This window comes from Lates calcarifer, linkage group LG13 (genome assembly GCF_001640805.2).
Source record: "Lates calcarifer isolate ASB-BC8 linkage group LG13, TLL_Latcal_v3, whole genome shotgun sequence".
NCBI classification, from domain to species: domain Eukaryota; kingdom Metazoa; phylum Chordata; class Actinopteri; family Centropomidae; genus Lates; species Lates calcarifer.
Genome location: NC_066845.1, coordinates 26,162,397 through 26,394,474, shown reverse-complemented (window position 1 = coordinate 26,394,474; position 232,078 = coordinate 26,162,397). Strand labels below are relative to the sequence as shown.

General features: G+C 41.2%; 15 protein-coding genes and 5 long non-coding RNA genes across 34 annotated transcripts; 9 read left to right on the top strand and 11 right to left on the bottom strand.

Moving 5' to 3' along the window:
* Positions 1-5,094: 5,094 nt before the first annotated feature.
* LOC108881667 (centrosomal protein of 120 kDa) lies at positions 5,095-34,417 on the bottom strand. 3 transcript variants are annotated; one of them, XR_007814386.1, is made up of 21 exons: positions 34,191-34,417; positions 33,114-33,270; positions 32,683-32,797; positions 32,432-32,576; positions 31,058-31,206; positions 30,426-30,623; positions 30,106-30,330; positions 29,689-29,923; positions 29,405-29,594; positions 29,079-29,228; positions 28,172-28,354; positions 27,998-28,094; positions 27,737-27,907; positions 27,530-27,619; positions 27,350-27,442; positions 26,500-26,661; positions 26,280-26,402; positions 26,054-26,152; positions 16,071-16,216; positions 6,738-7,004; positions 5,095-5,325 (listed from the first exon to the last, which is right to left on the bottom strand). XR_007814386.1 is itself a non-coding variant. In XM_051074867.1 (20 exons), the coding sequence occupies exons 1-20, from the start codon at positions 34,237-34,239 to the stop codon at positions 6,788-6,790; spliced, it is 2,994 nt and encodes a 997-aa protein (XP_050930824.1). In that variant the 5' UTR covers positions 34,240-34,417; the 3' UTR covers positions 5,095-6,787. The 3 variants fall into 3 exon arrangements, 1 of the variants encoding a protein (XP_050930824.1); XR_007814387.1 differs by having other exon boundaries at positions 5,095-5,322; XM_051074867.1 differs by having other exon boundaries at positions 5,095-7,004.
* LOC127143160 (uncharacterized) lies at positions 10,901-14,384 on the bottom strand. Of its 2 annotated transcripts, XR_007814390.1 has the most exons (4): positions 14,241-14,384; positions 13,484-14,202; positions 12,688-13,445; positions 10,901-11,551 (listed from the first exon to the last, which is right to left on the bottom strand). It is a non-coding gene; the product is annotated as an uncharacterized LOC127143160 (long non-coding RNA). The 2 variants fall into 2 exon arrangements; XR_007814389.1 differs by lacking the exon at positions 10,901-11,551 and having other exon boundaries at positions 12,274-13,445.
* A 227-nt stretch (positions 34,418-34,644) lies between the features above and the next one.
* Positions 34,645-86,954, bottom strand: znf608 (zinc finger protein 608). Its single transcript, XM_018673743.2, has 9 exons — positions 85,117-86,954; positions 63,911-64,181; positions 53,625-53,712; positions 48,034-50,506; positions 46,501-46,984; positions 44,553-44,722; positions 43,211-43,358; positions 42,103-42,159; positions 34,645-39,289 (listed from the first exon to the last, which is right to left on the bottom strand). Exons 1-9 carry the CDS (start codon positions 86,098-86,100, stop codon positions 39,270-39,272), a joined length of 4,695 nt encoding a protein of 1,564 aa, XP_018529259.1. The 5' UTR covers positions 86,101-86,954; the 3' UTR covers positions 34,645-39,269.
* Positions 86,955-91,136: 4,182 nt separating this feature from the next.
* On the top strand, positions 91,137-103,179 carry gramd2b (GRAM domain containing 2B). 3 transcript variants are annotated; one of them, XM_051074878.1, is made up of 15 exons: positions 91,137-91,362; positions 95,513-95,635; positions 96,432-96,519; positions 97,565-97,634; positions 97,971-98,074; positions 98,382-98,477; positions 98,761-98,832; positions 99,122-99,211; positions 99,337-99,448; positions 99,826-99,969; positions 100,096-100,171; positions 100,328-100,429; positions 101,189-101,273; positions 101,674-101,735; positions 102,850-103,179. In XM_051074878.1, the coding sequence occupies exons 1-14, from the start codon at positions 91,265-91,267 to the stop codon at positions 101,713-101,715; spliced, it is 1,302 nt and encodes a 433-aa protein (XP_050930835.1). In that variant the 5' UTR covers positions 91,137-91,264; the 3' UTR covers positions 101,716-101,735; positions 102,850-103,179. The 3 variants fall into 3 exon arrangements, with proteins under 3 accessions (XP_050930835.1, XP_018529257.1, XP_018529258.1); XM_018673741.2 differs by having other exon boundaries at positions 91,138-91,362; positions 101,674-103,179; XM_018673742.2 differs by lacking the exon at positions 91,137-91,362 and adding an exon at positions 93,392-94,885 and having other exon boundaries at positions 101,674-103,179.
* Positions 100,359-120,957, bottom strand: LOC127143161 (uncharacterized). Its single transcript, XR_007814393.1, has 3 exons — positions 120,651-120,957; positions 107,768-108,095; positions 100,359-100,474 (listed from the first exon to the last, which is right to left on the bottom strand). It is a non-coding gene; the product is annotated as an uncharacterized LOC127143161 (long non-coding RNA).
* On the top strand, positions 103,765-107,273 carry LOC127143157 (trichohyalin-like). The gene is made up of 2 exons (XM_051074877.1): positions 103,765-105,978; positions 106,061-107,273. Exons 1-2 carry the CDS (start codon positions 104,778-104,780, stop codon positions 106,198-106,200), a joined length of 1,341 nt encoding a protein of 446 aa, XP_050930834.1. The 5' UTR covers positions 103,765-104,777; the 3' UTR covers positions 106,201-107,273.
* On the top strand, positions 108,896-118,703 carry LOC108881595 (protein lava lamp). Its single transcript, XM_018673648.2, has 6 exons — positions 108,896-109,069; positions 110,295-110,344; positions 111,953-112,006; positions 112,467-113,111; positions 114,381-115,592; positions 115,992-118,703. The coding sequence occupies exons 2-6, from the start codon at positions 110,326-110,328 to the stop codon at positions 117,890-117,892; spliced, it is 3,831 nt and encodes a 1,276-aa protein (XP_018529164.2). The 5' UTR covers positions 108,896-109,069; positions 110,295-110,325; the 3' UTR covers positions 117,893-118,703.
* Positions 120,958-121,636: 679 nt separating the features above from the next.
* On the top strand, positions 121,637-124,290 carry LOC108881665 (uncharacterized). Its single transcript, XR_001960659.2, has 6 exons — positions 121,637-121,738; positions 122,156-122,220; positions 122,906-122,965; positions 123,254-123,307; positions 123,544-123,591; positions 123,938-124,290. It is a non-coding gene; the product is annotated as an uncharacterized LOC108881665 (long non-coding RNA).
* Positions 124,291-125,492: 1,202 nt separating this feature from the next.
* Positions 125,493-148,714, top strand: LOC108881594 (uncharacterized). Its single transcript, XM_018673647.2, has 14 exons — positions 125,493-125,686; positions 126,025-126,185; positions 127,166-127,225; positions 127,662-127,718; positions 127,893-128,534; positions 128,636-128,680; positions 129,168-130,334; positions 130,495-132,589; positions 140,396-140,445; positions 141,374-141,421; positions 141,697-141,756; positions 142,129-142,758; positions 143,504-144,709; positions 144,845-148,714. Exons 2-14 carry the CDS (start codon positions 126,146-126,148, stop codon positions 146,890-146,892), a joined length of 8,148 nt encoding a protein of 2,715 aa, XP_018529163.1. The 5' UTR covers positions 125,493-125,686; positions 126,025-126,145; the 3' UTR covers positions 146,893-148,714.
* A 3,067-nt stretch (positions 148,715-151,781) lies between these two features.
* LOC108881659 (uncharacterized) lies at positions 151,782-163,289 on the bottom strand. Of its 2 annotated transcripts, XM_018673735.2 has the most exons (9): positions 163,197-163,289; positions 161,864-161,971; positions 160,688-160,829; positions 158,877-158,930; positions 158,069-158,710; positions 157,942-157,974; positions 157,825-157,857; positions 155,331-156,545; positions 151,782-155,170 (listed from the first exon to the last, which is right to left on the bottom strand). In XM_018673735.2, the coding sequence occupies exons 4-9, from the start codon at positions 158,923-158,925 to the stop codon at positions 153,528-153,530; spliced, it is 3,615 nt and encodes a 1,204-aa protein (XP_018529251.1). In that variant the 5' UTR covers positions 158,926-158,930; positions 160,688-160,829; positions 161,864-161,971; positions 163,197-163,289; the 3' UTR covers positions 151,782-153,527. The 2 variants fall into 2 exon arrangements, with proteins under 2 accessions (XP_018529251.1, XP_018529250.1); XM_018673734.2 differs by lacking the exons at positions 161,864-161,971; positions 163,197-163,289 and having other exon boundaries at positions 160,688-161,792.
* On the top strand, positions 161,979-165,329 carry LOC108881661 (testis-expressed protein 43). Its single transcript, XM_018673740.2, has 4 exons — positions 161,979-162,651; positions 163,224-163,332; positions 163,680-163,879; positions 163,973-165,329. Exons 1-4 carry the CDS (start codon positions 162,617-162,619, stop codon positions 164,016-164,018), a joined length of 390 nt encoding a protein of 129 aa, XP_018529256.1. The 5' UTR covers positions 161,979-162,616; the 3' UTR covers positions 164,019-165,329.
* A 199-nt stretch (positions 165,330-165,528) lies between these two features.
* Positions 165,529-176,468, top strand: LOC108881660 (solute carrier family 12 member 2). Of its 2 annotated transcripts, XM_018673739.2 has the most exons (26): positions 165,531-166,302; positions 167,247-167,369; positions 167,553-167,628; positions 168,324-168,419; positions 168,539-168,678; positions 168,775-168,885; positions 169,230-169,338; positions 169,453-169,580; positions 169,728-169,812; positions 170,181-170,329; positions 171,960-172,067; positions 172,173-172,296; positions 172,410-172,511; positions 172,726-172,881; positions 173,036-173,135; positions 173,366-173,477; positions 173,592-173,732; positions 173,862-173,968; positions 174,477-174,556; positions 174,638-174,778; positions 174,860-174,973; positions 175,064-175,175; positions 175,333-175,419; positions 175,507-175,642; positions 175,742-175,809; positions 175,973-176,468. In XM_018673739.2, the coding sequence occupies exons 1-26, from the start codon at positions 165,874-165,876 to the stop codon at positions 176,106-176,108; spliced, it is 3,270 nt and encodes a 1,089-aa protein (XP_018529255.1). In that variant the 5' UTR covers positions 165,531-165,873; the 3' UTR covers positions 176,109-176,468. The 2 variants fall into 2 exon arrangements, with proteins under 2 accessions (XP_018529254.1, XP_018529255.1); XM_018673738.2 differs by having other exon boundaries at positions 165,529-166,302; positions 174,638-174,973.
* Positions 170,160-173,690, bottom strand: LOC108881662 (uncharacterized). The gene is made up of 3 exons (XR_001960658.2): positions 173,557-173,690; positions 171,702-171,778; positions 170,160-170,283 (listed from the first exon to the last, which is right to left on the bottom strand). It is a non-coding gene; the product is annotated as an uncharacterized LOC108881662 (long non-coding RNA).
* LOC127143162 (uncharacterized) lies at positions 173,981-175,204 on the bottom strand. The gene is made up of 3 exons (XR_007814394.1): positions 175,087-175,204; positions 174,835-174,996; positions 173,981-174,321 (listed from the first exon to the last, which is right to left on the bottom strand). It is a non-coding gene; the product is annotated as an uncharacterized LOC127143162 (long non-coding RNA).
* A 129-nt stretch (positions 176,469-176,597) lies between the features above and the next one.
* On the top strand, positions 176,598-181,423 carry nudt12 (nudix (nucleoside diphosphate linked moiety X)-type motif 12). Of its 2 annotated transcripts, XM_018673733.2 has the most exons (9): positions 176,598-177,349; positions 177,838-177,917; positions 178,266-178,475; positions 178,559-178,862; positions 178,941-179,214; positions 179,291-179,458; positions 179,614-179,727; positions 179,823-180,022; positions 180,506-181,423. In XM_018673733.2, the coding sequence occupies exons 3-9, from the start codon at positions 178,270-178,272 to the stop codon at positions 180,614-180,616; spliced, it is 1,377 nt and encodes a 458-aa protein (XP_018529249.1). In that variant the 5' UTR covers positions 176,598-177,349; positions 177,838-177,917; positions 178,266-178,269; the 3' UTR covers positions 180,617-181,423. The 2 variants fall into 2 exon arrangements, with proteins under 2 accessions (XP_018529249.1, XP_018529248.1); XM_018673732.2 differs by lacking the exon at positions 177,838-177,917.
* LOC108881656 (interleukin-6 receptor subunit beta) lies at positions 180,965-190,472 on the bottom strand. 6 transcript variants are annotated; one of them, XM_018673731.2, is made up of 16 exons: positions 189,818-190,472; positions 188,992-189,096; positions 188,808-188,874; positions 188,495-188,603; positions 188,278-188,411; positions 188,072-188,202; positions 187,829-187,985; positions 187,622-187,695; positions 186,612-186,834; positions 185,368-185,568; positions 184,599-184,697; positions 183,965-184,105; positions 183,669-183,815; positions 183,201-183,285; positions 182,998-183,079; positions 180,965-182,486 (listed from the first exon to the last, which is right to left on the bottom strand). In XM_018673731.2, exons 2-16 carry the CDS (start codon positions 189,052-189,054, stop codon positions 181,839-181,841), a joined length of 2,361 nt encoding a protein of 786 aa, XP_018529247.2. In that variant the 5' UTR covers positions 189,055-189,096; positions 189,818-190,472; the 3' UTR covers positions 180,965-181,838. The 6 variants fall into 6 exon arrangements, with proteins under 6 accessions (XP_018529247.2, XP_018529244.1, XP_050930826.1 ...); XM_018673728.2 differs by lacking the exon at positions 188,808-188,874 and having other exon boundaries at positions 189,818-190,222; positions 190,336-190,472; XM_051074869.1 differs by lacking the exon at positions 188,808-188,874 and having other exon boundaries at positions 189,818-190,222; positions 190,353-190,450.
* A 528-nt stretch (positions 190,473-191,000) lies between these two features.
* Positions 191,001-206,060, bottom strand: LOC108881655 (protein HIRA). Its single transcript, XM_018673726.2, has 25 exons — positions 205,786-206,060; positions 203,310-203,372; positions 202,891-203,001; positions 201,337-201,427; positions 201,020-201,114; positions 200,754-200,849; positions 200,452-200,612; positions 200,059-200,226; positions 199,852-199,965; positions 199,348-199,418; positions 198,789-198,894; positions 198,001-198,222; positions 197,459-197,544; positions 197,156-197,350; positions 196,724-196,867; positions 196,388-196,604; positions 196,076-196,183; positions 195,745-195,893; positions 195,414-195,575; positions 195,185-195,243; positions 194,615-194,720; positions 194,250-194,372; positions 193,954-194,117; positions 193,755-193,843; positions 191,001-193,363 (listed from the first exon to the last, which is right to left on the bottom strand). The coding sequence occupies exons 1-25, from the start codon at positions 205,820-205,822 to the stop codon at positions 193,247-193,249; spliced, it is 3,054 nt and encodes a 1,017-aa protein (XP_018529242.1). The 5' UTR covers positions 205,823-206,060; the 3' UTR covers positions 191,001-193,246.
* A 612-nt stretch (positions 206,061-206,672) lies between these two features.
* Positions 206,673-214,853, bottom strand: slc2a8 (solute carrier family 2 member 8). The gene is made up of 10 exons (XM_051075172.1): positions 214,466-214,853; positions 213,447-213,609; positions 213,063-213,269; positions 212,672-212,771; positions 210,519-210,730; positions 210,007-210,156; positions 209,591-209,699; positions 209,232-209,408; positions 208,818-208,963; positions 206,673-208,734 (listed from the first exon to the last, which is right to left on the bottom strand). Exons 1-10 carry the CDS (start codon positions 214,558-214,560, stop codon positions 208,588-208,590), a joined length of 1,506 nt encoding a protein of 501 aa, XP_050931129.1. The 5' UTR covers positions 214,561-214,853; the 3' UTR covers positions 206,673-208,587.
* Positions 214,854-215,201: 348 nt separating this feature from the next.
* LOC108881652 (tetratricopeptide repeat protein 16) lies at positions 215,202-219,881 on the top strand. Of its 2 annotated transcripts, none has more exons than XM_018673722.2 (13): positions 215,202-215,360; positions 215,643-215,815; positions 215,971-216,061; positions 216,147-216,284; positions 216,426-216,526; positions 216,628-216,757; positions 216,853-217,067; positions 217,167-217,468; positions 217,973-218,117; positions 218,229-218,394; positions 218,545-218,678; positions 218,863-219,004; positions 219,247-219,881. In XM_018673722.2, the coding sequence occupies exons 1-13, from the start codon at positions 215,328-215,330 to the stop codon at positions 219,265-219,267; spliced, it is 1,791 nt and encodes a 596-aa protein (XP_018529238.1). In that variant the 5' UTR covers positions 215,202-215,327; the 3' UTR covers positions 219,268-219,881. The 2 variants fall into 2 exon arrangements, with proteins under 2 accessions (XP_018529238.1, XP_018529237.1); XM_018673721.2 differs by having other exon boundaries at positions 215,640-215,815.
* Positions 219,882-221,685: 1,804 nt separating this feature from the next.
* mymk (myomaker, myoblast fusion factor) lies at positions 221,686-225,580 on the bottom strand. The gene is made up of 6 exons (XM_018673725.2): positions 225,204-225,580; positions 224,705-224,819; positions 223,940-224,088; positions 223,574-223,690; positions 223,162-223,302; positions 221,686-222,945 (listed from the first exon to the last, which is right to left on the bottom strand). The coding sequence occupies exons 1-6, from the start codon at positions 225,336-225,338 to the stop codon at positions 222,745-222,747; spliced, it is 858 nt and encodes a 285-aa protein (XP_018529241.1). The 5' UTR covers positions 225,339-225,580; the 3' UTR covers positions 221,686-222,744.
* Positions 225,581-232,078: the final 6,498 nt, after the last annotated feature.

Here is a 232,078-nt window from a genome sequence, read left to right as displayed (position 1 = left end):
TCTTAAAAAGATCTTAAAAGGTATTTAAAAAGTTATGAATTGAATTTACAGAAGACCTAAATGTTCTCCTTTGCCTGTTATTTGCAGTGATAACATGTTTTATGTGATTGCAGTTGTCAGGAGACGTCTTCCAGGCTGGACTGCTGCTACAGAGGATAGATCATCAACAACAGGCAAGTTATACTTTTAGCAAAAACCTAATTAATCATTGTAATTGCCGTTTTTACTGGGTCTAGATCACATTAATTGAATTAATTATGTAATTAGAAGTTATTATAAGCTGCTGGAAGCTACAATATGATGATAGATAATTATAGTCATAACGTCTCCACTGGTTTTCCATCATTCTTTCATACTTTGGCTTGTATGGTTGTGACCCAGGTATAAAACTGTTAAAAAGGACTAAAAAAAGTAACTTGGTGAACTTGTAGAAACCTTGAATTAGTCTAGTACATGAGCCCCTGTAAAGTATCAACTAGTTTTTTACATTTCAGTCTTTGAACATATTTACCAAACAGGAGTCAGTGTGTAAATCTCTGAGCAGCTTTAGCTGTTTATTATCTTTAAAGGTGCTATATGTAAGTTTTTGCTATCGCTACGTAACCAACGTTAGCATTTAAAGCTATTTACTCACCAGTTGCAAGTTCAGCATCAAACTTAATTCCTTTCCTCGCCAAGAGCTAACTCCAGCAACACCGATGTTAACTTTTGTTTTTTTTCTTCTACTACAGCTAGCATGCTAACCAGCTAGCCTCAGCCCATCCCATCTCATAATACCACTTTGTGATCACGAGTTACTGTAGCATCCAGTCTGCTCTCTGTCTTGTAAACACGATGGCTGAAGCTCTTGGTAACTAAACAGCTGTTAATGCTAACGTTGGCTATGTAGTGATGGCAAAAACTTACATATAGCACCTTTAAGGTTGCTTATCAGTGTTTCAGGTCGTAAACACACCGGGGAAGTTGTCAGAGGTTGTCACAGTTGCAGCCCAACTGTGATTGGACTCTTTAAGAAAAAGATTAGCATCAGTTCTTTGGGGGTTGGGGGGTCCACAGTGTCCTGCCTGACACTGTTCTCATCACTGAAATGTGTTTTCAGTTTGACCAGTAATTTCTGACCAAAGCTTTTTATAAACTGTCACACAAGAGATTTAGTGACCGATCAACAGCTGCCTCTACTTACTGCTAATAATTTGTAACACACACACACACACAGAGCCCCACACTGACCTCAGCTCTGTCAGTCTGCAAACACAAACTGGACTTTCCACTTTCCAGTCTGATTTCAGAGATTATTCCTGCGAGGATTCGACAAATTCACCAAAACAAACACAGTCCGAGCTTTCAGACATCAATCACTGCTGTTTTTTCATCGTGGGAACCGGATCCAAACCCCGAGGCCAAACAAATGATCACACAACCAAGAAGTTTCATGTCTTTTTCTTTTTTTCTTTACTTTTTTTTCTACACATGAATGAGCCTGGATTAGATTACATGTAATGAGATTATGGAAGTGGTAGTTTTAATTAAGAGCAGTTAGCGTGAAAGTAGAAAAACAAACAGAGAAACTGCTGAGGAGGAAAAAATGGTTTTTAACTGAGTTTTATTTATTTGAACAAGTTCAAATTTAAAAAAAACAGAGAGAGTAATGTGCAGGGAGAGGGAAACCCCCAAAGAATGACTGATTCATAACCTAAATAATGTAAAACATATTCACAATGTGAAAGCTTGAAGGAGAAAAACAACAAAAAGCAGATGCATTAGTAATAAGTCATTACATGACTATAATAATTGAAGTGGAAAGAAAAATTAAACAACTGTTGATAACAGCTGTGGAGAATCATCATCATCATCATCATCATCACAGGGATGTTGAATGTCATCTGATTATAATAAATGGAAGTTTGAACATTTGAACAGTTTTAAAGTACATGTTTAAAGTACAGATACACAGTGAAAATACTCTTTTAAGGAGATTAAAGCAACAGGATGTGACAATTTAATCAGGAAATATCTGGAGAAGAAACAGAGTTTGGTGTTTGTTACAGCGACAGCACTTCCTGCTCCAGAAGCCAGGGATCATGGGTAATATATGCATTGGACTCAGAGCCCAACAGAATGAATTATCACTCCTGGCTGCAGAGGGCGCTGCTGCTCAGCAAAGTTACATTATGTTGCTTTAAATTCCCAACTTCCTAAAATGATGTCATTCTTTTAAAGATTTTGAGAATTATCTCATCTTCAGTCTAAAGAATAACATCTTCGTCCGTCTCATGAAATGCAAAAAGTTCTTTCTGAAACAAAGTAGAGGAGGAAAAGTAGAGATTGAAAGAACTGAAATACTAAAGTAAAGAAGAAAAACATGACTCAGTCGTGCTCCACCCTGCTGGGAGTTCTCTGGGTTCTCTCCAAGAGAAGAAGAAGGTAATATAGAAAATAAGACATCAGTGATTAGAACTATCAGTGAAATCCTTGAGTTTAAGTGTGTTTATTGGGTGTGATGGTTTGCTTTTGGTGGAATTTCCTCTTGGGGTGGGGTGGGGGGGTTGAAGTGTGGGTGGGGGGTGTATGAAGCAGACGAGAGGTCGCACTTTCAAAACCAATTAGACATGAAGCTGCTGAGGTTTTTTTTTTTTTTCTTTAATTTTAATTGGAAACATGTTGAAGGAGAAAAGTGGGAAAGTTTCACTGTGAGAAAATCTGACTGTTGTTAACCTGACCTGGGGTTAAAACGTGTGTGTGTGAGTGTGTGTGTGTGTGTGAGTGAGTACTGTGTACTGTGAGTGTTGAATGTGATGTCTTATGTGTGTGTTGTGTAGATGTTGGTGTGAAACTCATCGTCTCTCAGCCTGATGAGCAGAGGAACAGAGGAACTGTTGTCGGCGACGTGACAGTTTCACGTGTTTACTGTATGAGCAGTGAGAAAACGCAGCCCAGATTTGAACTGAACTTTATTTAACCTGCAGCAAACTGTTAACGCTAAAGCTACGGCGGCACTAAGAGCGCAATGATTCTCTGAGCTGTGGCACTGTGGCCGGAGTGTAAAGGCCTCTTTACACATTAGCTCAAATCCCAGCACCGACTTCACTTCAAGTCACCATGGCAACAACAAGCCACGTTCACACAATATTTTGTGAAGTGAGAGGATCATGTTACTCCGTTTTTATTTCAGTCACTAACGACTCCTGCTACAGAAACCATTCAAAATGTTTTAAGGACATTTCAGTTTACAGCTTCCAATTTTTGCTTTTACATTTTTTTGTTGCTTTTCAGCATCCACGTTTTTCTTCTACATTTTTGCTATTTTCAGCAATCATTAGCCTTCAGCTTCCAGTCTTTGTTTGCTTTTAAGTTTTGGCAGTTTTTTCATTTATTTTTTTCGGCCATTTTCAGCATTGCTTCAGCAATTCCCTCTCTCAGCATTTACGTTGTGTTTTCTTCAGGAAATGCCATTTGTAGTGTTTTTTTAATGTCTTGAGGATTAAGGAGATACCTTTGGTCAGTGGCTCAATAGATTTGTTTAATGTTAATTATTGCGTTTGTTACTTGTTTTTGTTGTGCTTTTTCCTCATGTTGTTTTATAGGTGACCTCGCCAGTTTGAACACCAGCGTGAACCACAGCCCTCAGATCAGTCAGAGGTAAAAACTAAAAGATGTTCATCATGAGCCACCTGTGGCTGTTTATCTGTGAATACATGAATGATAGCCTTGTTGTTTTCACTTCCCTCTCTTTGAAACCCAGTTTCCACCGAGTCGAGCTGATATGGAGAAGTGCACATAGAGAAAATAGGAGTGAGGAAGATCATGTGATATGATCAAAATCTCCAGAACTAGAAGTGACATTGTTCTGCCGATTCACTTTGATTCAGTTAAACCTTTTTCAGAAACCTTGACCTGATGGATCCTCACAGTCCTGTCCTCCCATGTGAGTATAAAAGTTATCACATGGGACAGCTATCAGTTATCAGTCAAAACAAGTTTTACAACCTGGAATTTCAGATAAAAACACAGTTGTCAAGAGATTCAAGGAGTCATCACTTTTTCTTTTCTCTCTTTTGTGTTGCCACTCCTCTTGTTATCTTCCTCTCTTCTTCCTCCTCCTCTCAGTAGATGGATGAGTTGGGAACATCTGCTCACCATCAGTACTGAGCACCCAGATGTCAACACACACGCACGGATGCAGCTGTGTGTGTGTGTGTGTTAACATGTTGTTGTACATGTGATAACACGTGTCGTTTGTCTGGTCTCTCCTCGCCGTGCTCGACCTCCAGCTGCTTCTTCTCTCACTTCACATTTTCAGCTTGAAACACTTTATTTCTTTTTGTATATTCCATCTTCTATTTATTGAACTTTTGTTTTTTTTAATTCGTTTTAATTTAATTGCCTTCTTACTTTCTGAATGTTGAAAATTTTGCTACAAAACTTTTATATATTTTTTCTTTTTAATTTACAGATCTGGACATCAACCCAAGTGCTTCTCTGAAGTTTGATTTTAAGGTACTTGTACTTTCTTTCTTTCTACTTCTATCTTATGTTACTTAAAAAAAAACAACATAAAAAAAATACTGTTTAATACTAATGATCATGTTATAATTTAATATACAATAATGTAACTGCATAATGAGTACTCTTAGATTTAAGTACGAAGTGCTGGTGATACTTCTGATAATAACAATACTTCTGACAATAATTCTTGATTTATATATTTAGAGACATGAACAAAAAAGTGGTTACTCCACCACAGAACGACGTCAGTGCTTTAAAAAGAATGAGACCATGAGGTGTTTCATACGTTAGAATCTTCAGTGTTTAATTAATTTTAAAAACAGCCATCAGAGGAGACGATGGGAACTAAATTCATTAAAAAAAATCAACAAACAACCGACAATGTTCATGTTTTGTGCTTATTTAAATTTAAATACTTCAAATGAGAAAAACAAGAATAATGGATCAAAATAAAGGTGTTAAATCAATATTTTACTTTGATATTTAGACACCTTATAATCAATAATCAAGTACAATAAATTAAAATATATCAATATTTACAAAATGTGTGAATCAAAGAAAAACAACAAAGGACTAGAAAAACTGAAATGATATTGTAATAATAACTTTAATGAAGAAAAATATTAAAATTTCATCAGAAAATACAAAAACAAGTCACATTATTCACAAACAGAGTTTATCCCAAAATAATTTATTCCAGACAAACACAGAGCTCAGAGTCGTCTCCACTCTGATGATAAAAATAATAAATAAAAGTCTCACAGTGTCTGCAGGTTGGACGAGTGTATGGAGGCTTTTCTGAGGCTGCAGCGCCACCTGCTGTCAGATAAAAACCTCTCATCAGTGTCACCAACCAGCAGCTCAGGACAAACAGCATCATTACTCCACAGATGTAACAAGATCCTCTAATAACTTCACAACACATTTATTTCCTGTTCTGTCACTTCAAATTAAATAACACTCTGCTGCTCAGTCAAATTAAAGGACCAGGCCGTAAATCTTCCAGGTTTTAGTCTATTCACTACTAATTGTTAAAATTTTACATCATTAACCAAATAACCAGTTTTTCATTGACTTCTGTTCTTCCAGACATCTCAGTTTGTTTCTGTGAAAATGAACATGCACAGATTTGAAACCATTGTTCTTATTTGATTGATTGTTTCAGTTTTAATAAACTCATTGATGAACAGAGTATTAATCAGTAACTATTCTAATCATTGAATTCTTATTTAATTCACAGGTTTCAGCTGCTGCTCAAATGTGAGTATTTACTTTTTCTTAATCCTCTATTATACTACAGATTGTTCTTCAGACTAGAGTTACAACAATTACTCAATTAATCAGAAACTATTTTGATCATTTGTTAAGCGCAAAAAAAAAAAAGGGGGGGGGGGGGGGGGATTAGCTGCTTTTCTTGGTTTTTCATTGTAGGAAAATGAATATTTCGTGTCTTTTTGATGTTTTATAGATTAAACAAGTAATGGATTAATCAAGAAAATAATCATTAAAAGAGATTAATTGGAAATTAAAATATTTTTTTGTTTAAGCCATCATTAAGACAGAATTAGATTATTGAAGACTCACCTTGGATTTATGATTGTGGCATTTTATAGATAGAATGATTAATCAGGGAAATACTTGGCAGATTAATTGGTAATGAAAGTTTATTTTAGTTGCAGCCCCAGTTAAGATAAAACAAAACACTGACAAAAACAAGCAAAGATTCCAATAAATTTTGTCCCTATCAATCATTTACACCCAAAAACACTGGAAAATAAGGCCCAGACTCAAGTTTTCCTTAAACACAAAGACAAAGAGATTTACATCAATCTGAACATCTCTATTCCTGAGGTTGTAAATAAATTAAAACCTTTCCTCTGCTGAATTATCTTGTGAAACAAAACGTCTCTACAGAAGCACACTGCATTTACCTAAAAAATAATTTATTTTTCTTGTGATTTCAGAATAATCTGTGAAGAGTTATGAAATGTGGATCTCACAGAAAAACATCCCAAAATTACAAGATCCTACTGGAATAATCACAACAATTTAGGCTGAGGAAGGAGCCTGAAAACCAAACCATAATCTGGTGAACCCAGTGTGCTTCTGTATGTTTGTATCATGGTAAGAGTTCTATCATTTTTTTACGTTCTTAATTTCTACCATGAACATCAGACAAAAAAGACTGAGAAACAGCCTCAGAGCTTTGCTGATCCTAACAGCTGGTTTACCTGCCGTTTCAGGTGCGAGTCCATCTCTGATTGGACGGCTCCGGCAGCTGTCAGAGGTTCCCCCGGTCCCTCATGGCGTCCTGTATCTGTCTGTTGAGCTCAGCGATGATCCGGTCTTCATGGGTGTAAACTCCGGTCCTCAGCAGGGTGTCTCTCTCCTCCAACAGTCGGCTCAGGTGTTCATCTGCACTCTCATTAAGACTTGGGCCGGGGGCGGGGCCGGACATGGAGGAGGCGGGGCCTAGTCTGTCCTCTTGCTGCTTTAATCTGGGAAATAAAATATTATATCTTCAGTCACATTCATCAGTTTTCCTCTGAGAGGAAAAGGACACATTTAAGCAAAGAGAATCTGAAGGCAAGATTATCGACAGCAACTGCTCTCTTGCTAAAACTAATTAGCCAGAGAACATTCAAAGACAAATTTGGAGCTCTAACTAAAACTGGCCTCTGACTAAACACCCAAAACTCTAACCCTGTCTTAACCTGTCTTAATCCACCTCCAAATGGCCTGAAACATGCTCTAAACAACTTCTACAGCAACAAATTTGGACCTGATTTTTCACCCAAAACACTAACCTAAAAAAATGTCATAGTATAGTATGGCATCAAAAAGTGTCAAAAAATGTCATATTATAGTAAGGTGTCAAAAAGTGTCAAAAAATGTCATATTATAGTAAGGTGTCAAAATCAGTCAAAAAATATCACAGTATATTAAGGTGTCAAAAAGTGTCAAAAAATGTCATAGAATAGTAAGGTGTCAAAAAGTGTCAAAAAATGTCATAGTATAGTAAGGTGTCAAAATCAGTCAAAAAATGTCATAGTATAGTAAGGTGTCAAAATCAGTCATAAAATGTCATAGTATAGTAAGGTGTCAAAAAGTGTCAAAAAATGTCAAAAAATGTCAAAAAAATTCATAGTATAGTAAGGTGTCAAAATCAGTCAAAAAATGTCATAGTATGTTAAGGTGTCAAAAAGTGTCAAAAAATGTCATAGTATAGTAAGGTGTCAAAAAGTGTCAAAAAATGTCATAGTATCGTATGGCATCAAAAAGTGTCAAAAAATGTCATAGTATAGTAAGGTGTCAAAATCAGTCAAAAAATGTCATAGTATAGTATGGCATCAAAATCAGTCAAAAAATGTCATAGTATAGTATGGCATCAAAAAGTGTCATAGTAAAAGGTGTCAATCAGTCAAAAATGTCATAGTATAGTAAGGTGCATCAAAATCAGTGTCAAAAAATGTCATAGTATATAGGTTATAGTTGTAGTTCAAAATCAGTCAAAAAATGTCATAGTTATAGTATTATGGCATCAAAAAAGTGTCAAAAAATGTCATAGTATAGTAAGGTGTCAAAATCAGTCAAAAAATGTCATAGTAATATGATCAAAAAAGTAAAAAAGTCATAGTATAGTAAGGTCGTCAAAATCAGTCAAAAAATGTCATAGTATAGTATGGCATCAAAAAGTGTCAAAAAATGTTCATAGTATAGTAAGGTGTCAAAATCAGTCAAAAAATGTCATAGTATAGTATGGCATCAAAAAAGTGTCAAAAAATGTCATAGTATAGTAAGGTGTCAAAAAGTGTCAAAAAATGTCATAGTATAGTAAGGTGTCAAAAAGTGTCAAAAAATGTCATAGTATAGTAAGGTGTCAAAAAGTGTTCAAAAAATGTCATAGTATAGTATGGCATCAAAAAGTGTCAAAAAATGTCATAGTATAGTAAGGCGTCAAAATCAGTCAAAAAATGTCATAGTATAGTAAGGTGTCAAAATCAGTCAAAAAATGTCATAGAATAGTAAGGTGTCAAAAAGTGTCAAAAAATGTCATAGTATAGTAAGGTGTCAAAATCAGTCAAAAAATGTCATAGTATATAGTAAGGTGTCAAAAAGTGTCAAAAAATGTCAGTGTATATTGGGTGGTCAATGTCAGAAAATATCATACTGTCATACTAATGTAAGAGATCATTTGTATTATAAAGCAACAAGATTTGGAAAAGCTGTATGTAGTAATAGAAGCATTTGATGGATAATTAAATTGTCTTTTTCTTCCTTAATTATATGTGTAAGTTTCAGGACTTGAGGCTTTGGACAGTTTCTGTCAGAAACATGTTCTATCTCTGCAGGAGGGAGGAGGAAAAGACACTTGAAGAGAACAACAAAAGTAGTTAAATGTTCTTCAAGATGTAAAGACATGTACAAGACTTTAATAAGCATATCCTCATATGTGCTCATTATTTCATTAAATGTAGGGGGGGGGAAATAAAAAAATAAAACTAAAAATAAAATTGTCTCCAAGTGGTCAAACATCTGTCATTTGTGGTTTGTTAAATGTTGTTGTAGAACGGAATTAATAAAGTTTTGTACCTTAACTTTTGAGTTGAGTTCCTCTACTTTTAACCCTAACCCTAAGTGGCTAAAAGATGTAACCCTAACCCTAACCCTAGCTCTGGCTAAAAGCGGTAACCCTAACCCTAACCCTAACCCTAGCTTTGACTAAAAGATCTAACCCTAACCCTAGTCTGGCTAAAAGCTGTAACCCTAACCCTAGCTCTGACTAAAAGCTGTAACCCTAACCCTAACCCTAACCCTAGCTTTGGCTAAAAGATGTAACCCTAACCCTAGCTTTGGCTAAAAGATGTAACCCTAACCCTAACCCTAGTCTGGCTAAAAGCTGTAACCCTAACCCTAGTCTGGTTAAAAGCTGTAACCCTAACCCTAGCTTTGGCTAAAAGATGTAACCCTAACCCTAACCCTAGTCTGGCTAAAAGCTGTAACCCTAATCCTAGCTCTGACTAAAAGCTGTAACCCTAACCCTAACCCTAGCTTTGGCTAAAAGATGTAACCCTAACCCTAGCTTTGGCTAAAAGCTGTAACCCTAACCCTAACCCTAACCCTAGCTTTGGCTAAAAGATGTAACCCTAACCCTAGCTTTGGCTAAAAGATGTAACCCTAACCCTAACCCTAGTCTGGCTAAAAGCTGTAACCCTAACCCTAGTCTGGCTAAAAGCTGTAACCCTAACCCTAGTCTGGCTAAAAGCTGTAACCCTAACCCTAACCCTAGTCTGGCTAAAAGCTGTAACCCTAATCCTAGCTCTGACTAAAAGCTGTAACCCTAACCCTAACCCTAGCTTTGGCTAAAAGATGTAACCCTAACCCTAGCTTTGGCTAAAAGATGTAACCCTAACCCTAACCCTAGTCTGGCTAAAAGCTGTAACTCTAGCTTTGACTAAATGCCGTAACCCTAACCCTAGTCTGGCTAAAAGCTGTAACCCTAACCCTAGCTCTGACTAAAAGCCGTAACCCTAACCCTAACCCTAACCCAAGCTTTGGCTAAAAGATGTAACCCTAACCCTAGCTTTGGCTAAAAGATGTAACCCTAACCCTAACCCTAGTCTGGCTAAAAGCTGTAACTCTAGCTTTGACTAAATGCTGTAACCCTAACCCTAACCCTAAGCTCCTGCTAAAAGCTGTAACCCTAACCCTAGCTTTGACTGAAAGCCGTAACCCTAACCCTAACCCTAGCTTTGACTAAAAGCCGTAACCCTAACCCTAACCCTAGCTTTGACTAAAAGCCGTAACCCTAACCCTAACCCTAGTCTGGCTAAAAGCTGTAACCCTAACCCTAGCTGTAATGTAACCCTAACCCTAACCCTAGCTCTGGCTAAAAGCTGTAACCCTAACCCTAACCCTAAGCTCCTGCTAAAAGCTGTAACCCTAACCCTAGCTTTGGCTAAAAGCTGTAACCCTAACCCTAGCTTTGGCTAAAAGCTGTAACCCTAACCCTAGCTTTGACTGAAAGCCGTAACCCTAACCCTAACCCTAGCTTTGGCTAAAAGCTGTAACCCTAACCCTAGCTTTGACTGAAAGCCGTAACCCTAACCCTAGCTTTGGCTAAAAGCTGTAACCCTAACCCTAACCCTAGCTCTGGCTAAAAGCTGTAACCCTAGCTTTGACTAAATGCCGTAACCCTAACCCTAACCCTAAGCTCCTGCTAAAAGCTGTAACCCTAACCCTAGCTTTGACTAAATGCCGTAACCCTAACCGTAACCCTTTTGCTGATTCACTGAGTCAGTCTCAAAGTTTTGGAACCTTGGTTAATAATTTAATACAACCATAATTACCCTATCAATACTTAGTTGAAGGATTTGGAGTTCTATAGCAGAGAAATTGGCAATAATAATTTTCATAAAATATTAAACAGACCAGCAAAACATTCAGTGTTCAGAAGTATTTATTTGAACAAATACCAAAATGAAATAACAAGCACAAAATCTAACCTAACCTACAACACTGTGTAGAGGTGTGTGCAAGTATGTGCGTCTGTGAAAAACAAAGGTAAGATGGTTGCTTTAAGCCACATGGATTACAACAAAGGATTTATAACCAAGATGGCTGAGTCAGAAAATGGCCTCTAGGACTGACTTCCTGGCATGTGGGGGAGGTTAACAAAGGAGAGTTCATTTAAGGTCAAAGTCAGAACCAGTCGGTCAAAGGTGGAGTGTGAACATGCTAAGATAAGTCAGTAACCTGACTGTAAACAAACTCAACAACACATCTTAAGAAAGTTGCACCCTACACTGAGACAAGTTGTGATATACAAGGTAAGGTAAACAAAGTCCAGTTATGTTAGTAAGTCCATGGGAAAAAGAAAATGCCCTCTGGTGCATTAATTTGTCCTGTTGTTGCTGTCCTGGTCCACTAAACTGTAGTTGGTCCGGCTGTGTGGCTCCAGCGTTGTTGAGGAGATGCTACTCTTGGTGTAACATGAGAGGTAGGTTTTTTTGACTTTTTGACATTTTTAGACTGATTTAGACACCTTACTATTCTATGACATTTTTTGACACTTTCTGACACCTTACTATACTATGACATTTTTTTTGACACTTTTTGATGCCTTACTATACTATGACATTTTTTTTGACACTTTTTGATGCCATACTATACTATGACATTTTTTGATGGTTTTTGACGCCTTACTATACTACATTTTTTGAGCCTTTTTGACACCTTAACATACTATGACATTTTTTGACACTTTTTGACACCTTAACATACTATGACATTTTTTGACACTTTTTGACACCTTACTATACTATGACATTTTTTGACACTTTTTGACGCCTTACTATACTATGACATTTTTTGACACTTTTTGACGCCTTACTATACTATGACATTTTTTGACACTTTTTGATGCCTTACTATACTATGACATTTTTTTTGACACTTTTTGATGCCATACTATACTATGACATTTTTTGACACTTTTTGATGCCTTACTATACTATGACATTTTTTGAGCCTTTTTGACACCTTACTATACTATGACATTTTTTGACACTTTTTGACGCCTTACTATACTATTAATTTTTTTGACACTTTTTGATGCCATACTATGACATTTTTTGACACTTTTTGACACCTTACTATACTATGACATTTTTTGACACTTTTTGATGCCATACTATACTACATTTTTTGAGCCTTTTTGACACCTTAACATACTATGACATTTTTTGACACTTTTTGACACCTTAACATACTATGACATTTTTTGACACTTTTTGACGCCTTACTATACTATGACATTTTTTGACACTTTTTGATGCCATACTATACTATGACATTTTTTGACACTTTTTGATGCCATACTATACTAATGACATTTTTTGACACTTTTTGACGCTTTACTATACTATGAATTTTTTTGACACTTTTTGACACCTTACTATACTATGACATTTTTTGACACTTTTTGACACCTTACTATACTATGACATTTTTTGAGCTTTTTTGACACCTTAACATACTATGACATTTTTTGTCACTTTTTGACACCTTAACATACTATGACATTTTTTGACACTTTTTGACGCCTTACTATACTATGAATTTTTTTGACACTTTTTGACACCTTACTATACTATGACATTTTTTGACTGATTTTGACACCTTACTATACTATGACATTTTTTGACACTTTTTGACGCCTTACTATACTATGACATTTTTTGACACTTTTGGACGCCTTACTATACTATGAATTTTTTTGACACTTTTTGACACCTTACTATTCTATGACATTTTTTGACTGATTTTGACACCTTACTATACTATGACATTTTTTGACACTTTTTGATGCCATACTATACTATGACATTTTTTGACTGATTTTGACGCCTTACTATACTATGACATTTTTTGACACTTTTTGACACCTTACTATACTATGACATTTTTTGACACTTTTTGACACCTTACTATACTACATTTTTTGAGCCTTTTTGACACCTTAACATACTATGACATTTTTTGACACTTTTTGATGCCTTACTATACTATGACATTTTTTGACACTTTTTGACGCCTTACTATACTATGACATTTTTTGACACTTTTTGATGCCATACTATACTATGACATTTTTTGACACTTTTTGACGCTTTACTATACTATGACATTTTTTGACACTTTTTGACACCTTACTATACTATGAATTTTTTTGACACTTTTTGACACCTTACTATTCTATGACATTTTTTGACACTTTTTGATGCCATACTATACTAATGACATTTTTTGACACTTTTTGACGCTTTACTATACTATGAATTTTTTTGACACTTTTTGACACCTTACTATACTATGACATTTTTTGACACTTTTTGACACCTTACTATACTATGACATTTTTTGAGCCTTTTTGACACCTTAACATACTATGACATTTTTTGTCACTTTTTGACACCTTAACATACTATGACATTTTTTGACACTTTTTGACGCCTTACTATACTATGAATTTTTTTGACACTTTTTGACACCTTACTATACTATGACATTTTTTGACTGATTTTGACACCTTACTATACTATGACATTTTTTGACACTTTTTGACGCCTTACTATACTATGACATTTTTTGACACTTTTGGACGCCTTACTATACTATGACATTTTTTGACACTTTTTGACACCTTACTATACTACATTTTTTGAGCCTTTTTGACACCTTAACATACTATGACATTTTTTGACACTTTTTGACACCTTAACATACTATGACATTTTTTGACACTTTTTGACACCTTACTATACTATGACATTTTTTGACACTTTTTGATGCCATACTATACTATGACATTTTTTGACACTTTTTGACACCTTACTATACTACAACATTTTTTGAGCCTTTTTGACACCTTAACATACTATGACATTTTTTGACACTTTTTGATGCCATACTATACTATGACATTTTTTGACACTTTTTGACACCTTAACATACTATGACATTTTTTGACACTTTTTGATGCCATACTATACTATGACATTTTTTGACACTTTTTGACGCTTTACTATACTATGAATTTTTTTGACACTTTTTGACACCTTACTATACTATGACATTTTTTGACACTTTTTGACACCTTACTATACTATGACATTTTTTGAGCCTTTTTGACACCTTAACATACTATGACATTTTTTGTCACTTTTTGACACCTTAACATACTATGACATTTTTTGACACTTTTTGACGCCTTACTATACTATGAATTTTTTTGACACTTTTTGACACCTTACTATACTATGACATTTTTTGACTGATTTTGACACCTTACTATACTATGACATTTTTTGACACTTTTTGACGCCTTACTATACTATGACATTTTTTGACACTTTTGGACGCCTTACTATACTATGAATTTTTTTTGACACTTTTTGACACCTTACTATTCTATGACATTTTTTGACTGATTTTGACACCTTACTATACTATGACATTTTTTGACACTTTTTGATGCCATACTATACTATGACATTTTTTGACTGATTTTGACGCCTTACTATACTATGACATTTTTTGACACTTTTTGACACCTTACTATACTATGACATTTTTTGACACTTTTTGACACCTTACTATACTACATTTTTTGAGCCTTTTTGACACCTTACTATACTATGACATTTTTTGAGCCTTTTTGACACCTTAACATACTATGACATTTTTTGAGCCTTTTTGACACCTTAACATACTATGACATTTTTTGACACTTTTTGACACCTTACTATACTATGACATTTTTTGACACTTTTTGATGCCATACTATACTATGACATTTTTTGAGACTTTTTGACACCTTACTATACTATGACATTTTTTGACACTTTTTGACACCTTAACATACTATGACATTTTTTGACACTTTTTGATGCCATACTATACTATGACATTTTTTGACACTTTTTGACACCTTAACATACTATGACATTTTTTGACACTTTTTGATGCCATACTATACTATGACATTTTTTGACACTTTTTGACGCCTTACTATACTATGACATTTTTTGACACTTTTTGATGCCATACTATACTATGACATTTTTTGACTGATTTTGACACCTTACTATACTATGACATTTTTTGACTGATTTTGACACCTTACTATTCTATGACATTTTTTGACTGATTTTGACACCTTACTATTTATGACATTTTTTGACTGATTTTGACACCTTACTATTCTATGACATTTTTTGACTGATTTTGACACCTTACTATACTATGACATTTTTTGACTGATTTTGACACCTTATTATACTGACATTTTTTGACACTTTTTGACGCCTTACTATACTATTAATTTTTTTGACACTTTTTGACACCTTACTATACTATGAATTTTTTGACACTTTTTGACACCTTACTATACTATGAATTTTTTTGACACTTTTTGACACCTTAACATACTATGACATTTTTTGACTGATTTTGACACCTTACTATACTATGACATTTTTTGACACTTTTTGACACCTTACTATACTATGACATTTTTTGACACTTTTTGACGCCTTACTATACTATGACATTTTTTGACACTTTTTGACACCTTACTATGCTATGACATTTTTTAAAATGTTTTTAAGGCCTTACTATGACTAAGCAGACACCAAACATAGGTCAACTTCTCCATAATCCTTAGTACAAACCTGTCTCAAATCACTCCAAATGGCTCAAACATGCTCCAAAACAACTTCTACAGAGACAAATTTGGACCTGATTTTTTTTTGCACCACAAGTATAAATATCTGCATTGGCCAGACCAGAACTGAAAGATATTAAGTTTACGATCAAATCCTCACAAGTGAGAAGATGAAGCCACAGAATATTGGCAGTTTTTTTAAAAAAATGATGGTAAATTAAATGGTAAATTGTTATTTTAAATATTCTTCTTATGGGACACTAATTCATTAACTAACAAATCGATGACAACATGCTGAAGCTGAAAGTTCAGTAAACTTCTGTTTGTAAACCCTCACCTGTTGAGTTCGTTCCTGATGTCGTCCAGCTCCTGTCTGTCTTGTCGGACTGCCTCCTTCTCTTCTGTTGCTAGGTAACGCAGTCTCATGGCCTCTAGCTCCGCCTGCTGCTTCTTCAGACGCGTCATGGCGTTCTCCTGCTCACGCTGCACAAACACAAAATATGACTGAATATATTTGATGATGATCATTACTGTGGCTACATCTAACAATTCTATTCATTTTTAGTTGATCTGCGGCTTATTAAAAAAAATAAATATTTAGTGCGTTGTTTGGTCAAAATCATTGAACTAAACTTTTGTTAAAAAATGAACTCCAGTGATTTACTGATTATCAACGGATTATTTCAGCTCTAACCACAATGGATTTTCTTATTGTGTGAGAGCGTTCACAACATAAATCTTTTGCCTCAATCGTTTCAAAACCATCACAACAATTTCAAACATGTTTGACTTGAATCCAGCTCTTGTCATTTTCTGCACTGACCGCTGTTCACCCAATCACATCTGAGAGCAGATATTTGAAAACAAACCTCTGACCCCGTTGCTGAAATGTGTGCATTCAGATGCCAAGAACCTGTTTTGTTTTCTAATTACAGAGTTTGATGATAAATTTGTCTGGTTTCAAATTTTCATAAAACCTCCCTGAGAAAAATGCAGCAGCACCATCAGAGAATTCACACGGAGACCAACAGCAATGCCATGAGAACAGCAAGGAAAACTTCATAAAAATGTCTGAAAGTCATATTTCTCAGCTGCTCCGGCACACCAGCCAGACTTCCCAAAGTTACCCATCATACCAATCTGGGCTCAGTCGACCGTTAATAAATCAAGGAAACAGTCTGAGCAGGGAGAACAAAAACACTAATGTGGTGTCAGAGCTTCTCGCTGCCTCCCTCAGAACTTTGATTATAAATCAAAACAGTTATAATTTAAAAGTTGCAGGTTAAAATCCAAGAACCTGCTGGAAAATCTGATAAAGTGGAAAAATAAATGTACAACAACTTAATGTTTCCTGCCTCAACACAGCCACTGACTAACAAAAGAAGCCTGGAGAATGGGGGGGGAATATTAATAAACCGTGAATAAATACTCAATCATCTGCTGTTGTAAATGTTAATAATCAGTTTATAAGTTTGGTTTTAGAGACAACTGACAGAGACGTCATCGTAGTCACCTTATTTAAACATTCTTCAGTCACAGAACTCAAGGTTGTTCATTCTGGCCCCACAGTTGTGGAGAAAAAAAACATCCTAGGGCTTACAAGGGGTTAAAAAATGACTTAGACAGTTACCTGATTAATCTATTAATTTTCTGTCAATCGACTAACTGTAGCTCTGTCCTGGGAAGTGTTGCGAAGTGATCTCATGGTGGCGTTGCACAAAAGGTCAGGAGTTCATCCTCCAAAGTCCACAAATATCTGAAACAGATTTTAATTTAATCTAAAAAGCACTTGTTAAAATATCTTAAATGGATCGACACGTGTTGGACGAAACAGAGCGGCCGACGTCACCGTCCCTCAGCTGCTCCGCTAACAGGGCAAAAAGCTGGAAAACACGCCAACGAGCAGGAGGCTGGAGGCAGTGGGAAGGTGATTTGAGAAGCTGGAATCTGTCTGTGTGTTCTGGTGATACAGAGCAGAACGACCGGCCGGCTGATTCTGGATGGGAAAACTAACATTTTCACATTACTGCCCAACCGCTCGCTCACACACACACACACAGACAGAAAGCTTCCATTTTCACACGCCTGATCTCCCTCACCTCCTAACAGAAAAAACACACACACAATCTCTCATGAACACATCATTCACTCACACACACACACACACACACACACACAGACAGTGTGTTGACACAGGCTCAGCTCTCTGTGGACCATTAGCAGTCTGTATTACAGGCCGTTTTAAGGCTAATTACTAGAAAAACAAACAGGCTAAACATTTTCTCTAGTGCCCACTGCCAAGGACAATCTGAGGCTGAGTCCTGAAACAATTAGAGGACAAGGTGATACTGGGGCCTCGGTGGGGGGGTGGGGGGTGGTAAAAGAGAAAAGCTACTAAAACTCTGTGCCCTGAAGCAGATATTTTACAGTCATGAATCTCCCAGCAGCCTCAGCTGACGGCGTCACGGCCAGGCTCTGGCTCTGTACAGGTACTGTTGAAAACACAACAAGGGTTTTACAGATCCAACGTTTCTGACCTGATCTGACACAGACCTTAAAGAGAAGGGGACCCGATCCAAACAGGATCTAGGTACAAGATGCCTGAGATGCTGACCTTTCTCAAACTACATCCACGCTAATATGTTTTAGTTGCTATGGTTACGCCTGGTGTCCACGCGACTCAACTGAGACTTTAGGAAACTCTGCTGGACCCATTTCAGTTTGAAAACTTCGGGGTTGTGTTTTAGTCTTGAGGGACAGAAACAGAGGAGGACTGGGTGTTGGCCAGATATAACTGATCTACATTAGAATTAAAGCTATGTTCACACTAATACGTTTTCATTTTAAGACGATAATGAACTCCGTCCAGAGGAGAGCTTAACCTCCATATAAACACACCTGAAACACTGCTGAACACAGGAAGTCTCACAGATCGCTCTAATAACAGCATAAAGCTACTGCTGATACTCAGTCATCACTGCCAGTCTCACAATAGACGTGACAGCAGAGGAAAACAGAAGTGTTTCATGGTTACTCAACAATACTAAAATTTAACATGGCATATTTCTTGCACATTTAGTGCACATCTATTGCGGACACAATAGATCAAAACAATAGATTTTTACAAGTTAAAAAGCTCAATAAAGGAGAACAAGACAAATTAACAACAAACTCTGAGGAACTGTTTCTGAGGTCGGTTTCAGTTCATGAGGAAAAAGAAAAATCTGGTTTAAAAAAGAGAGCAATGGGTTAGACGGGTTTCCGAGCAACGTCATCAGTGACACAGGCGGAAAATGACTTAAAATTAGATCAACATGAAAAGTTGTTTTTGTGCCTAAAACTACACAAATCACACAATTACTAAGTGGAAAAAAAGACTGGTGATGTAACTCAGCGATGCTGTTAACAACAAACATGGAGGATCAGCTTAGACTTTCCAAAGTCAACAAAAACAGCTGCACAACGTTCCCTCACTAAATCTTCGTCCTTATCCAGCATCAACTCATCTAAAACAGCAACCTTTTACAGCACATCACTGTATGAATCCAGCTCCCAAAGACAGACGGAAATAATCTAGATAAACTGCATTTCATTTGGCCACAGGTTTGTGTCCAGTAAACACCTGGTGAAAGCAGAAAGTTTTGGTCCAGTTTTATTTATATTTTGCCTCTAGGAGGTGAAAACAGTTTGTTTAATGTCGAAGTACAATAAAATATTTTGTCCCTAAAATCAATGAATAACTGTAATCTCAATATTGATCAAAGTAATTGCGATTAGCTTTTTGGCCATAATCGTGCAGCCCATGCCAAGACAAATCAGATCAGTTTTGAATCTAGAAAAGCAACTGGCTGCTAACATGTTGAAAGTCAGGGCCTCCATCAGATTTGGCTGCCAGACAATGTTATGTCATCTGTAGGTCATAGGACTGTTAGTGGATCTTCACATGATAAGAGAGTCTGTACGTTCACATAAACCTGGGTCAGCCGGCAGATCAACGACTGGGATCACGTTCAAACAAACTGATCATTATTTAGTTAACATGCCGTTGCCACGAGCGTCCAGAGGGGCTGCAGAAAGTCCTGCGCTTGTTTAAATATTTTTCAAACGGTAAAAAAATAAATGACAATGTTCTTTTTAACAGATCACAGCAGAAACATATCTGTTTCATGCAGCTCCAGGCAGAGACACCAGAAGATGACGTCCACCCCTCATCAGCCCTCCCGAACTCCAACTCAAACAGGCCAAATGATGGTAAACTGCAGACAAGCTGTGAGCTGCAGAGCGAGCCCTGAGAGGAAGTCCAGGCGGGAAGGATGGAGGTCCGAGGCAGTCGGGGGGCTGATTTCTGGGACGATGACCAGAGAATGACTTCTCCTCCCCCAGGTTCCCCTCCGTCTTCCCTCCATTACTCGCCTCTACTTTCAGAGGTCAACAGTCCCGAGCAGCTGTGGGAGGACGTCTCGCACAAACACTTTTGTACCATCGCTCACATGTGGATGCACTTTTCTCAGCTCAGATGTAGTTTTCTGAGCAGCTTGCCACCTGTGGGAGTTCAGGGGGAGTTTTCCTACAGTCGCCGTATGAGGTTTTTTGGGGATGTGATGGATAAAACACAAAGGGAAATGAGCACGACTGGGACAAGTGTCTCTCTATAACAACTGAAATCACAGAGAAATATGAAAATATTCTTAAAACTTCTGCTTTCTGTACAGGGCTGACAGACTGAAGGTGAAGTAGCTGAGGGTTTTCAAGAGAAGTTTTTCTGCTCTGATGGGTAAAACAGTGAATTATTATAATGACCTACATCTGAAAAGTCAGTGAAAGCTGCAGGTACAGCAGGACAGAGGAAATAACAACTGAAATCTTTTAAAGGCTGGTGGAGTGAATGTCATGTGCATGTTCCAACGAACATACACCTTTCAACCTTCTGACGTAAAAAAAAAAAAAAAAACAACGGTACAGTGAATAAGTTATGAAAGTTAGGACGGTTAATCTAAGTTATGTGGAACAGTGAGCTGTTTGTATAAAAATCAGACAAGATTTCACTAAAGGAACAGATAAGAGATGAAATTATTAGTTGAATAATCGGTTATTAAACTAAAAATGAGAACTACAGCGACCATCGTCCCACGCCTGCCCATCATCCTTTGCAATCCGCTCTCTCCCTCTTCAAATCTGTGGATCTAGTACAGCGAAAATTGCAGACATCTGTGTTTAAAATATCTGAATTTGATATGGTTACATCCCTACTCACTAACCCTCATCCAAAACCTTCACCCTGACAGTATTAGAGCTTTGTCAGTGCTGAGGAGATCAGATCTGCACCACCAGGGTTAAATAACCCCACAGCACCGTTATATCTGCATGAATGCAGTGTTTGAATCAGGCTGCTGTGTTGGGGTTTCAGACTGATAAGCAGGAGATAAGAGATACAGGAGCAGGGTCTAAGAATGTGGTCTGTGTGTCTGCGATAGAGGCCGCTGGTCTGGTCGAAACAACGCTTAATGTGAAGACTAAAAACCACAGATCACACTGTTGTATTCGTTTAATATTCTCTGACAAGAACCGGAGACTGGGAATGCAATATTCAATACAAAGCCAAGAGTTTCTGAGGAATATAAACATGCTTTTCTACAGAAACCCTTTCACAAAAGAAGCCAGAGTAATAAAATGTTTACAGCAGTCTTTACACAAGCAGCCAAACAAGAAATAAAACAGCTTAGAAATTTGGAAATATCTGTATTAAATTTTTTGGTCCATTTTCTTCTCAATTTATTAATTAATTAGTTTGGTCTACGCAATGGATATATAACAGAAAATGCCAATTACAATTCCCAAAAGCCAAAGTGAATGCTTAGTATTCCACATTTAAAAACGTCTCTGCATTCAGTCGATTGTCTGAGTAGAGGACGATTATTTGTCCCTCCACTGACTGTTTCAGCTCTGTTTAAGTTTGGTACTTGGACTCTAACGTAAGTTTAAATCTTGAGTCTTCCAGTAATCTCTGGTCTGAAGAGGTTAACAGTCTAGCTTCCTCTCCAACTGGGATGAAAGTCATCCAATGTCAGATTGAAATTCGTTCAGTCTGAAGTTTGTGTTGGAAGCAGGTTCCCACTGGGGCCCGGAGGAAAACTTGTTTGACTTTTCATATTAAACTTTTGAGTGTTTCTCTGAACCTACAACTGTTCGTCTTTCCTGGTTTGTTGATGTTGCTTTTCAGCCTAGTTTCCACTCAAGTTGGACTAACAATTGTCCCTCACTTGTCCCAGAAAATGCATCAAACTCTCTGACCCACCCTGTCTGGAACACACCCCTCGTATTGGACCTCGGTAATATTCCAGGAATGAGCAGTGGGAACTATCAGCGAGTCTCCACTGAGACCAGTAAAACTGAAATTCCCTCAGACGACATGTTACATCTGTTGTTTGACAGACAGTTTTATACAAACAGCATCATGAGAGAGGGCAGTTTTAGTCTGGATCGACCCATGGAGAACTGACCTCCAAACTTGGGTAGAAACAGGATCACGTGATTGAGACCAAGACATGATGAAGGTGAATTGGTCCAAACACAGCAACTGATCACTCCGAGCGGGTATCAAACCTCAAAACTGGCTTTGAATGTTCAGATTCTTATCTTCTTCTTAAGATCAGATATTTCCTGAATTTTATCAATATTTTAGACACAAATGCATCGATCCTACATTTTCTTTCCCAATAGCAATACTTTAAATCAGTATAATGCTACTAGGGTTATGGATCCACCGAAATCCAGATACAGGAGCAAAAAAAATTGTCTTTGAGAATATGCCATGTCAATTTTTGTTTTCTAAGTCGTCCTCCCCTTTCGAGATTATTATTACCAATTATTTTGAAGCCACTTCCAAACAAAAAGTGCAGGAAAAAATCTATATTTGCTTTTAGAAAAGTTACACAGAGTTAGTTTTTTGCAGCCACACTTTCTATTTATTTATTTAGTTTGTTTGATAAGTGGCTCAATAATTTTTTTTAAGTAAAAATAAAGTAAAAAAAAGTAAAAACTTGTTCAACAAGCTATTTAAAGACATCGCCATGGACTTTGGAAAATTGTGATCAGCATTTTTGTACATACTGACTTATTGAAAACAACAGCAGGTTTCCTGACAAATTAAAGTAACGGATGAAGTGGAGGAGTCGAACACCACAATGCACACATAAGTAGTATTCCCTCCACCAAGTGCGTTATTCCCTTCATCAGAGAACTGATTTGCTGCCCTTCAGGAAGCTACAAACTCCAGCTCATTTCCATGAGACATGACTGCAGACATTCAGACAGTATAAGACACCTGTGAGGCAGACTGGTGCGTCAGCTGGAAAAGTTTCTGGTTTGGCAAATTAGGCAGGTTTATATTGGTGGCCCATGTTTATGTTGGATTTGCAGATATAAATATATCATTAATTATTTGCTTCTTTCTTTATGGTCTATAAAAATGACCAAGTTTAGTTCTCTTCTCCCACTACAACCAGCTTTTAGTTGCCTGACCTTCTGCGTGGGCTTTAAAAATACCAAATTTAGCTCCCAGGCTCTGTACTTTAATCTCTTTGTCCCAATATTTTTGCTTTGAAAAGACCAACTTAAGCTCCTTGTCCCAATATTTTGAATTTAAAAAGACTGTGGCTGACTCTCTGATCTAATACCTCACTGCTGTCTGGATATTAATTCTCACTCTGCCTCTCCGGCCGCCCGCACCTCCTGGGTTGAAAAGCACATTATTCCTCGGACAAGAATTTTTATGATCCGACTTGAGCTAAACAGCACGCCATGCGAAGCGCTGAGAGGAGAGAATAAATAGGCGAGGAGAGGCCGAGAAAAACCAAACAAGCCTCAGCTTTAAAAACCGCAGCGCGCCAAGACAGATGGTCGTGTAAACACTGGCCTGATATTTTATAAAAAGCGAGAGTGTGACATCTGAATAGTTAGCGGCTGGCTAGCTTATTGCTCAACGCAATCCCAGGGATGATTAATAGGCGAGGGGTGACACTCAGCGCCGAACCCCCTTAGAGCTGCATAAATCACACTGTGTTTTCTTTACAATGATGTGGCACTTAGAGAGGAGAGGAAGGGGAGACTGAGTGAGAGAGAGAGGAAAAATAAAAGATAGAAAAAGAAAAAAAAGACAGATTGGAGGGAGGATGAAAAGGAGGAAGGGAAAGAGGACTTATGAATAAAAGCAAATTAAGTGTGAGGTGGAAAAAGAAACAAAAAAAGAATAGAGAGAGAAAGAAAGGCAGAAATAGGTTTATAAAAAGAGAGAAATATTAGAAAGAAAAGACGGAGAGAAAGTGAACAAAAAGGGAAGACTAGTAACTAGCAATGGAAAAGAATAAAACAAACAAGAGGAGAGAAAAAGTAAACAGGGAGATAGGAGAAGTGAGTTGAGGGAGAGATGGGGAGAAAACAGAAAGAGTGGAGAGACTGATGAAAAAAAGAAAAGAGAGGGAGAGAAAGAGAGAGAGAGAGAGAGAGGGATGGAGGAAAAATGTCCGTCCAGTTTTCCAGCTGGTTAATGTCAGTAACAGTTATTAGTTTGTCAGATAAGGTCTGTGTGTGTGTTTACATTAGTCTTAGGCTGACTAAAGCCCCACTTAGTGCTGTGTGTGTGTGTGTGTGTGTGTGTGTGCTGTTAAGAACTGATGGCTCTCACACATTTCATTGTCTACTTCACCTCAGCTAAATATTTGGCTCTGGTGTAAAAACACACCTCTCTTTCTTTCTCCCTCACTCTTTCCTTCTCTTCCTCCTTCACACACACACACACACACACACACACACACACACACACACACAAACTGAAGCTGAATTTATGGTTATGCCGTAGCTGATGTGCACGTCTTTAACAGTCTGCAGCCAAGCTGGCAGCTCTGAGGCTCCGAGCAGCAGCATGTTGATATTCAGCAGATCTAATATTCACCACGTTCACTACTTTATTTTAGCGTGTTAGCATGCTAACAGTCGCTAATAAGCACTTAGCACAAAGTCCAGCTGAGGCTGATGAAGGCGCTAGATGAAAAGCTAGCGATCCAGTTTTATTGTAATCTACTCAATAGTTTGGTCACTTTACTCAGAACCTGATTTGGGTCTACTTCTGGTTTTGCAGCACAGCAGCGTAAACCGGTTTGGTTTTATACAAACCAGCTGAACCAACACTGTATTATACAACATGTATAATCCAACTTGTATTGCATTAGTAATAAGTGAAATGACAATGTGATTAACATAGCATGATGTGAAATAATAAATGGGCTAACAGAGCTGAGGTCAGCAGAGACACGTTGTGTTTGTTTACTGAAAAGTTCATGTGTTTTCTGTGGTGATGACGAGAGGAGTCACAGCACACTGAGGCTCAAAGAAAAATAAAACTATATCAATATGATAACATCTCAAATTTAAAGCCGAAGCATAGACGAGGCAACGTGTAAACTGCAGGAAAACAGTCACAGCAAAATGTGGTAAAACATCTAATTTACATGCACACCTGCAAAAATAAGAAAGATGGGCCCCATTAGAAGAGGAGACTTTGCTGCTGAGATTATTGTACAGAAGAAAGATTTGAAACGTACTTTTACGTGTAATAACTATTCCTACATGTGGTACTGATGCTTTTTCTAAGGGCAGAGGAACTTAAACTTGAGCCAAAGTCTACACAGCCTCTTGTCTTTACGCACATCGATCATACAGAACATGTTGTACTTGTGTACCCGTACGTCTGCAGACGCTCCCACAGTCACGGTGTGATAATCAGCTGACGGATGGCGGCGGGGCTGAGCTCAGTTTCCTCCGCTCGCTCCGTCTCTTTAAACAGAGCTGTTAAATGTCTTAACACTGTCAGCTCGTCTCCAGCAGCAGATTAAAAACCTGCAGCGTCCGACTCCACCAGACGCCCCAACGCAGAAAAACTACTATTATCTGTGGTGAAATATGGCCGCTGTCAGGGCAGAGCGGCCTTCCACCGCTTCTTTATTCTGATGGTAAACTTTCAGTAAAGTTATCATGATTACAAAGATTAGATTTTTTAGAGCAAATTTCTATCATCCATAAAGTCACTGGTTTCAGCTCATCAACATGAACATTTAGTTTTACTGTGGTGCATTCAAGGAGCATCAGACATCTGACTGATAAACGTCGACTGATGGAAAATTTATCTGCTCCTATTTTGATAATTCATTAATTGTTTCAAAGAAAAAAATCACTGATTCCAACTTGTCACATTTGTTTTGTGAGTATCTGGGTTTTGGACCACAGGTCTGAGAAAACACCCCTCCCTCTGAACCAGCACAGTACCTGTTTGAACCGGGCCAGTTCTTTTAGGGCTCGTCCCCACTGCTGCTTGTAGTGAAGCTTTGACTTGGTGGTGGACTCCAGCTTCCTCTCCAGCTCCACCTTAATAATCACAGAACAAAGTCAGTCACACATCTGAAAAAGTCTGAGTTATTATTCACTGATTTCTCTAAGTTATTATGGTTAGAATTAGAATCACAGTAACTACACTGAAGATGAAGTTTGTTACCTTCTCCAGAGTCAGCAGGTTGATCTCTGACTGCAGTCTGAACTCAGGTCTGATGTTCTGTTGTTCTCTGTACAGCTGAAACTCTTTCTCCAGCTGTTTGTACCGAGACTCGCCGTCTGTGATCTGCAGAACAGAATCAGAAAGAGTGAAAGAACTTATTATTTTTAGGTTGACGTGAACATTTAGAATCACAGACAGAGTTCTGTATCTCTGTGTCTACCTGCTGCAGCAGCCGGGATCTCTCCTCCTCCATCAGTCGGACTTTGTCTTTCTCCAGCGCCACCCGGTGGTCGCACTCCTGCTGCAGCCTCCTGCTGCTCTCCTGCAGCTCCCTCTGGGTCAGATCGTGGTCGGCTCGCAGCTCCCTCTGCAGCCTCTGAGTCTGAAGACGCAGAAACACACACTCACTGTAAAAACTGCTGACCACCATGAGAGAGGGGATTTCACAGAGGAAGAATCTGAAATCAACTCTTTAAAAAGATCATGAAGGTGTGTTTCTCCTCCTCCTTTCCACCAAAGTAAGCAGCTTGATTATAGACATTAAAGTGTTTGTTTTATTTTACACAGGAGTTTCTGGTCAGGTGCTGCCTCCATCTGTTAGTTAGTGTTACTGTGTGACTTTCAGTGGTGGAGGAAACTGTTTTTGTCAGTGGAGTCTGGTAGTGCTATATAATAATGTTTCAGGTTAAACAAATCGGTCGGTAAATACTGGACTCAACTGGACACACTTGACTTGTAAAGCTATGTTCACATCTTCACCTTCAATACACCTGTATGTACCTTTGTTTCTGCTTCAGAATTGATACAGTACAGATTTATTCTGTCATGAATCCTCCACCACAGTAGATGTTGCTGCTGTGATCCTTTCACTGTGGCTTTTAGTTTGTAAGTACGGAGGCCCAGTGTGAGCAAAATACTTCCATTTGTGTTTTTAAAAAGTGTGCAATTAACAAACAGAAGTGAGAGTCTCAACTTAGAGAAACTGAGGCGGCTACAAGTTCTAATTTCTCCCACACTCCATCTAAATAATGCTGTGTATAGTGCAGTGTAAAGCATCAGGAGGATCAGACCTCCAGCTCGGCCTCCGCCAGCTGTTTCTCTCTTCTCTCCAGATCAGACAGAGTCTTCTGAAGCTGCTCCTCCAACAGATTATACTCCACCTCCTACAGACAGAGGAGACCTTGGTTAGTCATCACACTCGGTCCAGTCTGATGCATGTGTGTGTGTGCAGGTAGGTGTTAACTCTCCACCTTCTTCTTGACCAGAGCTTCTCTCTCCCGGTCCCTCCTCCTCCACTCCTCTGCCAACGCCTGCATGTGGCTCAGCTCCTTCTTCCTCAACTAATAACACACACATTATATAAGATTTTTATTAAAAACACATGGTTACTGTGATCAACCGCCCCTCATTCACCGTTTTCAAAAAGCTGATATTAATAATATCAGTCCTGTTTTCACCTGATCATCGAACAGATCCTCCTGCTCCTCCTTCCACAGCTCCAGCTCCAGGGCCTTGCGGTACTCCAGGGTGTCTCTGGGGGCTGTGGGGGCTGTGGGGCCCAGTGGGGCGCTGGGCAGGCTGGGAGCAGCAGGGTGGGAGGACGGCTGTGTGGGGGCTACAGGTTCAGTCTGAGAGAACAGAACAAATCTTCTAATGGTGACCAGAGACAAGAGAAAACCAACAACAAGTACACGTTTACTCACACACTGTTAACTCACCTGTGAGGAATCAGACACGATGACCTCTCTGGCTTTGACCAATCCCAGGTCCTCCAGCGTCGCCACATAGCTCAACTCTGCGACCTTCTCAGAGGGACTGAAGGAAGGAAACACGGTGGTTACACAGAGGTCATGATATCGATGACACCATGGTCAGTCAGTGTTGTTTCGTACCGGTGTGTTTTGACCACAGGGATCCGGTCCTGGTGAGTCTGTCTCCAGCTCTGCTCTCCTGTCGATGCCAGGAACCTGCTCCTCTCCGAGCTCAGCAGGTGAGACAGCTGGATGGAGGCTCGTCCAATCAGCTGGTCTCTGCTGGTGGAGTCTCTGTGCCAGACCTCCACCACCAGGGGAACTCTATGAAACACACAGATACACACAACACACTGTATCACACTGGAGAAGCTTCCTGTAGCCACCAAAACCTGAAGAGAAACACACCTCATCCTGTCACAAACCAGTCCTATTGCACCACCTGCTGGTCCCAAAGTGACCTTACAGACAATCAGGTTATAATAGTGGGACTAACACAATATCTGAGCAGCTTTGTTAGAACAAAATAAAACATATATTTATTGTCCACCAAGGTAGAATACGTCCCACTTAAAGGATAACTCCAGTATTTTGGAGCCTGGGCCCAAAGATCTACCCAAAAATAAAATAAATAAGACTGAGGTTAAAAATACTTTGTCTTTGCATCTTCTAAGATGCATTGAAACTATATTATAAAGAAGACTCTGCTCTGCTCTGCAAGCAAATTAAATTCTGATTAACTGAATCCCAGTGCAGGTAAATATATTTAGGTGGTGTGTTAATGTTAGCTCACACTGAACAGTGTATCATCTTTACAGTTTGTCTGACACTAAAATTCAATCTGATGGCAAAAGTGTCTCATTTAGTAATAAACAGAGTTAGAGAACATTCAGCTCAGTCACATAAAACATCAGTCACTGATAAAACAATAAACAAAGGTAATATATATAATACATCTAATTATTTCTACTTCCATCATCCCTGACTGACAAACATCGCCTCCTCCCTCCACCAACACATCAGCACTGTGTGTAGCTGTGTTTACTACCTGAGGAAGGTGTCCTGTAGCTGCTGTGGTAAGGCGGCGAAGTCGAAGGCGCAGTAAGACTGAGGCAGAGACACGTCCATGTTCCTCTGCAGCTCCACAGGAGGGTTGGTCATGATGGGCGCTGCGCTGCCGAAGAACTGATACGAATACCTGAAATACAACAAGCATTTATTACAACTGTGACACTGTGTCTTCACAGTGAAGCTTGTGAGTAAAATGATGCTGGAAAACAGCTTCTGGGGAAAGGTGAGAGATGCACAAACTAATGCAGGTAAACTTCACGTGGAGTAAACAGAACTTTTAGTTCTGACAGGTCAGTGTTTCACCTGAGCGTAGCAGCGATGGGGTGTGTCAGGCTGAGGTTTCCCAGGCTTCTGAGGTCCAGTGAGAAGCAGTAATGATGGGCGGAGGAGGGGATGGACACTTTGGGAGCGGACACACTGACAGATGACGCTCCACCTTCTGCTGGAGCTTCAGGTCGACTCTTCAGCTGCACAGGAGCCTCCAGATCTGCAGCTGGACACATGAACAAACATTCAACAACCTGCTCATTCAAGGTTTGACGTGTCTGACTTCTTGTATAAACATGATGTGGCATTTTGAGCTTCACCTGCCAGTCCTGCCTGTTTACCACGCTGAAGCTCCTCCAGCAGACTCTCAGCTTCACTCTCTGTGTGAGAGGAAGGAGGAGGAAGAGGAGGACCTGGAGGCGGAGAGTCACGACGTTTTCGGACCGGAGAGGAGCTTCGAGGTCTCTGTCCATTAGGAGGAACTGAGGGAGGGGCAGACGGAGGCGGGACAGGTGGAGGGTGTGTCTGAGCTCCGCCTCCTTTATTCCCTAAAGACTGGAGAAAACACAGACGACAGGGTGGCTGTTATTTGGTTTTTCTCCCAGACTCTCACAACTTACTTTGTTGTTTTGGTTACATGCAACAAGTACAAGGATGTTTTATGAGGTTTTTATAAAGTAATTAGTTGGAAAACATCAGGTTTTAGCTTTACCAGAGGTAGATAATGCTGTGTGTACCTGTGGTGCGACCTCCTCTCTCCTCAGAGTAACAGCCACTCCTACAGTCGGCTGCAGGTCAGCAGGCAGAGCTGGCAGCGTCTGTTTGACGCGTTTTGGAGGTTGCAGTATGAATGCTCCCTCCACCGTCGCTGCCTTGTTCTCCAGATCCACAGAAACTGCAGACAGAGCTGAGAGAGACACGTCAGTGCTGCCCAGAGAGTGATTCCCACAGCACAGGTGGATCTGAGGAGGACGGACACAGACAGGGACTGATGGTGACACATGGCCGGTAACATGTAGTGATGAGTTTATCAGTCAGACACTTGTCAGACTCTCACCTGTAAACTGGGCTGCTGAGACAGGAAGGCCTGGAGGATCTGTTTGCTGCTGCGGATGCGCACAGAGGCGCGCTCCGGCTCAAAGTCAGGACTCAGCAGGTTGTGGAAAGGCTCGCTGGTGATGTCGTTGCCCAATAAAGAGTAGTAGAAGAAGAACTCTGAGCCCTCTGCTGACAGTTTCATAGTGCTGGGGATCAACTGTGGAGAACAACACAGAATTCATATTCAACACTAAATATTAATGTTCTGCTTTACTTTACCATTTTACATTTATTTTAACATTCAGCGTCATGAAAGTTTAATATTGGAAAATTTGAAAAATAAGTCAGAAAAATCCAAATTATTCATTTAACAATGACAAGACAAAACTGATTAACTTTCTATCACTAAACTAATAACTGGTAAAATCGACCCCCCCCAGTTTTCAAGGCCTGGGCATGTTGAAGTCAGCTGGGATTGTTACATGTGAACAAGTGGAAAAAGCAACACTCACAATGACAGTGGGAACAAAGAGTGAAATATTCCAGCCAAGAGAAAGTGTGTGTGACATCATGTCGGCTACTTTATCTAGAGAAATAACACACCTGCAACTTATCAGTCAGAAGCCAGAGATAGCAGAGTACTGTGCTCACCTGTTCTAGTTTAGTAGCGAAGGCCACAGTGATGGACAGGACAAACATGTCTGTGCAGTGATCTGCAGGTCCGACCTGATGGTAACCCTGGTCTGGGTTCAGTACGGCCTCCAGCTTGTCTGGGAGCAGCTCGGTTAGTGCTGGAGAACCTGCAGCACAGGAGCAGAGGAGGTGTGAAAACCAGCACACACACAGGAAACAAGACAGAACATTAAATAAAACATAAAAAAATCTGAATTAAACAGTCCAATCTGGCAGAGAAACTGAGACCAGAGAGTTTGTTCTTTGCAGTAACACTCACATTTTACCCATGTTTCACTGATTTACTGTGAACTTCTTCTGACTATTTAAAACTTCAACCCTCAGATGAGTCCTCTCTACTGTCTTTGGCTTTAGCAGAGTCATGCTTTAATAACAACTGGAGCTGAAACTGAAGTGAATCTGCCTCTGTGCACAACCACAGACAACACAGACAGAGCACAGTTCAGTTTAAACAGGACAGATACATGAAGGGGTTTTAACAGGTTAGCAGGATTCACTGCACACACACAAAGTACAGGGTGGGGTGTTAACACACACACATAAGATAATAAATATCTGTCACCTCACTGTGGAAGCAGCATCATTTGGAGATTATATGTCTTTCAAAGACCTCCTCAAACAGAACTAGTTCATCAGAGCAATATTAGAAATGATCTAACAGTCTGTTCCTGATGAGCTGAGTGGTGCCAGGCTCACAGTGAAGTAAAAGCCAACTTCCAGTCAGTCGTCTTCTTTCCTTCAGTCATCACTATGTTCTTCACACACTTCAGGTTTAAGAGTGTCTGAGCCTAGACACCATTAAAGCGCCGGCTGCCAGTGATTCTCGTAACATTTAGTATTTAAAAATACTATAAAAAGTGCTGTTCACAGTAACAAATCACTGTCTGGAACAAGAGAATAAAATGTGCTGTAAAGGCATCAACACTCAGGAGGCTGCTGCTGGACGTTTTACACTCTGCAGACAACACAGATTCACAGCAACACCTACACAGGTCAGCAGACGTGTGATGAGTCCAGTGTGAGGAGGGCTTCAAAATCACGTTTAGTTTGTACACAGGGTTAAGTGTTGAGTGAATTTTAAATAGCAACACTGAGTGTGTTGTGAGTCAGTGTGAGTATAATACAGCACTGACAGCTTACCAGAGAGACAGAGTGGACAGACTGCCAAAGAAAATTAGTCACCAAAGTGTTAGTTTAAGTCTGATCCCTGGACTCAAACAGCTGAATGTGTCAGTTAGCTTGACATTTAATTTAATCAACTAAGAATTTTACACAAGTGACTAATGTGAGAACAGCACAAATAAAGCAAACTGTATTGATAAAGCAGCTGACCTTGTCGGGGCGGGGCCTTCCTGGCTTTGAACCTATCAGGAGAGGGTTCAGAGGGCTTGGTGTCGTTCTCCAGCACCACGCTGAGGAGGAGCGCTGGTCTCTGTTTGGTGTATTTACTGCTCAGCAGAGGATACCAGCGAGGCTCCTGAGAGATACACACAGAAACAAACTCATCTCTACGTCCTTCAAAACAGACTTTTATTTTTACTGGTCTCATCCGACCACCCAGACCCAGACAGGGAGACATTCACCTGTTTGACCTCCTGTACTGATCGGAGGTCGAGGACGATGTAGCCGACGCTCTCTTTCTTCTTGCTGACAGAGTCGACAGCAAAACACTGAAGCTTGATGGGAGTTCTCTGCAGTCTGGGAGGACAGAGTCGTCACGGTGCATCAGTGTAACACAACTTAGAAATATCTGTACAAAAATTCTTTGATACTTTTTTGAAAACTGAATGTCTTTGGATCTTCATCTGCTGACTGGTCAAAACAACACATTTGATGATGTTGCCTCAGTAATGGGCATTTTACACTGTTGTCCATTGTCCATCCCTACATTCAGTAATTCAAGCTTTTCAAACCGCTGTGAAACCAATTCTTCATGTTTGTGACTCTCAGTTAAATATCATCTTATCTTCCTCTCAGCTCAATGAATCCTGGCACTTTGTGACAACATGCAGACCTGTGTTGGTGCAGCGTCCTGCGGTCCAGCTCCCAGGCCAGCTCGGTGCTGAACTGTGGCTGGTCTCGGTGCTCTACCGGGTCTGTAGCGAGCTGCTCTCCGTCAAAGCTCGCCTGAACCACCAGACTGAGGCGAGGACTCTTTGGGAAGTGCCGACCTGAGGAAAGAGAGACAGCCTTACTCTCTAAAACATGTCCCACACACACCGGTTACAATGACTTTTCACCAAAGTCAAAGCCTGAGAATGGCTTTAATTTCAACGTGGGTTTAGAAGGAAAAAAACAAAATGCTGCACTTGCTGTAACAACAGCAAATAACCTGATGTCATGTAGACTCCTATTTCTCTTATGTGATCATTTCTCTCTGCGTCTTTGGAAGCAGTTTGCATCACTGTATTTGACATAGGTGGAGAGGAAGCATCTAGAAGTTTCTCAGCATCCTCCTGGATTATACTCCTCATACAGGTTTACAGTCTATCTATAATACTGTCGTCAGTATTGTCTATTCTGTAGATAGATCAACATAGTAAGAGCAATAAAACCTCTAAGGCAGCATCTCTCCATAGATTTATATCAAATTTGTTAGAGTTGTATTTCTGTTTTTTAAATCAAATGGCTTCATTCTTCTTGGTCTCTGACTAAACAGAAATAGAACTGTATTATATGGACAGACTTTGTATGTAATTAATATTTTATTAGCCCAGGGAGGCCATCAGTTTTGTTGTTAACTGTAATCTGTACAGACTAAGTTAAATGTAATTATATTATAGCACCTGTCCAAAGTCCTGTCTGTGTTAAATGTGCCTTTCAAACCTGTGTTTAGTGACAGGAACGATAGATGCTCCGGCTCCTTACTGATCGGTTCAGGGTGGATTTAACTGACACAGCGAACATCACCAACAGCAACAGGCTGCTCCACCCAGCTGCTTAATCAGTGTCTTAGGACAGTAATAAACCCGCTGTTTACTGATAATAAACGCGTCAAAAGCATCTCATATCGGCTAACGCTGTCAAAATAAGATGTGTAGTTTATTTCAGAGGAGAACTCTCAGCTGTTTATCAGGTTTACCCTGCTTACCTTCGAGGATGGACACAACGATAAGAAGTTGGTCTGTCTTCGAAGCCATGTTGACATTTGTACACACGGAAGAGAAACTTTCCGAGTGTTTATTCAAACTGTCAAAGTCCGATTTAAACCTCTATTTAAATATGAATTTACTTGAGGACATAAAACTCAAACAGCTGAGGTTTTGACCGTTGTACGTCGCAAACAGCCGCTTTGTTGTCAAGCTTTGGCGCCACCCATTTTGTTTTCAAAAGCGGAAGTGATGATGGTGACGGTTAATTGTTCTGCGCCTCCTGCTGGTGGGAGGTGGAACTGCACGTACAAGCACAATTCTATTATTACTACCACTACCACTACTACTACTACTAATAATAATAATAATCGTATCTGTTATTATCTTGTGGCCTTCTGATCTGCAGAAACGGTGTCACTTCAGAGGAAAAAAAAAACTCAGGAGACAAGAGAATATATATAAACATCCTTTAATCATGATTGCCAAACATATGAATTAAGGCATATACAGTATAAAAAAGCAACAGCAGGTTTCATGTTTATACGATTTCAGTGTGTTATTAAATGGATACACCGGGTGGATGAACTGAACATACCAAGCAGCCTTTATAAGACAACACTGTGTCTCCCAAAAGTTGACATTTTGTAAACAGAGTTCATAGCACTATATTCAAGTAATAGAATGATCACTGATACTATGCAGGTAAGGTGTTGTGTAAGTGAGGCAGAGCTGCTGATAGACAAAGTTGGGCAACTGCAGTTTTATTGTCAGCCGTGTTGGCACCACAGTGACTGTAGAAAATGCTATAACGTTACGCTGCATTTACAAAATGTGGAAGTTAGTGTAAATACAGCTTGTACTTCCATTCCACATGATGTGAATGCAGCATCATGGCTTACAGTTGATGAAACATCTGATGGCCATACTGGATTGTGTTGTGCATTCAGTATCTAGCAGACCAGCTAACCAAACTGTCTTGTTGTTGACACATCTAATTAGCACACTAGCTAATGTTGCTAGCAGGAGCTGATGTGAGCATGTTAACAAGGTCTTTCCTAAATTAAACTGCTAACAAGCTAGCTATCAGTTGTTTTCATAAAAATACTGCAAACAGCTCTGTTGATGTAAATTAGCTGCTCAATTAGACTGGCTGTATATGAATTTGGCATGTTTGCATCAGAAAAACAATGTCACCGCCGAACAGTTGACCTTCAGGGTTGCAGTGGCTAAAGTGGATGAAATCAAAAAGAAATAACTTCTATAATTGTAATAGTTCGGCTTAACACTGGCTTAAATTTTGCACACTTGGTTGCCAGGCTTATAAGTAACAGTAAAGAATCAGCCCATGTATGCTGGTCTGATTCCAGTTTCTGACACTGATCTGAGAGGTGCTACCTACAGCTGATTTCTGTCCACATCAAACAGACAGAAGTAGTTGTTTAACCCTATGGGCCACAGCAAGGCCATATCTTATATCTGACTTAACAGACTGCAGAGGATTGGTCTATCAAGATATGATGATTTGGACGTTTTAGAAGTTTGGCAAGATATGGCATTCCGTTTTGGTCTTGAATATGTAATTCTATCTGTGCAAACACTGCCAAATTCATTTTCTGACTATTTCTGTTCTTATTAACAACCAAAAATCATTTTCTAACATATATAGCAGCATCAGACTTCACAGCCATATATCCAGCTTGACTCTACCAGTAGTTTTACAGAGAGTTTCAGACATTCTGGTCCAGGTTGGATGATAAAATTGATGATTAAGACAGACACTGGCAGACGCAATCTTGTGAGCCCAGTTTTCACGACAAGATTTGCAGTCTGGAAAACCAGGATCAGCCAGTGTTCTGTGGCAAGTGGTTCAGATGTTAAAGACAACTAGCAGCACCAGATTTTGGAGACGAGGATGTGGTTTGTGGCTCAGATTGGTAAAAGGCTGATGTGGATGATGCCCAAGCAAATGCCTTGCTCTGAGATGTGGCAGTGGGATGGCACCAAGGGTAAAACCTGACCGTTCTGTCTATCAGAGGCTCTGCAGTGAGCTAGTTAGCTTGTAGAAGGCATGGGAGCAGAGGCAGAGCAAAGGATTGTGGGATTCCAGATAAGGATGAATCCCCACTGGGAGCACTGATGGTAGAAATGTGGACATTTACCTTGAGGACAATTCCAATGTGATCAGTTTCTACTAAATTCCAGCATCACCGTATTGTTTTTTATCACTATACTCCAGCTGGTTTATCATGTTAAATGATATTTTCTTTTTGTCCTTTCCTTTTTTTTTTTAACTTATCCCTCAAAATAAATATTATGAGAATGCTGTGAATTATGACTTGATCCCAGTAAAGAAGAGTTATACTTTAAACTAAACTGAATTTAGCATGTTCTCAATCTGCTGTTGAATATGGCACTGCAAACAAATGTTTTTATACACAATTTCTCAGTTCCTAAAAACAAGACAAATGGTGACCTTTATGAATTAAACTAAATCCTATAGTCAGTGTGAAAATTTGGTTGAAAAGTTCAACTGACAAATGATAAAGCTTCTTTTTGGTAATAAAGTCACTATTGTACCTGAGCAAACACACCAAATTCCATTTAGTTTGGAGTATAATGCTGGCTGTAGAGGTAATGTAAATGTAATGTTGAAGAAAATGAGGAAAAACTCAGTTAACATTGGAATTGTCCTTCAGAAGTGTAGTGACTAAAAGTACAACTGGCATATCTACCTCTCATATTCAAACAGAATCACTCACAAGCATTGATTATTAGCATTCATCCACTCTGCCCCAGTTTGTACCTCTGGTTTTATTTGACTTAGAGGTCCAAAGTTTGTTCTTGGCCTTGGAAAGAGCAGTTGACAAAATCTCACTGGAGCTTTCAATCATGTAGCATGAGCTTCCTCAGCAGATTGAGTTTGTAGATTTTTTTTCTGAGAACTATATGGAGTCATTGTTCATTTCCATGACATCTCTAGACTTTATTGGTAATTTGGAATGATCAAAAGCTACAGAGCTGCTACTAAATGGACCTTGAGGAGAGATTTTTTTGTCAGCTACAATATCTAAGATGTTTCCTGATGACTGATGATCACAATCAAGTAGCAGACGTAGACCAGTCTCAGTCCAAATCTTATAGGTGGTTCTACTCTTACCAAGAGACAAGACCTTAATCATCACAGATTCTTTTTCTTATGCTAAATTTGACCCAGGATTCGTCACCATTCTTCAAACAAAGATAGAAGCTGAAAATGAGAATGGCTTCTTGGCTCAGTGTGCATTGTTGTTGGGTTACAGACTGGGGAAACATTGGGAGGAACAGGTCAAAATTCCAATTACTGTACACTAGAGTTTCCATAAACTTTGGTTCATATCTGATGGTAGAATATAATCACCGGTAAAAAAAAAAGACTCAGGACCAAATTTTCTGCCACTGGAGATGAAATGTCAGGGGGATCACCAAAGTCATTAGCATCCACCACCTAATGGCTATGAATGTCTTTACCAAATTTCAGAGTGATCCATCTGATATTTGTCAAAATACTTCAGCCTGGACCAAACTGGTGGACTGACCAACCAACAATGCCGTCCCTAGAGCTTCATGTGGCTAGAAAGTCTCCACTGATTAATTAAAGGTATAATATGTAACCTTCGCACATTAAATTAACTAAAAAGAGTTGTGTTCTTACATAATCCCAAATGTTTCTAGCAATTTCAAACCTAAAGAAATTCATCATTTTAATCGAGGTACCGGCCCGTTTCTTATGGTCCTCTGTCAATGGTGTCTTATCCCCTTGGATACACTTGGATCACAAGTTATCAGAGAAACAAGCCAAATAAATGTTAGCAGCAGCTTGGCTTACAGCCCCTCCAGGATTATTTTTAAGATGAAACTCCTTTTTTCAGTGTTTTTACTGGTTTTAATTGCCTGGTCCGTTTGTTTTGGAGAGGGGGAGACCTCTACAGATTATAAATTCTGGACGGACACTGAAGGAATTCCAATCAGGAGAAGCTAACTGCAATGATGACCATAGTGGTGAAGGCAACTCCCATGATTCCACACTACTTCATCATTATACTATGTCTTCTGTTATTGTTTTGATTGAGAGACCCCTAGTGGCAGAAAATTACACTGTGTGTTTAAGAGGCACAAACTGGGGCTTAAATTTACCAAATAACTCACTGACTTTTTGCTCTCACCAAATGGAATATGTCATAAATTCAACATCAGTGGCAAACTACTGCAGATGAAGTGAATTTAGCTAGTAAAGACCTTGAGGATCTGCTGGTTTCCCCTGCTCTGCCTGCTGCTCCCCTGCATGGCTGATGGAGATCAACATAGAGTACGATAAAGCATGTTAGTGCTCTGCCATGAATCTGTACAGAATATATACACCACTGGGTTCCTACATGGCACTGGGCAGGTTGATGTGAAGGTTTACTCTCACATAAAGACAATACAATCAACATGGTTACGCTCAAGTACAGGTTAGTAATACAAATGTAGCGTCAGCACTATGGAGGGAGGAGGACCACTTCAATAATCATAATGAGAATAATAAGGATAATAATAGACTTTTTAGCTTCCTAATGCTGTTTCCCAATAGAAGTTTAAAAAAACGATCAACACTATTGGGATAAAGTAAGTCATCATCAGTACATTCAATCATATCATCATCATAATACACTACGATAAATGTGCATTTTATAAAGTTGAACACCACAGCCTCAGTCGGGCTGAGTGCACAGCAGGATGTTTTGTTTTATACGCACCGCCTGCTTCCGTCAAAACTCTGCAAAACCGAAAGCTTCAAAAGTCTGTGATTGTGGATTTGTACAGGTAGTTCCTCCTTCAGAAAGGTCCCGATCCTGCCATCCGTTCATTTGTCTGTCCCTCTGTTGGCCCATCTGCTCCTGGGTGATGTGTTATAAAACAGGTGGTTGTCATTAGTAAGAAATGAAGAGGTTTTTTTGTTTTTTGTTCTCTGCCTCTCAGCGAGGCGAAGCTTATTCAACACCATGGAATTGATGTCTGATAAATCTGCCGTTCCTCATGTGAGACGTGGTCACATGGTCCTACTTCTTCCCTTCACTTTCTGTGGAGACAAGAGGATAAAAGTTCAGACTGAACACTTTCTGGAGAGTGGGTACTACACACAAAGTCAATCACAAAATGCAAGAGGAGCTAGAGTGAGTCCTAATCACAGGTTTAGTGTTTGATCTCCAGCGCCTCTGATCCACATGTCAAAGCGTCCTGGGCGAGACACTGAACCCCTAATTGCTGCTGATGGTCAGAGCGGCACTTTTCATGGGAACCCGCTGCCATCAGTGTGTGTGTGTGTGTGAATGGGTGAACAAGAGGCAAATTGTAAAGTGCTTTGAATAAAAGCACTAAATAAATACAGCCATTTCCCATTTACCAGCCATTTACCAAGTTGAAAGAACAAGTGCTTACAGCTCTAGACAACACAAATGGAAGCAAAGATGTCTGAGCGAGGAGAAAGTGTTTTAGGCAAAGTAAAGCTTTCAACTAACTCTGCATCTAACTGCAGTGAAATGGTACAATAAAATAACTTTCACAAGAAAGGGGGTGGTGGTGAAAATTGTTAATTGTAATGGAGTCTCTGAAAGTTAATTATCAGAACAATTTAAACAGACTATCTAATCTAATCTAATCGCTTTCTGGGAGACAGATAATTGATCAAAAACTAGACATGGTCAGGAAAATAGTCGACTGTCCTGCACAAAACAAGCCCATAGGTCATCTGTCCATGCAGGTTATTACAACCCATAGTTACAGTTACGTTTTATTGTGAGGTCACCTCTACCAGCCATATTAATTACAATGGGAGGAAGTAATGATGGATGAGATGCGTCCACAAAACACAGAGCTTTCACACACGTGCACACACCACTGTTTGTTTCCCACGTGAAACCGTTTCTTTGATCTGTGACCGTCCGACAGCCTAAAGCCTGCGTTTATCCTGGATACCATGATGACGTATGGCTCAAGGTACATTCACATGGTCACTTCAGTTTCAGGGTTTGTTGGAAAATGGTCAAAACTGATGTAAAATATATGAGCTTTGCAGTTAAAGCAATGAAGATCACATTCAACCATAACAAACTTTTAGCACTGGAGAAGTGACAGCTTTACAGAAGCTTTAAAAACACATTTCACCTTCAAAAGCTGATTGAGACGATCAGCAGATTTCTAATTCTCTTGGATGGAACTTGAATGAGCTGCCAGGACTTAAATATAGAAGAAAAACAATGTAGGGAAACACAGAGCTACTTGTTTGAGCAGCAGTGCAGTTGCAAAATGAGACAATAAAAGACAAGAGAGCAGCAAATGCAGCTATGGTTGTTGTGCTGTAGAGTTCACATGTTAATTATCTTGTCATGTTAAGATATCAAACGCTCATCTTCAACTTTTACATCCATTTTCACAACATAATGATTTCACTATAACATTAACAAGACACCAATCATTGTTTTCTGGTGACTGAAATATCTCATTATCCCAATCACTGCTGTCAAGAGAGAACACCTGGACAAAAGTTCTATTTTCATTTTAACCATCATTTCAAGATAATTAATGTTGTAATGCAAACAAACAGTTTGATGGCTGAAGATAAGCAGATAATTAATTAGTGATCTTCAGATATGAGGATTGAAATGTTAGCAGCCATCACTGCTTTGTCTTTCTTACAGAACTCCTGGTGTTCTTCTTCGTTTCTCTGCTGTTTTGTGCTTCAACTCTCAGCGTCACTCCTGTTAATCTCCTCTATTTCACAGCAATTACCATTTATAGACGACTGCAGTCTTTGCACCAGTAAGGTAATCATCACATTATGCTGTTTAACTGCCTGGCAGCAGCACCCTCTGCATTATTTCACTCTTTCAAACAAAGGCAGTGATATATAGCCTATGAAAAATATATGGAAAACACTGCAGAGTGGGTAATGATCTACTGGAGGATAATTTAAGCAACAAGGCGGCAGCGTCACAGAGCCGAATAAGAAGCGTGCTGTCATTCCCAGGAGAGGAGGTTTAGATATTAGATTTATTGACCCAGCAGACGGTGTGAAGATGAGAGAATTCTCCAGCTCGTTTTGCTCTCAGTTTGCATTTTATAAAAAGAAAATTTCAGCCAATTCATTTCATAAGATGCAAACTAAGTGAGTTAGGACCAGCACTGAGCTGAAGAAGATATTCAGCACACAAACCGAACAAATAATGATCATCGAAGCTGAAAAAGACACAACGAGGCTAAATTGGCCACTAAAGGTTGTGTGTTTGTGTCATGGTTTTAATAGAAGAAAACTCAGGCTAATTGTTCAGTGTTATGTATGTTAGCGTGCTGAATTTAATCTTAACTCGATTAAGCCGGCATTGTAGAAACTGACATATTTGAAGCTGCCTTCATTTAATGAGCATTCATGCTCAATTTAATCATTGACAGGAGCATAATTCTGAATTTAGCAAATTAGAAGCATGTGAGTAAGGGAATAAGGATTAAATGTTTCGAGCAGTTAATGGAAGGCAGAACAATAATTTACCACATTTAACTGGTAAATGAGAAATGGAACTTCACATTAAGTCTACTTTTTCAAAAACAAGTAAATTCTATCATGTCCTTTAACATTACTGCTAAATGAGTCTGGACCCAGTCTTGTTCCTCTATTCTAAAGAAACTGAGAGACTGTGTCCTCTGGCCCACAAGAAATAAAACTCCAAATAAAAAATAGAAAGCAAAAGCAAGAAACATAAAAATGGAAATCAAGTTGTTTTAATGAGTATGTATAAGGGGCATGTTTGGGCTCAAACCATCTGCTGTCTTCTTTATTTGACCACAGTCTGATGGTAACAGCACATACATGTAGCTTCACAGTTTCTTCAGACCCACCAGTAGAGGAGTGTCCTGACACCTGCTGACTGGAGACCAGCGACCTGGAGCTCAACCCTTCAACACACAGAGGAGGGAGAACACAGTGAGAAAATCTGACTGAGAGTAAAACAGGTTTTAACTTGATGCTCTGTTCATATTCTGAGATGTCAGCTGCCACAAGCCCAACTGTGCTGTGTGCTATTAGATAAACGGATCATTTGTTTGGGAATATGTACGACTACAGCACAATATGAACTCGATAAAGAGGGTCCTGCTTTATGACCAGATTTTGAGGTTGTTTTTCAAAGCGAGTCCCTGAGGTAAAATCTGCTTTGAAGACATTCATTAGTTCAGTGAAATGTTGCATAAGTAAAATTTAATCAAATTACCACACATCAGATCTGGAGCTAGGTAATGTTCCAGCAGAGAACAACTGCACATCCTGGATAAAGAGGGTTAGAGGCTTGTTTTTGCCCCACGTCCTTACGTCAAGATAAATGAATCTCTCCTCAACATTTTGACAATAATTACTTTGCTCGCAGTCAAAATTCAGGCAACAACAGTAAATCGCTGTGTCTGTTTAAACCTCTTAGGAGCAGAAAAAGTCCGAACAAACAATGTTGGTGGAAAAAATGGTGGCTAAGGGTCAAGATGTACTCTGCTAATAACAGCCCATTTGTTCCATGCTAGCAAAGCATTTTGCTGGGATGGATGGTGTCGGTAAAAACCACTCAGTTCTGAATGTTGAATTTATTTCAGGACATTTAACCTTTTAAAATACACCGTCCCACCCGCGGGACTCTTTGGTCTCTGTACTACTTTAGGTGTGTTTTGGGCTGTACTGCACTAAATCCTCCCACAACCATGACAAATTCTACTTTGTTTGAAAGCTCCAAGTCTCCTGGTTCTGTCTGTGGAAAGCATTTCAGGATCCTCATATCACTGCAGCAGCTGCTGACACAGGCTCTCGTGGCTCAGGATCTACTACAGGCCTTCTGTTTTTTTATTTTTATTTTTTGATGTGACAGCTCTACCACGTTTTTATTTTGGTTCTATTATTTTCAGGCCTGTTAATGGGCGTGTCTGTCAGTCAGTGTGACAGATGTTTGGGACCTCTGTGTCGTACCTTGGTAGATGTCGTACTGTCCTGACATCAGGTTGTAGCTCATACCCAGGTGTGTGTGATGGTGCGTGTGGAGGTGTCGGGCGAACGACACGTGGTTCCTCTCTCTCTCCGTCTCTCTCTCCCCCTCAGGGGAGCCCTTCTCACCAGGCTGTAGAAACACAAACACACACAGACACACACAGAAACACACCTGGATTTACACTGTGTCTTTTCTTTACAGCCACATTAGGAGGATATTAACATCGTGGGCTGATGACGCTGAATTTCTCTGTGTGTTTTGTTGAGTTTATTTTGATATCACCAGAATTCAACCTGGTGATATCGTTTAACTGCACCACGCAGATGTGGTGCAGTTAAACGCCACAGCAGTTATACAATGTTAGTCAAGGCCTGTCCAGGATTATCCCTGCCTCTCACCCAGTGGCAGCAGGGATTGGCTCCGGCCCCCCATGACCCTCAAAGGATGAGCGGTACAGCTAATGGATGGATCATCAGGGCCTTTTATCATCATTAACTGGTTAGAGATAAGTCACTTGAAAAGTACTTGAACAGAATAATCTACTGTTTCCAGGGTCAAGAATGAATTTTAAAGCTAAACTCTAAAGGATCAGAAAACTGCATCTCTAAGTTCTTGTTGACAATTCTCCAAAGTCAGCTGTAGTATTTCCCTCCAGGCAGCTGCTGGTTTTCATCTGTGTCACCACACTATGAAAAGCAAACACGTAGTTGAAAGGGCACTCAGTTTTAATCAGAGCTTCTGGTATTTGCACTAACAACAGCGCTGGATGGATAACATAACTCTGAGAGGAAAAAAGCAGGTGGTGATGATCACTGATTATTTATCTCAAGCAAGTTGAATTTAATATTGTTGTTAATTAAATGGGAAACAGCAGCTGCCTGGAAAGCACAAAACTGACATTATTTCTTGTCGAACACTAAATACTTTGATTGACAAATGATATAACCTCCCTCTGGGCAACATTCATTCTCTTCCTGCATTCTTAAATGTGTCTGTTGTTTACATCTGTTTGTATATTTACTGATATGTTATACGTTTTGTGTCGATGTGGTGTAGCCTGTGTCAGCCTGGTGTAATATGAAGAAACATTACATCAGTAATGTAACTATAATATAAATGTAACTGTCCAGAGTGGAGCTGCAGCATCGTCACTTTTTACAAGCAGAGATTTTCACTCTGACTCCTGTTGTGTTTAACCTTCATTACTGGAATACATCCCTGCAGCATTTGGTTTGTCTGTCGTGTGAAGGGAAACAAACATTTAGAGGTGTGATGCTGTGAGCTGCAGTGTGGATGTGACAGTAAAAGTGAGCGGTGTCTCACAGCAGGTGATTTTCCGTGGTACTGATGGCTCTGCTGCTGCAGCAGCTCCATGGCCGAGGACGAAGACGAGTCGCCGCTCTGCTTGCTGCTCACTGCTCCTCCTCTGCCGGGTGGAGTCACCTCCGACTCCTCCCTGCCCGCTGTCTTACCGTACAGAGGATAGTGGAAACCTGGCGGACGCACACACAGATGCACACAGGCAAACAGTGACTTTCTATGGCCGTCTACAACAAAGAAGAGGGTGCATAAATGCATCTCCAATTATTTCTTGTTTTGTTTCCTCTTCCATACTTTAAAACGGTCTCTGTAATGCAGAGGGCGCTGCAAGCCAAGTATTTCTTCTTTGAGGTGAAAAAAATCATCCTGACCCGTGAATTTGTACTATAAAAGGTCCTTAATCTTTCAGTAATGGTGCAAATTCAGCAGCAGCTTAGATACTTAATAAGCTTTACTGGGTTCATCCCACATTTGATAAGTAATACAGAAATTCATGCAGAGTTTTAAGAGCGTTTGAGAATGAACTGAAGCAGTTAAAACCTTTAGATTAACAATTTGATGATGGCATTGATGCTATTTGGTAAATTTAAAGTGACCCTTTTAAAACCCTTAATATACATCACAAATAAATATTACCGAATACATTACAGGCTGTTCCCTCATTATTAATGGAAGTCAGCCAATCTTCACTTTGTTAACAAATCTGCTTTGAGTAATGATGAGTGTAGTAGCTATTAGCAAGCAGCTGCTAAATGAGGCTGTTGCTGTTCACCACAGCTTTTCTCTTTCTCTTTAGCGTCAGAGATTTAGACGTTAGTGAACCAGTTTTCCAGCAGCTCTCCATACCAGCACCAGCCATGATTGTTAGGTGATTTATCATGGAATTGCAAAGTCCCTGTGTTGTTTATCTTTGCTTCAGAATACTGAATATATATGTATGGCTTGTGTGTTCCGCTGAGACTGTGTCTGTGTGCAGTTGCATTATAAACCATCACACAACAATAAACAGCAGCACTTCTCTCTGTGCTGAAAATCACTGTATAAACAGAATGATCCCAAGGTGAGATTTCCTGCTCTAGATACTGATGTAACACCTGTTCTGACATAATGAATGCTGACAAAATGTAAAAGTCACTACACAGGAAAAACATCAAGTCTTGAATAAATATTAATATTTATGAAGATTGTTTGGAGTGTATTTAACAATACTGTTCAATATTCACTCTCCTTTTAGCTCTGGTTTGGTCTCCACCAACTCTACGTTTTGTTGCAATCCTAATTTCTCGTTTTTTGGAGTGGAGTGAAGCACTACATTCCCATCTGTGGTTTTGCCAACAAAAGCTTTGTTTCCTACAAAACATATTTGCTGCTGCAGTTTAGTTGTATAGACACAACATTTCTAGGAGGCAGAGTTGTTGTTAAATCCCTCACTCCACAGCTCGTGTCTAACTGTGTCTGTCTGCTGTTTGACACTGAGCAGGCAGCGTACAGTGGGTTTATCAGGGCTTGTCTGATGAAAATGAGGGCCACACAACCAAAATTAAAAGAGCTCCACAGCTGATGACAGTTCAGCTGCTTTTATCTCTTAGCTTTTTACTGCTTTCACAGCTTAAACATCAACTGACATTTCAATTGCTTTCATGGCTGATATATCGACTGGCATCTCAGCTGCTTTCATCTCTCTCTCCTCAGCTGTTTCCACGCTTAGATTCAAACTGATGATTCAACTGCCTACAGAGCTTAAAACTTTAAACTGACATTTCAAATGCTTTCACTGCTTCAACTTTAATTGACACTTCAATGCATTAAGGTTCTTCAACTTAAACTGTAGCACCAACACAATATTTCACATTCCAGTCGTAAGCTGTACCTTCTTATTTGCAATAGAATATTTCAAAAAAGGCCAAACTATTCCTTTACTGTAACCCCAACCCTTTACTCAGACTCTTACCTGGATAATTGTGGACCAGGGTTGGGGACACCCCTCTGTAGGAGCCCCCGCCACTCTCACACATTGCCAGGTATGGCGGGTAGGAGGAGTGCTGGTACTGGATGTAGGGCTGCTGGGGGGTCATGGGAGGAGACACTGCTGCCCGGGCGCTCTGGGACTCCTCAGACAGCCCTCCTATCGGCTCCTGGCCTTGATCGTCCAGCCCCTCCAGCCGATCTGAATCCTCTGCGTCGATGGCTGGTGTGAGATCGTGGGATCCGTGGACCCTGGCTTTTTTTGCATCTCCGCCCACACCCACTCCTCTCTCTCCTCCACCTCCTCCTCCTCCTCCTGCGGTCATCTTGGCCCCGGCAGGCTCCAGGGTAACTCCCCATTCTTTTCCCCTGTCTGCTTCACCCTCCTCGGCCTCCTCTCCATGTTGACTCTGTAGCTCTGAGTATTTGCTGTGAGCGAGGCGGTGAGCCCAGGCGGGGCCGTCTGAGGGCTAGATCGATGGGGACAAGTGTTGGTGCTAGTTGCAGTGTTTCCCCTATAATTCTTTGTTAACAGTGGTGGGTGGGAGTCATTTTGAGGTCAGTTCAACTTCGGTCCATGTCTCTGTCCCAGTTTTTGTTTATATGGCCAGTTGCAGAGCTAATACTAAATACCTTTTTCATAATGCGTCTAAATGTTAGCCCTTTAGCGTTTTGTCTCTTTTGAGTTTTTTGGAGGGAGAGCAAGGCTAATTTATGACTTTCATTCGTACATATTCTTTTTACCAGGGGTGGAGAATTTCTTGCTGCGGTGGCCCACCGCTGCTGAATGACTATAGAGGAAACACTGTGTACTTGAGTGAACAGAGCCATAGACAGACCATCTATCACTGGCTCTGGGTGTGATGTTGATGAAGGATGACGACGTTTCAACAGCAGGCGGCCATTCAGAGGTGGGATGTGAGGAGTGTGGCGTCCCTCTCAATGACACGAATCAAGACACGTCTCACACACGATCAACTGCAGAATTTAGGCCAAACTGAAGGAAAACACAACCTAGCCTCTCCCCAACACGGCTTTCATTCAATTCATACAACCTTTGTACATGACCCAGCATGGCTAGAGTTAGCTGTTAAATGCATTGTGGGATGACATGGTTAAAAATCTGTACAAGCTTTCAGCAAGAAACAGCGGCTCATATCAAAACCAACAGTTATGTATTAGAAAGGTTTTCTTTCTTGCTTTGTGTGTTTTTGTCTTACATTTACGGCTAAAGTCGGAATTACACATTTCCTCCATTAATTCTCACTCTAAACATTAAAAACATTTGCATTCATCAAATCAAACTACATGGTTTTGATTTCAACCAAAATGACTGAAGTAGTATGCCAAAGTAGAGCTACAGCACCACAGAAGCCACACGGTCTTTGTTGTTAGCACCAATTGGTTTAGCTGTACACAATGTGATTAATCTCTTTGTGACACTCAACAACAGTCATTAAAGCACACCAACAACACCATCAGCGGCGGCGGCAGGTTATAGACAGAGGGAGAAACTTACACTGGAAAAGGAAACATTTGAGTCCAGATCTGTCTGACTGTTTGGGTTGTGGAGTGATGAAGAAGAGGAAGAGGAGGGTGACTTGATGTCATCACAGTCTTTCATCGAGACCTGGTGCTGGTCCACCATGCCACCGTGCACAGCCTTTAAGCCCAGACTCTGTCCCCTTTCTCCTCTCTCACTCATCTCCACGTAAGATAGGACGGGTTTGGGACAGCAACCTTTAGCACCGTCTGGACCTTTACCTAGCATGGGTCCACTGGCTGAACCCCCGACCATATGTTTAACGTCCTCACTGTCTCTCACCCCCTGTCCCCTCTCACCCCTCTGCTTGGCACTGGGCGTCTGGTCACAGCATTTGGAGGCCAGTAACAGTTTCTGGTCCATGTAAAGTCCCCTGGAGTACTGGCCATAGTACAGAGACTGGGCCAAGGCGGTCTGGGTCTGACTCATGGCCAGCTGGAGCTGAGACTGAGGCGGCCCGTCGCCTTTCTTAGAGTCTGAGAACTCGTTGGAGGAGATTTTGTCATCCTCTTTCACTTCTTCCTTCCTGTCTTTCCCTTTGCCGTCATGGGCAGAGCTTTTGTGGAAAGCAACACTGCTGCTGTTCTGCCTGTCCGAGTGCATGTACCCCTGCAGGTAGTAGGGCTCGTAGCTGTGGTAGTACGGGGACTGGGGGTCTTTTGATGATGGGACACATGCTGTGGTTGGGGTTTTACCAGAGTTACCGTGGCTACTGTTCGAGCTCACCTCAGAAGAGGCGGAGGAGCTGGACTTGGATCTGAGCCCATCCGAACGACATTCGGAAGATCCCCCGTCGTCCCCGGCATCTGAGATGTCAGAATAGGCGGGGCTGTTGTTCTTGCTGCTGCTGTCTGCTGTTGCCAGGCAACTACCACTTGCATCGAGCCGTGATGAACTGCCGATGGAGGGACTGGGGGCGTTGTCGGTGAAGGTGTAGACCTTATCGGCCTCTGCACGGATACTGGCCATCCTGCTCTCCTGGCTCTCTGTGAGTCCGTTCATTACATCCTGTTTACTGAGGTGCTCCTTCAGAAGGCTTCCAGAAATTTCCTTAACACCCATTTTAGATCCACCGCCAACATCTTCCATTTTGATTCCACTGCTGTCTCCATTAGGCGTCCTGGTTGGCACATCTTTGTTATGTTTGTCCTTCAGCCTCCGTTTCTCTTTCTTCCTGGTCTCTTTGCTGCAGGTAACCAGGGTGGCTTTGACAAGGCTCGGCTCCACAACGATGCTCAGCTTTGGTTTGATGGGTTTCAGGGGAAGGTTTTTACTTGTGAGGCCTACAGCTGCCATGGGAGAGGGCTGTTGTGAGGTGGCAGTATCGGCTGTGCCAGTGGGATACGTTGCGTTGGGTATGGCGATCAGCTTGGGAGGAGCAGGGGCTGGAGCTATTGGCCGGTTGGCCCGCGACTTGGACAGTTTCTCTACCTTCCCGTTGGCCTTCTTGCCCTTATCACATGCACCTCCCTTCTTGTCAATCAAACCTTCGGCTTCCAGTTTGGGCATCTCCACCGTGGAGTTCCTGTCTGGAACCATGCAGTTCTCAAGAACCACAGTCATGTTGGAGATGATGGGCAGATTGCTGAGGTCATCGATCAGACCATCTTTTAGCAGTGAGGTTCTTCTGGTTTTGGAGTTGGCTGTGGGGCTGTGGTCAGTACTGAGGAGAAGCCGTCTGTTCTTAGGAGACCCTACCGTGGTCACCTTATATAGAGGAGCCGGTTTCTTGGAGGAACTGTTGGCATTAGTGTTGTTGTTTGTGTCTGAGAGGTCATATGTCATGTTGCTGATGGTGTCCTCACAGTCTGATAGTCGTTCCTCACTCTCCCCGTCCTTCATGGGCTCCAGCTCAGGCTTCCTCTGCTCTTCAACCTCCAGGTGCGCATGTGTCTGGTGGTAGCGCAGTCCATTGATGTGCTTGTAGCGTTTAGTGCAGTTGGGGTGGGGGCAGTCGATGAGAATGGGTGGGGGAGGTGGTGAGGAGGCACAACCTCCTCCTGGATCCATGAATGAAGGGTCAGATTTGCCCTGTGGCGTGGACGGGGCGCTGCGGGACTTAGCTCGAATCCTCTTCCCATTTCCGTTTTTAATGTCGTCAGAAGAGACCAGGCTGAGGTCCAGGTCAGCCGGCGGTTTGTTCTTTCGCTTCCCAGACGAGAGGGTGGAGGCGCTGTTGGAGGATTTCACCTCCTCCACAGTGAAGAAAGAAGGTGGAGTTCGGCAGTTGCTGTTGATGAGGTTCAGGCTGCCTCTCCGTCCCTTGCTGTGGATAGGTGCAGCGGTTCCAGCAACACCACCTCCACGGCTCCTGTGTTGTGACAGACCCCTGACTTTGGCAGCGGGCGCTGGCTCAATGCAGGGCCGCTCAGCCATGGCCATTCGCATCCGTTTCCCCCGGCCACGCCCACCTGGCAACTCAGGGTCACTGGAGGGAGACTCACAAAACCTGGACAGAGGAAGAGAAAAACTGTGGATTTATAGGAGAATTTCTCTTAAAATCACTTACAGACAGCCAGGAATGAAGATGAGCTAGATCAGATTTTGTGTCTTGCCTGGCTGTATCAATTATCAAATCACTTCACAGCGTATCACATTATATTGCTTCACATTGTACAGTATAAGACCACATTGAAACTTGTCTTATTGGAGTTGTATCAAATTAGCTCTGATCACGTCATCACACATCACATCAAAGTGGTGGAAAATTTCTGGAGATTTTCTGGAAACTCTCCATAGGAAGTTAAGCTGGGGAATTTTGGAAATATTCAATTAGAAATTTGGGGTAATTCATGCAAACTGTATGACAATCAAACATAAATATAAACATTTGTTTTGTTATGATCAAACCAATACAAATTTTAAAAATGAATGATTTATTGATCATTTTTGACTTGTGTTTAATTTGTGAGTAGAACTAGAATAAACATAGATGTGTTAGATTTACCGGCTAGCCAGCTACTGTTTAAAAAGTGGCGTGAGAGCGAGAAATGTCCTTGAAATGCCAAAGAAAATTCAGACATTTCAGTCATACAACTACCACATCGTGTTGTATAATATTGTGCTGTATCACATCACAGTGCATTGTTTCACTTATTGTTCCTTATTATAGTGTGTTGTATCCTGTCATGTTGTATCAAGTCCCTGAGAGCTTATTAAATCCTCTTGGATAAGGTGAAAAAGACATCAGGCCATGAAGCTGAAAATGAGGCTGTTTTTCTTGTTGAGGCTGTTGTTCTTGAAAGGTTTTAGCTGAGAACAACTTGTTCATATCATCACCCAAATTGAACCCTTGTACCATCAGACAAAAACCTTGGAAGATAGCAGATTATCATTCAAGGCTCATGTGGACCACTTTACCCAGATGTCAAGGATAAAAATTGATTTTTTTCTGTACAAAGCCAGCCTCTCTTTTGATAACATGAAAAAACCTGTACAATCCACAGTTATCTCTGTATTTGATATGAGGACATTCTGTATTCACATGCCGTCCCTTCTGCTTTGAAGTCTTTTGATGCTGTTTATCACAGTGCCTTGCATCTTAACACTGAGGATGCTTTTCCACACTCACACATTGTTATTTATATCAGAAACCTGTCTGCTGTGATGAGGAAAATGAACTGCTTTATATTTATCCACAGTGTAAAGCTGGACTCTGAACCTTGCATCTGTGCTGGCCTTTTAATGCATTAATTACGACACCACATCACAGGACTGGGTGGTGTTAAAGACTGAATGAATAAATTCTGACCTTGGAAAGAGTGTTTTGGGTATTAATCACCTTATTAATGGAACAGACTGCAGAACACGTTGAGACTAGACTTTCTTGTCCCCCCTCTGTGATTCTTAAAGCGATGATATCTCACATTTCCTATGATGTTTGTAATTGCTTTTTTACATCAGTGTGTCCCTGAATGTCACTGAAGCTGTGGGAACATGCGACTGAAATTTATGTATTTTCTTTGGCATTTCAAGGACATTTCTCGCTCTCATGCCACTATTTAAAAAGTAATCTTGATTGAGTGATGTGGCCCAGATGCTTTCTTATAGTTTGGCTTTTTGTTTTTAATAACCTCAAATGTGTTTTCCATGTGTGTCTCTTACATTTTGCGATCTTAATTTAATCATTACATCTTTTATCTTTCGGTTACAGACTGATAATGAGTCATCAAAGAGGAAGCGTTTTATTCCATTGAATTATATAATAAGACCGCATTCAGTCTCCACTGACAGACATCTGCAGTGACAAGAGTCCAAATGGAAAAAGCTATTTAGTCCCTGGTTTCTGAGATTAAGCTGTAATTGCCATGACAACAATCATTTACATACGGGAGCAATAATTGAGAGGTTTCAGCTCCATGAGGAGGGACTGTCACATTTTCCACTCAGCAATTACAAAAAAAACACTCTCCATTTGTAAAACAGTTGGGCTGGAGAGTGGAGAGCGTTTTTGTTAAAGCTCATCATGGAACAACAGCTGACAGCCCCGCAGCCAATTTAGCCTTTTTATCATTTTAGCAACATTAAAGCACTTTGAAAAAATAAGTGCTCCTTTCAGTTAATCAAAAAAATAATCGACAAATAAAAGCCAATAAGAATAACAATAAAACAGTTAAACATGATAGATCAAACAGGGAATAAACCGAGCAGAAGTACATCAGGATAATTACATGAGGCCTGTCCACAGTTGCTGCACATACAGACATTTTCAAATGCAAAGCATCAACTCATCATGCAGCTTCATTGTTTGTGGCCAAAAAATAGAACAGTGTCCTAATTTTTTACTTCTGCGTTACCCTGTGGCGGTGTGACAGGGAAGTCACAGTCCAACTTCAGTGAAGTGATGTGCTGTGTTTAAAACTGAAATTCAAGGTTAGAGTCAGTTGCAGCTGACCTGTACGTGGGAACAAACACATGAGCAAACCTAACAGTGAATGTAAAAAACACATTAGCAGGAACAGTGTTTTCTATATAGTTTTTTCTTTTTACTATGACCATGATCTTTACCGAACCTTAAAGAAATACTCAGTTAAACACTGAGGCTAGAAAATAGCTCTGAAACATGTGTTTGTTATGCACTGTACATTGAGATATAAACAGACAATGTGAGGAATCCAGGTTTACTGCTGCAAATCCAAGCTGGCTATGGCAGCCTTCAACTACAAAAGGTGAAAATGCTAACCTTTCAATATGAATATATATTTCCTTGTATTTCAGGGGTGCAAAGCAACGTCATCTATTTATCAAAGATTTCTTTCTTTTGGTCTAGAGAACAGGAGTGCTACATTTTCTGTAGAAAAATTAAAACAGCTACTACAAATAATATAATAAAGGCATTAGGAAAAAAGTAGATTTGATGTCAAGTTACTCATTAAAGGCATTACAGTGAGTTTTCTCTGCTGGAGAATGTGGTTTCATGTTGGAAGTGTGAGGAGGTCACTTGCCAAGAGCTTCAGCCGTCGTTGCCTTTACAATACAAGAGGTTAGAATACATTGTACTAAAGTTTTACTGTGTTTCTCTGCATGGCGGAAAAGAAAAGAAAAAGTAAAACAGAGTGTATTGTTACCTCGGAGGAGCCCAGTCATGTTTGGTGCAGTCCAACAGAGTTCCCACGTAGGTCCTCTTCCTCCACGTCACGTTCACCACCAACACACCTGTCAGTCACACAAGACAGAGACAGAAAGGAGCTTTTCACCTTGTATATATCAGCCTTTATAGCTCTGCGCAAAATTCTCATTTCTTTGTTCTCACTTGTATGTAATGAAGAAAGCAATGAAGCCCTGACAAAAGACAAAAGTGCAGGTAAAATAAGAAATAAAAGGAGCAAACTGCACTTTAGAAGAAAGAAAGATGAACCTGACGAGCAGACGTTTGAGAATAGCAGCTGTTAACAGACAGATGGAGGTCACAGTTTTAAGAGGCTCCAAATGTTTTCACAATGGTTCAAACTGTTTGTTACAGCCTGTGAAAAATTGCTCTAACTGATATTGGTCGGGAGCATCTGAGGAGGAAAATACAGTCCTCCATTCCTGTCAGGTTTTTGGTTGGAAGCAAAGTTTAGTCTTCAAGGTTTAAACTCTAATCTGGGGATTGAAGACCCTTCAGCCAACTGAAATAAATGTCTCTCTCTTCCTCTTTTTCTTTCACTCACTCTCCCTCACACACACTCAGACTGACATTTGAAAACCATTAACCTCCCGTTTTGCGGTGCACCGGCGGCAAAGCCAAGCAAATCAAATTTTGGACGCATTACGGCTTTAAAACAAGGTTTGACTGCAACACACGACTTCTTGCTCTTCAATTAAGCCTGATGCCCGCCACCTTCACAGAGCACTCTCAGACAAATGAGAGCTGGGAAACACGGCCAAGTGAGTCGCTCATTTTAACAAGATGGATGTGATCAGAGAGATTTTTGTTTTTTCATCATAAGGCCTTAAATTCTACAGTAAAAATCTACAGTTAATGAGCTTGATGGTTTTTACTAGTCAGCAATATTCTCTTTAATTACTCCCTTAAGTGGCTTTGAAGTTTGATAAAACATATTTTCCACATTCTCACACTTACATTCTGTATCACTTTATCTGCAAAAGCCACAATAAATGAAATATTTAAAACCCAAGATTATGTTTTTTACAGCATCACATCAAATGGGTTTATTCTACGTAAACTGTGCATCATTTCCTACACATTAACCCTGAATCCATCATGCAGTGTATCTTTGTTTGTATTCATGCACACAGTGAAACTATAACATTTTGAGCCTGATGCAGAGGTAACAAAGGCAAATGCTCTAACTCAAGCCAGTATACCAGTAAATCCTTGGTGAGTGCATTTATAAGACCATTGCTAACCCAGGTGTGATAAGGTGTGTTTCCATGTGTAAACATCATATCCTGGTTCCGGAAACCTGAATAACTATGGTTGTTGGACATCCAGCTCTGAAGAAACTGGAATATTGTGGCATGTAAACATCTTAACCAGGTTTCTGTCTAATGTCTGTCATCTAGTGGCACTAAAGTCAGCAAACTGCAGTGACTGAACTGAGAACAGAAGCTAGGGCTGATAAAACAGTATAGTAGGTTTCTTCATCTTTGACTCAGGAGCAAAAATGATTTGACATTTAACATATTGCTATCGGCTGATAGGAGTATTTTTATTGTGATAGCAATTTTACCCATGTTTCCCAGGCCTTGCAGGTTTCTCATGTGTAAATACACTCGGTGTGTTCTTCAGTAATTGGCCCACAGTGTTTCCTAACACTCTGCCAGTAGAACCAAACTAAAGTAACCAACTTTTGTAATTCAGCCCCATGTCTTCACAGTCTATTCAGGCTTGGACTGAGCTGTTGTTGGGTCTGGTTGGTTCCTATTAAGACAAATAAAGGTCCTTTATGGGCCAGACATAGTTTCTGGAACCCCCATAAAGCCCTGCAGTGCAGCTGTGGAGCAAATTATTCACTGAGCTGAGTACAAAGAGTGTGGTGAACAATCCTCAGGATGATTTTAACACTGACTTGAAAAGGATCTTGAGTTTGCCAAACAAACTGACCAACATCAGAGCAGTCAATACAGCAAGGGTTTGGTTTCCCCCTCCAAAGAAACAGATGTTGGACAGACGTTCTAAAATATATTGGCTTCCCTATCGTACACAGTATGTCTCCAGACTTTGGACAATATGGAGAGCTTAGTACACAGGAGAATGAATGTACGTTCCTTCACTGCTGAAATAAAGAAACAAACAGGTATAAAAGGCAAGAAGTGGTAGAAAAGACCGTTAAATAAAGCTAACTGATGGTAAACTACTGGTTCTGCTTATTAGATAAAGTGCAGTCTCACATATAAGAATAGAAGGTAAATAAAAGCAACAAATTCTGATAAATTTCAGTGACTGTGCTGTAACTATTATCCCAGAGCAGAATCAGCAGCAAACAGAGGAGGTTTTCCTCTTTACTCTCATGTCCCCTAAAGCCTCGTCGGGCCTGGAACGTGACAGTGTTTCTATTTTTAGTCGGCGTGGCTCTGTCTCTCCTCTTGGGAAGAAGCCAAAACACTCGATAACTCATCAGTTTTCGTCTCACTGTCAAGACTGTGGGTGTTGATGCCAACGTTATGTTCTTCAGAACTTGTTTGACATTCAAAATCCTTCAAAGTATGTTTTCTAAAGCTTCTGGAAATAAATGCCCTGACTGCATTTTGTGTGAATGCTGATTTCTGCTTCACTGAGGCTGTGCATAAACAACTTTTAAAAGAAAGGGAACAGTGATCAGAAAATCCTTGAACCAAATGTCCCAGAATCTGAGCATCTGTATCTCAGTGACTTTAGGGTTTGTTTATGACTCGGTAAAAAAAAGTTCTCGCTCTTCTTTCTTGCGTCATTTGTCTTGTTTGCCCTCTCTGCATCCTGAAAATTGAACTTTTCTTCAGAATTCACTTTCATTCCTACTTTTACCTTTTATTAGTGCCAAACAGTCTGTTGCTTTTGTGCTGATGTTTTGCTTGGTCGGTCTGAGTCCTGCTTTCCCTCTGCTCTGTGAATGTGGCCGATGTTTCTTTGCTCTGCAAATATTTCCACAATCACATTCTGTGCTGTTGCTCTTGTATTTGCTGGAGTCACCGACACTGTGGTGGAAGCTTTGGACAGATCTCCACAACCCTGTCTTCTTGAAATATGGTTCATATAATACCAGGATCTTTCCTGAACTTTAAATAAGAGCAGTGAGAATCTAAACAAAACCAGAAAACTGTTTAATAATGCTGGAGTCACTACAGGTGGATGTTGTGCTGGCAGAGAACAAACATGTTGTCTGTGAACATGTTACTGATTTGTTTGGTGTCAACATATTTGGGACACTCCAGCTGTATGTAAACAGGCCGGGGGAACCACACACCGATGTGTCAGTCATCCTGAAGGAACTGCAGCCATGTTTCAGTATTAAAGACAAATACCTGGGTCCACAGGAACTCCCTGCAGCCTCAGCTCTGAGCCAAAAAACAGCCCAACATCAAACCTCCTCTAAAACTCTGAACTCTCATTTCTACACTTTGGTTTTTAGCATGTTAATAAGTGAACTTTATACGTGGATTTTGCTGAATTTAGACAGAACCACACTAACAGTTCCTCCCCGTTTCCAGTCTTTGTGCTAAGCTAAGCTAACCAGCTCCTGGTTGTAGCCTCATATTTACTGTATAGGCATGAAACTGGTGTCAATCCTCTCGTCTAACTCTCTGAGAGCGAATGACAGACTGTTCCTTTACAGATGAATAACATAAATCAGCTACTTTACAGTGGTTATTACAGGTGACCATTTTACATATGTGTTCACAAGATGCAAATCTAACAGTAATTATTTACAGTTTTTATAATTAGCATAATCTCTGGCATCCAGTCAGACAGACAGACAGTCAGTCAGACAGTCAGGCCGTCTTGAAGTCAGACAGTCTGTGAAGCTCAGTTAAGAGTCGAGCCAATCACCGTCTGATTAGCGCTCATCAGACTATGGTCTCCTGCAGCGAGAGGAGGGGGATGAGAGGAAGAGAAGGAGGAGGAGGAGGAGGAGGGATAGGTGGGTGGGGGGGTCTGAAGCTGAAACGATGGTCTCATCCTCTTCTCCTTTCTGTTTCTCCAATTAGCATTCAGCTTAATTAACATGCAACCTGCATCTCCCCATCCAATCCCTCCGCAGCACCATGAGGAGGGGGCTCCAGTTATCAGTCGGCCTCCTGAGCGACAGTCCCCGAGCAGCAGGGCGGACCCCCTCAGGACGAAAACCACAAGAAAATACAACCCTCTCCTGTCTCGTTCTCTCTTTGTCTTTGTCATTCTCTCTCTCTTTGACTCTGACAGTGTCCGTCGCTCTCTGTCTGATGAAACGATCCTGTTCCATTCGGCCTCCATCTTTACATTCCTCTCCACCTCTTCACTCCTCTGGTGGTTTAAAAATATAGACAAAAACCTCAGTTGCCATTCTGTCCATCTCCCCACTCCTCTCTCCCTCCTCTCTCCATCTATCCGTCCATCCTGTCAGCCTGTTGGGACGCAGACTGGGCAATGAATACATTTTCTCGCCTCTTCCCTCCATATGATTCCCTCCTCTGTGCCTCAGTCTTCCTCCTTATTCTTCAGCCTCTTCCTAAAATACATACTGTGTGTTTGCATTTTAGTATTTGCTGGTATTTTACAGCGCTTCTCTCTCTATCTGCGTGAATATGTATAACTCCATCTCTTATCTATCATATTATTCATGTATCCTGTTACTCTGCTTCACTTGACTGATGCTGCAGCTCCAGTTTGTTTACTCACACAAACCTGGAGACACGATGCTTTGATGTGTTCTGTTTTCTGCATTTATTACCTCCACTGTGGGGGGTGGAGGATGTTTTCAGTCCTGTTTGTTTGTCTGTTAGAGGGATATCTAAAAAAAAATCTGCTCAGACATTTTAATGAAATTTGGTTTGGAGTTCAGCCACAGGCTGAGGAAGAAGTCAGGAGATTTTGGTTTGAATCCAGGAATTTTATTTTAACAATGTTAGACGGGGCATTATTGAACATTTTTACTATTTTTTCATGAACTTTACCACTTGTAAGTGAATTTAAAATTCTGGCACTTTCATGGTATTGGATTGAACTCAAATTGCAGTTTTTTTTTTTTTGTGGAGAAATTTAAATTATTCAAGAAATCTGAAACATTTCCTGTAACTGCTGCAAATCCTTTAAATATATTTTAGATTTTTTTAAATTATAAGAGTGGCAGAAAGCTGAATTTTCTTGATAACTGTATTATCAAAAAAATGATGAGCTACTCAACCAAATGTAGGATTTTGGTGTTCACCTACATGAGACCTGGCTGAAAATAAATTTAGCTTCAAACCAAAAAAGAAACTAATTAATTCATTTTTTTAAAAATCATTAAATCAGATTTTAAAAAATGTGCCACATGTATCCAAACATTTTCCATCTTTGTGTGTTGTACTTGTCTATACTTTTTCTTACTGCAGCAAACAGCAGAGCCTAATGAGACCAACAGTCAAAAACCCTAAAATATTCAGTTTACCATCATATAAAACAGCTGCAACAAGCCAATATTTAGCATTTTTCCTTGTTAATGACTTAAATAGCTAATCTGCTGTCAAAAATGTTGTGCAATTGTTCAACTAATTCCTCAACGCTAGTTTTTAAGACTAGAACTGTAGTTTTAAGTGTTTTGTTTGAATAATTTCAGGGTTTATCTTCTATATTTTGTTCCCTCTTGTCGTGTTTTTCCTTTTTACCCATGAAAGTCTGTTAAGGTCTGCGAGAAAGCATTTTAATTCAGTGTTTTCACTGGACTGACTCTGTGGCCTGTTTACTGGAGAAGTTTTATCTGGTTTTCTTTGACTCCATCTTTCTGGTTCCTGTTGTACAAACAGAATCTGAGGCAGGAGATGTATTATTCACTGTCTCTCCTTCCTCCCCTCATCTCTCTGGCCTGTTTAGAAGCACTCTTGGCCTGGGATAAAATTTCCCTGTGTTGTGTTTGTATTTTCTTCTCGGTTTTCATTTTTGTCCGGGCGGAGCGAAGAGCTCCAGTTAATTAATACTGGGCCGGGATACAAACGCCTCTCCACCAAACTCAACACTCTACTTTAGAGGCCCGGCGGCTGGCAGAGCGAGATGGGATTTATTCATTAGCAGCCTGCAGTAAGGTATTACACCTCCGCTGAGAGGCTGCAGAGCTGAGTGCTGTCCTCGTTAACAGCCTATCAAAGTGCGGTGGCATCGAAATCGGTGGGTGAATTATCGGGCCGTCTGATCCATAGCCCGGTACTCCCATGGTATCATTTTGTAGTGTTGGACCAGTTTCTGGTTCTACTTCTCTTTATGTTTTGGACTCCTGATTGTGTGTACTTCAACGCCAAAACTGCTCTTGAGAGGATATCCAGTCATGTTTAAATATAAACTAGATTTTTGGTAATATTTATTTGGAAAGAACAGCGTGTCTGAACAGTCTGGAAAGATAAAGAGAAGTATTGCTATCTATTTTTTCTTGCAGCATATGTTTTTCAAACCCACATTAGTTGTAACTGCGCCCAATTAAAAAAGGTGGTAAAAGTGAATTGAAATAGTTAAATCCACATTTTCTCAACAAAGACGTAATGTTGAAAGGTGAGGTTCTGGTTGTGGTGGCCTGTTTTTATGATCTGCCAGTGTCACAGAGCACTGTGTCAACTGAAACTCAAATTTCCCCATGGAGACAAAAAGACTGGACTTATCGTATCGTATCGTATCATGTCGTGTCGTATCGTGTTGTATCATACTGCATCGCATCGTATTGTGTCATGTTCTAGGTGAAGTATGGGGTTTAGTTGGTATCTAGCATTACATGGTATTTCTATAGTATTTCTTTATAGAAATACAATCAAATATACTGTGGAAACTTGCAGGCTTTACAGCGTCTAAACTAAAGCCTCAGAATTTTAAATGATCAACATCTAAAGCAAAATTAAAATTGTGCCTAACAACATCATCAAATCCAGAGTGACTGTAGCTACTGACACCTCGGTCATTACTACAGCAAACCATCCAGACAGACTGGTGATGTCTGGACACACAATCAGACAGTCTGTCCTAAAGATCGGATTTGAGAAACTAATCTGATTTGCCAACAGCCTGAACAAGGCCTTAACTCATCAAATGAAATTATTAAGAAACAGTGTTAGCTTATTTGCATATACTTCCCAGCATGCATTGCATTAAGGGTCAAATTCCCCAGAATCCTTCTTCCTTTAAAAAAGTTACATAATGTATGTTTTTATACGTGTCTCAGGAGTCTGATGGTCTTCTCTCTGATCGAAACTCAAAGTCTAAACTTCAAAACTTAAAATATAACTCAATATTTATTTAAGTTTATCTAAGTTTTCTCAACTTTTACTATTTTCTTATGATTAAAATGATAGAAGTCAGAAGGCAGCTACTTAACACATTACAGCTGACTCATCAGTTTACCAAGCAAACAGCTGACAAAAAGCACAACTCTCTCCATCAGTGTTAAATCCATCAATAATAAAACTTCCCACTAAAGTATTTTTCTACAGACTGACCATTCATTCACAGCTGTGACCTGGGGGTGTCCACACATCTGTCCTTTGTCTGAGTGGAGCAGTACTCCTGTATCTGTTTGGCTCATCAGCCACAGTACAGAAGCCAGGATGAGTAAATCTGAGCCGACATACGCCCACACTGGGAGAATGTTACTGGACTTACTGGACTGACCGTGAATGTTGCCCTCAGGTTTAGTGACACTGTAAGAAGGAAAAGCAAGTAAAACTTTGTTTATGAAGCACGAGTCTGAGTCTGAGTCTGAATACGGTAAAAACTGTAACCAACATATATCATGTTGGAACTTCCCCTGCTGATTACTGACATTAAGACAATTATTTTTGTATCACAAGTTTTCTCAAGTGTTATGTTTAAATATGCAAATGAGACATTTTCTAATTAAAAACATGCTAATTGGCATAAAGGTCCAGAACAGAAATCTGAACATGAACAAATTCTTGTTTCATGGTGTTGACATATTAGAGTCAAAGGTTATTTTTACAGAGGGAGTTTTGGATATCTCTTTGTATCGCTCTATAAATTAGATCAGAAATAATGTCAACAGCTGTAAAAAAAAATAAAATAATAATTTTACTTTGTTTTTAGGAATAAAATGTTGTATAAATCAGACTGTAAATAATATATGAGCAAACCTCTCTTTACAAATCTTCAGAATATACAGAGGAATAAAAGTGGAGAGTTTGGTTTATGTACGTGCAACTGAAGCAGAGATTTCCGGCTCAGAGTGTGAGAAGAAACTCATTTTCAGAAAACAGCCTTTGAAGATACTTGTCATGATTGAAATCTGCAGACATAAGTAGACAAAGTGCTGTGAAATAAACATCTAAATGTCTATGTTGGATGTCTATTTTCCACTCACCAGAAAGAAGACATACTATAGAAGCAGAATATTAAAAAAAAAAAGAAACTCTGAGCAAAGCACAACCAGAAGCTCTTGTTTTCCTGACCTAAGCGACCTAGTTTCACCTGTGAGGGAGCAGCAACTCTGGTGAAGCCAAACTGTGCAGTGCCTCAACAAACAACCAGTTCTGTCTCTGAACACCAGAACAAAACCAGCATCAACTGGGAAGAGAGTGGATGGAGAATCATCAAGGAAATCATCTCCACCTTTACACAACAACCTACTACCACATGAGCAAAAGGCCCTACTTAGGGACCTGAACCAACGGTGTCCACAGATTAAGATCTGAGATGTGGTTTAAAGCATTGAGTCAAAAACCAGTGCTGTTGTTTTTCTGGGGAGCTGAGCATCATTTTAAAAACACAAAACAGTCCAGTAGACCTGAGAAACCACTTTTCAGGAGGCAGAAATGTTTCCTCAGCTTTAAGTCCAGACAGACTCGCGCTCCCCAGGAGCTGTCAGGAAGTTGGAAACCGTCCGTCTGCAGCTTCTAAATGAAGAGTTTCCAATTACAGTCTCCCTCGTTGGATTTATCCTGCAAACAACACCGTCTTTAGTTTTAATGAGGAGGCCCAAAACAAACCATTTGCTGAAAACTAGCAAATGAGTTTTCACACATTTCCTCTTGGAGATTTTGGGGAAACAGCCAAAGTGCAGCTTTCAGTCAGCCTGCAGTAAAAATAGTTTCATCTGTGATTCTCAGTGCGTCGAGTCTTTTTAGAGTTAGAGATGAAACAGGCAGGACAGCCACTAATCATCACAAGAGAAAACAACGGAAATGAGAAAAAACTCTGTACCTGAGACTGCAGGGGAGGGTGAGTCTGGGCTTTTCCACACATCGAGGCGAGGAAATGTTTTGTCAAAGAAAAGTCGAGTCAAGCTCGGGGATCAGAAAAGCTGCTGATGTGTTTCAGTCTAGTCTCACTGAAGCATGAAAAACGTATTTTATTTACCATGTTTGACACGTAAGACTTTCCACACTCTCACCAACACTCTATGTTTTGCAAATAAAGCACTTCACATCAAAATAATGAATAATGAAACAGTGACACAAAGACATTTAGACTAAAAAGAAATTAAAATGACAAAACAATCTAATATGTAATATGGGAAATACTGGTTTAATCATGGCGATCCATCACAGCCACCTGCACCTGCTGTGACTAAAGGTTATTCTCATTATTTAATACTGATTACTTCCTTTACTATTCAACTAATCAGTTTATATAATAACATAATAGGCCAGAGCCTAAGGTAACTTCTTCAAATCACCTGCTTTATCTGACCAACAGACCATAAATATTCTGTTTACAGATGTAGATAACAAGGAAAATAATGAAATCCTCCTGTTCAGAAAGTCTAAAACATGTCGGCAGTGATCTGGTTCAAATGAGGCTGAACGATGGGGTGAGAATCAGGGATGTAGACTTGAATACGAGAATTAGTTTCTCTCAAACGCAGTCTGGTCAGCTTTGAGCAGTTCGTAAAATTCAAAAAACTAAAACAGTATTTTTCTAGTTTTTCCTTTTTGGAAAATTATCAGCAACAATGAAATGTATCCTTGAAAACATGTAAGAACACTTGTAATGTGTAATCCACGATAAGAGACAAATGGCTGATCATCACAGTCATTGTAGGAAATCAAGCTGTTGGTTTGTGAACGCAGCATCATTCTATGTTATTAGGGTAGACTGAGTATTAGCAGGATGTCATGATCTCTACGACTGACTTGTGGACGTCTTCAAGGTTGACCACAGTATAAAATCAGATTATAACGGAGTGTTGACTCATGAGTAATCACCATTTACATCCCAGAAGGAATCTCACATGTTGGACTTTTCAGAAACCCTCCTTACCTTCCTCCGTCTCGTGCCAAACGATGCCCTCCAGGTTGACGCTGGTCCCAGGCTGACAGGGTCCCAGACAGGCAGAGTCGCCCTCCAGCGCCCCCGAGACGCCTCCGTCCTGGGTGTTGGTGCCAATGGACCTCGTCCTCACCGCCATCTGCTTGGGGTTGGAGGTGGGCAGGGCCGGAGCGGAGAAGGAAGGAGCCGATGGCAGAGAGGAACCGGGGGCTCCGGGGTGGCCTGGAGCAGGGGGAGCTGGCACTGTGAACATGGGATCCACCTGGAGAGAGGAAGAGAGGACTCGTTAGAGATCAGGAAGAGGGAGCAGGCCGTGCATTAATATGTAATTTTACTTCACTTCAGTTTCATTACAGTTAATGAACTTTAGATCCGTGGCAGCACTGAACACTTCTGCAGAAGTGGAGGAGACTTCAGCAGAGAGATGCTCAAAAATACAAGTAAAAAAGATTATTAATGTCATTTTATATTCCTGACGTGAGTCCAACTGACATCTGATTATTTCAGTGTTGGATCCTGCTGTGTAATGGAGGCAAGAATCGGAAGGACATTTTAGAAGAGGAGACATTTTCTCCAAATGTCATACCATTCATTATTCTATCTGCAGTCTGCAGTTACCAACTTCCTAATATTGAGTGGCAGCTAATCATCTCTCGGCTATATCCAGACTTAAAGCGTCTTTTTTTCTCCCTCTCTCTATCATGGCTGGTTGAGTCCTTCAGAGGCAAAGACTTCACTCTTGTTCACTATGAGAAGTTGGGATGGATGTTTCCAGCCAACACATACATACACACACTGCAGATTATAATTAGCTGCCACTTTTGCACAGAGCGACTTGGCAAAAACCTGCAACAGAATAATAAGGCAACATTACTGGAGTTCATCCAGTGAGACTGTAACAACAAAAACTGTTTCTCTGTGGACACGAGAAAAGACATTTGTATGCTGTTAAAGTTGTCTGTCTGGATCAGCTTCTTCAAAATGGGGTTCAGCATTATGCAGATTATTTGTTGATTTTTGTGGTCTGAGGCGTGTTGAGGAGAGGGCGTGGCCTCCTCTGCTTCCCTAAAAAGTTGAATGTAACATAATCACCATTAAATGTAACAGACGGCAGCTACAAGAGTCTGTGATTTATATAGACGGCTGTTTTAGGTTATTTCTGCAATGATCGACGTTTTTCTGGCTGAAAACTCTACAGTAAGGAAACAAGGACTTTTATCGTCCTCTCACCAGTCACATGAAACTGTGTTTCTCGGGCTCTTTGGTGAGAGAGGTTGTGTGATTTTAAACTTTAGAGAAGCTTAAAAAAATGTTAAAACTTAAACATTTAACTAGTATAGACAAATGACAGCAATATTTATCAAGAAGAATAAAAATATCTATAGATTAGGGCTGAAATTAAGAGTTATTTTCATCAGTGATTAATGTCAATGCCAATGCCAATTATGTCCTTGATTAATCGATTACTTGTCTATATGATGTCAGAAAATGGAAAAATGGTCAGTTTGGTCAATGGTCAGTTTCTCAACATCCAGAGAGACGCCTTAAATATCTTCTCTTGTCTGGCCCACAGTCCAAAATCCAAAAACATTCAGTTTAATATGAAGAGAGAAAAGCAGGAAATCTTCATATCTGAGAGGCTGAAAACAGCTTTTCATGCCGTAATCACAGATTATTTTGGATTAGTTGAGTAATTGCTTGATTAATCTGTGAGAAAAATCAGGAACCACAAGGACAATGTGACACAGCAAAATACAGAAATCAAATATTCAGCCTGAACTCTGTTCACAGCATTTTGTGTTAAGTCTTAAACACTTTGTAGTCACATTCCTACTACATCCATCATAGCTAGGTTTTTATATCCTCACATTACAGCCAGTCAGGCACCTTCTCTTTCAGTGAAATGTTCAGTTATATCATATTTCTCCTCTGTTTCTCACAACGTTTCATAAAACCAAGGACACGTTTTTAAATTTTCAAAGCTTGTGCGTGATCTTAACCACCATCATCGCCATGGTTACATGTACTGAGACACTATGTCACTGGGTTCCACTCTTATCTCCACCACTTATTATGGTCCCAATTACAACAGCTCGGGGAAATAATTCTGCTGAGAGAGCAGCAGCAATCAGCAATGAAGGATTTTTCTGGACGCTACAACTCAATAAAGATTACGGGCTTGACAGATATCTCACGGCACGATATTCTTGAGTGATTTCCCGGCTCAAAAGAAACTCAGTCGCCATGCCAAGTCTGTAAATACTTGAGAAAACAGCAGCGCTTTGTCAAGTCGGAGCTCTTCTGTGGCGTTTGGTTTCCCAGATAAAGGAGTTGTGCTTCTGTTGTGTTATTATGAAGATCAATCCGTCCGCTCACACAGGTCGCTCTCAAAGAGAGAAAAACAAAAGACCCAAGGGTGCTCAGCGGTTTCCTTTACAATCCTTCTGCTATTTTTCTTCTACAGCAGCTTAAACTGCTGAGGTTACTGCCAAGGTTACGAGTGCAGCTCCAGCACAGTGGACTGGAAATCAGCAGACATTCAATAGAAAAGGACTTTGAACGAAACAACCTTGATGTCTGAATGAAATCTTCTCCTTTATTATGTTATTGATCCACAGTGCAGCTCTAAATCTTAAAGAATAAGAAAACATGTGAATCACAGAGTCTCATAGCTTCAAGCAGGGCCGTTTACACTCAGGGAACACAGGGTCAGTTGTTTTGGGCCCTGGGTCTAAACTTTGTGCAAACTTTATATTGTTTGTGAGAGTCACAGAAAAGCTTATTTTTATCTTCCTAATTGTCTCTGACATAGTGGTCGGAAGCAATTTTACGTTTCCTCTCTATGATGCAAAAAATGGTTTCGTCTGTTAAGCGCCGACGTGTCCATACATACATATTACTTTGGTGAGAACAGGAATATGTGCCAACCTGCGGCCGATGTGTCAATCACACTGCACCTGCAGTGGTGTACAGGAGAGATTTGCACTGATATTGTTTAGTTTGATGAGCTGATTATTGATTATTGGTGAGGGCTCCGCTGTAGAGAATCTAGAACCATTGGAGTTATTATACAGACCTGTTCGTGCGTTACTTACATATGAATCTGCAAAAACGTACTGCATCATGCATACTTTAATATTGTTGTCACTTTGAGCACACTAGTGTTACACTACACTACACTTTGTGCCTTATGTTGCCTATATGTCACATTGGCGTTTTGTGTTGTAGCTGATATGAGGGGCGGAGTCTCGCATAGCGCATGTTTGTTATAAAAATAACAAGTTCGTTATCTATTTTTCATGGACAACTTCGAGGCATTAAATTCAGGAATGATTGAGCAGAGTGTGGTTACAGATTTCTCTTTACTGCATGCTGAAAGATATGTTGCCTTATGGCCAATCAGCGACATGTGAGGGGGAAGGGCTGCATTCAAGGAGGATGAGACTGACGTGGACACCTGAGTTAATTTACAGGAACATATTTTATTTATATGTTTCCCTATAAAGTTACACTCCGGTTTGCAACTTGCAGAACAATTACTTTTCCCTGTGCTGGTCCCTGTGTGGCTCCATACAGTATGTAGAGGAATCTGAGCGATACTTCAGAGTGCAGGTTTTAGTTTCAGTCCCAGCCTCTGTACTCCAGGTATTATGAGCGGCTTTGTTTCAGCTGTGTACTGCACTGCATTTATGTTAAAAAACCCTGATAAACAATGCAGATTTATCATGCAAAATAGCAATAAAACAAAAGAGAGATGATCCTCTGCGATTCCTGAAACCGTCTGTTAACTCCCACGCAGCTGCTGACAAAGACCACCCAGGACTTCTGCTACCAAATCACAAAGCAAATTAACTATAAAAGAATAATCACGATCCCTGGTGATTTCTGTTCTGCCGTTAACGCCTTTTTCCTCCCTCAGACACCCAGAATAAAAACGCTCAATCGCAATTCACACAGCAGCTATAGTCAGCCAGGACGCAGAGTCACACAGCAAAATAACAATAAAAACACGAGCCTGCTCCCTCGTGTGCTAAATGCTTCAAACAAATCATCCTTTCTCACACAGTTTCTTAATTAAAAAAATCCTACAGTACACAGAAAGATCACAGCAGCACAGCAGAGGTGGAGGCAGCTGTAGTGTAAAATCTGACTGATTAGCATAAGTACAGTATAACCCAGTTTGACCTTGCCAGGCTGAATAGGACTGGGACAATATACTTGTCTCCTGATTCGATATTATCACGATATTTGGGTGCAGAGTCGATATGTATTGCAATTTTTAGGTATTGCTGTTTCCGAGTCAAAGTGTTTTTTGGGAATGAATGAAATGCCACATATGAACTACGCCAGAGTTGCAGAGATTTGATAGAGATGTGAGTCCCAAATGTATTTTGGTTAAGGTTAGGGATAGATGGTGGTTTTGGTGAAATGTAACTCGCATCAGATTGGATTTAGCTGTTCAACACAAAGATTTCATTCTTTTTTTTCATATAGACTATCTGCCAATCAGAAAATCCACTGACGTGAGTTTCATGTTTTCACTCAAACATCACATTTCCACGCAGTCAGAGCTGGTCATAGCTCGGTTATGAAATCCAACCACACTGTGCAGTGTCTCTCCTGCTGGGCTGCTGACAGCGCCATCAGTCAGACACCAGAGCTGAGAGAGTATAAGAGCAAAGAGACGCGAGTCACACCACAGAGTCTCACTCTGCCCTCTGTTTCAATCACACTTAGTGTTGTAGTTTGGTCATTTTAGGATCTAGGCATTTGAGGCAGCTAAAAACGAGTGCAATGACTAGACTGACATCTTGTAAAGGGATGCACTGACTCATTGACTTGCAGGGGGCAGCACAGGTTAAATGTAAATAAATTGGGTGTGTCTGAAGTCACTGACCTACGGAGGCCAGGAGGGGACATGGAGGAGAAAAAACTGAAGGTTGAAAAAAGAAAAAAAAAAAGTACTTTTCTCAGGATTTCTTGAACGTTTTTCAAGATCTTGCAAAACTTTCTCAAGATCCCGCAGAAGTTTCGCAAGATCTTGAGAAATTTTTGTGAAATCTCAAGAAAGTTTCTCAGGATCTCACAAAAGTACATCTTTTTTTTTCAACCTTCAGATTATTTTGTTCCTCCATGTCCCCTCCTGGGCTCTGTACTAACCTGACCACAGTCTTTCACTAACCTTAACCAAGTGCTGCGAATGCCTGAACCATAAAAAGGTTTAATGCTGACAATACCAACCTAACACCAACCTAAAGGAGACAGAGTTGTAGCAGAAGATGCTGTGTCAAATTAAATTAATCATGTGCTACTCTTATAGCACATGACGTATGGACAGAGGAGGTAGTCAGGGTACGGTAGCCAGGATGTGCCAATCTGAGATGTGATTAAATTGCTGCTCTTCTGGACAGTTGGGAGATTAATGCAGAGCTGGGAGCAGTGACGTGTCAGCCCATGATGATGCATGTCAAAGACAGTGCCAGCATGTGCTGCCCTTAAAACACTTTACGGGGCTGTAACATTGTCATGTTACAGTCGTTGCTCTCATGACTGCAAACGACTGCATTGAACAGTGCTGAAAGCAGTCTCGTTCTTTCGCCTAAAATAACTTCTGTTTTCGTTTTCCTGGCAAGCGACCTCTTCCACTGTGCAAATAATTACTGTTCTCACATAAAAGCAAAGGCAGGAGGAGGAGCGTGTCATTCTGCCTTAAAAGGAAAAAATTCACAGTGTGTGTTACTTCAAGATGGAAGACAATGATTCAAGCACCAAATTCTGCAACAACCACGTTTTTTAACCACAAAGACAATCTCTCCCTAACAAGAACTGAGTGGTTTCGGTTGCCAGATCTTAACCATAGATCAGAAATGTGAGTCATTTCAGACAACAATTTATGTGAACACTTCATCCACTTAATCCAGTGAGTTACTGGTCATGTTAACAGTATCAGTATCTTTCTTTTCTTGTTCAGACTCTTGCCCTCCTCCCAGGAACTCAAGCTGATTGAAACTCTGCATCACCACTCTCGCCTTGGGCGTCAGCGATCATTGATTTCAGTTGTTGTATTTTTTTTTCCTTCCCCCTGAGTCTCCAATATCTTGTTTTGTGAAGCCTTCAGTATCTTTGCCTGGGCAATAAAGACCAAAAATGTTAAGAGAATGAGAGAAAAACTCAAGTATTACTCCTTTAACTAAACCACACAGGAGAACGAAACACACAAAGACCCAAATAACAGTAAAATATGCATGGGTCCCGGGGCTGTGCACAAACACAGAATCTGTCTTCCTCACTTTCTTTCAGATAAAATCCACCCACGTTCCTTCTCACAGAATCAATTACAGCAGCAACAGACAGACTACAAAACCTCTGTATGATACCACTAAAAAGATGTTGTGGATTTCTTATTTTCAGTTCTCCTTGCAAGATGCAGAACGCTCCGTAACAGAATTAAAAACACTGCACCAATACTGAAGCTCACAGTAATCACAAGATGATGAGTTAACGACCTTCAGATTATCTCCGCTCTCCTATCGTGGGATAAGAAAGTCGTTGTGTTGTGATAATTGAATGAACATCTCAAGAAAACAAAAGGTTGTTTTCTTCTGTTAACGAGGTAAATATCTCATAAAAAATAAATTGTTATCCATTAACAAAACAAGATATTTATCCTGATATCTTCAGATCATCATCATTGATACATGCCATCAAAAAAAAACTTGCTGTTATCCCAAGATTGTGAAGTATCTGGGGATAGTGGGAAGCTGTTTATTAGGCGCAGACCTGGCTAAATAGCTGAACAGTTACTTAACGTCAGTGACAATTTGCCAAGAGTTAGCATATCATTAGCTACTGACAATATCTAATGGGGATCCTGAATCAAAGTTCAGCTGCTTACAGCTGTTGTTGCTAATGCTCACATGTAGCGCACATTTGAACCAAATTACCACAAAATCTGCTGACGAACATGAATTTTGTGCATCCACTTCTGATACGTGAATATGAGTTCACTGGTTGATGGAGTTTAACAGCTGGCAGAGCTAATTCTGCAGTCAGGCACCATTAAACCACTGCAGAGGAAGAGGAGATCAAGATGACGTAATTCAAGGAGTTTCAGTCAAAAGTGAGTTTTGTCATCGTCTTTCAGTCTCATCAGTGGAAGTTTAAGTCACATCTGTTTAAGAACATTTAGCTTTTATCAATACACCAACTCTTCTACCTCAACTCAGAGTTCTTTACTGATGATGCACATGAAAACAGATGAACGGATGCTGCAGCTACTGCTTCAACAAAAGTCACATTTAAGTGACACTGATATTGTCACTGTAAAAATGCATGTGCGCCGTGTTAGACAGGAAAGTTTGCAACAGTAACTGTTAAGGCTGAACACAGATATAAAAATCAAACTTAAAAATGTCAAATCTGTTTCCACAGAACTTGGAGATCTAGATAAAAGCCGTATGTTTAATCGATTTCACCACTTAAATCCACTCCAGTGGTAAAAGGCGGAGGATGCAGTGGAGTTCAAACTCAAGTACATTTGACTTTAATGTTTCCTTTGACACGCTGGAGCTTTGTGTCGAGGTTGAATCACAAACAGCCGTCCCAACTCGCACACAGAGCTGGATTTACCCAAATTAATCAGGAGAGGGAGGGTGGATGGTGGGCGTCAGGGGAGCCAGCTGAGCTTTCCATTAATTCTGCCTCTAAAATCTATAATTAAACAAAGAGTCATTTTTTTATCTTTGGTTTTTATGCTTATTTTTCTTCATCTTCAGTCACATTTTTCTGCGCCACAGACTACAGAGGAATGTTGTTGTACATGTTCAAAAATGCCAATAAGGAATTTTAATCAATCCAACGATCCAATTATCCAACTATCTTTTCATTTTTCCATCCATCCATCCATCCATCCATCCATCCATCCATCCGCCTCCTCATCCATCCCTGCTAATGGATGCAGGAGTGTTTATAGAAGCTGTAGAACTGAATTTTGTCGACGCTGCCTGTGCTGGATTTATCTCTTCTTCCTCTTTCTACTCATCCTCCTCTCATCCTCAGTTTTGTTCTTCCTTTTCTTTTCTGTCCTCTCTTCCTTCATTCCTTGCTTGTCTCTCCTCTCTCACTCCCTTCTTTTTTGCGTTTTTGTCCGACTCCCCTTTTTATTTCCACCTCCTCCCCTGTCTTCTTCTTCTCTCTTTACCATTTGGTGTTATTCTTTCTGCCTTTTTTTCATCTTCCTCTTTCATCCTCTTTTCTTCTTTCTCCCCTTTTCCTTTATTTTAGTCCTATCCTTATGCCCTCCTCCTTTCCCTCTCATCTCTGTGCCTCATTTTCTTTTCCTTCCTTCCTCATTTCTTCTTTCTCCTCTTTTGTTTCATCTCCTCTCACCCATTTGCTTTTCTTTCCTCTCATCTTTTTTCTCCTCCTTTCCTTGCCTCACATCCTCCTTTGCTTCTTATTCTTCTTTGCTCCTCCTGTTTTCCTTGTCCTCCTTTCTTCCTCCTCTTTTTCTTTCTTGATGCCTTCTCCTCATCTTTGTCTTTCCTGTGCCTCATCCTCCTTCCCTTGCCTTTCTCTTCTCCGTGTCCTCATGTCCTCCTCTGCTCTCTTCCCTCTCCTCTCCCTCCTCCCTCTTCTTTTCCTCCTGTCCTCTCTTCCCCCTCCTCTCCTCTCTCTCTCATCTTCCTCCTCCCCTCCTATTAAATCCCTCAGTGAGCAGCCACACTGACAGTGTTTTTTTTTTGTTCCCAGTCAGAAATCATCCCTGTCTTTATTGTCAGGCTGCTGAAAGAGGAGACATTGTGTGTGTGGTGGTGTGTGAATGTGCGGCAGACAATCTGCAGTTTGTGAGATGTGTGTTTGTGTGCGTGTCGCACGTGTGTGTGTGTGTGTGTGTGTGTGTGTTTGGCTTTTTTTTTTTTTTTTTTGCAAATGGTAGCCATCTTTTTTTCCCATTTTCTCTCTCCAGCTTCTCACGTCTGCTCTGTCTTTTTCACTCCCGACCATATCAACACACACACACACACACACACACACACACACACACACACACACACACACACACACACACACCACTTACCTTCCTACTGAATGACAGGCTCTAATGGCATTTAAACCAACCAAGTGAAAAACAATGGACATTACTCACCACTATAATAACTCCTGCTGCTGCTGCGAAATATCTAAAAACTAACAACCTCTTCTTCTTCTACTTCAACAGCACCACTGCTGCACAGTCAACCATTAACAATAATTATGTTAGCCCAATTCTGCATAAATTAATCTCCCAGAGTTGCAGTGTTTGCAAGCAGTGTTTTCATAATGATATAATTATAAAGCATCTGAACTGAGACAGACATCGCAGTCTGGCAGCTAATGTAACACCAGAGATGGTTTTAACGTGCAAGAGACTCACTCAGGTTACTACGGGGAAATCTGAAACCTGGCCAATGAAAACAATCAGACCACAGATGCTGCCTTCACGTCAAGCAGGAGTAACAGTAATTACCAGGTTCCAACTTAAATACCCTTTACATCACTGAAGTCATAATTACAACTGATTCTTCTGAAAGCTCTGATATATCTGACCTGGAGCTAAATAATAAGAAATTGTCTGAAAAACCAAACAAACATTGATTCCTTACATCATTATTTAATCTGATTAAAGCCATATTAAATGGATATAGTGTTAGATTGTCCATTAGTCCATTAATGAAACAGTGAATTAGAGTATTTTTACACCTCACACGACTGCATTGAGCTGTTCGATGATTCGAATCTTCACGTCATAAACATCTTGATTTCCTGAATCACTCTCTATTTGATGCACTAATATCTACACCCCACCACTTTATTTGAGTGAGTTCTCGCCATGAAACTAGCGCTCTATAAACAACAAATGTTCATGTTTGTCCATGACGGGTAAACATTCATCGTCACGGTTCAATCTATAGTCAGTCATGCTGCAAACTGATGATGATATTAAGCATCAGAAATCTAAATTTAGTGCTCACTATGGAGCAAATTATTTAGTGTTTATTATGTGGTGTTGAATGAACGACTAAACAAGACAGAACGTGCTCCAACAGAAAAGAGGTCTTCCTTTATTCCTAGTTGTGGAATAAAGACATGACACTGCACACAAAAACCTTCTCTACGCTGAGAATCGGACGTTAAGATTTGAAAGCTTTAAGGTTTTTTTTTTGTCTTTAACACTGGATGAGATGACAGCTCTATGCAGTTTGAAACCTTTTGTAGATAACAACCTTCAGTCTCAGGCAACAACGTGTGAAGCATATTTTATAAACAGGAACTCGTGCACAATAAGCTTGATATTCAAAGGGTTTAAAGCAACATTATGCAACTATTTTACTTTACACTGACTGATAACAGGTGAATGGAGCCTCTGTCCTTCCCACTCTGCTCCCTGAACACCTGTTCTTGCTTTATAACTTTTCTGAGTTCATCTCCGATATCCAGGGAAGCGACACCAATGTTTTGCTTCTAATTCTATCATTTAGCATGCTAACCGGCTAGGCCCAGGCCTGTCTCATGACTTTCCGATTTGTGTCCATGCTGCCGCAAGGAAGTAGATTGGAAGCTCTGAAGTTGTATTCTAACATCTTGTGATGTAAACACAATAATGGCTGAAGGTCTTGGCGGCAACCATCTGACAAGAGACCGCCTTCAGCTGCGAGAGAAACTTACATATGGCCCTTAATGACACTGAATAGAGCTTCAAAATAATTCAGGGTTGATAAGTGAATTTGATACTGGATTCAGACCAAGTAAAATCCTAATTGTACACTGCTTGCCCAAAACCAAACACCAGTGAGCTATAAAACCAGACCGGAGCACCTTTAACAGACATGAATTCATACATTATAATTACTAAAAATGACAAGGTCACTCCTTCTGGTCCTTCACAGAATCCTTGTAGAGAGGATTTGCCTCAAATTATTCTGCTCAGACCTTCCGTTTTACAAAGATGCTGGAATTGCTTTTACAAAACCTTTTTTATGCAGCAAAGAACACTTCAGTACCAGCTGATATGTTCTAAACCAACACTACGATGCTGAAACATCATTGACTCATTTCCCACCATACTGATGAATTCAGACAGAAGCAGCTTTAATCTGATTTGGATTTTAAGAGACGAGACACCGCTGAAGAATCCCTCTGTGAATAAAAAGGAACACAATGTTTTTCAGAGAGTTAAATAAAATATGAAAGGCAGACAAGGAGAAGAGGATCTGGGGTGATTCTTAGAAGGTTTTTCAGGTAATGACAGATGGTGGGTGGTGATATTATGATGCTTTTCTTTATTACAGCATTTCCTTGAGCAGTGGAGGCTGTGGTGAATGAATGCAGAGGAGAACCTGCCAGCCTGTAGAGCAGAGCATGTGGGCGTATAGCATCGTACCATGAAGCCTTTTCACACTGGCTGGCACTGATACTTTGATACCTAATGGACTCTCGGTCCAGCCTCCACATGAGCTGTCATACTGCTCTGAAAACACTCGAGCAGGGAACGATACCGTCACTGGCACCGTTTACTCATCGTGCTCGTCCACTTGTCCTCATTCTCTTATATTTGAGGTTCTGACTAATTATAAAGTCAAATGGAAAATCATTTCGCTACTTCTAGAATCAGGTCCATCAATCAAAATGTCAATATATTGAGCAAATATTGGCATTTTACTCTGGCTTTGATTGATCACATATTCATCATGAATTCTTTCTAATGACTGGGACGCCATTTTTGGAGAATCAATTTTCTTATTTGTGCATTTATTATAGCAACACCACTGTTTGTTTTATAGCATTAGCTCATTATTTTAAAGCTTTTCTGCATTAAAACATCTAAAAAACATTAAACTTATTTTACATATTTTGTTGGATGGTGTACTTCCATTATCCCAAATGTTTCCAGCAATTTCCAAAAGTAAGAAATTGGACAGAAGCGACAAAATTAGCGACGCTAACTGCAATGGCAGCGATGGTGGACAACAGCTCCCATGATACCTCACTACTACTACTTCATGTCATTGAACTATGTCTTCTGTTATTGTTTTGATTAGGAGACCATTAGCGGGACAAATGACATATACGTGACTATACGTCTAAGGAAAACAATCGCAGAATTTCAAAGATGCAAAAATTTAAGTGGAGAATGAGGGGGAATAAATAAAGGGGACACTATGATATCACTTGACTAATTCATGTCAAAAACTATTTCAAATCAAGGCAAAAATACCCGCTGTAACATCACTGATGGAGCTGCACCCGCGGGTGCAGCATGATTGACAGTTTTAGCTCACAGAAAACTGTGCACAGTTCTCTCTTCCTAAAAGCAAGTGTAGGACAAACAAACATGTTGAATCATTTTCTACATCTGCAAAAACCTTGTTGTGCTTGAATGTGACCAGAAAATGTCAAAGCAATTTGAATTTTGAGTTTCTGTCGTGATGGCGCTGCTAGAGAAACCAAAATTACTGGGGATCGTTCTCTGGAAACCATGAATATCAACCACAATTTTCTTAGAGAGCCTGTGGTTGTTGAGTTATATTATGTGTCAGCATATCAACAACTTGCCACACTGAGCTGTCCAAACAGAATCATAAACTAGATTCAGATGGTCAGGGCTGACAATCCAAAGCTTCTATGTTTGGTATTTTTATAGTTTATAGTTGACTGAAAGCTGCAAGCCTCGAGATTCACAGCATTAAACTGGTGACAGTAAATAACACCACAGCAGTAAGAGAATCTCCTCCTGTCTGCATCGGTCCACAACACTTCACTGGGTGAGCCGATCCTGGCATTCAGGTTTGAATAGTGAATTAGCACCTATGACAGACAACTGGCAGAGAAATCTCTGCCCCATAATCTGCAGAGACTCTGAAGAGGACGCACAGTCTGACAGTGTAAAGGTGTGTTCAGACAGAACGTGATGCGAATCTTAGAAGCAGCACGACTGCACACAAAGTCAATGAAAAGATCTGACTGGATGAGAAAAAAACTGCACTGATCCAAGAGATTCATGAATCTACTTCATAAACATACAGACAAGAGGAAACAGCTGAGAGACTGGAGGGAAATAACACGAACAAGTGGAGTTTCTGGTCAAACAAGACACTTTTCACCGACTCTGAGGGTCTTGTTTATTGAAATTCAAAGGATTAATATCACCTGCAGATCTCAATGACAAAGTTTTCCCCAGAATGGTGAAAGAATAAAAGAAGCACAGTGATGAAGTTTGGTCTTAAAGAATGAAAATGACTGTCAAGGTCACCTGCTCATTTTCAAAAACGTCTGAATCCTCGGATCTTTGTCAAATTCACCAGGGAGGCTACTTCTGTCTTCTGCCTCCTGCTGGTCTGATTTCTTTGTTTTCAGCCAATAACCTTCCGTCAATCACAGCTCAGAGGAGCCGACACACAAAACCAAAACAGAACTCCTCCACCAGCTCCAGTCTGCTCTATGAAACAGAGATTAATGCTGGATTTTACAATGAGCCTTAAAACCAAGCTTCAGAAAGAATCGAGCGACAAAATGAGGAAATATTTAAATATTTCACCACAATTTATTTGCTGGGATTGAGATCTGACGAAATTCTCATAATGAACTGTTAAAAAACAAGAATTTGCAAAGCCAGACAAAGTGCTGATTCTGGTTCTGAAATGAAAACAGGATTCTCCCATAAACCTTTGAGAAGCAACAAGACCCACCTCTCTGCCAAGAGCATTCAAATTCAATTACAGATTTTGGGTAAATTAGAAACTTAAGAGTCAAGATTTTAAATTTGTTCTTTAGCAGTGTCTCGATGGTGTCGACTGCACCATGATCTGAACTCTGTCAAAGCACAGCCTTAGTAAAGTACAAACCTTTTTAAATCAATGCTCAGTCCCTGTAAAGTTTCTGTGAATTTTAATTTAAGTCCCTGCTCGAGTGAGATCTGACATCTCAGCAGACGTGAGTCAGATTGAGAAATCCACATCAAGAGTTAGGAGTCGGACATTTTGTGCCTTTAGAAAATGTGTTCAGTGTTTTGCAGAGACGTCTGACTCGCAGGCTGTCAGATGAGTGTCTGACCGCACTGACTGCGGCTCGCTCCAGCCAATATTCTTTGAAAATGAAAGGATAAACAACATCAAAGTGCTGCTGATTATCAGCCTCAGGTGCAGACTGGACATGTGACGGTGCGAGTCTGAGTCCTGCTGAGGACCAGTCACTTCTGTCTGATGATAACATGTTAAATAAAAACCACAGTCCAACATAAACCCCCGTCACTGATCAGCGTCATGACATTTTCATGTTATTTAGATGAATTTAGAAATTAGAATACATTTAGAGAACAGAGGGTTTTCAGCCAAAAAAAGGCAGCAAACTGATTTTAATTCACAACATCTCTTTGTCACACTGAAGAACTCCATCTACAATTGAGAGGCATCATTAACACATTTTTTTCCTCATTTTTTAGCGTCATTAACACATTGTAAGTGTAATTTGCTGAATGTGAATGAGGTGCATTAAACCTGCACAGCTGCTCTTCAGCTTTATCATGTTCATGCTGATGGTTTGGGGCAAAATACTTTAAGGGACTAAATGAAAATCAGTGTTCAAAGTGTCAGATGAGAGGCTTCATCTGAGGGTCAAATCAACACATCTGTAAACCAATTTATTTAAATAAGAGGCATTAAAACACATTGTGCTTCAGAGCATTGTTCTTTCATCTCGATGTTTTCCCTAATATGAAGCTTAATAAATGTAAATAATTTAAGTTTTTTGTTCTCAGCAGTGAAACTGAGAGAAGCCTGCTTTTGTCTCGGCTCTAAATCCTCAAACTGTTTAAGAGAACAAAATGTTTTACATCGCCGCTCAGGAAGCTTCGCTGCAGGCTGTTGTTCACTGACATGGTGCAAACGCAAAAATACAATCATTTTAGTAACCTGATATGCACTGTCTATATATGATACAGAAAATGGTGAAGCTACAGTATGTGCATGTATATATATATATATATATGTCTGTAATTCCCAATAATTTCTTGATGTGAGCAACACCACAGTAAAGTCTTTGCTTATTGCTCCATATACAAACTATTTGAGAATCATAAAACAGATAAACAATTCCTCAAAAATTTTAAAGAAATGTGAAATTTATTACAGGCTCCAAAAGCCAGCCTAAAACTCAAATATTCAGCTGACCGCTTATTTCCTTCTTCTGGTGCTTCTAACTGAGAATATACAGACTGAGAATAAGCCTGAGAGCCGGATGAATCAGCCGAGATGGCGACGTCACTTTCACTGAAATCTTAACAAACAGAGGTGTTAGAATATGAACTGGTATTCTGTTTGGCCTCTTTCAGAACATTTGGGATGTTTTTTTTTTCAGGCTGAAAATTAGAAAATAAGACCAAAGTCAAGGAGTGGTGCATTCAGCCGGTCAGGTGTAGGAAGGGTTTATGTTGCTGTCTGAGTAAAGAACAATGCTGTCAGTCACATCTGTTTATTCTAGCTGCCAGTTAAAACATAAAAAACATGCATTGGTATTACACAGACAATAAGGCCCTGGGTCAAAAATACCGAAGTTATCCTTTAATAATGAGCTTCCTACAGAGATAGACCAGAGATAACCTTTGTTTAATGAAAAACACCTCTATATATCACTACCAGACTCCATTGACAAAAACAGGAATTTTACTGCACATGATTTGCTGCTGTTTGTGTTATTGTGTGACTTTCAGTGGTAAAATAAGTATTCAGATCCTTCACATAAGTAAAAGTACCACACAATGACACAAACAATGTTCCATGAGGTAAAATAACACTTTTCATCAATGGAGTGTGGTAACAATATCTAACAATGTTTCTGGTTAACCAAAAGGGAAAATTCCTCGTGTGATGTATTAGGAGACATTTATTCATCATATTCTTGTGAGATGAATCTCAGCTGCAACACCTCTGTAACACCTTTTAATTCACAAGCTTTTTCCCTTCAGTCTTTCGTGTTTCCCTACATGCACCTCTCCTGATCACTCTCCGTCCTGATGCTCCCTCGCTCAGGATCAGCTGTTTACATGCGACATCACACCCCGATCGCAACTCTCCACGAATAAACCAAACACTGTCAACGTTGCCATGGAAACCGAGCCTGTGCAAACCTGTTAAAACCCACCAGGTAAACGGGATGACTCAAAAGCTGCTGGCTGGCTTCACCGTGTCTCGGCCCAGCCATCAGTCGAGCTCGCCACAATTACAGTAAACAGGATGTGGTGTTTCCAAACAAAGGAAAAAAAAGACATAAGAAGAAGCGGATATTGAGGAGCATGTTAACACCCCTGTGAGATGATCTGAATTCAAGATAGACCAATAAAATCCAACAGGAGCAGAATGTTTTTGTTGTTTCATCTTCATTCAGCCTGCAGGGATCCACACTGACAGACAGAAAGTGATAACAGAGCAGCCGCTGTCATTCACAGACAAACTCAAGTGCATCTTATTGTCATGCAGATGACAGTCTGAGCCTCTGCAGCAGCAGAACTGCCTTTATTTCTGTCAACGAGGCTGGATCAGATTTTAAATGGTAGCTTGATCATTTCAGCTGTTATTAAAGATCTTTAAATTTGACCCTTTTGTCTGCGTATTTTAGCCAGGCTGGCAGCACGGCTCTAGGAACAACAATGCTGGGACTGTATGACTATACGAAGGACTGCTGTAAAATTTTGTACAAACATTCATGGTCCCCAGAGGACAATTTCATGGTGACTTTTTCATTATTAGAAGTCACTAGGATTCAAAGTCCTCACTTCTCATCTAATGCCACCTATTCTGTGAAATCTCTCACAAGCTACTTGACAGATTGGTATAAAGTCTAGCTGAGACATTCATGGTTCCCAGACAATAAACCCTGGAGATTTTGGTGATGGGAGAGAAGCCATCCAGGTTGGTGTGCCAGGTCTGTCGCCTGTTTTGGGAAATATTTTATTAATAGACATACAAACCACTATACATGCACTTGTGGCTCAGGTAGCATGCTAACAATGTTAGCTAAATATCCCCTCACAAAGTTAGCTAATTTGTTTTTTTGTTAACTTCCTGTGGTCTGTCGAAAATCCATTATTTTTAATTAGAGACAGAGGTTCCCATAGGAATGAATGGACTTCCTATTGACTTGCATTTGTATATAAAGCTGTAGGAAGCAAAGCATAAGTCTGACTGATTGATTGACTGTGTCCTACACCACATGGTTCCCAGACAGCAACAACAACCAAGATAAACACACTTGGAAAACCATATTTACTGATAAACAAATTCAAAAAGGGAACAGAAATATTCTATTATGAAGGACACGATGTATTATGTTTTGGCTGCGACATAGTTTTTATAAAAAACAGAATCTTCAGGTCACTCTGTAAAACATGTGGTAGATTCACCAATTCATGAATATTGAGGGAATTCTCCTGAAAATTCTATATTACACTCCATGTTAAAAGTAAGCAGTTACATAGAGTGTGGATTGCTTGATTTAGATCACTCACATATGAGAAGTGTTTGAAAATAATGGTAAAATGGCACAGAAAGTGACACAACCAATACGTTCCCCATGAGTTATACATTATTTTGTCTCTGTAATGTCTTTAAAACATTGTATTAGAATGCAATACTTGGTAAAAAGAAATAAAATAAAATAGTTGCCCTGACTCAAGACTAATGGCTGCTAATTGTTCAAGAAATCTTTGTAACAGAAAACTGATGCATCTTGAAATTACAAGAGGTACAACTGGAAAGAAAATGGGAAACACTGAAACAATGAAATCGAACAGGGTTACAAATTAATCCACTGCATGAATAATGGCAATAATGTGAATGTATTTGTCATTTCTGTTATTATTCTGTTGCAAATCTCTTGACAATAAAGAAATTCAGAGGCACCAGTTGGTCACAGATCACACACTCTGTAAATTATTTATCATTCGACTGTAATATCCAGGCTTTGTGTAATATCCAGGCTTTGTACAACTACATAACAATTAAATACACTCAGTGTTTCCACCACTTCTTCCTGTCAGCAGGGGCGTAATTATTTAATCCAATTTTGCTTCAACTTAAAACAAATGCATCATAAAATTTCCCAATGTGCTCGCTCAGCTCAGATTAATCTGATTAATTTCAGCGCTTCCAAAAACAGCTCTTTAAACTGTAAATTGTAAACTGCACTTAAACTGTTTGAATCGAGAACAACTGAACATACTACACTGCAAACCAAGATACAGGACGGAGAGCGGCATTTATATTGAAGGCTGAATTTCAACCTTCAACATCAAACGACAAGAGCTCAGTTAGTGGGACGTCACGGACAGAGATGAGTCAGAGCAGGTGGACAGAAATTTGATATTTCTAGAACAGCTGTCATGTTTTTTTCTGTTTGAAAATCAGATGCAAAGACCATGATGACAGTGTGGAAAGTGGTGCATTCATCCAATCAGGTGTTGGACGGGTTCATGGTGATGTCTTAGCGAAGGAGAGTACTGTCAATCATCTATCATACAGCCGTCTTAAAGAGACTCCTGTCCTTGGCAAACATCCTCAGCAGACTTTTTAAACACAGGTGGAACTAATGGTTGTTACACCTGATCTTCTCCTGCTATAACCAGTCTAAAAATCTGCTGTAAGAACAGGTTTCACAAGAAAACTCATAACTGGAGTCAGAGCTCTCCTTGACAGAAACATTAAAAGCCTTATGCAAATCAGTCTTTCATAAACACACAAGTTTTTCAGGAGGAAAATTTTCACATCTCAAATCCCTAAACATGTGGTTTGGTTATTTCTGTCCAAATCTGTCTCATAGAAAATGCAGCTATATTCAACATTAACAGATATGTCTTTGAAGAAACTTTGCTTTTCTTACAGTATCCACTCCTGGAAACTAAAGCCTCATTAACGATTTTAAGGATCTGTTCAGGCAACTCCAAGCCTTAGTTAAGGTTTGGTGAAGTTTGTGGTCTTGGTTGAAAATTGCTGAAAACATTGTTTAGATAACTGTTCATCATTCTCTCTGTACTGAAAAAATCCTAAATTCACTGGTTTCATGCTTTTCAAATGTCAATATTTCGTTTTCTTCTACGACAAACAGCTGTCTGACTTTAAAAGACAGTGGGAACTTTCATTCTGACATTTTACAGACCAACTTATTAAGTGATTAATCAAGAAAATAATTGGCAGATTTATCAGTAACGAAAACAGCTGTTAGCTGCAGCTGTATAGTAGCCTTAACCAAACATCAGCGTCCAATGCTTTGCCTCTGTGTTGTTGCTTGAACAGATTTTTTCCCTGGTTTAACCACCCATTGGCTGCACTGCTTATCCTTCAGATGAATAAATAATGTACAAGCTTGGCAGATATGGTGCTAGTACAACAGTATTCACTCAAACTCAAACATAATAAAATGGCGACACCCAAGAGTATTTGACCGTATCGCACACAGCAAGTCCCCTTCACTGAAGAGGGCTCGTAAGTTTAAAATATTTCATCACAGATAAATGTGTGTTCCCAAGGTCGAGAATGAATCTCCATGCTCATGAGATTCTACAGAAACCTTTTTTCAAATCAGCACGTCTCAACACAAACAAAAAGCCAAAGTGTAGTCAAACGCAGAAACAGGAAATATCTGATCAAAGAATCCGACGACGTTCCAAGTTTCTGACATTGTGCGACAGACGCAAATGATAAGACTCTCAGTACGAGGTTTTGTGAGACAAATAATCTGCAGGCAGCCACTGATTGTGCCAACAATTAGCAGGTTATCATTTTAATGTCAACAATGAACCCAGTTTTCAGTGTTTAAGGGAGTAAAACGCCTCTAAAACTCCTGAGTGGAGCCCTGGTTATTGTTGACAGGGACTGAATTACTGTCACCACAGAGCTTCGGGTGCCTGTGTGTGTGTGTGTGTGTGTGTGTGTGTGTGTGTGTTTCACTGCCGAATGGGAATCCTTCAGATCAACAAATAAACAAAGCAGCCGGGGCAGGCCAGCGTTCCTCCTGTCAGCAGCATCTGCCAGCAGCAGGGAGGACGCTTCGGTTTTCCCTGCCTCGTCTAATCCTGCATCCAGGAAAAAAAAGCAAACTCCTTCTGGACATCCTCCATCTGTTTCTTTTTCCCTGCATCTCTCAGACTCTTTCAGGCTGTGTCCTCTGCTGTCACGTCCAATTGCTCCCTCTCTATCAAACATCTCTTTCCCCACCTCACCTCACCTCTTCACTTCTCCACCCATCCCTCCATCTTCCTCCATCTTTGTCTGACTTCAACTCAAAAATGATTTCACAAGTGACAACATCCCTGTTACATTCCTGGACCTGAGGGCGGCTCGTTAAACCTCAGCAGTGCAACCTGTCAGCCTGCAGTGTTCATTTAAAGAGATTCTGAGCCGCGCTCTGAAACCTGATTCATTTTGACATCAAGTGAATTTCTGACATCAAATGAAATGAGCAAACAAAGCCTGTGCAGATGCAACAGAAAGGAGGATCAAACAGCTGAGGTTCGTTCTTACTCCTTCTTGCCTTCGCTGAGTTGCCACTGCACATGTAAATAGTTGCTTTCTCCCCTAATCTCCAGCAAAAACAAGGAGGACTGGATTAAATGGGGGGAGGAAGAGGAGCAGGAGGAGGTGGAGGAGGATGGAGATGGAGGACACACTGCTGCTGCTGCCTCCCCCTCCTCCTCCTCTTCCTCCTCCTCCTCCTCTTCCTCCTCCTCCTCCTCCTCCTCTTCATCCCTCCAAAAGAAGAAAGACAAAAACCATCTCCTCTCTGTACATCAGCATGGTAAATATGAGCAGACAGACAGTGAGACAGACAGACTGGGAACAATGACACCAGCTGGGGAACAACAATAGGAAATAAATATCATGTGGCAGGCAGGCGGTCATCCCTCCATCCATTCATCCATCCATCCATTTACACATCCCTGCTGTGTCTGCTGCTGTACAGGCGTCTTTGTGGCCTTCACACCTGCATCTGACCGCCTGTGTGCTCTGAATACCAAAAATATTTCATTTCTCTCTAGAATATTTCCCTCACCTTTAAATAAGTCATAGTGTCTGCAGATGAAGCGGCTGCTGTGAAGTGACAGCTGCTGTGTTGGTGGTTTTTTGTTGTTGTGTGTTATTATTGGCCTCCAGACAATAAAAGCTTCTTACCTTCTCGGCTCCTCTGTGTTTCTTGGCGGCCGGCGTGTCGTCATGCTGCCGTCTGACAACAATAGCGCCGCCGCCGCTCTTAACTCCACAATCCAGCGCGGATTTACTGGCAGCGCCGCCGCCGTTACTCCCGCTATTATTGTTATTGTTTACGTTGTTAGTGCTGCTATTATCTCCCATGATCCTGGAGTCCGGCGAGGCGCAGTGGCAGTGTCCGGGGCCGTCGCGGCACAGATGATGCTCGGGCAGGGCGGACGACGAGAGGAAGACGGAGGGAGGAGGAGACGAGCCATCACCGGGCTTCTCTTTCCTCGTCCGGACAGGAGCAGCAGGAGGAGCGGCAGGGGGAGCGGCGGCTTCCCTCTCCCTGTCCCTCTCCCTCTTCCAGCCGCGGATCATGTTTTTCCCCTTCCTCTCCTCCTTGCCTTTGGCGCATGTCGCAGGAGAGGCCGTGGTCACTTCGGAGACGCCGTTGTTGTTGTTGCCGCTCCCGCTGCCGCCGCCGCCGCCGTCCGCGTCTCTGCTGACCGCTGAAATCATCTCCAGTACTTCTCCACCGACGCTGCGTCCTTGAGCCTCCCGACGCTGCTGCTGCTGCTTCCCGACCCCGACGCGCACCTCTCCACCACCGCCGCCGCCGCCGTGCACCACGACGGCAGCCGCTGACTGATCCGCCGCTGCCGCCTCCGGTTCCTCTCGTCCCTCCCGGCCGGCTCGGCTGCGTTTAAGCGCGGATCTCCTCGGCTCCGACCCGCCGCTGCCGCCGCCGCCGGGTCCCCGGGTCTGGAGCGAGGGCAGGGCCGCGTGTCTGTCGGCTGAGCCAGCGGCGCTGGAGCAGCAGGAGGAGGAGGAGGAGGAGGTGATGGAGATGGAGGAGGCGGTGGAGGAGGAGGAAGAGGAGGAGGAGGCGGTGTGGTTGGGTGACAGCTCCCTGCAGTCGGTCAGCAGCCCTCCATTCTCCCCAGCTCTCAGGAAACGGTTCATCTCCTCCTTTCCTTGTCTCCTTTGTCGATCTCCACAATAATCAGCATTCAAGTCATTGTCAGACCGCCAGCCCACCGCAGTGAGGCAGAGAGCACCGAGCTATAGGTGGACACATGCAGGTCTGTTATAGGCTGCTTATCAGGCCTGGTCCTTCACAAACTACACGCTGAATGACAGCTGTGATCAGCTCGGTGGGTATTACATTATTTTGACTGCAGGTGCAATTCAGTAGCTAACTCCATATAATATTTAATCAAATAAAAATATTACGCGACAAATGAAGTTTTAAAAAAATCACATCACATCCACAAGAAGATTTAAAATCTACATTTCTGTGTAGAACATAAAATATAATAAGAATATATGTATTCTGGTGTATCTGTGATAATAATAATAATACTCTACGAGTGGTCACAGTGGTTAATATTCTGTCTCTCTCACCTTGAATGATAAATCTCAGACAAAAATTTAATTTGGGAAAGAAAAAACATGTCAGTGTCTGTCCACAGGGAGGCGCTACAGTGTTTGTTTTATTGTTTAAACATCAACTCAGGTGTAACTGATTGGATTGGACGAAATTTAATGGACTGATGCGGCTCAGTTTCCTTCTTTCTAAATTTTTAAAATGTGTTTAGTCACAGGGGGCGCTGTAACATCTGTCCACTTCATGGAGGAATAAAGACACATTTACTAATCCTCTACATATTCTTTATGGTGTTTTTGTCTTTAATGACAAAGGTATAATTTCTTTATAAGAGCATTAAAGTGGAACTGTGGTCAGATGATTTAACAGAGGCTTATTTTTGTCTTGTTGTATTTTCATATTCTCACATTTTACCACAGTTTTTATTAGAATTTAACAATAAATGTTCCATATACATAAAGTGGAATTAGAATAGATTTTAAAAAGTATTTTTACTTTGTTACTTGGTTAAAAAAAAAAAAAAAAAAAAACTTTCAACTTCATTGTCCATGAAGGAAAATTTGTCTCAGGGTCTCAGGTAAAACACACAACGCAGACTTGAACCTAAAACACACTGGAAACAAAACAAACATGCACAAAAAGAAAAAAAAAAAACCTAAACAAACTCATATAAAAATGTGGCCTATCAGTGAGAGGGAAACAGCCTCTCAGCAGCTTTAAGATGGTTTAACAACCTGAAAAATACAAAAGTGGAAATCTGTTTGTTTATGAGTTTAATACAAACCCCAAAGCTATAACCAAGATTATCTAAATTATAGGATACATCTGGTGCTTCTATACTTCCCATGTTTTTGTTCAATGCTGCTCTGGTCCCAAAGATTTTTGGACAGATGGAAAAATAAGAACCAGGTTAAAAAATACTGGAGTTATCCTTTAACAACTCGATTGAAATTATGAGTTCTGTTGGATTAGACTACATTAGTTTTAGCTCAAAGTACTTAATAAAGTGGTATCATACAATACAGAACAACAGAGGTGGACTGAGTGGATTAATTTCTACAGAAAACACAAACATCTGTCAGCTCCTCAGTGACCGTGATGGTGTTTCACCATGTGAACATTTTGTGAAGTGTAAGAGAAATATTTGAGGATCATGTGCGTTGTCTTCACAGAGTAGAAACCAAACAGCCTCCGACAGATGGATTAAAGAGGGAGAAAGCAGATCAGGAATAAACTGACATGAATGAAAAGTGTGTAAATCCCACAGATTATTGTCACTCAGGTGACTGCTGTCGGTGTGTGATGAAGAAATACTCAAAGACATCCCGCCTCTCTCTGTGGCTGAACGCTTGTCATGAAGAAATAGTGTTTTACAAACCTTAACAGTCAACACAGACAGGAATTCATTATCAGAGTCATTTAAAGGGATGAGTGGAGTAAATACAGATACATGACACTGTAGACTAACACAATAAATACAGCAGGAGCCCACACTCAGCACAAAGACAGAGTATTAACCATGAAACTTTAATCATCCTGGAGAACGTGGCTAAATTAGAAAAAGACAGTAGACTGCACAGTAATATTAATATTTAGTTGTCTGTGGCTCTGAGCAGTGTTATTGCAGCTGTCGAGGGAAGCAGAGTCAGTTCGCCCTCTTCATTGTGAAGAAATTTGTACTGAATGAATTAGATGCAGGAATTTATTGGAGGTTATTGGTTTTAGAGGAGCTCCTGACAGCTCATTTCTGGGATGGAAACTGTGTCCAATGTGTGGTTTATGAAGACAGAGACAAATATACCAGAGTGTTCAGTCTGAGAGCCAGTATTCTGGGCCAGTACTGAGAACTCTTTTAGCTTGGACTTAATTTACTCTATGAGCCAGAACACTGCTATCTGCCCCGTTAACATTTCCTCTTTGTTACGATCAAAGATCTGTTTTCTTACTGTCAACAAACCCACGAACCAACAATGAATGTGTGTGTATCTGAAGCCTGATATATCTTATTCCTCTGTGCCACAGAGATCCATTCTTCCATGAACACACACACACTGTACTTTAATTTGACTCAGTCAAACACACACCTCCTGCCCTAAATACTCACTGGAACACCAAATGTGGATCAATCCACCACTGAAAACGCACCACTCCCTCCTGTTTGTCTGATAAAAACTACAGTAAGCTGCTGTTTGAGGAAATCACTGAAAGTATATATTTCTGTGCTGATTTTAAAGATTAAAGGACAGAAGTCAAAAAGTGTTGAGATGTTAACACATTATTGGTTTTGGTCTTTCAGTGGTGGAGTGGTGGATACACAAATACTCTATTACAAGTAAGAGTCCTGCATGAAAAATCCTTCCAAAGTAAAAGTACATAAATATTAGCATCAAAATATATTCCGTGTATGACATCATTAGATGATTAATACAGGTGAAGTGGTTTTATAAACAGGGACAACAGGTAAACCTGAGGGGATGTTAGGTGATTAATGTGACAGGAAAGAGGAAAAAAGTGATCTGTTTTCAGTTTTTGAACCTTTTCTCTAATCTTTGATTTTTTTTACTGAAATAAAACCATGTAGAAAGTTTAGAGGGAAAATCACTATTTACTAGAGCTCAGAAACATGTGACCCCAGCTACACACTGATTACTGTAAGACGCCAGAGCCCAAAAAGGTTGGAAAACACAGGTTTCATCTTCACTAATGCGTTGTATTTCAAAAGCTTGTTATATCATTCACCTTGTTAAATCTGCATCTTAAAAGTAAGTAGTAACTTAACCACTGTCAAATGAATGTAGTGGAGTAGAAAGTAGAATATTCCTCTGAAAGGTAGAACAGTGGAAATATAAAGAAACATAAAATGGAAATTACTTTCTTTCCACTACAGATGACAGTAAGTCAGGAGAGACACACAATGTTTCAAGTTCAGACTGGTGACAAGTCCTTAAACCCTTCGTATCACATTCACACACAGTCGTACCTGCAGCAGACATCAGGTTCAGTATCTTGCCCAAGGACACTTCAGCACTTCAGCCAAGGATCGAACCACAGACCTTCTGGTTAATGGACGTCCTGTTCTACCTCCTGAGCCACAGCTGACCACTGAAAAACAAGAAGAAACCATCAGTGTCACGAACCAGCAAGAACACAATAAACTGTTTTTGCCATTCGTCTGCTCATTATGAGTCTGTCTGTGTGGTGTGATGTGAACACTGATATTTTAGATATTTTACCACATATATCTGAACAGCTGCTGAGCAGTAAGGAACAGACAAGTTTATCTGTGAGAGACGCCATCTTTATTCTGCCTTAACAAAACCACAGCCCGTTAATATTAATATCCATTCCAAGGATGTTCTTTGAGTTAATCATATTCTTCAGGACTGATCTCATCATCATCATCAACCAAAACACGTTTCTTTAGCTTCTATATCTTCAGTTACAATTATAACACAAGCACATGATGATAACAGGATCTTGATCAACAATACTTTTAACTGCAATGTAAATAATGACAGTAAACAATTAAATAACAATAAAACATTTTCCCTTTTACCTTAGAATTCCTTCCATTTGTTTCTTTTAGCTAACATCACCTGGAGGCCGCCATTACAGAAATTACCGCGCCACGCAACTTCCACAAGTTCACCGTAAATTCACATGTAACTCATGACTTAATGATTAAAGACCTTTCTCTGAGGTGACAATTCTCTCCTGAACCGTGTTATAAATCAAACAAACATTACTTTCAGACGCTCGCGGAGCTGCGCAGTGTAAACAAACAGGTGCTAGCTTGAAAAAATACACTCGACATAAAACTACGTCCAAACTTGGCCTCTGAGCTTTTATATTATTAATAAAACTGTCCGAATGCTTATTTAACATGTAGGTTGCAAGAAAATCCGACCTTAATCGTTTTACGGCGGGCTTTACATACCTGCAGAGAAATAAGGTTTATCCATGTTTGATCAACTCCAGCGCCATCTTTCTTCTTCTTCTCACGTGACCAACACCTGCGTTTCCTACTGAACCTGGTGTTACAGCGACACCTACTGTCACAAAAACATTTCAACATTAAATCCTGTTCTTTCTTTCTTTCTTTGTTTTTATTTTAAACGATATTTATCATGTTGCTTCTCCTGAGTAACCGATGGATAATTGTTCCCTTTGTTTAGAGCAAAAACATCCTTTCTTTAGATGCTGTATTTTGTTTTGGTAAGGAAACCTTATTGAATTGTAGCCTACATCATCAACCTATTTCACTTCTAATAGAGGCCATTTTTCACCTTCTACACAAACAAACATTTTTTTTCTTCTTGAATGTCCAGTAAAAGTGCAAAACACAGTCATGAGTTTGTCAATCACTGACCAGAGACTCTGATAAGAGATCTGGGGCAGCAGGAGGAGGAAGAAGAGGGGTCAGTGAAACATCTATATGACTGTTACACACTGTACTGTCATTAAACCAAACAAACACAGCCACTGTACAGACTGACAGACGGGAGATGTAATATTTTGTTGCAGAGGTTTTAGGAGGCGTGTCGACTGTGACCACACCATGTCCTGCAGTATATATTAGAGGAAAACAGTAGAAAACAGACGAACCACTCCACAACAACATAACATGGACTAGAGGAAGGTGGGTCCATTCAGTAGAGCTGTAAATTAACATCTAGTTTATTATGCAACAACAGTCAGGTCTGCCTGTGTGAAGCATCAGCCGGTGATTCTGTTGCTCTGATGGAGTACTACAACACAGACGACTTGTTTCATTTTAAAAGAAGAAACACGATGTCCAAACTCTCCTGTGCTCTGTCCAACTCAGCCGGACATCACCGGTAAGAAACGTTTACAGCAGTTTTTGTGACAATGGTAACTTGCAATGTCCCCACTGTCTAAAAAAAAATCTAAATATGAAGCAGAAGTCTCCAGATTTAATGTTCCGCAAAACATTTTACAGAAATCCTCTCTCAGGTCTCAGTTTCTGTAGGTGGCGCTGTTTTCACTGGTTTTCTACCTCCAGGCCAAACACCCAGTTCTTTTTCAGTCAGTCAGTCCTACACGCTGATGCAAAATTAGACAACTATTGGACTTTATACAGAGATTCATGGTCTCCAGAGGATGAATCGTACAGACTTAGATGATCCCTTGAATTCATCTTTAGCGCCACCAACAGGTTGGCTGTTGTGGTTCTGAGTTATTTATCTTGACAACTAATGGATCTGCATGAAAGTTGCTGCAGATATTTAAGGTCCAAAAAAGATAAATTTAAATTACATTAATGACCCTCTGTAGTGTCTAGACATTCATGGTTCCAAGAGGATAAATCCTCCCAACATGGGTGATCCCCTGACTTTTATTTTTTGAAGAACACCACTTTTGATTTTTATTGAAAAATCTCAACAATACGTTGATTTAGAACCAAATACCACACGTCAGTGTTTTCCTCAAATAGAGTTACAGTTATTCTCCCGCTCTCATCCACATAAACACACACACACACACACTTTGTTGTGACCTGAAAAGAATGAATTTATAATACAGTCTGAAATTCCAGGGGTTTACTTCAAGGATTTAATGTTGTGTTTCCATTTCCAAGACGTGTGACAGATAAAAACACCACAGTCTGAGATATCCTCATGTTTTCAGTGAGAAAGCCTGAGTTGCAGTTCATGCAGTTTATGTTTGTGTTTCAAAGGGCGTCTGGTCTCTGTTTACTCTCCACGACACGCAGCAGCCTCTGCAGACTTCAGTGATTATTGTCCAACTGAATGTCTCTACATCTTAATGAGAATCAATCCGAGCAGCTAAAGTAAATTACATTTCCTCATCTTTATTTCCAGAGCAGCTGGAATTAAATCGTCACTGGATGCTGTAGCATTTAATTTTAGCATTTATTGCACTGTTGTTTAAACAACAATAAAGCAATAATATTAAAAACAAAAATAAGAGACACACATGAGTGTGTAGCGATGTAATACTCATCTAATCATTAAAAACTATCAATTTAAAATAATGTAGGAAATGAACACTGAAAAAAGATGAATCTGCAAAGTTAAAAGTAGAACTACATGAAACCTGAAAAAGATTCAGTACTGTTTGTATTTCAAAGTGCAGCATTGTGTGTGTGTGTGTGTGTGTGTGTGACGACACAGCAAATATTAGAAACTCTGGCAGTCGATAACACTAACACACGCACACACACACACACACACACACACACACACACACACACACACTCATACACACCAATTTAAGAGGCTCTTTTGTTCGTCGGACTGTTTCAGGGCTCAGATTTGGTCTTAATGTCAAAGATAGAATCAGGTCTAATTTAAAGGAATAGTTCACAGTTTTAGTTCAAGCATGAATTTCCCCTTAAAACTAATTTATGTTTTTACATAAACTCATTAGATAAAATATTGAACTTTAGAGGTGTTGGTAGATTTATTTTTGGACTTTGGACAGAGACAGGCTAGCTGTTTCCCCCTGCTTCCAGTCTTTATGCTAAGCTAGGCTAACCATGTTCTGACTCCAGCTCCACGGTCAGTGTACAAACTTGACATTTCCAAAAGTGGACAAACCTGTTTTCCAAAATAACTACTGGGACATGTATTATGTCAATAAGAGCTCTCATAGATATACAAGAGCAACTGTGTATGTGTGTTTTAGCATGAGCACATACTGGGCTGTAGGGATGTGTGTATGTGTGTGCACATTAGTGTATTTTACCTGCTGTATTTTGAAAGTGTGTATTTGCATAACTTTGTGTGTGAAACATAAACAGAGTTAGAGAATGAACAGAGAGAGAGAGACTTCATAACATGTTTGTTGACTGTCACACACACACACACACACACACACACACACACACACACACACACACACACACACACACACAGGCAGGATCATATATCCTCCTTCAGGCTAAATTTACACAGGAACTAAACATTTGCATGTAGAACTCAAATAACGGCCTGGTGCTCGTATCAGTGCTGTGGTGACTCGTACTCAGATTAATTAACTGTAACGGGCCGTAGTTGTTGTGTTTGCTAAAATCCACCAGGAGGCATCTGGACGTCTGATCCAGTCACTGTAAGTACACAGGAACCGATCAGAAGAGCAGGTGACATGCTGGGATAAAATGATTCAACAAAGCCAGGAACAGCATGGAGAAATGTTTGCAGTAGAACGAGATGGGATGTGACCCAAGACTGGATTAAAAATAATTACCAACGTGCACCCGACAGGCCCAGAAACCTTCAGGGTCACTGCACATCTACTACATCTATTAAACTGCAAACACTTGAGAGAATCTGCCTGACTCCAGGACGAAGCCAACACTTACTGATCCCTGTCCTGTCTTATCTATCAGGGCACATTTTCCTCCATCACATTGTGTTTTTTGAGGAAACAAACTTGATTTTATATGAATGTACCAGAAGGTGGCAAACAATTAAAACCTGACTGTCAACAGTATTTCACAGAAGTAAAATCATTACTGTTACCAAGGTTGAATGAAATTGCCTGATTTTCCAGGGAGTCTGGTGGTTTTCTCCCTGTAACACAAACCTCAGACACATCACGTCCTCTCACAAGTTCTCATTAGTTTACTGGGCTGTTAATGAAGAAGACTGCAGTCAGTGTAAAGTGATACAACCGGTGTTTTCTCTACCTGACTCTCCTGCTCTGCATTAATCAACGCAGCAAAACTTCAATAAATGACAACATGAACAGCAGCAGAGGGAAGCTGAGCAGACCGCAGCCTGTTCAGCCATGACAGGGAAAAAAAAGAGAAGAAAGTTTTGTTCCTGTGTAAACTGAGCCAGAGAGAACCGCAAGGGAAATCACCGTGTTCCCACTGACATTGAATGTCTCAACATGTTGGGTCTGTTCAGGCGTCATGTGAACGAGACGGAGCAGAGAAAGAAAAGATTTTCAGGTGTACAGCAATGCAGAGGAGAGCAAGAATGAAACTTTACTCTTCAAACAAAGCAGGGTAAAATGTCACCGATCAAAGGTTTAAGTGAAATACACACACACACACACACACACACACACACACACACACCACCCTGTCCTGCCGTCTGATTGGCTGTGACATGTGAGCCCAGCAGACACTCCCACAGGCAGGTGAGGGAGCTGAGGATCAGGCTGCAGGGTCAGCTCACCTCTCACTTCTCACGGCAGCTTTCAGGACAGCAGGACGGGTCAGGGCTTGGCGTTTTCTTTTTTTTCTTTTTTTTTTGGTTGGTAAAAACCGTTGAGTGTGATGACTGAACAGTGTGTGAACCAGCAGACGTCTCAGGAAGACACCAGGAAGTGCAACAGAGGAGCTGCAAAGCATGAGGAGAGGGATTATCAGTGAGTGACCACAAACTGGGTCAAAGAGAACACCTGTAGATTTTATAGCAGTACAGATAATGGTGCTGAATGTACTGGTATCTGTAATAGTAGTGTTTGGATCAGTGGCAGTGTTGCAGCTGTTAGTTTAACATTAGTACAAGTAGCAGTAGTAACAGCACTACTAGTGTCTCTGTTAGTGCTGAGAATTTAACACTTTTGACTTTACTCATTTATTAAGCAAAAATTCAAAGTATTTTCTTGTTCCAGCTGAATGTGTGATTTTCTGTTCATACACTACACATTTCATATATCTGAAGTTTGGATTATTGGTCGGACAAAATAAACTGAGGACTTTCTTTCTATCGATCATGAAAATAATCCTGATTTGCAACTAGATCCTGATAAATGATCTTATCAAAGATAACATTAAGTCTTATCGGTGTAAACAGTTTGTTGACAGATAAGTAACAGAAACCAGCACAGTAATGTCAGAGATATGTGTGAGGTCATTTTAAAACTGTGTCTCCTTTACAGAGTTTGTCCACCAGAGAGCACTGAACTCTTTAAGAAACGAATCTAAGGGAAACTTAACAAAAACAACTGTTCATGTGAATAATGCTGACTGTTGTTTTCTTCTGTGTGTAGTTCAGATTTAGAGAACGTGGTGGAGGAGCGTCAGAGAAATGGGAGGATGATCAGTGAAGCTCTGCAGGCTGCTGATCAGGAGCAGAGGGAGTCTTCAGGCAGGAGGAAACCAGCGTTAGTCAGGTAAACAACAGGATGGAGGTTTTGTTGTTTGTTTTCTTTGAATTAAATTATTTGTTTTTTAATGTGTACAGTATGTGGAATGTAGTCTGGGTGCTATTAAGAGGTTTTTATTATTGGCTCTTGAGAAAACAGCTTCATTATCACATTTTAAAATAAAGATTATTTTGTGGTGTTCGTATCTATATTTAAGATTTTTACTCAAGACAATAAACCAGACACGATTGTGCCCCCAGAAGGTTTAGTGAGACATAATTCTTTAAGATATATTTGCTATAATGGTTAATCTTAATATAACATGTTTGAAGAGCAGGTTTAAAAATGGAGCTAGTATGAGCAAAAATCTTGACAGAGTGGTTCTTAAGAAAAGTTCCTGTGGTCAGAAAAGTTGAAAGTGGTCGTACTGGGAATCAGGAACGTAATCAGGACAACTGAGCTTCTCTGTGTTTTGTGTGTCAGTGGAAATTTTGACATGATGGTGGCGCTATAGGAAAGGTCAAAGGCCAGCAGAATCATTAGGAGCTTTCCTCTGAAGGTCAACATTTAACTGAAACTATGAAACCAGATGTTAGGATGTTTTTCCACTGGATAAATGGACCGTGCCATGGAGGCTGAATGATCTTTTCTTGATGACTATAATAAGTAGTCTTATATAAATCCAATTGAATTAGAGTTCAGAGGGTCACAGACAGACAGACATGAAGCGTGCGGTGAAGGAGTGATATAACACTTTATATAATGTGTATTAGTTGCACAGTAAGTTAATTCCTCTCTGTGTGTATTGATCTTGTTTCTGCAGGTCAAAGACCTTTGACCACTCTCTGCTGACTCAGGTCCAGACAGACTCAGAGGCCAAGATAGAGAGAAAGAAGTCTCACTACAGCCAGGTGAGCTTTCATTAACTAAACTCTGATACATATTTTATCACACCTATAAACGTTACAGCATGGCAGCCGCTCTCAGACACTGATATCAGATATCATTTCTGCTGACTGGCTTTTTCCCAACATCATTATCTCACTGTTGATCACTGACACTGTCACCGAGCATCTGGAGGTACAGACTGGGGCTCAGGCTGGTCTGGGTGGCAGACCTCCTTCTACACTACAGGACTTTATGTCTTAATGCTGGTTAAGTCTGTCAGCACCAGTTAAATCTCTGGATTTCACAGTAAACCACAGTTTTAAATCTGGTGTCTGTGGCGACATTCACATGCTGGAACACTGGTAGCAATGCATTTTACATCAACCAGCAACGACTGGTTTGCCAAAGCTGGAGAGGGGAGCAACCGTGACAGAGTACAGTAAAAAAAAAACCTGGGAAGTTTTCAGAAAGGTTTCTGATTCTCCAGATAAAAAAGAAACTGTTCAGAGGACGGATGACAGTCTGAAAGAAGAAGGTGACAGACAGTGAGGACAGATGTCAGGATGCATCAACAGTGTTTGTCTGATTACTGTTACTGCCAGAAAGGAGAGACAGGTTTAAGTGTTGTTCATACTTTCATATGATGCTTCTCAAAAGAGAGAACCTTGTGTTAAGGATCTCCTCAGTGTCCTTCCACACAGAAACACAACCTCCTGGATGATACAAACGTAACACCAGTTTATTTTCTACTCATTGTGAATTATTTCAGCTCTAAATACTACATTACCCATGAGCCTCAGCTGCTGCTGTGCTGGAGAAAAGTCAGTCAAAGCTGAAGTGAATTCAGAGTGTGTTGAATGTTCTGACACCTGATCCAGAATCAGCTCTGATTGTTTCTTACTGAAATGCACCCTGGTAGTTGTAGCTGACTTCTCTCCTTCAGTCTGTCTGTCCATTTACTTTTAGCTCTTTAAGTGTGAGCATCACTCAGCATTAATGTTACTGTATCCTAACTGTGTGTGTGTGTGTGTGTGTGTGTGTGTGTGTGTGTGTGTGTGTGTGTTTCAGCTCTCCAAGAGCAACTGCCAGTACCATAAAATATTCAAGGAGATCAGCAAAGAGGAACAGCTCCGACAGAGTGAGTCTTTAATGTTCACAACTATCCGCTCCACCTTAAATACTGAATGAGGGATTAGATAACAGGTGAACATTTGATACCTGTGAGCTGTTTGTTAAGCACCACATGATGATTTAATGCTTATGACAAAGTATGAGATCAATCTGAATCAACAATGACTCCATTCAATCCCAACCCACTGTGATGAAGTGGAAGTAAACAACTGGACTTCAGTTTTCCTGTAAATCTTATTCCACTGGTTTGATCCTGACAGTGTACTGTATCTCTTTTTTCCACTGAGCTAACACTTTGAAAATGACGTGTTCAGTAACCTGATGTCATTTACCTGCCTGTCAGGTTACACCTGTGCCCTGCAGAAAGACATCCTCTACCAGGGACGAATGTTTGTCTCCGACCACTGGATCTGCTTCCACTCCAAGGTGTTTGGCAAAGACACGAAGGTACTGTGAACTGGGACAGAGGTTTCTGTTGCTGCAGACAGCGTGGCAGGTGTTTTGTGAAGTGGTTGTTACAATAGAGCAGAGTCCTGGATCTATCCCTCTACTGCAGAGAAACAAAATGGTGTAGCAATAGTTAAGAGCTGACACTGCAGAGAGACAGCACTTTATATTCCTGAATGATTTTCTCTGATGAGGTTTGATGACAGTGTGACCACTGCTCCCCACAGGATGAGTGATACTGTACCAACAGAGAGTAGACTAGTCCCTGCAGGGCTCACCTGTTCATCCTGGTGTTTGTCCGTCCCAGATTGCCATCCCAGTGGTGTCCATCACCCACATCAAGAAGACCAAAACTGCCATCCTGGTGCCAAACGCTCTGGTCATCGCCACTGGAAACGACAGGGTGAGAGAGACTCATCAGTTCATCCTGACGAGATCTAAAGAGATAATATAAGAAAGTTCATCAGAAATTTGAGCTTTAAAATCTGAGCTGTGTAGTGAGATATAACTGTTGTTTTGTCTAATTCAACAACAGTGTTGTGAGGTTGGAAACTTTGATAGTTTGTGACCCGAAGCCACATCAGAGATCCAACAGCCGTCCAATCAACACTCAGCACCAAACATCTGTCGCTACAAAAACCTCTGGACTTCATTATAAACAGTCACTGTTGTGTTTGTTGTTGCAGTATGTGTTCGTGTCCCTCCTCTCCAGAGACAACACCTACAAGTTCCTGATGTCCGTCTGTCTTCATCTGGAGGTAGGACAGACTTCACACATGAGGCCATAAACTACAGTTCATACACCTGTTGTTAATCACAGCCAGGTAAAAACCCGGGAGACACAGCTAACGTCAAGACTCCTCCACAAGTTTTTAAACCCCTAAAATCTATATTTCGCCCTTTAACTTAAAACATGCATTCATTAGTTTAATCTCAGAGGGAGAAGCTCACTGTGTGAAACCTGACGCACCTGAAACTGTGCTTCTAAATCTTCTGATATCAGCCAGCTTCTGTGAAATGCTCATACAATATGTGACTGTTAAACAGGAGAAGAGTCCATGCAGCAGCCCCGTCCCCTCCTCAGCAGAGAACAGCTTCAGGGGTCAGAGGTCACCTCTGACACCTCGCTTTCCTCTGGTGAGTCAAACACATACACATCAAAACCACAAACACATCATCATCAACATGATACGTGGTCCAATCTCAAACGACTCCATGTTAACTCACCAACCAGTGAACATGCTGTGTGTGAATCTCTGCAGAGTTTCTCAGGTGACTTCAGTGACCTGGATGGAGCGGTGCGACAGAGGAGGCAGGAGATGGAGGAGAGCAGCAGCTCCGACTCCCAGACCCCCGACTACGACAAGATAGCAGGTATCACCACAGGATTCACGAGCATGACTCGTGGACTCAGGAGACTCGTTTCTAGCTGCTTTTACTGAATTAGTGAGCACACGACATGAAGTTTAAACAGGACTGTGGATCTCAGCAGCAGGAACAGAGCTGTGAACCTGCTGCTTTCATTTTCCCTCTGTATTCTTTATGTTATCTAATTGCATTTATTATTCAGTTCACTTCCTACTTGCACAGTATTTCCCTCACATCTCCCTCGGCTCTTCCTCCTCTGACTGTGTTCACATGACAAACATGACCCTGTAGTTCCCTGTGGGTTTTACAGGGCAAATCCAAACTGAGGATAACAGAGTACAGAGTTAAAGTCAGTGTCTTCTCTTCTCTATTCAACGCTGCAGAGTTCCCTGTTCCTCCGTTCCTGGATGTGTTGACGCACACGGACAGAGCGGCTCCTCCTGAGCATCCAGACCAGCACAAAGTGAAGAACCAGCATCAGAACCAGCAGAGTTCAGACCACAAGCAGCACGAGACACAGCACACAGGTGAGATGATTACCTGCACCATCAGGCAGTGTGAAGGTGGTGAACTATCCCTTTTTCCTGACCCCCCCACCTCCAGCTCTTCCTTAACAAATACTTTAATAAGTTGCATGTTTTCTCTGTGTCCAGGCTCAGAGGTGATGGTGGACAGCAGGACTCTGAAACCAGTTTCTCTCAACACTTTGCTGTTTGTCTACCTGTTCCTGTAAGTTCACTGCCATTCACTCATTCATTCATTCATCTCTTCAAAATGAAATATGAATCGTTCACTTCTGACATTAAGTTTTGAACTATCTTCACTTCTCTCACTGTAAAAGTTTTGGATCTGTCACCAATTGACCGTGTGTGTGTGTTTTCTCAGAGTGTGTGTCCTGGTCTTGTCGTCCTGTTACCTGGCCTTTAAGATCTTCTCGTTGGAGCAGATGCTGACGACGCTCGGCTCCGTTACAGAGTTCACACAGGAGTGAGTTCACGACCTCTCAGAGACACAGAGCTCGTCCACAAAGTCCTGGAAAACATGAAAAACTTAGAAATGATACAAACTGATGTGGAAGAGCGATGATCATTACTAACAGGTTTTCCTACTGTCAGCTGGAAGATTTTCAGATGTTAGCATCATAAAGAGAAGCTGCAAAATTCCCAAATATGCAAGTCTGGAACCAATTAGTCACTTTACAAAGATCCAGCAGCTATCAGACAGTGACACATTTCTGAATTTCATTTGTAAGTTAAACTACAAACTACAGTTAAATTACAGTTCCCAGCGTGGGGGCTTATGTTTTTTTTCACCAACTCTCCAGAGTAAATTTGTTTTTCAGTCCTGTTCATTAGACGCCACTGAAACAGTAGAAAACAGAAAAGAATGAATAAACAACAACATTAGATCATTAATAAAAAAATCAACAGCCTTATCTAGATTTATGAAGCTATGCCATACTGCTGAGGCTTCACACCATGGCTGTTCATAGTTATTTACAAGATAACAAATGTCAGCGGGGTTTTGACCTCAGCTCTCTGCTGACATCTAAAGTTTATAATATACAGTGTGAAAAAATAAAAGTTATTGAACATGAATGCATATAAACAGAGCAGATTCACATGTTTTCTGTTCTCAGGTACAGGGTCACAGGATTTTATTCATTCAGACTGTTTGTTGACACATCTGAACATTTTCTGATGATAGTTAAGAATTTCTGTCCAATACTGTGTGATTTTTTTCCAGAAACGACTTCCTGCGAGGGGGCGCTGACGTGAACACAGAGCTCTTCTCTGAACTTCTGACCATCAACCTGATGAAGCTGGAGAAGGTCAGTGAGTCTGTTGGTATCTAACAGGTTAGAAATGAAATGTAAATGTCCACATAATGTTCAGGATGTTTTTCCTTCATCAACACGTGAAACCTCACGACAGAAAAGTTTCCAGAGAGCAAAGTGAAACCAGACACTTGTTGCTGTTAATCAAACATTTATAGTCAGTGATCTGTTCACAGAGTGTGGACGTCATCTGTAAGAGGAGCTTGTTCCTCATCCATCACTCTGCACTCTGTGTCTGAACAACGTTAACGTTTCAGGACAACACTCGTCTCCAAACTAACTAACCTAGATCATTTCTCTGGACACATTTACTGTCATTAATCCCAGTGGAAACGCACAGTTTGTTTCAGTGGCTATAAGTTACACAAGTGTAACATGATGTCTGCTCCTGCAGGTGCAGAAGAATCTGCAGAGGCTGCTGGACGAAGCTGCCTGAACGCACTGGAAACCAGTGTAGTAAGACAACAGTGTTGTATACAGATCTGTAAATATGATGTAAATATATTATAGAAGATGTTACAAACTGACAATACTGAGATGTATTGGACTAACATACTGTGATGGGCTTGAATATAATGACATGCACAAACACTTTAAATAGGTTTAAAAAGTCATTAAACACCAGGCCTGTTCTGGTGGAAAGTTTCAGGTCCGTCTCACCTGTAAAAACACCTGACAGTGATGTCACCGTGCACTGACACACCTGGGAGTACCAACCAGCAGAGGGCAGCAAAACAAGTTTCTGCTAGAATCTTAAATACTATACTTGATGAACATGTAGTAGAGACAGTTGTATTTTAAAGGCCTTGACATTTCAAGATCAGATTTTTCTCTCACCACTGCAGCTGTATTTTCTCTTTCTGTAGTGAAACTGAGGCCTTCTGTTTACTGTGCATCTGAAGAGATCAAGGTTCTCAGTGCCGGATTTATCTCCTGTCTTTTGTCCAGTTTGACTGATCACATTGATTTTCATGGTCGTCTGAAACAGCAGACACATTTCTGTCTATATGACGATGTTTAGGATTGAAAACCAGCTGTGGACGTAGATGCTCCACAGCCACTGACAGGGTTTTTGTTATTTTTACCTCATGTTGCCTTACTGATGTAAAATATAATGCAGGGATAGTTAGCTGCTGCTGCCTGAATGAAGAGTCTAACAGGGACTCCTCCTCTTCAGGGACTGTTCGGTTGTTTTGTTTCCCTATTTGTGTAAGAGGTTGTGTGGTGGTCAACCTCTCCAGTCTACCTGGAACTCGCCTTTAGCTCGGTCAGCCCAAATTTAATTTCATGAACTGGTCTCCAAAGCAAACAGAGAGTAGTAAAAATGTATTTGTAAACTTGGAAAAGGACAACAGAATGATTAATTGTGAGGGGGTTCTTGAACGCATCAAGCTCTGAAAAAGAAAAACATGCATTATAAATGTAAATTGAATGAATTTACAACAGCATCAAGTTTATTGATTTGTGCTTCCACCATAGAGTGATCCTCATTTAAGATGGTAAATGTTTAGTTTATGTCTGATATAACATTTTTCAAATTATTCTGATGGCAAACGTTTTTCATTTCCAGAAAAATTAGAAAATGTCATTCTTGATGCAGCCACTAGATGGAGCCAAAGACTTTTCACATCTTCAACTGTGGTTTTACACATCCACATTGTTGTTGTTCACAGGAGGAACTTTTACACTGGTTAATTGTATTAATTGAAAACTTGATATGCAGCTGTAACCATGTGTGTAAACATCGTGAAGCTGATTCTAACAGACTGTTACAGAGACGAACATCACTGTGATTCTGTAAATATACAAATTATACAGAGATTTAATGATGTGATTTTATTTTCCTTTGTTGGGGAATGAAGTTATTTTCTTGTCAAATAAAGTTTTATTTTTGCTGTAATGTTCTTTTTCTCTTCTTTTACTCTGTGATTCCAACATTATCTGTTGAGCTGCTGTCACTGGTGCAGCTCGTCACGACAATAACTAAAACTGACCAGAATTAAAACCAGACTTTCACTCATGTTTTGAATGTCTGACAAAACAGGGATTTCATCTTATAAATGGAAACAAAAGCAAAACACAATCCCACAAATGAAACCTCTGCTATAAATATATAAAATGCAAACAATATTTAACCAAAATTACCGTCACACGACGTATCACACATTACCCAGACTAAACACAACTTAGCCTCTTTCCTAAAATACTAGACAAAATACAAAAACTTAAATCATGTTTTTATGGCACAAGAAATATTCAACAAACGCCTTCACACACCTTTAAAGCAAACTCAGATTTACTACTTAACTACAATAACTATGTCTGTCCACACACACTCATATACACAGCACATTCACTCAGGTGCACACAAAATACAAAACCATCATCATTAAATCTGAAAAATAAAGGGTTGCAGGTCTATAAGTGTGCAGTGCCGCTGACAGAATCCTTTACAAACGTGTAAAATTGCTTTTTATTTGGGCTCAGACTTTTTGTCATGCTGCAGAATGAATCTGGGATCAGATCAGATTATTAGCAGATTATACTGACAAATCAAAATGTGAAAAACTTAAGTGCCTGACACTTAAGTGCCCTTTTTTTTTTTGCACAGTACTGTAGATCACACAGGTTTTAAACAACTCCCGTTCTTGATATTTGGGAGTGAAAACAAAGGCAAAAATTTAAATGATTAACTGGCCATTAGAATTAATAAGGTCTTGACTTTACTCTGTAAAGTGATGAAGGCCCAGAGGTTGGTGATATATATATATATACATTTGTAGTTAAATCCCTGGGTTGGCAGGATAACATTGTGTACATGAGGTGAGTGTGTGTGTTCCTTAAGAACAGAGATGAAAGCTGGAACAGAACCTTAATGTTCTGTTGTCTGTGACGTCAGAACAGAACAGAACAGAGCGTTTGCTGATCTACAGGAGAAATTAATTCCAAACTCATTCCCAAATCAACGTTTGGAGAGGTAAGACCATCCTGCAGCTGGGACACAACTGCTTTTTACTCACTTTCTTCTGTTTACTAGAACTGTATTGTGTTGATGAAGCAGGGAATTTACTTTTCCTGCGTTTTCTTTTAAGTGAGTCACTTTTTTCATAAGTTACATTCCTGATAACATTTACATTAAGATGAACATCTTTTGTGTAACTAGGAGATGGAAATGAACTTTTTTTCTTGCACAAAACAATTTTAAGTTGTAAACTTTGCTTCACTTGTTGCCTAAATTTCACGTGTGCAAAACAGAATTAACTGTGTAGATTTTTGTTGCACTAGAAGAAATTCAACATTAGTTAGAAAAAATGAAAATGCTGTATTAGTGACCTGCAGTTTCTTTAACAGATAACATAATTAAAGATCATTTAAAGGGTCCACTCTGACTGTAGCACTTCTGTTCTAACTTTTCTGATAATCATCAGTGAAATAACTGCTGTGTGTGTTTGTGTCTGCAGTTCTACGTCGTCGGTATACGAACGCATCATTGAAAGTATGAATACATCCAGTTCTGGACCAAGTTCCTCTACAAGATCTCAGTCTCCAGGAGGTGCTGACCCTTCCATGATATGGAAGAAACCTGAACGAAGGGGTGAGAGCCCTTCACCCACTGGAGACATCAACCCTTCCACCATTTGGAAGAAGCACGGACGAAGGGGTGAGAGACCTTCGTCCTGTGAAGACAACTACCCTTCTACAACCATGAAGACACAGAGACAAAGGAGTGAGAGACCTTCGTCTTCTGAAGATGATGATGAACCTTACACCACCTGGAGGCAGTATAGACGAAGGGGAGAGAGCCCTTCGTCTTCAGAAGATGATGAACCTTTGACCACTCTGAAGAATCGCAGACAAAGGGGTGACAGCCCTTTGTCTTCTGACAGCAGTGAATCCTGTTGTTTCTGGAAAGATCCCACATACATCCGTTTGTGGGATGAAGAAGACAGCGTAAAGCGGAGGAAGATGCTCTGTGATTTTGTCTTTGAGTGGGGCAGAAAACAGGAGGAGAGGGAAAGAAAGAAACGTGGACAGAGAGCTTCTACCACCTGGAAGCAACACAGACGAAGGGGTGAGAGCCCCTTGACTTCTGTCGATGATGATGAACAGGAAGTGGAGCAGGAGAAACATGTCAGGTGGACGGAGAAACAAGAGTCAGCCGGGAGAAACGAGGAGAGAGAGAGACAGGAAAAGAAGGAAGAAAAGAGGGAGGAGAATGAAGACCAAGAGGAGCAAAAGGTGGAGAGAACAAGAGAGGTGTGGGGGTGGAAGGTGACAGAAAGAGGGAAGAAGCTGGAGAGAGCAAGACAGAAGAGACAGAAGAAAGAAATGGAGAGACAAGAGAAAGAGGAAAAGAGAAGAAGGAACTGGGAGAGGAAGGAGAGAGATAGACGAGAGTGGGAAGAGATAGAAAGAGAGAGGAGGGCGATGAAAGAGAGAGTAAGACGAGAGAAGGCCGAATGGAAAAGACAAAAAAGGAGGGAGAAAGAACTACAGAGGAGGGAGAAAAAGGATGGAGAAAGACAAAAGAAGGAAGAGGAGAGGAGAGAGAAAAGAGAGGGGGAGGCAGCGGAGGAGTGCAGGGAGAGAAGAAATCTGTTTTCAAGACTTTGCAGTTGGTGGACCAGAATCAGGGAGACCAGAGTGGAAATTATCTTCATCAGGACCAATGAGAAGCAGCAGCCCACTGAACTCGATGGTGAGAAAGTCAGATCATATTCTCTCACATAAAGTTTCACAGAAACATGCATCTCATTCCTTTCTTATAACGTTGGTTGCAGGGGGAGAAAAGATGCATTCACAACAGCAAGAGATGAAGTGTGACACAGAGGTAGGACCAAACCCAACCAGTCCCAGGAGATCTGAGTACAGCAGGCTGCAAAACATCTTGAAGTCACGCAACCGTGTAAGAATCCAGTGAATGAACAGAGAGCAGTTAGTGAAAGGGCATCTGAACAAATTCCTCCTCTCTTCAGAAAAACCTGCTCTTTTTAGCCTTTGACCACAACAACACTGTCCTCTGGTCTACATCAAGCAGACCAATCCTGAAATGATCACTGTTGTAGACATAACTCCAGCTCAGTAACATCCACAGCTGAGGTTCCTCTCCTCTACTGACATCTGATTGGACCAAATCCTTCCTCATCCTCCTCACTCTTTTATTAAATCCTCCAACACCACAGGTTTTGCTTCTGTAACTGTAGAAGCTGCAGTCCTTCTCTCTACCTGACAAACTGTCAGACCAAACCAGACCATGGCTTTCTGCACCTTAGAAATGACCAATTTAACCTCCTTTGAAAGGACTGAACTTCCCTGAGACGTTTTAACCATCAGCCTGTGTTTAACAGGTCAATCTATTTATGTATTGAACACAAACACCACCCTGAGTCATATGTTACCTTAAACCTACTCAGGGACCAAATGTTTAAGCTGCACAGTCTATAGAAACATTTGACTGAACTGATTTGACGAAACTAAACTAAATGAAACTTGTTTCTATTGTTGGAGACGACTTGCAAATGTTCTTTGTTTCTTCATGTGAGCTGACTTTGTCTGGAAAGTTTGGAAAAGTCTGTATTCCAGATCAGGTCTGCAGGTGACACCACGGTGATGGGATCAGATTAGCATCGAAAGACCTTTGACCTCCACCGGGGTCAAAAAGCCCCAACAACAGCTCTGTTTCCTGAGATCCACCTGCCCTCCAGAGGACCTGCAACTGATCCCTGTCTGCTTCATGTCAATGTTGATTAAAAAAGAAAACAAGATGATTGTTTCATTGAACTGATTCATATTTCTGAATGTAGACTGTGTTCATGTTTTATCATCACAGACAAATGAGAGGAAGAAGCTGAATAAACAGTGATGAATGAGTCTGATTCTGTGCAGGACACTGAGAACTGAAACATCTGAACAGTAACTACAGTAGATTCCAGGTTATTAAAAATGTTTCTGGGACTATTTCACTCTGAAATCTGGTTCTGTTGAAGAACAAAGAGACAAAAAAAGGAAAAACTGAAACTTAGAAACAGGATTTAAATCCAGATATTAAGAGTCCAACACTGATTATAAGGAAGAAGATGAGGATGAAGGAGATGAAGACGACTCCAACATCAGGTAAATGTTTCTCTTCAGGTGGAGTCCTGCCTCCAGAACCAGGTTCCTGACACCAGGCTCCTGTGAACCTGTCAGGTTCTTTCATTTTAAATCAGGCCTGAGACCGTCCTCAAATCCTTTCATCATGTCACTGACAATCAATATGTCTGATTGATTCACCATCAAGAACAATCAGACAGATGTTTGAAGACAACACAGACCTGTTCTCTACTCAACAAGACTGAAGTCTGAACTATGGAGCAAACACCAACAATCAAATATCTGTTTCCACTGTTCAGATTTCTCCTGAATGTGTTGGACTTGTTTGGAGGTTGTGATCAAAGACAGACTCATCATGTTAGACATGAGGAAGAAGGTGTGCATGAGGATTTTACCTGACATGTTGTTTTGCTCGAACCTCGGTTCAGCTTCTCTGTGTGGAGTCTGCATGTTCTCCCTGTGCCTGTGTGTGTTTCCTCCGGCTCCTCCGGCTTCCTCCCACAGTCCAAACACATGCAGCTTCACTGGACACTCTGAAGCCGTTTTCACACATCAACTGTCCAGAGGATCAGCTCCGGACTTTCTCCACTGTTTCCCCTTTCACACATGCAGCACACGGTCGGAGATTCGTCCTCACCTGGAAATGTTCCGTTTGCTTTAGGTGAGGGGTGGAGCCTGCAGGTAGAGCGTGCAGGTGACACACGTCATGGCCACGCCCACCTGCTGACCGGACACAGTACAAGTGTTTCTATTATTGTGTCCACCCTCTGAATAGTCCCAGTCAGCATGTTAGAGTGGATGGATGGTTAAAGTGAGGAGAGATCCACTAAGATCCACTGCTCCTCTGCTGTGTGTTTACACTGTTGTGTCCAGCAGGTGGAGCTCTAACATCAACTACTGAGGTGAAGTCTGTTCACAGCTTCTACTGCACATCTGTCTGGACTCTACTCGGTCATTTACTGTCTCTGTCTCCATCTTTAAGAATGTGTTAAGGACCAAGTTTTAAAAAAATGTTGAAGCTCCCTCTCTAATCATTAGGACTTCCATCTCTTATAACTGTGACTGTATCCTGAACAGCAGGTTGTGATAACAGCACTCACTCTGGACTGAGTCTGGGTTACTGGTTTTTATCATGATATTTAGCATGAAGGAAAAAGCTAAATATTTTCTTCCATGAATTTAAAACAGACTCTTAAAGACTCTGAAAAGCAAAACCATCAGAGAACCTGGAGGAGAACTGAGGACTGAGACAAAGAGCATTTACTCTGTCAGCCTCTGTAACTCTCTGAGAGCCTGATTTTAACTTTGTCTTCCACTCAGAAAGAAATTCAGATATTAAAGCAAATATTTAAATAAAAGATCTCATTAAACTGCACATCAGAGGAACTGAAATGTTCAAGAGTGATTTAAAGACTAGAAATCTAATATAAAGTTACTTATTAACGCCCTCCCACCCCCGTTTTTTATTTATTTATTTATTTATTTTATTTTTTTTTTTGAGAAACCTGTGTCTAACTTTCACTTTCAGTCTTGGACTGATGGCGCAGAAAGAAATCCAGCTGAACAGGAAACTTGAAACCTTCAGAACTAGAAAAGAGGGTTAAATACAGTCTGTATGCGGACTGATCTGGAGCAGCGATGATTTAAAAGCAGGGGAACATACACCGACATCGAAAATTAATTATTGATCCTCCGAGGTAAGTGTGCTTTCATGCCTGTGATCATGTTTGGTAACGTAACATTAACTGGTCTGGAAACAGCTTTCTACTCACAGACACTATAAAGTGACAGACTGAAACACTGTCAGTCTATAAACATGGAACTCTTTATAATATTCTATTAGTTTAATTTACTTGTGTTAATATCAGGCTGAACATGTTAGTTACTGAAGTTACTGTAAATGCGGAACATGTGGGGAAAATGGCGGCGGCTCTTTGTTCAGGTTAATTTACTGGAATCAGAAATTAAAGCACAGAGTCAGAGTTTAACCTGAGAAATCACAAAAGTGGTTTCTGTGAAAACGATTAAGATCTATTAGTTTTATTAAGATCTATTAGTTTTATTAAGATCAATTAGTTTTATTAAGATCTATGAGTTTTATTTCAGATGGAGAACATCAATGTCAGTGGTAACTCTGCCATTTCAGATTACAGTGGTTAAAACACAAGAGCACATCAGGGTGAGGAAGGATTTATCAGAGTTTATCAGAGTTGAATAGATTCTGCTGGTTATTACAAGCTAACATGGTTAACTAACACAGTTAACATCATTTTCCACAGTGGAAAGGCTGGTGACCTTAGCCAGCAGGTTGTCATTTTAAATCAACATGGCCACTGGCTACTTAGTTTATAACCTGTTACCGTCACTGACATTATGTGATGTGCAGTGTTTCTATTAGAGGAAAGGCAGGAAGTCATCTGAAAGATGCTTCAGGTGTGGACTGACAGCTCTGATAACTTACACTGTCAGCACACTGATCAGCTCAAACGAACAACAGGTCCAGAAGGTTTCTAAAATACCTTGACAAAAGACAGAATATCCCAAATGAAACAGGAGCCATGATATAAACACAGAAAACACAGAAAAGAGAAACATAAGACAACATGAAAGAAACTGAACAGATGAAGTGACAAAGAGCAAAGGAAATACAGAGACTTAAATACACTAGTGAGGGAAAGATAAGAGGACACAGGTGGAACTAATTAGAACAGAGCAAACAATCACATGGGCATGAAAAAAAAGACAGGAAGTAAAATAACCGACACACAAAGAAGGAAATAATATAACAACAGAGTCACTGAGAGGGACAGATCATGACAGAATGTTTTTATGAAGAGTTAAATATGTAATTATGACTGAGTGAGTGTGTGTGTAACAGAGTTTAGTACAAGAGAACCTAAATCCTGTCTCCTCCTCCTCCAGTTGGATCAGTCTGTTCTCAGCAGAGTTCACTATGGCGTCTGCAGCAGCAGGTGAGTCCAGTCAGACTTTATCAGTCTGGATAACACACTGTCTTTTCAATATCAGGGGCCATGTAAGCCATATTCTATTCTAGCCCTCTCACATACATTCATTATCACTCTCACATGCGTGTATTTTTTCCTTTTTTAATTTTTTTTGTAGCCATTACTTTCACTGACATAGGAAGTTCCTCCTTCAGCATGCTTTAACTAGTCGTAACACCGGTAGTTTCCGCTGTAAATGCGCGCGTTTCGTAATGGGCATGAAGCTCTCATTTAAGACGAAATTTGGTTGTAAAGTCTACAGTTTATCCTGCAGTGCTAATGTGCTAACAGGCTAATGATTGGTTTATGAACATTTTTTTTTAGTCTGACCGATGCATCAATAATTAAAAATAGGGGCAGTCCTCAAGGGCAAGGATGTGATGGTTTCTGGGGATAAAATGTTTCTTAGTATTCCAGTAGCTTGCTGTAATAATTTTGGCTCAGCTCTCCTCTCTATGCCGACCTGGACCTGAGCGTGACTCTGCACGAATTTCTCAGCCAATCAGAGCGCATTAAAATGACCTGCCTTCTATTACCACTATACTTTCTCTCACTCATGCACACATTCTTCTCTTAAATATTTTCCACAGACATACATTTTCTTCTTACATACATAAAATTTATAATATTAAATTATACATTGAATGCATGTGCAGAAGAGAACAAAAGGCATTAATATGAGGGTGAAAATGTATGAATGTGCCAATTAGAAATATATGAATATGACAATAAAGATACGTGGGTGTAAGAATAACAATAAATTGATGTGAAAGCGAACATATATATATATATATATATATATATATATATATATATATATATATGTGGAAGGAGAATAAATGTAAGTGAGAGGGCCAGAATGGAATATGGCTTACATGGCCCCTGATATCTCACACTGTCCATATGTTTTACACATAACTCTGAGGCCTGTACTACGAAGCAGGATTTGTTGTTAGTGAGGTAACTTCAGGTTTAACTCAGTCTTAGAATAGTGGTTCACTTCCTCAGTAAATCTCCATGGTAACTGAAGGGCTGAACGGCTAACCTGCTCTGGAGCAGCTGCTCTGGAGCCTCAGAGGATCAGATCGAAACTGTTAACAGCCCAACAACTGACCAATCAGATCACTGGAGGACTAGTGTCATCATTCCTACAGGATCCTGACAGGGACAAAAGAGTTCACAATATAGTACCAAATAACAAAGGTCAATAGATATTATAGACTCACACTCAGGGTGACTGTGAACCACATGGTTTTATCCTCATAAGATAAGTCTTGTTATATAATAGCCATACATTGTACATAATCTCCATCATGTAACTTTTTTCATATTAGAACAAGAGGAGTTTCTGGAGAAAAAAGAAAGAAATTTCATTTCATAATTAATTTGAAAAGAACTAAACTTAAAGCTGACCCAAGACTGAGGCTTTTCATCACATCACAGTCTGAACCTGGTTTTTAGTGCAGACCTGCAGGTTCAGGTTTAGACTTCAGCTGAAGACCTTCACTATTTCTGTCATGACTGTGTGTTTATATCTGTTTGATGTTTAATCTGTGTTTTTCTGTGTTTTTATAGATGATGATTTAAATTCCCTGAAATGCAGCAGCAATGACTACTTTCGTCCCGACTGTGAGTCGAACTGAAAAGGGAACCTTGAATAAATTTTTATAAATCATGTTTTACTTCTATCTTTTCAAAAGAGCTGAGTTCTACCCTGTAGTGATTTGGGAGTTCATTTAATGTCAGTACTTTTTAGTTGCCTTTTTTATTTAACAATATGACCTGGGTGAAAATATGCTAACAATAACTCGTAAAATCATACCTGTCAGCAGAGACACCAATAATCGCTGCACACTGACTGATGTTGTTTGTGTCCTAAACATGTGGAGGACAGCTGCAGAATGTATTTGTCTTTTTCTGTATCCTCACTGTTACAGATGATATGCAGTTTATCAGAATTTAACAGTTGGAGCTCACCATTATAAGATTTAGGAACCTAGAAAGACTAATTGAAATCAACATTAATATGCAGTATATTCAATTGTAATATTCTAGATTTAGCTAATCATTTGAATAATGTTCATTTCAGTGTCAGAGCTGAGGGTTGTTCTGCTGGGGAACAGCTGGTCTCAGAGGAGTTCAGTGGGGAACTTCATACTGGGAAAGAGTAAGTTCAACACAGAGGAAGAAGCAGACTGCTGTCTGAGAGTCAGAGGACAGGTGGAGGAGAAAGAAATAGTTCTCATCAACACCCCAGATCTGCTGCTTCCTGACATCTCTGAACACAAACTGACAAAACATGTGAAACACTGTGTGAGTCTCTGTGATCCTGGACCTCATGTGTTCCTGCTGGTTCTACAGCCTGAAGACTTCACTGAGGAACAGAAGGAGAGGCTCTGCAGAGTCCTTCAACTCTTCAGTAATCAATCATTTGATCGTTCACTGGTTCTGATATCAACACCCAGAGAGAAGAGGGCAGGCTTCATGGAAGAATATATGAACCATCCACCTTTAAAGGACATGATCAGAAAATGTAACTACAGGTCTTTGTGGCAGAAGAACCTTGAACTTAAAGAGCTCATAACGCGCTTCAGCCAAATTATGAAAGAGAACAATGGAGATCATGTGATCTGTGATGTGTTTGAGGACACAAAGTCTAATTTATCCAGTGGTTATGGAAGCCTGAAACAAGGGGAAGCAGTCAGAGTCAACTTGGATCCTTCTGGAGCTGTTGGTAGGTTCAGGAACTGTTTTATAATGTGATCGATATGGTCTCTGATTAGGTTTGAACATTAAGTCAACAATTACTTTGATTGATTGATTTGTTTTTTACAGGGCTAAATTCTCTCTGGTATTCAGCAAAAACCTGCCAGTAAACTTTCAAATTGTTATCACATGAAGACATCAAGATGAAGTTGGTGTTGGTGATGGTTTTGTCTTTTCTCAGTATTCAAATCGACATGTCACACATTACATTTACAGTGGCAAATGAATCACAGCTAACAGCATTTTCATTGTAGCTGTCAGTGGTTGATATAGTAGCTTTACTGTTACTCAACTTTCCCATGGTGTGTCTCACAGTCGTGCTGCTTCACACTAAAAAACATAAGAAAAATCAGACCTTATCTGATTCAGTATTCAACTCTTGTCATGGTGGTTATCTACCTCAACTACTGTAGTCCTTTGGTGGTCATCCCTTCATACACAGTGAAATCCTTACAGATGGTCCAGAATGTAGCAGTGCTTCTGGTCTCTGATCGGACTAAAAGGTCAAATGTCACTCTGCTGCTCATTGACCTCCACTGACTAAACATGGCCATCTGAATCTAATTCAGGTCACTAATGCTGCCTACAGAGAGAGGTCTGGGTCCAGACTGTTCTGGTTTGTTGTTCCCTGATGGTGGAACCAGCTCCCAAACACTGTCAGAGCAGGAGTGTCCCTCTGTATCCTCAACAATCTCCTGAAGACTCATCTCTTCTGAGAGCACCTCCTGTCCCAACACATCTATCATCTTAATATGCCTAACTAGTACTTACTGTAAATTCCTTTACCTGATCTCCTTGCACTTGACCTTATTTAACAGCTTTAGTGTTGTCCCTGACTTGAAAGTTGTTTTGGAAGTGTCAAATTCCAAATTGGTAAATGTAAATGTATTAGAAACAGATGAAGTAAAAGTACATAGATAGCTCAATATTTGTATTAAATATAAATAAATAAATTTAGATTTGGGGAAATATCACTGAACAATATGACTCCTTGTATCATGATACTATTAGCATCCTGCTCTATGCTTATGTGAGTTATTCTGTCCTTCTAATACATATGAGTCAGGAAGGGATTGTGTTTTGGATGATCGGCTCTCAGCAGAATCCTTGTTGCTGCTCAGATTCATTGAGAGCAGAGCTTCCTCCAAACAGCAGAGTCTTTCCTGCTAAATGTTCAGTTTATCTATTGTCACCAACTCTGACCTGTGACCATGTGTTTTCCTCTTTGTTGTTACAGGGCCTGAGCTCAGGATTGTGCTGGTCGGAGAAAATGAGAAAAAAAAGACAAAACTTGGTAATTTCATTCTGGGAGTGCAAGGATTTCATTTTCAGTATAATTTACCAATCAAACAATGTGTGTCCACCTGTGGAGAGTGGAGAGGAAAATCTCTAACAGTAGTGAAAACTCCAGACATCCTCAGTCTGACTGTTGAAGCAGTGAGAGAAGAGATGAAGAGCTGTGTGACTCTTTGTCGTCCTGGACCAAATGTTCTGCTGCTGTTAGTGAAACCTTCTGAGTTCACTGAGAGGAACAGAAAAACACTGAAGTTCATCCTGAGTTTGTTTGGTCAAGATGCTTTTAGATACTCAATGGTCGTCATAACACATAAGGAGAACATGAGTCTCTCTGTTAATGAACTCCTTCAAGACTGTGGAGGAAGAAGCTACTACATGTTTGAAGATGACCACAGAGTGTTAATGGAGAAGATTGAGAACATTGTGCATGACAACAAAGGAACCTTCCTCACCTTCACTGAAGAGACCATAAGACCAAAGTCTGAACACATCAAACCCTCTTTAAACCTGGTTCTGTGTGGGAGGAGAGGAGCAGGGAAGACTTCAGCAGCCAAGGCCATTTTAGGTCAGACAGAGCTTCATTCAGTCTCCACCTCATCAGAGTGTGTTAAACATCAGGGAGAGGTGTGTGGACGTTGGGTTTCCCTGGTGGAGCTGCCTGCCTTGTATGGAAAACCTCAGGAGGCAGTGATGGAGGAATCATTCAGGTGTATCTCCCTCTGTGATCCTGAGGGCGTCCATGCCTTCATCCTGGTCCTACCTGTGGGTCCCCTCACTGATGAAGACAAGGGAGAGTTAAAGACCATCCAGAACACATTCAGCTCTAGAGTCAATGACTTCACCATGATTCTGTTCACTGTGGAGTCAGATCCTACAGCTCCAGCTGTTGTTAACTTTGTAAAGGAAAACAAGAACATCCAGGAGCTCTGTCAGAGCTGTGGAGGAAGATCTGTTGTTCTCAACATCAAGGACAAACAGCAGATCCCAGATCTGTTGGACACTGTGGACAAAGTTAGACTCTCCAAAGAACCATCCTGCTACACAACAGAGATGTTTGCACATGTTCAAATAGAAAAGGTCATAAGACAAGAGAAACACATCACCACGCTACAGGCTGAACTTGAGAACCGGAAAACAAAAAGCACTGTCAGTTGTAAGTAGTGTGGCATTATATTATATATATGATAATATACCTTGCAGTTTATTTAGTGCTCAAAATAGGCTTAGACTTAGACAGACTTTTATTGTCATTCAGTATGCAGGAAGTGTATACTGAATGAAATTTTGTTTGCATAGGCCTCAGTTTTTACAGTTTGAGTGCAGTGTAATGTTTGTGCAAAAATTTCCAGAATATTAATAAATATATATAAATAATTGGATATGTACAGTAGGATTTATTTAGGGGTGTATGGCGATATTTAGCAGCAGCAGTATGGATTTAAATATTAAATATATAAATATCTATATAAATGTACAACAGCTGTCTGGTGTGAGACCAGCAGCACTAAGTATTTAAATTGTTAAAGTAACTCCATGTCTTCTTATTTCTCAGGTGCTGAAGAGAAACAGAGTCCAGAGAGTCTCAGGATTGTGCTGATAGGGAAGACTGGCTGTGGAAAGAGCTCTTCAGGAAACACCATTCTGGGAAGAAAGGTGTTTAAAGCTGAATCAAGTCAAACATCAGTCACCAGGTTTTGTCAGAAAGCAGTGGGGGAGGTGGATGGTCGTCCTGTTGTTGTAGTCGACACTCCTGGTCTGTTTGACAGTAGTATGTCTCATGAAGAGGTTAATGAGGAGATGGTGAAATGTATCAGTCTTCTGGCTCCAGGACCACATGTCTTCCTGTTGGTGTTACAGATTGGACGACTCACAGCAGAGGAGAAGGAGACACTGAAACTCATCAAAGAAGTCTTTGGGAAGAATTCAGAGAAGTTCACCATCATTCTTTTAACTGGAGGAGATAAACTGGAACATGTGAAGCTGTCTGTTGAAGAATACATTGAACAGGAATGTGATGATTCCTTTAAGAAGCTGATCTCTGACTGTGGAGGAAGATACCATGTGTTTAACAACTATGAAAAACACAATCACACACAAGTCAGTGAGCTGATCAACAAGATCAACACCATGGTGAAGGAAAATGGAGGCAGCTGCTTCACTAATGAGATGCTGCAAGAGGCTGAAGCAGCGATAAAGAAAGAAGTGGAGAGGATCCTGAAGGAGAAGGAAGAAGAGATGAAGAGAGAGAGGGAGGAGTTTGAAAGGATATATGATGAAGAAATGCAAGCCATGAAAAGAAGAATGGAAGAACAGAGAGAAGAAATTGAACAAGAGAGAAAACTGAGAGAAAAACAGCTCAAGGAAATGGAGGAAAATCTAAATAAGGAGCGTGAACAAAGAAAGAAAGATGAGAAGAAGAGAGAGGAAGAGAACAAGAAAAGGGAAAGAGAGGAAGAAAAATATCGTCGGAGTCTAAAAAAACAACTTGAAATTTTGGACAAACAGATTCAGTCAGAAAAAGAGGAAAAGAAAAGTGTTGACAGAAAACTAGAGCAGAGTAGAGAAGAGATGAGGAAAAAGCAAGAGGCCTGGGAGAAAGAAAGAAAAGAGGAGTGGAAGAAACAAAAACAAGAAGATGAACAGAGACGACAGGAAGAGCAAAGGAAAATAGAAAAACTTGAAGAAAAGTACAAACAGGAAAGAGAAAAATCTGAGAAGAAAAGAGAAGAGGATCGGATCAGAAGAGAAAAGGAGGAAAAAGAGCAAAAAGAATTAGAGGAAATCTATAAAACAAACCTGGAAACTCTGAGGAAGACATACGAGGAGGAAGCCAGAAAGAGAGCTGAGGAGTTCAATGAATTCAGAGAGAAATACATCAAGGAACTGGCAGCTCAGAGGCAAGAGCATGAGAAACAAATGAAAGAAAAAGACAAGAAGTACAAGCAACAAATAAAGGAAAAACAAGAAAAGTATAAGCAACACATGAAAGAAAAAGAAGAGAAGTATGAGCAATACATGAAAGATGAGGAAGAAAAGTATAAGCAACAAATGAAAGAAAAAGATGAGAAGAATGAGCAATACATGAAAGATGAGGAAGAAAAGTATAAGAAACAAATAAAAGATGAAGAAGAAAAGTATAAGCAACAAATAAAAGACAAAGAGGAGAAGTATGACCTGTTAAAGGCACTTTCAGACCTCAATGAAAACAAACGGTGGGAGAAACATGGAGAAATCAGTGACCTGGTGAAATGTGTGAAAGACAGGAGAAGAAATCTGAAAAAAATCATCAAGTTACTGGATGAACAGGAAAAAGAAATGGAGGATGTGATAAATGAGCAGGAAAAAGAAAATCTGCAGAAAACTCATGAAAAACAAATCAGTGACTTGATACAGAAACTTCTGCATGAAGAAACACATTGGTGGACTCCTCTGAAAGATCTGTTTTCTCAGTAAATGTAACAGTGTCACTCTTTTTTACTAACATTACTTGATTTCAACAACTGTCATTTTAGGGATATTTAGTCATTGCTGTCATCACAGGGGTCTAACATAGCCACAGAAAAGAGCTCTTTATGATTGGCTGCCAGGTGTCTATAAAGCTGTGTATCAGGACACCTCAACTACAGCTCCAGTCAGCAGCTTCATCATCTGTGTGAATCAGCTACTTCAGCATATTAAGCTGCAAACATAACACAGTCTGTTAAAGCTGAGGTGCACCAACCAGTCTGTAATAAAATCATCACAACTGATCAACTAATTTAACAGCTGATGATATTATTTCATTTTAAAGAATTAGAACATAAAGGACTAATGTTGAAGAATGTTTTGTTGTTTTTTGGTTTGTTCCATATAAAATAAGAATGGATGCTTTAACAACTAAAATAAGCAAAGATAATGTCATTCTTTTTTTGACTGTGTTATAAAAACAGCAGGAGCAATGAGCTGCTGTTTTTTAGTCTGAAAATCTTTCTGGTATGTTAGATTTATTTTCTTCAGTACTCTGTACATCTTTTATTTTTTCCACAGTGGAGAACAGCCACAGAACAAATATTAAATATTAAGCATGAATATCATTTAAACTGTTTGTCAGATGAATCTAAATAATAACAAAGGATATTATAAACAATGAATGTTGTGTTGTTTCTTTGATTTGTTCTATGTAAAATAAGAACTAATGCTTTATGAATGATGACACTATTCAGGTGACTTTTTAATGGCCTGTTCTGACAGATTATTAACAGATTAATAAAGTATTTCTGCTGTAGTTCAGTGTGTTGTGTGTGTGTTGTTAATAAAAGAGAACAAGTATGACAAAGTAAGAATTACATTTCTTTAACATTCTAAACACACTGTATCTGGAGCTACATTTGCAGCCTGATGCTCTCAGTCATCAACCTCAACATCCTGCAGCAATGACTCATTTTCATTCCCATTAGTTTTCACTGCTCTTACATTTGTTTAATTTCACTCTCTTTTAGTTTGTTTGCTTTTCTTTTAACAGTCAGATACCACTCTGTACTCAGCAGGACTAATCAGTGAACTCATGTTTCACCACAATGACTGAAACACACAGTTGAGGTAGATGGCTGAAAGACCACGTAGAGACTAGAGAGTAGAGTAGCACATTGAAAACTGCATCACTCCCCTGCAGAGAGATGCTAAGACGACTCTATAGTGACACCTTCTGGAAACTTTAACAAACCTCAGAGTGAATCAGATCAGCCCTGAATGTTCATGAAAACCTCATGAAAACCCTCAAAGAGAAAAATATAGACGAGTAAAAGCCTCCAACAGTCTTCAGATCAGAATGATTAATGAACAACCTCCTCATGATTTCACAAAGATCCATCCTTCGTCTACATCACCTGTCCTTTACTCAGTCACACCATCTCCAAAAATGGCTGCAGCTAAACAGTTGTCCTGTTGTTTGTCCTCATCAGCCGTCCCATGTTTTAATTACTACATTCAGAAGAGATTTAAATCATGTTACTGACTCTAACTCTAGCAGCTCTGTCATGGTGATCAGCTCTGTGAGGTTTGTAATGTTACATGTTCAGACTGGACTCAGGTCAAAGGTCATTTATTTAACATCCTGTTTAAAGTGTCTTTCATTTCCTTTGGATGTGAACACTGTTCCTGTTGGTGAGATCAGTTCAACTCTTTAATATTTAGTCTCAGACTTTGAGACTTTCTTGACTTTTCTCTCCTGTGATTTACTCACTGCTGAAAATTCAGATGTTTTTGATCTGTTGTTTTGTTCATCTCTGCAAATCCCAGTGATGAAGGCAGCTGCTAAAGATGGTCTCATTCAGTTTCATTTCACCATGTGTCACATTAAAGCTGAATTATTGTTTTTCCAAATCTTATGAAAGAAACACGAGGTGACCTAAAAAGAGGAAGAGACACATTAAAGTTCAAAACACAGGATGACAGCAGCTTCTCACCAACTCTGTCTGACAGACTGAACTAAAAGACAAACTACAGGCTCCAGACTGAGCTGAACCAACTCCTCCAGCTGCTTCACTGAATAACAACATGATGAGGTTCACAGAGATCAGACGTGTTGATGACTATTGGTCTGTGTTATATCTGAGCTGTTTCTATTATTGTGTCCACCCTCTGAATAGTCCCAGTCAGCATGTTAGAGTGAATGGATGGTTAAAGTGAGGAGAGATCCACTAAGATCCACTGCTCCTCTGCTGTGTGTTTACACTGTTGTGTCCAGCAGGTGGAGCTCTAACATCAACTACTGAGGTGAAGTCTGTTCACAGCTTCTACTGCACATCTGTCTGGACTCTACTCGGTCATTTACTGTGATTTCTGTTAGTTTTTAAATGCATTTGTCTGATTAATGCTGCATGATGACATGTAGTCCACCACACAGCATCTTGTTTTCTCTCCATTATCAGCCTGTTGTCCCTAAAACTCTGTCAACATCAAAAGGTTTGGAAACCTTTACTGCTTGTGATGAAAAAGGTTCACAAGAACATCCAAACTTTAGAGAACAACACCAGAGAGTATCAAACACCTCCAGACATACAGTCTTCTTGTACTGGTGATGAAAGTAAATGAGAGGCTAAAGCATAAAGCTGGTGTTAACGACTCAGTCTGAAGGGAAACAACACAAACTCTGTCTCAGCTTCACTTTGCTTTCAACAAGCCTCCAACAGAGTTCATTGAAGAGGCTCACGGAGAAACAGAACAGCTGTACCTGTCTGAGCAGAGAGGGAACCGCAGACCATCCTCAGGACCCGGCAAATCACCCGCTACGACCGCTGAAGCTCCTCCCAACCACAGCCTCCACCCTCGCCTGTTCAGGTGAAACAACCACTGACGTCTCTCCCAAGATGGCGGCGGCTCAACTCACTCCTCTAGCTCTCTGTAAACAGTCCCAAACTCACACAAATCAACAACAACAACACTTCACAGTCCGACATTAACAAAATGACACGATAAACACTGTATTTAGTTCGTTACAACTCTCACTCGTGTCCAGCTCTCTGTGTCCACGACTAACTTAGTTCTCGCGTGAATACCCAGAGATCAACAGGAAGTCACACTTACCCAGGTTATTAGTTCTCTGAAGTAAACAGGAATTATCATTAAACCTCGAAGGTACTGAACAAATATATATATATTAATGACAGATCACTACATCACTGTCTGAACAGATATATAAAGTTTAAAGGTAAATCTTATTAGATTCACAAAACATTTTAATAAATCTAACACACTTAAATGGAAACAAAACAAACAAACAAACAAAAAAAACATCTATCTCCATTTTCAAGATGAGAGAAAAACAGCTACAAAGTATTTAAGTTTAAAATGAACAATGTTGACGACTCAGTTCACAAAACAAAAATAAAGTTTGATACATTAACTAATAATTAGGGTTTCCATATCTCATGACTGTGAATATCTCCATATTAAGAGCTCTTATAATGTAAGAAGTGCTCTTAAGAACTTCCCTAAGACTAATTAGGTTTTCAAGTTTTCTATAGTGTCACAGTAATTTACTGAAGTTGTCTAAACATCCAGTGATACAGAGGATAAAATGAAGTTAATTCAGTGTAGCAATAAATAAATAAAGAATTCTGTCTTTCTTAAGTTGTGGTGATTGATAACCTCCTTTATCCTCCTAATTTCCTCATAACTATGAGATTGTCTGTTAAAACTGATTCTTTTCTGAATGCAATGTGCCTCTGTAGAAACATTGTCCCTCCCCTTTTACCTTCCACTGCTGAAGTTTTTCTCTTTCACTTTATTGTCTTTGTGTCGCAGCAGGATTTTCAGCAGGTGAGTGAGCTTCACTAAAACTAGAGCTAGAAAAATAACAAAGTAACTAAAGTAAAGTAAAGTATCAGTGTTGATAGTTGATAAGAAGTTGATGATAGAACTGCAGATGAAATGAAAAAGCAGTGATCATTCTACAGCTGATTCCAGATTCAGATCAGGTTCAGCTCACAGTTTATTATCACAGTAAATTCATCAACTGAGCTGAAAACACTGATCCATGGACAAACTATGTAGATTCACTGTTTGATGTAAACTTTGTTTTTAACAGTCGTTTTACGTGGAGAAGTTTTGTGGTAGATGATTGATGTGTACATTCAGGATAAACAGGTTTACTGACGTAACAGTGAAGCAGCAGCAGATGAGATAAAACAACCCAACAAACACAACAAGTAACATTTTCAACTTGTTTCTTTTCAGATTCTTAAACCCAGCAGCTGGTCTGAGTCAGAGAGACAACATGGAGGATAAACCATCATCATCCAGTGAGTCCAGTCAGACTTTCTTAATGTAGATAACACACTGTCTGCAGAAAATACATGAACAACCATTTTTCTGCAATCACAGTCAAATCACTGATCTCAATCATATCTGCAGCTTATCAGAGCTTTTATTCAACATGTAACCACAATGAAATACAGACAGTAAAGTTGTTTCCATATTTCCACTTTTTGTGTTTATGCTCCTCTCTCCTAACTTATTTTCTCTCTCTTATCTTCTATTGAAGTACTGAGGTTTTTAATCATAGTTTAAGAGGATTTAAGAGAGAGAGATAATTTCTGAACCAACACATGTTGATAAACAGACTCCATCTTGTGATGAGACTCCTCCTGTCTTATCTGATTTTCCAGAGTTTTCATTGACCATCAGAGAAAAAATCTTTTCATAGATTCTGAGGAACTGAATAGATTGACTGACTTTACTGTGTCCGATCAGACTCTAAACTCCCAGTCAGTGTGAATGTCAGTGACTGGTCACCTGTCCAGGTGAACCCAGAAACTAGTCCAGTAGAAGCTGGAACAGGTTTCAGTGCCACATGACCTTCAACAGGAGGCTGTGAGAATGTTAATGCAGGTTGTGGACACCAACAATCAGGACATATGAGGCTTATTACAGAAAACATGTGAGTGAATGAACGAACGAACATTTACATTTTCTGTATCACTACAGCACCACATCTGCTGTCATACAGAGTCAAAAGGAGCAGCGATGAGGTTGTTCGATCTTACAGTAAGTTAAACTGCACTGATTCAGAAATGTTCTCATCTGTTTTCTAATTCATTGTGTTCATTTAAGTGAAATCAACTCTCTGAGAGTTTCCTCTTGGCTCTGATGTCAGTGACTGCTCACCTGTTCAGTTGAACCCAGAAACTAGTCCAGTAAAAGCTGGAACAGGTTTCAGTGTCACGTGACCTTCAACAGGATCAATGACTCAGACAATGGATGGATGGATGGATGAAGGCTTATTACAGGATTCATGTGAATGAATCAATATCTGCATTTTCTGTGTCTCTGCAGCACCAGGTCCACCACCTGTGAAGCACATCATCAGTCAGAACTTTCTAAGTGTCCGTAAGTTAACCTGAAGTGACTGAGAAACGTTGACTGCTGTTGTTAATCATCAGTAGAATGATGCTGAATCATCAGACTCCAACACACATCTACACACACTTTGATTTTATTTGACCTTTTTTTTCTATTTGAAATCATTGACAGACATTATTTATTACTTTGAATTAAATCAGTTTGTGTCTTTTCATCTTCAGTGGTGATGAATTAATAAATTAGTATAATTCTGTCCTTTACAGCTCAGCCCATGGCACGCTCAAGCAGCGATGGAAGTCACCGACCTGATAGTAAGTTGAACTGACCTGATCTCAGTCAGACATTCTGCTGTTTAATAAGATCTGAATTTACAGAGTTTTAACTGTAGGACATGATCAACTCATTAAAACACTGATTCATTTAGTGAAGTATTTACAACATAATGCTGAGTAAAGTTACATTTAATTTCATGTAAAGATGAAGACAGAAGGTTGATCTCTGACAGATTCTGTCCAGATGAAACAAACTGATTTCCTCATGAATCAGATTTGAATGAATATTTTAGAGATCAACAAGGTTCCCAGCTGACATTTAATGAAACATAATGAGTTTAATGTTGCTGAGTAAAATACAGTTTAACCTTCTTTATCTTTACAGTGTAGATCCAGTTTTCCTCTGGAGAGAATATGAAGAGGAGACCAGAGAGAAAGCTGAAGATTACACAACAACAACTCTGTTAATGGATAAAATCATCAGTGTTTCTTTTTGGCTCATTCAGAAACAAAGTAAGGTCAGGTCACATTGAAGCATCTAATATAATAAAATCTAATATTACCATAAATCAGTCCCTTTGATACTGAAACATTGTCCACAGTTAATACACTCTGAGATGATTAGAAAAGAATATTATGGGATAATCTGATAGTTGATGGTGCCTAATGATTTGATCTTTTACATGTATTCAATTGTTACTGCTTGCTTTTGCACTGATTAAAGAAACTCATCTTTAATCCACAGTCTATTACTCATTTTTTGTGACGCTGATTGCTGAACATTTGAATAAATATTTGCAGGACATTTAAATAAAGAAATAAAAAGGAAAAGAGCTGAGATCCAGATCCAGAGAGGTGCAGCAGAGCCTCCTCTGTGTGAAGCTCATCATGTTCAGTTTGGTTCAGTCAGAGGAGCTGATTGGTTTCTGAGCTGCAGCTCAACTCAGCTGCATCACATTCATGTGGAGTTTTTCTCCAGCTCAGTTTAATAGAAGCCTGTCTGACACAACGGCACACACTCAGCACAGAGCTGAACCAGCTCAGGGTCTGGAACAGACCTGATGTGGCTCTGGACTGGCTCTGGTTTCTGGATCTTTAAAAAACATAAATGTAAAACAAAAATAATCAAAATCACAACCATCAGAGGACCTGGAGGAGAAATGAGGACTGAGATACAGAGACCACCTCACTCCTGTCAGTCTCTGTAACTCTCTGAAAGCCACACCTGCTCTCTGCTCTGATTGGTCAGGTGAGTTCAGGTGTAAAAATGACTCCACTGATCAAAGTTCTAACTACAGCTGAACACTGCTGCACCTTTTTCTATTTGACCACATGTTGGTTTGTTTTTATTTTATCGTCTTTCCTGTGAATTCTCGTGTTGTTTGAACAACTGAAACACTGAAACCCTTAAAGATGCTTTATAGCTGTGATGAGACCAACTTCAACTTAACATCACTTCCTGATGGATAAATATGGATCAGTGGCTTTTAATGGCTCTGCCTTTATCAGGTTGACCTGAATGGTTCTGTGCCATGAGTGTCACCATTTAACAGACCAGAGGAGCTGAAATATACAGACTACCCTGATGTACATTAGTAGAGTTCACAGATATAAACTGAAGGTTTTCTGTCTTGTGTGAAAGAGGCTGCAGAAAGTAACAGGTCATCAATGATTATTTTAGATGTGAGGAAGAACATGTGTAACATCTTTTTAACATTAAATGAAGAGAATGAACTGTTTCTCCTCCACTCAGAGATTCACAGATATTACAGCAAATATTAAAGAATGAAACAGCTCATCAGAGGAATGGAAATGTCTACGAGTGGAGACGGGATGTAAAGAATAAAAATCTATTCTAATTCGACATGTTATTACATGAATGTCCCTCTATATGTAAAAAGTTTATGTATTTATTTTAAGTGAGAGACCTGTGACTGACTTTCACTTTCAGTCCTGGCTGAGACTGATGGCGGCGCGAGCAGAGCAGCGGAGCAGGAAACTCAGACTAAACTTCAGAAATAACAAAAGAGGCTAAATACAACCTGTCGGGAACGCGGACTGATCAGGAGAACTGATTATATAAAAGCATCAGAAAACACACCGATGTCCAAAACTGATTATCGATCATCTGCGGGTGAGTGTTCAGATCATTTTGGTAACATGACTTTACTACCTGATCTAGAAACAGATTTATTCTCACTCACGCTGCACACTGACAGAAACACACCGTCACATTTACATTTTATAAAGCTCGTTCAGTTATCTGTGGCTTCAGGCTGCATGTAAGGTGAAAGATGAAAATGAGGAACGTGTGAGCAGGAAATCGCGGCGGCCGCTGGAAGTGTAACTGCTGACTTCATGCTGTTTGATTGAATGGAAAAGTACAGAGAGTTTCAGCTGAAAACTCTTAAAGGATGTTTCTGTGTGTCTGTGATTTAATAGTTAATATCAGCGGTAATTCCGCTGTTTCAGATTTCAGCGGTTAAAACAGAGGCAGGAAGAAGAGTTACACAGCAACACATCTGGGCGAGGAGGAGTACTGAATATTCGTTACTCTTCATTTAACCCCCCCCCCCAGCTGAATTAGTCTGTGATGTTCTCAGCAGAGTTCAATATGGCGTCTGCAGCGTCAGGTGAGTCCAGTCAGACTTTAACACACTGTCCACATGTTACATAACAACACTTTGTCCTCAGACTTAAACCAGGCCTGAATGAAGGTCCCTGATTGGACAGCTTCACTTTATTATAACTTAATGTTCAACTCGATTACAGGGCAGTGAGGAGATGACTGCCATAAAAATATTTCATTGTTCTTATTCCTCCTTATTCCTTTAAATCAATGATCAGTTATTTACTTTATTTCTCTGCTTGAACTTTGCAGCTTCACTGATGCAGCTGTTCAACAAAATTCATTTTATCTCTTATAATTCATGTTTGGTGAACTGACAGGGAAATGTTGTGTGATTTAGTTTCCACCATGTGATTTTACTCTGCTGCCTCTGAAAACTGTTACTCTGAAGCATCATGTTTTATTTTCATACTTGCAGCTGGATGGAAAAATACTGAGTGAGGAGTGAAGATTAAATATGTGTCTTGAAATAGTTGGTTTACAAATGAGCTCAGAGTTTTTATCCCTAATGAAAACTTGTATGAGTTTTTATCAAGTGTTAAATAAGCAGGGAGCAGAAGTGTCTGAGGTGGAGACCAGTCTTCATTACTGGTTTGTATTGTTTAATTTTTGATCAGGGCGAAGACCATCTGACTCCTTCGAGACACATGTAGAACATACATAACTCCCATCGTGTAACATTTTTCTTATCAGAACAGAGTTTAAATGTTTTAAGGCCTAATAACTTGTAATACTGTATCAGTAGCTTTGACCAGTTACAGGTCAATGACGAGGACTGAGAATCGACACAAAGACAGAAACTTCTTCATAATTAAGAGCTGAAAATAACTCAACTTTTCATCACATCACAGTCTGAACCTGGTATTTAGTTCAGAGCTGCAGGTTCTTCACTTCAGCCGAAGATCATCACTGTTGTTATTGTGTACAGAACATTGCTCATTGGTCTAAAGGGATTTATATTTGTGTTGTTCTATATTTTCATAGATGATGATCATTTAAATTCCAAGAAGCGCAGCAGCAGCCCTGAGCATGACCGTCCTAACTGTGAGTCAAACTGAAGGAGAACCTTCAACAACAGTTTCTACATCATGGATAAAATAAAAAACTTGGTTGAGTAGAGTTCCAGTGGGACAGAATTTTATCAGTTGTTGAAATGGTAAAATTAAAAAATTAAATCAGACTAAATCTAGGGGTTAAAAAAGTGACCCTAAAGTATACTTTCTTTTAGCTGTGGTGAATTCAGCTAAAAAATCTTTCAATAGTACTGAATTAGACCCTGCAGTGATCTGTGAGTTTAAGACAAGATGATCTCGGGGAAAATCTGTCAACATCAGCAGATAGCTGGAAAAAGCCTAACTGTCAGCAGAGACTCTAATAATCACTGCACATTGACTGATGCTGTTTGTGTCCCAAACATGTCCATTAGAGAACAGATGTGGAGACATAAAGAATGTATTTGTCTTCTTCTGTTTCCTCACAGTCACAGATGATATACAACCCAGGAAGTGCGAAGAGAGCATGGAGGAGCCTCCTGACTGTGAGTCAAACTGAACAGAGTCTGAACTGTTTTCACTGATGCTTAATAGTTTAATAGTTGCACCATTGTAAGATTTAAGCAAATAAAATGACTGACTGAAATCATTATTAATATAAAGTTATTTACTTGTAATATTCTATATTTACCTGATCATCTGAATAATGTTCATTTCAGTGTGTGAGCTGAGGGTTGTTCTGCTGGGGAACAGCTGGTCTCAGAGGAGTTCAGTGGGGAACTTCATACTGGGAGAGACTGTGTTCAACACAGAGGAAGAAGCAGACTGCTGTCTGAGACTTGGGGGACAGTTGAAGGAGAAAAAAATAATTTTCATCAACACCCCAGATCTGCTGCTTCCTGACATCTCTGAACACAAACTGACAGAACATGTGAAACACTGTGTGAGACTCTGTGATCCTGGACCTCATGTGTTCCTGCTGGTTCTACAGCCTGAAGACTTCACTGAGGACCAGAAGAAGAGGCTCTGCAGAGTCCTTCAACTCTTCAGTGATCAATCATTTGATCATTCACTGGTTCTGATATCAACACCCAGAGAGAAGAGGACAAGTCTCATAGAAAAATATAAACACCATCCAGTGTTTGGAGACATGATCGGAAAATGTAGACGCTGGTTGTTGTGGCAGAAACTTGAAGGTTCAGATCTGTTAACAATCATGGAGCAAATTGTAAAAGAGAACAATGGAGATCATGTGACCTGTGATGTGTTTGAGGACACACAGTCCGATATATCCAGTGGGTTTGGAAGCCTGAGACAAGATGAAGCAGCCAGAGTCAATGTGGATCCTTCTGGAGCTGCTGGTAGGTTCAGGAACTGTTTTTATAATGTGATGAATATGGTCTCTGATTAGGTTTGAACATTACATAAAGACTTATTTTAAATTGACTCTTCTTTTTTACAGGACTGAAATCCCTCTTGGATTCAGCAAAAAAAGTTGGTGTCAACTGTGAGTAAACTTAAAATTATTATCACGTTTCATGCAGCTTGCATTTTCCCCCTTTTTAGAGGTGGTTAGAGAAAAATTCAGTTTGTGCTACTACCATCAGGTGACTAATCCAAACAAGGCCTGTTATATCTCACTGTATAGAGGTGTCACACTTTGAATATGGAACAGTCTCTAAGATTTAAACCATCTACAGAAATACAATACCAGGCATTCGACCTGCAGATATCAGCATTTTTTAATGTATCAAATGCTTCGGAACCATGATCTACTCAACACTTCATTGTCAACCCCCACCCCATCACTAGTGTGTTTTGGCCACCTTAACCATGAGTTGCCTTCATTTGCTTCCTTTGGTTCTTGTAACCTGTTTTAGCTATCGTCACAGTGCTGTGTGGCTTTTTCCTTTTCCAACACAGTTCTGTATCTACCTACCTATATCACCAACTCTGACCTGTGACCATGTGTTTTCCTCTTTGTTGTATCACAGTCCCTGAGCTCAGGATTTTGCTGGTTGGAAAAAGTGAAGACAAGAAGACAAAACTTTGTAATATTATTCTGGGGGAGCAAGGATTTCATTTCCAAAATCTTTTACCAATCAAACAATGTGTGGCCACCTGTGGAGAGTGGAGAGGAAAATCTCTAACAGTAGTAAAAACATCAGACAGGTTCAGTCTGTCTGAACAGACAGTGAGAAGAGAGGTGAAGAGATGGATGAATCTGTGTTTCCCTGGACCAAATGTTCTGCTGCTGTTAGTGAAACCTTCTGAGTTCAACAGAGAGAACGAACAGAGGCTGAAGTTCATCCTGAGTTTGTTTGGTCAAGATGCTTTTAGATACTCAATGGTCGTCATAACAGATAAGAAGAGTGGAACACATTCAACTGTGAATCAGCTGATTAGAGACTGTGGAGGAAGATACTACAACATGTTTGAAAGTGACCAGAGTCAGTTAATGCAGAAGATTGAGAACATTGTGCATGAAAACAAAGGAACCTTCCTCACCTTCACTGAAGAGACCAAACCATCTTTAAACCTGGTTCTGTGTGGGAGGAGAGGAGCAGTGAAGACTTCAGCAGCCAAGGCCATTTTAGGTCAGACAGAGCTTCATTCAGTCTCCACCTCATCAGAGTGTGTTAAACATCAGGGAGAGGTGTGTGGACGTTGGGTTTCCCTGGTGGAGCTGCCTGCCTTGTATGGAAAACCTCAGGAGGCAGTGATGAAGGAATCATTCAGGTGTATCTCCCTCTGTGATCCTGAGGGCGTCCATGCCTTCATCCTGGTCCTACCTGTGGGTCCCCTCACTGATGAAGACAAGGGAGAGTTAGAGACCATCCAGAACACATTCAGCTCTCCAGTCAATGACTTCACCATGATTCTGTTCACTGTGGAGTCAGATCCTACAGCTCCAGCTGTTGTTGACTTTGTAAAGGGCAAACACATCCAGGAGCTCTGTCAGAGCTGTGGGGGAAGATCTGTTGTTCTCAACATGAAGAACAAACAGCAGATCCCAGATCTGTTGGACACTGTGGACAAAATGAGACTCTCCAAAGAACCATCCTGCTACACAACAGAGACATTTGCACATGTTCAAATAGGAAAGATCACCACTCTACAGGCTGAAGTTGAGAACCGGAACCGGACAATCACTGTCGGTTGTAAGTACTGTAGTAGTACTATATAGTATATAAATCATAGTTTTTAATATGGATTATATAAAATAGAAAATCTTTTAAAATTTGTATTATATGACAATATACCTTGCAGTCGATATACTGTAGCATTCAAACTGTAACTCCATGTCTTCTTATTTCACAGGTGATGAAGAGAAACAGAGTCCAGAGAGTCTCAGGATTGTGCTGATAGGGAAGACTGGCAGTGGAAAGAGCTCTTCAGGAAACACTATTCTGGGAAGAAAGGAGTTTAAAGCTGGATTAAGTCAAACATCAGTCACCAAGTGTTGTCAGAAAGAACAGAGTGAAGTGGACGGTCGTCCTGTTGTTGTGGTCGACACTCCTGGTCTGTTTGACGATAGGTTGTCCCATGATCAGGTTAATGAGGAGATGGTGAAATGTATCAGTCTTCTGGCTCCAGGACCACATGTCTTCCTGTTGGTGTTACAGATTGGACGATTCACACCAGAGGAGAAGGAGACACTGAAACTCATCAAAGAAGTCTTTGGGAAGAATTCAGAGAAGTTCACCATCATTCTTTTAACTGGAGGAGATAAACTGGAACACGAGGAACTGTCCATTGAAGAATACATTAAAGAGAAATGTGATGATTCCTTTAAGAAGCTGATCTCTGACTGTGGAGGAAGATACCATGTGTTTAACAACTATGAAAAACACAATCACACACAAGTCAGTGAACTGATCAACAAGATCAACACCATGGTGAAGAAAAATGGAGGCAGCTGCTTCACTAATGAGATGCTGCAAGAGGCTGAAGCAGCGATAAAGAAAGAAATGGAGAGGATCCTGAAGGAGAAGGAAGAAGAGATGAAGAGAGAAAGAGAGGAGCTAGAGAGAAAACATGAAGAAGAAATGCAAGCTATGAAAATAAGAATGGAAGAACAGAGAGCAGAAATTGAACGAGAGAGAAAACTGAGAGAAAAACAGCTCAAGGAAATGGAGGAAAATATCAGCAAGGAACATGAGCAAAGAAAGACAGAACAGGAAATAAGAGAAAAAGAGGACAGTATGAAGAGACATCAGGAAGACATTCAACGACAGGAGTGGGCACAAAAAATTAAAGACCTGGAGGATAAAATGAGATCAGAATCAGAATCAAAGGAAAACATTGACAGAAAACTGAAGGAGAGAACAGAAGAGATGAAAAAACAACAAGAGGCCTGGGAGAAGGAACGAAAAGAGTGGTGGGAAAAACGAAAAGAAGATGATGAACAGAGAAAACAAGAGGAACAAATGAAAATTAGGAATCTCCAAGAAAAATATGATCAAGAAAGAGAAAAGTCTGAAAACAAGAGAAAAGAAGAGGACAGAATCAGAAGGGAACAGGAAGAGAAGGAACGTAAAAAGTTAGAGGAAAAGTATAAGATGGAAATGGAGAATATGAAGAAGAAATATGAAGAGGAGGCCAGAAAACAAGCTGAAGAATTCAATGAGTTCAAAGATAAAATGGAGGAGGACTTTGCAGCTCAGATAGACAAACACATGAAAGAAGTGATGGATCTGAAGCAAGAGCATGAGGAAAACATGAAGGAGAAACAGGAGGAATATAAAAGGTTAATGGATCTCTCAGAACACAATGAAAAAAGTCTGAAACAATCTATGGATGAACTGCAGGACAAACATAAACAGGAAACAACTGATCTGATCCTGATACTTCTGACACAAAAGAAAGAGAACAGGAAAAAAATGAGGAAGGAGCAGGAAACACAGAGAAGAGAGGTGGATGACCTGAAGAACGAGCTTTCAATGGAATACAAAAGAAAAAAGAAGAAACACCTGGATAAATTAAAGAAAAAACACAAAGAGGAAATGAAATCTTTGGAACAAGAACTTCAGAGCAAAGAAGATCAGAGGATAAGAAAGACTGAGCTGTCCATCAAACAGGACCAAGAAAAGAATGAGCTGAAACTGAAACTTTTGAGTGAACAGCACCAACATCAGAAGGAAGAACTGGATAAATTACAGAAACAACATGAACAAAAACTGAATGAATTAAAACAGAAACTTGTGGAAAAAAATGAAAGAGATGAGAAAGAAAAGATGGATGAGCTGCAGAGGAAACACAAAGAGGAGATGAATGAGTTGGAACGAGTTATGACCCAAAACAAAGACAGTGACAGACAAGACCTGGAAGAACTGCAGAAAAAACATGAAACAGAAATGAGAGACCTGAGAGAGAAACTTTTGACCCCTGATGAGAAACAGTCCTGTTTCATTTCATGAGTAAACCCATTGTGTCATTGTGCATTTTTATTCTCTTCAAGCTTCAAGAGGCCTCTCATGTGTAATCTGTACAGTTCAAAGGGTTCAGGTGTTGATCCTGTCTGTTGTAAGGTTAGTGGAAAAGACAGTGTTTAGACCGTCCCTCCCTCAGACAACCAGGTTCTACATGTGACTGCAGACAGTGGGATGAAGACCTTCTCTATGGTGAACCCTCACAGAGCAGCTGTCTGAATGATTACAGCCCCACAGCACTCACACCATCACCACCACTGAGAGACTGGTCCTGCAGAACATTAAGTCCAGAATCCCTGTCATGTTTGCTTTCTGCTCCAACTCCAAAAAAAGAACATTTCATATGAGGCTGCTGTACACCTCCCTCTGCACCTGGGTCCTGGACTTCCTCACTGTTCGGCTGCAGTCAGTCCAGATCAGCAGCTGCAGCTCCATCACAGGCCTCATCAGCAACAATGATGGAGCAGCTTCCAGAGAAGAGGTGAAGCTGTTAGCAGCATCAGACCAAGAACCTTTTCCTAAACACAGAGAAACAGTGGAGGTTATCATCGACTTCACAAAGACTTGTTCTGACCATCAGTGTCAGAGTTCTGACATCTGTACATTCAAGTCCTGTAGTTTGATTCAATTTGTATGTGTTGGTTGGATATTTGCATTTATTCTGTCCTATAGTGAAATATTACTTCTGTTTCACTTCATTACATTTATCAGACAGCTATAGTTACTTACAGATTAAATATCACATGCAAATCAGATGATGAGTGTATAAATATGATACATTGCTACACATTAAACTGCACAACAGTATATGTAGTTGTTAACATTTTACTTTAAGAAATTAAGTGTTTTTGTGATAATACTTACCAACGTTTAGTTAAGTATGATTTAGCATTCACACCTTTTACTTTTAATATAGTATTTCTTATTGTGTGTTATTTCTATATTTGCTTCTATCATGCAAGAATATCCCACAACATAATACACATGTGTAAAAGTCTTGTTCAAGAATCTCAAGCTTGAATGTCACTTCTGTGAGACCAAGGTGTCACAACAGTAAGTTTGTTTGAAATGAATTTGCCAGTTTTTGTTGTTGACTTGTTTAACCCTCCGAGTTGTGTCTACATGCTGTTCATCCTAATTTAATGTGTGTATGTGACGTCCTAACAGATCATGATGTACTGTCTCAGAGCTGTTTGATATAGACAGTCTAAGAATTGTATGGGAGCAGATCAAACACTTAGTTTACTGACCTGTGAGATCAAACTGAAACCTGTAAGTCAGGCTGTTTAAATTTAGGAGAGTATTTAGTTTTCTGTATTTACTTATGTTTTCTATAAATATGATCCTGAACAAGACATCACCTCCTTCATTCAATAAATGGTTGAATGGTTCTTGGATCCTTGTGTTAAAATGTACACACCAGCTTCAGGCTCTATGGTCCAGTCATCTTTATATATTAACTGATCAGAATAATCTCATTAACATCACAGGTTTAGAGTATATGATGGCTGTTTCCTAACAACCCTGATTATCCACAGTCGGCCTGTGTTCTCTCCAGTAATGTACAGGTGTGATCTGAACAGTTTGTAAAGTTCTTCAACAAATATTATTATAGTCTCAGGTCTCTGTGAGCTGTTTGGTTTCTCTCTGGACAAAGTGTGATGAGTGACCTGCTGCAGTTATACAGACCATCACCTTCACCTACAGGGAAACACCACACTGATGTACGACTGTTAGTTTCAGCTTTATCTAACAGGCCTCGGACGTGAGGCCAGTAGTCAGATTATATTATTTCTGTAAAGAAGAGAATGATGAGACGGACAACAGGTCGTGTGCTTCCTTCTCTCGCTTCTGTCTGAAGAGGAGAGCTGACCGCTGTTCTCACCAAGACATCTCACCAGGGAGGTGATGCCCCCTTGTGGCGTAGAGAGGAACTCAGTCCCAGCTTAAGTCTGACACAGTTTTACATCAGAATACACAAAACTTAAATCACAAAATGTGACCACACATTACTGCGTGTCACATTTATCAGAGTCACACAAACAACTTGAGATATTTTTCACTTTAAACATCAAAACACCAAAAACCTTTGACTCTCAATTCAAACTAAAATCAGAAATAAACAGTTAGAAAGACACATACCTGTTCTCTACTCAACAAGACGTCTGAAGTCTGAACTATGGAGCAAACACCAACAATCAAATGTCTTCAATGAAAATCCAAACATGTTGTGATGCTTCATGCAGAGAGAAATGAAACTCTGTGGAATGATGTATATCCCAGAGTCATTTCAGTGAGAGAGAGAGAGACAACCTCCACACTGTGACTGCTCCTGGACTCAGTTTGTCACTGTTCAGATTTCTCCTGAATGTGTTGGACTTGTTTGGAGGTTGTGATCAAAGACAGACTCATCATGTTAGACATGAGGAAGAAGGTGTGCATGAGGATTTTACCTAACATGTTGTTTTGCTCGAACCTCGGTTCAGCTTCTCTGTGTGGAGTCTGCATGTTCTCCCTGTGCCTGTGTGTGTTTCCTCCGGCTCCTCCGGCTTCCTCCCACAGTCCAAACACATGCAGCTTCACTGGACACTCTGAAGCCGTTTTCACACATCAACTGTCCAGAGGATCAGCTCCGGACTTTCTCCACTGTTTCCCCTTTCACACATGCAGCACACGGTCGGAGATTCGTCCTCACCTGGAAATGTTCCGTTTGCTTTAGGTGAAGGGTGGAGCCTGCAGGTAGAGCGTGCAGGTGACACACGTCATGGCCACGCCCACCTGCTGACCGGACACAGTACAAGTGTTTCTATTATTGTGTCCACCCTCTGAATAGTCCCAGTCAGCATGTTAGAGTGAATGGATGGTTAAAGTGAGGAGAGATCCACTAAGATCCACTGCTCCTCTGCTGTGTGTTTACACTGTTGTGTCCAGCAGGTGGAGCTCTAACAACAACTACTGAGGTGAAGTCTGTTCACAGCTTCTACTGCACAATGTAATGTGTACAATAACTGAATTCATTGACAAAAACATTTAGACCACTTTAACCTCCATTATTTCATATGAGATGGTTGGTCATTAATCAAACATTAACTCTTCTCTGAACGCAATGAACTTCCATGTTGTTGAAGTGGTGGTTGAATGTGGGGGAGGGGATCTAACAGTTCTAAGTTTTTACTTTCACTTTGCCGTGTTTGTGTCGCAGCAGGAATTTCAGCAGGTGAGTGAACTCCACTAAAACTAGAGCCAGTAAAATAACCAAGTAACTAAAGTAAAGTATCAGTGTTGATAGTTGATAAGAAGTTGATGATAGAGCTGCAGATGAAATGAAAAAGCAGTGATCATTCTACAGCTGATTCCAGATTCAGATCAGGTTCAGCTCACAGTTTATTATCACAGTAAATTCATCAACTGAGCTGAAAACACTGATCCATGGACAAACTATGTAGATTCACTGTTTAACACCTTACTGCTGTAACATGGACGTTCATCTGTGGACTCTGTTGGTTCTGATAAAGTCTGTGATTCAGGATATCCTGCTCAACATGTGTGTGTGTTGTTGTTGGGAAGTTTACTGATGCAACAGTGAACAGTGAAGCAGCAGCAGATGAGGTAAAGAAAACATTTTAATTTTCAGTTTTTTTCTTTTCAGATTCTTAAACCCAGCAGCTGGTCTCCAGTTTACAGAGACAACATGGGGAATAAATCCTCCAGTGAGTCCAGTCAGACTTTATTATCGTGAATAACACACTGTCTGTCAACCATCTTTCTGCATGCAGGCATCATGTAAATCACTGATCTGAGTTTTTACTCAACAAGTAACCACACTGAAATACAGACAGAGTAAAGTTGTTTCAATTTCCATCTAGTTTTATGTTTATGCTCTTCAGACAGAGAACAGAGAGAGAGAGTTTCTGAACCAACACATGTGAGCTCATAAACAGACTCCATCTTGTAATGGAAAACTTCCTGCCTCATCTGATTTTCCACAGTGTTCACTGACAGACTGTGAAGACATGACTGTGTCTGATCAGAGTTTAGGACTGTAAACTCCCAGTCAGTGTGAATATTAGTGACAGGTCTTCTGTCCAGGTGAACACAAAAACTAGTCTAGTGTAAACTGGAAATGTCACTTCCTCCATCTCTACAGGGTCACCTCAACCACCCATGAAGCCCAGCAGCAGCCAAGAGCCACATAGCAGTAAGTTAAACTGAGCTGATTATGGAAAGTTCTGATCTTGATTAAATCTAGAATCACAGTATTTTGGAGGTGCAAGTACAAACTCACATTTTATTTCAGTGAAAAAAGTGCGAGCTCACTGGTGAATTTCCAAGTTTCAAGTTAAGTTACAGATTCTCTTCAGTCCACCTTGAAGAAGCTGTGACTTCCTTACTGGTTGTTAGTCTGGTGTGTGTGCAAGAATGTCAGTGACTGGTCACCTGTCCAGGTGAACCCAGAAACTAGTCCAGTAGAACCTGGAACAGGTTTCAGTGTCACATGACCTTCAACAGGATCAATGAGTCAGAGAATCAATGATGCGCTAAAAATAATGAGACATTTGAGTGGTCAGGGTTATTACTGGATTCATGTGAATGAATGAATGAATAAATATCTACATTTTCTGTCTCTACAGCACCAGGTCCACAACCTGAGAAGCTCACCAGCAGCGAGGACTTTCTAACTGTCTGTAAGTTAACCTGAAGTGACTGAGAAACGTTGACTGCTGTTGTTAATCATCAGTAGAATGATGCTGAATCATCAGACTCCATGATGTTGATGTGGCTGATGAGATGAACAGAAATCATCAGCAGGACGTCGCTCAGATGAAATGATTTCTTTAATGCAGGAACATTGAAGTCAGACGTCCTTCAACACACACACTGTCAACAACATTAGGAGTCTGTGGAGGAGAGTGACGAGCACAGTCACTCTACACACATGATGTTTTATCATGAACACACATCTACACATACTCTGATTTTATTCTGATTTTCTTAATTATATACTTTTACTGTTTTGAATTAAATCAGTTTGTGTTCTTTCATCTTTAGAGGTTATGAATGAATGAATTTATATATTTCTGTCCTTTACAGTGGAAGCTGAGTTTCTGTGCTCTACAGAGAGCAACAAAGATGAGCGACCAAACAGTGAGTTGAACTGATCTGAACTGAGTCAGATATTCTGCTGTTTAGAGTTTTAACTGGAGGAACTGATCAACTCATTTAAAAACCGATCTGTTAAAGAAGTATTTACTGCATAATACTGTGTAAAGTTATATTTAGTTTCATGTAAAGATGAAGACAGAAGGTTGATCTCTGACAGATTCTCCTCATGAATCCAATTTGAAGATTTTTTTAATTCATATTCTCAGCTGACATTTAATGACACACTAGTTTAATATTGCTGAATAAAAGTACAGTGAACTCTGAAAATATTCAGACGCCTTCACTTCTTTAAACCTGCTTTATCTTTACAGTGTAGATCCAGTTTACCACTGACATGAGGAAATATGAAGACGAAATCCGAGAGGAAGCTGAAGAATCCAACAAGTTCACAGATACATCAAGGACCCAGCTGCTGAGGCTGCATCTGGATAACATGGATAAAAACTTTTCTCACAGTATATGTGATTTTATCCATCCATCCATTATCTATACCACTTATCCTTAAGCGGAGTGGGAGGCTGGAGCCAGTCACAGCTGACACTGGGTGAGAGGCAGGGTTCACCCTGTACAGATCACCAGTCCATCACAGAGCTGACACAAAGAGACAAACCATTCACACTCTCATTCACACTTGTAGGCAATTTAGAGTCACCAGTTAAGCTAAGCTGCATGCATTTGGACTGTTTGTGTGTGTGTGTGTGTGTGTGTGTGTGTGGAGGGGGGTGGGGTAAGAACCTTCCTGCTGTGAGGTGATATATGTGATGATATATGTACATCACGAAGACAATTTTCTGAAAGATCAACTGACAAACTGTTTATGGGTAAAACCATCACTGTGTACTTATATATATATATATATATATATATGGGTTAATCTGATGATTAATAAATGATCATCAAACGGTATCATCATATATTCAGTTGATATTCATTCTTTGTTTGCTCTTTTGCACTGATGAAATGAATTAAACTCTTTCATCAAGGTTTTCAGTTTTTCTCTCCTTTATTGATGAAATCTAACAGTTTGCTGACTGTGCAGCTTCATAGATGATCATAGTGTTCATTTGATTCAACCATAATACCAGTGAAATCTGTTTCCAGCCTCAGTAACTTTATCTAATCAGACTTGAATGAGACTCAAACGTGATCATATGTGGACCTAATCACAGTTCAACAGACTGGACCAGAGGAGCTGAGATAAACTGTGGTCTACTGTTCATTTGATAAATCACTGCTATAAACTGAAGGTTTTCTCGTCTCTGCAGATATTCTGAGGCCATCAATGATTATTTTAGATGTGAGGAAGAAGGTGTTTGTGACATCTCTGTGATAAAATGAATAAAATCTGTAAACCGATTCTCTTCCACTCAGAAATTCACAGATATTACAACAAGTATTAGACTGAAATAATGAAACGGCTCATCAGAGGACTGGGAATGTTTTAGAGTGAAATGGATAAAGATTAAAAATACCTCAGAAATATTTTGGATTTCAGAAAAATAATGTTGCAAGAAATAGATGTGATCTAGTCTGACATGTTGATATAGGAGTGTCTCTTTTTTTTAAAACCTGCAGTAAGTTTCACTTTCTGTCTTGCTTCGGATCGATGTCGCAGCATGGAAGTGTCCGAGAAACTCGAACAAAACCTCATGAACAGAAAAAGAGGCTAAATACAGTCTGTCGAGAGAATCGATTATTTTAAAGCACTGATCCTCCTAATTGATCCTCCGCAGGTGAGTCATGTTCAGATTTCAGATCTGTTCTGATTCAGATTTTATACATTTTCACTGACTGATCTGAAAACAGTTTTCTTTCTGCTCACTTACTTTAAATAGACAGAAACACACTGACTCGCCGTCACATTTACATGTTATAAGACTGATCGATGTAACTTTGCCGTCAGACTGAACATCAGGTGAGAGACGTAGATGAAGAGCATATGATGAGGAAATGGCGGCTGCAGCTGTAACTGTCTTTTCCGTTATTTGCGCAAACGAAGAAGTTAAAGGACAGAGTCAGAGTTTGAAATGAAGAAATCTTTAAAGTGGTTTCTGCGTTTCTGCTGTTAAAGATTTGTTTAATGTCAGATGTATAACATTAATTTCTGATTTCCTTCCTCTGTTTTGTTGGCACCAGTACAAGTGTGGTGTTGAACAAAATGACATCAGGCTATGAGCTGATGTGATGCCAGCATGCCGAAATTCTCTTGAGCGGGAACAATTATCTAATGTGACTTCACTCCAAAGATTATGAAGCAAGTTTGCTCAAATGCTGTTTTTGGACAATTCAGTTATTTATAGTATTAGTATAGTATTTATAGGTTCATGTTCCTATTGTCCATATGCAGTTCAAAGATTTATTAAACAATGAAACAAGAGACTTACTCTATGTTGAGGCCAGTATGGGTCAAAACTGTCCAGTCTGGTGTCCAAAGTTTCTAAAATCAGACAAAAAGTCCAAAATGAAACAGGAACCAGAAACATGAGGAAAACTGAACAGTTTTTATGAAGAGTTAAATTTGTAATTATGACTGTGTGTGTGTGTGTGTGTGTGTGTGTGTGTGTGTGTGTGTGTGAAAAAGTGAGTTTAGTGTAACAGAACCTAAATCCTGTTTCCTCCTCCTCCAGTTGGATCAGTCTGTTCTCAGCAGAGTTCACTATGGCGTCTGCAGCCCCAGGTGAGTCCAGTGAAACAACATTTCTTTGTATAGCATTTAGTTGTGATGACAATAATAACTACTAATTAAATCTGTGTGTTCACCATGATAGAAACTCTGATGGCAAAATGTAAATCTGTGGCTGTCAACAAAGTCAGGGAGGTTTGTTGTCAACACCCTGCAGACTGAATAAATTCACAATTAATGTTTTCTTGTCCTATGTTCTCTGGAATCTTAATTTGTAACATGAGATATAAGGACATGTAAAATATGTGATATTATAGTATTACAGCCTCTGATGCTGGTGGCAGCTCAGTGTCCACACAAAGTAATACCATATCCATTGTTTTGATTGACCAGTTTAAAATAATGTAGTCTACATGCCTGTCTGTACAGTTCAGGGGGTCATTATTGTCTTTCAGGAGTTAAATCAAATAGGATAACACTGAGTTAACCAGTACTGAGTTGGTCACTGTACTTATCTTCCATGTGTAATAAATGAAGTTGGTTTGGAATAAAGCCTTGTGTAAGTGCAGTTAGATTCTCTAAATACTGCAGTTCTCTAATCTATTCTATTGAGGTCAGGGATTAGGAAGTGAAACCACAGACTTCAGCTATACTACACTAATTACTGCAGTTTGTTTAGTCTAATGCAACACAGTCTCATCTCTGTCCTTCTTCCTATGGGACAACACTTAGACTGAGGGGACTGGTACAGAGTGTGACAGAAATGTCAGAATATTTCAGATCTTTAAAAATGACCAAACAAGATGGAAACTGGCATGTGAAGTTTTTTTTACAGTAACATAACCTGGAACCTAAAGAAACCTCAAATTTACTTTTGCTGACCACAACTGTTTCTGTCATGATGTACAGAACATTACCAGCCTAAAAGAATTTTAAATACAGATGTTTGAGGGTTGATCTGTGTTGTTCTGTATTTTTATAGATGATGGTGATGTGCGCAGCAGCAGCCCTGAGCGTGATCGTCCTGACTGTGAGTCAAACTGAATGAGACAATCAATCAATCTGAATATTTAAATAACTTTTACTGTGTGGTTCAATGGTGCCATTGGTTTTAATATTCAAACAGAGAGTAGGAGATAAAAAGCTGTGGTGCACATGCTCACATAATTCAGAGACATTATATAATATCTTTATGATGTCATTGTTAATGTCCCAGACGTTATGTTAAAAACAAATAAAGAATGAATGAATGAATGCATTAATAAATGAATAATCAAATGAATGTGTATTTCTGTATCCTTACAGTTACAGTTGAAGCTCAACCTCTGAAGCGAAGCAGCAGCTTTCAATTCCTTCCACCTCACTGTGAGTCAAACTGAATTATTCTTGTGTTTAATTAGAGATGAATGTACAGCTTATTTATGGATGACCCTTCAAATGGGTGTAAAAATACTGTTTAAGTGATATTACACCAGTTCTCTAATCACATATTCATTTAATAGAAACGTTTATTTTAACCAACACTGAACATAGTGCTGTCCATGGGGAGGCTGACATTACCTTGCATTTTGAAGTACATGGTCATCTATTTTTTTTTGCAAAACGCTGTAAGCTTGGACCAGAATCAATTGATAGCACAATAAAGTTAATGTACAAACAATGTATTACCTCAGAAAAAATGATTTATTTGGTTACTGTTAAAGTTACTGTTTAAATTATCACTAATTTTCTTCTTAGTTTCTGAGCTGAGGGTTGTTCTGCTGGGGAACAGCTGGTCTCAGAGGAGTTCAGTGGGGAACTTCATACTGGGAGAGACTGAGTTCAACACAGAGGAAGAAGCAGACTGCTGTCAGAGAGTCAGAGGACAGGTGGAGGAGAAAGAAATAGTTCTCATCAACACCCCAGATCTGCTGCTTCCTGACATCTCTGAACACAAACTGACAGAACATCTAGAAACCTGTGTGAGACTCTGTGATCCTGGACCTCATGTGTTCCTGCTGGTTCTACAGCCTGAAGACTTCACTGAGGAACAGAAGGAGAGGCTCTGCAGAGTCCTTCAACTCTTCACTGATCAATCATTTGATCATTCACTGGTTCTGATATCAACACCCAGAGAGGAGAGGTCAGGCTCTGGAGAAAAACATGAACCAGATCAGATCTTAAAAGACATGATGAGAACATGTAGATACAGAAACCTGAAGCAGGAGAACCTGGAACGTTCAGAGCTGTTAACACGGTTGGGTCAAACTGTAAAAGAGAACAATGGAGAACATGTGAGCTGTGATCCAGCAGCAGGTTCAACTCATGATCAGGAAAACCTGAAACACGAAGAAGGAGTCAGTCATTTGGATTCCCCAGAAGCTGTTGGTAAGTTCAGGACAGTCACTCAGCAAATTAGAACTTTTCTAATGACCACAAATGACTGTGGGGCAGGCATAGTGGTGCAGTGGTTAGCGCTGTCACCTCACAGCAAGCCCCAGTTTGAGCCTGGAGCTTTTCTGTGTGGAGTTTGCATGTTCTCCCTGTGCCTGCATGGGTTCTCTCCGGGTACTCCGGCTTCCTCCCACAGTCCAAAGACATGTATGTTAGGTTAATTGATAACTCTAAATTGGCCGTAGGTGTGAATGTGAGTGTGATTAGTTGTTTGTGTTGGCCCTGTGATGGACTGGCGATCCGTACAGGGTGTACTCTACCTCTCACCCAGTGACAGCTGGGATAGGCTCCAGCCCCCCCGCGGCTCTTAATGGATAAGTGGTATAGATAATGGATGGATGGACAAATGACTGTAGAATCACACTGTTCACTTACCATTACTGTGTCTTTTACAGAGGTGAAAGCTCCCAGTGAATAGACCATGGTAAATCACATGCCATTAATATCCATGGAGATATAGTAGGAATATATAACATAACACTGGGATATATACAGTATTTTGATATCTATAGTATCAATCATAAATCTAGTAGAAACAAGAGAATTTTAGAGGAAGTTACAAGCGTGTTAATTTAAGAGACATGGACAGGATTCATACATTTAAATGTGGTGGGCACATAGATTTGAGTGATGAGAATGTGCTAGTCTTCACCCTAATGTTTCATTGGTTCTTTCACAGCAGGTGGACTCAGGGTTGTGATGATTGGAAAAAGCGAGGACAAAAAGAAAACACTATACAACTTGATCACTGGCAGCAAACAGATTAAAATTTTCAAAGACAAACAGTGTGTGTCCACCTGTGGACAGTGGAGAGGAAAACCACTAACAGTGGTGAAAACTCCAGACATCCTCAGTCTATCTGTTGAAGCAGTGAGAGAAGTGATGAAGAGCTGTGTGAGTCTTTGTCGTCCTGGACCAAATGTTCTGCTGCTGTTAGTGAAACCTTCTGATTTCACTGAGGAGAACAGAAAAACACTGAAGTTCATCCTGAGTTTGTTTGGTCAAGATGCTTTTAGATACTCAATGGTCGTCATAACACACGAGGGGATCGGAATGAGTGACTCTGTTATTGGACTCCTCAAAGACTGTGGAGGAAGATACTACAACATGTCTGACAGTGACCACAGAGTGTTAATGCAGAAGATTGAGAACATTGTGCACAAAAACAGAGGAACCTTCCTCACCTTCACTGAAGAGACCATAAGACCAAAGTCTGAACACATCAAACCATCTTTAAACCTGGTTCTGTGTGGGAGGAGAGGAGCAGGGAAGACTTCAGCAGCCAAGGCCATTTTAGGTCAGACAGAGCTTCATTCAGTCTCCACCTCATCAGAGTGTGTTAAACATCAGGGAGAGGTGTGTGGACGCTGGGTTTCCCTGGTGGAGCTGCCTGCCTTGTATGGAAAACCTCAGGAGGCAGTGATGGAGGAATCATTCAGGTGTATCTCCCTCTGTGATCCTGAGGGCGTCCATGCCTTCATCCTGGTCCTACCTGTGGGTCCCCTCACTGATGAAGACAAGGGAGAGTTAGAGACCATCCAGAACACATTCAGCTCTCCAGTCAATGACTTCACCATGATTCTGTTCACTGTGGAGTCAGATCCTACAGCTCCAGCTGTTGGTAACTTTCTAAAGGAAAACAAGAACATCCAGGAGCTCTGTCAGAGCTGTGGAGGAAGATCTGTTGTTCTCAACATCAAGGACAAGAGGCAGATTACTGAGATGCTGGATGCTGTGGAAAAAATTAGACTCTACAAAGAACCATCCTGCTACACAACAGAGATGTTTGCACAGGCCCAAATAGAAAAGATCATAAAACAAGAGAAACACATAATCACGCTAGAAGCCGAACTTGAGAACTGGAAAACAAAAAGCACTGTCAGTTGTAAGTAGTGTAAAATTTAAATGTCTAATATAAATAAATCAAAATAGAAAATCTTTAAAATTATATGATAATATACCTTGCAGTTTATTTAGTGTTCAAACTGTTAAAGTAACTCCATGTCTTTTTATTTCACAGGTGATGAAGAGAAGCAGAGTCCAGAGAGTCTCAGGATTGTGCTGATAGGGAAGACTGGCAGTGGAAAGAGCTCTTCAGGAAACACCATTCTGGGAAAAGAGGAGTTTAAATCTGGCTTAGGTCAAAAATCAGTCACAATGTTTTGTCAGAAAGCACAGAGTGAAGTGGACGGTCGTCCTGTTGCTGTGGTCGACACTCCTGGTCTGTTTGATACAACTTTTTCTCATGATCAGGTTAATGAGGAGATGGTGAAATGTATCAGTCTTCTGGCTCCAGGACCACATGTCTTCCTGTTGGTGTTACAGATTGGACGACTCACATCAGAGGAGAAGGAGACACTGAAACTCATCAAGAAAGTCTTTGGGAAAAATTCAGAAAAGTTCACCATCATTCTTTTAACTGGAGGAGATAAACTGGAACGTGTGAAACTGTCTGTTGAAGAATACATTGATAATGAATGTGATGATTCCTTTAAGAAGCTGATCTCTGACTGTGGAGGAAGATACCATGTGTTTAACAACTATGATCAACACAATCACACACAAGTCAGTGAGCTGATCAACAAGATCAACACCATGGTGAAGGAAAATGGAGGCAGCTGCTACACTAATGAGATGCTGCAAGAGGCTGAAGCAGCGATACAGAAAGAAGTGGAGAGGATCCTGATGGAGAAGGAAGAAGAGATGAAGAGAGAGAGAGAGGAACTAGAGAGAAAACATGAGGAAGAAATACAAGAAATGAAAAGAAGAATGGAAGAAACTGAACAGGACAGAAAACTGACAGACAAACGGCTCAAGGAAATGAAGGAAAACATCACAAAAGAATGTGAAAAGAGAAAGAAGGAACAGGAAATTAGAGAAGAGGAGGAAAGAAAGAAAAGACAACAGGAACAATTTCAACAACAGGAGTGGGAACAAAAAATTAAAGACCTGGAGGATAAAATAAGATCAGAGTCAGAATCAAAAGAAACTACTAACAGAGAGCTGAAGGAAAGTAAAGAGGAGATGAGAAAACGACAAGACGCCTGGGAGAAGGAAAGAAAAGAGTGGTGGGAAAAACGAAAACAAGAAGATGAAAAGAGACAACAGGAGGAACAAAGACTCCAAGAAGAATATGAGCAAGAGAGAATTAAATCTGAGAGAAGAAAAGAAGAGGACAGAATCAGGAGGGAACAGGAGGAGAAGGAGCGTAAAGAGTTGGAAGAAAACCACAAGATGGAAATGGAGAATATGAAGAAGAAATATGAAGAGGAGGCCAGAAAACAAGCTGAAGAATTCAATGAATTCTTTGCAGCTCAGATCGAAAAACACATGAAAGAAGTGATGGATCTGAAGCAACAGCATGAGGAAAACATGAAGGAGAAACAGGATGAATATAACATGTTGATGGATCTCTCAGAACACAGTGAAAAAAGTCTGAAACAATCTATGGATGAACTGCAGGACAAACATAAACAAGAAACAACTGATCTGATCCTGATACTTCTGACACAAAAGAAAGAGAACAGGAAAAAAATCAGGAAGATGCAGGAAACACAGAGAAGAGAGGTGGATGACCTGAAGAACGAGCATTCAGATGAAAACAAAAGAAAAGAGAAGGAACAACTGGATAAATTAAAGAAAAAACACAAAGAGGAAATGAAATCTTTAGAACAAGAACTTCAGAGCAAAGAAGATCAGAAGATGAGAAAGACTGAGCTGTCCATCAAACAGGACCAAGAAAAGAATGAGCTGAAACTGAAACTTTTGAATGAACAGCAACATCAGAAGGAAGAACTGGATAAATTACAGAAACAACATGAACAAAAACTGAATGAATTCAAACAGAAACTTGTGGAAAAAAATGAAAGAGATGAAAAAGAAAAAATGGATGAGCTGCAGAGGAAACATGAAGAAGAGATGAATGAGTTGAAACGATTCATGACCCAAGCTGAAGGCAGTGACAGACAAGAACTGGAAGAACTGCAGAAAAAACATGAAACAGAAATGAAAGAGCTGAGAGAGAAACTCTTGACCCCAAATCAGCAACAGCCATGTTTCATTTCATGAGTAAACCCATTGTGTCATTGTGTATTTTTATTCTCTTCAAGCTTCAAGAGGCTTCTCATGTGTAATCTGTACAGTTCAAAGGGTTCAGGTGTTGATCCTGTCTGTTGTAAGGTTAGTGGAAAAGACAGTGTTTAGACCGTCCCTCCCTCAGACAACCAGGTTCTACATGTGACTGCAGACAGTGTGATGAAGACCTTCTCTATGGTGAACCCTCACAGAGCAGCTGTCTGAATGATTACAGCCCCACAGCACTCACACCATCACCACCACTGAGAGACTGGTCCTGCAGAACATTAAGTCCAGACTCTCTGTCAAGACTTGACCCTGTTCAATTTACTGAAGACACCTCTAACATCTGTCCTCCACCCAACCCCCTCCCACCTGGAAAAACGTCCTATGAAAAAGTAAGTACACCCTCTTTGAATTCTGTGGTTTTAATTCTATCAGGACATAATAAAAAAGAATTTGGTCCCTACCAGGTTATACAGTTATTTAAATCTAACCTAACCTTCAAAAATGAAGCCAAGCGTCGCTGCAGTTCATTCAGGTTTGCACGCATTCCTTTATGCACGGCTCTCTTAAGGTCCCACCACAGCTTTTTAAAGTAGTTGAGGTCTGGACTTTAACTGGGCCACTGCAACACCTTGATTCTTTTCTTTTTCAGCCATTCTGTTGTAGATTTGTGTTGCTGGTGTGCAAACAAATCTTGCATGACCCAACCTCAGCCAAGCTTTACTGGTCAGAAATATGGCCTCACATTTGACTCTAGAATACTTTGGTATTCAGAGGAGTTCATGACTGACTAAGTGCCTGCAAGGTGCCCGGGTCCTGTAGCTGGAAAACAAACCTAAGCCATCTGTCCTCCATCACCGTGCTCGACAGTTGGCATGAGGTGTTTGGTTTTCACCAAACATGGAGCTGTGCATTTTGGCCAAACATCTCCACTTTGGTCTCCTCTGTCCAAAAGACATGGTTCCAGAAGTCTTGTGGTTTGTTCAGATGCAACTTTGCAAACCTGGGCAGTGCTGTCATGTTTTTTTCAGAGAAGAGGCTTTCTCCTGACAACCCTTCCAAACAATCCAACAAAAGACATACTAGTCTTTTTCTAATTGTACTGTCATGAACCTTAAAATGCTAACTGAGGCCTGTAGAGTCTGAGTTGTAGCTATTGGGTTGAATTTGTTGGAATGTCCACTCCTGTGAAGATTGGCAACTGTCTTGAATGTTGTGAATAATCTTTCTCACTGCAGAATGATGGACTTCAAATTGTTTGGAAATGGCCTTATAACTTTTACTAGATTGATGGGCAGCAACAACTGCTTCTCTAAGATCATTGCTGATGTCTTTCCTCCTTGGCATTGTACTAACACACACCTCAATGCTCCAGACCAGCAAACTGCCCAAACCTCTGCTTTTATAGAGGTGATCACACTTGCTGATAATAAATTAATCAAGGTCATTTGATCAGCAGTTCCTGGCTGATACTTACCCTCTTAATGAAGCAGTAAGGGTGTGCTTAACTTTTCACACACTGCTTCTGCATTTTGGCCAAGTTTTTGTTAAATAAATAATAATATAGCATAATATGTCATATGTTGTTGTTCCTCCTTGTTTACCTAATTTTAAGACCTGCTAAAGACCAGATGTTTTTTTTATGTCCTGATACATAAAATCATAGAATTCACAGATGGTGTACTTTGTTTTTCACATGACTGTATATCAGGGTGCTGTTCACTGTCTTTATCTCAACCTTCAACAAAGCTGTCCTACAACACCTGATTATGGAGCTGAGCCAGCTCAACCTCAACACCTCCCTCTGCACCTGGATCCTGGACTTCCTCACTGCAGACAGTGTGATGAAGACCTTCTCTATGGTGAACCCTCACAGAGCAGCTGTCTGAATGATTACAGCCCCACAGCACTCACACCATCACCACCACTGAGAGACTGGTCCTGCAGAACATTAAGTCCAGAATCCCTGTCATGTTTGCTTTCTGCTCCAACTCCAAAAAAAGAACATTTCATATGAGGCTGCTGTACACCTCCCTCTGCACCTGGGTCCTGGACTTCCTCACTGTTCGGCTGCAGTCAGTCCAGATCAGCAGCTGCAGCTCCATCACAGGCCTCATCAGCAACAATGATGGAACAACTTTCAGAGTAGAGGTGAAGCTGTTAGCAGCATCAGACCAAGAACCTTTTCCTAAACACAGAGAAACAGTGGAGGTTATCATCGACTTCACAAAGAGTTGTCCTGACCATCAGTGTCAGAGCTCTGACATCTGTACATTCAAGTCCTGTAGTTTGGTTCAGTTTGTAGGTGTTGGTTGGATATTGTCATTTATTCTGTCCTATAGCGAAATATTACTTCTTTTTTACTTCATTACATTTATCAGACAGCTATAGTTACTTACAGATTAATTAGTGTATGAATATGATTCATTGCTACACATTAAACTGCACAACAGTATATGAGGTGCTTAATATGTTAATTATGCTGAATGATAAGTACTTTTACTTCAAGAAATTAAGTGTTTTTGTGAAAATACTTACCAACGTTTAGTTAAGTATGATTTAGCATTCAGAGCTTTGACTTTCAATGGGGAATTTTTGTAGTGTGTTTTTTCTATATTTGCTTCTATCATGCAAGAATATCCCTCAACATAATGTTTCCTTGGTCAGTAATGCAGGTACATACACAATACAATTACTGTACATACAAACTACTTCTCGGTGTTTTTTGTTTTTTTTTAAGTTTTTTTTTTTTGGGCTTTTCACCTTTATTGGACAGGACAGTGGAGAGGAGACAGGAAACAGGGAGAGAGAGTGGGGGAATGACACGCAGTAAGGGTCCGGCCAGACCAGGAGTCGATCCTTGGGCCCATGTAGTACGCACCCCAACCATTCAGCTATGGGGGCGCCCCTACTTCTCAATGTTTTGTCAAAGAAAAATACAAGTGCAAAGTCAGTAAGTTTGTTTGAAATGAATTTACCAGTTTATTTTTTGTTGACTTGTTTATTTCCTCTGAGTTGTGTCTATATGCTGTTCATCCTAATTTAATGTGTGTATGTGACGTCCTAACAGATCATGATGTACTGTCTCAGAGCTGTTTGATATAGACAGTCTAAGAATTGTATGGGAGCAGATCAAACACTTAGTTTACTGACCTGTGAGATCAAACTGAAACCTGTAAGTCAGGCTGTTTAAATTCAGAGGAGATTAGTATTTTGTTTTCTGTATTTACTTATGTTTTCTATAAATATGATCCTGAACAAGACATCACCTCCTTCATTCAATAAATGGTTAAATGGTTCTTGGATCCTTGTATTTAAATGTACACACCAGCTTCAGGCTCTATGGTCCAGTCATCTTTATATATTAACTGATCAGAATAATCTCATTAACATCACAGGTTTAGAGTATATGATGGCTGTTTCCTAACAACCCTGATTATCCACAGTCGGCCTGTGTTCTCTCCAGTAATGTACAGGTGTGATCTGAACAGTTTGTAAAGTTCTTCAACAAATATTATTATAGTCTCAGGTCTCTGTGAGCTGTTTGGTTTCTCTCTGGACAAAGTGTGATGAGTGACCTGCTGCAGTTATACAGACCATCACCTTCACCTACAGGGAAACACCACACTGATATACTACTGTTACTGTTAGTTTAAACATAAAAACACCAAAAACCTGTGACTCTCAATTCAAACTAAAATCAGAAATAAACAGTTAGCAGCCTCCCGTTGCTGCCTTAAATGTTCCACATTATAACATTTACCTTTACTTATACTCCACCTAAAGTCACAGTCATTTACACTCATATAAACTTGTGTGTCAGTTTTAATTGTGAGTGAGCAGAAACCTGCAGCTCAGTGAAGTTATGTTACCAGAATCATTTGAACAGAAACTCCCCTGCAGATGATCAGTAATCAGATTATGATGTTGGTTAAATATTTTCTGAGCAGAGAAACCAAAGATCAAATACAGAACAAACCATTCAAAATTAATCTGAATTATGTTTTAAACTGATGTCATCTACTCTTATCTCACATAACAAACTAAAGAAACATCAGAACACATCTGTAATGTCAGTTTTATCTTTTTATCTGGTGAACAGTTTACATGATAATCATCTTTAATATTTGCTATAATTTATTTCACATATGCAAGGAAAAAAACAACCAACAAAAAAGGCAATTAACAATAAAACATGTTCAACCTTTACAATATTTAGAATATGACTATATATAATACTGATTTCTCCAAATCCAGATCTCCAAAATTAGACATTTTCTGTCTCAAAAAGATGCAGAAAAACTAGTCCATGCATTTGTTACTTCTAGGCTGGACTACTGTAATTCATTATTATCAGGCTGCCTCAACAAGTCTCTAAAGACTCTGCAGCTGATTCAAAATGCTGCAGCATGATTACTGACAGGAACTAGGAAAAGAGATCACATTTCTCCTGTGTTAGCCTCTCTACATTGGCTCCCAGTCAAATCCAGAATAGAATTCAAAATCCTTCTCCTCACTTACAAAGCCCTTAATGGTCAGGCTCCATCTTACCTTAAAGATCTCATAGTCCCCTACAATCCCACCAGGACTCTGCGCTCCCAAAATGCTGGTTTACTGGTGGTTCCCAGAGTTTCCAAGAGTAGAATGGGAGGCAGAGCCTTCAGTTATCAGGCTCCTCTACTGTGGAACCTTCTCCCAGTTTCGGTCCGGGAGGCAGACACCCTCTGTACCTTTAAGAGTAGGCTTAAAACTTTCCTCTTTGATAAAGCTTATAGTTAGGGTTGGCTCAGGCTTGAACCATCCCTTAGTTATGCTGCTATAGGCCTAGACTGCCGGGAGATCTCCCATGATGCACTGAGCTTCTTTCTCTCTCTCTCCACTCAATATGGATTCATATCCCATGTTACATGTTACTAACTCAATATGTCCCCTTTCCTGTAGTATTGTGCTCTTCCGTCTCTCTCTCCTCTTCTGTCTCTTTCTGCAGGTATTTCTGCCTCTGGAGCTGTAGAGTCTGATCTGTGATGACAAGTCTCCTGCTGCTCCTACAACTCCACTCAACACCTGCTGCTAGAATTAGAAATGACTTATACTGCTATTAGTTGTATTGCTATGTTAGCAGTTAATACTTTAATTATCACTACTATCACTACTACTGCTGTATTACTGGCCTCATCTTACATCTGATATGGAACCTGTGTTATGCTATGTTCTTCTTTCGCTATTCTCTACCCCCTCCCCCCCCCCCCTCCCCCTCTCTCTCCTTCTTAACCCAACTAGTCGAGGCAGATGGCCGCCCACCCTGAGTCCGGTTCTGCTCGAGGTTTCTGCCTCTTAAAGGAAGTTTTTCCTTGCCACTGTCTCCTAGTGCTGCTCATGGTGGGATTTGTTGGGTCTCTCTCTGTAAATATCTATTTTAAAGAGTACGGTCTAGACCTGCTCTATATGAAAAGTGCCTTGAGATGACTGTTGTTGTGATATGGCGTTATATAAATAAAATTGAATTGAATTGAATTGATTTTACCAAGCTTTACAGCACCCAGACTGAGACAGATTAAAGAGTTATTTTTAGTGATACAGATAAGGAGTTTTAAAGAACTGGTATACAGGGTTAGTGAGTGAATTCTGGACTGAAATCAACATCGTCAATCTGACTCAAAGATACAGTGATGACTGAAACTCTACACTTGAGCTGACCACAAGATTTATTGCAGGATATCTGCTCATCACCTTCAAAAAGAAAGGTTTAGTGTTGTTTAAAAATATTGTTGAAATGAAAAGTATCCTGTCTCGGTATGATTTTTTTTTCACTCTCAAAACTGTAGAATAAGCTTTTAAGTCTCTAGTTTGTTGAATGTTTTGCATCATATTTTTACATCATATCTCCATTGATTTAATTAAACTGTGGCTACAGTAAAGGATCCTCACCCAGATTAGTGAGATGAGTTGGTCTGGCACTGGTAATGGATGACACTATAATTTGTGGCCTGCTAGTAGATGGTACAGCTGCAGGGCTTAGTGTTAATTACCTTAGTGGCCTGAGTATAAAATGACCCAATTTCAGGTATAGCTAGAGATGCTAGCTTTACCCTTGATGCTTTTGTCTTTGTAAAATTGAAACATGAAATACTTCCGATAAAGTATTTCAGACACATACTAACACCATAGGCTATATATGGTTCAAGGCTGTGGTAGAAGTTAAAAAAACAAAACAAACAAATTTTCTAATCACTTTCCCTTGACCTGATGGAAAACATCATGACATCAAAGAAAGATGTGAATTAAAATTAATAACGACTTAACTTTTCCTTGTTCTTCTCATCATGTCAATGTGTATTTTCACTTCTTGAGATGATTCCTGCCACTTTCTGCTACTGAAGTGTCAAAATGATTCCACTTGTTTTACAGTCATTATAACATAAATTAATTTTCTCTGTGGCAACAAAACATGTTACATGAGCTTTTAGAAACTCCTGCTTAGAGATGACTAACTGAGAGTCTCTAAGAGAAGAACTTTACTCATTCAAAAAGAATATTTGATATGCAATTGTATAGTTCACCCAGAAATAACAAAAATAAATCCTCCAGCAGTACCTGTTCCACAACACATGAAACAAACCACTTCATAAAACACCTAATGAAGATTCTTCTCTCAGAAGTTCTTGTATCAAATCACTTATTTCACTTTCATGTTTTGCTTGCAGATTTTCTTTTTCTGTGTCAGTTTTCACCATCTTCATTTGGTCTTCATGTTTTATCAATAAGTCCTTGATTTTTTCAACATTTCCACTCTTTTTGGTCAAACATTTCACCAAGTCACTGATTTCTCCTTGACGGTTTTTCTTGCTTTCATTTTCGGTGCGGTCATATTTCTCGTCTTTGTCTTTCATTTGTTTCTCATGCTCTTCCTTCTGAGCAGCAAATTTCTTGACGTATTTCTCTCTGAATTCACTGAACCTTTCAGCTCTCTTTCTGGCTTTTTCCTCAAATGTCTTCTTCATCATCTCCAGGTCTGTTTTATACTTTTCTTCTAATTCTTTTCGCTCTTTTTCCTCCTTTTCTCTTCTGGCCTGATTCTCTTCTTTTCTTCTTTTCTCTTCTTTCTTCTCATATTTTTCTCTTTCCTGTTTGTACTTTTCTTGAAGTTTTTCAATTTTTCTTTGTTCCTCCTGTCGTCTCTGTTCATCATCTTCTTTTCGTTTTTCCCACCACTCTTTTCGTTCCTTCTCCCAGGCCTCTTGTTGTTTTTTCATCTCTTCTGTTCTCTCCTTCAGTTTTCTGTCTGTCATTTGCTTTGATTCTGATTCTGATCTCATTTTATCCTCCAGGTCTTTAATTTTTTGTGCCCACTCCTGTTGTTGAATTTCTTCCTGTTGTCTTTTCTTCCTGTCCTCCTCTTCTCTCTTCTCCTGTTCTTTCTTTCTCTCCTCACGCTCCTTGTTGTTTTCCTCCATTTCCTTGAGCTGTTTTTCTCTCAGTTTTCTCTCTTGTTCAATTTCTTCTCTCTGTTCATCCAATCTCCTTTTCATGGCTTCTTTTTCTTCTTCATGTTTTCTTTTAAGTTCCTCTCTCTCTCTCTTCATCTCTTCTTCCTTCTCCTTCAGGATTCTCTCCACTTCTTTCTTTATCGCTGCTTCAGCCTCTTGCAGCATCTCATTAGTGAAGCAGCTGCCTCCATTTTCCTTCACCATGGTGTCGATCTTGTTGATCAACTCACTGACTTGTGTGTGATTGTGTTTATCATAGTTGTTAAACACATGGTATCTTCCTCCACAGTCAGAGATCAGCTTCTTAAAGGAATCATCACATTTCTCTTTAATGTATTCTTCAATGGACAGTTCCTCGTGTTCCAGTTTATCTCCTCCAGTTAAAAGAATGATGGTGAACTTCTCTGAATTCTTTCCAAAACCTTTCTTGATGAGTTTCAGTGTCTCCTTCTCCTCTGGTGTGAATCGTCCAATCTGTAACACCAACAGGAAGACATGTGGTCCTGGAGCCAGAAGACTGAGACATTTCACCATCTCCTCATTAACCTGATCATGGGACATACTACTGTCAAACAGACCAGGAGTGTCGACCACAGCAACAGGACGACCATCCACTTCACTCTCTGCTTTCTGACAAAACCTGGTGACTGATTTTACACCTGATTCAGCTTTAAACACCTTTCTTCCCAGAATGGTGTTTCCTGAAGAGCTCTTTCCACTGCCAGTCTTCCCTATCAGCACAATCCTGAGACTCTCTGGACTCTGTTTCTCTTCATCACCTGTGAAATAAAAAGACATGGAGTTACAGTTTGAATGCTACAGTATATCGACTGCAAGGTATATTGTCATATAATACAAATTTTAAAAGATTTTCTATTTTATATAATCCATATTAAAAACTATGATTTATATACTATATAGTACTACTACAGTACTTACAACCGACAGTGATTGTCCGGTTCCGGATCTCAACTTCAGCCGTTAGTGTGGTGATGTGTTTCTCTTGTTGTATGATCTTTCCTATTTGAACATGTGCAAATGTCTCTGTTGTGTAGCAGGATGGTTCTTTGGAGAGTCTAACTTTGTGCACAGTGTCCAACAGATCTGGGATCTGCTGTCTGTCCTTGATGTTGAGAACAACAGATCTTCCTCCACAGCTCTGACAGAGCTCCTGGATGTCTTTGCTTTTATTTACAAAGTTACCAACAGCTGGAGCTGTAGGATCTGACTCCACAGGGAACAGAATCATGGTGAAGTCATTGACTGGAGAGCTGAATGTGTTCTGGATGGTCTCTAACTCTCCCTTGTCTTCATCAGTGAGGGGACCCACAGGTAGGACCAGGATGAAGGCATGGACGCCCTCAGGCTCACAGAGGGAGATACACCTGAATGATTCCTCCATCACTGCCTCCTGAGGTTTTCCATACAAGGCAGGCAGCTCCACCAGGGAAACCCAACGTCCACACACCTCTCCCTGATGTTTAACACACTCTGATGAGGTGGAGACTGAATGAAGCTCTGTCTGACCTAAAATGGCCTTGGCTGCTGAAGTCTTCTCTGCTCCTCTCCTCCCACACAGAACCAGGTTTAAAGATGGTTTGATGTGTTCAGACTTTGGTCTTATGGTCTCTTCAGTGAAGGTGAGGAAGGTTCCTCTGTTTTCATGCACAATGTTCTCAATCCTCTCCATTAACACTCTGTGGTCACTTTCAAACATGTTGTAGTTTCTTCCTCCACAGTCTCTAATCAGCTGATTCACAGTTGAATGTGTTCCACTCTTCTTGTCTGTTATGACGACCATTGAGTATCTAAAAGCATCTTGACCAAACAAACTCAGGATGAACTTCAGTGTTTTTCTGTTCTCCTCAGTGAAATCAGAAGGTTTCACTAACAGCAGCAGAACATTTGGTCCAGGAGGACAAAGACTCACACAGTTCTTCATCTCTTCTCTCACTGCTTCAACAGACAGACTGAAGATGTCTGGAGTTTTTATTACTGTTAGAGATTTTCCTCTCCACTTCCCACGGGTAGCCACACATTGTCTGGCTGGTGTTTGTTTTTGGGAGTGAAGTCCTTGCTCTCTCAGAATGAAATTACAAAGTTTTGTCTTTTTGTCTTCACTCTTCCCGACCAGCACAATCCTGGGTGCAGAGACTGAAAACAACAAAGAGAACAGAACATGGTTACAGCTTGAGGTTGTTGACAACACATGAGAAAACACAGACACTTTCATGGCACTTTCACATCCACACATGGAGTAAATGTTATCTTAGTAAATGTTCGGTCATTATAAATGTGTCCAGTTCACTTCTGCCACTGCAGTGTGGACAGTGTCACATAAATCAGTTGGTAGAGTAGTCTATAGTGTGGATGATAACTGGCAATGGTGAGACAAGCACAAACAGTGATGATCAGGGTGCAGATGAGACATGACAGGACTGGATGTTTCCAGAGGCCATACTATATAATTACTAGGAAAATAGAAAGAATTTGAGGCTGGAGAGTTAGATGGCAGTGGAGACATGTAGCCTTCAAGATCCCAGCAGACATTTGAGTTGATTCAGAATTTTTCAGTTTTGGGAAGATTTGGGAAGATACATTAATTCAAAAAAAAAAAAAGTGAAATTACTAAACTAATGCAGATGGACACTTTTTCTTTATGACACTGGATTGAAGTCTGAAAGAAACATCATCCTGACAACGCCTCTGAGATTCTGATGATTGAAAAGTAAATATCTATTGTCTTCAAGTATTTAGTTCTTTAAGTGGCAGATGTAACCAAATTAATTTCTGTGCGCACACACGTAACTGGCCTGAATGTGAAATGTGGTACTGATTATGTTTAATTGTATTTCTGTGTTATGAGAGCAGCAAGAGATATTATTCAGTAGGAGCTTATGCAGGCAATGTAACAGTTCCTGGCACTTTTTTTCAGGACACCAGAACACACAGAGAATGTAGCACTATATGCATCCTGAATGACAGAGAGAGAGGGCCAGTAAGAGACAAATGGAGCCATTAAAAACTAAATGCATGTTCTGACTGACAACACTGCCTGATGACATATAAGAGTATAGGTTTATATGCTTGGGCACTGACCCAATTTAACCCAATTACAACCCTGTCACATCTGATCTTTGGTCGCAGCACAAGAGAAAATCTTACTGGCGAAATACTGTGACTGTGTTCCCTTCCTTTGCAGTACCTGCACTACCACACTTGAGTGATAAGCTAGGATAACAAGGCAGCTGCAGTTTACAGTCAGCAAAGTCAGCAAACGGCCAGAGGGTGCATTTAGGAACACCTCGCACTACAGGCTACAAGGCAAAGCTGTTGCATTAGTACACTGAGAAGTTTCAAAACAAACACATGGTTACAGATCAGATATCTAACTTTTTCCTCTGCTTAAATTATAATTTAAATTTTTACTTACACTGGTTGGCTGCACTTCCCGCTGGCATGATCCCTGTGAAAAAATAAAACCATAAATTACAGGACACCAACTTCATCTTGAAGTCTTCATGTGATAATCATCTGTAAGTTTACTCACAATTTTTTGCTGAATACCAGAGGAATTTCAGCCCTGTAAAAGAATGAACCAAAATAACTCTTAATTTAATGTTCAAATCTGATCAAGGACCATATTCATCACATTATAAAACAGTTCCTGAACCTACCAACAGCTCCAGAAGGATCCAAGTGGACTCTGGCTGCTTCTGCTTGTCTCAGGCTTCCAAACCCACTGGATATATCAAACGTAGTGTCCATAAACACATCACAGATCACATGATCTCCATTGTTCTCCTTTACAATTTGGTCCATGATTGTTAACAGATCTGAACCTTCATGTTTCTGCCACAACAACCAGCGTCTACATTTTCCGATCATGTCTCCAAACGCTGGATGGTGTTCATAGTTTTCTATGAGACTTGTCCTCTTCTCTCTGGGTGTTGATATCAGAACCAGTGAACGATCAAATGATTGATTACTGAAGAGTTGAAGGACTCTGCAGAGCCTCTTCTTCTGTTCCTCAGTGAAGTCTTCAGGCTGTAGAACCAGCAGGAACACATGAGGTCCAGGATCACAGAGTCTCACACAGTGTTTCACATGTTCTGTCAGTTTGTGTTCAGAGATGTCAGGAAGCAGCAGATCTGGGGTGTTGATGAGAACTATTTCTTTCTCCTCCACCTGTCCTCTGACTCTCTGACAGCAGTCTGCTTCTTCCTCTGTGTTGAACACAGTCTCTCCCAGTATGAAGTTCCCCACTGAACTCCTCTGAGACCAGCTGTTCCCCAGCAGAACAACCCTCAGCTCACACACTGAGGAGAACATTATTTAGATTATTTCCTAAAACATACTATTATAATACATAGAATATTATGGTTAACAGTTTTCATTTAAGCATTGTAATTGCTTAAATCTCCTTCTATGAAACACTAGAATGCATATTTTGACCAAAATAGTTTTGACTCTTTTCAGACTCACAGTTTGGTGGCAGGCGTTCAATGCTGCCTCTGCGCTTCATGCTTTGCATAGTATCTGTGAGGAAACAGAAAATTCATTATGTCTCCACATCTGTTCTCTAATGGACATGTTTGGGACAGAAACAGCATCAGTCAAATGTGCAGTGATCATTAGTGTCTCTGCCAACAATTTGACCAACTATCCCCTGATGTTGACAGATTTACCCATAGATCATACTGTATTAGATAAAATAAAAAAAGAAAAAGACAACTAAAACTGTAACATCTTTTGTAAAGATATCTACACTGAGCATTTGGCTGCATTTATCTCAGTTGGAAATAAGAGCCAATAAATGAATTCTTCATTCTGTTTTAAAATACACTGGTTTTATGCAGCTGTCGTACATTTAAAGATTCAGTTCTTTGCTTTATGAACAATTAATTGATCTTATAAAAGCCAATGATTAGAGGCAGCTGAGCTGTTTCTGTTCTGAAGGCTGACTTTGTTGTGTGTATTTACAGTCCTGTTCAAAGGTTTCAGAACACACTCTTTATTCCAGTTTTTATTGAAGACTAAGCAGCTCATTTCCAGTGAGTTTTTCAGGGACGCAACCTACAGCTTCTCTGCAGCAGAGACAGTAAATGAAGACTTGAAAGTTGATTCAAATGAATCCTACAGGTTTTCCAGCTTTAGATGATGAATCACAAACTCTGTCTGTACCAAGGTGGTGTAACTACACCCTCTGGTGGAATATTAGGACAGTACTGTACTGCAGGGAGTACTGCTGTATATTGATATCAGAATGGGAACTTATCCAACAGTGATGTTCTGAACAATGTCTCACTTCCATTTGAGTGTGTCTGGCTGTTAGATGAGAGAAAACTTTAGATTTTATTTAGTTTAACAAAAGGTTCAATGATTCCCTTTTTTAAAAATCAGTCATTGATTTGTATTTATTTCCAAGGTTCAGTGTTTTCCTCTAATGTTCTGGGTCATTAATCTGCTATAAGATGAACCTCTGACCAGTCAGTCTGCCTTCATTTGTTACCTGTCTTTCTCTCACCAGTCTGACAGTGAGCAGCTGTTCAGCACTATGCTTCCAGCAGTACAGTATCCTCCTAACAGGAACTGTTTGCATTAACTGTCAAAGATTAATTTACTTCCACTGCTGTAGGAAAGCTGTGAGTTAACTAGTTTCTTCATCCCTAAAAGGCCTGTTTTCTTTGAAATGGACTGATGATGATGATGATGATGATGATGATGATGATGATGATATGATTTTTCAGTTCATGGTGACCTAAACCTTTTTGACCAGTTCATCACTGATTTGTACCATTTACGGGTTTCACAGAGCTGCTTACATTTCAATAAAAAGACTGAGCAGTAGTGTGGTGTATAGTGCAGCAGTGAATCCAACTCTTCATCTAAACATATTAAACACGGAGCGTGTTTACAGACCTAACTCTTCTTCCTGGTTCTGTTTTAACCTCTGAAATGGCGGAAAAACCAACTGATATGATGATTAAACAAACAAAACAAACTTTACAGATTTTTCCTTAAAAAGTTAAAGTTTAGACTCGAAAGGTTTCATTGAACTTCTCAGTTTAAGCCAATAACAGAAAGTTACAACAGTTACAGCGGCCGCCGCCATTTCCTCTTCAGTTGTTCCTCGTTTACATCTTTAAGGAGCCTGATAATCAGCCTGGACTCACGTTGTTCCTGTTTTATAAACTGTGTTTCACTGTATTTGTTTATGGGTAATGGTCATCAGTTGAAAGTGAGTTTAAAGTTAGTGAAGTAATTTCACGAAATTTATCTGAACAGACACTCACCTGATCAATAATCACCTTTTGACGTCCGTTTGCGTTCTCATGCCTTTAAATCACCAATTCTTGGTCGAGTGATCGGGGTTTCCGACATGCTGCATATTCTCTCTATTTATGAAGTTTATGAAGAACAACGACTACTGAACTTCTTTCTCCGCCGTCGGAGCAGGTGCAAAATTGAAAGTGAAAGTCACAAAAGGTCAGTCAAAGATCTATAATATTAACAGGTCACAGTAGATCGGACCTATTTTTAAGACCTTTCTCTCTGAAAATATAAACATTTGTCATGTGTTTTCTTTCCTAAACACTTCCATTCCTCCGATGAGCAGGTTTATGACATGTTTTGTTTAAATCCAAAAATCTATTTTCTGAATTTCTGAGCGGAACAGGAACCGTTCACAGATTCACCTCATTTTATCCAACTGATGTTACAAACACGTTCTTCCTCCCATCTGAACTGATCATTGATGAAAGTGTGTGAGGAAGGAAACAATGACTCCAGTGAAATCTGACTGCCAAAAACCATCTTCAAGTGTTTTACATTGTTTAAATTATTCAAATAAGACAAACATCAACAGAAGAGGTGGAAAAAATGAAAACACAAAATCAAACGTGGTTCAATTGGAAAAGAGCAACAAGCAGGGATCTGTTAATATTACAGCTCCACCTACTGGACACAGAGAGACTAGTGACAGATATCTGTTAAAATATACTGTTGGCGAGTAAAAAGCCTTTATATCACTGAATCATGAAATCTCCTCAGTGGAAAAACTGACAAACATCGAATCTACATGAAACACAACCAGAACAATGGAGAAAAATAATATAATATGGAAACAACAAGAAAATATGGATGACGGGAAACATGTCACTGAAATTCTCAATTAGCTTTTGTTTTGTTTTGTTGTTACTATCAATGTTGCATCGTCTATAAAGACTAAAGTTTTCTGTTCTGTGGCTGTGCATGTGAAATAAAACAAAAAACATAATTTCCACTGAATCATCCATAAAATCAGGCAAACTGCTGTAACTAACATTGTATTTTATAATTATTTAATTATTAATGAAGCAGCAGATATATGCAGCACATGTCTGTAATGTTATACTGTGTTAATTTTTATTGTTAAAATTAACACTCCAGACATCTTAACTCAGAAAATCTACACTTTAAACTGGACTTACCTTAACTGTACAGATGATACACACATCACAGCTGGTGCCAGCAGGATTACAGGAACACAGGGGACAGGACTCAAACACAGAGGTAATGAAGAGGAATGGGTCAGGTAACTGAGGGAGAGAGAGGGGGACACCAGAACAATATAACCTCCTGAAGAAATGTCAAAATCTCACTCTGCAAACAGAAAGACAGACAAGTAGTAGCAGCTGTGACAAACACACAAACACACCACACCTCTGTTTCTAATTCTTGATGTGTGACAACTGTGACATGAACATGTGCATTTTGAATCTTTCTCATCTTTTTCATCCATTCTAGCCCCTAACCCTAACATGAACACAGTGTTAATTTTAGTTTGACTATTTATTTTTCATGAAGTAGCCACATTTAGGTAACACAGGGTTTCATTTAGCAGCTGTGACACTCAAATAAACAAACCCTCATTGTTACAGATAGAGATTGTAGAGATATTCTATGTATGTGCCCAAACATTTTACAACCCAAGTGCTCATTTTGCTCTCTAAGATACAATATAAATGTTCTATGATAAACACCTGTCTGTTTCACCTTCTACAGCAAAGATTATTTAAAGAACACACTCAACTAGTGTTTCAACATCCAGTAGAATCTACATTAGACCTGAGTTTCAACCAACAGTCGACTGATTCGCTCCTATAGTCTCCTCCTGTAATCCTACCCAGGACCCATGATGCACTGGGGGGGGGTTTCTAAGGCGACTCTGACAGTCAACAAACATGAGTGAAGCTGCAGGGAGATCTGACCAACACGAGTGAGTAAATGATTATTACACTGAAAACACAACTGATGGTCGAAACCACATTAAAGAAATTATTCATTCATACGGTTCACTCCAGTCTGAAATAACTCTGTAGTTAAATTCTTTTCTGGTTAAACAGAAAAAACAGAAAATGTTACCTTTTACTGAATATATATATATATATATATATATACATATATACACACACACACACACACACATATATTACAGCTGAATGTTTGTGTCTTTATGTGTACTCCAGTATTTAGATCCTTGACCTTCAAGAGAAATATAAATCATCATAAACTACACAATACTATTATTTTAGTCTGTACAAAATACAATATTTACTCATAAAGGATAAAAGGAGTCAAGTTAAAGCATCAACTTCTCCTTCAGCTTAACAGCTTAACTATATTACTTTCTTTTTTGACAACAGCTACCTTCAAGTATTGCCCTGAAATCTAGAAAGAAAGAAAGAAAGGAGATAACAGTCCTGATAAGAAGATTTATCAGTGTCTGGTTTGACTAATTTAGAACCAAACCTTGTAACTAACCAACTATCCTCTCATGTTCTCTCTGAGGCGATCCTGCTCCCACGTCCCAACGTTCTCCACCCGACATCCCATGATCCCCAGACTGTACGTGATGCCGTGGAAACAGGACATGAAGAACCAGAGGCTCCTGATGAAGGTAGATACCAGAGAAGGAAACAAACGCACCTCACCTGCTGTGATCGTATAACTCACACTGTGGAGACTTCATTTCAGAGTGAGGACTGAGTTTAGGTTAGGTTTAGGTTAATCACAGGTTAATCACAGGTTAATCACAGGTTAATCACAGGTTAATCACAGGTTAATCACAAATCTCCTGGAGCTTGAAAACCTGGTTGAGACCTTTTCTGAATTCCTCCAGAAAAACACCAGACGTCTCCTCCATGTCTCTGTGGTCTGAGGCACCTGTGAAGTAACACATGTATTCAGGAGGAATCAGTGTGTTTTTATCAGCAGCTCAGAAGTGTGTGTGTGTGTGTGTGTCAGAACGCAGCTGTGGCAGGGATCCCTGTGGTTCCTCTGGAGGAGTCTTTGTGTTTCTGTGGTCGGGAGCGTCTCTGTCACAGTCAGGACTCCAACCACCGCTCCTCCTCCTCCTCCTCCTCCTCCTCCTCCTCCTCCTCCTCCTCCTCTGCTCCTCTGACCCAGACAGGACGCACCGCTCATCTCTCCTCCCACCTCTCCAGGTAAAACACCTCAGATGCTGATGCTGCGTTCAGGTTCTGTCGGGAAAAAAGAGATGTTAGGTTTAACATCACCTGTTTTTACTCTGTGTTCAGGTACAACAGCTCTGTGGTGACGACCAGACGGCTCTACCAAACCTGAAGACAGACACAGTCAAACATTAATAAACTCAGCTGCTGTACAAGCTGAAAGTTACCAGTGTGTTTCCTCACAGCTCTGTATTTAATATAATCTATAGGGAACTTAGTTCTTCACTTCAGTTTGAAAACGATGAATTAATCTCATTTGATTAAAGAAAAGAAGGCAGGAATTAAAATGTATTATTATTATTTATATTAAAATTAAATTAATTACAAAACTGTGATGTGATGTTTTCCTTCTCACCACAAACTGCAGTTATATTTGTCATTACAGCAAACTGAGGCTGACAACAGACTGACAGTGAAACTCAATCTGCTGCTAAATACAGCTGTAACAGTAAGACTAAAAACTACAAACACAATGTGTAAAATTTCATCAATATGCACAATATACTGTATATTCTATATAAACTACATTAGTCTACAGCTAGTATACAAGGATTGGAAACATACTGAAAAACAAACACAAACTGAAAAAATGATTAAAGACATAAAACAGAAAACGTGAAGATCAACATGAACCAACATAAGACAGGTGTATAAATGTACAGTACATGTACATACAAGTACAAGTACAGGCATTTTCTGCAGACCGAGTACTTTTACTTTGATACTTTAAGTACATTTTGCTAATAAACTTCTGTACTTTCACTTAATTATTTTTTACTTACTACACTATGTGAATACACTCAGTCTGCTGCAGTTCTCATGTTCACCACACGGTGTCAGTGTGTGTGTGGATGTGACCCATCACAGCAGCTTCTGTGACGCTCCTCCTGTCACCAGGTGTGTCAGGTGAGCGGGACCAGACTGACGTCACCACAGGTTACAGTTTAATAATCTCATGTTTGACGGTCTGAAGTGTTTTATACAGAGGTTGGTGTTGTTGTCATGAATGAAAGTTAAACTGGTTAACGTGGTTAACGTGGTTAACGTGGCTCCTGTCGTTGTGCTCCTGTATTTATTGTCCGGTGTTTGGCTCCAGCATCAAGACCTCAGACAGAGAAAGCTGCTGTTGTTCTCTATGCTAATGATGCTGCTGCTGCACGCGCACACGCTCGCCTCCCTGCGTGTCTGGGCCTCTGCGTGCATGTCTCAGTGTGTCACCAGCACCGATGACAAATGTCTCTCTTTCATGCTGCCACACACACACACACACACACACACACACAGTGTTTTCTGATAGTTTCTTTCAGGCTGATGTTACAGTTCCATCTAAACTTTAAATCTCCTCCTCTCTCCGTCTCTTCCTCTTTTTCTCTCGGCTTGGATGCGCAAGGGCGCGTGCCAAAGTGTGATGCGTAATGGACACCGATCCATCCTTCCTTCTCCTTTCTCCTCCTCCTCCGTGTTCCCGACATGCTGGGATGTCTCGAGAGTCCAGAGAGAGAGAGAGAGAGAGAGAGAGAGAGAGAGAGAGAGAGAGAGAGAGAGAGAGAGAGAGAGATGACAATAACCCGTTTGAGTCACCATCAGAGGGACGACACTCTCGCCAACTCGTGGATGGACAGACGGACAGATAGAGACAGACGGAGAAAGAGAGAGTTGGTCTCCTTTACGCACATCACACACACACACACACACACTGCGTCCTGACGCGTCCAGAACCAGAGGTCTACCAGAGGAGTTCCTGACGGTTCTGTGTCTAAATGTTTAACTGGGTCTCGGGTCTCCCGGTCTGTTTCTCCGTGGCTCCGCGGCTCGGTGCGTCCTCTCGCTCTGCTCGGTGCTAAATGCTGCTGCGCTGCGTCCTGGACCTCACCGCGGGTTTGGAGCACGTGTTTGTGTCCCGGTAGCCGTTTGTCTCTCGGTGCATCGCTGAGTCTTCTGGCGGGTTTTTATCGTCTCTCCGGGACATGTCGGGACAGAAACCGTCCTTGAGGAGCGGCGGCTCCGCTCAGAGCCGCTTCCAGGTGGATGTGGTGACAGAATCCGCCGCGCCATCTCCGAGCCCTGCCCCTGCCCCCGAGGACTCCAAAGGTCGGTTCAGGGTGGTGGGGTTCACGGATTCGGGCGCGCTGGGCAGCGCGATGGACATCGGGCTCCCGCCTGACGTCTTCCACGAGCCGGACACGACGAAGAGCGACTCGGTCAGCCTCCACTCCACAGGCACGGGACAGACGCACATCTCCGACTCCCACTCCAACACCTACTACATGAGGACCTTCGGACACAACACCATAGACGCCGTGCCCAACATCGAGTTCTACCGGCAGACCGCCGCGCCTTTCGGGGAGAAGCTGACCAGACCGTCGCTGTCGGAGCTGCACGATGAACTCGACAAAGTAACGACATTTAACAGATTTCACAGCAAAAGTAACAAGTTCCAGTGGAGTTACGGACTTTAGGACTCACACACTTTACTTCAATTCACAGCAGCAACATTAGACTTTTTAATTACAAGTAAAATCATGATCTTTATAGTCAGATGAGTTCCTGGTGATAAAATGAGACTAAATTGCACACAGATATCTAATATTTGACACGTCTGAAGTCTAATGTTCAGTTAATGTGCAGTTATCACTTCACGTCCACCTGACAGGAGTCAGTCTGTTTACTGCAGTAAACAGAAAACATTCCCTTCACTCCCACCTGAGTGGGCTCAGTGACATCACTGGAGGCATGACCCCAACACACACACACCACACACACACACACCACACACAATGCTGCCTCTCATGACCCTGAAGGCATCCCCCGGCCATGTTCCCACTCCTCTGATACAACTAGGTATCTGTGACACAGACGTGCAGTGTACATCAGTGAACAGTTAGTGTTCTGACAGCAGGACGATGGTGACGAGTGAAACAACACAAAGTGTGGACTGACTCTTCAACACATCTCAGGAAACTTTATTCTCCTCAGTTCATGAACAGACTGAGGCTGAACCTCCACTAAATGAAACATGACTGTGTTTAATGAGCACTAATGTCTCTAACTGGTTCTGAGAGGGTGAAGGTTTGTTGAAGTTATAGTTGATCTATGAAGCTCTGCACATATCAATTAATTTCAAGTAATTTAATGAATGAAAGTCAGTATTTATTAAAGTGTAAAAGATGGAAAATGCTGCCCACGAGCCAATATTTCAAAAACTAATTCAATTTTTAACTCCAATTTTATAGATTTTAGCCAAAACCCTGTGTATTTTTGTAATGAACTCATTAATGATATACAGCACTCACCTCTTCATGACCTGTTACTCACCTGCCTGTCTGTGATTGGCTGTCAGGAGCCGTTTGAGGACGGTCTGGCCAATGGAGAGGAGCCGTCAGCAGCTGAGGAGGCGGCGGCGTTGGCGGCGAAGGAGGCGAAAGGAGGAACTGTCAAGTTTGGTTGGGTGAAAGGAGTCTTGGTTAGTGTCACATACCTGGAGAAATGTTAACACAGCATTCCTCTGTTTCCGCCTGTGATATTTAATGTGATCTGATCAATACATGCAGCTAATCAGGGAGGAGACCACACTGTGTTTCCACTGTAGGTTCATCATATGTGGGACTCACCTCCTCACAGAGTTCTCTGTGTCTGTGTGTTGCAGATCCGCTGTATGCTGAATATCTGGGGTGTGATGCTCTTCATCAGAATGTCCTGGATTGTCGGACAGGCTGGAATTGGTCGGTACAAATAAATCAAATTTAACTTTCTCCAACGATAAAGCTCTATATTATTCTCTTTAATAAATCCCATGAAAAGATCCAAATCAACAATAAAAGCATCTGATGAACAAGTGTGTATCCAAAGCCTGATATAGTTCTACTCAGTCCTACATACCCCTCACTGCTACTCCAGATACTCACTACACAACCAACTGTAGATTAGTCCACACATGAAAATCGTCCCCAACAAACACACTGTTTTCCTATTTATTAAAAACTGGGGCGTCCAGCTGTTTTCTGGAGAATGACAGTATATTTTAGAAGTGTCTTTACAGATTTACATCCTCAGTAAGAACCAGTGGGTTTGGAGCTGAGAGACACAGTAAGAGCATCAGAAAGAACTGAGGAAGTAGCACAGTGTTGATTTTTGGTCTTTCAATGAAAAATTTAGAACAGCATCAACCATATGATGTTGTAACAGCAGTGTTTTCCCCATGAGCTGGAAAGCAAGGTTATGTATTTATATTTTAACACTTTGGAAATAGTATCTGTGCCATGTTCAACAATGGAGAGGAAGCTGACGATGTTATGATTCTATACTATGAAAAAGTAAAGTGTAGTTTTCACAGGTGAATCTGTTAAACATGGTCGACTGCTGTGAAGATCTCCTTAAAACTCTTGTTTGTTTTCATTTATTTATGTGTTTCTAACAGGGCTGACCATTGCGATCATTCTGATGGCCACACTGGTTACCACCATCACTGGTCTGTCTACCTCTGCTATAGCAACCAATGGCTTCGTACGAGGAGGTGAGAGAGCAGCTTTTATTTTGAAAATACTCTCTGACTAATGAGGAAATTTGGTTTGTTTATCTCCCAGTTTTCCTGAAATAAATTCTCTAACAGTCTGTGTGTCACCCTCTGTCCAGGAGGGGCGTACTACCTGATCTCCAGGAGTCTGGGGCCAGAGTTTGGAGGCTCCATCGGGCTGATCTTCGCCTTCGCCAACGCCGTGGCTGTGGCCATGTACGTCGTAGGCTTCGCTGAGACAGTGGTTGAGATGCTTAATGTGAGAAATACTCTGGTACATTATTCAAACATCTGTCTGTCATCAGAGAACTAATTCTGATACTGACCTTGTTCCTGCTCTGGTTTTTGGCTGCAGGATGTTGACGCTCTGATGACTGATGAACTAAACGACATCCGTATCGTTGGGACTCTGACCGTCATCCTGCTGCTGGGAATCTCCGTGGCTGGGATGGAGTGGGAAGCCAAGGTAGGACTGTGAATCCACAACGTCACAAAAAACTCTGACACCTTCTGCAAAAGATCAACAAAAGATACAAATCGTAAGCTTAGTTATCCTGCAACTGGAAACTGTTAGTAGGCCTGAGGTAGCTGGACTGCGATTATGGCAATGGTAGCTCTGTCACTGTGAGCATGTCAGCATGTGGAGGTTAGCAATGACAATATATGCATGTGTATGAGGGTTACAGTCAAGATCCTGATCAATAACAATCACATCAGTAAAATGTTTAGAAGTAATTTGATGTGAGAAAATCTCATTAAACTCACTCATACTCTCACCTGAGGTCATCTCTTTCTTCTTCTGTCCATCAGGCTCAGATCGTCCTCCTGGTCATCCTGCTGGGAGCCATCGCCAACTACTTCATAGGAACTTTCATGCCAACAGAAAGCAAAGAGCCCAAAGGATTCTTTGGCTATCACGGTCAGTCTGCATTGTTAACTCTCTTGGTTTTGGTTTATATTCCAGTCTGTCTTCAGTTTCCGCTGCGTAAAACTTCCTGTGTTTGAACTTAAATGAAAAGTCTCTCCCCTACAGCGGCCATCTTCTTAGAGAACCTGGGTCCAGACTTCAGAGAAGAGGAGACCTTCTTCTCTGTGTTCGCCATCTTCTTCCCAGCAGCCACTGGGATCCTGGCTGGAGCCAACATCTCTGGAGACCTCACTGTAAGCTCAGCTTTTAGAACATCTCTGTGGTCCTGGCAGGCTCTTCAAGGAGTCTGGATCACAGAAACCTTTGACATCCTCTCTCCACATTCAGATATGTTTTGGAGCAGAGCTTTAAGTTGACTCTCATCATGTTTCTACCTTCAGGACCCTCAGTCAGCGATCCCTAAAGGAACCCTGCTGGCCATCCTCATCACAGGAATCACCTATGTGGCTGTGGCCATCTCTACAGGTGAATGTTCTACACTGAGCTTCATGTTAACACCTGTAGATAACTCTGTCAATCCTTGGTAACCATGTGCATAGATGACTTGTTTGATGGCGACTGCATCCTCCAGGTTTGCAAATCCATGTGCACAGGTTCATGAACCAACAGGACAGATTTACAGATGGCTCTTTTATTTCTCAGCTGACCCTAAAATATAAGTAGAGCTGTGTGTAAAATGATCTGTGGGATGATAAGTGGTGCAGCAAACAAAACAAAACGTTGGTTAACTGCAACAAGCAGACCAGGTTAAATCTCCCTGCTGGTTTGACTCTGCCTCTCCAGCTACATGTTGTCACAGTATATCAGAGTGTGTTGGGTTTCTCCTCCTGCAGGATCCTGCATCGTCAGAGATGCGACCGGCGACCACAACGACACGGTGAGCGACACGGTGAACTGCACCGACGCCGCCTGCACGCTGGGCTACGACTTCTCCATCTGCAAGGAGGGAGGCTGTCAGTACGGCCTGATGAACGACTTCCAGGTAACTGACACACACTCGGCTCAGGGGTGGATTTAAACTGAGTATCTCTAACATGATTGGTCGGACAGATCAAGATCAATTCCTAACATGGATACGATGACAACGTCAGGTGGAGGAATTTATTGTTCTTTTCCCTCACAACACTCAGGAATTTGTGTTACATAAAGGCACACACACTGGCAGCGTGACGTGCATCAGAACACCCACAGCCATTGTTCTCTATGGAGGCCTACACACTGGCGTTGATGCCGTGTCAGGATACGACACTGTCCCATTTCCCATCGTCCACACACATCAACAAACCAACAAACCTCCACAACACATTCACCTCCTGGATGAACAAATTCAGTTTTAATCATCCTCTGTCTTTACAGTGAGTGTGAGCTGAACATCATGTGTCTGGCCTTTAAAACTCTTTTCACCTTATCATGATATTACTTTTAACTACTGCTGCGTTATCAGACTCACAGTCTACAGCCTTTGTTTTTTCTGCTAAAGGTGCAGTAACTGTTATTTCAAGGGTTTAACTTGGCTCCTCATTTTATTTGACTGTTCTGTCTCAGTAAACTTACTTTAATATAACTGCGCAACAAAAATGTTTTTCTTAATCTAAAGTCACAAAAACTATTTTGTTTCACCACAATATTTTACTGAGCACTTCCTGTCACTGGGTAAATACTGTAGTTCTGAATAATGACGAAAATGGAAATCAGGTATTTGCATTATTGTTCAATAACAGACTGATTGTCACTTTAAAAATGATCCTACATCTGATCTTGTGTCTCTGCATGTGGTCGTAGATGGCTACACTGTGTGTGTGTGTGTGTGTGTGTCTCGAAGCTGTTCCCTAACAAAGTGCAGCAGTGATAATAGTGACTGTTGTTTTGAGTCACAAGGTTTTCTCTGGCTGGAGACAGAGCTGAATGAGAGCATTGACAACATCCACCTACATACACACACACACAGATCTCCCTCACACTGTGCACACACTCGTCCATTCCTACAGACAGAAACACTTGATCTTGTTTTATTTTAGTGTCTGTTTCATCTGTAAAAATGTGAATCAATAAATCAGCGAAGCAGCTGTGGGTGAATCTAACCTCTGTGTGTTTCTCATCCTCCTACTCGCTGCAGGAGCTTTGATGATGATGAGGTTTCTACAGTACTAACAACTAACAGGCGTCACATGATGTTGGTAGGTATCGAGGTCTGAGAACAGAGCTGTCCTCAGTTCAGTCAGTAAAGGACTTTTTGTTATAAGATGACTTTTATATTCAACTATTCGATTTAGAAAGAAATCAGAATGAAACTTTGTTTAAACAGATGTTGACGTGTTTGATCCAGAAGCTCTCTGTGCTGAGTAAAGACTCACCTGTGTTTCCTTCTGTAGATTCAGTGTTGTAGCACCTCAGTGGGTCCCTTCAGCTTTTAGTGCACTGATCGTCACACCTGTAGAAACAACAGAATCAGGAAGTAAACATGTATCTGTAGAGGGTCTCCTGTAATCCCAACCAACATCCTCAAACCGCTCATCTCTCCAATAAACAAGCTTTTTATGAGTCATGTTATTTCTGAATGGATTGTAACTGTGAACCTAAATGAAGTGAGAGTGTGTGTTTGTGTTGTCCAGGTGATGAGTCTGGTGTCGGGCTTCGGTCCTCTGATCACCGCAGGGATTTTTTCAGCCACTCTGTCCTCAGCTTTGGCCTCGTTGGTCAGCGCACCCAAAGTCTTCCAGGTCAGTTTTATTTCACAGTCAATGAACGGCTGAACAGGCAGGCCAGTGAGACTGTACTGAATGAAATGACTGAATGACTGAAACCTGTTGTGGTTGTGACTGTAGGCTCTGTGTAAGGACAACATCTATCCAGGACTGGGTGTTTTTGCAAAGGGTTATGGGAAGAACAACGAGCCTCTCCGTGGTTATGTCCTGACCTTCTGCATTGGCCTCGCCTTCATCCTCATCGGTAGGCTGCTGTACACATCACTGCTGCTCCATCCACACACACCTTAAAAATTTACACATAAAGAGAAACTGAACACACACTTGGTTTTGAATACTGAATCTCTCTGTTGTCAGCGGAGTTGAACATCATCGCTCCCATCATCTCCAACTTCTTCCTGGCCTCCTACGCTCTCATCAACTTCTCCGTCTTCCACGCCTCCCTGGCCAACTCTCCAGGTAAACTGACCTCAGAAATAGTTCCCATTAACTGAACCTTTAGGGGCACATTTTTATCATTACATTACCCATACTTGATAACTTAAAGTCTAGTAATCCTCATTGATTTCGTCTAGTTCCTAAAATCCAGACTCTGTAGAACACTGCTCCTCCCTGTCGTGGTCTGTATTTGTTATGAAGGTTTGTGATCCTGCTGTCTTGTCTCCCACCACAGGGTGGCGCCCCAGCTTCAAATACTACAACATGTGGGTGTCTCTTGCGGGGGCGATCCTGTGCTGTGTGGTGATGTTTGTCATTAACTGGTGGGCGGCTCTGGTCACTCTGCTCATCGTCCTCGCTCTCTACATCTACGTCAGCTACAAGAAACCAGGTAAGAACATGACGGTGATCTGTTCTTTCTCACAGACTTCACCCTGTGCTCCACCTTTTTATTACACTTCATTAACACATAACACCATCACCACAGTCCATTCGTATCCTCTTGTCTCCACTGTTCTTACTAACGTCTGTGCTGTTTCCTGTAGACGTGAACTGGGGTTCATCCACTCAGGCTCTGATCTACAACCAGGCTCTGACTCACTGTCTGAACCTGACCGGAGTCGAGGACCACGTTAAAAACTTCAGGTCAGCTGGTTGGTTAGATCTGGGTTTTGATTCTGGGTTCAGATGTGGCACTGTTGACGTTTTTATACCAACTCAGACCCTTCAGGCTTCGAACTGAATCCACTGCTGCTGTTTTACTGTAGAAACATTTAATAAGCTTTGGAGGAAAGGGTTACCCTTGTAAACCTGAAATTTGTCTAAATACAGCAGCTGAATTCGTTTAATCAACTGATTAAATTCCTTGTTTCCAGGCCGCAGTGTTTGGTGCTGACTGGTTATCCAAACTCTCGTCCTGCTCTGCTTCAACTGGTTCACTCCTTCACCAAGAACGTTGGTCTGATGGTCTGTGGTCACGTCAAGACTGTACGTACAGATCAGCTAAACACACATCCACCTGCAGATACACGTCATTAATCTGTGACGTCTGAAACTGATTCATTACCTCGTCTGTGTCTCGTCCCTCCTCCTCTGCTCCAGGTTTCCCGTCGGACCAACTTTAAGGAGCTGGCCCAGGATCACGCTCGGTGTCAGCGATGGCTCAACGAAAAACGCATCAAGGCCTTTTACACTCCTGTCTACTCCGACAATCTGAGGCACGGGGCGCAGTTCCTCCTGCAGGTAAGAACACAGGCTCGATCAGGGTTCATCACGTCCTTTTTCATCATTCATTTCACCTGCATCTATTAATGTCTTTACATAAAAACAAATATCAAGACACAGCTCATGTAAATGCATCGTGATCCTCAGGCTGTGGGTTTGGGTCGTCTGAAGCCCAACACGTTGGTCATGGGTTTCAAGAACAACTGGAGCGATGGAGACATGAGAGACGTGGAGATTTACATCAACACCATACAGTAAGGCTGGATGAGTGTTCTTCAAAACAGACACTAACATTTTACAAAGATTCTTTTTGGCCTCCAGCGTGGCTGAAGTTCTGGATTCAAGCCAGGTTTGGTTTGAGATGTTGCAGTTTGTCGAACCGTCACACATGAAGCTTTAATCAGAGTAAATAGGCTTAGAGGCAGGTGAGTGATGAACAGGCAGGTAGTCAATACAGCAGGCAGCAGAGAGACAGGGAACAAACTGACTGAGGACAGAGGGCTGGTCTGTGTGCACAGAGCTGATGAGGGAGATGGGAACAGGTGGTGCAGGTGGGTAAAGAGTGTCAGGTGACTGGTACAGGGGCAAGGCTGGGGACATCTGGTGGCTGGATGTAAAATAGCAGAAGAGAGGGAAAGAGTGGCAAAAAGCAGGAAAAATATACATGTTTTTATTTGGAGGAATCAGTTTCAGTACTTTCCTTTTTATATGGAAAACAAAGATGACTTTATGAAGCCAGCTGTGTTGTGTTTTATTTCCCAGTGACGCCTTCGACCTGCAGTTTGGAGTGGTGATCCTCCGACTGCAGGAGGGACTGGACATCTCTCACATCCAGGGACAAGGTACATCTGTCTTTTTCTGAACATCCATCAGATCATCTACATGTCTGTACTGTATCTGTCCGTGTCCGTTTGTCCCTGCAGACGAGCTGCTGTCGTCCCACGAGAAGCCACCAGTGGGCAGTAAGGAGGTGGTGATTTCTGTCAGTTTGGCCAAAGACTTGGACTCGGACTCCTGTCCCTCAAAGACCACCAGCAACCAGAGCAGCCCGCTCATCATGAGAGGTAATCAGTACAACACACAGCTGAGCAGCTTCTCATATCAAAGTGTTAACATGTACCTGTATGTGTTGTCTCCTGCTCCAGAGACCAAGTCTCCTCTGAGTCTGACGGACCAGCGTCTGTTGGAGTCCAGCCAGCAGTTTAAGAAGAAACAGGGCAAAGGAACCATAGATGTCTGGTGGCTGTTTGATGATGGAGGTCAGTGTTTACACCGAAAACATCTGACACAATAAATATTAAAACATGAGAGCAGATCACAGCCGACAGACTGAATGTGTTCATCTGCAGGTCTGACTCTGCTGATCCCCTACCTGCTGACCAACAGGAGTAAGTGGGGCGACTGCAGGATCCGAGTCTTCATCGGTGGAAAGATCAACCGCATCGACCACGACCGCCGAGTGTGAGACAACAGCTGCAGAACTGTTTAACACAGATACACAAGTTACAGCCGCACAGTGTTTACACTCACTGACACAGGCAGAGAAGAACAAGTTAAACAAAACTAAAGTGTGTGTTACTCTCCTCGTGTCTTTACTGTGTTGTCGTTGTCCCGGCAGGATGGCCACGCTGCTCAGCAGGTTCAGGATCGACTTCTCTGATATCAACGTCCTCGGAGACATCAACACCAAACCCAAGAAACACAAGTACAAGCTCTGAGTTCCTTCATCTGTCAGAGCTTCACCGATCAACGTCAGGCAAAATACTAACAAAACGCCTGAATTATTTTGCAGTAAGCTGACCTTTAAGGAGCTGATCGAGCCGTACAGGCTGAAGGAGGACGACATGGAGCAGGAAGCCGCAGAGAGGCTGAAGGCCCAGGAGCCGTGGAGGATCACCGACAACGAGCTGGAGCTCTACAAGGCCAAGGTCTGCCCGGATACTGCTGCCACATCAGCTCTGACCACATTACACAGCTCACCTTAGTCAGGCAGAGGTTTGTGTTAACGTGCTGTGTGTGACTTTCAGACCAACCGTCAGATCAGGCTGAACGAGCTGCTGAAGGAGCACTCCAGCACCGCCAAGCTCATCGTCATGTAAGACCCTCAGCTGTCAGGAAGAAGAGAGAGCAGTGACCAGCTGCTGCACATTTACTGACCTTTGTAGCTTTAGGAATAAAGAGCTCTGTTGCTCTTTCACTCTCCCGTCCTGATGTTTTTCTTCATCACTGATCACCTCCTCCTCTTCCTCTCTGTACAGGAGCATGCCTTTGGCCAGGAAGGGCACAGTGTCGAGTGCTCTCTACATGTGCTGGATGGAAACTCTGTCCAAAGACCTCCCACCTCTGCTGCTGGTCCGAGGAAACCACCAGAGTGTCCTCACCTTTTACTCCTAACACACACACACACACACACACACACACACACACAGGTGTACAGCGTCAACACACAAATGCATGGTGTGTGTTGAAAAAGTTCAAGTCTAACTCTGTGTTTCCATTGATTCACACATTAATCAGCTCAGTCAGTCTCTCTCTAACAGTAACAGGCTGTATGTTTATATTCTCCACCTTCTGTGTGTTTTACATGAACGTGAGTAACCACAGTGAATATTAACGGATTCTGTTCAGTTTATTTATAATGATGAAAATCAGGATTTCAGAGTGTGTGTTTTATTCATGTGATTATGAAGCAGTTAATTGTGTATCTGTGATAACATTATTTTGTACATTATTTTATTAAAATATTAACTGAACCACGTTTCTGTCCTGTTTTATTTTTTATTCATGGATCATCACTCTGTGTTTTTACTGTTAGTTTCTTCAGAACACACATTTCTTTTTAAACAGTTTTTAGAGTAATCATCAGCAGTTTATCTGTTCTTTATCAGATATTATAAACCTGAGGCCTCTGTATCTAACCTCTGTATTTATCCTGCTCTCTCTGTGAGCTCAGACTGAATGAGATGAAGCTGCATTCAACATCAGCACTGACCAACAGCAGAGGAGAGAGTGCTGCAAATTACAACTGTGCTGCATTCACAGTCTCCTCGGAGAATCCAGCTTTAAAAGTTTTAAAGTGTATCTTCAACATTTTCATCAATAAAAGTCACACACCACAACCGAGTACATATCAGAATATCTCACACAATCTATACAATAAATACAACCTCTAAAAAGATGTTAAAAATAGACACTCAAAGATAATGTGCAGATAAATCAGTAAATATTTGCAATGAGATAATTCAAACAAAAAACTCCTGATATTTATATGTGGAATCTGTCTGATGATATAATCCTGTTTATTGTGTATTTTGGAGTAAAGTCACAGCTGCATGATGTGACCATAAATCAGCTAAAATCCTCTAAATCATTTTAACATTCACGCAAAAAAAGTAAGAAAAGAAAAGAAAAAGAAAAAAGAGACAAAGAACAGAAACAAAGAAAGAAACTTACGGGATCATCTCTGTGAGTATTTATGTAAAAAGTTGAATATGGTGGTCGAAAGTTTCAAAAATACGGTAGCGTAAGGGGTACCTGAAGGCATCACGGTATGGTCTGCGTCGCTGTTGCTCTTGAACGCAGCACGTCACTTCTTCCACCATAACAGACAAAGTGTAACCGGAGCTGAACAGAAGGTGAGGTTAATTACACAGCATTAATATGATAATTATTATATTTAACGTGAATCCGCTGCTTCAGTTTTCTGCTCTGATCGTTTTTAAGTCGCTGATAAACAGTTTCTCCGGTTCGTCGTGATACGTTCAGGGGACTGTGACCCGTCAGTCCTCAGACTGAAGTCAGGTGGAAATGTTGAACAGTATCTACCTGCAGCTGCTTCACCTGTGTGTCACTGACAGGCTGCTTCACCTGTGTGTCCTGCGCAGCCTGGTTACAGCCTGGTTACAGCCTGCTTACAGCCTGGTTACAGCCTGGTTACTGACTGGTTACAGCCTGGTTACAGCCTGGTTACTGACTGGTTACAGCCTCATGGTGAATCATGACTGACTGTAGATCTGAACTCAGAGCTGCAGGACTGATCTGAAATCATTACATGAACGTTCACAGTAAAACACGTGGTTTTCAAGGTGTTTCTCGTAAGTTTTGTAACAGTGTGATTTAACAGGCGCAGCCCAGAGTGACTGACAGCTGTTTCAACCAATGAGAGGCTGAGAGGGAGAGGGGCCCCTCCCCTGGGAGAAAAATGTAAAGGCACCGCGTGTAGTTACTAATGATCAGTGGTAGAGTACTGAAGTAGAAGTACTTATACCACACTGTAAAATACTTTACTACACAGAAAACTGTTTTTTAAATGTATCTAAAGTATTAGAAGTACTCTAGTAGTATTATAGTATTAGACAGAGTGCCATTAGATTATTACTGATGTGTTCATGTGTGGTTTTGTGATTGTAGTTGTTAAAATAATTACAGGGAACATGCAGCAGATCCTCATGTTAGAGAATCAGGAAAATTACAATTAGTTACCAGCTGGTTTTATCTTATAAAAATGCGTCTCCTCCTCTCTCGTCTGTCTGTGTTGTTGCCGTGAGGCAGCAGGATGACGAGCCTCCACCTGAGTGCGAAGGAGGAGATGGTGGAGAAGTTCCTGGATGCTGCAGCCAGAGGACACGTGAGCGAGGTGTCCACGCTGCTGTCTCACGTCCCCTCACTCATCAACCAGACCGGATACAGCGGCTGGACGGCGCTGATGCTCGCCGCCCGCAATGGACACTACAGTGTGGTGGAGACGCTGCTGTCACATGGGTATGGACAGGACATTTTGGACATGCAGCCTACACCCTCTGAGAGATGAACCTGAAACCTCAGACCTCTTCTTTGTCTTCCAGCTGTGATAAGTTCTCAGTGAACAGTTCGTCTCAGACCGCCTACGATATCGCCAAGTTCTGGGGCCACAGACACATCTGCAACCTGCTGGGCCGGACGGACGACGGCTGCCGGCGAGTCCTGCTGGGCTCCGACCTCGGCCAGCAGGAAAACTACTTCAGCAGAGAGACGCTGGACCGGCTGAGCGGGAAGAGGACTGACAAGGTGTGGTTAGAGGCCAAACAGAGCGACCCACACACAGTCTACCTCGTGTTCTCCAGCCTCAGCCCCATGGTCAGCAGCTCCCAGGAGGACCACAGCACAGGGGTACGTGTCCGACGGCAGGATGTCGAGAGTTGAAGTGACGTGGTTTCTCAGTCTGACTTTTGATTCTGACTCCAACAGGGTGAGACCAAGCTGTGTCGCTTCAGATATGAGGCAGTTGAAGACCTTCTCCAGAAACCTGCGACTGTGCTCATCTTCCTCGGAGTGGAGAAGAGGAAAAAGCCCTCCTCCTCCTCCTCTCAGACAGAGGAGGGTGTGCAGGAGCCTCCAGCCTGGTTTGCCCTCAGCACAGATGAAGACGCAGCTGAACTTCTTAAACGCTGCAGAGAGAAGAACTGCTCCTTCCCAAAGTCGCCCAACAGAGACCTGCTGAAACTCAGCGAGGACGAGGCCGGTGAGGAAGACACAGCATTTCCTCTGTTGTTGTTGTCATTTACACAAACATCTCCCTAACTCTCTCTGTCCTCCAGGAGTGGTGGCTCAGGCTCGGTCGGTGTTGGCCTGGCACAGCCGCTACAGCTTCTGTCCGACATGTGGGAACAGCACCAAGCTGGAGGAGGGAGGCTACAAGAGGAGCTGCCTGAACTCCGACTGCAGGAGCCTGCAGGGGGTTCACAACACCTGCTACCCACGAGTCGGTACGAGCACCAACCATGAATAATCAGCAAACATTTACCTGCTCCAGCTTCTCAGATGGGAAGCTGTCTCTGAGAGTAAACTGAATATCTTGAGGCTCAGTTACTCTGGTTACAGCCGTGGATGGACACATCATGTTTTCTGCCTGTGTTCTCAGACCCAGTGGTCATCATGCTGGTGATCCACCCTGATGGAAACCAGTGTTTACTGGGAAGGAAGAAGATCTTCCCTGTTGGCATGTTCTCCTGTCTGGCTGGATTCATCGAGCCGGGTAACACACACACACACACACACTCTGCATTGACTCACATGAATTTCCAAAAAGTTACAGAGCGTATAGAACAAAGTCTGACCTCCTCTCATCAGGGGAGTCGATCGAGGACGCCGTGAGGAGGGAGGTGGAGGAGGAGAGCGGCGTGAAGGTCGGCCCGGTTCAGTACGTCTCCTGTCAGCCCTGGCCGATGCCCTCCAACCTCATGATCGGCTGCCTCGCCGTCGCCATGTCGACTGAAATCAGAGTGGACGAGAACGAGATCGAAGAGGCTCGGTGGTTCCCGCGGCAACAGGTGCAACCATAACACAGTCTACTATTAACACAACGACCCATATCAATAATAATAATGGCATTAATAATACTTTCAATATTACTACCACTGATGGCTGATGATTAAAATAATGATTTGAGCTTTAAGGTTCATAAGTTTTACTTACTGGAGCTCTCAGCTGTAACTCATGGCCTTCATCAGTGGATGGTGCTGGTTCATGGAGTCGCTGTCATGGAAATAGTTCAGTTATAATTAATGAGCTGATTATCAGTTTAATAAAATGAATAGGATAACATTTACAGGTTATAACACTACATGTATAAAATGGTGTGAATGAATTCAGAGGTCTTTAGTCTTCGGCTGTCAGATCCAAGAGCAGCAACAATATTCCGCTGTGACAGTTAGGTGTAGGTGAAGTGTGAACACAGATGTTTATCAAAGTGTCGACAGTCTCAGTTTTATTTCTTAAGGACAGGAATCTAACTTTTCATTTTTGTTGTTCAGGTGACTGACTCCTTGTTCAGAGGAGTCCGTGCAGCCTTAACCGTCCCTCCCAGACAGACCATCGCCCACCAACTGATCAGACACTGGATCGGCATGAACTCTAACCTCTGACCTCCAGCCTTTGGCACCTTTCAGGCATCTGAACTCCAGACAGATCAGGTCTACTGCTTTCTAAACCAGCTTCAAGTTGAGGGGAAATATCTCAGACACTCCGACTTGAAAGCATCAGTTACTTCAACAGGTTTGAACTCACACCTGGGAACCTGCAGTGTGAGGATGGATCATATAAAAGACAACAGTGCAAAGGTTGGGGAGAAATGGTGAAAGTGCTCACTGGATATTATAACAGACACATAGAGAAAGCTGTCGTCTGCAAACAGCAGCAGTCAGTTTGTTCCAGACGCAGCTCTGAGCAGAACAACTAAACACATTTCACAGATAAATTATGTCAACACCACAGACACTTCCAACACAGCAACATTTTATTGTTGATGAATAATTTAAAGGAAAAAAAAAACTGTTTAATGTTAATAAAGTTTGAAGATTTATGTTGAACACCTGTAATTCGGTTCTTTGCAGTTTCAAAAAGTAGCTTAACTATGATATTAAACAGTTTCTTGCTGTTATAATAGGGATCATTATACTACACATCTATTAAATGTAGTTTAATGCAGTATTCAAGAGAACTGACTGATGGCACAATGAAAAGAAGGTTGATTTTCCCTGATAAGGATGATAAATTAGTTAAAACAACAAAATCTCTGATGATTGACATGTAACGGTTTTATAAACCGGAAATTTAGTAGCTTAATGTTTGTGATTCTTCTTGACCATGGCAACAAACATGACTGTTAATACTGTAAATATACTGTATGTATGTTAACATGCTAACATGATAAACACTACATACAAACTGTACATGTCGTGTTGTTATTGTTTTGTGTTTCGTCTTTATTATTGATAGAAAGAGCATCATGCTAACAAGCTAGTATCAAACATTATATTAGCATTATATTAACACTCAAATAGCTGCTAGCTGTAGGCTTGTTAGCATCCTAATCTATAATCCTATTCTACGTAAAGTGGAGTTAAAGTACAGCAGACGCTAACAGTGTGTCCAGATAAATACAAAAACACCACTGCATGTAAAGCAAAAAGAAACAAGGAGAGACATGAGCTTCAGTCTTAGATTTCCTGTATGAAACCAACAGAACAGACTTTTTAACTCAGTTGTCTCCATTTTTAAAAATCTATTCATCTATGTTGTTTTCTGTGGTGAGTTGCTAGCTTAGCTTCAGCCGTCTGGTCTTCTGTTTCTAGCAGCGTCAACGACCTAGCATACAATACTGATGCTGCTGGCTCTGTCTTCAACTGCAGTTTTTGCAGTAAAGCAGCTGTTTGCGATATAGTCAGTGTCACAGATCAGATAAGAGCAGTCGATGTGTCCGCTCTCTGTTTCAACATCGCTTTTACCCAGAAAGGAAGAGTTTAGCACATACTGGGCCTCACAGGTTATCTGATAATCACAGCGACTGTCAGCCTTCGTCATGAGCTCGTGAAAGCTGCACTTTACAGCGGCTTCTGTCTGATATGAAATCTGAGAGAGATCGAGCTGCATGTTCACTTCCTCTCTCCAAGGAAACCAGATCTGACCTTCATGAGCCTGAGCAGCGTCGGCCTCTCGCCTCTCCTCAGACACGAAAACCTTGTCCGAATGATGGCAGTTCACTGCATAGTCAGGGTTGTAGGACTGGAGCTGGAGCTCGGTGGTTAGTGGAGTATCAGAGACATACTCAGCGTCCAGTTTGAGGCCTGACAGTTTGATGATTAAGTGACCGGGTGGCAGCAGAGACGTGTTTTCATGCAGGTCCTCCTCTGAGGAAAACGGAGAGTTAGGTCCGATCACGATGGCACTTTTCTCTCCGAGTACGTCTGTCACCTGGAACTGTGTGATATCCAGGATGTTTAACTCTGCAGACTTCTATCCAAGGGAATAAATGAGGGGATTTTAATCAGGGAAAAGCTGATGTTGATAAAGAAAAGTTTCTGACAGACTCACACTGGCAAAGACTACAACTGACTAATGTACCAGGTCATTACAAACACAGGTTGCCAGGTGAAACGCATAGAAAACAGTCGAGATTCAAAGTTTACAAAGATACCAAACAAAACATTTAGCATGTTTTCTCTGAACGATTGAACGATGCAGCCATAAATAAACTAACATTATATACCTTCAGTTAAAAGGTTAAATACGTTTCCCAGCTAAAGGACCATTCCTCTGTCTCCCACACTGATGAAGACAGTGTGAAACAATGGAAAGCTCTGGAAAAAGCTAGAGAGTGACTCTGAGTTTAAATAGTTCAGGAAGGAAATTACAAACACGTGTTTGTAATGTTTCTAAATGTAAAGAAAATCAAGAGCTACAGAGGTTTACTGAGGTGAGTCACAGTGACAAAACTCGAATCTAAAAGCTGTAAAAATCAGGTTACCTGGTGGTTTGGGTGCATTAGCCACTGGCCTGTCGTACTGCCCCGGGGGCTGGAGATGGGGGGGAAGAAGTACGACTTGTACCTGCACAGAATAAATGAATTTTACTTAGATGGAAGAAGAAAGTTTTTTTCAAGGGATATTTTTTATTTGATATTAGAGTGGGGTTGTGTGTGTGTGTGTGTGTGTGTGTGTGTTGACTCACACAGTCCTGGACAAGATGCTGATGATTAACACAATGACAGCCAGCAGCAGCAGAGGAGTCACTGTGGCCACGACTGGGACCTCATCTGAAAGGAAACAGTCAGTCAGTCAGTCACATCTGAACGGATTTGTCTTGAAACCAGAATACAGAGTAGAGTACACCAGTGATGGGAAGCACTGAGACCGTTTCATTCATTTATGTTAATTTATTTTCTACTCTGTGTTGACCAGTGACTGAACCATTGAGTGCAGAGATTTCGTTCTCCAGGCTGTGCTTATACTTTAAAACACAAGTAACTAAATAACATCACAACAAAATTAAAAGTAACCACACAGTAACACACACACACTAACAGATGGAGGCAGTGTATTCCAGCAGCTCCTGTGTTCTGTGTCACTTCACTGATATCTCACCTCTTCAGCTGATCTGTTTGTTGACTCTCTGTTTAGAACAGTTAGTGAAACTCACCAAAATTGGTTGTGACGGTGATGATGTTTCTGGAAACGTCGTCGGCCAACAGGAGGAGAGAATACTCAGTGGCAGGTGTCAGGTTGAGAAAGGTGTGCTGTGATTGGTTCCACCACAGAGACACAGGTGGGAAGGAGAGAACAGTGTCTGTGTTCACAGAGACAGAAGATTATAAGGACCAGTTTCTTCTGATGTGAAATACATTCTGTATAAATACATTTGTTATATATAGAAATACGTGTTTTTGTGTTAATTATTGTGGTGACACAGTTCAGAGGAAAACTCTGTTGACTAACTGTGTCTCTCTGAGTTTTTCTTCAGCATCACTCTGTATCTGTTCACTCTGATTGGTCCAGACTTCCTCTGCCACGCCCACTTGACTGTCAGCCATGTTTTGGTCACGTCAACAACATTCAGGTCGAACGCCTCCATCAGAGCTGAGGAAACAGCAGAGGACAGTACCCAGGTGTTTCAGTGGATGTTTTTCTCTGTCCTGGTCCAGGTTTAAAGACATTCACCTCTTATGTTCGTGCTGCTCCGGTACAGTGGAGGTGAACAGAGTTTAGTTTACAGACCTGTTTTCCTGTTACTATGGACTCTGGATTCATCAAAACTAGAGATAAGTGAGAAGCCAAACCTAAACCAAATGATGTGATCATCAAAAAACAAAGGTCCTCACACGTGTCTGACGACTTAAAATCCCACAAAACCACCTCATTGTAGCAGCACAGCAGAGGACCAGTCCTCTGCCTGAAGACTGAAATATTCAGATCCAGCACATAAGAGCTGAAACAAGGAGCTGATGGTAGAAACACAGTGACTGTTCTGCTTGTGTTAACAGCCTTACATAACATTCAGTCATCCACTCGGTGACTGTTAAGGTAAGCATGCTGACGTCAGGATGTTAATTAGTGAGCACAGGTTTATCACCTCCCTGCTGCAGGCTGGCGTTCAGGGACAGAGGAGATCCACACTGCTGCTTGTAGACGGGGATCACACTGACCAGGTAGGACTCATCAGGGTCAACGTCTGTAAACACACCGCACAGTTAGTGTTCACTGCACACACTCCAAGTAGAACACAGTCTGTGTTTGTTCTTGTAGCTGTTTCAGAGTAAAAGCCTTGCTGCTAATCATCACATGAGACTTTTACTGTGAAGCAGCTGCAGAGTTTGGTACAGCAGCAAAATCTGACAAACAGGATCTGATAATAGAAAATAGCAACACGGCTTTCATACGACAGATGACTCCCTAGATGGTGTCAGATTGTAGAGGAAAACACTCTGATATTTCTGTCAGCAAATGTGTACAGCACATGACTCAAACGCAAAGTTTCATTTCTAACAAAGGCTCAGTAATTTCCAGAAAAACATTTGCTCTCTGTAGATCCTATCACACAAAGAAGAGGAAACAGCACATTTGTCAGGGACTACTTTCAGCGGTGGATGAATCTGTCAGACATTTTAGACAGATTTTTAGTTTGGTCATTGTTGCTTTTGGTCTTTTCATGTGTTGATGAGAAAAATATTGAGTTTCACCAAAGTTCCTCTAAAACAAAAGTTTGGTTCACTGAACATAAATATGAACACAACACTGTTGTTTTTGCCTTGCTGTTCACAGATGTATTTAGATCCCTGTTAGAGAGCAGTCCTCCTCTGATCTCAGTGAAATAAATGCAGAGTTCAGTAACACAGCTGTACCTTGTATCACAGTGGAGGTGATGGAGCCGTCCACTGTGGACCAGCGGCTGGCGGATGGATGCACCTCAGAGCGCAACTGAACGTTAAAATGGCCGACAGGCAGGGCAGGGGGCGGGGCTGCACTGAGCTCCCACTGGACCAGAAGGTCTTTGGCAGCTGGGAAAGAACTGGAAACCCACAAGTCTCTGACTGAGGGAAGATCTGCAGAGACAACAACAGGATCATCAGTGAGAAGAAGACTTCCCGTCTCCTCATCAACATGATGGAGTACAAGCACATGAAGTTTTAAATCATAATCTCATCATTACTGAGCAAAACATTTAGTAATTTATTTCATATTTATCATTAGATAGATTGATAATTTATTAATCTGCACAGGAAATTCACAATTACTCAGATTTAAAGTATCATTGCAGCATGAAGAGCTGGTTCATATCTAACACCATCACACGACCTTCACCTACAGATGCTGGTAAACATATACACACACACACACACACACACACACACACACATATATATGTGTGTATATATATATATATATATATACATGAACGTCAGTATGTGTATGTGTAAACACCATTCAGCCTCAGTGTAAAGAGAACATTTGAATGTTTATCTGAACATGATGTGACAGCTTGTTGCTTCCTGCTCATCACACACACACACACACACACACACACACACACACACACACACACAGGATATTGCAGAAACTGGTTAAATCAGATAGTATCAGCTCAAAAATCGAAGGCTGATCATTAGGATTGGCAAATTCACTGATCAGTTGATTAACATAGTCCCTCTCTCTCTCTCTCTCTCTCTCTCTGTGTGTGTGTGTGATGATTACAGTATTACAGTGTTGTGGGACATTAAATTACTGAGCCTTTGATTAAATTTTAGTCGAGTCATCCAGCAGATCATTTAGAGTGAAATCACATCACATCATCTAATAAAGCAGCATGTATAAACAGTTTTAATGGCTAATCAGTCAAGTCATCAACAACTTTTATGTTGCCAGGTTGTGGAAAATCCTTAAATTAAATATTTATAGGTGACTGACTCATCTTTACTGAAGGCTTGGTGTGTGTTAGCAAAGTGTCATGTTAGAAACACAAGTTGTTGGTATGAGTGGCTTATAACTGAGCTACAAAGCATAACTAACGTTTTAATATCAGTTAATAAAGACGTTAATTAGAGCTTATGAAGCCTTTAGAACTGGTTATACCCAGTGTGCCACTCACTGTTCTGTGTCTGTGTGTCAATGCTGAGCTGTGCGGCAGGTCCAAAGCCGGCTGAGTTAAAGGCTCTGACAGTGACGCTGTAGTTCCCCTCTTTGACCTCCAGGGGCGCCATCGCCCCTGTGACGTTTTGAATCAGTGTGTCCTGCGGACGCTGCCTCCTCGCTGGCCTGCAGCTCACCTGGTATCCAAGGCCACGACCTCCAGCCTCACGGAGGTCAGGCTCCTGCAGAGAGACGAGACGTTTCGCATTTATACCACAGTCATTTCACATCAAACTGTCAGAGCCGGATCCTGATTCTGACTTTGGTTTAGTTTCAGCTTCAGCTTTGGACAAAAAACTGCAGTCAGATATGAGTCATTTGATCTGCGACATTTTAGTCATCTCTACCTCTAAAGACTCTGAGGCTGCAGCTCGTTGTTATTTATCACGTTTCAGATTCAGTTGACTGAAGCTTAACGCAGCGATGGTCCATTAGTGAGTTTTCACTAGTATTGCAGATAAAGTTCAGTCCATGAATCTGTTTCTATGTTACTTCTAATAACTGTTTATGTTAATGTGTGCTAACATTACTGACAGAGACATAACGTTTCATAACGCTGCCTGTTTGCACAATGATATGATCAACTATCTGAATCCAGTCCTGATCAGGAGCGAGGCCACAGCGTGCAGGGCCGTGAATAACAGGCTGCATCTAAACCACTGTCAGTCTTTATGTGATCATTTAGTTGTTCTCGTGCCACATTTAAACCATGTCCTTGTTTTCAGGTGCGATGCTTCGCTGCTGGTTTGCTGTTCTTCAGACAGAGGAAACAGCAAACACAGCAAAAGCTTTAAGAGCTGAGTGTCTTTGTCTTTGTTGACGTAGAGAAAACCATTCAAACATTTTATTTTCTTGGACACAACCATCAAAAAGAACTAAAGAGAGGACGTGAGACTTCACACAGAAAATGACCTTCTTCTTTATACAGTGAAGGGAAAGAGTTTTCTAGGTGAAGTATTTCTGCTGTACCTTCCACATGAGATGAAGGTGAGGAGAATCTGCTCTCTCCACTCGGTAACACACCTCTGGAGGTCTGGAGGGCGCTGGCAAAGAAAAAGAACTTGGAATCAATGCGGTCTCATTTTTTGGACTCTTTGAAATCACTTATTTAACGTCACTGGTTTATTATTGCAGTGCCACATGTGCCTCATTCCAGGAAGTCTTCCTCAGTCTTACCTCTGTCCAGCGTCCTCACGGTGACGTCAGGGCTCCAGTTGCTCCAGATGTGGTACTTCCTGCAAGCCACAGCTGCTCTGTAGACGGTGAACGGCAGGAGGTGTTTGATGGTGTAGACCTGCTCCTGATGTTGAAACACAGGAGAGACACCTGGAGACTGGAAGCAAAGCACAGACAAAGACTGACTAGGATCAGGGCCAGGCTCCAGGGAAGTCAACAGTCAGTCAGTGTACTGATGCTGACCTGAGACCACGTCTGAGCGCCGTCGACTCTGTAGCGAAGCCGACAGCTGCCGTCGCTGCTGCTTCTCCAAGACACAACAACAGAGTCGTCAGTGGAGCCGAGGACAGTTAATACAGGAGGAGAGGGTTTGACTGAGGAGACAGACAGAGGACAGGGTTACTGTGAAGTGATCACAAGTCAAACAGTGCCGTCTGTGGGCGACTGACCTGCTTCATAAACAAACACAGTGTGAGGCTGGGATCTGATCTCACTCCTCCTCAGGTAGTTCATTATCCTGGCTGTTACGTTGAGGGTGGAGGCCGGGTTGAAGATGGCGTGACAGGAGATGATTTTATTCACACTGAAGAAGAAGAAGACAACATGACATGTTTAAAGTTCATTTCCATGACTTCTGAGTTTGAGCAGTGACGTGTGTGTGTTTACCTGCTGAAGATGAGCGAGACGTCAGGCTCAGCGTGGCTGTCGGACGCCTGACTCAGCTCACAGGTCATGGACGTGTATAACGTGTGGTAACACGTCATGTTCAGAGTCTCTGCAGCAGAACAACAGGAGCATCCAGCTTTAACAACAAACTGCACTTTCACTAAAACAGGAAGATAATGGTGGAACATGACGAAGTACGTTTACTCTTACACTGAAGTACAATTTTGAGGTACTTGTACTTCATTTGAACTTGATTCTTCTACTTCTATTTACATGCTTTTATTTAAGTGACACATTAAAGAAGGACTTTTACTTGTAACAGGTTGAGTATCTGAAAACTTCCTCCACCTCTGGAAATGTGTTACACCATCAGCCACAAGCTGGGAGAGAGTGTGTGGAGTGTGTCACTGAGTCAGTGGTTATACTGAGGTTTAAACTCAGGTCAGACACAAACATCAGGATATTTCACTGCTGCGTGTGTGTGTGTGTGTGCTCACTCTGTATAGACGAAGCTGGTCTGGGGCCACAGTCTCTGAGGTCAGTGACACACACTCTCTCATCGTCTTTACACAGCTTCAGATCAGAGTTCTTCACCGTCACTTCTGACACACAAACACAGAAAACAAGAACTGACGCTGACGGGAATCCACCGAGAACACACACACCCTGCTGACAGCAGATCACCATCTGTATTTGTTTTGGACCCTAAATAAATGCACTAAAATTCACCACGTTTATTCTAAGATACAGGCCCAGTTTTACAGCTGAGGTGTGAATTAAAACATGAGGTGATTAAATGTGGATTATTCTCTGTCTGGGCTCAGGGTTAATACTTCAGTTCTTACTTCTGCCTCCTTGATGCCTTTAATATTTCATTTACATTCCACTGTCACAGAAAATCATTTGGCTGATACAGAGCAAGTTATTTTTAGAGATGTATTTGTTTTAAGGGGACATAAGCCAGAACCAGACCCTCTACAAGTCCAGGACTTGAATTGGCTCCCTTAGTAAGAGTAGTGTATGGACACAGCAGTGACCTGTGAGTGCAGAGTTTTAACATCAAACATCTACTGACTCTGAGGACAGAGGAAAACAGAAAGAGCACTCAGGTAACAACGACATACAACAAATGACCTGACGTTAAACTGGACCTGAGGTCAGTTAATTTCTAGATCTTTATTAATACGTATCTGAGAATGGTTGTTTTAAATCTACACTAAAAACCACTTTAGTCCAGACCTGAGCTTAAACCATCAACACTTAAATAACAGAGAAATACATGCAATATGTGACTTTTATTGTGAAAAGCTGTAGACAACTCACCATGAGAGAACACACCGAGGAGGCTCATCACTGTCCAGGTGGCAAAGTACAGTTTAGAAGACCACAGGTCCATGTTAGCTGGAGAAAGTCGGTGTATCCATAAGATCAGCTCATTCTAAACATCCATTCAGTGGCTGCGCTCACTGATTTCATCTGAAGGAGCTGAGCTCAGTTTGAACAGCGACAGAGAATGTGTCAGTCTTATCTGTGATGTGTTGAAGATGTGAGCGGTGGATGAGGAAGCCAGCAAATGAACTCAGCACCTTCGTCTACAGACTGAGCCCCGGGGTGTTGTCAGGAAATTACTCCATGTCATCAACACATCAACCTGTGTGTTAACATTTAGATTTCCTCAGAAGTGATCACCGTTTGTCTGCAGCCTCCCACGAAAGCGAACCAGTTTGGCTGCAGGAAACGAAAACAGCTAAAGGTGAATCAACCTTTTACTGTAACAGATGTCAGAACACAAACAGGGCTCTGCTAAATGTTATTAAAGACCAGAACAGAGCAGGACATACAGAATGTAAGAATACACCTGTGTTGTTCTCACTGCTGATGCAGAGAGAGTTTCTAAATGAGCTTGAACACATCAGCCAGGCAGGTCAAACACATCAAACACCAGCTCCCTGTCAGCTCAAACAGTGTTAATGCCAACACGTTACCTAATGATTACTGATGAGGCCTCTGGTCTTTGGTCAGATGCACTGTGACGTGTTCAGTCATCACGTCCAGTCTGTGAAATGTTCATGTTCCCCAGACGAGGAACTCCCTCTCTGCTGATCCCTCTGGCTTCGCCTCCAGCGCCACAAGCAGGTCGACGTTTGTGGTTTTCAGAGAAATACCTCAACAACCACTGGATGGATTACAGTGACATGCTTCAGACATCCACGTCTCTCTCAGGATGAACTGCAGTCTGAACTGTAAAAGCATCTAGCGCCATCCACAGGTCAACATTTTAACTTCTGGTTTATGACTGAACAGCTGTAAACAGGTGAGGCCTATGAGGATCCTCACAGCTTCATCTGTTACATTTACTTCTGTACTTTTCACAGATGTTATATTAGTGATAGTTAGTAGCTTCTTCTTTCACAAACAATATTATCTTGAATATCTGTCACCATCTCTCACCCACATATGCAAACACAGAATGAAGGAATACCACAGGAAATGACCAAAACCCAGCTGTTCCTCATTTGTTTAATTTGAACTTTCTTTCTTCAAAGCAAAGTTTCAGCTCGTCTCCACTCATTTTTTCTTTTTCTTATAGAAAATGGAGACAAAAAAAATTGCCTTGTACAAACATTTAAAAATGACTAACAGCAAAGAACAAACAAAAAAGAGAAATGAAACAAAGAGAAAGAAATGCTGTACAGATTAGTAAAGACAGGGGAGTCACTCTTCCTCTGGACTCGTCTTGTGTGTCTGCCTCAGTGATGTTTTCTACACAGTGCAGTGAAATACAGCAGGAACAAGCTTTCTAAGTTTACACTCCCCATTCATATACACACACTGAGCTGGCAGAGGAGTGCATCACTGCTGCAGCACAAAAACAAAAGGCTAAACAGAAGTACTTCTTTTCTTCAAGTGAAGTCCACTGATGGGTTTCATGACCTTTGGGCCTTTGAACCCTGTTCAAATGTCAAGTTAATGGATGTCAAACAAAATCAAAACAAACATTTTCCCCTTTAGTTGTGAAAAACGGATTCTTCAGCAGTGGTTTTTATAAAAAATAAACAGGGGTGCAGCAGAACGGTGTCTTAGCCTTTACAAGACCTGGTTTTGTTTCTGTGTTCTGATTTCAGCTTATTTACAAACGAGATGAGAGGTGAAACATTTCTCCACCAGCGGTCATGATTTCAAGAATAAGACGATGCTACAATCTCAAAATGCTCGTATGTTTAGAAATCTGCAAACATTTCTGTTGGATTTAAAGAGAAACAAGAGCAGAGTGTTGGTAGTGTCAAACTCTAACATGTAGGAGAGAGATTCTGTCTCTGATTTCCTCAGACACGTACAGGTTCATAATGCAGTAGGTGTGTGTATATGGTGAATATGACATAATGTGAAATGTCCTGATAACGGCTGACAACTGAAAAGTCAGTTTAGTTCTCACTGATCCAACACAATGAAAATGGGACTTTTTAAGTGCATCCACTTTGTTAAATGTTTGATTTACAAACAGTCTCATTTAGATTTGAGGAGCTGATGACGTTCAGGTCATGATTCTCATAAAATGGATGCGGTTTAAAAAAAGAAGCATCCAGCATTAACAGCTTGTACTGATGTTTAAAACAGTAGCTCACTGCACATCTACAAGTTTCTGCAGCGCCTCGACCTGATGACTGGACTGAGCTGATTTCTACTTTAGTATTTAGTCTGGCTGTGTTCATGTTAAATCACATGTGGGCAGTGGTTCAGAGGTCTGGAACCAGGCTGGTTTGAATTCAGTCTCATGTGCCTCCTCTTCATGAGGAATTACATTTTCTAAAATCGACACTGCTTTACATGTTCTTTGACTTAGGCTTGAAGGCTTTTTATGCGTTATCATGTAATATCTGCGATCCCTTCTCACTCCATTTCCCAGAGATCCATCCTGTATTTCAGTATATAGATTTAATTCCCAGCAGTTGTCTAAATTTGATCTTTTTTCACTGTGACTTCACATTTTGTCGCTTTTAAAGAGCCAGTACGAGTCACTCACAGACTCACACATATCAGCCTTTAAATTCCAGCTGAACCTTTGTGCAGATGCCCTTCATTGTCTTCACCGTGCAGATACTGGTGTGTAGTTAAAGGCATCACTTTGGTACAAGCATATTGCTCCTTTACATCCATTCTGATTTCTATTCACCTTTTACGAGCGTCTCACCTCTGCTCTCTCTCTCTCTCTCTCTCTCTCTCTCTCTGAGGAGGGAAACAGAGTCGAGAACGATTCAACGGGACACAGCTGCTGATGCTGCACGTGGCAGTTAGCAGGAATCAAACCTGCAACCTTTCTATCACTGTCTCTCTTGACTTTATCTTCATAAGTTCATGATTAGGAGGACAGGAGAGAGGTGCATAGGTCAGAAGACACACTTAGCAGGAAAAAAGACAAAAGACGGCAGTTCAAACTGAAATCGTGATTAGGAAAAAAAAAAAAGAAGAAGAAGAAGAAGAAGAAGAAGAAGCACCCACTTGTCCCCGGTGAGCGTCAGCACTGAAAAGTCCCAGTGCCTGAAAGGCTGTGGACTGGCTGTTATTAACGTTCTCAGAAAACACTCAGGATGTGTTTCAGGTCTCAGCCAGGACAGCGTTTCAAGCTTCCCAAGTTGATGAAAGCAGCCAGAGTTTACCCGAGCTGAGCCGAGCCGAGCTGAGCCGTGACGAACCAAACTGGTTTCATGACGAGTCCAAGCGTGTGTTTGTGTCAGTCTCTATGTGTGTGTGTTATTTGTTGCGAAGCAGCTCCAGCTGGTCCTGGTATTCAGTGAACAGTCTCTGGAATCGCAGGTTTTCACCAATGACGGGTAAAACCTCCCGCAGCAACTCCCGCTTACGAAGACCCTGAACACACCGAAAACAAGGAACACAATCAGTGAGCAACAGAAACGCAACAGTCACTGTGGTGACGGAGCACAAGGTGAAAACAGGATGACACAGACCACAGTATGATGCAAAGGAGAAATTTCAGTTTGAAAATAATGAGATGCAGGAAGAAACATGTTATTCATCAGTGTTGATCACTTAACAGTCAACACTGTGTCAGATACATATCAAATCAAATACAGATAAATAAATCGACTGTGGCAGCAGACAGACGATATTTAAAGACTCTGACTGGGACCAGAAGAGAGGCAGAACCAGGAGAGACAAAACTGTTTCTGACAGAGGGAGGAGCACGAGGTTGTTTTTTATGTATGGAAGGAAAACAAAGAGCAGAGTGTTGTTCTCGTACCAGAGTGGTGGGCTCCCAGGCTGTGGCTGCAGATTTGTGGACGGGACCCAGCAGCTCCTTACAGAGCTCTCTGAGACGATACTCTGAGCCTGGAAGAAACACACACACACAAACTGTTCACTAAAATCGTACTGAACACTCCTTCTGCACAGTCAGTCTGTAGAAAGTGTGAAATCATTAGACGGTGATGGTTCAGTACCTTCGTTGACAAGGAAACGGGCGTAGATGAGCAGCCAGTAACGATACTCCTGCGCCGACTGCAGAGTCAGAGCAGACGCCAGCTGGTTCTCCAGGAAGGCCAACGTCATGCTCTGCTGCAGGTGGTGAGGGGTGGAGGAGAGGCGGGACGCCAGCCGACCAGCACTGCAGGGACCACACAGAGTTTACCATACTGGTCTGAATATATGTTACACTTAATATTAGTGTTGAGGGCTCTCTCTCAGCTCTCTATCTTTAGCTGTTGGTGAGCAGGGGAGTTAAACATTACTGTCGTACCTGAGGTTGCGTCCCTGCATTACAGCCAGCGGCCCTGAAGACACAGGTGCATCATGGGTAGGTAGGCAGCTCCTGAAGTCAGCACACTGGACCAGAGAGTCTCCTTTATCTGCTATCAGAGTCCTGAGAGAGACAGAGCAGTTCTTTAAGTTTACACTGGAACTCATTCACAGTGTCTTTGATGGACGACTCTCAGTTAAAGCACATATTCACTGTAGAGTGAACCAACACAAAATCAAAAACTACAGTGAATTATGAGCGTCTGTCCACAGGGAACAGATACAGTAACACAATAATTCACACACTGTATCTTATACAATCAAACACACACACAAAACAACTCAAACAAAGTCTTCGTGTCTCACCAGGTCTCCAGGGAGGAGCTGAAGCAGTACGACTTCCCATTGGACAGTCCAATGACTGGAACTCCCTGCTGAGTCAGCAGAGACTGAGACACTGTGATGTCAGCACCTGAAGACACAAACAAAATGTTTTTAAGATAAATAACACGACTGGATTCTCCAGCCTCAGTCTTCAACCAAACTCTTTAAAGGATGAAAACAAACCTGAGAAGAACATTCAGTACATCAGGTGTTAAATATACCTTTAAAGGAACAGTTCAGCATTTCAGGAAATACACTTGTGTGTGTGTGTTAAGTACAGAGCTGGAGTCAGGATGTGCATGTGCACAAAATCTGTTTAATAAATATGAAATACTGAAAGAATACATTTTACAGTGTTAAGGAGATCAGAACAATCAGTCTATAAAAACAATTTTCTCCTCATGGTGCAACTAAAGCAGGTTAAAAACTCTATTATTAGCATTATTCCAGTGTTCATTCATGTCAGGTTTCCTCAAGGAAGGAAAGCTGATAAATGTATTTCCTGCAGTGTTTCATGAACTGTTCCTGTTATCACATGCTGCAGTTCCTCACCAGGTAAAATGGTCAGCAGAGACTCGTTCTTCACCAGAGCTTTCTGTTTCTGAACGTCCCTGCACAGACAGACAGATGTTTCTATCAACTGGTACTGAGGACAAAACATCTGTAGCAGCTTAAACATTATGTCAAAACATCACAAATCAATACACACCCACCAGCCACAACATTAAAACCAGTCCCTAAATAAATCTGGATAAATATAACTAAATATCTGAGCACTGACCAGACGGACAGCGTCGCTCCTGCAGTCAGAGCCATGAGGAAGTGGGCCGAGCAGTGCAGAGCTGACACCGGTGTCCCGAGCTGGATGGCAGGAAGGAGCCGCCGCCCACAGGAAGAAAACACTGACAACATCCTGTCCTCACAGGCGACGGCGAGGATGTCACTGAAGGAGAGGACGAGCACGACAAACAAACTCAGTGTCATCGGTTCATGTGTTTATACAATTTCTGGGCTGTTTGAATTAAGAATTTCTGATATGACAACAATGGTGTTAGTGAGTCAAGTCAAGCATGAAGACGAAGTTCTATCTGGGTCTGAGCGGAGCCTCTTACCTGCTCCCTGCAGCAGTGACCACTGAGCTGGGCAGCAGCGTGTTCCAGTCTCGTCCGTCTCTGGAGCATCGCAGCTGGCTGAGCTTCGAACCCGCGACCACTGACACTTCATTCTCCACCTCCAGGAACACTGACGGCTCCATGCTCACCTACACACACAAACACACACAAACACACACCCTCCATTTCTAACTTAACAAGCAAAAAAAAGTCAACTGACAGCCTCACATTTGGTCCATGCTCAGGTTCAAGTTCTTCCTGATGGATACAAATACTGAATCCTCCAGAAGCAAACACAAATCATCACACAGCACAGGTCACAGTGTGTTACCTGCAGAGTGAAGGCCTTCTGTGTACTTGGTGTTGGTAGTTTGAGAACGGCGACGGGAGCTGGAGGAGCTGCCGCCCTGCTGGGCTCCCGCTCTGCTGGAGGAGTTATCTGACAGGAAGAGAAAGGACAAAACACTCATTCACCAGCTACTCCAACGACATCTGCACAAACGCAGCTTCTGTTAGATTGTTATTATCTTCTAATTATGTTCTTCCTTTTATGTCTATTAATGTTTTTACAAAGGAGTGAATGTACCAGATCACTGAGACCTCTAACCGTCCATCTGTTTATGTTCTCCCTCCATCTCTCTACCTGTGTAAAGGGTTGGGCGATGGTAGCTGCCATCTTGTCTTTCCTGGGCCGTCCCTTCTTCCTCTTCTCCACCACCTCTCCTCCATCCATCAGCAGCTCTGGTTTCCTCTTGCCAAAGGCCAGGTTTTTGTTGATGGCAGCCATCTTGTCCTCGCTGTCGCTGCTGGTGTCTTCTTTGGTTTTTACGTCTTTCAGGGCCGAGATGCCGTCTTTTGGCCTGTTGAGCAAACAGATAAATCTAAATTCGCTTTAGGGACATTGTCTTCTCCTTTTAAAGCTTTGCTCTGTCTCGTATTTTGTACCATTTTTTCTTAACTACTTCACTTATACTGAGACCTGTCAAGAGGAGTGAGTCCAGCGGTGGAGGAGATGGCGGCTGTGACCCCCGGCGTGGCCTTCGACCTCTCTGTAAACCTGGAGTCCAAAGCTTTCATTGGCTCGATCTTGGGAGCAGAGGTGAGCAGCAGACTGGGTTTCACACTGAACATAAGGAAACCAGAACATAAAACAACAGTGAGGAGAGAACGAGAAGATCAAAGGAGATTTCAATGAAGGGTAAAACAGAGGAAAAGGAGGGATGACAGAGCGTTAGGAGCGAGATGTTGAAACAGAGACAGACAGAAGACAAAAGTAAAAGCTTCCTCTCCAGCTGCTTCCCATCCATTCACATTTCCATTCACTCATTCGGGAGGCGCTTTTATCCAAAGTGACTTACAAGTGAGGGACAACACTAAGGCTCTCAAGTAAGTACTAGCATGTAAGTAGTACCCATCCTTGTTGTCTTCCAGGCCCTTGGCGGTGCCGCTGGCTGGAGGTGAGGTGAGGTCATGGCTGGGCCTCAGCCCCAGAGAGGAGGCCTGTCCTGGGCTGGAGTCAGAGCTGAGCTGAGGGATGAGCTGACTGGACATGGAGGAGCCCGAGGGCAGGATGGGAACGCTGTTGAACAGCGCCGGCGAGAAATCCCTGCAGAGAGAGCGGGACGGTGATCTACTACTCAGTCATCTTCTAAATGAGGGCATCGCTTCTGTCCACCAACGATAAGCAGACAGTGTGTGTTTCATGTTTTCATACCCTGTGTCCAGCTGAGCGATACACAGCGGTGTGATTCGTCTTCTACCGTCTGCGGTTCTCGTCTCCACTTGCTTTTTCAGAAGGTTCTGCAAGAGGACGAAATAATACAACCAAGAAATTCAAGATCCAAAAATATCATAAAAAGTATGAAATCATAAATATGCATCTAATAAATCACTGATATTTGAATATGTGCCACTTCCTTCCTTCCACTTGTTCTCCTGTGTGTACACTGCATCTTCTCTCTGTATCTACACAGCAGCTGTGTTTTAGATTTTCTAGATTTTTTCCTTGGATATCTTACCAGTACTGCATATTCCTAGTTTATTCCATTCTGTGTGTCAAACTAATTATGTTAATGGAGAGAAACTTTATTAGCCTGGATTTTCTGTGTAATTCAACTAATTTAATGCAAATTTGTACAAAAAAATGAGAGAATTAAGATTCATTATCAAAAGCATCAGACTCCAACGTTTGCCTTGAATCAAAAGGACACCAGTCAACACGTGCTTTTTGTTGGATGTTACATTTCAGTTTCCCACCTTCCTGATATCCTCCAGAGACTCTCCGTTCATCACACTGTTGAGTTTGGGGGTAGAGGATTCGGGCCCGGCGCTGCCTGGTCCTGAGTTGGCCTGGGCCGAGTTCTGTCGCTCCTGCTGGTATTTGAGCATCTCGGGGTTCTCGATGATGGTGGTGGAGAGCTGAGCCTCAGTGCTGGTTATAGCCAGACTCTTACCATAGATGTTCTGGTGGATACTATTCTGTACGTCAGAGGAAGAGAGAGAACTGGTTCAGAAAAACTGATGGAAGGACGGACAGCATCCAGACTTTCTCAACAGCAGGGCATGTGACTCGCTTCAAGTGTCAAGATAAGGACAATGGTTCTTTAGAAAATGATCGACTATAGTTTTTTATTCATTATTCATGCCTTTTGCAGCCATTTCCCATAAGCCCTACATGTTAGTAATGCTAAATGCCACAGCTCAACAGTAGAGTGTGAGTCCACGAGTGAGCAGAGGCGTCAGTTACCTCAGATAGATCTGTAGTAACAGCTTTTAGAAACAGGACTATCTGCTCTGCTATAGTTTCTTCAGGTGACTTTTTCGGTGCTCACTAACTAAACATTATTTAAATTAAAATGTGATGGCAGCTACTTTAGTGGATAGAAACTACTCTCCCAGTGTGGAAAGTAAGAAGAACACAGAAATGCTAAATGACAGACTACAGTTACTGAAGATTGGATTGATTCAGAAATTTACTGTGCATGCAGTCAAACATACAGTCAGAGAATCAGAGCGTTTGTGTGAGTACACTATGTGCGTCTTACCTTCTCCTCCTCGCTCAGCGGGTCCCCCAGTTCATCCAGTGAGAAGTCCAGGTAGGCAACAGTGCCGTCCATCGAACACACAAGCATCCCCAGACCTGTCAGAGTCCTGACACACACACACACACATATTAAACTCAGAGATGTGTGTGAGGCTGTAACACTACCAGTGATGTCTCATAACCCAGTTCATTACTGTCACATCGTAGATATATGAATACGGCTGTATGCAGTGTGGCAGAGTCAGAATTGTTCCAGCGGCCAGCTCTGTAACTGCGACAAAAAAATCTCCTCCAGCAAATAAGCAATTCTCTATAGACTGTGATAATGAGAGACGCCTGTAAAACTGACAGGACACACTGGTTAATTATAATTATATGAGTATTAATGTTTGTTTAGCCATGAAAATGTAATATTTGTATGTCCGAGGCTGGAGTTGGAGCTGTAGTGTCTGTTTCTATGTGAGTGGTGTCATCATAGCGTAAAGTCTTTGCAACAGGCTCAGGGAAAGAGACGCTAATGCACTTATGTGGTCGGCCACACAACGCCTGTCTTAACTCACCAGGAGATGTCCATAATTGATTTATCAAAAAGATCATGAATGACCACCAGAGGGCGCTTCAGTGAGGTCAGCTGGAGAGGACAAACACACACACCATGTTAGTGCTGTCAGATGTTCTTCCTCACTTCACATTAACTAAGACTGGATTAGGAACTTTCTCCTGAGTATTAATGTAAACACAGTTTCATCATCAGCACCAAAAAACTACAGCAGCCTGCCAGGGTCTTCTTCACACGCCCTCTGCTTATCATTATGTAATCACAATGACATAAACACTTCCATCAAGTTTGAGGTTTTTTCTGTCTGGTAAAATATTAAACTCTACTAGGCTCAAATAAGTAAAGACAATCTCTGTGGAAGCTGTTGATACTGAACAGGACAAACATCATGACGAACAAAACAGAGCAAATCTGCAACCTGACAGAGGGTCTTGCATCACTGGTGCTGACTTATATGTGTCACCATTTTCTACACACTTGAAAACAAACTGAAGCATGAACTGACCCAGACAGAGAGCGATCGGTCTTTGCTGCCAACAGCGCAGCAGCAGTATGGACAGCTGGGCTTTGGAGAGCTGCCGTTCTTCTGCTTCTTCTTAAAGATCTTTGGGTTGAATTTCTACAGAGAAAGACACCAGATCCATCAGCAGACAGATGTGAGGGGAAGATTATCTTTAAAGAATAAAGAATGAACACTGGGCTAAAAGCTTACCACCACAGTGACGGCTTTACGGTGGCCCACAAAGTCCATGTTAGTCTTCCAGCCGTCTCTCTCTACGATCTGAGCGGTGGGGCCTGAGTTGTTCATGGCGTGAGCGGAGACCAGATACTGACCGTCTGGAGACCAGGACAGACGTAGGACGTGGGTCGTCCCGCCGCACTGAGACACAGGGAGAGGGGGGAGAAAAAATGATTCAAACCGTCATTGGTGAACCTGCTGCAGGGGCCAGAAGTGGCAGCAGAATATACAGATGTGACAAATTAAAACACCTAAATAAGCAGTGAACACACATAACGAGCACAGATGCTTCCATGTAGTAACACCATAACAATGTCAGCTACCAACTCCACCATCAAACTCAGCTGAGTTACAGTGTTTTCGTACCTCGCTGAAGGGTTTGGTGATGTTGGCCTCCATCTGCCAGTCCACCGTCCTCCACACTTTGAGGCTGTGGTCGTCGGCCTGGGAGGCGATGTATTTCCCTACTGGGTCCCACGTCAGACCTTTAACCAGCCCAGTGTGTCCTCGCAGACATGTTACCATCTCTGGAGACACAGACACAACAGAGGGACACAGATGACGAGTCGACCAAGAAAGAACTCCTGCTCTGTCAGCTGCTTACACACATGGATGTTTGGATTCATTCACTGCGATGTTATAGATGAGCTTTGGTTTTTGTGTCCTACCTGGGAATTTGCGAGCGTTCCAGATCACGATGGTGTTGTCGACGCTGCAGGAGGCCAGCCACACGTCATGAGGAGACCACGCCACGTCCATCACATCTGCAAACAAAACACACACACACACACTAAAATCACTGTCTGAGTCTAGAGGTGTGTTACCAGTTAAGATGATGATGATGATGATGATGTGTATAAATGTATTTGGTGCATCTGTAGTGTGTGTACATACATTTAAGTTTGTTTTGTGTGTGTGTGTGTGTGTGTCTCACCTCCAGTGTGATTCCTCAGGATGGTGACACACCTCCACTGCTCCACATTGGCCAGTTTACTGCTCGACCCAAACACCGTGCTCGGACCGATGAATCTGCAGAGACACACACACACACACAGTCACCACAAACCACCAGCTCTGACTGTTCAAAACAAAGACAGCACATTTCATTTCATCTTAAAACTCGTTCTGTGGTGAAAATAGTCAAGAAACTGATCCAAAAATGCGATTTTACTTTCTAAATCATCAAGACTGGACTGTAACAGCAAAGGCATCGACTGTATTTGCACATTTTGTGTTTGTGTGTTTACATACGCAGCTCTCCTCCACACCATGACCAGCTTGTCGTCTCCTCCTGATGCCAGGTACAGCCCGTTGTTGGACCAGCGCACACAGTTCACACACGCTGCAGAGACAAACTCTTCTGTTAACTCTGCTTATAAATACAACTGGTGCTGAGGAGGCTGTCCGTTACAGTGGACATTAATAGCACCTGCAGCGCAAGATGTTCCTATTATTAAATCTGACTGCTTGTATATTTATTTGGGCCGATGACACTGCAGCAGTGCAATGAACACAAACACACTCTCCTGCCGCTGGACACTCAGCAGACACAGTTGTCCATGGAGAACAAAAATGTGGGCATACAGAGCTACTGTGGGCAGCTGGAATAATATAATACATCAATAAAACAAAACCATTTTCTTCTGCATCTCATCTCACTGACTTCCTGATATTTATCAGCCTGCAGCGAGCGTCTGTCTGTGCTGCTGACAGGACGTCTGCTGGTAAAGTCAGTAACACCATAACAGAGGTCGGCGTCAGTGAGGACTGAACAGATGGATGCTTCAGCAGCGTGTATGTGCTGTTCATGTCTCACATCTGGTGTGAATTCTCAGTTACAGCAGACTTCTGACTGAGAAGCACATGAACTAGAACAGGCAGTGGAATAAATACAGTGACAGAGGCTGCAAAGGATGAATAAGAAGTCATTTAACCCACAGGAGACCGGGACAGTGTACAGACTCAGTGTTAATATCATTACTTATGGGTGAACTGTATTTAACTACCTGCAGCACACAAACAGTCATTACTGTTGCTACTGTATAACCTTATTAACACACAACAGCACGCTTCATAAGAACAAACTCAGAATACAGATTCAAATATTACATACATATATCCAGTGTTATAACAACAGTCAAATTAATGCTGACAACACTAGTTTCCTTCCAGATCCATTTTTTAACTTTAAGAGAGACAGCGTGGTTTTCAGACTGACGTGGCGCTCACTCTATGTGCTGTGTGTCTGTTTTGATGTTTAATGAACTGTCAGATTGGCTGATGACAGTTTTCCACTTTTTTGGGGAATGAAGTTCTGTTCTATTCTAGTGAAGGGCCTTACTGTACACACCAGTTAATGTGCTGTGCTGACAGTGTGAAAGTGGTGGAAAGCTTCAATTAGGTTGGTTGGTTGCATCACCAAACTTTTCTAACTTTCTGAATCCATTACACTCACAGTTTGTGCTGCACACAGCAGGAAATGCAGCTCCCTGTGAGTCACCTTTAGCATTTAGTTAGTGTTCTTCTAAAAAGTTTGTACAGTGTCGCTTTTTCACAATACTTGTCGTGTAATCCAACCTTGTTCTGAAAGACCACACAGTACATCCACCTTAGCTATTTAGATTCTTCCTCTGTGAGCGTGGAAGCATCAGAGGGGATCACAGTGTTTGTTGCATTTGTCACTTTACAAACAAAACAGTTTTAGAAGAATCAGCATCTCAAGCGCTGTTCACCGGAGTAATCAACAATACATCAATTTACCAAACATTTCTACATTCAACAATCAATACAGGTAAAGCTGGTTACCTAGGTGATTGTCCATCTGGCAAAGCATTTTGGGAATATTCTCGTTCTTCTCGTCCTCCTCTCGGAGGACTGGTGCCATGTTCCATATCATCACCTTTCCAGAATCCTCTCCTGAAAACAAATCCAACATTAATACAAAACCCATACTCTCCTGACCCGTATTTCCTCTCCCCTTCATTTGAAAACTCCACACATGGACAGACAGATGGGGAAATATTTTTAAGCAGCAAAATGAATCTGTAATCTGAGGCTACAGGAGAACATTTAGTGGAGTGTGATGCAGATTCAGAGCTGACACCAACTCTGTCATTTTCCATCAAACTCTGGACACGATCTGAATGTGTCCATTTCAGCACATCGTCCCAAAACAGGGAAGCAAGTTCAGTGTGAGTAGACGTAAACGATGGTCCTGGTCTTACCTTGCCCACCAGTTGCAAACTTTGTCCCATCAGGGTGAATATCAACAGAAAATATGGGTTTGCCTGTGAAAAACAACACGCAAGTTGGCATTTAATGGTATTAGTCAAATGACAGTTTTAATAGATTCATACATTAGACACAGACTAACAGATGCTGTAGATTGATATTGTAGATAGAGAACCAATAATAATTGAGAACGCAAGAAGAAAAATAGTCATTAAAGGAGAAAACACAGAATAAGACACATTTCAACACAACACAAGGATATCACAGTGACCTCCGCTTTTTATTTACCAGGCTTCACACTCTCAGCCTGATGGAAAATTCCATAACTTTTCTGTGATTTTCCACAGCTAAGTCAGAACATGTCCATGATCTGAAGCTGCTGTTGGTTTTGTTAGTGACTGTGGATTAGCTCGACATGTGCTCCAGGATTTTACTGTAAATGGACCTACAGCATTTGTGACATTACTCAAATAATATATTAATCCTCCAACTCTGTCTTTATGTAATGCAGCTGGATTGCACAATATTTACAAATGCCAGCAGCAGCTGTTTGCTATATAATCTCTTACCTAACCTATATTTACCCTAAAGATGAACATATAAGAATATTGAAGATAAGGAGTAAAAATACATAGATACAAATACCCAACAAAAAGTCTGTGAACAACACACAAAGAAAAAAAGTGTTCAACAGTAAAACACAGAGACAACAGGGAGCAAACATCACAGATTAAGCCATCAGAAACTATTTCTCTCAATTCATAAACAAGTTATAAAGTCATTTCCTGCTGGTGCTGTGGGATAAGTGTTTTTGGATGTTTGTTTGTGTCTCTACATGTTGTTTCATTTTCATTTTTGACTGATGACTTCAGCTCTGAAAAGAGTCATCTTTTCAGTTGATCAAACAAAAACATGAAAAAACTTGCTGGTTCCAGTTTCTTTAACATGAGGATTCGCTGCTTTTCTCTGTTTTACATCATGATAAACCCAGTACCTTTGAGATCTGGACTCTTGGTCAGATAAAACAGTGAAGAGCATGTCTCACTATTCAATAGACAGATTAACTGGTAATTAAAAAAAAACAAAACAAACAAAAAAAACAATAAGAATATTTAGCCACAGCTCTCTTATATTAGATTTTGTTTCAAGGTTTATTTTTGCCTTCATCATCCATCAGTGTCTGTGTTTGTGTCTAAGGACGACCTTAAAAGCCAGACTGCTCAGTACTTTTTTAAAGACTAAATACCAAACATTTGCTTGTTCCACGTCCTCACATGTGAATATCTGAGGCCTTTCTTTGTCTTGCATGACAGAAAACTGAATGTCTTTGGGTTTTGGATTGTGAGCTGGACATTTAAAGACATCAACTTGCGCTCTGGTAAATTATAACAGACTTTGTCACTTTTTTAAACAATAAATTAATCTATAAATAAACAAACAATAAATTAATTAAGAGGACAATCGGTTCTTAATTAGTTGATAATGAAAATAACTATTATTAGCTTTGAGAGCATTAGTGCTGAGAGTCATTTATCAACAAAAAAATACCAAACATTTGCTGGTGGCAGCTTTGTTTTTCATTTAACTCAGTTTTATTGAATGTTATCATTTCTTTAAATTCTTTTTTGTTGATGCATGTATTCAAATACTTACACCTGCATCTCGTGAATGAAAGGAGATGTACAAATAAAGTTTTTTTTTTTTCCATTATTCATTTTTCATCATTAGTATTTTAAACTGTGAGGCTTTGCTTGCTGTCTCCTTTTCGTATTGCTGTCAATGATGTCAGTTACCGTTATGGACCGTTACTGAAGATAAAATGGATCTGATCATCTGGTCTTCCTTTTTGGTTTACCGGCATGTTGTGACAGACATTTGCAACTTTACACAAAGCCTCACAGACTGAATATCTAGTCTCAAAAACAAATGACTTTAACCGGTGACAATAACCGTCAGCTGCACCCTGAAATCAGGCCATTTCGCCAACGGTTAACTTTCCAAACTGACAGCTCCGAGATTTTCACCAACAGACACTTTTCTAAGCTCCATGACAAGCGTCTTCTGTCTCTGAAATAAAACGTGTTTGCTAAAACGTCGCTAAAATGTTGTAAATGCACAAAACAATAAATCAGTTTTAGAAACCAACTTCAACATGGGTAATTTGGCAGGTAAATTAGCTAACGTCAGGGCATCCGAGCTAGCCGGGAAGAAGGGGGCTGCTAACTAGCTAGCTAGCTACGGTTAGCAAACATTAATACATTTGGAAGAGAGAGAAGTGATACTGTTAATGACAAAAACACCGTGTGTGTGTGCTTACTTGTTGTGTTAAGTCTGCTTTGTGAGCGACTAATAAGTGACAAACAAGTCAAACAAGTGTCGACCACCACCACCATCATGCCTCCTTATCAATTCACCCCCCTCCGACAACAAAAGCCCAACTTGGTCCAACAGATTCCTGCACAAGCTTACCGTTGTGGCTCACCCAGCTCGGCTTCAGCAGCTTCATTTTCAACCCGATTTTTTAAAAACGTCCTCCGCTCTTATTTTCAACAAAAGCCCGTCCAGCAGTCAGTTGGGCCGGAGAACTAACGCTAACCCCCCTCCCTTTGTCTCAAACTCTGTCCGACACTTTGCTGTTTTTGTGGTTCAACTCCATCTCTGCAGCAGCATCCCCGACACCCCGAGTCTCGGCGGCAGCACACCGGAGGCGCCACCCGGACGACAAGCGAGGTGACACCGGCAGCTCAGGAAGCGTTTCCGTTATTTTTGACCGCGGACAGGAAACGCGTACAGGGCAGCTGTCAGAATAATTCCACAGGGTGCAGAGCTACAAAACATACAACAGAGGGAAATATCCATTAACATATTTTCATGGATTTTATGTTTTGTATGTTTTTATTTAGTGTGATTAGTCAGCCTTGAGAACAAATATCCATCAAATTTGTCATTTCGGTGGAAAATTTACTTGATGGGACTTTTATTTTGAAATGTCATATAAATTGCAGTGCGCAAACTCAGAATTTAAACTGACGAAAAGAGGTAGTAGAGACAATACAAAATAAACCACAAGCAAAATGCAAAGTAAAGATTGCTATTAAAAAACTGAAGCACGGTGGTACAATGCCACCATTCAACACCTGGAAGTTACACACTCTGTTAAAAATACAGTCAACATTTGTATTAGTACATCATCCCTCCAGAATTTAGATTTGCTTTAATGTTTATGTTGATGAAAGACATATTTTGATGTCTTTCTGTCACCTGCATCACAAGTTGAGTTTTGACAACTAGGGGATGTAATTTAAAATAACAAGAAAGCTGAAGAATGTTGAATCATTACTGCAGAACTCAATATGTTCACAACAACACTGATTTTATTCAGACAGTTTATGGTTTCAGCTTCACACCGGGATAATGAACACAGACATGGAAATTCACAGTTGAGAAACTGGGACAAAAAGCTTTATTTGATCCTGTTCCGAGTGAATTTGTGAATGATATATGTCACAATCATCCAGCTACAAGAAAAGGCGTTAAAGAGTGGAATGATTTATGTATTTAGCTTCACTGAACTCATGGCAAAACAAACACCACAAAATCACATAAACTGTAAAAAGACAAAAGAAAAAGAATTCACCTCTTCTTATATATGACATCAAAAATCATCACTGTCCCAGGTGTGTACACATCAGATAATATATGTTTAAAACATTATAAGAATTCCAAAAGAAAATTATTACAAAAAAAACACTTATATTCTTTGTCAAGAGACTTTACAGTTGGCAGTTTTTAATTCTACTGATGATAGTGTCAAAATGTTTTCTGTTTAACATAATCTGTTGAATTTCACTTCATTTCTCTGATGCTGTAAACTACACAGTTAAATTAACAGTCAGCACAGTCAGTGTAAACAGCAGACTCCTGTCGCTTCATGATGCATTCACTTCTCACTAAATATATCATTTATAAAAAAGTCATTAGACTAGTTTCTAAGCTTCTAGTTTGGCACTGAATCACACTGAGTTAACACCAGTATTGTTTGTAAGAAGTCCCTGCACTTCTCTGCATGCTTTAATGTTTTCAAGTGAGACTTAAAATGGAACAAAGTCCTTTGTTTAAGCTCAAACAGCTTCTAAGAGTAGAAAACTATCAGAGAATTAACAAACTCAATGAGACGATGGGGAGTATTACAACAAAACCATATGGTCTTTTAACCATAACTGATGATAACTGGAACAACACCACCCTGAGAATCTGGGTGAACAGCAAGTGGATTACACTGCAGCTGCAGTTTGAGAAACATCTCTGAACTTTCTGAAAAAAAAAAAAAAAACTCTGTTATTACTTAAAGCTTAGCACAGTCTCTTCTCTCTTTGAAAGATGGAAATACAAACGTTTTATAATTACCTTCAAAGTGTGTTAAAACCCTAAAAAAGTTACATTTCAGATGGAGCATACCTTTTACACTTATTTTGCTCAGATACTTAACAGTAAAGAATTTTCACCCCAAAGAACAGAGGCCAGTGTTCAGCATATAATCAGTACCGTGTTCATGTTCTGCAGAAATTTAGTGCATATATTAAAACTGTCAAACAGCCCAACACCTGAGGAAATCTTAAACCTGTACAGAAGAACTTCGCTAATCTGAATGAGGTGAATTACAGCAGGACGACCTGCAGGGGGCAGTGTAGAGTAGTGTTACACAGGGAGTTTCATGTGCTATGATCTTACAACTCAGAGGATGATAATTCATCTCCACCACAGTCAGAGTTCCTCATCTAAAGTGGTTTTGAGCAAGAACTAAACCTGTACTGAGTCTGCTCAGCCTGAGTGACTGTTTTAGTCCAGTTCTCAAAATGCTCTTCAGATTGTTTTGTTGCTGTTTCTGAGCACAACATAAAATGGAAAGGATTAAACCTGTGGAGCTCAAGCTTATGGCCTGATAATTAGATTCTTTAATATTAAAGGGCTTAGGTCAGATACAGTTCAACAGAACCACAAACTGCTGCCTCCAAAATAATCACAGAGATGAAGCAACACCTCTCTGAAACTGTCTGTACAGAAACTGAACATCAGAACCTTCATGAAGGAAGGAATCATTACAGGACTGTTGTATTCATCTGGATTTGGTTTAAATGATAAGGAAGTGCCTCAATCAGGTTTATAGGATTTTAAAATGCCCACACAGAGTCTCAAGGACCAGTCAGTTCACAAATACGAGATCAGAGATTTTTCAGTTTGTAACGTGATGGTTTTGGCGGTGGGGGGGCTTCATGGACCTGATGTCCCTCTGAACGTGGCTTCGATTTGCTCCAGTGTCTTGCCCTTGGTTTCTGGGATGAAGGCCATGGTGAAGATGACGTTGACGATGCACACAGAGGCGAACAACCAGAAGGTTCCAGCGCTGGTTAGAAGACTCTGGAAGAGGCCACGGTTACATTCACATGAATGTCTGAGTTTCTGCATAGATAGAAGAAGAATGTGTTACGCTGACCACTCACCATCATATCTTGGAAGGTTTTGGTGACGATGAACGCCATGCCCCAGTTGGTAAGGACGCAGGCAGCGCTGGCAAACCCTCTCACTTTGACGGGGAAAATCTCCGACATGACCAGCCACGGGATCGGACCCCAACCCAGAGCAAAACCTGAACACAAACAATTATTAATGTGGTGCAGTCACGCAGGCCAGGCCATATACTGTTGACAGTTATCATCACCAGGGTGGTTGGCCTAAAGTTAATTTAGTCCTTTATGGAAAACATGTCACATATAACACAAGACATTCCAGTGAAAGAGGGAGAGGAGAGCATTATTTTTAAAATGTACTGTTGAGCTAATCTGGAAACACAATTATTTCACTGCAAATTTGGAATTATTTGGACTCTTAATGAGCATTTAAACCCACGATCTCACCTGTGATGAAGACGGCCATACTGGCCAGGGCCAGCCAGGCCAGGTCAGCGTGGGGTTCTTCACCAGCCGTGCTCTGGACGTCCAGCATCAACAGGCTCAGGGAGGTGGTGCTGTGCATTTTGGACATCAGGTAGAAGTAAACCCCGAATGCTGTGGTGCTGATCGCCATGGCAACGCCTTGATATTTGAAGAGAAAACAAACAAGATCTGTCATGACAACTTTTTTTTTCAGTATTGGAGGATATTTTATGATTTTATTAGAGTCAACAGTGGAGAGATGACAGGAAAGACATGTTCACTGTCAGGGAGTTTTCAATTCTTTTTTTTTTTTTTAGTTTAAAAAAAAGTTAATAAAACACCTGAAATGATGAGAAGGACTTTCCTTCCAGCCTTGTCCATGATCAGCGCTGCGACTGCTGTAAAGACGACCTGAATCAGACCCACGATCACTGAAGCCAGGTCACTGTCCTGAAGATGACACAACATTCACATCATTTCAACATTAAACTGTGTACACATACAGAAAACTCCATAGCTTTACTGTTTCTATTTTTATCCAAAATGTATATCAAGACTTTCACCTAAAACTGCATCAGAGCACTTTACTGAGGACAGAGGACACAAACAGGAGCGTGACTGCTGATAAAGATGAGCAAACTGACAGTGCTGGACAGAGGTTGTGTACCAAACTAAACCAGTGTAATTGTAACTGAATGGAAATCTGAGAGTCTCTGTTCATTTCCCCTGAATAAATATCTGTTTGAAGCCTCCTCACCTTAAAATGTGCTTGTTCAAATATGTTCTCAGCGTAGAACATGATAGCATTGATCCCTGTCATCTGCTGAAAGACCATCAGCATGATGCCGATCACCAGAGGCTTGTAGACACCAGGGTCCTTCAGGTCCGACATCTGGAAACTAGAACCCTGAGAGAGAACAGAGAGAGTGAGATCATCAGGCCACAGGACAGTCCTCACTGACAAAACTCAGATACAATCAGTGAGATGTCTCACTGTCTGGGACAGCAGACCACACTGATTGACCCTTTGACCTCAGCAGTCTGGGTTTTTACTTCATCATTTCAGACAGTGGGGACATCAGCAGTGAGGAGGAAGCTGCTGTCACAGTCAGGAAATCTTCAATCCTACGCTGTATTTTCTGGTTCTTTTCTGGTTGATCTGGTTTCTGGTCACTGTGGTGACTTCACCCAGTCTGTTCCTCGCCTCTCATCTCAATCACAAACCACTTTCTCCCTGGGCTGACACTGTCCACGGCTTCACAGACTCACCTGCTCCTCACAGGCGTCCTCGATACGAGCACACTCCCATTCGACGGGGGCGTCCGGTCCTCGCAGGAAGCGAAGCGCCTCCTCGGCCTCCCGCCTCTTGCCCTGCGACAGCAGGAAGCGAGGCGTCTCCGGCATGAAGCACATACAGACCATCATCAGCGTCGGAGGGATGGAGCTGCAGATCGCCAGCCAGCGCCAGTCCAGGAAGAGACCTGCAGGACCAGTTCACACAGCTCAGAGAAGGCTCACACTGAACTAAGGCTGTGACTAACTTATTTTCATGAAATGCCAGAGGGTGTAACTCATCGTCTTCAGTGTGTGATAAGGTTACAGAGGAGCAGAGGAACTCATACAGTCTGTCTATAACTTCATGCAGTAAATTTAAACTCTTTATGGGACATAAAGGACAGTCCACTCCGTCCATACACTGACCTTTCAGCCTCTGCTCAGTGGTTTGTTCCAACCGACTGAGAAAACATTTTTATGAGTCAAAAACAGGACGCTTATCTCACATCTGTTTAATCTGTATAATTACCACAAATATGTACAAGAGATATCCAAAATAATTATACATTATCCAACTGAGACTCTCTAAAGGCCTCTTTCAATTAGCAGAATGAATGAAATGAGGTGACCCCGTTGTCCCTGCGTCTCCATTTCTCAGTGACCCCAAGAATTTTTTGGTTTTTCCCAGAAGCCGTGGAAACATGGCTGAACAGGCTGCAGGACACAGAGGAGCCTTGTCAAATCCAAGTTCCCTCATGAACATCTTCATCTGCTGCGTCTAAAAATATATTTCTCTGCTGATCTGATTGTTCCACTGAATTTTTCTACAGCCATCACAGTGTTCACCTTTGTGCTGAACAGCAGCTGGTTTGTGATGAAGTTGAACTTTTCTTTTTTTATTATTTGCAAGCTATCAAACAATTACTCCTCTAAACATGAGATGTCGTGAAACACACTTCCTCATTCTATATCAAGTGATTCCAGCCAGTGATTAACATCAGATATGTTACACATTAAAGGGCCATTTAACCCAACACAGAGACATTTATCACTGTCCTCTGGACATGGCATCGAGTCATGCAGCTAATTTAGTTTCTGCCTCTACTACCTCTGCACAGTGGAGGTGAATAAACCATGTTCCAGTGGAGGCTGTTGACAGTGAGGCCTGTGAATTATCCAGAGTAACCGGGAAAATGTGCCAGAATCTTAAAGGTGCAGGTTTTCTTCTATTGCTACATAGCTAACATTAGCACTGACAGCTGTTTACTTATTAACTGTTTAACCTGTATTTTACCCTATTTATACGACAATGAGAGAAACCTTTAACGCAATTCAAACACCACATACACCAACAACCAAACAAGACACCCTGAACAACACGAGACAACCCACATCACGTGACTCTCCAGCTTCTATTGGGAAAACGTGAATGGCATGCAGCTAACAAGATTAGCGAGAAGCAGCTACTGTCACACAGGTCGAGCAGTGAGGCTGCAGCTGAGGAATCTGATCATATCTGAGGATGATCACGTCACATGACGGCCTGGTTCCGGTCATCTCGTCTCCACAACCTTTGATCAAGAGCTTTAAAACAGCACAGCGACCTCGGAGAAGACACTTTAAACACAACGCTGTCACAGGGTGTCTGACAGCGTCAGAGGGAATCAATACAGAGAAATACCTTTTTAGATAAGAGGGCAGATTTGAAGCCCTGCCTTCTAAAGCTCGTGTTATCGTGGTGTCACATTGTAAAATTCAGTTACATCATTTTAGAGGTTGTAAACTACTGTGGTTTCATGGACAGCTCAGCTTCCTGTCTCCACAATCAAGACTAAACTTAGAGAAGCAGTGTTCAGTTTTTAAAATATCTGGAACAAACTCCCAGAGAACCTGAGATCATCTACAACTCTGGTCTTTTAAATCAAACCTTTAAACTCTTTGTTGACTTTTCTAAAGTCGTATTTATGTGCATCTGTTTTACTGTTTTTTTATATCATCTTGTGTTGGTTTTATATCTTGTCTCATTTCCTTCATGTCTTATGAATCACCTTGTTGTTGAAACACATGATACTCAGTGAGTTTCATGGACTTGGAGTCAGACTTTAACAAAATGAGATCGAAGGACACTTAACTCTGAGCTTACGTACCTGCCAGATAAACTCCCATGATGCCTAGCACCACCATGAGCTGCACACAGGAGCCTAATGTCCCACGGACGCGCTCGTGTGCCATCTCAGAGATGTACAGCTATGTGAGGAGAGAGAGAGAGCATTAGACAGGAGGAACACACAACAAAGAGAGATTTTTATTTATAGAAATGTAATCATTTGCCTAACTGATTAATTATTTATTATTATTTTAACAAATGCTGATAACTTTCCTTTAACTAACTAATCATTTAGTGTGTGAAACCACAGAAAATAAAGAAGAATGCACATCATAGGCTACAAAGTAAAATGATATTTTCTTTTAAATCTTCTAAAACCAAAGTGTTTTTATTTTACAATGATATAAAATACAGATTCTTCTGCTTCTCACCGGGACGACCAGCGATGTGACTCCGCTGGCAAGGCCGGTGAGCACCCTGCCGAGGTAAAGCATCCACACGTTCTGCGCCGCGATGATGACGGTGAAGCCGAAGACGAACGGCAGCGAGCAGAACATCAGGCTGAGCTTCCTGCCGATCTTATCCACCATCCAACCGCCCAGCAGGCCGCCCACCGCCGCTCCCACCGTCACTATGGACTGGAAAACACACAGCACAGACATTTTACCCTGTCTTTGGTTTTAGTCATTTCATCTACGATGATCATTGTCATGTGGTGACATGAAACTGCTGCTAAAAGTAAAAACACACACAGTCTAAAAGCAGTTTGTTTCGAGGCATCATGTGATATTAAATCATCATGTTTAGCATTATACCCCAAACCAGGAGGCCTGGACGTCGTCCAGCCGCAGCCGGGGGTCGGCGATCTTGGTGAGTTCGGGGATGGCGGGGGAGCTGTAGCCCAACACGAAGCCGAAGCTCATGGGACCGAGAACAGACGCGAACGTCGCCAGGTACAACTTCCTGTTCTTCACTTTGCTGTGGAGAGAAAGAGGAACAGAATGTAGGAGGTAGAGGTCAAAGGGCACGGTGTCACACGTGATCAAAGCTGATGACATAACAACATTAAAAAGCCTAAAGAGCAGGTTTCTGCAGGCTCTCTGACATGTGCAGGAGTAATGTGCAGCAGTACGATCAACAGGAGCTGCACCTTTTTAAATGAGTGTTAATGACACAGTGAAGTGTGGTTTCATCAAAGAACATGTGACTTTAGCAAAGAAACATGACCCGATAATAAACACATTAAGCACAAACAATAATAAACACATAGTTAGATGTATATTATTACATCAACACACACAGTAAGGAGTGTGTGACTACAGAGAATTTAAAGGACCATCGGAGTTATTATGGTCTCTGTATGTAGGTTGTATGGTTATAGAGTTATATTTCCCTTTGTATCAGGCAGCCATTCATTTCACTTCCTTTGGATGGATGGGCATGAAAATCAGTTTATCGATTAGTAAGCTGAAAGAAAATGAACTGTCAATAACTGTGATGACTGTGTCGTCAGTTAAGCTCTGATGTGAGGATTTTACTGTTTTCACATCACAGTTACCTGATTACCTCTGGGTTTTAACTGTTGACCCAGTAAAACTATCAATCTGAAGATGTCTTTGACTTTGGGAACTTGTGATCACCGACATTTTAAAGGCTGAACAACTTAAACTAATCTAAACTAATTATTCCTGCATGCTAACACAACTGATGACAATGTACCTTTAACTTGACTTTGACATTAGGGTAAATATGTTTCAAGGCTGTAGTAACTGATTACTTGGAAATGGATCGGTGAGTTTTACAACATGTCTTTGGTTTGATTATGCAGACTGACCTCAGATAAGCCTCCTGCTCAGACATGAGTCCTGTAGGATCCTCATCTCCTCCCTCCGCATCCAGCAGCCTTCTCCTCTCGCTCTGGATGTCCATACCGACAGCACCGATGTTTCCTGGTGAATGTTTACCTCCTCTCTCTTCTTCACCTTTTACATGGATCACAGGTCAGGGCGAAAATCAGCAGTGGCTGCCGTCGCTACAAACTGGAAACAGTGCAGCCGAGAAACTCTACAGTCTGACAGGAGGCCGTGAAGTAAACATCGGTCATTTCATTCGTTACAACCTGACCAGTAACTCACCGCCGAGGCTGTCGGCGGGGGTTTCTGCTTCCTCCACCGGCGGCCAACTTGCTTTGTCAACATTTCAGTCAGCTGACCACCAAGTGTGGCTCATGTTTCCGCCTTTGCCTTTTCAAAATAAACGTCTTCCGGTAGCGGTTGGAACAGCGTTAGCTACGTCCTCAGCCAAACACCATCGTTTAACGTTATTAAAGAGAAACTTAAATGACGTTGTTGTAACGACAGGTTCTCCACTTGTGTTTGTGAAGGAGCGTTACAGAAAAACTACCTCATAGACACAACTCTACACCACAACAGCTACGGACAGTAAATCACAATTACACGACTTCGCTCTACATTGGTGGGATTGACACGGCACCGGAAGTAACGGGGGAACTCTCTCTGTCAAAGAAGAAACTCTTTGTTTACAAAATAAAAGCCCCTGGTTGTGTTGAATTTGGTTTCCATGGTGACATCTAGATTTAACGATATGCGGAAACTCTAATATGCTAACGAAGTGGAAATTTAAAGAGTAAAAGTTATAAAGCTAATGTAAAACAGCTAACATCAGCTATTCATGCGATGGAGGAGAGAAAGGAAAGAAATGACCAGACGGTAAATAAATTAATGTTGAAAAGTTAGAAGCAGTTTGAAGTTACAGCTTTCTGAATAAGTGATTCTAAACACAGAGAAGAGCTTGAAATGAGTTTAAATGAGTTTAACATTGCGGTAAGGCTTTAGTTTGAAGCCAGCTGATTGAATCTTTTTAAATCTTATTATTTTATTTTCAGTAGACCAGCCAAAGTAAAGCAGAACAAAATAACGTTATGATGTAGGCAACATTACAGCATATGTTTTAGTGTTTAACATTAAATATTTGTATTGATTGTTCAGCAGCAGAGTTTATTTCCCACTGCGGTGTCAGAGGAGGAGCTGGATGAAGCCAGAAGAAAAAGCACCTTGAAGCAGCTTTTTGGCTCCAGTGAAATCTTTGAGGCACCAGCAGAGGAACGCCGTCAAAGAGCAGACCTGCAGGGGAGCCTCATCATTCAGAGAAAGGCTGCAGAGCAGTGAGAATCATGAATGTCATTTTGCTTTAGGATTTGCTTCAAGAGAAGAAACAATCATATCTGTGTTATAAATATATACGGTGTGACATGAAACATGAAATCCTGCAGGTGCCTTGTCAGCGTCAAATAACACTGATAATCTGTTTTCTTTGTAGTTACACAAATGGAAAAGAGGCGATGGAGAAGTTCCAGTTTGAGAAAGCTGTGATCTGCTTCTCTAAAGCCATCACACTGCAGCCAGAACAGGTGCTGGGATAACTAGGACACACAGTTACCCATGTAAAAACGTTCTGTATGAAGGGCAGTGATGATATGTTGTCATGTGATTCAGACTCAGCTGTATGTGAGTCAGGGGGAGGCCTACCTGCAGCTGTGTGACTTCCAGTCAGCAGCAACCTGTTATAAAAAGGCCTGGATCCTGGAGCCCGGATCCTTCAGAGACCGGCTGGCCTTCATCTACTATCTCCAGGTAAGAGTCCCCTCAGCGCTCCTGTGGCTGAGGTGTATTATTACTGTTACCTGTGCACTGCAGTGTGCAGCAATCAGAACAACTCTGAAGAACAAGGCCTAAACATTAAATCATTTAACGCTGATCTCTCTGCTGTCTCAGGGTCAGTGTTTGTTTGACCGAGGTCTTTTCCTAGACGCTCTGGAGGCCTTCCAGAAAGCTGCTGAGGTGAAGCCCGGCTGCAGGGCTCACGCAGTCAGGAGGTAAGAAACCTGCATCCTCACATCGAGATGAAAGCTCTGCATTTTTTCACCTGTTTTGTAAAAATGTTGTTCATTCGTGTATTTTGTTCCTTGTGTCACAGCCTGGCCTGTCTGACAGCTGCAGGTCACCACACTGACTGTCTGCAGCTGGTGAACGACTGGATGGAGTCAGATGGTCCGACCTCTGACCTTTACATCCTCAGAGCCCGACTGCACAAACAGCTCCACCAGGTTACAGCTGCACAGACCTCTCACTTACTTCAATAAATACTACCTTAAATTCACTGCACTGATTCCAAGTACCAGTGGTTATCTCTTCTTTCCAGACGTCACAATGTTATCAAGACGTGAAGTCGGCGTTGGCGTTGAACCCGACGTGTCTGGAGGCCGGAGCGCTGCTGCTGCAGCTGCAGCAGGCCAGTGAACAGGCCAGACAAAAGGCCGTGGACAGAGCTTTGACTGGCCAGCTGCCTGAAGCCCTCTGCATGATCAACATCGCTCTGGAGAACTGCCCACAGGACAGACGGCTCTACCTGTTCAGGTGAGTCCACACTATGTGATTCAGACAAGCTTCAAGTAAGAAATAGAGATGAAACTCAACTCAGCTCTGTTTCTTTCACTCTAATTCTCTGTCCATCAGAGGGATTCTGTACCGACGTCTGAAAGACTTCACAGCCGCCATCGAGGACCTGGTCCAGGCTGTGGAGCTGAGCGAGGAGGAGGAGGGGGAGGAGAGTGGGGTCACAGGTCGAGCAGAGGCCAGAGACAAGAAGGACGAGTGTGTCTCTTTTGAGAAGGAGGTGGAGTTTCAGCTGGTGCTCACCTACAATGACTTTGCTGTTCAGTGCTTCAGTAGTGGCCTGTACGCTGAGGCAACCCTGCTCCTCAACAAGGCCATCGAGGAGGAGAAGAGCCAGGCAGGCCTCTACCTGAACCGAGGAGGTGAGGCCAAGAACACTTGTCAACACACAATCATTCTGGTCAGAGGGGAAGTTTTCTTCAGGTCAGAATTAGATTCAGAAATGAGCCATATAATCACAGAGTCCTCAGTCTGGATCAACAACTCTGTGAGTCTGAGTCTTATCTGCTGCTGCAGGACAGAAAGTATTTAACTGTCTCTGTTCCTGCACATAGAAAACACAGAGCATCGTCTGATGGTGACCTGTACATGATGATCAACACTCAGCAACAGTATGAGGAGCTTTAACTATAGTAACTGTACAGTTTATACTGGTTCACTGCTCTGGATATAATAAATGTAATAATCAAATAGATTTTGGATTAAAATTTCAAGCTGCTCAGCAGGGTTTACTTTGTATTTCTAAACACACTACTGTCCAGCAGAAACCACCAGTCTATCTATCAGTTAGCTGATTGATGTAAAATTAATAATGATTTTGATAAGTGATTGATCATTAATTGGTTCCTGCCCCTGGTGTGTGTCAGACTGTTTCTTTAAGCAGGGTGAGTGGTGTTATGCTCTGGCTGATTACCAGCAGGCTGAGGAGATGATGCGACCTGATGACCCTGCTGTCCGGCTGCGCCTCGCTGTCCTCCACAACACTCTGGGCTCGCTCTGCTTCCAGGACGGGTCAGAACCACACAAACGCACACTTAAACACATCCACACAGATACCTAGAGACAGAGGTCACTGGTTCAGATGTTGGATGTGTGAGTGTGTTTGTGTGTCTGCACCTGCAGCCGTTTCCAGGAGGCAGCTGACATGTTTTCTCTGGCCGTCCAGTACAACCCCACAGCCGGCCGGTACTACGAGAACAGATCGAAGGCCTTCCGAAAGCTGCTAAACTTCGAGGGAGCCAGGCAGGACTTCATCTGCATGCTGATCCTGGATCCCACCAACGAGGAGGTCAGAGCCTCCTCTCACAGAGAGGATGTTGGTCTCCTCCTCACATTCATGCAGTTAAGATGTGATTCTGCACAGTCAGGTTTTCCTCTAATTAGCCTCTCAGAAAACAATGAATTAATATTTGTAAACTGTGTGTGTGTGTTTGAGCAGCTGCCTCCCATGCTGATGAATCTGTTCCCTGGCTGCAGCGTGTCTGATGTTTTGTCCAGTCCAACAGGACAGGACATCAGAGTCCAGCTGATGGACATCATCCAGGCCTACAGCTCCTTCTCTGAGCAACAAAGGTCAGCAACACAAAATCCAACAGGAAGGCTAAGACACAAATCAGCAAAAACAGGAAGTAAAGAATGTAGCTGATGAAGGACAGTGATACTGTGACAAACAAACTGAATGTGTTATCACCTGAAATGTGTAAAGATACATCTGCTCCTAGTTTTGTCCAAGCCCTGTGTTGTAATGTGTCCTTAGACTGAGTGAGAAGCTTGAAAAGATGACGCTGACCAGTGAGAACACAGCGAGCCAATCAGAGGACCCGTGTGAAACAGAAAAGGAGCTGAAGCTGTGTGTAAACCAACAGGAGGTGGAGATAAATGTGAAGAGCCTTCTGCAGGTGCTGATGGGAAAATCATCTCTCGCTTCTTTTAAATTACTGGAGAAAATCAGTTCTTTAAAAAGTCACAGTCATCTCTGAACCTTTATTTAAATATAAGAACAGCTGATTAAGAGAGCTGTGTTACTGAAAAGAAAATATTCAAACAGAGGTTTATCAACAATATTTTAAAATCCACATGAGGTCAAACTATCTAGTATGTTTTAAAACCAGGTCTTAACTAATCTGTTTGACTGTGGCAGGTGAAGGAAGCAGCTCTGTGATCATCCATCTGAGCACCACCTCACCACCCACCACCGCCCACACACTGGAACAGGACCAGTCCACCTTTAGACACAAAGGGAGGCCGTTCTACTACAAACGACCTGGGGTGTTTGGAGTCCACAGCTCAGCAGTGATGGTGGGATTACTCTGAGTTTATTTGAAATGTTTTATCTGATTGTGAGTGCTGAGTTTTTTTATGTTCATTTCTCTTTGTTTTGATTTTAAAATGATCCCAGTGTGTGTTTGATGAAATCACTTCTAACAATAGCTTTCATACTGTGGATACAGCAACACACTTATGGTCAAACTTGTGATTTTAAGTTTAAATTCAGCTGTTGCAACGCTCTTCTAACAGTGTGGTATTATCCTTTAATGAGGATGCTGTTATGTGCTGTGGTCCAATAGATGGCAGCAGAGGCACAATTTTACCACAGCAGCATCACTGCTGTGTTTGACTGGTAACAGCTTGTCTTCTGTCAGATCTAAATGTGTACTGTTCAACTGAAGCTCTTTCTTTTTGTCTTTATCTCTTGATGTTTTTCTGTGTCTTTATGTCACTGCTTTTCTCTTGAGTTATAAAACCATATGTACATGTTCATAAACATAATAATGATGCCTGTTTTCTGACCTGAGGCTCTGTTACAACCTTTCAGGTCCACAATAGACCATGGATCTAAAAGGGTACACAAGACGACATTATTTTAGACTGATGAAGTGCAGCAGTTTGTCCTAATCAAAGAAAGAGAGTAAAGAGAGAGCAGTCTCATGCAGCTCAAATACAAAACCATGTGAGGATCTGAACCAGCTTGTATGGTGCGTTGTGCGACCACATCTGAGGTCAGAGGTGTTAAGACCCAGCATCCTCTCACACACATGGTCACACACATGGACAATGAGCATGCTGAGTCCTTTAAGATATGTTAATGATCATAGATACACATTAGAGTGTGGTTTGAAGTTAAAACAGATGAAAGACACATCAAAAACAAATGATATAATATAACTGTTCAGCAGAAGTATTCACTCTGATTGGCAGTTAAGGTGTTTCACTGTGAATCAGTATCAGCAGTGAAGATGTGATGTGACCACAGCTCCTCCTTGGCCTCTGAGAGGCAGCTGACCTCCAGCATTAACAACAGCTGTGGCAACAGCTGACACACAGAGAAAGGACCTGTGGCACATGGGCTGCTGCCTCACCATAGAAAGTATCCACACCACATAGCTCAAAGCACAAACATACCAAACATACCAGAGTCTGTTGCAGTCACTTCACGACATGTACTTCAGTGCTTAATTGACTCTAATGAAATCTGCTACAGCAGATTTTCTCTTTACCTTTTTTGAACAGGAATACTTCATGGTGAAAACTGGAGCGAGTGTTCTCTTCTGGTCTAGAAGTCATATTTTCTTATTTGTTCAGACGTATTTCTTTATTATATTTCGATACCCACTGAAATTCCACGCCGCCGTGGAATGTGGGTGCAGACGACCACGAAGGACTGTCAATCAACGCTTATTGTATTGACACTATCGATGTCTGCAGAGCAGCCACCCAATGCAACCTGTGGTGGACAGGCATGGGTTCAGGCCCTCAGACAGTGTGTGTGTGTGTGTGTGTGTGATTCTGTCTTTCTGCTCTTATGAGGACCGTGTGTCATCATGAGGGTCAGTTGGTCCTGGAAAGTCAAAAAACTGAGGACATTTTTCTGGTCCTCACAACTGTTCTTTTAAGGTCAGGACTTGGATTTAGGGTCAGGATTAGGATTCAGTTGGTGTTAGAGTTTGGTAAATGTACTGTCCAGACCATGGATTACAGGCAGACAGTCTTCACAAGTATAGTAATCCAGTCCTGAATGTGTGTGGGCTTCAGCCCCTCAGCAGAGTGGTGAGGGATAGACAGTGGTCGTAAAGGAGCTGAAAAGTGTTTCACACTTGTGCAATAAAAGGCTCGAGTTACCGTCCTGTCAGGGCCGAGAGGTGCAGCCAGCTGGGAGGTGCCGGTGGCCCAGCCAGCCAGGTTTCTCAGCCCAGACAAAAACACCTTTCTCTGGGCACAGGAGCTGGCGGCTTGGCCCCAGCTCAAAACATTCCCTGGTGGAGGGGAGGTTCATTCACGTTTTGGCCAGAGACTGTTTTGTCTAAGATACGCAGAACACGTTTGTAGTCTTTGGGTAGTGTTCGGGGCAGGTGACGTGCGTGGACGCACAGCTCCATGTCCTCCTGAAGTGAAAGTGGAACGGGATATGTGGGTCTGGAATTGGATTAGTGTTGCTAGACTGGAGTGGGCCTTGAAGTATGTGCCAGTCAGGGTTTTTGTCAATGGCCGACCTCTGCAAAGTACATATCACTGCATAATGATAATGGCTTGGATAGTTGAGGCTGTTAAAATTCCATCCTGTCCCTAAAGACCAGTTAAAAACAGGGCCACGACATTTCATTTTATTTGTAAAACATTACAAAATTATTAAAAACCAACGACCATACCATACTGAATATACAATATTCTGTACTGCAATAAATAACAACATATTAATAAAAGTTTTCAGCAGAAACATTACACAGTCTGAACAATGCACATCAGGGACAGAAATCGTAGCCAAGGCTGCTCGGTCAGTGAACCGGAGTTAACAGACAGAGGAGTCCACCTGTTGATCCAGAAACACATCAAGATGCTGCAGTCGGGTTACAGACTGATGTCTGGGCCACCGCTTCCCCTCGCTCCAACGTCTGATGCTCCACATGACACATTTGGCACCTCGAGGACGTATAAAAACGGTAAAATGTGCTTTACAGTCTTGTAATTCTCATAACCAAAATCAGCCGCGTGGTTCCTTTCCCTGCGAGAGACGGGAAAGAGAAAGAGGAGGGGGGTGGCGGACAGACAGAGGCAAGCAGACGAAGGGTCTCCCCTGAGGAACATTTCTAAAGACAATTTATATATTTTGGAGAGATAAACCATCTGCCTGTTTGTTCTTCTCATAAATTTTCCAGTCAGTTTTACTGGCTTGTCTCAGCCACCGTCTCCCTGTTAGTGCTGTGTGTGTTCTTTCGTAGCGTGCTGCCTGTCCTCAGCTTTGGACAAGTGCTTCAGACAGCTGTGTTCTTATCGGGTCTTTGAGGGCACCGGAGGCCTGATTCGCCTTTTGTTCTTGCCCTTAATGTTTTCTAACCACATCAGGGTTCGCTTGATTCTTTACCTGCTGGCTGCAGAGGCTGGTGGATTCCTAAAGTCGCTGCCGACCTTAAATATTCTACCAGCCAAAAATGATGTTTTGGAGTAGAAAGGAAGATCCACATGATGGTTGGTTTCCTGCTGAAGTAGATTAACTTACCAGCCACATACAAGTTTATCAGCGTTTGGCTGACAGATATTTGGTGATTTTCCCATTTCCCGCTCAGAGCCGACCACTCTCTATACCTGTTGTTCAGGGTGAAGTCTTCCTACGTTGGACTGACTGACAGTTGTGTCTTTGGGTTCACTTCCAGCCATTCATCTCTTTGAGCTTGCTGATGCTGGTCCCTTTGACAGGTGTGGAAGGTGGGGGGTGGTATAGTGGCAGGGTGGGGGTGCTACAGCCTCGTGTCCACGGCTTCTCAGTGGGGACTGTCCACACGGTCCGAGAAGGCTTCTTCTTTGGCTTGTCTGTCTTCTCTTTAGAAGTGCCAGGGGACATCGTCTGGAGGGGGAACAATTAGGAAACAGGATTAGTGCGTCATAAAAGACGTTTGAGTTCGGCTGCCAGTGAATGGTGCTGCTTTATTACAGCTTAATCATTTTACCTTTCACTTTCTATCTAGTCTGTGCAGCCTCCTGCTTTAAATCTATCCTGCCCTCACATATGACCTCCACCCCAACCTTACTTTGTTGTTTAGCATGAATAAATATAACATACGCAGCAGCAGAGAGTGAAGCAGCTGAGTTTAGCAGCGTTTCGTCCCGTCCCTGCGTAGCGGTTCTTCTTTGGCAGCAGCAGGATGAAGGACACAGCCAGAGACAGATGGTAGAAGCTGTGGACGTAAGCATAGTCCCACTCCTGCAGTGAGGAGAATACATCACATTCTGTTTAACGTGATTTCATTTATTAATGTGAACTGATTTCAACCAGACAGTCAGCTGCTTTATTAATGGCTGTTTATCAGTGAGTAACACAAAATAAATCAGACTTCAGACTCTTTAGGTCAAATTTAAAACATGATGTGATTGGTTAATGGGTTGTTTTAGCAATCCCTAGAAATTGTGAATCCAGATGTTGGCATTTTATAATATTTATCTGTTGGGATCACTTTTATTTTGATGATAGTCACCTCAAAGTAGAAACGCAGCATCAGAGCGAGAGCACCAAAGCAGCAGCCTGGACCGACCTGCTGCGTGTACACCGTCTTCTCTGGATACACCGCCCTCAACTGCTTCATCTTCTGCAGCTGGAACAACAGGAGACACTCAGGTCATTACAGTGATATCCACAGGGCGATCAGACATCAGAGTGATTGATTGATTTGACGGAAAGAGGACAGAGAAAGGCCAAATGAGGGAGAGGAAAGCTGGGAAGAGAGTGCAGAGAAGGAAGAGTAAGATGAAAGAGAAGAAGACAGGAGCTGAAAAGAAGAAAAAGCTGTTTAAGGTGAAGATCATTCATCTGTTCACCACATGTCCATTTAAAGTCCACTCACCCATTTGACAGTGATGATGAAGACAGCTGATCCGATCGGGCCGGAGTAGATCCCATAGCCCCAGCGATCCTGGTAGATCCTCACAGCGATGGTTAACACTCCAAACATGGTTATACTGGAGCGCTGGGGCTCGTCAAAGTCTCCAAGAGCTGGGACAAGGAGACACATACTGCATGTGACACAGAGGTTTTCAAATATTTCACCATGATATTGGAAAATATGGAGTGGGAGAGTGTGTATGGAAAACACAGGCCTGGGCACCAAAGATGGTTTTCATCATGTCCATGTTAATGACTGTTAGAGTTTGTAAAAATCTGCTCTTTTCTTTCTTAGTGATATTTTTAAGCTGAGCTTCAGTGTGTTAGGCTGCCTCCTCCCAACAAACAGAGCAGAGCAGTCAGTGCAGTCAGCTGTGGGAGCCTTCAGGCCTCCACAGCACGTGACTTAAAGCCCTTGTTGCAAAACCTCAGGGGTGTGTGTGTGTGTGTGTGTGTGTGATCATATGAGAGAATAAGAGCGAGCACTTCTGAGCACGTGTGATTCAAAGACACAACATATGTTATCAACAACTGTTGCAGGCGGAGCTGGTTGTTTTTAACCTTGTGCCTGGCAGGTGCAGTTGTTGAATGCTAATTAACAATTTCCAAACTTGAATTCACACAAGAAGTCCGTGTGTGAGCAGGCGTGGATCTTTGTGTCACATCATGATCGTGGACACTGCTTATGACAGAGACATGCAGAGCCAGTGAATGCACTGGTACTCACCAATAAGTGTGACCCACATGGAGAGAGCCGTGCCGTAAACACTGAAGTACTCCAGAATGTCGTATTTCATGAAACACAGGATGGAGAGGCCTGGACCGTCACATGCATGATAGATCTACAGGAAGACAAGTTCAAGTCAAACAGTCACAATATGTACGATGTTCTCAGGTTAAAACATGATGCATCTGAGAGAAAAGAAGTCAGGAGATGCCCAACACAGTTTACTTCAATAGCCAGTAATGTAGACATTAGATTCAGCTGTTTGTTAAGCATGTAGCAAATATTTTTAACCATACATTTGTAGTCATTTAGAAATACAGTAAACTTCTACTGATCACAGTCCACGCTTGAGAGTTAAACAGCAAATAGAGAACATAACATATGAAATCCTCTGATCAGAATCAGCTGCCAAGACTTCACTTAACGCCACAGTCACTGACCTGCAAGCAACTCAGTCTCATCCTGTCACATCAGAACAGAACTATAAGCACATTCTCACCGCAACGAAGAACATGGTGAAGAAGTAAACCATGGCCTCCATGTGGAAGCCCCTCTTGGCAGCCACGCTGGCTGCAGGCAGGAACACCAGGCTGCTGACTGTAGGAAGCAGCATCTTGGCAATAAATGCACCCATGGTGGAGGGACAGCGAACGCAACACAAGTCTTGTATGTAGATAAGAAAATGTCTTGTAGGCTTCAGAAGCTCCTCAGTCTCAGTCAGTGTAATGATCTTAATCAGTGTGTTGAAGACCTAAATAATAATACATGAAGTGGACGTCCTCAGGTCCTGTAGTCCTCGTTGTGTGTGAGTAGCAGTGAGTGGATGAGCTGGAGAATGCACATACAGCACACATACACACTCCCACGCAGCATGGACACACCCAGCTGTCCACTTTGGCCCTTTAAAGTTTAAATGTCCCACAGGCTGGCAGGTCCACAGAGGCCTGTATGTGCAGTGTCATCGCTGGGCAGCTGTTTGCATACCAGCGTGATATGGTGGGGGCTTTGAGCAGGGCACGGGCCGGTTTGAACATTATCTGCTAAATTATTCTCAGTGATTATTTGTAGCAGGTTTCTTCAGACTTTTTAGCTGGAATGAGCAGAATTTGAGACCAGTACAGGAGGTGGTGTGTCTCCTCTGTAGCGCATGCATGCATTAAGAAAAACGGACACCAAGACAGTGCCCATCCAGTTCAGTGCTCACTCTGTGCGTACGCCAAAAAAGCTTTCTCCCTCCCTGGTCGTCTCTCTCATTGTGTGGCCCACTGCACATGAACATTAGTGTCTCTTCAGCAAACCTGCGCTCTCGTCCCTCAGACTTTTGAGAGGATGTTGGGAAAATAAAAGTAGTTTTGAAAGGTTCCTGGAAAAATGTACAAATATTAAATCTTCATGATTTAAACATGTATAACATGAAGACTAATATTTGACCTTGTGTGCTGTTCTAGGTGTATATATATCTGTATAATGGTGGTCTATGAGGAAAATGCTTTTTGAGCCTGCAGGTGAGACAAACTGAAGCCATATATCAAATACATTCATAGCTATATCATAGCTAAAGCTTCAGTTTCATTGCTCAGAAATGCTTCCTCAGAAGAGGCCAGGCACTGAAAAAATGTTGGTGTTGGTGAATCCAGCTTTCTACAGACGGTGTGTTTGCTCTCTGCTGTTTGGACACAGTTTATAGTTTTTATTTGTCAGTTCCTGTGGGGAGTAGATTTTACGACTGGCTCTTCTCTGCGCCTGCTCCTCCTGTGAGTGAAACTGTTCAGACGAGGGTATCTCTTCATAGAAATGTTGCATCTGTTGGCAGCTGTTGGCACTAAAGTCCCATCCTCTCTGACTAATAAAACCATATGCTGCTCAATCAGGTTTAAAACAAACAATAAGGATTTTTTGCAAATTAGATTTTGACCAAGTCTAGAGTCTGACTCCAAGTCAACAGATGGAATCGTGTAGAGGACATTAAAACAGCTGTCAGGAGTTTCTGTTTGTTGTGGCCGTGTGATGTGGCAGAGAGCCCAACCTGCTGCGTTCCTCCCATTAAAGTAAAGACAGTCACCCAACACTGGTTAAGGTGGTAAATATTCTGGTGTGGAAACTGCCCCGCTCTGCTGCTCTGACTGAGAGAGCAGTAAAAACACAGAGAAATCTGGACATTTCACCGTCATTATCTCATCAGGTACCAAACATTCAGTTTCATTTCTACTCCCAGCTGAGTCTGCTGCTTCATAAAGGCCATTTCCATTTATTCATAATATAAATAATAAATACTGCCTCACTCAAATGTCTTTGTACTCACATTAGCAGTACACTCTGATATCAGCGGAGTCTGCATGATTAAAAAGCCCAGCACAGACAGCACCTCAACTGCAGTAAAGCATTCTCACATTATCCATACAGTCTGATACAACAGCTGAGATAATAAATCATCAAAAACAAACTGTAAGAGGGGCAAAGAAAGTTCTCTCACATCCCACTCACAGTCCCAGAGAAACTACCACAGGACTGTTCATTACATGAATATGAATATATATGGAGCAGCAGCATCGACCGCGGTGAGAGAATCCACCAGATAACGAGCAGCTGTGGTTGAAAAGTCAAACTCTCCATGTGCTTCCAAAAAAAATAAATGAATAAAAATAAAAGCGTCTCTCCTGTGATGGTGCTGACACAGCAGGTGATTGGGTAGAGATCACTTACTGACATGCTGACCTGAGGTGGTACAGCAGGAATGACCCACACATTCAGAACAATGTGCTTTTTCTATCATTTGAGAGAAATGACCCTTTAAATCGTAGCTGAGTCCAATCAGTACAAAAGCTAAACTTGCTAAAAATAACAGAAGCTGTTCAAAGTCATATGTTTTGTATAAACTGTGGTCATGAACCATATAAGGCAAATTTGTGTTTGCCTCGTCTCAGTGAAGCCATATTTGACTGTGCACTGCGCTGTTGTTCCCAGAGAGGATTTCTGTATGAATGTCTCGATGGTGGCGAGGCAGCAGTTGCCCTCCTCTGCTCTCTTCTCAGCTGTTACACCTGCTGAGGGGCTTGAGGCAGTGACACAAAGGGTGCAGTATTGCTGAGGGGTTTCACCCCACGCCTCAGATTCTCAGAGTGTTTCAGTAACCCGAGCTGCCGGGGTCCGGGCTGGAAACAAACTCTCAGACCTGATGGTTTTGGAAAAGCTGCCATGGCCTAACCACGCCCTCTGCCGGGAACTTCTCTGCAAATGGAAGCCTCCTGTTGTGTTCACAACATGTCTGTACTGTTTGTTTTCCCATCTAAAGCCTAAAGGGTTCATACAGCATGAGGAGGTGTATTATTAACTTATAAAGTGTCTTTGTGATGTGCACATATAAAAGCACTTAGCTCAGCATAATGAAATAACTGTTGAACTGGCTGTAGATGCAGGTCACTCTCAGTGGTTTCCCAGCAGGGGAATGTGCATGTGTCCTGCCCACCTGTGGGAGAAACTGATGCAGCAGAGTGAGTCTTCATTACCACTGCTGTTATTGGCAGGATGAGGGAGATGACCTCAGATGACCCTCTCAGGCCTGGCGGTCAGGAGGTCACAGAGGTCAGTGGAATGTACCATGTGAAAGTGGGAGGAGGCTGAAGGCGCTGATAGACTCTAAAATAGACACATACAGTTTAGACACGCTGTGTGTTCACTGTTCACTGTTCACGTAAACATTTGTCTGATGGAGAACTACATTGTGCACGTTCATTTTGGCAGCAGGTCTAAGATGCTTCGTACCAAATGATTCTGATTTAACAGAACGATGTCTGACGTCAGGATTCACTCAGGTTAAAAGTAAAACTGGTAGGAGTCAATGAGGGGACTTGTCTATTGCATCTTTTTCACTCACAATGGGGCAAAATGTCTTTTCGTGGCAGTGAAATGCGAGGACCCTCAGTTCTTCCCGTCCAGGAGAGTTTGTGGCCCGTGGTGACTTTCACCTCAGGACCCCTCAGTCTAAACACGGCGGGTTAGTGTGGGAATATGGAGCAGACTTCCTGGACGCATCTGAAAAAACACTGGGCTTCCTTTTGATTCAGTAATAAATAGTTGTGACCTCTGACCCCTGGGCCTTTTTCACAAATAATTGGAGGGCAGTGCTTATGTTTCAGCCAGCCAGTCACTCAGGACAAATGGGGACCTGTGTGAGTGGAGCGCTTCACCTCACGTCTGCTGTTATTTCACCTTGATTGTTGCTTTTACCTCGTCAGATATTTTGCTGTCATTCTTTGTTTTGACTTAACTTCCAATAACCCTCCTTATTTGCTCTTTTAATTATATAAAACATCTTAATAAGCAGGAAATTATATTTTCCCCACAGTTTCCCTTACAGAGACTTTTGGCTGTTCTTCTCTTTCATCAAACTTTAATTAAAAGCTAAGCCGTGTTTTTCTCTGGATGCCGTCGTTTGAAGGACAGTTTCAAAAGCAGCTGTCTGCAACAGTTTCTTGCATAGTGAGATGATGTTCAGATGACATGTTCGACTACTGCATCTGCAGAATTATTCATAGCACAAAATGAAACCAAATCATGGCGCAGTGTGTCGTTTAAAGGAGAACTCTGCTTCTTTGAACCTGGGCCTTATTGTGCCATGTTTTGGGGTGTAAATAATTGATAGGGACAAAAATATTTGAAATCAGTGCAGCACTGAGCCAGAACTGTGTCCACAAACAGCTGCTGCAATGTAATCCAATGGGCAATTGTCCACGTCAAAGTACGTCCACTAATGTGCTTGTTTTTGCCACTGACTCGCACTGATCTGAATCTGACAGTCTGACAGCATTATGACAGGATTCCTACAGAGACAAACCTTTTATTAAAGAGTCAGATCCTTTTAGTTTAACCAGAAACATCTCTATATATCACTACCAGACTCCTTTGACAAAAGCAGTGATTTTACAGAGCAGAACACAGCAGCCTCTGCCTTGATTAGTTTGTTTGTGTTATTGTGTGACGTTCAGTGGAGGAGGAAATGTTCTGATCCTTCACAAACGTTAAAGCACCACACAACAACAAGGCAGCAGGCTTCCAGGAACTCCCTGTTCTGCTCTATAAAATTACTGTTTTTGTCAATGGAGTCTGGTTTTGTCAATTATCACTTCAGTTAAACATGGTTTTCCAGAATACTTAAAAGTCAGACTGAAGAACAAAGAAAAACCAACAAGGATTTCCTCAGACAGAAGAATAGTCCTGAGTTGGTAACTGTGTGTAAATTGTGTCTGATGATGTTTGATAGAACTGATCATTTCAACATTTTGACGAAAGAAAAAATCTGCATTGATACTCGATCAGTAGTCATTCAGTCCTGGCTCCGGTTCATTATTTCTTCCACTGTGAATGCTATTGAGCAGCTCCCTGTTTCTCAGGGAAAGTGTCTGAGCTGAACAGGAACTGATGCGTTTCATCTTTCCAACAGACTAAAATACTGCTGTGGCTGTTTAGACTAAATTTAAATTTAAGAAAGTAAAAAAAAAAGAGTATAACAAGCAGGCCAGAGTGTACAGTGAGCGGCTTTTATAAAATGTCAAAAACACCATCAGTTATCACCAGGTTCACCAAAGCAAAGATATAATCAAAGCAGAAATGACTGACTTTAAAATATGAATGATGATTTTCTCTTGTGCTTTGTTCCATTAAAATCATGTCGGCTGGTGCAGTGGATACAAACATAGAGACAGAAGCAGCCGAGGTCTGAATCCAGGATGTGTCAGTGCTGGGTGATAGAGCAGTGGTGTGTTCACTGTGCATGTATGTTTCAGCCTGTGATGAGGTGTGTCAGGACGTGTGTGATTTTCCATAGAAAACAATGAGTGTTTGTGTTTGTTATGAATATAATTTGTTTCAGTTTAACCTTCAGGTTTTCTGCCAGTTTTCATTTATCTATTTTTTTAATCTAAGTGTTTTCAGGATGAAGTGTCTTTTGTTTCACACATTTCTCAAGAGAGGCTAAAGTGGGCAACATATTTTCTTTCCATTTTTTTCCTTCGTTCTGCGGTTGTGTTTATAACTCCTTTAATTGCTCTTTTGTCTGCGTGCGCCAACCCTAATGACTCCAGACTTTGTTTGGCGTGCTGCAAATGGGCACACACAAAAACACACCCATGGGAGTGCTGTAAGCCCTCGTGCAACACATTTTCTCCATAGCGTTTATTTTTTTGTTGTTGTTGTGTGGAGGTGGAGGTGGAGGTGGTGGTGGGCTTTAATTGGTGTTGGTGGGCGGGGCTTATTCTTCTGGTCTGGCGGCCTCCCTGAACTCTGTCTATCAGCCTATAAATCTGGCAGTGGAGCAGAGCGGCAGCTAATGTAGCCAGCAGACACACCAGCAGCAGACTCAGAAGAAGGGGAGAAATGGATGAAGAAGAATGAGAGGGAAGGTAGAGAAAGACATGAAGGCTTAAAGAATGAGAGACAGTCAGAGAGGACGAGTAGGTGTTGCTGTTCGAGTCGTCCCCAGTGGTTGAAATGTGCCATGTGCAACAAAACTCCAGGACCTGGGTCATTAAACACACCAGTAACCACAACTATTGTCAAAACAAAAAGATTAAAGTTTCTAACTTTAACACGTTAGAATTTAGACTCGATTAACAACAAAATCTGTGTGAAAATACACTGATGCATTGTTGTTCAAGCTGAGCAGAATTCAATGAGAGATCGAGAAAGAGAAAAGACAAGAGAGTAACAGAGAGAACAAGTGCAAAGCTGCAGAGAGACAGCTGTAGAAACAGAGAAGTGAAGAAAGGAGTGTGACCGAGAGAGGAGAGAAAGACACATACAGAGAGCAGGAGAGGGAGGGGTGAGAAATAACAGCAGAGGAAGATAGAGAAAAACATAAGAGAGAAGAGGAGAAATTGTAATAAAGCGGGGTGGGGGGGGCAGACAGATGAGGAAAAAGGGGGGAAGACGACATGGTGGGCAGACATGGTGGTCCTCAGACGTCTGCTCGTCCTCCTCTCATCATTCACTCTTCTCTCCTCGTCTCATTCCTCCGTCTGAATCGCCGTCCTCCCATCTGTTTTTGGCTTCCTCTGTGTTTCTCAGTGTGTTTCGGAGAAGGACGAATCCCAGTTCACCATCACTTAAAGGAATAGTTCACCAAAACTTTATCTCCTTATTTTATCATTCAACACGCTGGTGAAATGTGCTTCTGTGACTGATCAATAAGACTCTCAGGAAAATGCAGCTCATTTCTTTTCCAGACCAGAGCTAAAAAGAATTTATCTTCATCAGGTGGGGACAGCGTACAAAGTGTTAAGTTCCTCCTTTCTTAAAACCCCTCTGTGTGCTGCACTGCCCTCGTAGTGTAGTCCTGCTTTTTTCTTCACATCAGGTCACATGTGGAAAGGCAGCATT

Excerpts from the sequence above, each read along its gene's own strand:
- LOC108881667 (XM_051074867.1), bottom strand. The coding sequence starts at position 34,239 with ATGGCTTCGAAGACAGACCAACTTCTTATCGTTGTGTCCATCCTCGAA. Across the intron at positions 26,662-27,349 it reads TGGCGGAGGCCGAGCTGGAG|ACTCAGAGGCTGCAGAGGGA; the intron begins GTCTGATCCTCC and ends CTGCGTCTTCAG. Across the intron at positions 26,153-26,279 it reads ACCTGCTGACTCTGGAGAAG|GTGGAGCTGGAGAGGAAGCT; the intron begins GTAACAAACTTC and ends GTGATTATTAAG.
- znf608 (XM_018673743.2), bottom strand. The coding sequence starts at position 86,100 with ATGAACCGTTTCCTGAGAGCTGGGGAGAATGGAGGGCTGCTGACCGAC. Across the intron at positions 50,507-53,624 it reads CATGACTGGGCTCCTCCGAG|GTTTTGTGAGTCTCCCTCCA; the intron begins GTAACAATACAC and ends TCCTCTGTCCAG. Across the intron at positions 39,290-42,102 it reads GTCAGGACACTCCTCTACTG|AAAGTGAAGGGAAGAAGTAG; the intron begins GTGGGTCTGAAG and ends TTGTCTCCACAG.
- gramd2b (XM_051074878.1), top strand. The coding sequence starts at position 91,265 with ATGGAGTACTACAACACAGACGACTTGTTTCATTTTAAAAGAAGAAAC. Across the intron at positions 95,636-96,431 it reads AGGAAACCAGCGTTAGTCAG|GTCAAAGACCTTTGACCACT; the intron begins GTAAACAACAGG and ends TTGTTTCTGCAG. Across the intron at positions 99,970-100,095 it reads GCACGAGACACAGCACACAG|GCTCAGAGGTGATGGTGGAC; the intron begins GTGAGATGATTA and ends CTCTGTGTCCAG.
- LOC127143157 (XM_051074877.1), top strand. The coding sequence starts at position 104,778 with ATGAATACATCCAGTTCTGGACCAAGTTCCTCTACAAGATCTCAGTCT. Across the intron at positions 105,979-106,060 it reads GCAGCCCACTGAACTCGATG|GGGGAGAAAAGATGCATTCA; the intron begins GTGAGAAAGTCA and ends CGTTGGTTGCAG.
- LOC108881595 (XM_018673648.2), top strand. Across the intron at positions 112,007-112,466 it reads TGACTACTTTCGTCCCGACT|TGTCAGAGCTGAGGGTTGTT; the intron begins GTGAGTCGAACT and ends TGTTCATTTCAG. Across the intron at positions 115,593-115,991 it reads AACAAAAAGCACTGTCAGTT|GTGCTGAAGAGAAACAGAGT; the intron begins GTAAGTAGTGTG and ends CTTATTTCTCAG.
- LOC108881594 (XM_018673647.2), top strand. The coding sequence starts at position 126,146 with ATGTTCTCAGCAGAGTTCAATATGGCGTCTGCAGCGTCAG. Across the intron at positions 126,186-127,165 it reads TATGGCGTCTGCAGCGTCAG|ATGATGATCATTTAAATTCC; the intron begins GTGAGTCCAGTC and ends ATATTTTCATAG. Across the intron at positions 140,446-141,373 it reads TATGGCGTCTGCAGCCCCAG|ATGATGGTGATGTGCGCAGC; the intron begins GTGAGTCCAGTG and ends GTATTTTTATAG.
- LOC108881659 (XM_018673735.2), bottom strand. The coding sequence starts at position 158,925 with ATGCAAAGCATGAAGCGCAGAGGCAGCATTGAACGCCTGCCACCAAAC. Across the intron at positions 157,975-158,068 it reads GGATCCTTCTGGAGCTGTTG|GGCTGAAATTCCTCTGGTAT; the intron begins GTAGGTTCAGGA and ends ATTCTTTTACAG. Across the intron at positions 155,171-155,330 it reads CCGGACAATCACTGTCGGTT|GTGATGAAGAGAAACAGAGT; the intron begins GTAAGTACTGTA and ends TTTATTTCACAG.
- LOC108881661 (XM_018673740.2), top strand. The coding sequence starts at position 162,617 with ATGAGTGAAGCTGCAGGGAGATCTGACCAACACGA. Across the intron at positions 163,333-163,679 it reads ACCAGAGGCTCCTGATGAAG|AACGCAGCTGTGGCAGGGAT; the intron begins GTAGATACCAGA and ends TGTGTGTGTCAG. Across the intron at positions 163,880-163,972 it reads CTCTCCTCCCACCTCTCCAG|GTACAACAGCTCTGTGGTGA; the intron begins GTAAAACACCTC and ends CTCTGTGTTCAG.
- LOC108881660 (XM_018673738.2), top strand. The coding sequence starts at position 165,874 with ATGTCGGGACAGAAACCGTCCTTGAGGAGCGGCGGCTCCGCTCAGAGC. Across the intron at positions 170,330-171,959 it reads GCCTGATGAACGACTTCCAG|GTGATGAGTCTGGTGTCGGG; the intron begins GTAACTGACACA and ends TGTGTTGTCCAG. Across the intron at positions 175,176-175,332 it reads ATCGACCACGACCGCCGAGT|GATGGCCACGCTGCTCAGCA; the intron begins GTGAGACAACAG and ends TTGTCCCGGCAG.
- nudt12 (XM_018673732.2), top strand. The coding sequence starts at position 178,270 with ATGACGAGCCTCCACCTGAGTGCGAAGGAGGAGATGGTGGAGAAGTTC. Across the intron at positions 179,459-179,613 it reads CACCTGCTACCCACGAGTCG|ACCCAGTGGTCATCATGCTG; the intron begins GTACGAGCACCA and ends CTGTGTTCTCAG. Across the intron at positions 179,728-179,822 it reads GGCTGGATTCATCGAGCCGG|GGGAGTCGATCGAGGACGCC; the intron begins GTAACACACACA and ends TCCTCTCATCAG.
- LOC108881656 (XM_018673728.2), bottom strand. The coding sequence starts at position 189,890 with ATGGACCTGTGGTCTTCTAAACTGTACTTTGCCACCTGGACAGTGATG. Across the intron at positions 188,412-188,494 it reads GTCTCGCTCATCTTCAGCAG|TGTGAATAAAATCATCTCCT; the intron begins GTAAACACACAC and ends CTTCTTCTTCAG. Across the intron at positions 183,816-183,964 it reads GAAAAACTCAGAGAGACACA|ACACTGTTCTCTCCTTCCCA; the intron begins GTTAGTCAACAG and ends CTGTGAACACAG.
- LOC108881655 (XM_018673726.2), bottom strand. The coding sequence starts at position 205,822 with ATGAAGCTGCTGAAGCCGAGCTGGGTGAGCCACAACG. Across the intron at positions 196,605-196,723 it reads GGACTCACTCCTCTTGACAG|GCCAAAAGACGGCATCTCGG; the intron begins GTCTCAGTATAA and ends TTTGCTCAACAG. Across the intron at positions 194,373-194,614 it reads AGCTCCTCCCTGGAGACCTG|GACTCTGATAGCAGATAAAG; the intron begins GTGAGACACGAA and ends TGTCTCTCTCAG.
- slc2a8 (XM_051075172.1), bottom strand. The coding sequence starts at position 214,560 with ATGGACATCCAGAGCGAGAGGAGAAGGCTGCTGGATGCGGAGGGAGGA. Across the intron at positions 210,157-210,518 it reads AGGACGCCTGTGAGGAGCAG|GGTTCTAGTTTCCAGATGTC; the intron begins GTGAGTCTGTGA and ends GTTCTCTCTCAG. Across the intron at positions 208,735-208,817 it reads AAACCTTCCAAGATATGATG|AGTCTTCTAACCAGCGCTGG; the intron begins GTGAGTGGTCAG and ends GGCCTCTTCCAG.
- LOC108881652 (XM_018673721.2), top strand. The coding sequence starts at position 215,328 with ATGGAGGAGAGAAAGGAAAGAAATGACCAGACG. Across the intron at positions 216,758-216,852 it reads TGCACAAACAGCTCCACCAG|ACGTCACAATGTTATCAAGA; the intron begins GTTACAGCTGCA and ends TCTTCTTTCCAG. Across the intron at positions 218,395-218,544 it reads TGGATCCCACCAACGAGGAG|CTGCCTCCCATGCTGATGAA; the intron begins GTCAGAGCCTCC and ends GTGTTTGAGCAG.
- mymk (XM_018673725.2), bottom strand. The coding sequence starts at position 225,338 with ATGGGTGCATTTATTGCCAAGATGCTGCTTCCTACAGTCAGCAGCCTG. Across the intron at positions 224,089-224,704 it reads CATGTGGGTCACACTTATTG|CTCTTGGAGACTTTGACGAG; the intron begins GTGAGTACCAGT and ends TCCTTGTCCCAG. Across the intron at positions 222,946-223,161 it reads GCTTCACTCTCTGCTGCTGC|ACGATGTCCCCTGGCACTTC; the intron begins GTATGTTATATT and ends TTCCCCCTCCAG.